The sequence below is a fragment of the Grus americana genome, chromosome 11 (genome assembly GCF_028858705.1).
Source record: "Grus americana isolate bGruAme1 chromosome 11, bGruAme1.mat, whole genome shotgun sequence".
NCBI lineage: Eukaryota > Metazoa > Chordata > Aves > Gruiformes > Gruidae > Grus > Grus americana.
Window position 1 is genome coordinate 17,652,232 of NC_072862.1, and position 236,232 is coordinate 17,888,463.

The 236,232-nt window shown below is 42.2% G+C and overlaps 9 protein-coding genes, 1 long non-coding RNA gene and 4 other non-coding genes across 38 annotated transcripts; 9 read left to right on the top strand and 5 right to left on the bottom strand.

Annotated features, from left to right (window-relative positions):
• The first annotated feature begins 7,896 nt into the window (after positions 1–7,896).
• STAB1 (stabilin 1) lies at positions 7,897–65,983 on the top strand. 3 transcript variants are annotated; one of them, XM_054838368.1, is made up of 70 exons: positions 7,897–8,034; positions 9,124–9,259; positions 14,966–15,102; positions 16,578–16,693; positions 17,888–17,973; positions 19,078–19,147; positions 20,045–20,140; positions 20,594–20,710; positions 21,316–21,512; positions 21,725–21,858; positions 23,991–24,118; positions 25,494–25,585; positions 27,177–27,299; positions 28,603–28,749; positions 29,436–29,498; positions 30,450–30,563; positions 30,956–31,009; positions 32,421–32,501; positions 32,802–32,960; positions 33,859–33,921; positions 35,286–35,387; positions 36,267–36,353; positions 36,714–36,825; positions 37,349–37,532; positions 37,794–37,887; positions 38,793–38,951; positions 39,850–39,945; positions 40,334–40,429; positions 41,034–41,081; positions 41,927–42,057; positions 42,453–42,564; positions 42,788–42,865; positions 43,248–43,349; positions 43,848–43,955; positions 44,468–44,599; positions 44,795–44,923; positions 45,820–45,876; positions 46,695–46,790; positions 47,893–48,088; positions 48,561–48,656; positions 49,715–49,760; positions 50,465–50,544; positions 51,488–51,613; positions 52,393–52,466; positions 52,815–52,889; positions 53,488–53,607; positions 54,635–54,682; positions 54,809–54,892; positions 55,191–55,337; positions 55,503–55,640; positions 56,328–56,387; positions 56,493–56,669; positions 57,182–57,268; positions 57,729–57,875; positions 58,046–58,111; positions 58,683–58,908; positions 59,559–59,708; positions 60,577–60,681; positions 61,131–61,238; positions 61,439–61,632; positions 62,328–62,472; positions 62,931–63,064; positions 63,398–63,563; positions 63,795–63,901; positions 64,120–64,239; positions 64,509–64,658; positions 64,757–64,876; positions 65,120–65,266; positions 65,637–65,792; positions 65,866–65,983. In XM_054838368.1, exons 2-70 carry the CDS (start codon positions 9,179–9,181, stop codon positions 65,917–65,919), a joined length of 7,830 nt encoding a protein of 2,609 aa, XP_054694343.1. In that variant the 5' UTR covers positions 7,897–8,034; positions 9,124–9,178; the 3' UTR covers positions 65,920–65,983. The 3 variants fall into 3 exon arrangements, with proteins under 3 accessions (XP_054694343.1, XP_054694341.1, XP_054694344.1); XM_054838366.1 differs by having other exon boundaries at positions 7,940–8,034; positions 9,104–9,259; XM_054838369.1 differs by lacking the exons at positions 7,897–8,034; positions 9,124–9,259; positions 14,966–15,102; ... (4 more) ...; positions 20,594–20,710; positions 21,725–21,858 and having other exon boundaries at positions 21,322–21,512.
• A 2,523-nt stretch (positions 65,984–68,506) lies between these two features.
• On the bottom strand, positions 68,507–97,446 carry NT5DC2 (5'-nucleotidase domain containing 2). 3 transcript variants are annotated; one of them, XM_054838371.1, is made up of 15 exons: positions 96,397–96,442; positions 96,202–96,280; positions 89,636–89,820; positions 88,762–88,836; positions 86,777–86,832; positions 84,921–85,014; positions 81,036–81,164; positions 77,730–77,790; positions 76,977–77,079; positions 76,382–76,483; positions 74,672–74,753; positions 70,238–70,324; positions 69,674–69,814; positions 69,384–69,448; positions 68,507–68,872 (listed from the first exon to the last, which is right to left on the bottom strand). In XM_054838371.1, the coding sequence occupies exons 1-15, from the start codon at positions 96,409–96,411 to the stop codon at positions 68,611–68,613; spliced, it is 1,536 nt and encodes a 511-aa protein (XP_054694346.1). In that variant the 5' UTR covers positions 96,412–96,442; the 3' UTR covers positions 68,507–68,610. The 3 variants fall into 3 exon arrangements, with proteins under 3 accessions (XP_054694346.1, XP_054694347.1, XP_054694345.1); XM_054838372.1 differs by lacking the exons at positions 96,202–96,280; positions 96,397–96,442 and adding an exon at positions 96,881–97,446 and having other exon boundaries at positions 68,507–68,841; XM_054838370.1 differs by lacking the exons at positions 96,202–96,280; positions 96,397–96,442 and adding an exon at positions 96,881–97,414.
• A 43-nt stretch (positions 97,447–97,489) lies between these two features.
• Positions 97,490–99,999, top strand: LOC129211369 (ubiquinol-cytochrome-c reductase complex assembly factor 5). The gene is made up of 3 exons (XM_054838373.1): positions 97,490–97,620; positions 97,963–98,133; positions 99,638–99,999. Exons 2-3 carry the CDS (start codon positions 97,983–97,985, stop codon positions 99,697–99,699), a joined length of 213 nt encoding a protein of 70 aa, XP_054694348.1. The 5' UTR covers positions 97,490–97,620; positions 97,963–97,982; the 3' UTR covers positions 99,700–99,999.
• Positions 100,000–104,118: 4,119 nt separating this feature from the next.
• On the bottom strand, positions 104,119–170,948 carry PBRM1 (polybromo 1). 12 transcript variants are annotated; one of them, XM_054838381.1, is made up of 31 exons: positions 170,808–170,948; positions 168,073–168,195; positions 166,863–167,018; positions 166,029–166,126; positions 165,303–165,450; positions 162,867–163,010; positions 162,043–162,159; positions 161,401–161,469; positions 159,673–159,771; positions 158,406–158,491; positions 155,732–155,830; positions 154,092–154,183; positions 148,923–149,139; positions 139,781–139,922; positions 139,098–139,195; positions 135,985–136,261; positions 134,784–134,889; positions 132,898–133,540; positions 132,038–132,249; positions 130,707–130,892; positions 129,083–129,240; positions 128,061–128,327; positions 126,520–126,665; positions 126,043–126,200; positions 125,185–125,368; positions 123,766–123,976; positions 119,522–119,723; positions 111,600–111,755; positions 109,085–109,155; positions 107,587–107,803; positions 104,119–107,250 (listed from the first exon to the last, which is right to left on the bottom strand). In XM_054838381.1, the coding sequence occupies exons 2-31, from the start codon at positions 168,109–168,111 to the stop codon at positions 107,078–107,080; spliced, it is 4,971 nt and encodes a 1,656-aa protein (XP_054694356.1). In that variant the 5' UTR covers positions 168,112–168,195; positions 170,808–170,948; the 3' UTR covers positions 104,119–107,077. The 12 variants fall into 12 exon arrangements, with proteins under 12 accessions (XP_054694356.1, XP_054694352.1, XP_054694351.1 ...); XM_054838377.1 differs by having other exon boundaries at positions 166,863–167,015; positions 168,064–168,195; positions 170,808–170,943; XM_054838376.1 differs by lacking the exon at positions 168,073–168,195 and adding an exon at positions 115,535–115,693 and having other exon boundaries at positions 166,863–167,015; positions 170,808–170,940.
• Positions 170,949–171,003: 55 nt separating this feature from the next.
• On the top strand, positions 171,004–179,767 carry GNL3 (G protein nucleolar 3). Its single transcript, XM_054838397.1, has 15 exons — positions 171,004–171,107; positions 171,452–171,510; positions 171,878–172,015; positions 172,482–172,595; positions 172,758–172,841; positions 173,329–173,464; positions 174,283–174,386; positions 175,362–175,497; positions 175,955–176,042; positions 176,453–176,636; positions 177,298–177,440; positions 178,175–178,311; positions 178,646–178,860; positions 179,186–179,267; positions 179,359–179,767. Exons 1-15 carry the CDS (start codon positions 171,095–171,097, stop codon positions 179,445–179,447), a joined length of 1,722 nt encoding a protein of 573 aa, XP_054694372.1. The 5' UTR covers positions 171,004–171,094; the 3' UTR covers positions 179,448–179,767.
• On the top strand, positions 173,524–173,596 carry LOC129211586 (small nucleolar RNA SNORD19). Its single transcript, XR_008578882.1, has one exon. It is a non-coding gene; the product is annotated as a small nucleolar RNA SNORD19 (small nucleolar RNA).
• On the top strand, positions 175,780–175,853 carry LOC129211587 (small nucleolar RNA SNORD19). The gene has a single exon (XR_008578883.1). It is a non-coding gene; the product is annotated as a small nucleolar RNA SNORD19 (small nucleolar RNA).
• On the top strand, positions 176,297–176,375 carry LOC129211590 (small nucleolar RNA SNORD69). Its single transcript, XR_008578885.1, has one exon. It is a non-coding gene; the product is annotated as a small nucleolar RNA SNORD69 (small nucleolar RNA).
• On the top strand, positions 176,934–177,009 carry LOC129211588 (small nucleolar RNA SNORD19). Its single transcript, XR_008578884.1, has one exon. It is a non-coding gene; the product is annotated as a small nucleolar RNA SNORD19 (small nucleolar RNA).
• Positions 179,768–181,220: 1,453 nt separating the features above from the next.
• GLT8D1 (glycosyltransferase 8 domain containing 1) lies at positions 181,221–189,397 on the bottom strand. Of its 5 annotated transcripts, none has more exons than XM_054838401.1 (10): positions 189,164–189,397; positions 187,412–187,467; positions 187,209–187,307; positions 185,598–185,814; positions 184,813–184,930; positions 184,198–184,282; positions 183,855–183,967; positions 183,124–183,290; positions 182,832–182,944; positions 181,221–182,177 (listed from the first exon to the last, which is right to left on the bottom strand). In XM_054838401.1, the coding sequence occupies exons 2-10, from the start codon at positions 187,425–187,427 to the stop codon at positions 181,987–181,989; spliced, it is 1,119 nt and encodes a 372-aa protein (XP_054694376.1). In that variant the 5' UTR covers positions 187,428–187,467; positions 189,164–189,397; the 3' UTR covers positions 181,221–181,986. The 5 variants fall into 5 exon arrangements, with proteins under 5 accessions (XP_054694376.1, XP_054694375.1, XP_054694373.1 ...); XM_054838400.1 differs by having other exon boundaries at positions 188,954–189,381; XM_054838398.1 differs by having other exon boundaries at positions 188,887–189,381.
• Positions 189,271–191,693, top strand: SPCS1 (signal peptidase complex subunit 1). Its single transcript, XM_054838404.1, has 4 exons — positions 189,271–189,704; positions 190,098–190,157; positions 190,472–190,558; positions 191,507–191,693. The coding sequence occupies exons 1-4, from the start codon at positions 189,669–189,671 to the stop codon at positions 191,627–191,629; spliced, it is 306 nt and encodes a 101-aa protein (XP_054694379.1). The 5' UTR covers positions 189,271–189,668; the 3' UTR covers positions 191,630–191,693.
• NEK4 (NIMA related kinase 4) lies at positions 191,012–209,700 on the bottom strand. 5 transcript variants are annotated; one of them, XM_054838393.1, is made up of 16 exons: positions 209,429–209,700; positions 205,750–206,016; positions 204,565–204,762; positions 203,604–203,711; positions 202,797–202,951; positions 201,979–202,120; positions 200,708–201,133; positions 200,212–200,265; positions 199,843–199,986; positions 198,816–198,956; positions 198,364–198,430; positions 197,870–197,976; positions 196,441–196,529; positions 195,577–195,782; positions 193,902–194,035; positions 191,012–191,337 (listed from the first exon to the last, which is right to left on the bottom strand). In XM_054838393.1, the coding sequence occupies exons 1-16, from the start codon at positions 209,519–209,521 to the stop codon at positions 191,251–191,253; spliced, it is 2,418 nt and encodes an 805-aa protein (XP_054694368.1). In that variant the 5' UTR covers positions 209,522–209,700; the 3' UTR covers positions 191,012–191,250. The 5 variants fall into 5 exon arrangements, with proteins under 5 accessions (XP_054694368.1, XP_054694369.1, XP_054694367.1 ...); XM_054838394.1 differs by having other exon boundaries at positions 191,012–191,342; XM_054838392.1 differs by lacking the exon at positions 191,012–191,337 and adding an exon at positions 191,838–193,194.
• A 1,207-nt stretch (positions 209,701–210,907) lies between these two features.
• Positions 210,908–234,411, top strand: LOC129211372 (inter-alpha-trypsin inhibitor heavy chain H3-like). 2 transcript variants are annotated; one of them, XM_054838388.1, is made up of 21 exons: positions 210,908–211,036; positions 215,244–215,267; positions 216,369–216,535; positions 217,557–217,661; positions 218,083–218,245; positions 219,187–219,297; positions 219,758–219,883; positions 220,424–220,540; positions 221,317–221,485; positions 221,802–221,927; positions 222,174–222,355; positions 223,316–223,501; positions 224,508–224,647; positions 225,028–225,182; positions 227,757–227,783; positions 229,224–229,274; positions 229,908–230,021; positions 230,590–230,794; positions 231,935–232,107; positions 233,741–233,852; positions 233,953–234,411. In XM_054838388.1, exons 1-21 carry the CDS (start codon positions 210,947–210,949, stop codon positions 234,080–234,082), a joined length of 2,673 nt encoding a protein of 890 aa, XP_054694363.1. In that variant the 5' UTR covers positions 210,908–210,946; the 3' UTR covers positions 234,083–234,411. The 2 variants fall into 2 exon arrangements, with proteins under 2 accessions (XP_054694363.1, XP_054694364.1); XM_054838389.1 differs by lacking the exon at positions 223,316–223,501.
• Positions 231,269–234,093, bottom strand: LOC129211379 (uncharacterized). The gene is made up of 3 exons (XR_008578825.1): positions 233,897–234,093; positions 232,896–232,966; positions 231,269–231,371 (listed from the first exon to the last, which is right to left on the bottom strand). It is a non-coding gene; the product is annotated as an uncharacterized LOC129211379 (long non-coding RNA).
• Positions 234,412–236,232: the final 1,821 nt, after the last annotated feature.

A 236,232-nucleotide genomic window follows, 5' to 3' on the forward strand; every position in this document is an offset into this window, starting at 1 on the left:
ATTATGCTCCTTAAACACATAGAAAAAATTTAGATTGGAAGAAACTTCTGGAGGTCCAACAGTCAAGCTCAAAACAGGGCAAACTTCAAACAGTGCCACAGGGAATTTGGTGGTTCTGTGAAGTATTTTTCCATGTTGATGGCTGTGCTCTTTGGGCTCCAGAGTGCAGGAATATTGCAGTCAGAGCAAGGATGACAAGGACGCAGGCAGCCAAAGTCAAATTGTATTGCAGGATGCAGTGGAGTTCCCTAAGCAACCAAAGAGGTGAGGAGCATTACTTGAGTGCTGCATTGTTTACAGGTTAGCAGAGGAAACCTAGCCCCTCTCAAGCTTAGACTGAACTGAACAATTCAGCTAAGTACTGTAGACTCTAAAATTAAAACCTAAACTTTCCTGTATTTTAGAAGTCTGTTACCTGAAATCTCAAGGATACTTATGTTCATTTAAGCTTAACTGGCATTAGGTAGAAAAAACTAACTTCTAAAATAAAAATCCTAGGGATAAAATAATTAAAAGCTTAAGTTTTCATTGATTCTTTCTGAAGTAGTCTGTTAATCACCTGTAATTCTCCTAGGTAACACTTAAGAGGAGTGTGTGGCAAGTTGAATAGTCTGATCAGCAAGCATTTGAGAACTTACCAGATGAACAGATCGTTTGTAATATGGTTTAAGTGAATGCAGAGGGAATCTGTAATAAGTCCTTTGGAACTGCCTGGAATTTGAGCCAACATAAATAGGTACCTTTGCATCTTGTACTAGGGGTTATACTTGTCATTGTTTCTGGATAAGTCAACCCTGCTTTCATCTGTTGTGAAATGAGATTGTTACAAGGCTTTGGTTTAGCAGCAATTTAGGATTTATTAATATTTGAGACAGATAACAAATATTAACAGCACTTAATCATCAGCCAATATAACAGAATGATTCAATGGAATTTGTTACAGTCAAAATAGTGACTTAGTTCAAGATTTGAAAATGGCAAGGGTCACCTGAAACTTACAGCTGGGTTACACACACAGATGGGGGGTTAAATCAAATCATAGGTACAGATGTTGATCTTAGAATCCTGGTGAAATCTACCTTGAGAGGTGTCCTGCTCAGGGGAGATCCTGGGTCACACAGCCTGCTGTGATCCCAGAGAGCTCAGAGTCTCACTTTTGGGATTGCTGTTTATAGGATCTTGAAATGATTGGCTTTAGTCAGGATTCTCCATTCTGGTCACAGTTTGTGCTGAGCCATTCTGGTAGACAATTCAGACAGCCGATGGCCCAGGTGTGGGCAGGAAGTGCAGCAAGGCTCCTGCACTTGTGATCAAGATAATAGGACAATGGGGCTCATCCTGAGATGTCAGAGTGGCCCAGAGCAGGGGCTGCACCACTGCATCTTATTTGTAAGGCCTGTCCTGGGGGATACTTTGTGCTTGAGATAAACCTGTGTTCTGTTTCTAAGCATCCTTCATAAAGCCCAACTGTTCAAATGTATTTTGATAGACTAGTGCATGTCATACAATCATGTATTAGAATAAGCAAGGACAATCCCCTGCTTGTTATATAGTTTGAGCAGTCAAGGTCTTGTTTCAGATTTTATTGCAGCAAGAACATAGCTGTGATTAAACTTAAAATTATTTTAAGTCCATGGCTGTTTAAAACACAAAATATGTCCCTTTGGATCAGATTATTAATTCAGGAAACAGGTACAATTCCCCCCTTGAGATCTTGGTAAACATTTTAAGATGAACAAAATGTTCAATAATTCATTGGATGTATACTGCATTATTCCTTGATTCTTCCATTAAGTATTTCATCTATGGTGCTATCAGAATTGTTTATTTTCAGGACATTTTTAAAATAAATAATCTTTTATACTCTGCCAAGTAAAGCATAGGCTGTGCAAAGTAAAGTGTCTTCCCTGACACTTTAGCTCTTGTTCATTTTTACCTGGGAAAAACCCCCAAAAATAACCCAACCAAACTCAAAACAGGGAATTTCCCTGTTCTCCCACCAGATATTTGATCCCCTGCTCTTTTTCCCATGTTAAAACCTGCTGTAGCTATGGTGCTTTGTGGGTACAAATTTCTGTTTAAGTGAAATGCTAAGCTGATAAATTTTATTCACTGTCATTCCTCAGCAACCAGCCTGTTGTCTTTATTGCCCAACTCTAATGTAATCTTTTGTTTCTAAATATGGGGATTTATTTAAATAGGTTTTCCTTGAAAAAGCACAACCCTTCATCTTGAACTTTATGTATTGGCTGATTGTTTCATTTCATAAAGACTTTTCGGATTTCCGCAATTAGCTTCTACACAAAGTTCTGCAGAATTAAGTAGATTTGTAAGCAGTTGTAGTCACATAAACCAGTCTTGATTTCTTCCTCTCGTTTTGCAAGAGTGCTACGAAGCCCTGCATGTGTATTTCTCTTTAGTAATCCTTTATAGTCAAATTTTTAACAGCTTCCAGCCCTCGTTCACCTTTAAGACGATATCTGAGTTGCTAAAGTTATGACCAGATGCATGCATAGGAAAGTGGGGAGACCTTTTTCAGGAAAGTATCTCCTAAACCATCTTAGACTTCCACAGTCTGGCTTTGTGGCTGTTGTAGATGTGTGCCACCCTAGGAAGACCCATTTAATTATGTTCAGTGTCATCTGCTGAGGATCTGGCCAAAGGTTTTAAAACTTTTCTTGTATTACAGTTGAAAAACTGTAAATGAATCTTATTAGGAAGGAAAATGAATGAGGTGCTGACCTGAGCTAAACTGTGTTTTCTTTGCAAGAAGAAATGACAACGTGACCTGCATCCTGTCTGTCCTGCGTCCATTCCCATGCTGCTTTTACGGCACTCTGATCTGCCTGGCTCTAGATGTACTGAGCAGTGATGTATTTACATCAGCCCCTGTGACATGTCTTCCTGTTCTTGTCAGCTTAGATAAGGAGGGTTTTTTTTAAAAAAAGAAAAAATTTGAAGTAACACAAAATGCTGCTGCTTCTTGCTTGAATGTGTCTGATCAAAAAGTTTACTTTTGCAGTATTAATCTTCAAACGTACCAAATTAGGTGGAGAAGCAGCAACATGAGGAAAAGCATGAAGTTGTGGTTCAGAGTAGACAGACTACAACCTTCTGTTTCCTGCTGTGTACCTGATAACTAAGGGCAGTTAGTAACTCTGAAAGCTAAAAATTGATGTGGAAAAAGGGAGGATATGAAACTTATTAGACCAAGGAGATGCTAAAGAAAGACTGTGGCCAACACTGGAAAAAACCCAACTGAATAGATCCGTGAAGAGTAATAGCCAGAGTTGGTAAGCTGGGCACTAAGCCCTCATGCTTCAGACCTTAAGGTCTCTGAGATGGGATGATGAGAAGTCCCAGCACCTCTAAAGCTGTTGAAAATGCTGAGATAGTGGGATCCCAACTCCCATCTCTGTCATGGTGTTCTCAGGTGCTTCAGTGCAATCCTTGGCAAACTGTTTGCTATAGCTTTAGTCAAGCATGTTATAGGCCCTTTCTGTCCCTTATAGATGAAGGATACATGAAGGATACGCAGCACCACTATGGGAAAACACACTGCCTCTCTGGTCATGCTTATATGAGCAGGTGCTGAATTTCAGTAGGTCAGCCTGTTTGTTTGTTCAAACAGTTTTACTCAAACATCTAATTAATATTGAATATCTGTGGAGAATTTAGTGCCTGACTCTCCCAGTACAATCCCAGGGCAATTAGTAGATGGGAAAGGTATGAAAGTAAAACTAAGCGATGGGAATACGTAGCTGGCTTTCACTGCAGGAGTGTGTGTAAAGGAACTGGGAGTCAATAGCAATGAATAGGCCATGACTTACAGCATTTATGTACTGACATTTGTACTGCTGCCCTTCGAGGTTTTGAACTAACAGGATGTGAGCAGCCATGATAATTTCTTCCTGAATCGCACAACAACATTGTGCTCGGGCAGCTCTACCTGTCAGCTTGGAATTAGACTATTGCATATGTGAGAGAGAGATAAATGGTGTCCTACTTGCTGTGTGACCTTTCAATTTTTTGGCTTTTATCAGCAAACTTTAAAATTCCTGTTCCTTCCAACTTGCCAAGAGAACAAAACCAAAAAAGTAGGATTGTGTCCTAGCCTCTGCACCAACAGCCTCAGGGGCGTGTTCAGTAAGTATGGTACAGCTGGCGCTCTTCCTACACACCAACACCTCTGGCTTGGTCTGTTTAATCCTTTGCTAGTACCTCTTTAGACTAACAGCCTTCTAACATGCTTATGATTCAGAGCAAAGAGACTTTATGTTCTTGCCCAGAAGAGTGGAATAAGAGTCTGTTTCTCACAGTGGATGTAATCGAATGGTCAGCTCGCACAGAAGCTGTGTGGCATGGTGGACTGGATGGTAAATCTTTTGTCTTGGCTCTGTAATTTCTGTAGAGATTGCTTAAACAAAAGATTTCAGTCACAGGAAATTGCCCAAGCTAGCCAGGGCTGCATGCACTTCACAGAGGAGGGATGGTGACCCAGCGTTTTAAAATGCAGCGTGTGACACAGGCAGGGAGGCTGGAAGGGTTTGTAGCTGTATCCTTTGCCTTTACCCAGGTGAATTTTTTTTCCCTATGGAACAGGTTGAATAGTTTTCACCACGTGGTGGGTTGACCCTGGCTGGAGGCCAGGTGCCCCCAAAGCTGCTCTGTCACTCCCCCTCCTCAACTGAACAGGGGAGAGAAAACATAATGAAAGGCTTGTGGGCTGAGATAAGGGCAGGGAGAGATCATTCACCAATTACCGTAACAGGCAAAACAGACCCAACTTAGAAAAATTAATCTAATTTATTACCAATCAAAACAGAGTAATAAGAAATAAAATCAAATCTTACAAACACCTTCCCCCACCCCTCCCTTCTTCCCACGCTTAACTTTACTCTGAATTTTCTCCCTCTTCCCCACAGTGGCACAGGGGGACGGGGAATGGGGTTGTGGTCAGTTCGTCACACGTTGTCTCTGCTGCTCCTTCCTCCTCAGGGGGAGGACTCCTTACACTCTGCCCCTGCTCCAGTATGGGGTCCCTCTCACGGGAGACAGTCCTCCGTGAACTTTTCCAACGTGAGTCTTTCCCACAGGCTACAGTTCTTCACAAACTGCTCCAGTGTGGGTCGCCCATGGGGTCACAAGCCCTGCCAGAAAACCTGCTCTGGCATGGGCTCCTCTCTCCATGGGTCCTGCCAGGAGCCTGCTCCAGAGTGAGCTTCCCACAGGGTCACAGCCTCCTTCGGGTGCATCCACCTGCTCTGCTGTGGGGTCCTCCATGGGCTGCAAGTGGATATCTGCACCCCCCTCATCCTTCCTCCATGGGCTGCAGGGGGACAGCCTGCTTCACCATGGTCTTTTCCACGGGCTGCAGGGGAATCTCTGCTGTGGCATCTGGAGCACCTCCTCCCCCTCCTTCTTCACTGACCTTTGTGTCTGCAGAGTTTTCTCACATCTTATCCTCTCTCTGGCTGCGAAAACTGCTCCTAGGTTGTTTTTTTCTCCCTTCTTAAATATGTTGTCCTAGAGGCGCTACCACTGTCACTGATTGGCTCAGCCTTGTCCAGCGGTGGGTCTGTCTTAGAGCTGTCTGGCTCTATTGGGCATGGGGGAAACTTCTAGCAGCTTCTCACAGAAGTCACCTCTGTAGCCCCTGCACTACCAAAACCTTGCCACGCAAACCCAGTCCACACCAGCAGTTTCTCAACTCCGAACATTGTGTTCACAGAAGAAATGCTAGGTCTTGGATAAGTTAGAGGACCCAAACTTTCATCAATGTATAAAGCAAAAAGACTGATTGAGGAAAAAATCCTGAGTATCGATGCTTGCCAACAATCTGCTGATGATTTGGGTGACTCAGGCCACAAGATAAATTATTAGTGTTTTGTAGAAGTTGCCTGTATCAGGGCCAGAATTTGAAGATGATGCTTTTGAGACCCACATCTGTGACTTCAACTGTGAAAGCAGTCGTCTTCTGCTGTGCGCAGGAGATACTTGCCTGATAAGTCAACCTCCATGCTTTCCAAAACAAACAAAAGCCCGCATGCTGAACCTCACAGATAAACACATTGGCAGTTGACAACTCCTACTGTATGTTTTAAAATTGGATTTGCGCAATCCTGTTTCAATCAAACACTGACTAGGACGTGAATGAAACCCTTCTACCCTGCCTGCACAGGGCCATTTCCATGATCTGTCATCAGATCCTTAGAAGTCTTACCTATAAATTTTCCCTTTGATGAAGGTGGGGTTTTTTTTCCAGTTTTCCTGTCTCACATACTCCTTTGATTGCTAGGGACATAGAAATTCCTGTGGCTTCATTCTTAATACACTACTGGGTATTTCCTCTGTAAATCTGGGACAGTTTAGAAGCAATCAGATGTTGAGCGCTCTGACAGGTCTCAGGATCTTGCTTTGGGGGATTGAAATGCTTTGTGCAGATGCCTATCTATATGAGCTGGTCTCATATAGAAATTAGTGAGGGAACTGGGTTTTTTTTATGTATTGACACTTGTGAAGGGTGTTGGATAAAACACTGGAATAAAAAAATTGATCTAATATATTTTGCCTCTAAACCATAAGATTTTTATTGATGTCATCCATGAGAAAATCTGTCCATCTGCCTAGGAGGAATCTATCAGAAGAGAAGAGGAGCAGTGTAAGTGGAGCAGTAATTTGTGTATATTTTGCCCAGTTTTGCTCCCTGTCCTGTTTCCATGCCAGTGTTGCCATCTTTGATGATACTGCCAACTGGACTGCCACTGTGAGCACACTGAGCATCTTTTCACTGTGCACTGAGCATTATTAATGGCTCTTGGCTGTTAATTTGGAGGTGATTGTTGCTTCACCTTCTTATTCATTCCCAGAATCACATAGATCCAAAGTTGATGCAGGTTTTAGTGTTCCAGATCCAGCAGCAACGATTAGCAAAGTAAGTTTCCGTTATCTCAGAGCAGTTTGTACACAGTGGCTGAAACACTTGATCAGGAGAGCAGCATTTAATGACAGATGACCTTTAGATTTTTCAATTTATGCTCTCATGCTGTACAATGGCACTACTCAGCATTTGCATTTTTAGCCCGTATATCGCTGTTGTATTGCTTGCCTTTAAATGAGGTATGGTCAGATAAGGAAGCTGGCTGTGAACCTTTTGATGTTGCTGTGAATCTGATTTATTTAATTCAGATAGGAATTTAACCAAGCCTTTCTCTCCCTTCCCTTCCTAGTTTCCTTGCAGTAGGTCAGATACAGTGATGATAAGCAGTGGTGGAAAGCCTTGGAATCAGTCTTGGTGTGTCCTTTTTCCTCTGTACCATTTTCAATGTTAAGCCATTTAGGAAATGGTCTGAAGATTCATTAAAAGATGCCTATGCCTCTTCAAGTGTCTGAGGGTAAGACATTTTCACCTTAAAAACTTATCAGCTATCTGTGGATGCCCAGTACTGGCAACTTAATTCCTATATCATGTAGCCAGCTCTTGAGAAAAAATCAACAAGCGGTCAACATCCTTCTAGGCTACCTGTTTTAGCTGTGTATGCCTAACAGGGAGCATGGAACAGAGCAGCAGTCTCATTCTTCTGTTTACATGGCCAGTCTAGTACCATCACTGTAGGTAAAGAAAGCATTGTACAGCTTCCATACTAACGTCCGCCTCTACAAGAATGTCCCCACTGTCCAATTGCGACTTTGCCATCCCACCAGAACTGGTCTGAGCTATGTTGTCTCTTCCTCATTTCATAGATCTGCAGGGCACCAACTGGTTTCCAGAGCTGTGCAAACCCTCTGACCTTGACAAAGTGGCCATCTGTTGGGCAGCGATGGTCCCAGGGCTGCAGATGTCCTGTAACAGGACAAGCAGGCTGAGTCGTCAGATTGAGTTGTGGGCTGGTACTTCTCACATGGGTTGCAGTGGATGGGTCGTGTGCCTTATCTGCTTCCTGTTAGTGCAGGATATATAACAGTGCTGGCTGCTCATCATACTGGCTGTCTCTGTAGGATGGAGGAAGAGGTAAAGCACAATTCACGGCACTAGTAAGTACAGCAGTTCTAATGTACTTTATATTTTAGCATTTGTATCTTTGTATGCAGGGGACAAAAAAAAATTAATGCTCTCAATTATTTATGTAAACACAAGAGTAGCTTCCTATCCTGCTTTCATTTAGGCATCTCCATGTACTATTAATGGCTCAAAAATGAAAAGATACCTCATTGCTTAGTAGGACTGGTTACTAACAGAAGCAGTCTTTAGACTGCTCAGTACAGTGGGCTCTCTTGGCAGCGCAGGGAGACAAAGTCCATGTAAAATCTATCGATAATCAATTCTTGTTTTTTTCTAATGTTCAAAAGGAGGAATGAATTTGCAGACCATACCTCAGGCTAGTACATATTTTTTTAATTCCATTTTGGGACTTTCCTATTCTGAGTGCTATGGAAGTGCTCCTTGGATTCATCAAGCTGTCAGCAGAGTGTTTGGAAAATGATGTATTTTGCCACTGCTGCCATAGCACCTGAAAAATGTGATGCTTTTCTTGCTGGGAAACTCAAATATTTTAAATAAATATCAAAGCCCACCCAAAGTGCTTGCTTGATTGATAGGATATGCTTACATTATTGCTCTGAAGTGCAACACGTCACTCATATTGCTTTGTTCATGCATACTTTGGGATAGGCAATGGTTGGGTCTACCTTCTGTTTGAGGTGTTGCGAACATATTAACGTCAGTGGTAAAAGGAAATTAACTTAACCTTCATGAATTCATGGTATTTAAGTTTGCCCATTGGATTTGCCTTCAGTTAAGCATACAGTTAACCTCTTTTCATTCCAATTAGTTGAAAACTAAGGATTTCCTTCCTTCTGTTTTGAACTGATATGTAAGAGGAAATCCGTAGATGTTCCTGTTTTGAGTAAACCTTTTACTAAGGAGTTCTGCCTGTGCATTTAAAAAAGGAATAGAAAGAAAGAAAAAGGTAGTATTGATTCAGACGTGATGCTAGAAGTAGCAGATCCACTTCTGAAGGCTTTGCAGCTAAAGAGGACAGTGCAAAAATGCTCTCTCCCTGTTTACTTTTAACCTCTGGTTTGTCTTGGATCTGATTCGTAGGAGGCGGTCTTATCTTACAGAAATAGCAGCCTCTATCGCCACCCCTTTTGTGGAAAGGGTCCTGCCTGTAAAAGCATGAAAATGCATCCTCCTGGGTTGCTGGTTTTCTTCTTAGCGGCATGCTTCACTCCCACAGCTGACTGCCAGAGTCTGAAGGTAAGTCTTTGTTTAAATGTTCATTGAACGGTTCTTCATATTTGGATGGTTGTGTGTTATGAAATAGTCCTCCCCAAAACTCCTTTTTTCATTGACGTTTAGTTAGGTGCAGAATAACATCCGTAAATAAACTTTAGGACTGTAAGGTATCTTCTCTGCTTATGTGTGGGTATGTGTGTAGTCTAAACTGAGGAACTAAAACTAAGATGAAGGGAGCTGCCTGAGTTTTAGATCAGATTAAATTTGGATTTATGTTCAGCACTGAACGTGAAAGTAGCTATACGAAAGGAATATACTCAACATCTTTGTCTTCAGCTATTTTCAGTACATGTGATGGGAGCTTAATGTCTGGCAGGACAGGTTAATTCCCAGGAGAATTTTGTAAAAAAAAAATTTAAATCTCATCAAGTTGTTGCTTTGCAACAGGGTAAATACTTTTGTTTCAGGTACATTTCCCAGCAGCTCCCCAGTGAGGAGCGTGGAATACTTTCCATTTTGTTTCAATTTTTTAAAATTTTCTTTTCATTCCTTTATCTCTGTTCTTGTGTTTAGCAGCAGCATCTAGAAGAATGTATGATGCCTTTTTAGATCTATTCTCTAGGCTCCATGGTGAGACATCCCATTTTTTGTAGGCTAGAATTCACACTAATTTGTACTATTTTATATACCTTCTTGTGTCCTGCTGTTGGAGGAATGAACTGGCCTACAGCGTCAGAAGCTGTGTGGGGCATTTGGAAATCTTATTCCCTGGCGATCCGAGCTATGGAAGGGTTGTCTTGTCTTGAATGACAAAGAGGGGCCTTGCGGGGAGTGGACAGACCTGTGCTAAGGAAGGTGCGTGTGAGTCTGAAAGACTTAATTGAGAAAAAGCCAGAGCACTGAAAAGATGCTTCAATGTCAGAACTTTGGGCGGAAGCTTTTATATAGACCCTTGCATAAAAGGGCCATCAATGACTAATAAACCTACCAATAGGGTAAGAACAGCATGAACCTTTGAACTTGTAGGTTAATTAAGGTGATTTGTGCACAAACTGGTTTGAAAAAGTGTCTCTACTGGTGTTTGTTTGTTTGTCTGGAGGCATGGGTTCCCAGGCATATGGGTTCCTCTGTAGTGTAAGTGGAAATTTTGGTCTCTTGACTTTGAGACACTGTGTTGATTTCTATAATCACTGAGAGTCTGGCTTGGTGTGAAACAGTTAAAATATCAGGTAATGAGTACGCACTCACAGAGAAGTGAAATGTTTTACATCACCTCTGGAGCAGTTTATTTAATCCAGGTAAAATAACTCCCTTTTAGAGTTCTTTTTCCCCAAAAGGTTCCCTCTTTTTGGCAAAAGAGAAGAAACATTTGAAAGGATATAATGGGAGGTAAGGAAAAACAAGAGTCTAAGGAAGTCTTCTCCAATAGTTTGGGATGCCAATTGGATTTGATTGCAATAGAAGTGCTGTGATTCCACAAGAGGCCTCCATTGGCTGGCAGGAGCCTGACAGGAGCCATCAAGAGAGAGAAGAGAGATTTTGTGCTAGCTTTTTTCAGTGTTGTTACCTCAGGGCTCTGATTTGATGGCTCAAACATGACAGCAAATCTGTTAGCCTGATTTGGTTTTTGTATACCTCTTGGTATGGGTTGGGGAAGATGCAGCAGATGTGAGAGCCAGGCAAGTTTTTCTGCTGGGAGGAGGCCAGTCCCAGGCTGTGCTGAAGGAGGAATGGAGGCAAGTGGGAGATGAAGGGAGTGCTCTCTGCATCCCTGTGCCTCCGGTGCTCTGCAGCTGAGATGGTGAGAAGCACCCAAGGCAACAGTAGATCTTGTGTTATGTGATCTCGGAGCTTGGTTGTTCATTCTTATGCTGAAAACTCTTCCTTGGACAAATGTGAAGGGTTTGTGTGTCCAGGAGCTGCTGGTCTGTTCAGCTAAAGTGTTATTGAGAACATGACTATAATGACTCAAGCATGTGTCTACAGCTCTGTTTTGTAAAGGGCAAATGCACTGGAAACTTGGTGATTCATTAGATAATGACTGTTTCCAGAACTGGCTCCCAGGATTGTTGGAGCCGAACACTGACGTCCAAATGTGTTTTTCTTTCTTCCTTGAGGTTTTGCCGTGCAGAAGGATTTGTGTTACGGTTTGGGAGGAAAAGATAAAGGGCGAAAATGAGGGGAATGAAACTAGCCCTTAAAAAACCTCCTCATCTTATTCTCTTGAGGTGGAATAAGAGAAACATGAGCACTTGAGAAGGAAGGGACATCTGTGTCAGAGTGAGAGGAGGGAAGGAAACACTGCAGCATCCAAAAGCTCAGATATGTATCAGCTAAGCACAGAGGGCAGTGGCTGTTCATGCACATGCACGCATTGGAGTGCCGGGAGAGAGCACAGTCCAGCCCTGGCAAGACAGAGCTCAGTGTGGACAGAGACGCCCTGGCTCTTAACTTCTTCCAGCTACAGCTAGATGTCTTCTGCTTTAAAAGCCTCCTTTAATTTTGGAGCTGTTTGAGAGCACCAGTCTTTCATTTCTGTCGCTTTGTACTCAAAGTGTGATGCAGTCCAGGCTCACAACATCATCTGATCAGAATGGTGACTGTTTTCACCCCCTTTCCCTGGCACAGCCACAGTGCACCTCACTGACTCTTGGCCCACCAGGCAGCATTGCTGCATCACAGAGGCAGACATTCCCTCTCACTGCTTCCTCTCCAGTGTCTTCAGACTTAGAAACAGCGGTCACAGAAACAGCGGTCACAGATGAGCCCAAGGGAGCAGTGCATCATTGTTTGCCATGAGGCTGTGCCCCAGGAGCCACCTCTTAGTCAAACTGCTGTCTATCTTTCATCCTCTCCAAAATTTGGGTATTCAAACTGTTGCATTTATGTCCCTTGATTCCCTCTTCTGCTTTCCTAAGAAGCAAAACACTCCAGAAAATGACTGCTTCATCAGTTCTGTCACTCAAATAAGAAGGGAAATATTTTTTTTAATTATTTTCCACACAGCTGTTTTCTTCCTCTTTCCTCCTGCCTGTTGCTGCTGACATAAGCGTATTTCCTTATAAAAAGGGGAAGATCTTACTGGAAAGCTGCCTAAAGCTCATGAAGTGTCCTAGGAAGGTAGGGTAGAGGGGATTCCACAATAACTGTCTTATCTTATGTTAATTATCTGCAAGTAATTAAAGATGCCAACAGGGAGGAGTGACAGCCCTTCTCCTCTCCCAGTGTCCATCTCTATTTAGAAATGGAGTCACGCTGATGAAGGAAAGAGAAGGAAAATGGAATAATGTGTAAATAATGGTGTCTTCCACCACCACCATGACAGGGGACACATTTAATCACCCAAATATGTCTGACAGCTAACTCCTGATGCCTGAAAACAAGGATGAAATTGAAGATTGGGGAGTTTTAATTTAGTGTTTCGTGCTTTGCTGTTTGCGCGGTCTTTTTCATACAGATAGGGTGGCTCAGACACCTGATAAAGGTTTGCAGGGTAATTCTGACAATGTTAACATCATAACTCATGGAAAGGCATCCACCTCTATGTTTCTTCCTTGGATGTCTTCCCATTCCTCTTTCTGAGTCATTGTCTGAATGAAGGTTAAAGCTGGGATTTGATGGGACTGGAAAGGCAGGAGATGTACCGTTCTGTCAGAACCGAGTGCCTGGCTTCAACTGGCTTCTTTCAAAAGCCCAGCTTTAAGCTGGAGTCCTAATTTGTACTTGAATCAGCTGGTTGGATGGGCTTCTTCCCTACCCCATCGATGGCACTGCTGATCTTTTGAGACAGAGTACTCCAGAGGTAGCACCTTATCCATCCATATTGGCTCTCTTCTCTGTTTTGCTTCATGGAAGAGGGGAGATCTCCTCTGACTGCAGTGTACAGGTGGGGTGGAAATGTAAGGAACAGCAAAGCTGATCTCTGTCCTGCTGGATAAAATTAGCAAAGCTGCTGCTCACAGGACATGGGTAGGTGGATTTGGTTTTGAGTTTTGAGCTGTTTATAATGCAAGGAAGGGTGTTCTTGGCGTAACAGGTTCCTTGGGGATTCTGTCACCAGAGGAACTGGAGGTTACTGTAAAGTAAGGAAAGCCTCAGATGCACAACTAGAAATTAATATCTATGTGAGGAGCCACCACACACAGAGGAATCACTTTCTTCATTGGGCAGCATTCTTGTATGGATGGCTGCAGAAGGTGGATCCATGAAGATGAGAAAAAGCTCAACAGCTCCAGGCAGAGGGGACGTGGGTGTGAGTCAGGAAGCCATTCCAGGGAGATGTCCCCGCGGACCTGGGACTTGAGGGTTATCTCTCAGGAGGTTTTCCTGACAGGGTCTGCTGGCTATCATCTGGGCGGGCCTTCCTGAGCTGTTGATAACTGATGGGAAGCCATGGGCTTCCTCCCTTGCCTTGAGGCAAGTGTGTGAATTAGGGCTTAAGTTCAGAGGAAGCAAAGCTGAGACTGCTGATGGGAATCCAAAACAGTTCTGGGCACAGGCGGGTTGCTGCATTAACAGCATTGTTCAGGATTGGCTTAAAAAGTCCCAGATCAAGGCCTCCTCCCAAAATTTAATCTAATGTTTTTATTTTTAGAAAACACAGTACCTGTAGAGGCACAGTTGAGGTGAGCTGTGGGGTTTTTTTTCCAGTTGGTGACCTCCTGGGGCAAATACAGCTCACACCTCCCAGCTTTTCTCCGCCATCATCAGTGGCAAACCTTGTCTCTCTTTAAAAATGAGCAATGAGGTTTCTGTGCAGTGGCTTGACTCCAGGAGTTTAGGAATACAAGAAACTCTTCCGGGATAAAACCATGAGCTTTAATGATAAGCTGGCATATGATGATGATGATTTGCTCTGAGGCTGTACGTTTTTCATCTGCTCTGGCTGTGTTTCATTTGGAGAAGCAGCGTTGGTGGGTACAGGAGTACAGAAAAGCCCTGTCAGGAAGCCTGACCCCCTAAAATTGTTCTGGTTGGGTGCAAAGACTCATGCTGAATTTATCACCAGCTATGTGAATTATCCAAGTCTCCTACCTGATCTTCTTGCCAGTGTTTATGGGGTCCTTCTCAGCTAGGGTCAAAGCATCAGGGGCCATCCAGGTGGTCAGAGAGGTGCAGAGCACCTGTCGTTTTAATCCACCCTCCTGTCCCCTGCACCTTCTTGAAGACAATTGCTGTGAGAAATATTTGTGTGAGCAGCTCCTGCACTCTGGGAAACAGACTGAACTAACGCATTCAGTTCTTCAGACCCATGAAATAGCAATGAACAGTGAACTGGATCGTATCAATGGCATGGAAAACAGAAACACTGTGGTGCATTTTAATTCAGCGTCTTCTGGCAAGGGTTATTAATTTAGGGCTTGTCCTCACATACCGCTACCACATGTTTGCAAAAGATCAGCTTAAATTAACAGTGCACGGTTATGATTATTTTAGAAATGGTTAGAATTTTTGCTGTGAGGTGTGGGGGAAAGATAAGATAGCTGTGATCTGCCCTATTGCCGTCTAGCTGAGATCCAAGCAGAGTAGCATGCAGCAGCAAGATGTGATGGTTTAGCCCATATGAGTGTGTGGTGTACCTCCCAGCAGCCGCACTGGTCACTGCCCTCCCCAGGGGTATCTAAAGAATGGTGCAGTGTTGATAAAGATATTAAAGGTTGGCAAGATGAGTGGCTAGGGTAACAATTTAATTTTGGGCTTATTTCCCTTCTGTTTTTTCTTTTTAAGTTAAAATCCATGCGATGCAATGTCAAGACGATGTTTACCTTGAATACAGCGTGTACTGCTTGTGCTGCAGCGCCTAAAATATTGTGTCCAAGAGGCTGGTTAAAGACCACCCAAGGATTAGGAGTGAGGGACTGCAGGTAAGGCCTATTTCCTAACGGTGTTAAGGTTTTGGTGAAGCCCTGCTATGCAAGGAGCAGTGTCTGTGCCTTCGGGAGAGCACACGTGTGTTTTCTGAGCAATAAAAATCCAAGGAGTTTTGTTTTCAGATGCATAAAAATGGATTTATGGCCTCTGTTATTGTTGCTTTTGTCTCCTTGCAAATCCCATGGACTTTTGGCTGAGCATAAGGTTCTGTATACACAGAAGAAATTACATGATAATTACCTCTAACTTGCCCTAAACAGCCTGAGTTTGCTAATACTGCTGTAGCAACTTAACAGAGGTCTGTCTAGCGTAGAAACCTGTTTCAGACACAGAATCCCACAGTGGATTATTAAAAAAATAATATAATGATAGTTCCCCTTGTATATCCTCCCAGCTTCCAGCAATAATCCTCTGAACTTTTTACCTTCCTACTTTGCTTTATGACAATTGCTTGTTCATGTGTTCCTTGCTCTTATTCTGTTGAGCTTGGCTCTAATAGGAAAAGGGTGAAGGAAATCTGAATTTACCAGGAAGTTTTTAAAAAATGAAACACTATAGATTATTGTTGTGTATCTATTCAGTAGTGAATGTTAACAGTTAATATATAGCTCCATTGTCTACTGTTTTCTGTGATTCACTATTCTGTGGAAATACTTTAAAAATAGCTGTAGCAGTTTTGCAGTTTATAGCAGTTTTTGCACAGACACAGATAGGAGTCAGATTGAAGCCAAAGCGGCAGTGCTATTGAGACAATTTCCAAGTTCCTTTTGGGAAGGATGTTGTGCCAAAAATAAAATGAAGTGTAAGAATAATGTGAGTGTACGCAGCTTTTCTGAGTGTTATCTGCTTTTGTGGTGGTTGTTGGACAGACGTGTACGTGCAGAACAAGAGACACTGCCATCAAGGGCTTACCCTGTGTGTAGAGATGATGGATGAAGGGATGAAAAGAAGATGCTGCTTTTGGGGATTTAAGGGGTTTGTCCAAGATTGCACAGAGAATTGTGAATAACACGGCTATTAAATCCAAATTTCCAGCACTCCAATCTGGAATCTTTAGTGCAAGACAGAAAGGGACAAGTCCTGCAAGGACACTTTGTTCTTTCAATGTTATTTTAGGTGTGAAGTTGAATGTCGAGTCACCCTGGAGATCCTAACTTTGTTTCTATGCTGTCTAACCCTCCAGCATCCCAGGTTTCTGTCCTGATGCCCTCAGACTGCCCAAGGTCCCATCTCATATCCAGTCCATGGCAGATTTCTTATAACCAATCTTTGAGGCTGAAATCAATGGGCATCCTTAGAGAAGACATAACCCAAGTGCAAACTCTTGTGTGCGAGTACGGCGAAGGAAATGAGTGTCCTTCCTTCCATTCAGAGTTCAGTGCACTGCAGTGTGATTGCTTAGAAACCCTCCGACAGGAGTGTGGTATATTTGTGTTGAAATCATGAATCTTGGTTTATTCTGTTTAAGATACACTGTCAAATTAGGAGAAAACACCCTTTCCCAGCCAGGATGCCATCACATATGTAAGAAGGAAATTGAGGAGAAAAAGTGCTGTCCAGGATTCTGGGGCACAGAGTGCTATGGTAAGTTTTTCATCTTTTTACGACACACTCTAGCTGTTGAATAAGTCAAACCAGTTTTAATAGGAGGCATTAAATATGCATTGAGGTGATTAATTTTCATTATTCCTTGAACACTCCCAAGGTCTCCATTATTTGTCTGGGAGGTTTAGAATATAATGGGGAAGGAATCTCTGCTTCAGATAATTGAATCCTCTTACATTTAACACATAACCTCCTTTGGTAGAACTTCCTTTTGTCTCTTCTTTAAAAATAAGCTTTTGGAAAGGGATGTTTTTGTTCCTCTTTAAGCAAGTTTCCAAAGGAAGAGGAAGATATTTCTTTCTGATGTCCCTCTAGTCTGCAGTGCGTGTGCCACGTGTGCTCCTGTATAGTCTGGAGTTAGTCAGCCATTCAGCCACACAAAATACTTAGCAATTCCAAGGTGAAAATAACCATCCCAAAGCTCCCACTCAGGTTTATGCCATGTAATGAGAATTTGCTTGTCTTGTCTCAAAAATGCAAAAGCAAGATCTACTAAGCTAAACACTTCTCATAGGATTGACTGATTGCTGGAATATAGAAAGACACGATCCAGTCCTGCAGAAAATAGGAGGTCATTTGAGAGCTTGAGCCTGTTCTCACACAGAAGTGGTTTGAATAAGCAATTGGCTTTGTCAGAGGAATCACACATCTAAAACTTTCAGAAATAGTCCCCAGAATTTGGAGGTACCCCACTCCAAAGATGTGTGGACCATGTTTGTCTGAGCACATTCCCAGCTCTTTGTGAAGTCAGGGAAAGCTGAAAATTCTCAGTATCTTTGCAAAGCAGACTCCCACCTGTCCTGAGTTTCAGAACTGCCCTCAGATGTTTGATACTGCCTCTCACTGATGCTAGCAGCAGTGGCTCAACCTCAAAACATGTTTCAGTGCCTTTGCTGAAATTTAGTTAGTTATGGCCCATTGGGACTTTTCCTTAGACTTTTATTAAAAGGCTTGTCTTAGCTAGCAACCAAATTGCTCCTTGGTGCCACTTCTGGCCATATTCACCAGCCCTGGGCCAGTGTTAGGTGTATTGGATAAGCAGGCAGGGACTTTGCTGGTGAAGAGGCCATTGCTTTTGCACAACTGGAATGCCTGAGGGAAGAGAAGATGGAAAGAGGGATACAGTGCTGGTTGTTCAGTCTAATCTCGTCTGGCCTGTCTCTTGCCTGCTAGAGTGTCCGGGTGGCTCTCAAAATCCCTGCAGTGGCCATGGGACGTGCTTGGATGGTATGCAGCAAAATGGGACCTGCATCTGCAAGGTCAGTGCATGATTTATTCTCACGGTGATGTTCTTTTGTCACAGGGAGTTGTGTAGTGTCTGCGCAGATGTCTTGGATGAAGGTTGACCTTCTGCCTGGAAGGTCATTAGCAGCTTCTTTCATTCCAACATCAGTGTCTGCAGTTTTCCTGGAGGATTAGTATGGGTGGCAATAGCACTAAAACAGTGTTAGTGATGGCATGGAGTTGTGAAGGATGTCTAGGGAGAAATGAAGAAAGAATTGCATGGATTTCACCCTCTGATCAGTTGAAATAACCACTGCCTGTCTGTGGCTGCAAGAAGCCCTGAGATAGTTGGCTCTTAGTGAGCTGCACCTTTTCCAGACTCGCACGATATAATTCCCAAATGAAATGGTTCTCCACCGTGGCAGGCAGATCCTCTCTCTCTCAGGAAAAGCAAGAAAGACGAAAAAGAGAATTTAGGGCAGATATTTATTTTTTTTCTTTACCACTCCAGACTTAGTACAACAAAAGCATAAACAATTCCTGTGCATTTGAATTGTATAGAGCAGTGTTTCTAAAATTTTTAGCTTAATGGATCAGTGTGAGACTTGAAACTTTCTCTTGTGAACTGTATGCTTTTACAGCATCCTTAATTAATAGCATTGCGAAGGGATAAGCTAAAATTCTAGCTCTTGGGGCCTTCTTTGAGAAAGTTACTTTGGGACTTAACTCAAAGACATCTTATATCAATTAAAATATATGCTAAAGTTCCCCAAGCCCTGTAAAATCAATGTCAAAAGTCCCATTGGCATTAGTGAATTCCGGATTCCTTTTCCAGAGAGATATCAGAAGCCAGCTGGTACATTCCTGTCTGTTTGTGATCAAGACATTGTTTCCTCAATGCCCACCAGAGTTTTGCAGGCATTTGGCATGCCTTCTGTGTGTCGGCTTACTCTGTGAGCTTCCCTGCCACGAGGGCTGGTTGATACTACTTGAGCAGTGAACAGATCAGTTTTCTTCAATGTATTGCTTCAGCTGTTGCTGAAAATCAAAAATGAGGAGAGACCTTTAACTGTAACGATGTGTGGAACAATGCAATAATACATAAAAATAACATCTGGGACATTTTGGGGCTCTTCTAGGAGCAATACAGTGGTTTTGTCTGCCAGGATTGTCGAGATGAAAATCGTTTTGGCCCAGGCTGTCAGTCAGGTAAGAATGAGTAATTCAGGTGAAACCTTCACAAAAATACCTGAGAGCAAGCAAAGAGGAGGGGGAGGTTGAGTGAAGAAGGGTGCTGAAGAGGAAGAAGGGTTGTCAGCTGGCAGTGTTTAATAGCAGGTGTCTTGACATTTTGTCTTTGTGCCCTTCTCCACTGTCCCGTTAGACAAATGAATCTCAGTTTTTCACTCAAATCAGCCCATTTTTCCTATTGTAAATCTCTCTCTCCCTTTACCAGGGCTCCCCAGGTTCCCCTCTTTTTTCAGCCAGGCTGTTACCTACATCCCCAAAGTGACCCTCGCTCACTTCCCAACTCTTTTCCAGACTCCTGTAACTGCCCCACTTGTTTCCCGGCTTCTTCCTTGCTGCCGTCCCTACAAAATTAATACACGCAGTGCTGCTTCTCATGTATGGCATTTTTGGAAGCACTTTATGACCAATGCAGCCTGGCTGTTAAAGGAGCCCTTTTCATCCAGCTCCTGGTTCCCCACACAGGTGAGATAGGTGTGATCTTGGTGGTTGTGCTCACACAACACCACCAATGCTGGGATCACAGATGTGGTAGACTCTCATAACACTGCCTCCTTCCACATTGGCTGCAGGAGACTTAGAGGAGTGGGAAGTTAAAGCACGTGCCTGAAAATCTGGCCTAGATCTTGCATTCAAGGCTGCTCTTGCAGGGCAGTACTTTGTCTTCCTGAGGACATGCAGTTTGCCCTCTGTAAGCTCTGACTGGCATGGCCTTATTTGTAAAAGGAGCTACATTTGCTGTGGATTATTGGTGGGAAGTCAGGGTGCCAAGGCCTAGGGCACTTGGCCAATGTATGCCTGGAGCCCTGCGCACTGCCTTGTAGCTGAAGGTCAGGTTTGTCTGGACTTTCCTTGCAGTGTGTGACTGTGTGCACGGGGAATGCAACAGTGGCGTCACTGGGAATGGAAGCTGCACATGCTATGGAGGCTACACTGGCCCCAGGTGTGACCAAGGTAAGTACATTGGTAGCTGCAGAGGGGTTTTTAGAGCTAAACTATGATACGAGCTTGGATGCATGTGTCCTAAAGGCAGCTGGGGAGCAGAGAATAGCTTGGGAGTATAGAGGGAAGATGATCTGAACACTGGAGATTTAGACAGAGGGAAAAGCTGGGGTCTGCTCCCCTCTCCATGACAGTGGCCGAGATGTACCATCTCTTTGTGCCTCTGTTCTTTCTCTGGAAACCAGATAGATGCTTTCTTCTCTCTAAGCCTTGCGGGACCTGACTACCTAGGCTGCCAGTGATTTAGAGCTGTCTGCACTGCTTATGTCCCCTGGCTTTTGTGACAGCTTGTGGCCTCTGGAAACCACATTTGCCTTCATTTCCAGATAGTTTGTAAGGTAAGGTGTATCTTCCAGCAGTGCCCTGCATGCTCAAAGGGAAACTCTCTCTGCTGTGTGATTCCAGAGCTTCCCCTTTGCAAAGGTGTGACATGTGGGGCCAACAGCGAATGTGTGGTAAGGGATGGGACAGCGATGTGTGACTGCAAGCTGGGCTACAGAAAAATTGGGACCACTTGCCAAGGTGAGAAACTTCTCTGTGACTCTATATGGTCCCCTGTTTAGAGAAATCTTATTGCACTGGTATCTCTGGATGAATTTGATCACTGTGAATACAATGCCTACTTCACTGCAGAGGCTTAAGAACCTGGTTTTTAGGAGTCCCTTTAAGATTAAGGGCTAAGTTTTTGGCTCTCCTCTCACTTGCCCTGAAAGCAAGAAATGAATTAGAGTTGCAGGTTCCATCCAGCACTCGCTTATAAGTACGTATTGAATAACCGTCACAGTGGGATATTGGTGAGTCTGTACCAGTTTAAATAATAAGGCGTGTAATCGGAGGGTTTCTTCACTGATCTCAAATAGAAGTTTGTGAACTGGTTTTGTTCAAAGTAAGTCGATATGATGCCTGTGATTAGCTAGCTATGGAGAGCTCTATTTTCATTGGCTTTTTGCAGTTTTTGCTGACCAAACTGCAGTTTCATATATTCTCAGGTATGATGGAAATTCAACAGTAAATCCAAGCGTCCTCTGTCACTCACACACTTCTGTTACTTGAAATAACATGAAGAATGTGTCATCCAAATTCCTCATTAAAAAACATTTAAAAACTTCTCATCTCTTTAATTGCAGCTCAGGATCCTTGTGCTGCTTCTCCATGCTCCCCCTTTGCTGTATGTAATGTTCTTGGAACACGAAAGTATCAATGTACCTGCACAGAAGGATTTCAAGGAGATGGGAAGATTTGCCAGCCCATAAACCCTTGTGTTGACAACAATGGAGGCTGCCCAGAAAACTCTACGATTTGTGTTTACAGACGTCCAGGAGAGGTAAGGGCAGTAACAGCACATCAGCAACCTGTAAGGGTCTGAAAAATGGTCAGGTGAGAAGTTCTTCAAATGAGCTCACCATTGTGTTGGTCAGATCTGCTCTCCTCACCTTAGATTTTGCAAAGGGAAACCAGACAGCTCTTTTGTAGGGTAACTTAGTGGCTCAAAGATGATGAATGCAGCTCTGTAATCACTGTGTTGCCTCCCCTTAGGCAACTTGTTTTTGCAAGCCTGGGATGAGTAGGAGAACTCCTTCGTCTGAGTGTTCTGTATTTCCCAACGATTGCCGGCAGTATTTTTGCGATGTGACTTCCACATGTGAAATTAATTCCCAGGGGAATCCTAGGTAAGCCAGTTTAAAGATTGCTATTAAGGAAGCTTATTCTGCAGCTAGAATGGAAACTGAGTTTGGATGAGTTGAATCTTGAAGAAACTGAGCGCTGAGAAGAATGGTCCAGAGTCACCTTTTGAGAAGAGCCTGTTTGTAACAAGCCAATTGAAAGTAAAGAGTTTTACATCAGTCGTAAATTTTGGCATGTTAGTCACAGATGCTTTAAATCTGGGGCAGCAGAGTCTTCTGTGATGTGAAATGGAGATGTAGCTCCCCAAGTTGATGGTAGTAGTGGGGTATTATCAGTTAATAATCAATCATTAAAAGGGAGATGCATGACTCTTGTTTGCTCACATTTGCCCACATTTGATTCTGAAGGTGGTTTAACCCCAGCCAGCAACTAAGCATCATGCAGCTGCTTGCTCACACCTTGCCCCCCAAGGGGATGGGGAGGAGAATGGAAAAAAAACCTCATGGATTGAGATAAAGACAGTTTAATAGGATAACAAAGGAAGAGAATAATAATAATAATAATAACAATAAAAATAACAGCAACTAATATGATATGATATAATATAAAGTGATGTACAAATGCAATTGCTCGCCACATGCAGAAGGAAGAAAAAACCAACCCTGATGCCCAGTCTGTTTCTGAGCAGCCATCTCACCTCCCGGCTAGCTTCTCCAGTTCTATCCGGAGCATGACATTATATGTTATGGCAGGGAATATCCCTTTGGCCAGGCTGGGTCAGCTGTCCTGGCTGTGCTCTCCCAGCTTCTTGTGCACCTGCGGGGTGTGAGAAGCTGAAAAGTCCTTGACTTGGTGTAGACACTACAACTACCTAGCAACAACTAAAAACATCAGTGTGATATCAATGTTGTTCTCATCCTAAATACGAAACACAGCACTATAGCAGCTACTAGAAAGAGAATTAACTCTAAGCTGAAACCAAGACAGAGGGCTAAGTCTTTGGCTCTCCTCCCGCTCAGGCCTGTAAGCAAGAAATGAGTTAGAGTTGCAGATGACAGGGAAGGAGGAAGTTGATGGAAGAAATGCCAGCCCTCATTTAGTCCTCTGGAGCAAAACATCTAGAAGTTAATACTACTTAGATGGGAAATATTGCCAGATCTAGCACCATTTTTGTGTAATGGCCTCCCAAACACTGGAGAAAGCTTCACTGAGGATTTTGTGTGTTACCAAGCAAAGGTGGAGCTTCTCTGAAAGACTGAAGAGGGAAAGGGAAGTCTCCTTGACCCTTCCTTCTCCAGAGCTGCTAAAACTGTTAGCATCCACCTGCTCATTGTGTGCTCCAGGCCAGAACTGAAACACAGTGGCTTCCCTTTCTGAAGATGTGCTAGAAAAGTGTAGGACACGGTGTTCAGCACAGGCCCTGCCTTAGTATATCTGTTCCCCAGCAGCTGGCACTCAGCCCTCTGAGGCTGGAGTAATGTCAAATTCCTCCCGTGTCGCATGTCTTTGCAACCCTGAAACAGAAAGAGCAGAGCCGATACTTGGACAAAACCCAAACGGGAAAAAACATGGTTATCAGCCAATGATCTTAAGTAGTCTCTGAGTAATGACTATAAATCCGTGTGAATCAGGACAGAGATTTTCACATGTAGATAAGCTTTTCTGGAAAAGTCATCAGCCTGTCTGGGGCCCTCATTAAGTCTAAATGAACCGTAGCTAACAGATGTGCTCGAGCTGGCACTTCTCACTGAAGCTGAGGCATCACATAGGAGCTGTTTGCTAGATTTTTCACTTAACCTGTGTTTTTTGCGGATTGCCTCAAATTTTCAGATGCTATAATGACCGATACTGACTGAATATCTAGTTAGACAGGTGCTGATAAATATATTGTGGCTATCTGTACCCTGAATGTTAGAGCAGACCATCCTTACGTTGATTGTATCTGAGAAAGCATCTTCATTCTCTTTGGGTAGGTCCAAATTTTCTTGTGCTCCAGAAATGTGCATCTTTTTTCCTGTCACTTAGTTTAGGCAGAAGTTACTAAGCTCTTACCTACACCTGAAAGCTGGGATTTGTCTTTCAAGCGTAGATAGTGACATGCTATTCTACTCACATTTGTTGAATGCATTGTGAACTGTTTTATAATGGTTTGTTATGTTTCATTCTTGTCTCTTAGCTGTGTGTGTAAAGAAGGGGAGATTGGAGATGGGAGAAGTTGCTATAAAGATCTCTTGAGTGAAATAAATCAGCATAATTCACGAGGAAGGTTTGCTAGGAAATTAAACGTCGCCAGGAAAATGTTTGGTAAATGTCTTTCGAGTTTTTTTGGGGAATGGAGCAAACATGGGGACAAGAGTGTGTCAGAAAAGGCTGAAAGCCTTTCAGCATAATAAATGTGTTTCACAGTGTATGACCATGGGCTGCAAAATTAAACACATCACATCTTTGAACTCCTCTTACCAGTTCTGGATTGTGAATTGAGGAGACTGTTGCAGAGAGCACTATGGATGAGTATTAGGTATTTTACAGTCCTGGTAAAGGACGTACCATATCTGCAGAAGAAGGAAAACGTGCCTTGGGGGGTGTGATTCAAATCCGTTTGTATCAAACCACTGGTGTGCCTCCACCTGCAGTATCTATGTTGAAGGCTCAGAAATCTTTCAGCTGTCGCTGAGTTTTCTAACGGTGATGCTTGAGGCTGGTGTGCCATGGGTCCTTTACTTAGTAGAACATCTACTAATCCCTTAAACAGCCTCCTTGCCAGTGCACACGTGTGAGTGGCTATTATAGAGATGAAAAGGCTTTGTTCTATGCCCCATGGTACTTTCTGAGTGAGGAATTGCTTTGCAAAGTGTAGAAGACTGTTTTAGAACCCGTGTACTGCAAGTGTGGGAAGTGATATCCACAAAGGTTAATTTTTGCCTCACTAATCCAAGAAAGAATGAGAACCCTTTAGCTCATGTCAAAGCATACTTATGTTAGATACCTTCTCCAACTCATCCTCTGCACAGTCTTCTCTATCTCCACTAACTTGACAGGAGCATAGGGGTAGGGATCAAAATTCAGATTAGCTTTTATGAATACCCCTCCCTGCTACACATCAGTGTTGCCAAAACTGTTTTTTTGCATGTGTTTTCCATAATGATTTGTGCTATGGGCAACTCTGTGTTCCTCACTCCTGTGCAGTTGGACTTAATACCTAATGACCTTAGTTGATGTGGACTTTGTTGATGGGCCATTGATGATTGAGTGAAGACTGACAACTGTGGGTTCATAGCAGCTTCTCAGGAAGTATTTAGTCTCGATAAATCCTGATGACACCCAAAAATTAGTTGTTTTGAGGGGAAGACAGAGGACATTTGGTGCAAGAATAAGGTAGTAAGCATGTGGGAATGGAATTATGATGAATATTCTGCAAATTTCAGCAGGGATGCAAAGTGGGCCAAAGTCACCAGCAATCCTTCAGAAATCTTGTCGGCAAGTGCTTAAAACTAATAGCAACCAAGCTGGGCTGTGATAGCAATACCAAACTCCTTCTGGTTCCTTGTAAACAAGCACTAGTTATTTACATCAGGCCAAAAATGTGTAGATTGAATTGTGCTGTTAACAAGAGGAATAATTATTGCTGGAGTTAAACCATATGTCAAGTAACTACTTCATGTTGCCACTCTTTTTACAGCTTCTGGTTGCTCAGTGTTGCTGTCTAAATACGGGCCTTTCACAGTCTTTGTACCATCCCTTCTTCCGATTCATGATAGAATGGAATTTAACGTAAGTTTTCTTGGTTTTAGCAAATTTTTCCTGTCTTAGGATTCTTTCCTGCCTGAGTTCTGCAGCCTGTAAAAACTGATTGACACATGAGAAAGGAACTTTGGAAGGCAGTATTTATAGAAACAATCTCTTGGGAAGACTGTTCATTGTCTGGTTATATTGCAGTCTCATAGAGGATGTTACATCCCTCGCATTATTTTTAAAGCCTCTATCTCTCTCTTCAATATTGACAGAGTTTGTTTTTAATGTCAGGAAGTGTTAAGTTTTTCTGGCCATTCTTCATTTAAAGCTCAAACCTCCTGTGTGTCACTATTCTCAAATCTGTAGGTGGCTTTTCAGTACCTGAGGGTCAGGTTTTCAAAAGAGACTGAGATTTGCATGAAAATATTGGATTTTGGGCCTATGGCCCTAGGTGTGGGTATAATGTCAACTTCTTGAGAAGAGTTCATTTTATTAATGGGGACAGCAAGGATGACAGGGCTGGAGAAAATGACTATGGGAGCCAGGAGAAGAGTTTAAGAATTCTAGGCTTCAGCAAGTAGGTCCTGCAGGTCATATGATTATTTTATTTATTTTTTAATTAAATTGTATTCATTTGCAGTAGTTTTTGCACAATTAAGCCCACAACCAAGCTATCCATCATTAGGATGAGAAGGTATATAAACCATTCCCCCAGGACAGAGCTAAAAATCAGTACATGAGCTACAAATGCAGCTCATGCAGTAGGGATTTTAATTGCATGCTGGGCAAGGTGCCTGTTGTGTTTCAGGTGGCAGCTAGCTTACAGCTAGCGCTCAGATATGAGAAGGTAAATGTCTTAAAAATAACTCAGACCAACCCCATTTGAACATTACATTTCCCTCTGGTTTAGAAATATGATTCCTTTGCTTGATAGCAAAGCTACCTATGCAGCAGCAGTAACTCCCATAGAGTCTGGGAGCAACTCCTAACCTACAAATGCCAGGGACATTAGCTGGCTCCTACTACCTTGTTGGGCAGCGGTTTCCACTAACATGTCAGGCCCTGTGCCTAGGTCATCATGGTAACCTCTGGATTCATAGAAGATACATCAGGAAAGACCCCTGAGTTACCTAGTCTACCTGTTCCCACAAGGGTCAGTTCCACCTAAATCAGTATTGACAGAGGGTTGTCCAAAAAAACACCAGTGATGGAAAGCCCAGAAAAGAAAGGAATGTAAAATGTAAATTCAGCAGCTTAGACCACCTACATGGTCCAACATAAACAAAGATTGTATATGGGGAGCTTCAGAAAGTTTTATAATATGGAGCATGCAAGGATAGTTTTTAAATTGTCCCAGTCCAATAGGTTCTATTTAGGGGATTCCTCTAAAGTCACTTGCAGGTTAATCAGTCTCCCTGTGTTTGAAAGTGTACACAAACAGAAGCAAAAGATTTGTCACAGTGCTACTCCAGTGAACCAAAACGAAGAAGGGAAGATCAATCTTGTATGCTAAGAATTTCTGTGTGTGTGTGTTCGCTAGGAGAAAGGTAATGTTATGGCTCTTTCAGTAAATGAGGTTTTTGAAAGAACATGTCATTTATCTTCTTTACGCGGTCTTTATTCCCCAAAGGATACCACTGCTGAGCATTTGTGCCGAATGCACATTGTTCCTGGTCTGCATTTGGGAGAAGACATGGTAAAAGCCAAGACTCTGTGGACTTTGTCAGGACATCAACTAACATTCAGTACCCAGGTAAAGGATCTCCTGAACTGAAGTCCTGGACTCCTGCTTTCATGTAGGACAGACTGAAGCTTGACCGTAGTTTCCTTGGTGCACTTTCTTAACCAGAAAACCTTCTTCTCTAATTAGCCTGCCTGCGATCAGAACAACAAACTCCTTTGCGGAGTCCAAAGCAAGGTGATTTAAGACCAGACACCCTAAGCAACCACTTCTCCTGTCTTGTAGACAACCAATTAGCCAGAATCTGACTCCTAAGCTTGTGAATGATCTTTCCTTGGTCTGTATATGTATTCTGGAGAAGAGACCTTTCCCTACACCATTAGCAGCTACAATATGCATGTGGCTGACTTGGAAGGAGTAGCAAAGTCTCTCTTCAGACAGAATGCTTCTCCTTGGAGACTGTGTGCTTGGACACAGCCACATGCTGAATATTTTCTCTTCCAATTTCCCTTTTCCTCTTTATTTTATTTTTCTTAGTCATCCTAGCAAAGAGTTTTTCATCATTATGTTCTGATACTGAAGGCTTTTTTTCTCTTTTCCCTTTTTCAGTTGACTCATATTTTCCAGCATTCACTGTTCTCTCTCCATCCTGCACTTTTCCTGCATGCATGCTCACAGCTGGCCAAGGGAGAGCCGTATGTTTCCTCTCTGAGGATCCAGCCTTGGCCTTTAGGTCTAGGTCGTAATACATGCACCCTGCATGAATCAAAAGGACAAAGCCATATTTGGAGCCAGGGAATCTGAACTGAGCTTGTCAATGCTACTTTTAAATTTCTTTCCTGTTTCTTTACTCATGAGTCTTTTGATCAGGGAAGTCTGCCCTCCCCTTCCTTTGTTTCAGCCAGAATCCTCAGTGATGTGAACCGAAGTTCAGGGCAGGGAGGAGCAGTTCAAGAAATGCACGTGGCGAAATGAAAAGCACAGGGAAGTTGTGCTTGCCTGAACTTGGATTATGGCTGCAGCACCAATACCTTGATGCTTAGTTTGTAGGTCACCCTTAGAAGACCTCCATATGCCCAGCTTCTGTGTATGGTTGTATACAATAGGGAAAGACCATGTATGTGCCTGATAATTCAGTGAGCCTGATTGGTTTGACTTCGTTATGAAAACTCCTTATTGGCATTACGAGCCAATAAAAATTGCAGTCAAAGCTGCTGCTTTAACACCCCTTAAATTTACTTTTTCCAGCATAACTCTGGTTGTGCCTTCACCTTGCTGACCCATAGGCGGAGAGCACTGAAGGGAGCAATGATTTATAGATCTATCATGATACCACAGATATATCACAAGTAAATAACTTTCTATTATTATCCAGGCATACATGAAATCGTTTCGATATCAAGACCTGCCAGGGGAACTGTACAACGTTTTGCAGTCGAACCTACCAGCAGCCAATGGCGTCATGCATATCGTTAGTGCCCTAAGGAAAAAAACCAGCCCTGACAACCTCAGAAACCCACAGGTACACAGACATTCGTATTTCTTCTGTTTATGGGACAGCAGAATAAACACTTAAAAAAAATATCTATTTTCATCATTAAACTTCCAAATCAGTGAGGCTTTTTTAATGGGAAAAGGCTACTTACTTATTTTGGTTTTGGTTCCTGATAAGGTCTGTTAGGCACTATTATGTCAGCATGCCATTAAAAGTAGCTAATAGCACTGCATAAGCCAGATAGAGACCTTGCAATGATGCTTTTACAGTGCTTTGATGAGTAGAATGTTCTGCTTTCATGAGTAAATCATACCCTTCATAGGAAATGGGCTCTTTTTCAGTTGTATCTTACATATCTTAGAGGATAAATACTGAAATATTTTATTCATGTAAAAATCAAATGAAGATTTTCTTTAATAGGTCTGTACTGCATTTTGAAATTATAATCAAAAAGTTGTTTTTGCGTTAACAATATGCAAAATGAGGACAAGTAATCATAGGACTTTAGCTTTTTGAAGTCATGTCCTGAATTTAAGACACTGGTCAGGGGTTTCAGGTTCAATTTCTGCTAAGCACTTTTCATTTGAGGATAATGGACTCCTGTAGATCTTTACATGCAAACCACAAACATAAACTGGCCAAGGGCATTCCAGTATGTGCTCGGACCTCGCTTCAGCCCCAGCCAGTTTTTGCCTTTTTGTATCTTCTTGCAGAAAACCATTGGTGAGATCCTTGCTTCAATGGAGATCTTCAGTAGATTTGAAACTATACTGGAGGTAAGCATGTTTGTGTCTGCCCCAGGAAAGTGTGGCACTGCTGCTGTTGCCAAGCCTGCTGCTATTTTTGTGGGATTTTTGAATAACATTTAAATACAACTCAGTGGTTTGGATTTCTTTCTGGATACTTTTTTCTTTGTAATTTGTGTATTTTACGTAGGCAAATGTAATGGAAAAGATCAGAGTTGTCACATCTATAGGGGATCTGGCACAAGCAGCAAGCATACATGCCTCTCTCCCATCTGCTTCCCCACCTCCCCTTCCCCTCTCCCCTGGAGAGTATGTTCTCCAAAGCATGTTTGGTTCTTAACCACTGGCAGGACAAAGAGTGAAAGTTTCATGACTGCCCATGCCAAGCTAGATTGTAGCTACCTGGTTTTGGGGTGTAAATCTCTAAATAAAAGCAGTCCTCAGGTTATAAACCCTTGAGGCTGCTGCCCGGGATTCATTTAGTTAGTATTTTCACTAGGGGCAGACTGATTTTCCTTTTACCTCCATCAGAGTCATCTGGATCTGCCCTAGCATTGCTCACAACAGTCTTGGCCTGCCTTTTTTCCGCTCTGTGGTTGTTAGTTGCTTACAAAATTCATTAACTGCAATTGTGATTATAGACTTGATTCTCTTTTTCTTCTCTTCAGGCAAAAAGATACCATTTTAGTCTCTGTATATGTACTTGTGTGTTTAAAGCACGCAGGGAGTATTAGCCCAGTACTCCCTTGTTCTCATCAGCTGCATTCACGTCAGTGGCTTCATTGTGCAAGCTATGTTTTTGTGGCATTTGTGCCTCTGCTATTTTACATACCTATTCTTGGTGTCCACTTGCTTCTTGTATACGTTTGCTTTTCAATAGCTCTGCCTCTATTGGATTGCTCAGTTTCCTCTCCTTTCCTGATAGACCCCCCTCACTAACTCATGTTAGATCTACGATGAAATCTTTTATTGTTTTTGCAGAACTGTGGCCTGCCTGCAATACTGGATGGACCAGGCCCCTTTACTGTATTTGTACCCAGCAATGATGGTGTGGATAAGTTGAGAGATGGAAGGCTCATTTATCTTTTCACAGAGGTTAGAGCTCGCAGTACTTTAAGACATCCTGAGCTAACTGTGTTGCAGTAGGGTGGGCTGGAAAGGCTTGTGCAATGTATCTGATCATTGCTGAAAGTTGTTCTTCCTGGAGAAGGCAGTGTCTCTGTTTCTGTAATGCTTTGGGAGAGAAGTGAATGCTGGTGGAACCTGCAATGAGAAATATGGTTAGCCAGATTGTTTAAATCTGATATTTGCCTTTCTTTCCTCACCCCAGCTTTGGGTAGGGGAAAATGAAGGAACTTATTCACCAAGTGAATTCACTGCTATAGTACATTGGCATTGTCAGTCATTGGTTAAAAAAATGTAGTTGCCTCCTCTTACTTCTGAGCATTGAAGGGGTATCTAATTTTTATGTTCTCTTCTTTCCTTAGGGCAAAAATAAGCTTCAGGAACTTGTGAAACATCATATCTATGCTTCAGCAGCGGTAAGGCAGCTCTAATTCCAGATAATTGGGGTCCTTCGCCCAGCATGTTATCAACAGTGGTGTTTGGCATTGAGGTTGAAGTGTCGATGACTTCAACTGCTACCTCTTGGACTTCCCTAGTTGGAGCAGAGATGTGATTCAGGATCTGAGGAGGCAAAATGTTTACCATTAAAGTGGTTGCCAAAAGGGACAGCTTGTACTCTTCCGTCACGAAACTCTGAGTTTCCTGGGAGGTGCTCCTTAAGTGGATGGCCTTTACACTGAAAATATTGTCCAGCAGAGTTTGCTGCAGGAAAATGCTCTCTTGTTGTTACTTTAATTTGTTAAACTATTAATTAGGAGTGTACCTTAATTATGAACTCTCCAGCCTACAGTTTCCCTGAAACACTAATAGCAGCAACACAAAAGTTATAGCCAAGCGAAGAATTGGTCCAAACTCCCTGCTCCTTTTCCTCTCTCCCTGGGCTCCACTCGTGGCTAAAGTTAGAGATGGAGAAGTGGTGCGAGTGAGCCTGGGATCCGACCTGGTGTACTGCCAATTCTTGCACCAACATTGCTGTGTACTATAATGGCAGGGTGCATAAAGTCAATACAGTGCATCAACAAGACATTTTCCCTTCTACAATAAACCAGAAAAATGTTTAAAGTTAGACACAAAACCTGTGGGGGAAGTGAATACTCAAGCATTGTGGTACAATGTCATGTCCTTCATTAAGAAATATCAATATTATTCCCATTCTTTACTGAGAAGCAAATGTCAGTCCTTGTCATTTTCCTAATTCCAATAGAGAAAATGAGCAGCACTTTGACAAAACAGCAAAGCATATTTTTGCTTGCAATTGAAGAATAATAACATGGTAATAAGCTGAGCTACTTTTTAATAACATATTGGACACAAAAGTAACAATTGTGTTGGTTCTCAGAACTTCTCACTTCTCAGATCATTAACTTTCTCAATACCGTAGCTGCAGTTCACATTTTTTCTGCCTTTAGAAATAAGCTTATTTATTAAGTCAAAATATATTCTCTATTATGCTTCTGGCTGAGCTTTCATTGTTTATTGAATATGTTCTGGAAAATCCCCTTATTAGTCTGACCCTATTTGCAGCTGTATTAGTAAGAGAGACTATTAGTGAGACTTATTTCAGCTGTGCTGGACTCTTACACAAGGAATGAAACCCAAGGCTGCCGCCGCTGGCACCACTGTGTTTGTGCTATTGCAAACAATTCACACAAAGTCCTGGATTTCCCTCTGACCCATTGTTTGTGTTTAAGGTATTTCATGAAATGTAAATGTTAGTCCAGTCTCCTTTAGAAAGTTTTTTAAGTGGCTAGAATCATGGAAGGATTCTGTAAGCTGTACTGAAATGATGCTGCTTTTTCATGGTACTGTCCCCTTGTGTTATTTCAGGTGACTGTAGAGAAACTGATGATCATGCCACACATTGTTACTATGGCTAATCAGATACTTACCATCAACATCAGTGAAGATGTAAGTATGAATCAAAACCCTTTTGGTCAAACCCTCCTGCGCTAGGAGAAAGTCTGGATGTGGTTCTGAACAATGTGGTTTCAGCCCATCTCTGCTTCCTCCTCTGCTTAAAAAACTAGACTTAAATGAGGTCATTGAATTAGTTTGCTTCTTATCGAACCTGTGACTCCACTACAAGGCTTGACAATTTGTGCAGTTGCACTTGATGTTGTGTACCATCTGTTTCCTGCATTTGCTTTATGTAGTTGATAGAGTTTAATGGGCTAAAACGCAGATAAATTATTTGTGTTTCTGCATCAGGGAAGAATTCTGATGGATGAATCAGGGATCCCCTTAAACATGCGAGACATTGTGGCATCAAATGGTATTATTCATACCTTGGATGGCATCTTCATCCCTCCCTCAATAATTCCCATTTTGCCTCACAGATGCAATGAAGAGCAACATAAAATTGTGGTGGTAAGTCAGCTTCTCCCGTTCTCACACTAGTGGTTGCTGTAGACCCCACACTCGCCTGGAGGGACAAAAGCAGGCTGTGTAAATTGCATTTGGGAAATGTATTCTCTCTGAGAGGTCCTCTGATGTGAACTTAGGCAGTATCAGCACTGTCAGTATTTCTTCTGCTAGCACTTGGCACTGCTTTGCTGGCAATCAGCAAATGTTCCTTGCAGGTGGTTGTTCTTGCCTTGCACCCATCCTACCTTTGATTCAGAAGTACATTTGCCTTTTCATAAGGCCTTATACAATCTTCTTCACATAATAATTGCTAACTCAGCTGACAATGCTTTGTTCTCATCGCTGTCAGCATTGGTGTCCTGTAGTCTGGACGGGAAGCAGTCATTCAGTAGCAGGAGTTACAAATGCTGTGTGATATTCTCACCTGAATAGTTTTGTATACCTTATTTTAGGTGCTTGCTCTCCAGTTTGATCATTGGTAGGTTACTGAAGGAAGAAGATGAGGCTCTGAGTAGGCAAGAAGTACCTGATTTGGAGAGACACAGTTAATCCCAAGTGGCCAGAGGGTCCACATAACTTGCTGATTTAGTGAGGCCTGCTGCATGGATGCCCAAAGTGTTTTCCAGCAGACCTGCATGTCTGGTGGCTGATAGACTCACAGGGTGGAGACAGACCCCATCTTGCAGTCAGGTGCAAGCATCTCCTCGGGACAAAGGAGTCATTTTATTTAAGTAGTAAACTTACCCCATTTTGGAGTATAGAAACTCTCTCTTAGGAATGTTTCTGATACATGTCATGATGTTTTGGATATATACTGGGAGCAGTAGCTCTGTAGCATTCTTGGCATGGGAAATGGGTTCCTTTGAGAAGATTAAGTTTTCCCCTCTTGTTTTCTTAACAGGGCTCTTGTGTGGATTGTGAGGCCCTCAACAACAGCATTTGCCCACCCGGCAGCAGAGAAATGGTAAATATTTGTGGTTGGTTTGGTAGTTTGTTCTTTGCATGATGACATATAGACACACTGATAGTTTCTAACCCAAGCCACTTTCAAATAAGTAGAGAGCAGGAAAGGCAACCAGTAGAGAGGCTTGTTAGAGGATACGTACTCCCAACATATCCGTGCTCCGTAATCCCAGACTGTCACCCACTAACTGTTCTGTGCTATTTCTTATTCTGAAGTCTGTTTGCTGAACCAACGGAGAGAGCTGTGAGACAGTCTGGGCTAAATGCAATTGTCAACTTGCAGATTTAGCGCTTCTGCTGTGCCTCAGGCAGAGCTTTCCTGCTCACATGCTGAGTCTGCCAGCTCCTCCAGACTGATAGAACCAAGCCTGATCCCACTAGTACCATCCAGTACTACCATTGCCTGTATCATGGCCAGAGAATCACAACAAGCTTTCTGCACTGTGGAGGACGAGAAACAATTTGTTCTTGGCCTGTGCTCCCTGTTGATTCAGAGATGAGCAGAGCTAGCTGATGGCGGAGTAAGGAGGAGACTGTGTGCTGGTGTTTGAGTTATCCCACACTGAGTTTAGCAGAACAGCAAGTTCCAGGAAATCCCCATGTGAAGGCCAGGCCCAAGATGTTGTTTGTGAAAGCCAGAAAGGTGTTCACCACTGTTAACTGTTGGGTTTCTTCTGAAGAGATCTCATTTTCAGGAGAACTTGCTGATGCAGTCTCAGCATGAATGTCTGAAGTAGAACTATGCAAAATCGCTAGTCACTCATTTTCCTCTCTGATTGAGGCAGGTGAAGCCAGAATCATCTGGGGCCCAATTCTGCCTGTGTCTAACTCCATGGCAGGTCACTGAGTATTGTTCCAAAATTATTTGCAGTCCTTTCCCCTCTCTCTCACTCTGTCTGTCTCAACTCCCTCCCTCTTTTTCCTTTCCTCCCTCCGTCCCTCCCTCCCTCTCTCGTTCTCTCTCTTACCTTCTGCCCCACTCTCTTTCCCTCCTGCCTTCCCCCCCCTTCTCTCTCCTCCCCTCTTTCTTATCGTCTATTTCTACCCCCCCCGCCCTTTTCTCCCCCCTGTCTCCTCTCCCTCCCTTTCTTCCCCTCTCTCCCTACCTGTTCCCCTACTCTCTCCCTTATCATAGACACTATTATTAGAACAAAAGGGCAGCACCTTGGCTCAGACTTGGGGACTGCTGGGAGCAAGAGGAAGCCACCATGTGCCTTCTTTCATGATCGGCATGCCATAGCGGTATCTTGTTCACCTTGGCTCCTCTATGAACTTCCTCAGCTCAGAGACAGGCATAGTTGCTCTCTGCAGCAAAAAGAGCAGAGGGGAAGGTAACAGTGCTGATGACTTGTTTTATTTGTGCAGGAACCAACGCTCTTACCAAAAGAATGTGTCTACATCCATGATCCACAAGGCCTGAATGTCCTGAAGAAGGGGTGCGCCAGGTACTGCAATCAAACTGTCACGGTGAGTGTGATGGAAGACCACATTCCCTTTGAAAGGAGCTCAGCTTTGCTCTTCCTCATTCATCAGGAAGAGCTCTGACTCCTTGAGCTGAGAGAGGGCTGGATGAGAGCAAAAGGAAAGCTGTCCCGTGCAAAGGGCTGTCCCCAGAACCATCACATGAACTGGCTACCTGCTTTTTCTTTGGCAAACAGAGAGAACACAGGGTCCCAGCCTGCTGCAAATGTTAGAAAGCAGCTCAGTTAAACCTGAGGACAATAAATAAACAAAATAAAGCATGCCAGTTGCAACCAGCCAAGCTGGAGGAAGCCATGAAACAAGTGGTGTGGTGTTAGCTGTGGCACGTTTTCCCTGAGAGTGCCCTGGTTTCAGCATTTCTCCCAAAGGAAGCTGAGCACAGGGAAAGCACTGTAAGCTGTGAAGTGATTGCATCCTGTTTATGAAACATTGTCAGATGGTTCGGGAAAGTCGCTCTTAGCGAGTTTATGGACCTCACATTTGTCTGCAGCTCCTGAGCTGTCACAGTGCCAACTAGATGGAATGATTTCTGAGTGTCTCATATAGGATATAGTAGGAGTGAGTGGGCCAGCACTATTAAAGAAATAGAAGCTCATAGAAAACATGGACCCTATTCACTGAAATCAGAGAGAGAGCAAAAAATAGTGATTTATTCTGAGAAGAATAGGTTGGGAGCAGAAAGAGGGGTACTGTTGAAAAATTATTTAAGTGCAGGAGCTCTTAGAAACAGAGATGCCAAATGAGACAGTCCGTTTCAGTCCATGACAGGGAGAAGGAGCAGAATTTCAGAATTGTGAGGGCAAGAGGACTCCAGGCAATTCGTATTTATCACATCATACTTTACTGATTTTGCTTTTGTTTCAGAAACCTGGATGCTGTAAAGGATTCTTTGGTCCAGACTGCATGCCGTGCCCAGGGGGATTTTCCAGTCCATGTTATGGCCGGGGAAATGTAAGTATTGAATATCCTGCTGTGTTGCAATGAGCAGTTGAGACAGGGTGGTTAGAGAGTGTAGTTGTACAACTCAGAGTTTGTGCTCCAGGGCTAAGCCTTCAGTGGTGGCAGCAGAAGGTCCAGGGAGAAGGGCATGTATTCATCAGAGGGCTTTCTGTCTTGAGCTCTAATGTGAATCATGTCATGGCTGTTGGGGACAGGTCTGGCTGTGTGGAATTTTGTATTACTACCACCATTCTTCAAAGTCCTGGGTTTTACTGCAAGTGTCAAAGTGCCTTTGATAGATATTAACACCTTAGCTTTGCCTAGGTTCCTTGAGTTTCAGTCACTTTGGTTTTCTTTTTCTTTTCCTTCCAGTGCAGCGATGGCATAGAAGGGAATGGCAACTGTCACTGCTTTGAAGGTTTCAAAGGAATAGCCTGCCACATCTGTTCAAACCCAAACAAGCATGGCGAGAACTGTGACCAAGGTTGGTAATTCTGATGGAGAGACTAGAGGAAAACGTGGGGCAAAGGTATAGTGCAGGTTCATGTATCCTGGATTCCCTTCTGGCAAGACCAGCGTCACAAGGAAGTGACGGACATGTCATCATGGGTATCCCTTCAAACAACAGTGGAGAAAACATGGCTGGTATGACATTGGTGATGGGGGTCTTGGAAGCATCAGCCAAATGTAGGTGTGGGACTTTGATTTAGATCTCTCCTGCTAGGAAGGAAAGGACAGTTGACAAGAACCTTGAGCTTGATAGCCTAAATTTGAGCCTGTCCTTAGAGCCCATAAAAAACACAGACCCAGGCAGTCACAGGATCTGTTCCCTGGCCAGGTTTTGAGTTCTGATGCATGTGTCTCAGCAGATGTCCCTCTGTCAAGAACAAACGGGATGATCATTTGGTGTCACAAGAGGTTGTGAAGGACAGTTGGGAATCTACAAATCCACTGTGGTGAATTCTGCACTTTTGGTAGTTACTGATCTTACTCCATGTACTTGACAGATTGTGGCTGCATCCATGGTGTCTGTGACAACAGGCCTGGCAGTGGCGGTGTGTGTCAGTCCTGGTCCTGTAAGGAAGGCTATACTGGGAAATTCTGTGACAAGACATCCAAGAACTGTGGCCCAAGTGGGCTGTCCCAGTACTGCCACCAGAACGCTGTCTGCAGCCTCAATGACACAGCAAGGTCAGTCTTTCTGGCATGGACATTCAGGTGGGCACATTGTCATTGTACAGGCACACAGCAGCTGTGAGGCTGCCAGCCCCCTAATTATGTATATACGTCTATGTACTTGTTGCACAGGATTGTTTGAGCAATGCAGCCAACCTGCTAGAAATCAAAGTCAGGTTCTTGCTTGCTTGAGAGGCTCAAACTGCCTTCTTGCTCTCTGCTGGCTTTCAGAAGGGGCTGCTCTATCTGTGTCCCTTTTATGCTTATACGTTTAAGGTGCATCTGCTTGGATGGATACGAAGGGGATGGGTTTTCCTGCCAGCCCATCGACCTGTGCAGTCAGCCAGAACGAGGAGGCTGTTCGCAGAATGTAAGTGGGGTCAGACTGTCGAAGTGTGGAGAAGCAGCTCCTGTCAATACAGCAGGGATCCAGGGCTCTTGGGACTGTTACAGATTTTTGCGTGCTAACTTTCCCTGGCTGTAAGATGGGATGGAGTAACAGATACCTTGACACAGTTGTCATAAGGGTGTCAATCATTTGGTGCCAAACTATGACACCCCAGAGAGAGTTTGATTGGTCTGCACAGATATTTTGGCAGCCACAGAGATTAGCTGCACAGATAAGTTTTGTTTTGTACTGATTTTCCCCTCAAGCTCTTCTAATGTGTGTTAGTTTCTCTGTTGCTGTGTTCAAGCTGTAGCTTAGCTGTAAGCTCCAGCTCATATTTCTTGTAACCGTCAACACTACACAGTGATCCCTAGTAAAGAACTGTGGTACTTTACGACGGAAATGACTGCCAAATGGTCTGACCTCATCATAATTTAGACCCCTCAGTGAGAGGAACACATTATGCCATGTAGAAGGAAATAGGATGGCACTGGGTACAAAGTTGGTCGTTCCTGAGAGGGATCTGTCCTCCATCATTGATTCCATCCCACATGTCCAGGCAGGAGATTGTGCTCCTCCTCTTCAGGGAGTATTTCTTCTGTAATGGAAGAGCTTTTCAGGATGGTAAGGAATGCCCTGGGAGTTCTGAGCCACCCTAGACACAAGTGGCTGCCTCTCTGAAAATGCAAAATGTTTCCAGAATTACTTTATTGTAAAGCTGTCTAGGACTTTTCTGGAGAAGATTCTTCCACCCCCAGTGCTGGCATCAGAGTTGATCATTCAGCAACTTTCCTCAGTGTGTTGAGGGAGATCTGTTGCTGTATTTGCACCACACTCCCTCCCTTCTTCTGCTGACTGTAATTCTTTTTCTCCCCCTTCTTCTGGAGGCCCTGTGCACCAGTACAGGCCCCGGCACCGCCACCTGCCAGTGCAACACAGGCTGGACCGGGGACGGAAAGGCCTGCGTGGCTATAGACAACTGCATGCTGGAGAGCAGAGGGAACTGTCACATCAATGCCGACTGCGTTTATATTGGCCCTGGCCAGGTATGATCAATGCTATTCAGTCTGATGGTGGACTTAACATTTCCTAAGCTGCTCTGAGATTGTCAGAAGTAGAAATTGGGCTGGTCAGCAGCAAAGCCTGCTTGTCTGCTGACAGAAACAGTGGCTGCAGCTAAAACCACACAATGTGCTTGCGTGACGTGAGATGCACTGATGTGTTTGAGGCTGCTGCTCTACTCTGAAACTTTTATGCAGCAAAGGAAAGAGACTATACTCCATAATATGGATCGGCATAAGGCATCAGTTGCTGTGACTCCCTTGTTGCCAGATCACAGCATTGTCTCTGGGCAACGCTAAAATACACAGAAGAGAATGTGCAGCTGTTCAGATAGTCCGTGAAGGGAGCTGGGCTGGCAGTTGGGCATCTTTAGATAGGAGGAAGGCACGCAGGAGAGGTGGCTTCTCAGGGTGCTGCTTCTCAAAGTGCTTCTCCCCACTGAGCCAGGGGAGCATTGGACAATGTGCTGAGAAAAGGTGCCAAATCTTTAGCAGATTTTAGTCAGGTGAGATGTGCAAGTGCTGTCCTAACTATCTTAAAAGCAGGAAGCTTTGAAATTAACCCCTCTTCTGCCATTCACTAAGTCTGTGTCATTCCCTGAAAAGCTGGAAATAAAGATGGAAACCATCCTCTTAAAGTGACCCTCCCACAGCCAAGCAGTGCAAGGGATCAGTGCTCTTGAGTAATCGGGCAGCATGTGTGCTGTGATAGAGGATGATGCCTTGCTGAGGAAATAGCTCCACATTTCTAGGTCTTGAGGGACTGGGAAGAAAACTGGGGAAAAATTAATTAAGAGTAGGTTTTGCTGCCTTAGGCCTTTTTTGGGTAGCAAATGAGGATGCTCTGATAGGTCTATAAAATTGAAACGTCTCTTTCTTGCAGAGCAAGTGTGTCTGCAAGAGGGGTTATGCTGGTGATGGTCACAACTGTGATGCAATCAACCCATGCCTTATGGACAACGGTGGCTGCCATGACTTGGTGAGTAGCTGAAGTGCTGTCCCAAGGCTGGCGTGGCAGTGGAGGTTCCTCTGCTCCTTGACAGAGGTTTTTCAGCCACGGCATAGGGAGAATTGCAAGCATTTACGTTACGTCATCTTATTGGCATGCCACTGAGGTGTGATAAAGATTTAATCTGTGATTTACCCAGGCAGATCCTCTGATTTTTGAGTTCACACAACCAAAACCATCACCTAGGCTTTGCTGCATGAGGTATAAATTCAGTGCCACCATAAAGGCAACAGGAGGAAGGTGCTTCTGTGTGCTCCTCTAGCCCAGGCCATGGGAGGCCAGAATTCAGTTCATAGATAGGTGTAACACTGCATAACCCGTGTTTGCTCTCTAATTTCTTCTTTCCTTGTATTTTCAGGCTACGTGTGTACCTCTTGGAGGAGGAGAGAGATCCTGCGCTTGCCCTCAAGGCTATATGGGGGATGGCATAACATGCTACGGGGACATTCTAAAAGTGAGTAAAAAGCAAATGTCTGAGGTTTTCTTGACAGTGAAGTGAAATGGCTCTGCTCTTACTTTCCTTTTCTGTTACCTTAGTTGACTCCTTCTCCCAGCACCAGCCTGACAGCACAGCACATGTGTCTGCCCACACAGAGATACAACTGATGCCAAGGCCAGTGTGTTTGTGAAACCATTGGCAATAATTTCTAAGCTGCTTCACCCCTGTCTGTCCTGTGCAATGAGTCATCTTTTTTTTTGTTGTTTGAAAAGTTTTTCAGGTCAGAGCTGATAGGCCCATTTTCTGTCGTTAGAAATATCAAAGGCCATTGTGGATTCAATCCCTGTCCCTAGTAAACATGAGCAATTGCAGATGAATTAAAAAGAGTTTGTTTATTTTGGAATATATTTTTCTGAATGGCTGGAGTGTGGGTTTAGGAGTGCCCATCCCTCCCCATGATACACAGTGCCTGTAATGGTTGTAAGGCGAGAGAGGAATGTCTAAGGCATTATTGCCAGATTTGATATTGCAAAGGGCTCCTTTCCCTAGCCCTGGGTCTCCCAGCTCTGCAACCCCAGTGCTCAGCAGGGGTAACCCTTCTCTTGTTTCTATTTGGAAGGAGCTGGCCAGGAATTCCCACTTTGCAGGTTTCTACGACTGGCTTAAGGTAAGAACAACCATGGGATGCCTGCATGGTTAAGTTGGGTAGAAGTAAAGTCTCTGTGAATACTGCTGCTAGAGAAAGAGCAACTCCATTTATCTTTTTCGTTAGAGAAAAACAAAACAACAGCAAAGGAGAAATCATTACAAAGCAGACATGTATAAAAGCCTGGAGTTTGTGATAGAATGAGGGTTGTGAGTGTGTTTTGGGGGCCTTGTTTCTAGCACTGGAGGAAGCTGGGGCTGTGTTACACTTAATTTTCATGGTTGTATCGTGTGTAACTCCTGTCCATCATAAAATAGCACAGAAGGGAAAGAAAAAGGGGCAGCATTATAATAGCTATTTTTCAGAAAAGCATGCTTTGAGAAGTTAGACTGTATGTTCGTTCTTTTTCTTTACTGCTTCCCTGTCTATGGTGTGGCAATAACAGAGACACTCTGCAGACTGCAGCAAGTCTGTGGAAGCATGCTATGATGTACGGCATGTAATTGAACTTTAGCTTACCTGCCCTGCTGCGTACATTGCTTTTGCCAGGGGTAATCATGGTCCCTCCCCCAAAACCGATGTTGAGCGTTCAGAAAGAACTTATGGATATGATTGAATGGGTTTGAAGAGTAATTGAAGTACAAAAGTAGGGCTTAAAGCATCAGGTTTTTCCTTGGCAAACAGGTGTCAACTGTTTTGGCTAAACCATCTGTGGCATTCATTGATTGCCAACAGCATTTACCTGCCACACGCAGGAGACTGTTGTGCTGCTGGAGCGTATAGGCAGGATGACTGTTGATTATGTTTGCAGTATAGATGTGGCATTGGCATGTCTTATTTGTTCTTTTTTGTGCTTTGGACAACAGAAATCTCTCTTCAGCATCCCAGCAGGAACCAATGTCACTCTCCTGGTGCCATCGGAGGCAGCTATCAAAAACTTGAGCAAGACAGAGAAAGATTTCTGGTTGACCCCCTACATGCTGCCATTTTTAGTTAGGTATGAGGAGACTCCTGCCTTTGCTTTTTATTGCCAAACAACAGTAACAAAGCCATGAGCTGGATTTCTGCTTGTACAAGACCAATAAAAAGTTATCTTGAGATAAATATAGAAGTGAGATTAAATATCTAGCAGGCAAAGAATTTAGTAGGCATTTAAAACATAACAGGCCACAGGCTATGGGAAGTGGCTTTATTTTTCATGTGTTTGCTGAGGGACATTTTCCCTGCCATGTAGATGCAGATGGCATCAGCATAAGTAATTCCCTCCATGATTCTCTCCACATGCTTAACTACTTCGTCTGAGAGACGTAAATGTTGGGTGGTATGGTGTTTTCTCCCTGTTATTACAAACAGTGCCCTAATATTTTCTTTACCTGCCTTTATTCCCTTCAGGGCCCACTTTCTTGAAGGCGTCTTCACTGGTGAAAAGCTCAAAAAGTATGACAGGCCAGAATTACCCACCCTCAACCCACAGACCAGATGGCAGATAAACACCAACAGCAGCGTAAGGGTTTCTTACAGAACGCACATATACCAGGATCAAATTAACCTGCTTAAGAGCTGCTCTATCCAGTGGGGAGCCTGGACGGGACTCTCATAACCTTTGACTCAGACATCTTTTAAAAATTGTACCCAGATCAATCATGTGCAACTTTGAACAAACAATATATTTGTTTTCAACTTGCTTGGCAATTTCTAATCCTTTTGCTTCTCCGATACTTTTGCAGATATTAACCATCCAGAACGCGAGCATAGTTGTCAGTGACATCCCTGCCAGCAATGGCATTATTCATGTCCTCAGTAAGGTACGTCGGTACATGTGATACTGGGAAATGCTGCAGTTGTAGCAGCACGTTTGTGTTGCAGCATCTGTGATGGGGCCAAGGAGAATTACACGTCTGGACAGTTAGGAAGGAATATAATGGCAAAAATATATTTGGTTATCACAAGGTCCTGACAGATGTTTCCTGTGCCAGCAGTGTTTAATGTTTAAAATATTTGTCTCTGGGATCAGCGGGAGGGGAGTTCCTCTTCTCTTGGCTGACGGAAGAAGAGTTAAGACTATTACAGAACTGTGTAAAATAAGGCCATTTCTAATTGCCTTTCTTGCAAACAGGGCAGGAGTGTAGTGTCACTTCCCCCAGAGCCCCTCACCCAACCTTACTTATGAACTCGCTTTTTCTGCAGGTTTTGTTGCCGCCTGTAGGAGATATCCCACCAAGTCCTCCAGGTCTGCAGAAACAGCTTGAGACTGTTGCCTCATTCAGCACATTCAAAGACTTGCTACAGGTAAGCAGTTGACGTGAGCATTGTTGTGGTTGTCAGAACTGTCTTTTGAGCAAGCATATAACTTACCCTCTACTGGCGGGCCAAAATTTGCACTGCCTGGTGAGAAAAGAGAGACCACTTGTTTCCTATCATTCCAGAGTGTTCTTCTAGGAAAGCTCTTCTGAGCAGCCAAAGGGTTATATACCTGCAGTTAGATCTCTGTATCATTGGTACGTTACTACAGTGGAAGATGACCTGTCTACTGCAGGTGCTCTCATGCTTGTACAGGACAGAGGAACCTAGAGGAAAAGGAAGGCTTGTTCATAATCGAAAAGCTGCACTTATGTCAGCCCAGGAGGAGGAGCAAGGAATTAGACGTGTGTGACTGAGTAGAAGTTGTATATCCCATTTCCAAGTATTTCCTCTAGCGCTCTTGCCTTTGTAATTGATTTCATGTGTGGTTTTGTTTTTACTGAGTACAAGTATAATTGCTAATGGTACTGTTTCGACATTTTTTAGCAATATCAGCTCATTGGAAAAATCGAGTCCTCTGAAAAATATACAGTTTTTGTTCCTGGAAATAATTCCATCGAGGAGTACTGCCATGCTGCCAATGTGACACAGTTGGTAAGCTCACTGCTTGCTTACAATTTGAATATATATGGCGGTAAGTGCAGGGACATGTACACTGTCAGATCATAAACTTGAGTTCAGTGGATTTGAGCATGGAGAGGAGAAGCATATCTGATGCTAAAATCTAGGAGAAATGTGGCAGAGAGAAATGAGAGGGTTTCCTGGGGGGTTGCAGTGGGATCTGAAAAGAATATTTGGACTCCAAATGCAAATTTCTGAGTAGATTTGAATCCAGATAGTTGCCACAAAATGTTCCCCTTTCTGGTTAGCTGTGGCATATCTGTGGCAATTTTGAACCCTTTGAAAGGTTCCAAAAAACATTTATGACTTCATCCAGTTACAGAGTCATCAGGTGTGATCAGTCATCTGTGATAGGGCATTACTAAGCATTGTGGACTTAATTAGCTGCTACAGATTGCTCAGGAACTCTTCTCATGCCATATCTATGACTGAATTGTAGTCTAGGAAGTCAAGAGTCCTAACGTTTGGGTTTTTTGCTGATTTAGGATAATGAGACAGTGCAGTACCACATTGTACTGGGAGAGAAGCTCTTGCCTGCGGACTTGAGAAGTGGAATCCATAAGAACAGCATGTTAGGGCTCTCCTACTGGCTAATGTTTTATCAAAACAGCACCCAGGTAAGGAGGGAAGACTGTTCTGCCACTTGAGGATCTGGCTAGACCTATCACTGTCTAAGGCTGGTGGCTGGATACACCCATGTCTGTTTTGGACACCCTTACAGTTTGCGTGCTGTGGCTGTCTGACAGCTGTCAAGCAATCCATGCAAAAGGAGTTGAAGGTTGTCGTCTCAGCCATTTCCTTCTCCTTTGCAGAAGTTTGTCAATAATATTCCTTTGGATGGAAAATTTCTTGAGACGAAGAATGGCATGTTGATCGGGGTTTCACAGGTCCTCCAGATACAGAAGAATCGTTGCACTGCCAATACCACCACCATACAAAAGGTAATGACGATTGCCAAGGAGCCGACCACCGTTTCACAGGGTTTCTCCACCTGCTGAACCAAACTGATGAATAGCAGAAGACGTACCTTGTCTCTTCCATATGGATGTGACAGTAGCTTGTGATCTGACCCCAGAGGAGCCTCATGTGAAATGGGACATCATGGAGATGATGTCTTGGCACTTCCTAGCCTCCGACTCTGTACTTCTAATGCAGCAGATCTGCAGCTCTTGTGCTGTATGTAGCTCCCGTGCCAATCACGTTCAGTTCACTTGCTGGGACTCTCTCACAGTGCCAACCATGGGGCAGGCTGGTGCAGGGTCTGCCAGATACTCAGCTGTGCAAGGAGAATCCAGCCCGATCCTTGCACGGCATGACCACAAGCTCCCCTAGGAAATGCTGTGGTCCGTCTAGGAGTCATGGCCCAAGTCCAGCCTGCATGTATCTTGTGGCTCTTGGCCATCTGAAGATTGCAGGGGCAGAGTGAGGCAGGCCTGCCCTCTTACAGATCAGAAAAAAAGTATTTGCAGCCTCGCATGAAGGAACTCCAGGCCTGCAGGAAGCCCTATCCCAGCTCAGAGACTCAGAAGAGGTGTAACATGGGATCTCTTCTGGTTTGTTTTGTGGTACAGTCTCTGGAGTGCAGAAATAAGACCTTGTGTACACCACTGGAGTGCAGAAATAAGACCTTGTGTGAAGCCTTTGATAGCAGCCAGGACCTCACGGTCATGCATCATGATTTTTCTTCTTTCGGTGTTTTGAGCCACGGAGATAAATACATCTTTGTCTTTGTCCCAGCCAGCAGCCTGTACAGCACCATTTGTAATTCAAGATTAGTGTCTTGGTGTCACGTGGGTAGAGGGCACACATGTGACTTGTCCTGTTCTCTGTGCCCTAGTCAAGATGCGGCAAGTGTGAGAAGGGGATCAAGTGTCCTCCTGGATCAGTTCTTGTGGTGAGTCTCTGATTCATGTGACATCTCACGGACTGTTTGCAGATAATGCTTTGATGTCCTTTTCTTGCTCTATAGATGTCATCTCAATACCTGAAAAAATTGTGCCCTTGAATCTTCTGTGGCTCATTCATTAGCAGGGTTTATAAGAGAAAGCAGCCACCAAGGGAGGTTTACGCAGAAAAAGCAGAAACGCGAACCACGAAGCTCCTTACAGAGCTGGAATCAGGCTATGCCTGAATTTCAGGAGCTCTTTAGAGCGTGCAGTGTGGGGAGTTTCCCCCCTTAGGGAGGAAAAAGAGATGTCTTTTTTGATCTATTCTCTTTTGACATTATCTTTAAGGAAAGCCAGTTTAGGGGTGCCAATAGCAATTTCCCAGCCTGAACTGTTGATTTATTCACAGAGATGGGCTGGTTGTGCCTGCAGCTTGTTTGTGAGTGAGTGACAAATGTTTCCAGAGAGGAAAACAACTAAACATTTCATCTCCATGCTGGCTATGAATTGCCTACCAGCCACATCTGGCTTCTTAGGCTTCGTTACTTTATGCCAAAAATTTTCCAATTACATTTTCTCAGTATTCATACTGACACGCATACCGTGAATTTGGTAGGTAACAAAATAGACAATGTGTAGTGACCTCACATCTAGAGATGCCTCATTGGTTTCAGCTCTGGGAAGTCCGAATTTTTAGGGCTGTTCCTGTAGCATAAAAACCATTATTCTTCTGTTAGGCAAGAACACCGCCATATGCACCAAAATGTGCAATCTGTCTAAATATTGTAGTATCTTCTGTCTGTATCTATGTTAATTATATCTGCAGGAATTGCCAGGCAGCAAGAATCTTGCTCGCTGTGAATTACGCTCTGGGGATACAGGAATACTTGGCTGCCATTTCACCTGTGCAAAAGTTTCTCTGGTAAGAAAAACATTTGCCTAAGATTTGTTTTGACAAAAGCAAGATGGGTATTAGAAATACAGCCATGAAAATCCAGCCTGTGCTGAAGTCGTGGCTGCATTTGTGCCATTGTGTAGCTGAGACTGGTCTGGTCTGGGAGTCGCTCTCCATCCTGGAGATAGAGGGCACTGGAGAAAAAAAAGCAAACCTGCGGAAATGTCTGCACAGTGATGGATTGTGGTCTGCTGCTTTGGTATTGTTGCTTTGGGTTTTGTCCTGCAGAGGAAGAGAAGGAGTTGAATGTTTGTAGTCTGGTTTCCTAAGGAAATGAGGCATGAATGATGGTATTTTGCTTGTGCATGTGCCTTCCCGAATAACTGATGACTAATTGGAGCCGCACTAAAGGGAGGAGCAGATGGTCTCACAACTATTATGGCCCCCACCAGCTTTATGAAAATGTGTAGCTGGGAGAAAACACTTGAAAAGGAAATGGTAAAAGAAAGACTTGTGTGAATTTGACCCCTTATAGTTATTGAAGCATCTCCCTGGAAAGTTTAGTGGGAATGGGAGTTTGAGGAGAAGGGAGAGAGGGAGTTGGACATGCAGTACTCACATGCAGAGCTTCAGTCAGCACTTGTACCTCACTGGGCACTCCTGTTTGCCTTTGCTGGATGATGTTTCTCTTCATCTGTACTGCCTGACTTGGTCCCATCATGGTTGCCTCCCTCCATGTGTAGATGCAGAAAGAAATGAGAGCAGTTAAATCAGGCTTATGAACCGAATCACTGTCTGGCAGTCTCCTGCCCAACAGTCTCTCACTAGTGGGACATGGGCAGGAGATAGGCTGGATGAGCACAGCACTGACCATTTGCTGTGTTACTCACCAAATAGCCATTGTTGTTCAAGTGGCAGTGCAGAGCTTTACGTGAGGCTCTGGGCAACAGAGCACCCCATTTTGGGGGGCTCACTCGGTCCTACCTGTGCACATCTGGTCCTTTCACGCATTGTCAGAAGTGATGGCTATTGCATCATTAAAGGAATAGAGTAGCTTCCACAATAAAGCTGTACCTTGTCTATGCTGCACAAGACAGCTCATCCCAACCTGTTCTTGTTGGTTCCCCAGAGGTCTGTCTGCTGCCCTGGCTACTACGGACACATGTGTGAGATGTGCCCAGGGAAGCCAGGCCAGTGGTGCTCCGGGAACGGGGAATGCCAGGATGGCATCGAGGGCAGTGGAGAGTGCCGATGCCTGGAGGGTTTCCACGGCACTGCCTGTGAAATGTGTGAAGTGGGCCGATACGGAGCTGACTGCAAATCAGGTGACACCAATGGCTACTGCAGTTTGGGTCTGGATCTGCTGTCCTGCTTGCAAGGGGAGAAAAATGGCCATGTGTTAGCTCTCAGGAGGGGTGGTGGGAGGGAAGAAATGTCCCGAGACCTCTGAGACAGGCGAACGACTGCCAGGCCACTGAGAGAGGAACGGTGGGAGTGAGTGTTTGTGGTCAGCCAGAGGAGTGGCCCCATTTTTCATCTTCAAACCAAGGCATGACCAACTGTGCTATGCTGCTCATCCTGCTGCCTCTCAAACTATGGACAGTAGAGGTGGGTGGTCCGTTTCTAGGCTTTTTGGCCTAGTAGTGAGGGAACAAGAGCCAATACTCCTGTGACATTTTCTTTATGGCAGTTTGATGCTTTGGATTAGGAACAGAGCAGCCAGTGAAATGGCAGTGAGACTCTGCTTGTGAGACCTGGTTGGTCTGACAGTGATGAGTGTTTATATTTCCCCTGCAGAATGTGCCTGCGACAACGGCATATGTAACGATGGACTGCAAGGGGATGGGAGCTGCGACTGTTTCCCAGGATGGAAGGGCCCTACCTGCCAAGAAAGTATGTGAGCGTGAAGGAGCCCATGGTGTAATAGTGCCTTTTTGGCAGAGAAGTGTTAGCTGAGCAAGGTGACCACAATTGGATGTGCTTTGCATCCCCTCAAAAGCTTATCAGACTGTGCTAGCTCATTCCTGCACGCAAGCTGAATTTGTGGTGTGACTTCCCCAACAGCACATGAGCCCTGGAGTTACTTGGGTGAAATTCACATAGGGAAAAGCATATCACCTCTTTCTGTCCCCACTGAGATTTGAGGCACCTCAAGAAGAGCCCCTCGCCCTGGGAGAGAGATAGAAGCTCCCAGCCACATTAGGTTGACCAGGACTCCTGTTAGTTGCCTAAGAAGGTGGCAGGGCTTGATCTGAAGCCTCCAAAGGGCCCCAGTGTGTCTGCTGAGTTGCTTTTTCTGCTCACAGATTGATTTAGGTGAGCTCAGGCCATGGTCTGCAATTCTCAATGAATCTGTCTTTGTGTGTCAAAGTAATACGTTGAAGATGGTTGTTCCTGGGATTTGGGATTATGATTACCATTGGGGTGGGGGAGAACCTGAGCTCCTAAATACTTTGAGATTTTAAAGGCTTGCACACAAAGATTGAGTTGTGAAGTAGCGAAATCAAATGTTTTGGGGCATTTAGAAATGGAAATTGAGTGGAGCTGTCCTATCTAGTGTAAACGTAAAGCATGAAACAAGTTCATCTTTTTGCTTCAATGGGACAAAGCCAAATGATCCTGTATGTCTGGATTAATGAGGTTTCCGTCCTTGTTTCATTCCTAGCAATGTGGAGATCATGCAGGTAGAATCAAATTGAACCATTAGTTCAGACAGAGAACATCGAATTCACTCCATTGCAAAGTGCCAAAACATAAATTCCATGAGGTTTTCCTGCTGCCACGTAGGACATGAGAGCTAGCATAACTGCTGGTGTGTCCCATCACCAGTCCGGGCACCACAAGCATGGCAGCGAGGCTGTTTGCAGCGTCCTTTACTCTAGATGGCAGAAACGCCTCCAGCAAGTGCTAAATTGAAAAATGCCAAGTCATGTTTGTGGTTTCTTTTGCAGGAATTGAGATTGACTTATGCAATAACACCTGTCATCAAATGGCCAAGTAAGTACAGACAAGGGGCTGGGTCATTCTGAGAAAGCCATGGGTGTTTGTGTGTGTTTTACATAGAGCTGATTCTGTGTTTAGGGCTTCACAGAGGGCTGGGAGGAGTTGCTTGCTCATTAAAGGTGCATAAATGTCACTTCCATCCTGGGAACTCTCTTTGGTGCTAAGCCGCATCCACTTTCCCCAAGGATTTTGTCTGTCTGAGCATAAATTATTTTCAAGTTCCGTCTGCATGTGTGGATGGGAGAAAGCAGAGACTCCAAGGTACTTCAGGTCTGGCCTTATATGTGGAGAAAATCAAACAGCCATTTACAAGCCCTTTCTGCCTTGCCAGCCTCCACCAAGGAGTTAAATAGGCTGATGGGCCGTGATGACTCCCTCTTGCTGCCTTCTCCATCCATTATTTGATCTCGTATTTTGTGGTACCGGGACGCAGTCATCTCCATTGCACTACGCAGAAGCACATGGGCACGGTGAAGGTGCACAGTGCGAGGTGTGAAGCCTGTGCCTGGATGCCAGCTACCTGGCCAGCATGACTGACGTATTTGGTGCTATAAAGAAATACACAGCAACTTCAGGCATGTTCTGCCTGTGGTCATCGTGGTCTCTAACTTGCACATGCCAGACTTGTATAGTGGTTTCCACTGGCCGAACAAATCAGGAGGTGTCATCACTGATTATTTATCCCTTTCTTGTTTCAGCTGCCTCAATAGTTCTGCAGATTCCCCACCTACATGCTCCTGCTCTGCTGGATACACAGGGAATGGGACCCATTGCACAGGTATGTCCAGCAAGTGTGGGCAAGATTCAAGGCTTGCAAACATCTGTTGAGGCTACACAAAGACAAGGGTCTTGTTTGTGATATAAATTGTATGATGTTGCCAGAGAATAGATCATTCAAATCCTTTTCCTCTCAGCCATCCACCATGAAGTCTGCCATCCTTTGGAAGAGAGGTTTTCCAGTTTGGAACTTTACATTGGATGCTCTTGATGTTGCTAGAACCTGTGAGTGAGGGATAAAAAGTCAGGCAAGTGTAGCAGAGCAGTTCTTACTGCTTGTGGAGAGAGATGCACATGAATGGGTTGCTTTAGTTCTGGTATCACAGCAACAGCAGCAAAGATAAAAATTTTGGCCATGAGTCCCTGGAATATGGATGCTTCAATTCCCTCGAATTTTGTGTTCCTCCTATTTGTTGGCCATGCCAATATCAGGTAGAAGCAGTGCAGCAGTTGTGCCAAAATGAGGCAGGATTTCAGCATACTGCTCTAGAGCTACAGACAAATCTGGTCTATGTTAAAACCAGACAGACAAGAGAAAAACCACTCAAAGTGATAAAATTGTAACAGTCAAATCAAAACACTGTTAGACATCACAGTTTCTTTTCAGTATAACTCTTGTTTGAAAATGAGGGGAAAAAAGAAAAAAAAATTACGTTGTGCAGGAAAATATTTTTTTTCTGATCTAACCATTAGTCCTCAGTGAGCAAATGCTGTGACAGAAACGTCTTAGTCCAGTTTGGGGGTTACTTAAGCTCAGCATGACTTTTGGACTGGCCTCTCTCAGATCCAAATGAGGCCCCATACCTTTAAAGGACATAGTTTCATCAAGAAATGAAGGGATTTTAATAAGATGTTGTGATTTTTGTTAAGATAGATGACCATTTTGGCACAGTTCATCTTTCCTAGCTCTGAGCTGATTCTGCTACTCTTGTATGTGGTTACAGAAATAGACCCGTGCACTGTCGATCATGGTGGCTGCTCTGTGCACGCTGTGTGTACCAAAGTGTCCCCAGGAGAGAGAACCTGTGTTTGCAAGGAAGGCTACGCTGGAGACGGGACGCTTTGCATGGGTGAGTGCTCATTGCATGTTTTGGTGGTGGTGGTGAGGCACATCATCTTTGCAAAGGGGAATTTCAGGCTAAAAGCATTAAAATTTCAGGTTAAAGTGTTGAATAACTCAATTCTTCTTCCACTCTGTCCATGTAGTGATTATTTCAAAACCAGTAATTGCTGGCTGATCTTGATTCAATTGTGGTTTAGCTTTTTGTCAGGGTGTATGCACATATATGTGTACGTGTGTACATAGATACCTGTAGGTATGTGCTCAGCATTCTCTCAAGTCATGATTAGCAAGGTGGTCATCGCTGTCCCAGCACAGTGCCACCGAAAACTGGGCAGAGAACCCACACTGCCCTTGGCACCTGTCTCACTGGATGGCCTCAGACCAGTGTTTTGGTCTCAAACCAAAAGAGCCCTGAGAGGTTTCTTGCCCTGATGCATGTCATGGGGAGGTGCAGAGACAGAGGGTGAGGGCAGTCTCCCACAGTGCTGCTCTGAGGCGAAGGTGGAGCTGTGGGAGTCCTGTCCTCTTGTATCCTTTAAAGCACACCCAGGCAGGACTGGAATTTTCTGTGGGCAGATTTATCACAACCCAGAGACCCACGTGTGCCAGGAATAGAACTTGCAGTTGTACCCTATTCCTTTGCTATCACAAGTCACTTTTCCACCAGAATGTTTCCCAAGCTGGAAAGATCCTCCCTGTTGCTTTCCCAAGACCTCTTTGGGTCACCAATTCCCAGCTGCCTTGAGCAGCTCTCGGCAATAATGTGGCCTTATTGTTTTGCTGCAGAAATTGATCTCTGTCTTGAAAGCAACGGGGGCTGCCACACCAACGCAGAGTGCATTAAAACAGGCCCGAGGAAGGTGAGTGTGTAAGATGGATGCTAGGGCAACATTACTATGGAGGTTGTCACAGCTGTGTAATTCTCTTAGAGACGATCCTTTCCACGGCAGTGCCTTGTGCTTATTACGTTCCACATAGAAAAGTTGCCTGGGAAGGGCATGAAAAGATTGCTGTTTCCTTGAAAGCAGATGCCTTCTGTTGGCCAGAGGCTGGAGGCAGTCTCAGGTTATATTTGTTGTTGACACAAGCGTGGTTATTCATGAATGTAGCGATGGGTGATGTACTACATGCTTTCCATCCAGCTCAGCCATCGCGTGTTTTCCTTTGTTCAGTTCAAGTTTCAGACCGAGCCTCTGTTCTCCCTCCAGGTTGCCTGCAACTGTCTTCCTGGTTACAGTGGGGATGGAGTGAGCCAGTGCAACCCCATCAACTTGTGTGAACAGGTATGTCTGCATTTTGCTATTACCAGGGGTGAAGGCCACAACCTTGAAGCATCCCTTTCTCCCAACAGTTAACAGCAAGAACAGGGTTAGCCTGCTTGTTTAGAGCTGGCTATCTTGCCTTTTCAGATACCTAAGGGATTTCCTAGTGTGTTCCGTTTCCCTTGCCTATCGCGATGACCCGCAAGAGGCCATCTGGCACTCCCTCTTGTGAGAGCAGCGGTGTGGAAACAGTGACATAGGGTTGGAGGCACGTGGGCTTGTTTCTCTGCATCTATTTTGTGTGGAACATGCTCAAAAAAGCTTAAAAGTAATCTGTGCTCACAGCATCACTGCCATGTCAAAATCTCTCCCTGAATCATGGCATGATTTTGTCATCACTGGGAGTTCCAAAGTGAGGTGTGAAAGGCTTGTTTCATGGGAGGACTGGGTGCTCAAAAGCCCTTGAGGATTTGGGTGAAGTTTATCTAAGGCACTAGACAGATGGGAGGAATAGTTTCCTTTCCACTGGGCTGGATGTAGTCAGCAGCTCCCTCAGGCAGGCGGCCGTTCAAATTGTTGGTGATGGCCCTCCATGCAAGCCTTTCTCTTTTCTTGCTAGAACAATGGAGGCTGTAGTCCCTTTGGGCTCTGCAAGTACACGGGCCCTGGCACTCGAAACTGCTCCTGCTCTTGGCACAGTGTTGGAGATGGCTTCACCTGCCATGGCAAAGTGTATCAGGTGAGAAGCATGCCCAACATCTTTCATGTTCAGGGCCCCTGCTCTGCAGCAAACCGCTCCCTCCCCTCCAAGTGTAAGCTGCCGGTGAGCAGACCTGTAGTGTCATATTGACATGTGTGTGGTGTAGGACCGGAGACGGGTGCTTTGAGGCAAACTGTCCGTAAATCATAGGTGTATTTGGGGTGCCAGCTGGGGGAGACAATCACAGTAAAGTGACCTTGCTCCAAAGGGAGCTGCGATGCAAACACTCTGCTGCTCTGTCACAGCATTGGCCGTACCTCCAGGGTGCTGTTTTCTTAATATGACAAGCAAAGGGGAGTAAATTTTTTTTTTTTTTCCAAGGGAACCCATTTCACCCAGTCTGCGGGAAAAGGGCAGGTGTTCCCTGTGGCCATGCCAGGACTTGGGATGCAGTCTGGAGGGCAGCAATCTGGCTCTGGCTCTGTTGCCAATTCAACAGCTGTCCTTGGGCAAACTGATGACCTTTTCTGATAGTGGCAAATAAAAGCTGTCATGGCCATGGCAGAGCCAGGAGAAAAGAGATGGATTCAGTTCTGTGCTTCTGCTCTTACTGAAAATTAGTGTGGTAAGGAGAGGGAGTTTGCTCTGCCAAGCCTGTGGCTGCCACTCTGGTCAGCATCCCAGAACTGGTAGTGGCAGTACAGCGAGGTTAAAGCAGATATTTTGTGAAGTGCTTGAGGTGTCCCATAAGCACAGGGGCAGTTAAACCTATGAGACAGCTGCTGCAGAAGTAGACAGCTTTCATCTCTCTGCCCTCTCCATCTTGCAGCATCTGTGATGTGAGTGGTCCAGGCAGAGGTCACTGCCTGCTTTGTAACCTCCACATCATCTGTGCCTGCAGTGCTGGCAAGAGAGGGAGGGAAAGATCGCTGTGATGTGTCAGGAGAACCGATGTCTCATCGGGGTGGGAGAGTGACCTGGAGTGGAAGGAGCAGGTCACTGTGCTGGCTGGTGAGGAGCAAGTGGAAGCGACTCTGCTAACACCAGCTGTTTCTCTTTTTTGAAGGAGCTTGGAAGGACTGAAGACGCATCCGTGTTCTTTAAGATGATACTGGTTGGTGACGAACAGCTCTGTCCTTGTCTCTGTGTAGAAAATCCCACTTAGGATTTTCTGCAAAGGGTCTTTCTAACTGGAAGCATGTTTTCTGTTTCCCTTCCCACAAATGGTCTTCTGCCTCAGGCGGAAAACATCAAGGAACTCAGTGGGGCAGGGCCTTTCACTGTCTTCGTCCCACGGACAGATTTCATCGGAAACACCACAACAGTAAGTGTCCTTCCACCCCAAGCACTGTCAGGTGTTTGGCAAGCTCCAGTTGTGCTAATTTTCCGTCTGGGGCTGTTCTGCCCAGTTGGTCCTCCACCAAGGGACCTGAATGCTGGTTTTGTCAAGCTGGTTGAAATTTCCCAAAGCTCTCAAATGGTTTTGTGCGTTCACCACATTTTGGGGGGGACTGGCTTTTCTGCAGGGATGGGTCAGAGGGGGCTTGGGCAATCCAGGTCTGCCCACCCCCCACAAGGCAAAGTTCCTCCAGTGTGATCTGATTCTTGTTTTCTCTCTGTAGTTTGAGGAGTGGAGGAGCAGAGGTCTCCTCCGGGACCTGCTTCGGTACCACATGGTGGGTTGCAAAAAACTGCTGTCCAGTGACCTGGAAGCCCAGGAGTCCCTGACATCTTTATCTGGCCACAAAATAAAAATCACAGTGAAAGAGGTAGTTCTCTGCCACAGTTTCCTTCCCTGTCCCCCTTGGCAGGATGTCACTTTTGCTGTCATTTGAAGGCCACTTAGTTGTGGCAAGTGACTTGCCTAGGGCTCACACGTGGCTATAGGGCAGTGCTGTGGGTGGGAATACCTCATCGCATCACTTCTCTCTCAGAATAGCATCTATCTCAATGAGGAAGCCAAAGTGGTTGTGAGTGACATCATTGGCGTGAACGGAGTCATTCATTTCATCAACAAGATCCTCATTCCAAGTGACCTGGTGGACCGTAACATTTCCTCAAAGATCTCACAGGTAAGTCTGAAGCGGTGAGTGTGCCCCGATAACTGCCATGACAAGGACAGGGCTCGGATCTTTCTCCCAGCAGCTCTGATAGTGCTGTCCCTGATAAGCCCTTCCACCCACACCCTCAGCCCAAGGCCACGTGGGGTCCTTTTCCTCCCAGTTCCTAGCTGTGTGGGGGGTGTCTGAGGGCATGGATTTGGCCTGTGAAGGTGTCAGCATTTGTGGCATAGCAATATTTGGGACAGGAGCTGTGATTCATCGCTAGGGAACAACAGTACTGGAGGTAGGTGGGGGATCATGTCCCATGCCAACCATCGCACTCCTTTTCCAGTGCAGAGCAGATTGCCGTGTGAGATTGCCAATGTCTCTCTGGTACTCCTCAAACAAGTGCTAGGAGCTTATAGATCCTACATTTTACAGTAAATAACACATCTTCTGTACAGCACAACAGAGTGCTGAAATTCATCCCAGCTCTTGCCGTAGCAGCATCTACCCACTACCCAGAATGAATCAGAAAAGTGGTGGCTGCTGAATGCCAGCGCTCGCCAGGCCAAATCCATTGGCCTGATGATGACAGAGATAAACTTGTGTTTTGCTACCATAGCTGTTAACCGTCTGGTTTCTCCCTCACATTACTGCTCTAGGTCCTGGACGGGGACCTCTTAGTGACAATTGTTTGCTTTCTTCCCTCTGCAGCAGAGTATCACGGAGGTGGCAGAGGCCTTTGGGTACACCATTTATAGCAAGCTGCTGCAGGTGAGCGACCTGACTCCTGCTGCTCTGTGGGGAGGTGTTGTGTACATGTGCATGTTCAGTTTTGGCTTGTGGCTTTTTCTTTGTATCCCCTTTTATCTTGGACAGGACGCGGAGCTGCTTCCACTGATTAGTGATCCCCTGCATAGACCGTTCACCATGCTGTGGCCCACAGATGCTGCATTTAATGCCCTCTTGGAGAAAAGGCAGAAGTGGCTGTACCGCAGAGAGCACCGGGACGTGCTGGCCTCCTACCTCAAAGCGCACATGATCAGGGACACAAGGGTAAATGTGACAACAAACAGGCTTGTACCTCCTGAGGCCACCTGTCATGCCACCACCTGCCTATGGTTACGCCAGAGCGACCTTGCCAAATATTTTGCTGCTGTAGAATATGCAGCATATTAGTTGTCTTGAGAAGACCCAAAGCTGTTTGAGCATTTGAGGCAGCTACCGCTTCACCATGAACCTCTGGTGCAGTGTGGCTGAGCTGAAACCTTCTGTCATCAGATTCTTGGGGAGGCCACAAACAGGGTCTTGTCTATAGGGGTGATGAATGAGGGAAGTCCAGCTGAGCAAAACCGGGGTCTGCTTACACACACTGATCTCTCACAGTTCAGGAATCTGGGACTAACCCAGTGTAGTTATTCCACCCACACCAGCTTCACATGCTGCCACGTCACACCCCCTCTTGGTGTGGCTGCTGACCCCTGTCCTCAGCAGGCAGCATCCCGTTAGAGGTATGAACTGCCAGTTTTGCCTGTCTCTCCCTTCACATTCTTCTTTTTCCCTCTTAGATTGTTGCTGGTAATGTGCCCCAAGTCAAATCCATACGGACCATGCACGGCTTCACCATCTCATTCAGCTGCAGCAAAACCCAGGTGGTGAGTGATGGCAGTGTTGGGCTCCACAAGTGTCCTTGGGCCTAGCCATGGGGCAACTGGTGCTCCATGTCGCTCACCAGCAGGACGTGAACACAGAGTTGGGGTGCTTGCGGGCTGAGACACCCCATTCCCCTGGCTACCACTGAGCCTGTAGAGAGGCTTGAGAATTTGTGGCCAGCTGACAGGAAAGTGCGGAGGCATGTTGTACCTGCACATGCACTTCACAATGACCAAGTTGCGAAGCCAACTGCATGGTGCCATGAGCTTTACAGAGCACATGTTGCATGGACAAGAGGCCATTTCTTATGAGAGGTGGCCATGAAAAGTGGCAATCGGGAAGGGTAGTCAAGGACAGGAGGGGTGATTGAGAAGTCATGACAGCCAAAAAGGACAACTGTTGGGTGGTGCAGCCAGGATGTAGGATGTGCCAGGATCACAAGTTGCTTTCTTCCTCTCATAGGGGGAGCTTCTGGTGGGGGACGGTGATGCCACCATTATCGAGAGGCACATGGAATTCAATGGGGGCATTGCTTATGGCATCGATAGGCTGTTGGAGCCACCAGATCTGGGATCTCGGTGTGATGAGTTCATCCTTGTTGAGCTGCAGGTGAGCACTTGCGATGAGGCCAGTGAGGATCTGCGCCATCTGTTGAGCCCCATGCTTGGGAAGAGAGATATTGGGAGGGCTTGCTGCTCATCCTCGGCAAAGCTCTGAGCAGCCGAAAGAGGCAGAAGCACATACTGAGTTGTTGTGGGGTTTCTTTCTCCCCTCCACAGCGATCTGCGGAGAGCTGCGGACTCTGTGGCTTCGAGCCACCCTGCCCTGCTGGCTCCGTTCAACAGGTAAAGCTCACAGCTTTGTCATTGAGGAGGCCTGTTACAGGGCTGATGACAATACCTGCACACCCCTCATGTTTTAGCAGCAAAATGAAGGCACACCTGCATGTGGGGAGTCCCTCAGCTTGGTCGCATTGTCTGTGCCTTGCCCCCAAGTCCCATCGTCTCCTAGGGCAGGAGCTGGGCTGAGCAACTTGGGGTCAGGGGCTCCAATGGTCTTCGCTTGGTCAATCCCGATATGGGTGACAGCGGCTGCAGGAGTCCCTGCAGCAGCACTGGGGGCTTCGCTGGGGGCTTTATAGCAAAAGAGCTTGGCCTGGCCACTGGAGATAGGATAGTGAGCAGCCTTGGGGGGCAGTGGTTGTACCCCACTCTCACTGCATTGCCTGTTGTCTCTCTCTGCCAGGCTAGTGGCATGTCCCTGAGGTACATCTGTGGCTCCTCTGTCACCAGCCCCATTGCATGTTAGGAAGCCTCTGTTACTTGTTGTAAAACTGAGTGAATGGCACAAGAAAAGTCAAGGTGAGACGTCAGTGACCGATGTGGCAAACTCTGTGTTTTGCCTGTTTCCTCACAGGGGGAAACCAGGCGCTGCTACTATTACGGAAACCAGCTGTTGAGAAACACTTTTCTGTTTCACCACAACTCCCTGTTGCGGCCGTCCTGGCCGCCCTCCCCGTGGGACTCCTTCAGAAGACGCTTCTCTTCCAGGGGGCCTCTGAAACGAGGCTGCAAGAGGAGCTGCATGTCCACGCAGTGGGTCCCTCAGTGCTGTGCGAACCACTATGGCCGAGACTGTCAGGGTAAGGAGCCACGTGACCCTTTCCCCTCCCGGCCCTTTGTCTCGTGGAAAGGTGGCGTTTCTGATTCAGCACAGATGTCTGGTGCCCATGAAGGGTGAGAAAAAAACCCCAGTCCGGGACCTGCAGTCCATAGAGGGTGCAGGGAACAATCCCCTGGGAGTGTGTGTGGATGGTAAACAGGGAATTCCCTTTCCTTGGAGAAACCTGTGTCCCCATGGAGAGCGCTGGGCACAGGGCTGCAGGGGGTGGCTGTCAGACATGTCACTCACCCGTAGATGTTGACAATGCTCAACCATTCCCCAGCATCTGCCCTCTGTGCTTTGTGCATTGGCAGCTTTCACATCCTTGGATGAGTCTGCTGCCAGGTTAGCATGGGGTGGGCCAGCACACTCAGCACGTTGCAGCAGAGGGTCTTCCCACGCTGGGAAGGGACATTTGTCCCTCCTGCAACTGTTCCTAAGGTTTATTGTTATGGCGTGTCCCCAGCACCCACTCCTCAGACCGCCAAGCAGGCTCTGTCATCCAAACACCCCGTAAGCAGCAGCTGATGTGGCACCTGGTGCACAGGCTCTGCACAGGGCAGTGGGTGGCTTCCCTCCAGCACAGGGTCACTTTGTCACCGCAGCCTCACTAAGGTACCCCATTTGCAGCGTGCCCGGGAGGGCTGGAGGCGCCGTGCAGTAACCGTGGTACCTGCGATGACAAAATTGGTGGCTCAGGGAGATGCAACTGCAGCCAGGCTTTCATTGGGAGCAGCTGTGAGCTGTGTGCGCCGGGCAGATACGGGCCAGACTGCCGAGGTAAGACCCTTCCGCCTGTGGGGCGGCAGCGGCATGGAAGGTTTGTGCAGCAGTGGCTGCGGCACATGGTGCTACTTGGAGAGGGGGTGGGTGCTGGGCTGACCTCTTTGCAGTGTACAGCACGGGAATCGGTGCTGCCAAGGATGCATCAGTCCCAGGAATGCTCAGGTCAGACCTCTGGGGCCGGGACATTCCTCCATGGGCTCTTGGCAGGACAGCTGTTCGAGCAAACATAGTTTGCCACCTCAAACTACTCCAGCTGTAGTCTGAGAAGGCTGGGTGGCACGTGCCAGTGGCCTCACTTCTGTGCCGAGGCCCTGGGGTCAAAAACTCCTTGTTTGTCACACACGCACAGCTGAGAGCTCCAGTCTGGAAGAAAGTGTTATGATGTATTTTGGGCTGGGGGACAAATCCGTAAGTCGTGATGAACCCTGGACAGAAAGAGCATTTCCTGGGACATGCTCAGCAGAGACCTGTACCCTGTGAGGCAAAGGGAAGGGAAAGGGAGTTCCCCGTCCCCCCCGTCCCAAGTCGGGCTTTATGGGGTCTCCAGGAATGTTTTTTGATGGCTGTATGGTTGCAGGGACTCGGAGTGAAAAACACATCTCAAGAAATGCCCAGGGGAAGGGAATGATGGGGGTTTGTGGGTGCAGAGAGACTTTCCCTCTTCTGTGAAGGGTGCATGTTGCAGAGCGGGTGGCCAGGGCTGGCAGCAACCGGACAGAATGCGTGCGTACTGCCATGGCTGCCTTCCTGCACTGCCCACACAAGCCAGGTTTCTGTCACGTGGCTGTCCCATGGCCTGAGCGTGGCCTTTCCCCGCCACCAAGGCAGATGCCATGACAGTGTTTTTACCCGTTCCTGACAGAGTGTAACTGTACTGAGAATGGCGTGTGCAACGGAGGACTGCATGGCGATGGCTTCTGCTTCTGTGCCGAGGGCTGGACCGGAGAACACTGCGAAATCAGACTAGGTGAGGGATGCCAAGCCCCACCACCTGCTGTGCAACTTGGTGCCATGCGGCTGCTTTCCCAGCAGCTGGATTGTTCAAGAAGCTGCTCAGAGATATCTCCAAAAAAAGAGCTCTCAGTTGGGGGGGAACTCATCCTGAGATCTGGCCCATGCTATTGAATTTTACAAGGGTTGGGGTGGTGAGGAGGAGGAGGAGGAAAGCTGTACTTGATCATGAACAAGTCCTTGAACTCAGAGGTGCTCCAGGAAGAGCCTGAGGGTGAGCTGAAGGCCTGAAGCATATCTGAAGGAGTAATGGTCTTCTGGGTTTGGGTGAGGCATCTGCAGAAAAGCACAGAGGGAAAGTGGGGGGAGCATGGGGCAGGTGGCCTGGGGCAGAGGCTGGCGATGGCAGCCGTGCCCGTGTTGCAGCCCTTAGATCATTCTGACCCGCGCGTGTTCTGGTTTCAGATATGACGCCCACCTGCTCTCCACCGTGCCACCCCCAGGCCATGTGCCGCTCCGGCAACCTCTGCGAATGCAACCTACACTACGAAGGAGATGGGAGAATGTGCTCAGGTAGGGGGGAGCCACAAGGGGCTGGGGTGGAGGGGTGGTGAGCGAAGGGGAAAGCGGACAACGCTGCAAGACAACAGGTGACCATCTCCTGAGCAGCTCCGTGGAGGATGGCCATATCCGTGGGATGTCTGGCAGGACAGACAGACCACCAGGACACGTAGCAAGGTGTTTTAGTTAACCTAACACTTTTATCCCTGCAGTGATCGACATGTGTAGCCAGGACAACGGGGGCTGTGCCAGCCACGCACACTGCACGCAGGTTGGCGTGAACGTCTCTTGTGCCTGTGCTCCTGGGTACAGAGGTGACGGCTACGTCTGCGACCCCATAGACAGGTGTGCGGATGGTAGGAACGGGGACTGCAGCCAGCACGCTAACTGCATCAGCACCGGGCCGGTGAGTACATCCCCTGTGTCCAGGGAGTTCCGCATGCCCGGGAGAACAGCGCAGGTGGCTGCTGTGGGATCCTTCTGGCTGCTGGAGGACAGCAATGTGACAGTGTCCCCTGTTACTGCAGTCCCCAGGCCCACCCCTCCTCTCTGGTCCCCTCAGCTATTGCGCTCATCCTGCAGGTCCTTACTGCTGGGCAGGGGCCATGCCCTCAGTCTGCTGCCAGGTTGTGGTGATGGTCCTGCTGATGTAATGCTGAGGCCACTTTTCCCCATGCCTCTGTCCAAGGGGCATAAGCTGTGTCAGTTGTGGCATTTCTGGACTGTTCTGGGGGCTCTGGGATGGTACTTTGAGGATGGTGCTGGCTATTTTTGTGGAGGAACCAGAGCTGCTCACTGCAGACCAGAAGATGGGACTGGGAACATGATGCAGTGCAAGAATCATGAGCTTACATACCTCAAAGCTCAGCTTTCCTTAAAACAGCATGTGACAAGGAGTCAATGTGACTTTTTTTGCTTCATGTGCAGTTGGATATGGGGGCAAGACAGAGGCCATGTGGCCTTTCGTAGCTCTGTCATAGTCCCAGTGGGCTGTGGAGGCATTCTGAAGGCTCATCCCCATCTACACATGGATACAAGGATCCCCAGCGGGCATCTGCGTGCTTGTGCTCACACAAATGCCATCCTTCCTCTGTGCTGCAGAACGAGCGGCACTGCGAGTGCAAGCGGGGATACGTTGGTGACGGGATCCAGTGCCTGGAAGAGGCCGTGCCCCCCACGGACCGCTGCCTGGAAGACAACGGGCAGTGCCATCGGGAGGCCATTTGCACTGACCTGCACTTTCATGGTGAGTGTGCTCAACCCCGCAGTGCCAGGGATGATGTTCCATGGAGAGGTCACACTCCCTCATCCTTCACCTTCTGGCTGGGGCACGCCTTGGGACAGCTGGAGGGTGGGGTGGCCCAGGGGATTTGTCTCAGTGGCTTGGTCTGGTTTTCACATTCCCATTTTCCCATACATGTATGGGGGAGGACGAGCCATCCTTGTCTGCTCCTGTGTGACGTGTGAGATGGCCTCTGGTGGGATTGCACTGCCAGTAAGCACCAACTCCCTCGTGGAAGGCGAGAAGCTCAGAAAGCCATGCTGCTTCCCACATTGCCCTCACTTGAGCATTGCCCACGTCCCACCCCTCTTGTGCAGCACAGTGGTGCTGTCTGTGCTCACACAGGGACCCATGCGACTGCCCCAGGGACTCTGCTCGCTCTCCATGCTGTACTGATGCTCCCTGGCCTTGGTATTTTGCAGATAAGACTATGGGCGTATTTCATCTGCAGTCACCCCGAAAAAAATACGACTTCACTTACGAGCAGGCTCAGGCAGCCTGTGCTGCAGAAGGCGCTTCCCTGGCCACTTTCCGGCAACTCTCGGCAGCACAACAGGTCGGGGCAGGGATGCAGGAGTCGGGCAGGGGCTGGCTCCATCGCCTCGTGGGGGGACACACGCAGTGCTTCTCCCCAAGCCCGGTCCAGCGGTAGCGTGGGTGGGTGACCCTCTCATCCCCGCGGCTGGGCCCTGTTTGCTCCATCTACAGTCATGGACCCAGGAGGGCTGGTGGGGCTGGCCAGTCACACTGGGACAAGACCTCTGGCAGTGCCCAGCCCTTTGGGTGTTGGGGATGTCGGATAAGGCTGCATGATGGGAGTGTGCATCAGGACAGAAAACTTGGGCCAGAGGTATTATTTTTAATTTAATCATTCATTTTCCTCTGCTAGATGGGATTCCATCTGTGCTTGGTGGGTTGGCTGGACAACGGCACAGCCGGATACCCCACGGCCTACCCCAACCCCAGCTGCGGGGCTAATCGAGTGGGCATCGTGGACTACGGCTCCCGAAGCAACCTGAGCGAAACCTGGGATGCATTCTGCTACCGGGAGAAGGGTGAGTGGCATGAGCACATTTCCTGGGAACAGTCCTGTCAGGCACAAGAGGCGTGTCAGGGAAGGCAGAGAACTGCCCTCAGAGCATGAGGCATGGCCAGGCGGGCACATCCCCCTCTCCCCTTGCCCGTGTTGGGAGGGAACATGCTAAGGGGCATCCAGAAGTCAAGGGAGGGCTGGTCAGCGTAGCCACCATTGGTGAGTCTTGTCATATCTTGGCATTCCTTTGCAGACTTGACTTGCACCTGCCGGGACGGGTTTGTGGGAGATGGGTATTGGTGCAGTGGCAAACTCCCCGATGTGCTCGCGGATGACGCTCGCTTCTCCACCTTCTATTCCGTAAGCGATGCTCTCCTGGTTCTTCAGTACGCCAGCAGCCGGCAACAAGGCAGAGAGAGGGATCGGCTGTAATGGAGAAGTGGTTTGGTCTGCATGCCGGGTGGAGTCTGCAAATACAGAGGCATTTTCTTTCCAGGGCTGGGGGAGGTTCCTGGGCTGGGTAACAACATCGAGCTGCGGGCGGGGTGCTGACGGGGAACATCTCCCATCTTTTCCAGATGTTGCTTGATTTTGCTAATGACACAGAAGAAGGGCTGGATTTTTTCATCTCCTTATCTGATGACTCCGCTCCCAAAACTCTCTTTGCCCCTCTGAATTCTGGCTTCGCAGACAATGAAGTAAGCAAGCAGGGATGAGTGGCCACTCAAGGGTGTGTGAAAAGAGCTATCGGAGCCCCAGAGGAGAGCAGGATTCCGCCAAAACTGGCGTGATGGTGATGTGAAATAGAGTCTGGGGAAGGAGGGGGAAGTCAGGTCAGAGGGGACTGCTGGAGGTCCCTAGTCCAACCCCGCAGGGGAAGAAGAGCCATTTAGATCAGGTTGCTCAGAGGGAAGGGGTGAGAGCCAGCCCAGCCCTTTCTCATCCCTACGCCCTATTGCTTTTTCAGACACTGACGGGAGAAGAACTGAAGCTCCACGTGTCATCCAGCAATGTCGTACTGTTCAGCTTCAACCTCACAACAGGCACCATCATCCCCTCCCAGTCAGGATATGACCTCCATGTGTCAGACCTCCCAGTGGGCAACAGCACGGAGCAGGTCAAAGCCCCACCAGTTTTTCACTACATCTCTTTTGAGATCGGGAACAACGGGGAGGTGTTGTGATTGGGTGGCATCATCTCTGTCCTGTGCTGTAGGATGCCAAGGGGATCAATGACACGATGATTGTGGAGTGGGACATCATAGCTTTCAACGGCATCATTCACGTGATCGCAGAGCCCCTGAGGATCCCACCGCCCGTTGTGCATCTTGGTCAGGTGAGTGTCTGAGGGCACCAGTGGGGAAGGAAGGTGCTGAAACGGCCGGCGGCAGGCCAGGGAACGGGGATGAGGCGACCGAGTCCTCCCAAGCACTGGCCTCGTCCCCTCTGCTCTACTGGCACGGCTCGTTTAGGCCGGGCTGCCCACAGTCACGCTGGGGAGCCGCATCGGGCGGCTGTGCGGGAGATCCCGCCGCTCTGCCGGGGAGTGCCGTAACCAGGACGTTGGGTTTCGACACAGGTGAACGGCGTGGCACAGGCGCCGGGCTCCGTGGCCACAGGGACGTTGTCAGCGCTGTGCTTTGCGCTGGCGCTGGCTGCCGGTGCCGGTGTCGCCTATTACTGCGTGAAGAGGCGGCGGCGGGAGCAGCAGTTCGGGTATTTTCAGGTACGGGCAGCCGCCGGGCTGGGGAGCAGGTCGGGGGGGCGGGCAGCGGCCTCTCTGGGGCGAGGGCAAGAGGGAGGGCCGGTGGCTGGGGTCCGGGGAGCGCGGGTGAGCCGTGGTGTGCCCTGGGGGGGGGGGGGGCACTGGGGGCCGTGGCGGGGGCACCCACGCGTGGCGGCGGCACTCGCGGGGGCGTCGGGGAGGGGCAGTGGTGGGGCGGGAGGGGCGAGCTCGGGGGAAGGGGTGGGAGGGACGCGCCGCAGCCAAAGGCCCCGCCCCACGAGGCCACACCCTCGAGGCCCCGCCCCCACGAGGCCACACCCTCGAGGCCCCGCCCCCGGCCGTCCCGCCAATCCCGCGCCTCCCCTTGCAGGCGGACCTCCGCGCGGACGAGGAGGAGGAGGAGGAGGCCGTGCCGCAGCAGGAGCGCGCGGGGCCGCGCGCCGCCAGGCCCCGCCCCCAGCGGCCGCTCGTCGCCATCCCCAACCCGCTCTACGGCGGCCACGCCCCCGACTACGAGCCGCTGCACGTGAGCACCGCCCCCCGCCCCCCGACCCGCCCCGCCGCCTCGCGCCCCGATCTCACCCCCGCTGTCTCCACAGGACTCGCTCCTGGCGGACGCCGGCACCGACACCCGCGGCGGGTCCCTGCAGTGAGGCGCCGCTCCTTCGGCCCCCGCCGCGCCCCGCAGGGCGCAGACAAATAAAGAGCTCAGCGACACCGGCTCTGCCCGCGCCTGCCCTCCGCTCAGCCCCGCTCCTCGCCGCCCTCGCCACGGCCTCCCACCGGCCACTCCGCCGGTGTCTGCCGACTGTCGGCCCCCAGCCCCTGTTCTGGCTGGTCCCTCGCCACCAGGGGCTCAGTTAAACCAACCACCGGCCACCGGTGTTAGTGTGTGACAGCCCCCGGGGCCGCCAGCTCTCCCTCGGTACCCTCGCACTCCGCCGGGGCCAGGCACCAGTCACATCAGCCAGTCACCGCCCCAAGCCCCTGCTGCTCCATCCAGGTGCCCCCCAGCCTGCACCGTGGCTGTAAGGGGCACAAACGGCCCCATGCTGCACCCCCAGGGCCCGGCCCCTCAGACCCTGCCCCAGCTGCGCCCCGGGCTCTTGGTCTTGCACCCCCGCTGCACCCCAGGGCAGCAAACGGGAACAGAGGTGAGTTGGTTAGTCAGTTAGTTACTGCATGCCGCAGACTTTTATTGAGCCTTCACACTACATACAGCACAAAGACGCGAAATGCCACATGCACATACTACAACCATTGGATTAGAGCAGCTACGTTAACAGCAATTATTCAGGCCACTGAGTCGAGAGCAAGGCAGTGTGAAAAATCCGCGACAGGCTGGCGTGTAGCACAAGGACAAGGCAGGGAGCTGCAAGCGACAGCCTGACGGGCCAGCCTGGCACACCGCTGGGGAGGAACGTGCGGGAGAAGAGACGTGTGTGTCACTGAGGGGTGCTGCCACTTGGACCTTGTACTTCACTGCCTTTCTCTGAGGAGTTTCCTGGCAGAGGGGCCTCCACACAGACCTGGTTCCTGTCTGTTGGCTCCCCCCACACTGACAACACTCAGCCCATACAGCACTTGCCGCAGCCCAGCGCTCACAAACACCCTGTGCCTGCCCCCATGCTCACACCCAGCCTCCCCATCAGCCAACAGCCCTTACCCGTCCCACAGACACACTGCACCCTGAAGCCCCATCAAGCAGGCTCTGCAGTCCCTCACCCATTTCCTTGCCCGCTCGCTGCCAGACCCAGCACCAGAAATGCATCCATCCTCTGTTCCCGCTCATTCCTGTCACCTCCAACTGCCTCTGCAAGCAAGGTGGCACTGTTGCCCTTGTTGCCATCTGCAGATGGTGCAGCAGCGAGGTGAGGAGGAGGCAGACCAAGGCAACCAACATCTCCAGAGCCTGCACCAAGAGCTCTGCCTTCAAAGGTGCCCTGGCTGCCCTTGCACATCTGTCTCCAGTGAGAGAAGCCCCATTACTTATCCCTTGCATGCTTTGGGGCGCTCACAGACCACACCCTCTTGTCCGTTCCCCCCCCCCATCGTCCCCCCCGCCTTGCTAGGGACACCTCTTACCCCTTCATCCCATAGCCATCAGCTTCCCACACACCCACGTTGCTGATGGCGTGACGTTCTGTTTCCCAGGGTGGTACAAACTCTCACCCACCCCTACTCACCTACTCCCCAGTGCCCTGCCTGTTCTGCAGGGCAATCTGAAGCCTGGCCAAAACCAGCATGGCCCCTCACATCCCAAAGTCGCTCTGACTTGCCTGGGCCTCCAGACCATCACTCTTGTCCCATCCTCTATGCTCCAGCATCACTACTGTCACCTCTTTCTTCTTCCTCCTCAGGAGGCACTACACTGCTTTGCACAGCCATGGTCCCCTTTCCAACTCACTAGATTCAGCAGCACTTCATGCTTGCACCTCCCCTCCCCCACGACAGCCCAGTGACGATAGGCGGAAGGCCACCACTGCTGCTGACAGCCCTGCACCTTCCCTGAGGGCTGAACACATTTCCCCCCCCCCCCGCAAGTCACCACAGACCATACCACATCAATGGCCAAAATAGTGATGTCACTCGGCCCCAAACCCCAAAAATACTGACAATGCACTAAGCTCACTCAAAGAACAGGCATGCCACCAACCACTTGGGTTTAGTCCTGACCTACTCCCACCCAGCTCTCACAGAGGACTTGCACATCCTGCACCAGGCACCAGCTGGAGGCACCAGCTGGACAGACCAGTCTAGTGGGGAGCAGGATGGGACTGAGGGCTGCTGGTACCAGTTCTGGCTAGGTGACACTCCTGATGCATTTCTTGCTGCACTTCACCGGTTGCCCAGTCAGCAACCCTGTCCCTTCACTGCCCTCCTGCAGAATCACTCACACCATAGTACTCGAGGCTACAGGGGGCAGCTACAGACCTTGTCACACCTCACGTGGGAGTCTGTGTTGCACTCACCAAGCACTGGAGGCACAGGTCATTTCTGAGCCACTTCTCTGGGCACAGAGCAGGGAGCAGCAGTTTCCCACCCCAGCACTGGCTCTCCATCTATCTCACCTACTCCTGCAGAGGACTCCCTGTGGCTCACTTACGGTCCAGAACAAGCACTCATCCTCTGTCCAGCCTGCAAAGCACCTCAGGGAAAGGGATGGAGCCAGTGAAGGGCGGGGCGGGGAGGGGAACAAACAAACCCAACCAAAACACACCATCTACACACATACGTAAGTAAGTGTCAAACGCCCTTTAGTGGTAGACAGAGGTGCTGCTGGCCGAGCAGCCCGGCCCCACGTACAGACTCGCACTGTGCCGTTGCCCAGAGTACCTGGCCCTTCACCGGATATGCACCATCTCCTCCAGGAAGGGGGTTTTCATGCAGCCTGTGCAGAGCTGATCCATCCAGAGCGGAGCCTCATGCTGCAGAGGGGTACGCCGGGGGTAGAAGGTGAAATTCACATCATAGTTCAGCAGGCAGCTGATAGATGCCATGTAGATATCAGAGAACCGCACTAGGCGTCGAGAAAAGTACGTGGGGTTGTGGAAGGTGCGGAAGATGCTTCCAAACTGGGGATTGAACAGGTTCTTCGTCAGCGACCTGAGAGGACAGAGATGGTGCTCTAGATAAGAGGCCAGGGTCCCATGGTCCTTCTCCAATCCCTTAGCCCTGGGCTATCCCACTCCCAAAAGACATTCTGCAATCACCTCAAGTACCTTCCCGCTCAGGCTGCGATACAGACCAGCCCCTGTGCAGTGAAAGTGTGATGAATATTCACCACACTCTTACTTTTCCTTGTCACCATACCTGTAATGGGCAGGGACTCATCCCCAGTGCCAGGAGCTGCAGTAGCCCCCCAGCACAGGGTGACATCCCCCACCCCCCTACCCCCCCCCACCCCCCCCCCACCCCTTCCCTTCCACCTTCAAACCCCTCCAACCTCCCAAGCCACAGGGCTGCACTGCTGCATCTCCTCCCAGATGTGGGACACCAGGGACGACCACAAGCCAACAACTGCAGCACCACTGTCCCCAAACCAGGTTACAAAACAGGCCCAGTGTAGGCCTGGAAGCCCCTGAGAGACTTCACAGGTGAGGAGGCCAATGCTCACCTGATCTCCTGCCGTTCCTTCATCCACTCCAGCAATACTTGCTTCGATTCTGCATCCTGATACATCTGCAAAGCCAACAGCAAAAAGCACCACGTTGCGTCAGTCCTGTAGGCCACACCTCAGCTCCCCCCCCAGTTTCCACTGTAACTCACAAATCCACCACACCAGGAGGACGAGATACTTTTGAGAACATAGGCAAAATGGTATGTCCCCCAATTCCCACACTAAGCCCAAAACACAGATGCAGAAGGCAGCGTATTACCCTTCCTGCTCAGACAGGAGCTGTTTACCTGCATTCTCTCTAGCAGCCCCGTCAGAGCCTGCTGCCAGGTCAGGGAGTGCATGTACTGCTCTGTGTTTATGATCCGAATCTCCGTCTCCAGTTCAGGAACAATGGCTCCAGTCCTCCAGCCGTGACGCAACATGAGGTCCTAGAGGTCGGGGTGAAAAAACAACCAAGAATTCAACATAAAGACTGAAAGCCAAACACAACCCTGTTTCCTAGAAGAGTGGTCTGTTCCCATTACAGGTTCTCAAGGGACAGGCATCCAAGGCCCAGGCTGGTAACACCCATCTCCCGGCCACCAGCTGTGTGAAGCACCTGGAAACATTGAATTCACACAAACTGCGCTCAGGTTCACAGACCAGCAGAGGAGCCCTTTCTCCACTGGGGGAGACGCTTATGTGTCCTATGTATGCCCTGAAAGCTGCAGCCTGCAGAGCACCCAGCGCAGCATACCGGAAACCTGAGCTCCCCAAGCAGGGCCCTGCCTTATGCTCCAACACAGCTGCAACCACAACAGTCACACAGGCTTGCTCCCACCTCACTGGAGAGCAAACACCTTTTCACTCACCGCAAGATCGCTGTACAGATGGTCGCCAAAGTAGAGCACTTTGGACCCACGCCAGCCTGTCAGCCTCAGAAAATCAAAGAGATTACCCTGCAGAGCAGAGAGAGAAACATGGTTACAGGCCAAACGCCTCCATCCTCACCCCATGCAGATGTGAGCACTCTCACGAGATGTCGACCTGCTCGCTCCCTCACCATCCAAACCCAGAGGTTTTTGTCCTTCCACATCTTATTTCACTTTCTTCCCAGATGATAACCCCCCCCGTACACCCTTCAGCTTTTCTTAGGCTACCAAAAGAGGCAGAAACTCTTCCAAACCCAATAGGCAATTCAGGGGAAGTTCTGTGCTCTAGGGCATAGCAAGTCAAGAGGACTACACAGACTAAAACGGCAACAAAAAGAGGCAGTTTAGAGGCCAAAAGTGAAAGACACCTAAATTAGAAAAGCCTGAGTGACGGACAGAAAGAACCCCAGGTGTTCTTGGTTTAGAAGATGTTGGGCTCGGGTGATAATGATTTTGCCTCACAGAGTGCATCAGAGGTGAGGAGCCCCATCATGCAAGGCTTTTGGAGTCAGGAGCACTTGAGGCTGTTCTCACATCACTGACCACCATCCCAACCCAAAAAAAAAAAAATTAACACCACCCACGCATTCACAGAAATTGCTTAACCAAGCCAAAAAGCCAGGCAGCTTGGGCAGATTCACAGCTAAGTAAAACAAACCAAACCCCAAAGCACCAGCTAAAGTACAGCACAGAGCAGCTTTCAAGTCTTTCCAAACATCTGTCTGCACACAGAGGAGACTTCAGGGACCTCCCTGCCATCTCCATGCAAGTTTTCCACATGAGTCACAATGGAAACAAAACCCACTTGGAAAGGAAAAGGCCCCATCAACACCAGCAGACCAGACCGTGCCAGCACAAGCCATCAATGCAAACCTGCGAGCCACTCGGCAGCAATCTCTCCAGCCAGTCTCCAGCGCCAGGAAAGAGCTAGCATGCCTACCCAACAGCACCGGCCCGGGCAGAAAACCCCCAAACACAAGTCAGCTCCCACAAAAGCCTGCAGCCTGCGTGTGGCCACTGGCAGCATGCTGTATGCACTGAAAAGGATGCCCAGAACCAGGGTGCCAGCCCTCCCATTGCTACGGTATCACCGGAGCTGTGCAGACGTCCCTCAACTGCGTGGAAACACCGCCAGAAGGCCTCTGCGCATTCCTTGGACATGACATTGCTGCTGCTTGCTTGAGGGTTGCTCAGGAAGCCACTGGCAGAACAGGAAAATGGAACACAGCCTTGGGAAGAGGATGATCCTTTTGCTGTGCTCCAGTCACCTCAGAAAGCAGTGGACCTGACAACCAGGAAACTTGTGCTTGGACCTCCACTGAGCCACAGACCTGTTATGTGGCCTCCAGGAGCCAGGTGCCCCCCTCCTTGCCTCCTGAGATCACAGACTAGGGGAGGAATGGGAGTACATACATGACACAAACAGAAAACACCACATCTATCAGAAAGGAGGGACTAGAGAGCCATCACTTGAACTTCCCAGTCCTCAGTGCAATACACGGACCCCTGAGGTCCCATTTGTAGGAGATACCCACCGCACAACCGCCATACCGCTGTGCTTCAGGAGACAGCAACAAGTCAGCTCGGAGGCCTCTAGCAATGTCACCAGCACAGCAAGGTCCATGGCCACTACCACTTGCCAGAAAAAAGCATATTGTGGCACCCCAGGAAACCAAAAATGATGGGGACAAGGTGGACTACAACCAGGATACACACTCCGTCACATCCCAAGAACCACAGTTAGGCAACAACCTTGATGCAGTTGGATGAACATCCTGGTGGGGGAGGACTGGAAAGGACCCCAAAATCCCACCCATCCCTCCTTCATCCCTCAGCTTTTCCATTCCCCAGTGCACTATTCGTTTGGGTGAGCAACCTGTGGCCACAGGAGGTGGATGGTCAAGAGCAGGGTTTAATTCAGCAATAAACCCCGTGCCTGAGGTGCATCTTTTCTTCTGAGGGAGCTGCTAACCCACAGGGAGAGAAACTCTGCATGAGCTCTACTTGCGTGTTCCCAACCCCTAGCTCTTGGCAGAGGATGGGATACTTTGACAGACCCACCGGCCAGGCCAGAGGCTTCCCAACAGCAAATACTCAAGGACATGACCTACTTTTCTATTACAGGTCAGGTCCCAGCTACTTGACTGCAATCTCACTAACAGCTTCTTCCCGTGGGATTGGACAGCTCACATAACCAAGAACAAACTGTCCTAAAGCCAGAGGCAACTTGTTCTCAGGGGACAGACCAGCTGCAAGGAGAACACCCCAAGGCAGCAAGTTCACCAGAGTAACAGCCTGGTCAGATATGCTTCTCCTTCAGGAAGGGGAGAGACGGAAGCCAAGCTTTGTACCCTATCTGATCACCCTTGTTTCTCTATTCCCTCCTCCACAAGTCCACCTTTTCCAACCTTATGGATGGATGATTTGGAGTGAGGTGTGGAAGATCTCTGCATACACATCAGCTTGCAGAGAGCTCTGCCTTCTTACCCTGAATGACCACGCTCTTGGGACCCCATCCAGGACAAGATTTTCAGGACCAGGACATCAGAAGACGTATAAATTGTATGAGGTTCAACAAGGCTCAGTGCTGGGTCCTGCACTTGGGTCACAACAACAACCCCAGGCAACACTACGGGCTTGGGGAAGAGTGGCTGGAAAGCTGCCCAGTGGAAAAGGACCTGGGGGGCGTTGTCGATAGCTGGCTGAACATGAGCCAACAGTGTGCCCAGGTGGGCAAGGTGGCCAACAGCATCATGGCTTGTATCAGAAATAGTGTGGCCAGCAGGACTAGGGCAGCGATCATCCCCCTGTACTCGGCACTGGTGAGGCTGCACCTTGAGTACTGTGTTCAGTTTTGGGCCCCTCACTACAAGAAAGGCATTGAGGTGCTGTAGCGTGTCCAAAGAAGAGCAACGAAGCTGGTGAAGGGTCTAGAGCACAAGTCTGATGATGAGCAGCTGAGAGAACTGAGGTTGTTTAGCCTGGAGAAAAGGAGGCTGAAGGGAGACCTTACCATTCTCTACAGCTACCTGAAAGGAGGTTGTAGCCAGTGAGTGTGGGTCTCTTCTCCCAAGTAACAAGCGGTAGGACAAGAAGAAATGGCCTCAAGTTGCACCAGGGGAGGTTTAGATTGGATATCAGGAAAAAATTCTTCACCAAAAGGGTTGCCAAGCACTGGAACGGGCTCCCCAGGGAAGTGGTTGACTCCCCCTCCCTGGAGGTATTTACAACATGCATAGATGTAGTGCTTAAGGACATGGTTTAGTGGTGGATTTGGCAGTGCTAGGTTAACAGTTGGACTCAATGACCTTAAAGGTCTCTTCCAACCAAAACGATTCTATGATTCTAAGAGCCAGGGAAAAACTGCACTATCGGCCACACTGGACAATGTCAGAACAGAGCTCCTAGGGTGAAGGTTTCATTGTACACTGGGGCAGGGGGCATTCACTGACCCCTGCTACACATGAAGAAGATGTTTCCCTACTACCCCTCCTCACACAAACAGGGCAGCAGCAGGGAAAAACAGCCTGGCAGAGATAACCCAGCACAGGTCCTCCTGGGCAGAAAGGCAAGCACGCAAAACGTTAACTTAACTGACCCTACTCTGCCTTTTCCCCCCTTGTCCCTGTCCCTCCATCTCTAATGCCAAGCCCCGTTGAGCTGGGTGGCATACATCACTCCTGTCACACACCTTTCTGCAGCATGACCTACACGAAGCTGGGTAGGAAACTGTTTCAGAGCTGCAGACAAAAAGTTTTCCTACCAGGCAGCTCTGTTATACCTTATTTCAGCTCTGCCTCCTGCAACTGCAAAAAGCTGTGATTGCCAGGAGAGCAGTCTTTTCTACACCTGGCTCGAAGTGTCTCTCACCATTGTCAGAGGTCAGTTTATTGCATGCTGACAGGCAACCCAAGCCTTGGCAGGGCTTTCTGACAGAGGAAAAAACCCTTTATTCAAATGCTTACATCCCAGCAGAAGCTGAAAGACTTTTCAGAGGCATGCAAATCACAAGGCTACTGCTCCACAACGTGCTGAAAGCATTCGGAGAGGGGGCCTGTGTCCTACTGGGCTAGCAAGAGCTGTCTGCATGTGGGCAGAGGGCATCTCTTGCTGCCACCAGCCAGCGCAGCCACAGAGCCTAGAGCGTGTCTTCTTACAACTGCCTTCTATCTATCACAGGTGCTTTTTTTCAAGGACTTCCATTTTTCACTTTCCAAACATCCACAAGTGACCTATAGAAGAACCCATCACTTTCCCTGACCCTGACTAAGCAGATTTTCCTGTTTTCCAGTGACTTCCAGAACTGCAGGTGTCTTACAAGCCCCACCGTTTCAGACTCTGGCTTCATGCCCCTTATGCACCCGTTCACTTTACCTCTTTGTAGATCTTTCCTTTCTCCAGCTGGTTTATTTTGTCCCACTGCAGTGAGCCTTTATCATCCAGTTTTCGAAAAGGTCTGGAAAAAAAGGGGGGAAACGTCAACTTCTTTTGATTTTTGGCGATTGTTACCCAGCAACCACAACATTTGAATCAGAAAAACTGTTTACCTATGTAACAACTAATAAAAGCTCTATGTGAGAAGTGACCTTCTGGGCCTTCTGCTTTATTTTCTCAGGGGAAGAGAAAGTGCAAGAGGGATATACCTTTTCAAAACGCTTCCATTGACTGTAACCATTTCATGCCAATACCCCTAACAACTCTTCTTGCTTTTCAGATACGGAGAAGAGGGAAAAAAAAAATAATAATAAAGACTCCCTCTGGAATGCTAAGGCCAAGAATGCTTTGCCATGAAACACTTTGTGTCCTGTTCCAGTCTGGCTATGCCCCAGCCCAACAGAGACCATGGAATGTCTTAATAGGATAAAACAGTCTGCAGAGTGGATGGAAAGCAGTCTCCGTGCTGATCTCGGCAGCTGACCCGAGCTGGCTCCTGTTCCTGAGGGTTTGCCTGGTTACCTTCCACTTGGACAGAAGCAGCAAAACAAGGCTTAAATTACTTGACCCCCATGAACATTCATGCTCGATGGGAACATTGCTCCCTCTTGGGACAGGAGCTGCAAACTGTGAAATCTGGGATCAAAAGCCCTGGTGCAAACAGAGCACAATCTCATCCAGAAGTACTGTCTGATCCTGAGCTGCCACAGGGCAGAAGGAATCCAGCCTCCTACCATGAACTCTACAGCCTACCTGGGCAAGGGGCTCCTCAACCATGAGTGGTCTCCAGCGCACACCTGCATTTTCCCTCAGAGAAAACACTCCACAGTTCTCTACAGCTCACTATCAGGAGGTTCCCCTTATAAAGCCATTTTGTAGGCTTACTCCTGTTTATGCTAGTGGCCTGGGAAATGGGGGAAGAAAATACTTAAAGAGGAAAGAATAGACCTCTCCCTCAAGGGCAGTCATTCCTGGTCAGTCGTAAGTTGAGGCAACAAAGCAGACACAAGTTCCCAAAGCAAATAATCCAAAGAGAAAAGCGAGGACAGCAGCTTGCCTATCAACTAGTCCCTTGGCAGGTCCTAAACAACCGCAAAACCCAGCTGCCACGTACAAAGGCTTCCAGAGCTGCCAATTACCAAACAGCATGTATCCAGTAACTAAAGGGGGGAAAAAAACCCAAAAACAAAAACAAACAAAAAAACCCCCAAACCACAGATATTTGCTGTGGGGAACAGGAAAAGGAAAGATTTTTGGCGCACACTCAAGACCTGGAGCCAAGAAATGGCCAGTTCTCATACACACCATTCTCCTCTCTTCTTTCTAAATATTTAAGTACATTATTACCACTAAAAATCTAAGTTAAGCCCAGACCATGACAAAACTAACGTGGCTTAAGACAGCCAATTTTAGAAAAACGCCTTCTGCTTGGCACTACCCATTCCATCCACTAATTCCCAGCCAGGTCAGTTTTCATCTCCTCAGAGAATATGTGAGAGGGCAGCAGCAGGCTGGATGCCTACTGGACCTAGATTATGCTTAGAAAACCACTATTCTTTTGGCAGGTAAAAGGAGCCATTTACACCAGGGAAGGGGGCCCAAAACCTGAGGCCCACAGGCAGCAGTGCGGTATTACTCCGGGACACATACTTCCGCCGATCAGTGAAGAAATTGGGCTTGCCGGCTTGCACAATGACCAAGTCGAATAAGTCCCGCCAGTTCTTGCCAACCATGTGTTTCATTCCTTTGTCCCTAAGGGCAAAGGAACAGAAAAGTTAACAGAGCCAGTACTCTTTTTCACCCAACACTGCATTTTTACAACAGTCTGTCCTAAATTTACTCTCATTTCAGTAACAGAGAAGAAAGCCCCCAAGGCTGTCTCATTGCATGAAGTATTGATGTAGCACTTTGACTGTTTCGAGCTGTCTCAACCTTTCTCCTGTACCGTGGGAAGTCCAGAGAAGTCTGCGATGCTGCAAAACCTGCTAGAGGTAATCTGAAGTGGCCACTCTGTAACGGTGTGGCCAGCCACACCATTGTATCTATCTTCTTCAGAAAGTGAGAGTCAATGACGTAGAGAGCTGTGGGGTGCAACATTCACCACAACCGGTTCCCAGAGAGCACTCTCATGACTATTGCCACAAAAGCCTCTAGCATACAACTTTCAGATGCTCACAGGAGAGACCACGCTGCACAGCTTTTGCTGTGCCGTGGTGACCCATCGATGTGCAATAACGGTACTCACACAAAGCTAAAGGGACTGTTTGTAATGAGGAAGAGTTTCTTCTTGTGGTTCACCAGTCGGTTTAGCACAGCATAGATTTCATCCCCGTGCAGAATATACTGTTCTATATCGGAATAAAACAGACATCATCAATCAAAAAATTTTGGCATAAGTCACGACCACATTTCTTTATAAACAAAACCAAACCTAGCCCCTAGAGCATGGGGTTGCAAAAGGCCAGAATTAGATCCACCTCAGGCAGGCAGGCAGTGAACCACCATGGCGACAAAACGGCCTTCCTCATCCTCATCCATCTCATCGAAAGGGAAGAGAAAGACTGAGGAACTGAAAAGGCTGGTGAAAAAGAGGGTTGATACCAAACTGTCACAAAGGACAGGCACAGCCACTCCAGGCCATGTTGCTACCAGGAGCTTTCTTTCCCCAGAATGACCGGAAAGCCCTTCCAGGTGGTGCCTTTGCATGTTCACATCATGCCAAGGCCCATCAGCTCTCGCTTACAAGCTGAAGGAAAACAGAAACACAAACAATGAGGTAGCTGTTTCCTCCATTAAAACAGATCCTCCACCTGACCCTAAATACCACTTGATTTTTAATGCTACTCTACCCCTCAGCTGCCTTTAGGCATGCCACAATCAAGTATTTCATTAAGTTCTTTGTCCTCCTCACTCCTGTGACAGCATGTAGGGCCTACACAGTCATCACAGAACGTGACACATCAAAATGGATTTGGCGCCAGAGCTCTATTTAACTCACCCAGATCTTTTTCAATCCATTTGTACATCACTCCTTTCACATGTACATCTCTAATAGCATCCTAAAGAAAAGGGCAGGGAAAAAAGGTTCAGTTTTACATATGGCATTCCCATTTCCCAGCGTGCAAACCTATTGCCACCACTGAGGACCAATACAGTAATGACACATCCTCTCTTCTTGCTGAATGAACAAAAGCTACATTAATGCTAAGCAGATGACCTTGTACAGCCAGGCTCACCAACATACCAAGAACACCATGGTGGCTAGGTCAGCTGATGCACTATAAGGTGAAGAACCTCAAAAACTCTCCATGAAAGCACAACTTCCTTCCTGCTCCTGGAAGCCAGCACATGTTAACACACTTTTACCCAAGGCAATCAAAACCATTTACTGCCCCAAAACTGCCACTAGCTGGCTTTTCTTCCTCCCTGTGTCTGTAGAAGCTCTGCCAAATGTGACTCAAAGGATGGGAGCGTGGCTGAGGCGAACAGCAGCAGAGGTGAGCATCTGTGATTCCAAAATGCTCCTCACAAGCCAAGGAGGGCTACAGCTCCCAGCCCTGGATGGCCAGTGGGTACAGGCAGAGCAGAAGCTTCCACTGGGAGGGTGAGGGATTTTTGCCAAAACAGAGCTGCCCACTTTTCAGGAGGGACGCAAGTTAAAAGAGTTACTGTCAAGGGCATCCAAATATCCTCTATTTTCCAGGCCAGAGGCCAAGATGCAACACATTTTTGGACACACCCAACTGAGATTCTTCCCAAGTCTCCATCCAGTGAGATATGCCAGATACACAAAACCATTTCCAGAGGAGCAACACATTTTGCAGTGTATGCACATGCAAATGCTGGTTTTAATGGTACCGTTTTCATCCCTGACAATTTAGAGAGGTAAACAAATGCTGCCTTTCCCCAGGACCCTCAAATCCCTGTGACACTTCGTGTGCTCCTTCGGGAGTTGCCCTTTCACACTGGATTCCCACTCTTGCCACTGACATTGCTCCAGTGACACTTGCACACAACACCACACAGTCACCTGGTCTCATGCCAGTGCTGGTGAAACCAGCTCATCACCCCAAAAATTGTTTCCTTCAAAGTGGAGAGAGAACCAGAATTTACAACTTAGGTGGGAGACAATGAAGGAGGCGGCGTTACCTCTTCAAAACAGAGTTTCAGGGGTCTCTTTCTACCGTGTGGGTTTGAATGGTAAAAAGGCAGAGGTCACATCTCATTCACCAAGAGACTGCCTTATTGGAAAGAAACTGATCAAAAAGCAAGAGGACTAACAAGAAAACAACTTTCTCTTACCAGCACTGGCACTAAAAGCAGGCAACACTTTGGATTTGTGTCAAAATTACCTTTGCAGAGCAGAAAGAGAGTCCAGTGTGCTCCTTCCTTAAAACCCTGCCCCCAAAAAAGAAAAAAAAAAAAAAGAAGAAAAAAAAAGGAAGAACTATAAGGTTCCTGCAGGTAAAATCTTGGTAGCCTGGGGAGGTGTCAAACAGGGCTCAGAAACTCCTCCAAAGGAAAGCAGGGTAAACTGCAGTTCTTACTCTCTAATACAAAGCCACCAAACTGGTGTGATGGGACTACTTGATTTACATGTCAGCTTCAACCTTTATCATTGCCTCAGGGTCTGCCCTTTTGACTCAGTGCAGTGTCTCTAGCACTCAACCTGCTTCCAAACAGACAGATTACAGCTAAGAATTACAGAAGAGTGTCAGGTTTAGACATGTCTTAACTCACTGTGAGCCTGCACTGTAATAACAGTTGGGGCTATGCAAGTCCTCTCAGACACCTGTCTGTGTAGGCACAGAAAGATCTCTGGGCTCATGTCCACAAATCATTGCTTTACACTTGCACTCCGATACTGCAAAGCAATAAGTTTTGCTAAAATGTTCGTTTATCCTCATTGTACAGCAAAAAGCAAGAATTCTTCTGGTGACAGCACAGGACAGTCCCCAACTTTTCAGTATAGATTTCAGGCATTGGCACAGATTTTCTGTTGGAGGTCTCTTCTCTGCCTACCTCTGTCACTCCTCAGGAATGACCACATCCCTCAGCAAAGGATGCAAAGACAAATGCCAGGATGAGCACTCAAGAGTTTTGGGCCTTGAACACACCATTTGCCCTGTATTGAGCAGGTATTAGGCTATGGCAACCACCCACCTGCTCTCAAGATTTCAATTAGGAACGCATCCATTTTGACCTCAAAAGAAGGTTCAGAAGACACTCTTGACAAAAGGCCTTGGGAGTCAGCTGTATCCCCTTTTTCCCACCCCAAGAGCAAAAACAACCACAACAACTAACACCCTAGAAATATGTTAAGGTTTGTGGGAAACTGGCTGGTAAGCTCTTATCAAGCACTAACAGAAGGTCAGAACATAAGCTGTAATCCTTGGCTGCAGCAAAGCTGGCAGCGTGGATCCTTATCACAAAAGCAGCAGCACAGATGCAGAGCTCCATTTCACTGACAAGAAGACTGAGCAGCGTATGTGTGGGCTGCTAGCAGTGGATGAGCATAAGATTCCCACAAGGTACAAATCAAAAACCCCTCTCCATGGAAAAAGGCATGTGATAAGGCTTGGCTATCAAGGAAGACGGATCATCTATCAACAGAAGTCACCAAGAGCAGCAATCTCAAGCACTTACATCTTGCCTACAACATTAACTAAGAAGTCAAACAGTACCCCCTAACAACGCTGATGATCCAATGCAGCCCTTTCAAATGTCAGGAGTGAAGCTGGAGGGCACAGTTAGCACCTTGGAGTAACTGGCTCTTGAAAGTTAGTCACCCACTGGAAAACACCCCGAAAGGATCAGACTGCTCTGTAGCTGCAAAGGGAAGGGGTAGACTCTCAGAGCAGGCAAGGGCAGGTGTTTCACAACAGTCGTTGTATAAGGCAAACCGTTTGGTACACCACCAGACCGAGCCTCTTTGAAAAATAAAATATTAACAAGAAAACATAGAGCTTAAAAGTCTGCAGAACCAGAAAACATTTACACAAGCTTTGTGACATATTTCCTATGGAAGGGCCTTCAACCTAACCAGCCTGGGCACTTCTGCGAGAGGTAACATACAACACCACCAACTCTGTAGTACAGACAGAAACCTAATATGTGCTGAAAACACAGCTTTGAATATTCCCTAGTAATGCTCTAATCTAAAGGGGTGACAACACTGTCATATTAGGCTACTCACTGACAGCCCCTTAGGTTTGGGTACTGCAGAGCTCACTGGTGCTAACAAGCCTAAGAGCTCACAATTCTGATGTGGTGTGAGCTACCGGGCAGTTGACATTTTACTTACGGATATATCCTTGTAAAGATGCACCTGGTCAAACTCAATGCCATGACTTATGAAGTAGTCAATGACTGAAGAGAGCAGCGTCATTTCAGGAAGAGAAAAAATGTCCATAAACTGCTTAAGTGATGGACCCTGGAAAGCAAATAATGAAAGAGACACATTAAACAAAAAATACTTGGCGGGGGGAGGGAAGTAAAGCCAAGAAACAAACTCATATCACCCAGTACTATCTGGAATACATTCCAGGATAACAAAAAGAAAGGCTAATGTGGAAAGTCCCAGCCACTCAGCAAGTAGCCCTCTCTTTTCAATCAAAGCACTAACCTAATGCATCAACACTTGACAAGAGAGAGGTTTCTCCTTCACAGAAATCATTAAACAAAGCCAGCATCATTAACACCATGGGGTGAAGGTGGAGGAAGTGGGGAGTCATTCCTAGACGCTAACTTTTATTTCAACCCCATGCCCTCTGCTTCCCACCTGGCCTCTTGGCATTACCACGGGTGCCAAGAGACAACAGTGGCCCTTGCTGGAGGTGCCCCATTGCTCATCTAAACCAGGCTGTGACATTGGACACATGGGTACTGCAGCAGCTCTAACCACATTGCAGAGAGGTTTCACACAGCAATGCAAGAATCACTCCAACAAGCAGTTTGTCAATGCCTGCCTGTCCTTGAGTTGCTACAGAAAACCCAGAGTGGGCACAAAGAAGAAGAAAAATACCTTCGGCCCACCCAGCAGTCAAGTGGAAAGGGACAATTAAATTCTGCCCAAGGAATAACTCAGCTTGCATTAGGCAAGGTTGCAATTCTTCCTTACATTTGCTATTTTTGTTGCCGATCAATCACAAACCTATCAGCAGGTCGACAGCCAACTTTGGCTCCAGAGAGGCCTTCCAATAAAATAAAGCTTGTTTATTCAGTATGTACCACCTGTGCAGAGGACTGTGGTGAGTCTCACTAGCAAGCTGAAGCTGAAATCAGTTTTTCCATCTTTTATCGCTGAAGTGTCAGATCAGCCAAGGGAACCATTACTAAGGTCTTGTACATGAAAAGCAATTTGGGACGTACACAGACCTCTCAATGAACCCAGTCACCAGAGATGTCCTGGCAATCCAGTCGCATCATGCCTGTGCATGTGAGCTTTGAGCAATCCATGACTGACCGCTGCAAAGTTGCAACTCCCTAGGATAATACTGGTCCACATCAGAAGGCATTTATTATAGCTATGCGACAGACATGAAAACAGCATCTTAAAGATCACAGAAGTTCCACATGGTGGAAGCTGACAGAGGGCACGTGCGGGCTAATGGCAAACATGTCCCACTGTCACGTCAAGATGTAACAACAGTAATATCTCCAATACCTCCCATTTAGTCTGGTCTTATAAGGCTAGAACAAGAGACTAGCACTGTGTTTGCAGCACTACCTAAAGGCAATATTGGGACAACACAAATTGGGGTCAAGAAAGGAGATCCAAAAGGGCAAAGGAATATCAAACAGCATTTTGCCTGAGGTCTGTTACCAAAAAATGCTGTGATCAAAAGCTGTGCTGGTATGCTGAGGGTTATACAATTTCTATCCATCCAGCACAGGACAATTTGACCTACAGCAGAAGAGAACACAAATAACACCCCCTGGTTTGGGCCATATAACGTATGTGGTGGTGCTGCTTAGCAATACTTGCTGAATCCTTTCAATAGACTTTTGTCCATTTTGATGTGTGGTTGCTAAGGGAACTTTTCTCCCACTAGCAAACCCAAAATTTCCTGAAAATATCTCCCACCTTTTTTTCCTGTCCAGGGATTCTGGGAAAGAAGCAAGAGGGACACAGACAGGCAGTTCCCACTGAAATCACTAGCTATGGGATTTAGCAGAGGGCAGCAGAACAATGACCTGTCCCATCAAGACCTTAAGCATAGAGGAGACAGTTAAATGTTCAATGTTAAGAGCAAAGACTTACCTTGTAGGTAGTCAACCTGATTTTATTTTTGTGCCTTATGCCATCATCCTACAAGACAAGTCCAGCCTCCCCTCCTCCCTTTAGTAGCCTCAACCTCCTTATAGCAGACATATTCACAAAAGTCAGGATGAACACTGGAGCAGTTTTACAAAGAATGCTACATATGCTTTTTCTACAACACCCGTAAGTTCCCCGCCTTCAGTACAGGCCAGCACTAGTCCTGCCAGCAAAAGCCACACTAGTTGCATTGTCTAACCTTGGGCAACATCTGTGCCTACCTACTGCAGGTGTTGGGATGCCAGTAGCTGTCCACACGCTCTTGCCAACAGAGGATCAAGAAAACCCTTAAGAGACAATATTTACACACTTCACCTACATCAGTCCCATTGGTCTTATGCCTTGTTGCCTGGAATCACTGACCTGGCAGACTTTCCTGTTACCCATACAGGTAGCGACATCAGCATGGCAGACTAAGGAATACAAGATCAAAGATCCCTGCTAAAGCCACACTCCACACCAATTGCACTGCACCTCCTCACACCAGCAGTCATCTTAACCCAGCTGCCTTCCCACTAATGCGTTAGTGGCACAGGTTGAGCAGACATTGCTGGATGCAAATGTAATTTGTATATACTTTTGTTCTCTTTGGGATCCATCTATTAGTTTATGGATTTCATTACATTATCAGGAGAAGAGATTCACCTCTTCAGAAAGAATAAGCTGCTATCCCTGCCTCTGTGGCCAATGTTACACCAAATGTTTCAACACTAACTACAGGAAAGAAGAAAACCCCTGGTACGTACAAAGCAGCACAAAAAGGCACCTTGGCATGAGCACCTGGTCCTACAGAAAGCCACAACTCGAAACAGATTTCATATTTACATTTCATATTTATTTAAAAAGAAAGGTGAAATCATCTCAAGTTTGCCTGGAGTGAGGAGAGTTGCACAGCGAGAGGTTAATCGAGTGCAGTTTATAGACAGATATCAAATTCTAAACAGAAACATCCTATTTGAAAGCTGGAAACAAGACGGAGCTATAAACAGAGCAATATTTATCCAGAAAGCAACCACTCAGATTAATTGTTCCCAAGAGAGAGAGAGAGAAATTAAAAAACGACCATGCTGGAGACTTCACACAGCAGACTCAGAGAGGTATTACCAGAGGAAGCCTGCCCTTCTCCTTCCAGCGTCCCCTAAGGCAAGTGAACTAACAAAGGGCAAGAAACAAAGTAGTTCTGGGGGAAAGGGATGTGAACTGCCCCGCTTGCCCACTGCACCACACTAGACACTGGAGGAATAAAAAATCTCTCCTTTCTCTAGTTCAGGCAACCAAAGGATTTCTACAGCTCCTATGGATGGAATTTCAGTACTTTACTGTAACAGTAAGCTTTTCTGCCTAAGAAATGCCCCCAACACTCATGGATGTCAGCCCTATGAATAATATCCACTGAGTAGGTCTGAAGAGATGTGGAGGGGGGATCCCTTTCATGAAGAAAAAAACTCCTACCCAAAACCAAAGAGAGAAAGGCATTGCAAGCACCCTGCTGCTGCTACACACGCATACCCCCTCCCACACAACTCACTGCAAACACCGTCACTGCAGGCTACCCTGGTAGCTTGGGAGCTAGATTTGGCCAAGGAACAAGCAGGACACATCTCCCTATCAGTCTCCAGAGCCATTCAGCTCTAGGCCAATAGCCCTGGTGTTTAGGAATGCTTTGCAAATGGCTTTCACATGCTAAACTGCTAAATAACCTCTGGGGCAAATTCCCACTAGAACAAAAACACACACTGCAGCTCACTAGGGATTGAGCCTTTCGGAGTCCAAGGGAGGCTGGAGTCATTTACGTGCTCATACAATTCACTCTGTTTTCCTAGCTGTTAAAAGAGCTGCTGCATCATAGCAGTAAAGGGCTTACAATACCTTGCCATAGAAGTCACTCATCTGGTACAGGGGGATGTGCTGCGTACCACCGTAGAGTTCGATTACCTCTTCGTCAGGCACTGGTTTGAGCCCTCTAGACACAAAATAACAGAAATAGTTTGTCAATAATCACTAGTCTGCACACAGCTGCAAACTGCAGAGAAAGAGTAGGTGGGACAAACAGGCTCCTTTCGAAAACTCACAAATTTCTCTTGCACAAAAGAGCTAGCCAGAGAGCCTGACAGCTCCATGGTTTCTTAAGATTCACATAAAATCTTTCAGGACACATTCTTCAGATACCTTGTTTGCTCCTTCAAGTTAATTGAGGGGCTTTATCCACATTCCAGCAGAGAGTTCAGACAGAGGCTTCTCTCTGTATGCTGTCAATCTGCTGATGGGACTGCTGGACTAAACCGGCCCCACGACCTGACTTTGGCAGCACTGGGTAACTGTAGGTTTGGAGAGGTTGCTTCCACGACGTGTATCGCCATTAAATGCAAAGGTGTAAGAAAAGAGCTTTCTGAATATGGGATTTCCTTCCTATTCAGTTTTCCTAAGCAAAACAAGTTCTTCACTAAGACCATTCAACAGAGATCGCTGTTTGTCCCCAAAACACCATAATCACAGGTGAGCTGTAACTTTAGTGAACATCAGGTTATCTGACTGCTGCAGGTTTTGCCTCTTGCACAATTTTGATGGCTGTTAACTCAAGCAGTCAGCAACTTTCCCTTTCTCCTTTCCTATTCAGTCATGGAACAGCCTCTGAGAAGTTAAAAGTTGTCGCAGTTGTGCTCAAAAGCAAAGGACAGTTTAGGAAAAGGACACTTCAAGAAGGATAGTTACAAATGGATAATAGGGAAAAAAGTTTAAATGTGTTTTAGCTAAAAATCTCTTGATGAAGCTAAAGTGAAATACAGGGTAGTACCAACCCTTCCTTCCCAATCCCCCAAAAGCTAGCACTCAAAGAAGCCAATTCTCTCCGATTATGAAACTCCCTTCTTAATATTCTTAGAGTGTTTACTGTAACTGAAGCTTAACAGCAAAAGGGCAGAGTTCAAGAAAAGAAAACATTGGTTTCCATGCTCAGGAAATACAACACAGATTTACAGGAGTTTTGCTACCAATATCTATGAATTACTACTTCTTACACACCAAGCCCACTCCACTTTGGGGCAAGTCTCCAGTCTCACAACTTTTTGGAGAAAAGTTTGCTCTGCACTGTTTCAGCCACTTATTCCAAAGCACACCCAGCTCTCCTTGGAAAACAAGAGAAGAGAAGGAAAAATAGAACAACCTTGGCCTTAAGGCCCTGATTCTGATGCATCATTTCTTTATTGACATGTGTGTACTGCTTTCAGATTTTATTTGCACATCCAAACCACTCTCCTCTTAGCTTTGTGACAAGGCACAGCAGACCATTGCTGGGATATACAGGCCTGTCTTCTCCAGGCAAGAGTGTATGTGGACCACACACAGAGGAGTCCTTTCCTAGTTGCACTGTTTGCTCACTGACATTAGCCCAGATATGCTGTAGCTGCAACTCAGACATCGTGCAGGGTACGTGACCAGATGCATCATTAACCATTACACAAAGCTCCAGGTCTTTCCACCCACACTTGGCTTGAAATGCTTGAGAAAAATAACTCCCTGCAATTATATGCCAGGTAAGCCCTTGAAGCAAGTGCAAACAGGATAAGCCAGATGCGACTGTGCTCTGCTCAAAAAAAAAAAAAACCAAAACCAAAAAACCAAAACAAACCAAAAACCACCCCATATGCCATGAACATATACTCAGGTTTCGTAATCCACCTTTGCATATATGGACATTTAGAAAATAATTTTCAGAACTGACAGACCTATATGCCGTCCCCAGCTGGACATAATGGAAAGCATCGATCTTCATCAGAAGACTCTGTGATAAGGGATAAATATTTACTGTTAGAATTGGGTAGGTTTGCACTGAAACCTTATTTAAGTTTCAAGTTCCACATAAATGATATTTAGAAAATAAAATTCAATATAAACATCCCACATCTGCATATTTTAAGCTGCACTTATTCCCCAGCCACTTTTAAACACACATTCATACAGTGACTTTTTATTGGCCTCTATGGCAAAAAGATCATCTTTCTATGAGCTGAAACACCACTGTCTGTTACGCTCCAGAGTTTGTGGACAGGGATGCAGTTGAAAAACAAAGAGAACAATGTTTCTGTGCCTCAGACAGTCTCTTCTTATCTCCCTTCCAAAAGCACACACATTCCAAAGGAGCTTTGTGTGCACAAGAGATCTCTTTCTCCTCACATTTATCTTAAGCAGAACTAAGTGGGCAAGTTTTGGTTTAGAGCGCAGCTTTGCCCAGTTGTTTTCTCTACACAAGAGCTCTCCCCTCCACCACTTCTCCCTCTCCCCAACAGACATACAAGCAAAGATGTTCACAAGCACACCAGGCTGGTAACATCAGAGCTTTCTTTGCATTTTTTTGTACCAGACTCCTCTATTCATGCGTCATCCCTTCTCCTCCATCCATCATTCTGAAGCCATAACACAAGTTCTCAGGGCATGGAAAGCAGCCTCACACTAAACTTGCATTGCTTTGCAACTTGAGTGAGGACACAGCATCAAATTATTTGTGCTGTTTCTACCACAGTGCAAGGTAATTGATTCCTTGAGCATTCACAACCTTCAGGTACCTTCTTTTATCAGGATACCATATCAGTGCAGCTTGTTACACCGTGGGCAGACCTCCCACTAATTTGTGAGGAGTATAGACAAATATGCTGAAAGATTTAGACAGGCACTACCCAGTTTTTTATGTGTTTTGCAAACTCTGATCCTGAGAAAAGAGAGTTCTCACCTTCTACTCACTCAAAGGGCGCTTTGCTTGGCTAGGCTAGTCACTTCTGTGTTGCTCTGATGTATCAGCCAGAGATTTAAACAGAGAAAGAAACTTCAGTTTCTCACAGATCTACTTCCTACTTTGTAAAGTCAGAGGCATGAGTGGTCTGCTGCCATGCTGTCACGGCAGCTAGGACAAAAGACACAGGAAAACTCTATATAGTTTTTTCCTCATTCTCTTTTGTTGATGCTGCTGGAGAACAGCACGCACACTCCAGCCTGTACTGCCCGCTTCCCTGAATTTGCTCAAAGCTCAACATAAGAACAGCTACTACAGTGAAGCTACTTTCTCTGCTGTGCTTCCACCTGACTGCCTGGCTGCATCACAGCAGCATTACATCACTGGGCATCAGGCTTTCAGGGAATCCATCCAAAATACTGAAAAGGGTTAAAGCTAATGCTTGCACTTTGCTTGCTTGTGCTTCTAAGAAGCATGCATCTCAAGTAGCTTGGATCTTTTTCCAAGCAGTCCTATTATTCGGGGTGGGGGGTGGGGAAGGCTTCCTAAAGCATTCTCTGACAAGTCATTTCTATTATTAGAGTAAGACATAATGCCTCTGCTCCTGGCAAGTACTTGTAGATGCAAGATTGAGGTTTGTTGCTTAAATTTCCTGAAAGACAGAAACGATCACGCAAACAAGACGAGTTTTCTACTAATTAGCTTGTCGAATTAATTGACTTTTAAATTGACAAGGCTGTTTACCAGAGGTCTTTGCTAGAATGTCCCATTCTGCTAGAGGTTATGCGAACACAAAAGACATCTTTCCCTTGGAAAGTTTATAAGCAGGAAGAACCCAGGCAGTGAAAAGCACAGCCACCCGGACTATGTATTTCACTGTTCGTTTGGTGATCGATGTTATTGTAAGCAATGACAAAGTATTTCCACTAAAAACAGAATGGAATAGAAGACAGAGCCCAGGAGACTGAACTTTGTACAGCTTACCTTTTGTACATCATAGTGAAGTCCACGTATGGCAAACCCTGGAATGTAGTCATACTTCGCAAGCCCTTCTGGATACTGGGAAGACAAACAGTGACATGGGTAGAGGCATAAGCACTGGGTTATCAACAAAATTATTTCACCTGTTGAGCCGGCTTAGCCCTGCCTGTGTCTCACCCCAGGCATAAACTGACCAAGGAACAGGTGCACTTAATTTTGCCCCTTCAACAAAGAAAGCGGATGAATGGAGAAAGACATAAAGGATCAAGATCCCCAAAACTAGTTTCTCTCATGTAAAGGACATTAGTGAAAACATAAGAGATTCACTCAGGCAGTGAGGACACTTCTAGTAAGCTCCATTCAATCCATATATTTGGCAAAGCAATGGCACTGCAGAGCCCCTCTAAAAAGAAAGACAAGACAAGAAGAAAATGCACAGGTCACCTATTGCAAACAGGGTGTCCATTACTGGACACGCTATACAGCCTCATCCACACTGACTTGCACGTGTCAAGTCCTGTACAGCTTCAGTGGTGGCTCACGGTTCGTTGTTCATCCACCACGTGTACCTCGAACCAGCAATTCTGTAGGCATTATTTCCATGGTTAGGTAAAACAGACCAGACCCTTCTAGATTAAGGTTCCTGTTCCATATTTATAAAACTTCAGGAATGTAGAGCATGGTAAATTGTCTCAAAGGCAATTAATTCCACACAGATACAAAACTTTCTGCAATCAATGATTGTGAAACATGAAATTTATCTCAATAAAACAAGTAATTGACACATGCACACAATGAGGCATTTTGCAAGCACGTCTGGGGCGTTGCAAAGACAGCAGTAAGCTTAATTGAGTGGAAATTCTTAGCACATCATTACCTTGAATTGTTCTATTAGGATGTCTCTGGCAGTGTTGAAAATCATAGAATGTAGTAAATTAGAATACTGTGCTAATGTGTAATCATAGTCAAAGCCATATATCTCAACATCTCCCAGGCTGATCTCGTTGTTAGCGTAGATAGCGGCCGGGTTGAGGAGATTGCAGACTCCTGGTGGGAGGAGATCTAAGAGAAGGGAAAGGGGAGAGGTTAGAGAAACTGAGAGGATCACTGAAATTTCAACTTTTCATTGTGGACCTGACAGCAGCTGGAAGTACCACACAGCAGCAGCAAAGGAGCGCAGTGCTGCTGTCAAAAGCTGCTGCTGTTAACCCACTCAAATAATCCTCCCCGTGAAAAAACACACTGCGAAACCTCTGGCTGCGTTTGGTGATGGTGCTAACCACTTTCACAGTAAGACTGACCTTTTGTGTCAGTACGCAGGTCTCTGGCCTACATAAAGCAAAGCAGACTGGAGATTTTGAAGTGTCAAATTTCTAGCTCACAGAAGCTGCATTTTCAGTAGGCTCACCAATGTGAAAGGTAGCTGTAATGTATCATCAGAAAAACATGCACCCCTCACTTAAAACTTGAGCAAGACAAACAGGCTAACTCTCCTCTTTGAGAAACCTCAAAGAATACCTCAAATTAGGAATTCTGAGGTTTGCCTTTTGGCATTTTTTGTTTCTCACAGAAGCAGCCAGACTTCACAGAACAATCCTGCAGGTACCAATAGGGCTTATTATTATTATTACTAATCAGCAGGATAAAACAAGGTTTTGTACAAACACCAACAAAATGTAAAAAAAAAAAACCAACACTTTAAGCTCTGCTCTTGGTGCAAGTAATGCAGATAGCAACAAGTTATCTGCTTTCCTCTGATAAACAGCTGTGGAAACAGCTCAGTCCTTGAGTGTGGGTTGTCACTTCAAAACAGGGTCACTGTTCAAGATTCTTGTGAATAACACTTGGCTCCCCAGACCACTGGGAAAATGGGGGTTAAGTGACCTAGCAGCTGAACTACCTGTATATCCTTTTTCAGAGCTGTCTAGAGAGCCTTAGCTGCACTACAATGGGAGAGACAGGAACAGACCCTCCCCAGGCTTCCCGCTCCAGAGAGCTGTCCATTGCAAGATGAGAAAGAGCAATAAAAATAGTTCCCCGTAGTAGGTTGCCTAGTCACATCCACACTGGGGGACAGAGAGGGGAAGGAGACATTTCCTCCCCCCTCAAAGACGGGTAATTTTCTCTTTGAATGATAGGAAAAGTGCAGACATTTTCCAGATCCTACACAGCATCAGTGGGTAGGATTTTTTTTTCCCTTCCTACCTTTACTTTTGGCTTTTAGCAAGAACCCCTGTGCCAGTTCTTTAGTGCTTCCTTGCTATAAAACCAAGTTTCATTTGAATCTAGAATAAAAAAAATATTATTAGAAAGAGATACCAGCCAATAAAGACTTTATTTGGAATGATTACACAATTTAGGTAAAAGTCCGAAGCACATTTGCGAGCACTAATCCAAAGAGGTGACCAAAGAAATAGAGGAGTCAGATATATCATAACACTTATATTTCAGGGGACAGAAGCATTGCAAAACATACCAACCCCCTCTCCGAGCTCACTTTCCTTTGGCCTTCAAATGCAATTCACCAGATCAACTAGAAAAGAAAGCAGTATTTTAAGGCAGGAGGGCTGACTTACTGGCTACACAGCAAGAACAAGAGCCTTCTTTCAGTGACTGCTGGTGGCAAAGTTCCTGGAAGAGGCTGATGAGAGTGGACACAATCAGAGTACTTGCCACTGGGATTTTAAGAGATGGGAAATGTAAATAGGATTCAGATTATCATAACTTTCATCCTCTCGTCATAAATGCTCTCTGCACCATAAACAAACAGAGCTCCACTTCCTGTCCTCACCTCCAGATAACTTGTGGGAAGATCTTCTTCTAAGTATACCCTGGGATTTGCAGGGTGTTATGTTTCTTCCTCACAAGGAAAATGACACAACTCTAATCACATCACAGTGTAAATATGCAGTGCTTTCCTCTCCTAATGAAAGCACTTTTTTTAGGGCAAATGCACCCCACTTGTTGCTACCATATCCCTACGGAGAGGTCACTCTTCCAACATTCACCATTTGCTAACAGATTTATCACAACACATTTTGATAGTCTGAGAGCAGCACAAAATACCATTGCCCAAACTCCATCTCTCCTTTCACAGAAGACACGAGACCCATCTAGATTCAATGACATACTGCAAAATACAATAGGAAAAGCTAAGGGAGCGGTATGATTCTGTAAAAGGGTAGTCTGAGATTCGCCAAGCACATGAAGCAAGTCTTATCTGTGATCAGAAGCAAGAGGAGTAACTGTGCCACAGTATGATTTATGAAGTATATTTAGACACACTGCATGAAGTCATACTCCTCTGTGCCAGCCTCAAATGTACAGAGCCTCTCTGCTCTTCTCTGACAGCCTCCTGCCCAGCTCATTTTACCCCACTCAGACATTTTGTCACTAACACAGCATGTTCTCTCTTACCTCATAAAGGCTGAAGAAATATGCATATGCTAGCCAAAATGCTTTGTCACCATTGCCTTACACATCACGTGTTCCCTGTGCACACTTTTTGGAGCACCACAAATCTCCTTGCTGTCTTTCCTATCACACGTCATCATCACCAAACCAAACTTGCAGCAGCTTGTTGACAGCTTGCTTTTTCCACACTGTCATCCTCGATCTTAAATTTACAGTGGTTTTAAAGTCACTGATCTTCTAGAGAGAAGGAAAAAGCTCTGGGTTTCAGTCCAGAGACTCATGCTGCATGTTTGGGTCAGTGTAAATGTCCATTTGCAGCATCCTCCTCAACAGAGCGGCCGGTGTCAGCCTCCTCTTTAAGCTCACAGCCTCTCCACAGGTTCAAACTGCATCAGGAAAGACAAGTTGGGAACACACGCAAGATCGGTTTCAATACAAGAGCCCAAACATGCCTGGCTTACTGAGCCAGCTTTCAAGAAGTTTGGGGTTTGGGTTGGTTGGTTTGCTTTGCTTTTTTGTGGGTTTTTTTGTTTTGTTTTCAGTGTGGTGTTTTTTTTAAGATAATCACCTGGGTGGTTACAAATTGTGAGTGCTTAATTAAATCCTGAGCTGCGGACTTGGGCACTGCTGCTCTGCTGACATTCAGCACGTAATCTGCCAGGGATCTTTCCCTCAGTTTGCATGGCAATCATGGAGTCAAAACAGACAACACCCTCCAGAAGCCCATAAAGATGCCATTTTTCAAGAATGATAGCTTTTGCTTGTCCTCTGTCAAGACACCAAAACAGATTGCTAGACAGATATGATAAATTACAGCAAGAAAAAAAAACCACCAAAAACCACAAAACCCCACCCAAACCAAAATGAAAACCAGATTTGGTTATTTTAAAAGAATGATAGTCCCAACTACTCTTTCCACCTGGGTCCTAACTGGAAAGGGAGACAATATCACAGTTAGTCACTGTCTACTCAGCACTTCACCCAGGAAGTATGATCTAAGGGAGATCCGGTGTGCGTACATCTGAGGACAGTGAGGGAAAAACAGCTCTTGCAATAGATACAAACCCCTGGAATCTGCACACTTGCACAATTTGCTCCGGTTTGCAACTCTGACAGTTTTAAGGGAAGTGTCTGCATATCCACGGTACATGATGAAACTCAGACAAAGACAGACCACAAGAAAGCATGTTTGATTTTATGCATTTTTTACACTTGGGTGTAAATGCAAGGTAAACACACAACATCTTAATTTTACTACTATGAGGCCCTGAGCAGCTGCTTAAATCGGAATGTCTTCATGACAGCACAAGTGCCTCTTCCCAGGCAATAGCCCACATTGTTAGAAAGCAATAACACTCAATCCCCAACACGACAGCAGAGATGGAAACAAAAGCAGGTAATTAACTGTGAGCAATGGTTAGAGATGCCAAGACACCATATGGCCCCTTCTGATGTGAAAAACGCTCTGGTCAGGAGGTGCCAAGTACATCCCGTGCTGCTCTGAGCTCCCGGGGGTACCAACAGCATCATGCAGGAAACGCTCCTTTTCTCTCAGCCTCAGATCCAGCATGTTAGTGAAAAATAACACATAAAAAGGCAACTCAGACCCCTCTCTCACACGCTTTGTACTCCCAGAGGTCCAACACAGCAGACATCTGCGCTAATTTCTTTGTAATATTAGCGAGAAGAACGATATCGATGTGCCAATGCAATCATGACACAGGGGTGTCGTCTTCTCTCCCATTTCCAAATACAATGGGCACGTGTTGCTGACTGCAGCTTGCATTATTTAGATGCAAAGGTATCTCCTGATCCACACAAACTAAAAAGAGCAAGGACTACCTCTGAGCTACACCCTCGGTGTTATCAATGCCTAACCAAGTTCTTGCTATCTGCAAACTTGTCCCTACTCTCGGTAGTTCTCACATTTAACCACACTCAAGCTTGTCAAGCAGAGGCAAGAAGTTAACAGTTATTCTAAAGCTTCCTTAGGAAAGCTGAGTTACTGTAGCCACGATTACAAGTTTGAAAGATCTAGGAAAAAACACGCTTGCTTACAGCCAAATCCTCACTCACTTGGCCAGTTCCATTGAGTTTCAGGATTGGATGTTTCCTAGAGTGCAAGACTTCAGACATTCCTTACTGAGAGACCGTATCAGCCTTCCTTGACACTTCAGATGCCAGCAAACCAGAATACAGCATGTCTTGCTCAACACCACCCCTCTGACAAATGCAATTATATTTTTCCTTTTGGCAGAGAAAAAACCAACACAGAAAATGGAAGCAGTGTTCTCAAATTCTTACAGGTAATGAAATTCGGTCCCAAGAGTCAAAAGTTCCAAAAGGTAGGAGGGAATAATGAAGAGAATGGCTTCTCTTGAGCCAACTCTAAGGGGAGATTTTACCTCAGAAGCACCTTTTGTGTAGCTATGTTGTGCTTTCATTTGTATCACCACACTCAAGCCTGGCAGAACACAGATGTGTGTTGTTTCTACAAAGTTGAGAACCTCCAATGCCTGGGTTCTGGCCACCAAGCCCGTACCACGCCTGATCTTTACTGCATAGAAGCTCTCGTCCTGCACATCCTGCCCTGTCCAACTCAGTCAGCATGTATCACTGGAATCCCCTCTGTGCAAAACCATGACATCGCTCTATAAATCAGGTCCTAAGCAAGAGCTGGTTTGAAAACACATAATTCTCCTGGCAAAACAAAAACCTGTTTTCAAAACCAATAGCAACAACTGACAATATAGAACAAAGGACTTCACAAAGGTGGAGTTTCAGAGAAGGAAGGAGAAGGTGGCACAACAGGAGTCTTCTCAAACTCAATGCCAATGAGTATTGAGACATGACAATGTTTTCAAATCCATAACCCAACCAGAGCCATTCACTTTTACATTAGAGTTAGAAATCAAGAACAAAGGAACAGACTGATGCCACATTTTGCACGACTCAGTTTAGTCGTCAAAGCAACAATTAAAACCAATTGGAATCATCTCTGTTTATGTCTCTTCTTGACAAGACTTGAGTAACAGCACAGTCTTGAAATTTTGGTCTGGGGAGCTATTCTTTAAACAAATGGGGGCCTTCTTATTTAACATGTCTAATAGCTTTGTAAAGAGTCTGCTCTGTAACACACGGGCTACTTCACCCAACTTCGTTTTGCATTTAGTCCTGCTGATTAGTTCTCCACCTCAAGTGATAACTGTACCTCTTGCATCCCAACAAAGTGTAACTACATGAATACAAACTTCACAATCTATCACATAGTAAAGTGTGCATTTTCCCAAGGGACCACGACATAGCCATTAACATATCTGCATTTATGGTTTCAATACCACTATGGAAAAGAAAAAAAAAGTCTTTGAGGATATTAAGGTCCAAACACCATTACAAGTCTTGCGAGTTGGAATTTCTTTCAAGCAGTGGGGCTAAAACCACAAGTCACTCCTAGAGCAGAAACTTAACATGAAGCTACCATCCTCTCTCAGCACCTTGTACTACCTTCAGCAGCTCAGACAAAGGACCTCACATCCTGCAAAAGCTGGGATGCAGCAGTCTGAGCACCCAACAGACCAGCGTCCAACTCCTTTACAGTTGTGCATCACAAAGGACATTAGATTTTATGTCAAATCTCATATACTAGAAGGTGGGCGAGGAAGGAATGACAGAACTTGCCAATCTCAGAACAGTGAGACGGTTCTTCCAGATGCCTGTGGCTGGCTGCCTTCCTTCTCCGAGCCCTTAGTTAAACGAAAGCAAACGGAGAGCTATTTAACAGCAGATACAAAGTCACACTTCCTAGTGCAAGCACTCTACAGTGCCTACCTTCAGCATTCCAAGAATCAAGAAACCAGCAAGAAAAACCTCCCTGGCCTTATGCCACAAAAGGTATTCTTTCACACTTTTAGGAAAGTTTAATACAGTGGAGATCTGCTGCTGCCAAAAAGACCACAATCCTGTTTTACGCATGGACAGATTTGGTGAGCGGCGTGAGTTTTCTCCTCCCTTAGCAAGATGTCAATGTACCTGATGGAGCCAGGTAACTTCTTGGCCAGAGGAGCAAAACCATGCACGCACACACCCGCGAGTAAAAGGTGTTTTGCATCTGTAACACAAACTAAGCTCAAGATCAGGAGACATCCTAGTAGCTTTAACATCAGTCTTCTCCATGCTCACCCTTGTGCCAACAATGAGTTACAAGTTGGACCCCGGACTGCTCACCACTTCAGTCAACATCGCTGTCTATTTGTCCTAGTTTAACCACACTTCCATATGCCAACCAATGGCAAGTTAGAGAAAAGTGCAACAAGCCCGTCATTTAGACCATTCGCCACGACGATATCCATGTTAGGAAGGCCAGTTGAGAAGAACCTGACACGTTCTCTGTGTCCTGAAACGCTGAGACCAGCCGAGGGATGTTCACAGAAGGAAGCCCACGATGAGGAGAGGAAGATCAAGGACAGATTTCAATAGAAATAAAACCGTCCCAGAGAGCCCCAGGGCGATGGAGACGTGCAGATGGCATCGTCGGGGAGAAGGCTTCTAACCCCGGCAGCTGCAGAGCAATGGGCACATCCCCAGTTCTGCAGCACCGGGAAAGGCACCAAGATGCAAAGAGAGGAAAAAAAGGAGAAAAAAAAATAAAAAAGAAAAAGCCCAATCCCAGCAGGACGTGGCAGTCCCAGCGCCCGGAGGCGGCCCTTACCGTAGACCAGCTTTTTCATCTCGTGGTACCTGGCCCACAAATAGGTCTTGGTGTCGGCTCCCTCGGCCGGGAGCGGCTGGCTGCTCGCGGCGGGGCCGGGATCGACGCCGCGCCGGGCTCTGCCGGGGGCCGCCGGGTGGTGGTCCCTGGGCTGCCCGTGGCCGCCGTCCCCGGGGCACTGGCTGGCTTTGGGGCGGCAGCTCTGGCAGGAGACGGCCACGGCGAGGAGCCGGGGGGCCGCGCCGCTGCCCCTCCTCAGCACCGACATGCCCAGCGCCGCCATCGTCCGGCCGGACGCTGCAGCCTCGGGACAGCCCGCACACGGCCGGGACTGGCTCCGCTCCGCTCCCGGTCGCCCCGGCCCGCGGCGGCACCCGCCGGGCGACCAATCCCCGCCGCGCGGTGCGAGGGGGCCGGGCCGCGCTGAGCCGCCGCCACGCCTCGCCTCGCCCCGAGGGGGCCGGCGCTCAGCGCCCGCCGCAGAGAAGCGCTGAGGGCGGCGGGGGCCCGGGCGGGCTCTGCTTGCCGCGCTCCGGCCCCTCAGGCGGGGACCGCGGCGGGGGGGACGACAGTGGGGGGAGGGGGGGTGGCCGTCCCTCACCGCAGCCCCGCCTTCGCTCCCGCCTTCCGCCCCGCCCCGCCCAATCAGGCGAGGCGAACCGCCCCGGGCCGGGGTCACGTGGGTGCGGACCACGTCCTTCCGTTCGGCCGCTTCCAGGGCCCGGGAGCCTACGCTGGAGGTGAGGGGCGCGCGGCACGGGGTCGTGCGCTAGGCGCCGAGCTGATTGGCTGCGCCCGCCCGCCGGGCTGGGGAGGGGGCGGAGGAGGGGGCCGAGGGGCCGCCATGGCCGCTGAGGCGAGGCTGGGCCCGGGCCCGGGCCGCTCGCTGCTCGCCCCTCCGCCAGCCAAACCGGGGAGGTGGGGGACTGCGGCCCCGCGCCTGGGTCTCTCCCACGGCGGGCGTGGAGGGCTTAGCCTCCCGGCGGCGGGCCCGCGTAGGCGGTGTGGGCCGTTGTACGCCTCGTTCCGCCTCTCACACGCCTTCCCCCCCCGTTTTCTTCTTTATACGTGAACTGCTGCAGGCGCCCATCCCGCCCCGGCCATGCTGGTGAGCAAGAGGATGAAGCGCCTCTTGCAGCTGGTGCCTGGGAAGCAACGCTTCGGCGTTTACAGGTTCCTGCCCTTCTTCTTCCTCCTCGGGGGAGCGATGGAGTGGTTCATGATTAACGTCCGCATTGGCAAGGAGACCTTTTGTAAGTGGGGGCCGCGCCGCAGCGGCTGATCCCCGGCGGGGGGGAGGCAGGAGGAGGCCGGGTCCCCGCTGAGTCACCGCTGCCCCCCAGCACCCCGGCGGCCCCGGAGCAGCCCCCGCTCTGGCCCGGTACCGTGTGCCACGGCACCTGCTAGTGGTGAACACAACGGAGGCGGTTCCCCCTAACGAGAAGTTGGCAGGGTCCGATGGTGCGGTCCGCACCCGGCGAGCGTTAAAGATCATCAGCAAGGCAAGCGCTGCTCTCCGTAGTGCAGGATGCGGCGCTCCAGATTCTGCCTCCCTAGCAGAAGACACTGGGCAAAACAGCCCTCCCATGCCCCCCCCCCCCCCCAACAAAAAGGCTTTACAATATTAATTAGATTTTTTTTTTACATTGAAAAAGATCACTGGGGTTGTCAGAATTTAAGTGTGGGTTCATCTGAAATGTGACTTTTTTAATTGAAAAAGAATATGAAAATGAGTCATGAGAACTTAACTAATGGCACTTAATTTCTAGAAGTTAAAGCATTTAGTTTTAATGTGGCATTCTTCCCTTTAAGAAACCTTGCTAGAAAATTTTGTGCACTTCAGAAAAAGGATCAGCTCTAATAGATATGAAAATTTCATATTTCATTTTCATGGGAAATCGAGTCTCCCGCAGAATAAAACAGCTTGATACAATTTCCATAGTTGACAAAACTCACTGCAAACAAAATTGCTTCTTTGCTCACTTCTGAAGGATTGGGTTTGTTGTGATTTTTCAGTTTAATATTTCCGAGGCATACCTATATAGTAATAGTCAGGTTAGAAACTAAAGTACAACATCTGTATAGCAGCTGTTATTTCAGCTTGAGCCTTGTTTTCCTGAAACAAAAAAGCTACACCTAAATAATACTATACTACAGTAATAATAATTGTGCGGTTTAGTCTTATTACTGCTCCATAATCCATGCAAAGTGACAATATACAAGACAGATAACCTCTTTTTTTTTGTCAGTGAGAGATTTTATTTGGTGATGGATATTTAGGGGTGATCAGGGTGAGGGGAGGCAGGAAGAATGACTAGGAAGACTATGAAGGTGGGTATATTCCTGTGGCTTTTTTTATTTTAGAAAAAAACAACCGACCCTAAAAATACTGAAGCCATGCTGGCAGTTCTCAGGCATTGACTTTGTGCCCATAATTTAATTTCCCTTTGGCTTCAGCTAGTTTGGGCATTTGTATTTTTAATTACCCTCATGGGAAAGTAGATGAGAAATGACTGTATCACACTGGAAATTTAGTTTTCCTATAAAAACACATCAGGACTGATGGGAAGAACTTTAGCTTGGATGGGAGGGAGAACATGAGCTATTTTTAAGTGGTAATAACAATTTGTGTTGGCTTGAATTTTCAGTTGCCTGTCAGTCAGTGTCTGCAAGAAAAAATTGAGATGACAGGCTTCATACATTTAATACTATCTTGCACTTGGAAGGCGCTAATATAAAAAAATCTTTTTCTGGCAGATGACGTTTACCGTAGGAAACGATCTGAAAGACAGTACGAGGCAAGGATGGAAAAAAATTAATTTTAGCTGAAACGTTTCAAGGGGAAGGTCCTGAATGCTTCGACTGTATTAATACCAAAGAAGCATTACTGCCACGTTGATGGTAGGGGAAGATTTTGTCTCTGTAAGATGAACTGTAATCCACAAGTTTGTGTAATACACTCTCAGATGGTTTTGGCAGTTTTATTTTTCTTCCATTTACTTCATATCTTTAATATTTTGTATTTAAGCCAAATACAATAGTGAAAAGTTCATTGTGTTTAGGCCTCTGCCACTTATTTAATGTTTTAGTACTTTTAAATAAACTAAACTGAGTAAACAGATTCTGGCTGCAGCTTTTCTTTGCTTGATGAGACCTGTTCTTGTGACAAGACCAACAAAAGTGATACATATTGTATACATAATATCTCAGCACAATGGAGATAGTAATTTTTAGTTAGTTTCCTTTGCACTGATAGAAACTGCTCTGGCATCCGATTTGTTTTCTTTCCAATGTGGCATAACTTTTAACTAGATAAAAAGAGGACAGACTTACTGCTCAGTGTTTACTCAGCTTACAGTGTTTGGAAAGTCATCTGTGCATTCAGGCTCCACTGCCTACTTGTGCTGTAATACCCGTTGCTGCTACTTTACAATGAATTGAGCTGAGGGATTTGTGGGAAAAAAGTCTGATGCATTTACCTGGTAACAGGCACAAGTTGAGAGGAATGTGCAATGGCAGACCCTATGCAGTAGGGTAACTGGTGTGGTATTATCAGCGAGGACTGGATATTAATGTAATTGTTTTATTTCTGATGGTATGTGTATATGCTGAGGGTTCCACAAAGGAGCCAATTCTTAAGATCAGCCTAAAAAACCCAAAGGAATTGCTAGCACAGGAGTGCATTCCTGTGCTAACTCCTAACTGCCTTTTTCCGCAGAAGTAACTTTTCACCAACTAAAAAGAGACACTGGCTGTTTTGAAGGTGTTGCAGTGTGGGTACTCAACTTGCAAGCAGAGGGCAACAGCTGTACTTTGTGTTGTGTCTTCCAAGAACCTGATCTGGAGGATGAGTTGTGTTTTCAGGAATAAAAAAATCAACAGAGAATTAAAGATGTGACCATGCCGTTGCCTATTTTGACTGGACAGCAAATTAATTATGTGGGGAAAACCTTTATACCAGAAGTAATAGAACCAAAGTCAAAATCTAGGTTCTTAAGGCAGAGCCCAAGTTCCAAAACTCATGCAGAAGCTTCTTTTTGCAGTCATAGATCATTGCGTTGAAGTACATCCTGACTGTAGCAATACATTAAAAAATAAAGCATTAATAAAAAGTCAGATTTTGAAAACTGCCAAGCTTTAGCTCCATCTGCCTTTACTTGTTGAGCCTTTTGGAACTCTCTCCTGCCAGTGCTTGGTTTCTGTAGAAAAAAATAAGTTTTTCAATATTTTTGTTTTTTTAAGAAGGAGCCCTGTGCCCTAGTTATTTCTTAGTACTTGGGAGCCTGATGTGAAGACTTCCTGTGGCTTCCCTTAGCGCTCCTAGAATAGTAGCAGAGTGTTTCACAGACATCAGTGAGTCAAGGTCTGATTTTTCACTTCAGATCTCTTACTTTGCAGCACTGTTGCCCATTTGCAGCTGAGAGAGCCAGGCAAGTCTGGAAGGTAACGTAGGTGTCTCCAGCTAGGTCAACAGAAAGTGAGACAGGCTGCAGTCACTCACAAGAAGCTTGGTGTCAGGGAGTTCTGCATCTCCAGTCTTTGTGACCAGTGCAGGAATTAAATCCTTCTCTGAGTTGGCATCGTACTATTTCAGGCAACACAAATCTGTTACAACAGAAGATGAAGCTTGGCATTTAGAAATCTGAACTGAATTCTTGATTCCACAACATGTTTGCTAGTGCTGATCCTTCTGCATTCTTTGACTGTGCCAGTCTCTCGCTAACACTGGAAGTAAGAGTTGCTGGAAGGCCCCAGTGCCCAGCCCCTTCCAGCACCACGCACACTTGGAGATTTAGCATCAATTTTACTCTACACCCAATCTTCAACAGCCAAGGTCTTCATTTGGTTTCTCGGCTTTATCCCTGCTGACTCCCAATTCTATGATCTCTGCCTTCCCCAGCAATCTCCCATCTTCCTTCTGGCTCGCATCTCCCCATTTCCTTCCCATCCTCCAGCTTCCCTCCCACCCATCTGCTGTGGCAGTGGGCAACAGGGAGGAATCAAGAACTCTCCTTTGGCTTGGAGCTCATGCCAGCACTGGGAACGCACCACTGCTTCTGTTACGCACTGCGGGAACAAGCCAGGAACACAGCTTTCAGTTTAAGTGCTGCTGAGCCCCTGCCAGTTCTGGAGTTGAGTGCGTCCATTCCTTCTTCAGGGAGTTCAGCTGGTGTCAGCCCAGAACGCAGTTCAGCATCTAAGAACAGCGGTCTCGTGTGTTCACTCTGCAGCAGCCACAGCAGGAGAATTAGCAACGCATTTCTGCTGAAAGCGTTCCAAATTATAGAAGTCAGGTCAATATAGATATCAAGCATGGACAATGTCAACTCAGTAAAGCTGCAGCACTAAATAGTCACCTGCAAACAAATGGTGATACTTAGGTATGAGCAATGCTGCTCACCACCCCACTATTAGAGAGGGGACAATTTCACCACTGATTCAGAATGATTTTGTAGAAAGAATGGGATCATTTCCCTGCTCTTGTGCACCCAAGGGTGCTGCCTGCTGCAAGACCTGTGGCGAGCCAGGGAAGTACTGAAGAGACATTCTGGTGAAGGAAGCGTGTGTATGCCCAGCCTGTACTCCTCCCTTGCACAGGGGTGCAGCAGAGTTTTGTCCCAGCTTTTCAAGGGCAGGAAAAGGAAAAAATAGTCATCTGTTACATACTGGTGAATTCTTCCCTCAAGCAAACCTTCTACTATCTTCAGTGGAGGCAAGCTTTCACTTTGGACTTCATACACAGATACCAAACTGTACCTGCGCTCTGGTTACAGCCAGCCTCAGATACTTCCAAGAAAGGTGCTAAAACTTACAACAGGCACCAGTGGGATGATTGGTCCTGAGGAATTTCCTTAAGTTGTCACTGGATGTTGGTGCTTGGCACAAAGCGTGAAGATTAATTACAGTCCTCCCCAAAATCATCCAATGGAAACTGAATTTGGACACTCCTCACAGAGCACAGCTACACAGACTTCATGAAGGACTGACCATCCTTCACCATTCTTGTCTGAGGCTAAGCCACACCGGTTACTGGTGCTGCCATGTAATTCAGTGTGTTCTCTGCTGCTTTTCCCGTCTCTCCTGCTGCCTCCTTTAACAGATGACGATCTGCACGGCCAGACTTCTGCACTGGATTTCTGATCCCTCTTGGCACAGGAAGGACCAACCGTAGGAGACCACCATGTCTCCGAGGCCTGACCGAGACTGGGAATCTCTTTATCCAGGATCACCAGATCCTACTGCACTGCAGCAGCTGTTGTGTCGTTTCTTTGTACGACGGACGAATTAGACTTGCTAGAAAATGCAGTCAGCAAAAGGAATATGAGGTTTATTTTATTAATCAGAAAATTTCACATATATCAACGAATCAGATCCCATTTCTTGATGTTCAGAGTACCCAGCCATTTTGAAGCACCACTCCAAATTGGCTCTCATTTGCAGCCAAGAGGTGGCTACGTACATCTATGGATGATCTTCAGTATCTCCAACTGAGCAAACACGATGTGGAGGATGATTAGAATTAGTCTCCTCTGCGCAACTGCATCGTCAGATTTTAGAAAGGTGGAAGTTCTGTAAAGCTGGCTGCCTGTGTGAGAGGCAGCATTTATCTCCTGGATCGGAGACACGAATGCATGTTAATTAAATATAACGCTATCTGTTCTGGTGGTTTAAATAGCTTTTTGTAAATTTTACATCAGAGGCACCTTGAGACTTGGGAGGTTGCCATCACTTAATTTTACTTGCAGTTTGTGGTATTAAAGAAAATTTCTGTTCTGGTTTCTAACTTTATTGTTTAAAAGATGCTTTTTCCATATTACTGTTCTAATTTCCTTTATTACACAGCTACATAGAAGAGTCCTGAACCAGGTTAGCTTCCAGTAGGAAATTAAGGCTTGCTGTTTATTTTCAAGGCAATTAATGTGGGGGCATCTGGGACTGACTGAATCTTATCATCCCCACTCAGCTTGCTCCGAATGGGTCGCGTTTCTCAAGGTTTACTGTTCATGCTCCTTTTCAAGCTCAATTTTCAACCACATTTTTCAGCATCACTGTTCTTATCACCTACAAGGCATGTCTTGCAATACACAGGACAATATAAAAAGGATTCTTTACCCACACACAAGCGCGCACGTACCAAGGACCTGATAAAATCCAGATCAGCAACAGCCAAAATTACTTGAAATAAAATCCTATCAAAATTCTTGATGGGACACTCAAACCTGGTTAATCCAAAACACTTTGCAAACTATTTTTATTCAAATTAAAAAGACTCAGGTAAACAAAGTGATGGTACATACATGTTATACACCTGGTTAGCAGCTTAACCTTCAGGAGTACAAGATCTAATGAAAAGCCAAGCATGGATTAACCAGGTCCGAAAACATTACGCTGAAGAAAAGTCACCAACATCAACGTTTTGAATTTTTACACAAACAGTAAATTTTCTCATGGAAGGGAAAGACTGAGGAAGAGAACAAATAATTATTAGTCATCTCCAACTGGTTTATGAAAATACCGGTCCTAGATTAATCTATTTTCCACTCTCACAGAAGCCAACCATTTCCCATACATACTTTTAATATGAAAGTTTTGTTTATGCCAGTACAATGAATGGCAGTGGAAAACAAATGAGGGGTTCAAACACCCACAAAGAGAGAGAAAGAGACAGACAGACAGACATGTCTTTTTTTTTTTTTTTTTAAACCAGAATCAGAAAACAGTTTCTTTTGCTGGTTTTGAATTCTAGACCGTAGCCATTATATCCTAAATTTTACTGCGATTGACTGAAATGCCTCCAATATACAGAGACATGATTTTGAAATAAATAAACAAAGCTTAAAATAATTGATTAGGGCCAGCCCAGTGGCTTAGCGGTAGTGCTCTGCACTGCCTTGCGGGAGGACCCAGGTTACATTTGCACTTCCAATCTCTTGCTCCTGGGCCAGAAAGAGCAGTGAAAGTAGGGCTTCAGCTGCTCGGGCAGGAGAGAGCCAGTGCTGCAAGTCTGCTCATCTCTGACCTTCAGATAAATTAAACATCTGAGTTATACAGGCTCCAAAGGGAGTCCCATCCAGTCCTCAAAAGAAAATAAATAAAACAATAACTTAACTAAAATCCATCCCAGGTTCTTTGGTGTAATTTTTGTTAATGCTGAGAAGTAGGAGAATCTGGTGGTGTATTAGTACAATCCATGATAGTTCCAAATACTCAAAAATGAGGATTTGCTGCCTGATTTGCTTCAACGTCCCATCTTTGTGGCTAAAAATTGCAAAGCCTATGGCAATTTAAACACATTTCAAGATGATACTGTATATATGGGGGGTGGTACAAGACTATTCAGTTTCTACTTTGTTAAATAAACTTGGTCATTTCCAAAGGCCAGTAGAGAATTTCTGTACCACAGGTGTGCTACTTGTAGAGTTCAAAATTGTAATTTCCTTATATGTTGCTTAGCTCCATTTTCTTCACGCTCATTGCACATCTGACCTAAACTGTCCTTAAGTGCCTATTTGTAAGTACATGGTTTTCTGTGCAATGACTGGAGGATTGCAGTAGGAGAGGGAGAGTAATTAGCCAGTAAAATTAAGTAACAGTTTATACTTGCACATGTCGCTTTCCCTCATCAGTATTAATTACATCAGTGAAACAGAACCCAACATATCCAGTACTTGAAGAAAAGTATTTAACCTTCTGCCACATGTACTCAAATAAAAAGTGTTCTGTACTATTAGACTTTAAAAAACATTTCCACATGATGAACATCTCTACTAGTAAGATGAAAGCGTATCAGTAAATCAGTTCTTTTGGACTGAGCTGCAGTGACCATGTTCCTGCCAACATTTTTTTCAAATTAATATTGTTTTCCCAGTTACTTAATGCAATCCAGAAGTATTAATTCTTTTTCTAAAATTAAGTACATGGAAGGATTTACCTTTAAACAATAGTTTTGCAGTCCAAAAGGTTGGTTAGTTACAAAGACAGGTAAATCTTTAGCAGAAGGAAGTCACAACCTTGAAATTTGGCAAGAGTCTATACCTACCTTAGCTAACAAAAAAAACAAAACAAAAAACCCCAAACCCTCTGAAGACTGCAATGCAAGTACTCTATCTCTCCAACGTACTAGGTATGCTGAACTTAGACACATCATACAGTAGTATTTTACTTTAAAGTGTCAAATTTCTCAAATTTTGCACTGCAAAACTTTCTTTAAGGTGAATCAATACACTTAAAGAAAGCATACAAAAATGCCTTACAATGCCCAATCATTAACAGAATATGTGTGAATTTGAAAACGTCATGGTACTTCACTACCGAAACAACTCAACTTTCCTTCTCCTCTAACTTACCTTCCAAGACCTGAACTGGTTCCAAGTTCTGCACGCCTTTCCCACATGCAGATGGAATCGCTTAGGGAGGAAGCTTCCCCTTCCCACTCCTCGGTGTTAGGGACATCACAGAACCCCCAAAGCAGGTCATGGTAGATGAAACATTTCACCTTCTAAGGGCACGCGTATTCTGTTACTGATTTAGGATCACAATGGCCTTGGCTACACAGTTAAGTAACTGGACAGGACTGGACAACATTAGTGGTCAAGACACCCTTGTCCTGTCCACACTAGCGCTTCCATGATTGCTGTGGCCCACTCAGCTGCCTTGGTAATGACTTGAAATGTCATTTTTCCCTAGCGTCAATGCACATCTTACCTTCAGCTTCTGTTAAGAGATCCTCCCTGTTCACATCCAAGCGAGATTTCTGCTGGAAGTGGCTAGCACACACAAGCACATGTACACACATTCTTCTAAGATGTAAACTATGACTAATTTCACATTCCATTGTACCAATCTGTAAATACTTTGTTTTCTTTTTTCTTCTTTTATATAAAAACAATGGCATCAGATTCTCAGCAATAAAGTATAAGAAAGATGAATCCTTGACTACACTTAACCAATTATGAAATCGCCTTTCAAACAAAGGAAACATATGCAAAAATCCGTGTATTTGATAAAGTCAACTTAATATAACAAAAAGTGAAATATGCTTATTAAAAGTGTCCTTATATAAAAATGGTCTTGCAATGTACAGTAAAATGCAATACAAATTATTGTTGGTTATCTCTCCCCACCCAGTAACTAAAACAGCTATTGTTCCACAAAACTCCTTATATGCCAGTATCAAAGAAAGAAGCAATTATGCGACTAAACATTTTCTATGTTGTATGCCTGACGGATATTAAGGGTGTCTCGTAGCATCAAGTCTCGCAGACGCCATAATGCATCAGCCATTGTGGTATGAGCCCCTTTACTTTTCAACCAGTGTGAAGGGAGTCGGCTCTCTTGTTCTTTTGATAGATGGACATCTCGTCTTCGTGCTGGAAGGTCAAGAAATGGTCCAATTACCTACTGGCTTTGATATTCACAATTTTTCTAGAAAAAGGCGAATATAATTCTACAGTATAACTTTTACCCCTAATATGTGAGCCCATGCAATTGATTCTTAGATTTATACATCAATGGAATTAGCCTGCTGATAACACATATATTCCCAGTCTGTTGATTTGTTTTTAACAATTACTTGTGTGCGTGCATACATTTTATTAACTAAGCAGCAGATTTATTTAGCATTATCCCTAAAAGCAAAAAATATTAATGGTTACAAAGAAGTGCGTTCTGTCTGGAAACACCCCACTCTGTATCAAAAGCCTTACCTGCAAGAGTCTGGTCCCACTTGCTGATACTATTTGATTCAGCACTAAGCCCCTCAATATATTTCAGATAGGCTTCAGAATGAAGAAGCCTCTGTGTCTTTGGTGGAGGGGAGACGAACATGGGAGTTGTGGGCTGCTGCATAACTGGCTGACTTGCTGGGCTCTGGCCGGGATACGGAGGGGGTGCCTGCTGTCCTGGCGGGCCAAGGATTCCTATCTGCAATGACAAAGCAATGGAGAGATCACATCTGGGGGAACTGCAGGGAAGCCGCTTCATATCTGTGCATCAGGTCATCCTCATACAATGGAGCTTCCAAACAGGTTATCAGCAAACACATAAGGAAATTTCACGGTAAGACACCCACTTCAGTCAGGGCTATCTGTTGGGGTCACCAAGATGTGAGGAAGTGCAAACAAATGATATTCATGTTTAACAGACAACACTGCTCATATTTCTCATCTATGTAAACATATTCTGATTACTATCACCATTTCTCCTCTCTCCTATTAGCCTTAATTACTCCTTTTGTCTCCTTTTTATTTCATGTTTTCTCTTATTTGATCATAAACCGTGTGGTCTGTGAAGTGCAGGGTTTATCTCTATAACATCTAATCTAAACTGACCCTGATCCTTGGGTGACTGGGATACTTCCACAGAATAAATGCTAATTGCTGTCAGGCAAAAATTGCAGGCACACAAAGCAAAAAAATAATAATAAAAAATAAAAAAAATCACAGTCACACAGAGGAATTCCTACCATCGTGATCAAGTAGCAGTACTGAGAACTCCTAGCACAGATATCCTGTGGTCTGGCATAACTCAGTGTCATGACATATACACTTCACTATTTTCTCATTCAATTTCTGTTTTTCTTTACACCCTCTAGCCAAAAATCACATTTCTCTTTATGATGCAAAAAAAAATTTAGACAATAAAACTGGAAATATGCTGAACACTTCATCTGAGTGTTGGAACTCAGTCTCATCACTGAGAAGGAATATCTGATCATCATTGTTACCCAGACTCACAAATTCTGAACTGCCAGTGAACATCTGCTTCATCTGTTTGTGAAATATGGGAGCAAACAAAAGAGTTTTTGTCCACTCATCAACGGCTGAGAAAGTGGACAGCATCCTCTCTGCATCGTCAAAGCATGCAAAACCTAAATTATCAGCAGTTTAACACTTTGTTGAAATGACTTGTCTTAGTTTAGTAGCAGAAAAACAAAACAAAACACTGTCTTGCTTACACTGCAGAAGTTCTCCCACTGGGCAGAACCTAATTAATCTAATAACAATTCAACCATGAAATACAGACATACACTCTGAGCATAAGATACTAACTGGTTCTAAATACACCAGTGTACATTTGGTTTATGTTCTCCCTGGGAAAGGTGAAGTGCATCCCTACCTGTCTTAACTGAGATGTTCTTTAAATGCTAACTTAAATGCTAATTCAGAACCTTAGAGCCTCATAAATAATGCAAAAATGACTCACCTGCTGTCCAAAAGGACTTGCTCCGGGTGCTGGAGTGCCTACCATGGGGGTCACATTTTGGCCTATAACACCTATATTCCAAAATATAAAATAATTAGTCTTATTTCAGAGCAGTGACAAATACCTTTTTGGTCTTCTATAGTAAAAATTTATACTTTGATATCATTGCTTGCAGTTATTTTAAGCAGATGTATGACAATCAAATATCCCCCTCTCCCCCAATAAAAAAATCCACTTTAGAAGTTTCTGAATGAAAAAAAAAAAAGCGCCAACATGACAACTACCAAACATTGATATGTGGCCTGTTAAATTAATTTAATTAAAGAAATGCAAAGTGAGTAATTTTTGGTTTCCAGGTTTTTTTCATGTTGCATAGTGACTGCCTGACTAAATCTTCCCATTTATAATATACACCTTTGGCTTGACAGGATCTTCCTGGAATCATTTAAAAAAGGAAATGCTGATTTGCTTTAGCAACATTGAACATTTCCTTGTGTTCAGTTTTATAAAATACACTCACAGCAGGAGGAAATCCAAGCCATTGCACAAATTATGTTAGATCTCACTAATATAAAACCGAACTTGCAGGTTAAGCTTAAATAGTTTTATGAGATCCGTGAACATTTGAAATAAATTTAAAAAAAAAAAAAAAAAAGACTGCTAGTTTTTCTCAAACATATTAAGAGGCTTTTCCCTATTGCACAGAGTGCAGTACGTAACACCCGTGTCAGTCTTACATACAAAAATTTACAAATCTAAATGAGAGTCATGCAGTTCCTGATATTTTACATACAGATGCTTCAGTCTGAAAAAAATGAGTTACACATGCTGCTGCTTTTCTTTCTGTTTACGCCACTTCTTGTATTCATTTATTGGAAAAGCTGCAAACTAACTACACTACTCCTGAGGGTTTAATTTGCATGCAGATTTCTGTATCAGTGATCAAAAGATGTGTCTCTGCATTTTGCACACTAAAGCATATTTCAAAGGCACTTTCCATTTGATGACAGCCCCCATTATAAATGCATCTGTACTAACAGCAAGTCAGGAGTTGGGAAAACATTGATAATCCAAGTTGTGGAATATGGCATGGATTTTTTTTTTTTTTTTTTTTTTTTGTGCAAAGCAAAGAGGTCTGGAGGAGGGCACCCTCACCTTTCCAGCACTAGAGCATGGCTTCACCCTCAGCCCACCCAGCTCAATTTAGCACCGCTTCACCTGTAGTCCTCCATTCCCAGGTGTTATTTTTTCCCCTAATCCATATCCTCTCAGTTTTAAACACCATACACGCAGCCCACTTCTCCAGTGGGAAAAACTCTTCAAATAAATGCATTGTCCTGGATTCACCTCCAAAACATTTGTACATTGCTGATGTGTGCTAAATGTCACTGCCTTGGTGAGTCGGGGACAGGCTCACACACACACAGCTGTTTTCCTACTCCCTCTACGTGACATTATGGTGAATCTTACACACCTAATACTGATGGATTTTTAAAAAACCCAAGCAAACACCACCAAAAAACCCCAAAACCCAACCCAAAACAATTTAGATACAGATAAAAGTCTTAACAGAGCTTCTGATAAACACAGTTGCAAGTGGGGTAGGGGGAGGCAAACGAGACCACTGTTGTCCACAGCTTGTTTAACTGCTGAACATACGGGATGCACATCTTTTAAATAGGCACATGAGTTATCCGAGGTAAAAATTGAAAGAATCAGCAGAAAACAGGATGAGACGGCAGATAAACATTCTTCCCCGTAACGGGGACATGGTGATGGCATTAACACTGGAAAAACGTTTATGATTCATTCAGCCTCACTTTTCATCAAAAGTGTGGCAAAATTAGCAAACATGTAGTAGATATGCTCTCAAAAGTCAATTCAAAATTTGGCCACAATAGTATACCGAGTTCACCTTATCCCCAAACGTTTCCAGTTACTGTTCTATCAACAAAGTTTAATTTGAACACTGTTTTACAATAACACATGTCAGTGCCCCAGTGGCCAAGGGGTCTTCCGTGACCAGATTAATTTCAGTGCAGTCTATTTATAAACATTAACATAGCAAAAAAAAGTTTGGTAAAGAATGAGAGCAATAAATTTCATTTATATGCCCACTTTACATAAGAAAAGGAGGAGTGGAAGGATGCTGTTGAAATGCCGTAAGGATATAATAGGCTGATTTCAGCTTTCCAGACCTCTGATAAAGTCAAGCACATTTGTCAGGTCTTTTGGCTGGAGCAAAGCTACTGCTAGAGCAAAGCTACTGCTGGAGCAGCGTCACGTTTCTCCAGGAACCCTTCCCTGATGGTTTACTGAACGTGCTGTTCTGCCAACATTTCGCATCTACCTGGTATATTCAGCAGTGCATCGTGTGCGCTGCAGCTAAACAAACCTGCAATGTTCAGAAACAAAAGCTATGACCAAAACAAGCTGCAGATAATTCCTGTAACAACTGGTTAAACGGCAAGTACATGAAAATGAAATAAGGAGCGAATGAGGATGACATTCTTACCGGGTGGTGGGATGCCTGGGATGCCTGGCATACCTGGCGGAAGTTGGTGGGGTGGGGGCACCCCTGGGTGAAGTGGCTGCATGCTGCCCATGCTAACAATGCCATCAACTGGGCCCTGCAAAGGTGGCAGCACCGCTGGATAGCCACTTATCATGCCTTGAAGGACACAACAAATTTCAAACATGCATCAATAACATGCAATATGATCTACACAGTAAGACATGCACTATCCACAGACAAATAAAAAAAGAAAAAAGCACCTTTAGTACAGCAAGACGATACTACAATTAGTATCTTGCAAAAATGAACAAAACTTAAAAATAAAAAAAGTTATAAATATGAATCACTATACTTTTGATGAATTAGTATTTAGTGTATTCGTATGTTTCTCATGGGGCAATAAATGCTGAATATTCAGGTATGTTAACACAAGGAATAAATTCAGCCACAATTAAATGTTACTAACACAAGCAATTTTAACACAGCTTAAAGCTCTGCCATCTGCATACAGATTACGAACACAACACTAACTACACAAGCTCCACGTACAGCCCTGCTATAGGGGCTAGCTTGGACGTCGAACCCAATAGACATTTTTCTGCAGTTCATACGCAAAATTAACACACAAAAGCTCTAGAACATTTGCATACTTTAATGGCAGTGACAGGGGTGACTTTATTAAACCATCTCCAGTATAAACTAAGGAAGTAATTCAAATTTTAAACTTGACAGCACTGGATGTGCTGAGCTGCAGTGACTTACACTTACGGCACTAGACTGAAGTAAAAGGACGTACAAGGAGCACTTGCAGTCCCTCACAGAATTTCACTATCAATGTTTTTAAGGTGTCTTTGTAGGAAAATCAATGATACCATGAAGATGGTATTGAGCTGCTGCTCATAACTTTCATTTTCTGCATGTGAGGGAAGATAATTTAGAGTTTTTTCTGGTTTTAGCTCAGCTTTGTTGCTATCCATGAGGTGAACCTACACAATATAACTGCACTGTGTTTATTAGGTCCTGGAACATAACTTGCTTGTCCCTCACCCGCTTTCTAGGTTTTTTTAATTTAAATGGATGCGTTGTCAGGTAACCAAGGAAAGGCGTTGGAAAGACAATGAAAAGATGACAGAGGACAGAAGCAGGTCTGGAGAGATGAGGTAAATTAGAAACCCCAGCAATTTTGCATTTCTAATAGTCTGCTCCAAGAAACCACCAACTGAGTCTTTGCCACCCTCCCAGTAACTCATAGAAGAAATTTTCAGAACAGTTATTTCTGGACTAAGACTGGCCAAAACCTCACAGCAGCTCTGGCTGAGAACAAAGCTGTCATGAGCTCAGGATTGAAAGACTGAGTAGCTCCAAAATACAAGCTAAATTTGTTGCTTCCTTGGGAAGAGTTACGAAGGTGAGAAACCTGTAATTCCAAAAGCTTTCCATGGAGCAAACAATGACAAAATAAAGAACTCCTCTCCCTCAAACCTTCACTGTCCACAGGACACCTAGATTGGCAGTTATTAAATAGGTTTTAGGTACCTATTTCAAATATCTGGAAGCTCATCTGTACCTCTTTATTAACATAGTGAAATCCATATTTCTAATGGTAAAAGAAGAAAACCAACAAAAACATCCCTAGAATAAAAGGTTTTCACTGTAGCAACTGACTGGTACTTCCAGTGCACCCTGAGCTGGAATCACATCTTCAATGCATTTACATACATTTCTGAAGCTTTAAAACAAACAAAACAAAATAAAACAAAACAAAAAAAACCCCTCCAATGAAACAAACCCACATTTATCAATCATGAAAGCTCATTTCTACATTTCCATCACTGAACAACTGGCTGGATTAATAAAGTTGTTGTCAAATCTCCATGAGAAGTCAGTTCTTGTAGCTCATCATAAGCATCTAAGTGCAGCCACTTTCATACCCTATGTATGAGTTAGCACTTTGATTTTAAAACAGTAAACATGGGCAAACTATTTCCAGCTCCCACAGCTGTAATTTATGAGGTCTTTCAAATTACTTGTTCTCTCATTTTTTACTGTAACAATGTAAGATTAAACAAACTTTCATAATGCCTAAATTTACAAGAAACTAGAGCACTACCCACTAAGAGAAATGCATCTCAGAAGGTATCCAGATTTCTTGGACCCGTGGGCCATAAAGAAGTTCTCTGAACTTCTGCAATGGAGAAGTCCTCTGAACTAGAGAAAAGCAATCAAATGATGGAGGAGGATGTGAAAGAGGTCTTAACAGAATAAGATACTTCTAAGCAAGACTTGTGGAAACAAAAAGATGAAAGACTGTGTTTTTCAAATGGGCCACAAAAATAGAAAGATTTTAAAAAGATCCACTTGATCATTCACTCTAAGGAAGTATTTCACAATACCAAAGTGAAGAGACTTGAATGTCTAACTGCTTGAATAAGATGATGGTCTTAAATACAGCTTTGCTTTTGAGGAGGCTGCCGCAGGAAGTTAGCATGTGTAGTCTGCAGAATGCACATTTTTGGAAGTCTTAAGAAAGTGTTAGTAATAAGTATTACTGCCCATCAACACCTACCTCCAAAAATTGGAAAGGTGACTCAATGCCAAAAAACCAAGAACCAAACCAAGAAAACACAACCACAAGAGGATGACATTTCTACATATACTAGATTGAAGTAGGTTACTCACAAAAAAGATCAGCACTGGAGAACTTGGGGTTTGCTTTTTCTTACTATATGCACAGATATGTGTACACACAAACAGGCACTAACTGCAAATAGTTCAGAGGAAAATTATCAAGAACAAAGTGGGGAAAAAACAAAAGAAAAATGCAACTCAGCGTAAACAAATGCTTTGTATCTGGAGATCACGAACCAAATAAGGAATGTGCCTTCAGTTTAAACATCCATGCAACCTATTTACTGAAAAGGGATTTCAAGACCATGATGAAAAATGCTTCAGGCTGTCAGCTGTAAATATTGCCACAGCCTGAGACGGGAAAGAAAAAGAAAAATGGCAAAAGAATAAATGGAATAATTGGAATGCCTTAAGGGAAAGTTAAGAAAAACCCCACCAAACAACCCCAGAACAAAAAACCTCCAAATACTCATTTTTACCTACTTGACACTATTTTGACCTTGACTGAAGTAATCTAATTATTTTAATTAGAAATGGGGGAAGGAAAACAACCTATCGGGTCATACCTAATTAATTTTCTCACTGATGTATGGCTGATTCCCGTACAAGAATCTCCAGCAGACTACATTGTCTTCAGATCTGATCCTGAAAATACTTACTCCAAGCATACTCCCTATGAACTCAAGTCAGATTACAACTGGTAACGAGCAACACCCAGCAACAGAGACCTTGTGGAAGAGTTCTCCAAGCTCAGTTCTATTCTGAAAATCACCTGATAAAACCAGCAATGTTGGCATTTTGTATTTGTTTCTGCAATGGCTCTAGATCCTAGTCTGCTCTGCTTACTAGCATCTAATCAGCAATTCTGTAACACTTTAGCATGGATTTAAAATCTGGATTCTGTTCACCTCTCACTTTCCTGACAGTAATTAGCCTCCTACTTTACCACTTCCACTGATGCTGCAGCACTAGGAGAGTATTTAGCTCACTCTCCTCCTGCCATAGCAGGGCTAAACACGAACTCTGCAAAGTAGAGTGAATAAACACGACTGCACACAAACAGAACAGGACTACTGCACAAGGAGAACCCTTCTTCCCTGCATTTTCAACAGGCTACTCACTACTGGAGCAAGTAATGTGGGACTATCAGGCTACCGCTGCACTTACGTATACTCATTATGAAGAAAGACTGAAGAGGTTGAGCTTTTTCTTCCGTAAGAACAAAGTGACCCAAGAGAGTGTTCAGAGTTATGAAGGGGGTTGATATAGTGGATGAGGAAAAAATGGTCATAGCTCCTACGTTTTACCTGCAACGGGTGTCAACTGCTGATTGAGCATTCCCATTGGTGTTGGTGGCGGCACCACCCCCATAAGAGCCCCGACAGGAGTGCCTGCCCGGGGGGAGGAATTCTGCTGCTGTGCTGCTCGCTCTCTCTCCTGCTGCTCAGCAACTTTAGCTGCCCGCTCTGTAAAAGTATTTTAGATTTTCAGTTCTGTTTTGTAACCCAGAATTTCAAAATATTATCTGTTCATTAAAAAGGACTAGTCAAACACTGGCATAGTTTAGTCAAATATAAAGTAGAACAGATGAATCTTTTTATACAGCATATGATTTGATTTCATGTGGCTGCAGCTAAGACTTTTAGAGAACCTTTCATGAAAAATATTCCACAAAGTTTTATCTTTTTCTAAAAAAAAATAAATTAAAATAAATAATAAAATAAAAATTTAAAAAGAGAACAAATTTGATAATAACACCAGTGTTACCAACATGAAGCAGCAGTCCAGCACTAGGCTCGGTCCGCACTAGGAAAACATGGCAAAACGTTCCCTCTTTTGACACCACTGGCTCAGCTAAACCAGTTATAGCCAAGGCCAGCAGCTCTCACACAGACCCGCTACCAGCTGCTGCGGGGATTTTTAAGCACCGTGTCTATCAGATGTGCCCTGAAGTAAGATGCAAACAGCACACAGCAGTGCCAGCCGGTGGCCCGGTTATTCTTGGGCTCCCCATAAGTTTTACTACTGATGCAGCTGAAAAGTGGTGGCAAAGTTGGGAGCATTTGCAAAGTTTCCCTAGTGTAGATAGGTCCTTAGTGTTTGGAACATAACAAGCAGCAGTTTGATGAACCAAAAATATTTTTCTGCCTCCTTCTGCTGTTTTCCCCATTTTAGTCCCCTTTGAGCTTTTTTCTTTTTTTTTTTTTTTTTTTTTTTTTGCTGAAGATGTCTAACTCACATTGTGCTGCTCACTGGAGGTCATGTGTGTCCTTTGTACGATGAATCTGGTCATTATCTCAATCAAGTGTCTCACTGTGACTGCAAGAACAAAAGATCTACTGCAGGGGAATCTGACCAGAGGACAATTTTATATTAAGGGCAAAGGGTCATGGGAAGAAGAAAGAAAGAAAAAAAAAAACCAAAACAAAACAAAAAAAAACCAAACAAAAAACCAAAATCCAAGCAAACAAAAAGAGGAGATATACCGAATGCCCACTCAAGGTGCTTTGGGGGCATGCAAGTTGCTCATTTGTTTACTCTGAACGTTGTATCTGACTGACGCAATGAGGAACAACAAAGAATAAATGAATGCAGCGTACATCTCCAGCAAATTTTAATAACTGAATGCAGAGCTAGAAGTTCTCTTGCAGTGGTGAAAGATGAAAACTGCCGCTAAAACAGCAATCAAGGTCCTCTGCCAAACAAAGGCTAAGAAGTTGTTCATCAAGTTAGGCATCCTGCCAACGTTACTCGTTTTCTCTAGTATATGACTTCAAGTGTCTATCATTCATCTCGTAGGACCTGTTTGTTGAGCTTCTAGCACTACTTCCATACACTGAAAGACCAGTTTCATTTCCAGAGGCATTTCCTTGCTTCTTTTCACTTCTGTCATTTCAGGAAGCGATGACGACACACAGAAACACCTAAATTTACTACAGGCAACTCATATGTGATTGAGCACAAAATACACAAGACATTTAAAGGTAGATCTTGCAGCAGAAAAATGAGAGAATCCTCTTCAGAGGAGAGCAAGCATTTGGGGAAAAGATGAAGCAGCTGTTCTGACTCTCACCTACTTTGGGTCAGCTAAAAAAACCAAAAGGTCAGACAAAAACAAAGTTCTGGAGACACTCTGATGAATGAGGAATTACTGTTAAGTGTTCAGTTTTACCAGACTTCGGAGTGCTGAGCTTTGAAAAAGGACCTGATGTAGGACAGTACTGGAATTTTACCTAGTCTCTATCCATGTCGTGACTGCCACGGAACAGATGAAACAACACTGCCAAAAGGGAACCGCAGTGGGTGTCTAAGGTGAATGCTCAAGGCTGAACTTTTAATACTCAATACTAAACCCAAACTGGTTAGGCCAGGACTTGAGATCATTCTAACAACATTTCCAACACATCTCAAGAGACAGGAAAGAGACCTTCTGCTTTGAACAGAGCTTTTCCTTACGACAGGCCTTTGCCTCAATCCCGTGCACTATTTTATTTTATTTTGAGGAGTTTTCACAGTGCAGTTAGCCATGCAGGCACTTCCCATGCAGCCTGTTCTTGTGCTCAACTATTGCTAAAAAACCAACTATTACCCTGCACATATACCAAATTACATTTTCGGTGGGTCAAAATGGATCTAAAATGCAAACTACATTTCACCAGAACACGGAAAGGCACTTTTTCACTGACCTGTCAAACCATGCCTGTTCCCTGGTGCATGTCCACACTAGACAGCATGTGAATGTCACAGTGGAAGGTGAGGAGTTTCTCTCCTTTCACACATGGTAAGTAACCACAGTTTGAACGCTTTGTAACCCCATCCCAAGCCCTCAAAACCCAACAAATTTAAGTCTAGTTCTGGGCAGCCACCAAGCCCAAGTCACAAAAGCTTTGGAAAATTTTAAGTGAGAAAGAGGATTAAAATGGAAGCACTTAGGCAATCATTAACACAGTGGACAGACACTGTTGCTACTGTTATGTTACTGCTACACCTTCCTGCAGAAGTGCAAGACGTCAAACTACTCTAAGACAGGAAGCAATGACATGCTAGCCATCCTGCTGCTTAAGAATTAGGCTGTAAGGAGGGACCTGTCAATAAAAAGATACCATGTGCACTTAGAAGGGTGTAAAAAGAAACTACAACAGGAAAAAAGTAAGGCCATAGTACTTTCACAAAGAGCAAGCATTACCATTTCCCCTCACAGCATTTGCAAAGAAAACTTGCACATAGGCGAGTGGTGCTATATTACTCTCCAGAAGAGGTAGTACTGCAAATTTGGAGAAGACTGAGACAGCTGAGGGTAGAAAGTGATAGCATGCAAACTTCTAGTTTGAAGATCAAAGCTGCCTCTAAGTTATGAGTATGCAGAAAACCTGTCAAATCTCATTTTTAAAAAGGCAAAGTTAAAACTTAATTGGACAGTAACTGTCTAGGGTGTTGAAACTTTCCTATTCAAAGTAGCATGTTCTTCCAATAAAATTGCAACAGTTGCTTAAAAAGAATGGGTTTTAAATTGGAAGTGTTGACACATTATTAACTAGAGTAGTAACTATGGCTGTTAAGCCAATGTATTTGGCTTGGGTAAGGGCCTGCTATTAAGGATCAATTGTATTTTATTTCAATCAAATAAAGTTGAAACACGATGACCAATATCAGTAGCAAAGAAAGAAAGAAAGAAAAAGAGAAAGGTCTAAAGTATCTCATGCCTATGAAATATTCCTAGGCTTACTTCAGGACATGAAATTTCTCAACAAAATCAGTTACAACAGTTAATACAGAGACTGAACAATAGGTCATATTTACAGTATCATAACAGATTCTGTATCCTTGATTTTATTCTACCAAAGCTTTTTAGGACTCCAAGTATTGTTGATCAAAGAACTTTTTCCCGCTCCACTGTAAGCCTTCTTACCTGCCGCTACAGCTCTGAAGAGCTTCTTGTCCAAAATTCCCCCCAGTCCTCCTTTATGGAAACTTTCACAAACCATTTTTCCAACTGACTTCCAGCCCAGGGACTTCATGCCCCTTTACTTCTAATTTGTCCCCATTTTCTTGGTCTTTGTTCATTTGGTTATTTGTGGCAAAGACATTTAAATTATCAGTTGTGCACTACATAACTTAAACATGCTCTTTGCTCCTCTTCAGTCATCTCTCAATATGAACTTCTCTTTAAGGTACGTCCAGAACACAAACATAAATATCTTCTTTTATTAAACCTGTCATCTGAATAACAGTAATGAACGTGTTGAGAAAGAAAAAAAAGCAGAAAAGAGTTTAGCATCTTAGTTTTTATTTACCTTCATACTCTGCTTTCTTTGTTGCTTCCAAGTTCCTCCATTCAGTTCCTACAAGCCTGCTGAGCTCTCCAAAGGAGTAGTCTGGGTGCTGAGCTTTAATCACAGCTCTCATCTCGCTGCTAAATAAGATGTACCCACTCATGTTGATCTTCCTTTTTGATCCCTCCTTCTTGGTGCTGCCCTTAACAGACTTGGGAGTGGACTGTGAGAAAAAGCAGTTATGACCACAAGTGTACAAAAGAGAAGCTTCTTGACATACAAAATTCAAAGCTGTAAGAAATAGTATTTTAAAAATATTCCCGCATTTCTCTTGAATATATCTGCACAAGGACCATCCAACCTTACAGCCCCTAAAGAGAGACCGCATCTACTGATGCATGACAAGAGCATACACACGTACTTATGAAAAGTACACAGGAAAAAAAAATTAAAAAATTACAATGTTCTGATGCCTTTCAACCCTTCCACACCTTTATAACTGAGGCTTCAAAAAATTCTCAGTAAGACAACACAGAATGCTTACTATTAGTTAAAATCATTCCAAACTGAATGAGAGGACTAAGAAAGGCTGAGTAGCAAATAAGTGACTATTTGGAAGGTCAGAAGAGGATTAAAGTAATTGTCTTATGTCACAGATTTCATCCATTATGCTGTTCAGAAATATTGCCAAGACAAGTTGAGTAAAGCATTTTATTTGCCATTGTGCATTTTAGGGAAATGCTTCCCCATTTCTTCCTGGGCCTTTGCAACCCCTACCTTCCCTGGCTCCATCTTCCACTCTTCTCATCCCTAAGTGCTTTCTATTTTGCCTGCCAGACTTCCCTTTCTCTGTAGTGTTCACCTCTCATTGCATAAAGTAGCCATTTCTCCCTGAAAAACCCAAAACCCAGTTTCGCTGATCACTGTTTACCTGCACAACAGGTTCACATCTCATTCTCTATGTTGATGGGTAACAAAAATTCTGCTCCTTTGCTTTTCCCACCATGGATGCTCCTGTTGAGAGCTCCTTGATGTTTCCAGTCATCAAAAAGTTTGACCTAGTCTGACAACCACTGAGATACCACAGCTGGAACCCCCTTTTTGAAGGCTCCTTCCACCTATATTTGTCACAGGAGACCATAATTCACCCATACTCTGATCAGTAAGGCCCACAAATGTATCATCATACCAAAATCCTCAGAAGGCCCTTCTCATATCCCAAACATTATAAAGTTCTCACATCTTGAAAAGTGTAATTGTTTCCAAATTCCTGACAGGGGAAAAGAGGAAAGAAAAACATATGCAACTGTTGTCTTCCTGTCCTGAAATTCTGGCCACGTTACTAACTCCTTCTACTTGCCACTTTGACCCCACGGTTCAACACTCTTCTCTCAGCTAAAAACAAAGTTTCAGCGATACCAAGATGCTTAAAAAGTCTTGCTCATCAATTTAAGGCAGGCACTGGGTAAACTGAGTCATACTGTGTGCTATTCCAAACTTCACTGTATTAATTTTCAAATGGCAATCCACCCTTAGTGTTTTCATTATGAAGCTAAAGACATCGCTTGTCTTTTTCGGAGGAAGTCTTCCAGATTTGTCTCTAAGATGGAAGAATTGAAGAAAACTCTGTGCAGGTTCTGGGATGACACACAGGGCACGTACAGCTCATCCTGACTTCTCAAGCAAGCCCACACTGGCAGATGGAGAGCTCTTAACTCAGAAACAGGAAAATCTAATCATATATTTGGTGTCTCGTACATCTGCACTTAGAGAGCTACAAGTTTATCAGGTGGTTTTACCTTTATAGTGCTTGCAACAGTTTCGGTAACAGCGATCTACTGTAAAAGCCTACCCATCAGTTTGGAAGGGCAAACAGGACTTTGAGAAACTGTAAAAATTCTGAATTCAGTTCTTTTACATGCCAATACAACCATTTCTAAATAAGCGGATTCTTTTCCATTTGAGTCAGTAACTGTATATTCAGTTCTATGTATGTTAAGAGAAGAAATAAACCAGAACCCCCTTTTATGCCTTTTCTCAGCCATATTGCTCAAGCAAAAAATGAAGTTGCACATCTTTTTCTTTTTTAGGTTTGACTTGATTCACAGCAAACTGCAGCAAGAGAGCATCATCCACCTATCTGTCAAGCCCCACAATACCACATATTCATTTGTCTTGACTCCTTTTATCCTAAGGTGTAGTAAGAGCTTCTTTTGTTATCAGGAGAAAAAAAAAAGTTTAAAAGTTCTGGGGTTTAATAGCTGTTAAATAAAATTCCATACATTTAAGAGAACATGAAGCAAACACATGCCTATTACCTGGGAACTCCGTTTAAAAAGACACTTTTCACCAGGGACATAAATAGAACAGATTATTTGAAGAAGGTGGTTTATTTCTGTGCTGTATGTTAGTTATCTCTCCATCAGTTACATTGTGTTCTGAATGCCAGCTCAGGTACAACATGCTTTTTCTTTCCAAATCAGCAGTGTGAGGAATCTGCCAGGGCACTTGTGTATCACCATTCACTTCTTAGCATGCACTGCTATTGATCCTTTTCAGTTTTCTTTATTTGGTTGGGGGTTTGGGGGAGGTTGGTGGGGGTTTTTTGTCTGTGTTACTTCAATTTCTAGACTTCAGAGTTCCCATCTGTCTAAAGGTATATACACGTGTTGGATACATCCACATGTGTTGGATACATCCACTGAGCCTGACTTCCCACCAGTTATCCTGAAAGCTCTGCAAGACTGTCCCATTAAAAACAATTAAAAAAATAATACAACCTGGCTTTTTAAAGAGATATTATATATTAGTATTTAAATAAAACTTCTCAAGGGAATCTGAGCATAACACAGCTACATAGAAAGACAGAAAGCAAGAGAGATCAAAAGACAGTGAATGCTGCAGAGGGCAGTTTGAGGACATCTCTAACGACCAATGATCCCTATCTAAACTGCTTTCGGCAGCTGCCATGCTTAACAATGGTAATATTTTTGTCTATAAAAAGTTACTTTCCCCTTCCTAAAGTGTTACATTAGATGGTTAATGCTGGTAATAAGCTTTCTATTTGTAATACTCTGCAAGAGTTGTCATGCTACTCATGAAATTCAGCATGTTAAAACAAGAGCAGCAAGTCAACTTTGCGCAGGAAAATGCATGTGGTGGTCTGCCCACATGGCAGGAATCACAATCAAACCAAGCTAAAGCTTTCAATTTCATCAACTCTTTTTCATGACATCAAAAGACAGTTATTTCTATCCAGAGGTCACATCCATTCTTCAACTACCAACAAGGTTAGTCACTTCACCGTCAATGTAGTGCAGCAGAAATCCCTATTGCTGGTTACAAAAGTGTCTGAAACTCCCTCCTGTTCCCAGCAGGTCATTCCCATTGCCTCTTTAATGCCGGCATTAGCTTGGATGAGGCAACGTGATGAGACAGATACAGGGTTTAAACCAGTTACAAACTTTTTTGGTTAGGTTCATTTCCAGTGAAAGTAGTTCCTCACCCTGCTTCAATACTGAATTACATAAATACCAGGGCTTGAATAAGAAGCACAGCAAGAGGGGGAAGGGGATGAGAAGTGCCCCATTTCAGCAGCAGCAATGACTCATGCCGCATTGAAGCGGTGTATAACCACACACAATTCTTCATTTACTTCCCATCCATTTATCGGCAAATTAATACTAAAGCTTCCAGGACATCCAGGTCTTCTAACTCTTTTTAACAAGTTCTTATTTCCAAGTAAGAATGGTAAGTCAATATTAAAAAAGTCATTATTTTCTTCCTTTGAGGATGATACACAGTATTTTCTAAAAATGTAGCAAAACTGTAACATCCAAAATGCTAGATTTTTTTTCAAAATCTAAGGAAAATCTTAAAAATGGACATTAGGTAAATTGAGAATTACAATTAAACCTTTACACCCCAACTTTGTATTTAATATAAGGACCTGATATTTCTGAACAAGTATCATAGAAAACCTACTAATTAGAAATAACATTAACATATCATACAAAAATGTACCCCGGATTTTCCTCAACTGAAGTATTTCCTTTAAAAATATTTTCATGGATTTAAATATTATTGCCTGGATATCACACTGGATATGCCAAAACTGTTCCATGTAATTTATTATATAGACTTGTAAACTGAAGTATAAATTTCTTCTGTGTGTACAATAAAATGTTACTGTTTCTTTTTTTATTTGGGTTGTGGAAAGAATGTGGAATATAAAGGTTTAAAAGTTTCTCAAGGAGGATCCTTACCTGTGGTGGAGTATAAGGCATTATATCCAATTCACTAGCTAACGGGGTCTGAAGCTGAGGCATAGAAGGTGTTTCAGTCATATCACCTTCCTCTTCTCCCATCTCTTCCATGTCCTCGTCGCCTCCTTCCAACTCAGCAAATTTTGCTTCTAGCTGCTGAATCTTCTTTTCCAGTAGTGGAGATGGCTCCTTCTGAGGAACTATGGGTTTTCTGAAAGGTGGAGGAGGAAGACAAAAAGCAGATGAGAATACACTCGTACTTTACACGAGATAGCATGTATTTTTGAAGAGAAACCCAACTTCCTTTATCATTGAACAACATGGAAACAACGGTGACTCAGGATGTGCCGGTGCTTCCTTTCAGAACACTGAGCAGAAATCATTCAGTGTCTATGGCCAGTGTTTCATTTCAGTCACTTGAAGGATTTTTTGGTTCTTAGTTTTTTATTTTTATGAGTTAAAGGGGATTTCAATGCAGCAAATACTTCATTTCTGCAACAGAAGCAGCTAACAACACATTTTCCTTAGATTTTACATTTTACTTAAGTGAGAACTTAATATTTTTATTAATATCCATGTTCACCAACTGGAAAGCTATTTGTCACCCATAATGAGGACTTACATATTTTAATGACATCCAAGAGAATTTACTAATCTGATAATGTGATGACTTTTACTGAAGTCAGGAGAAGAAAAAGAAAACATCCACTGGTATTAAGATCATGAAAAGACTATGTTATCTGGACTTCTTTTCAAAAGCATGATTAGTCAAAATTCATCTTCTACAACTATGACTTTTACATTTGTACTGGGTCTGGCTGGGATGGAGTTAGCTTTCTGCATAGTAGCCTATATGGTGCTGTGATTTGGATTTGTGACCACAATAGTGTTAATAACACACCAATGTTGTAGTTAGTGCTGAACAGTGTTGGCGCATTGTCAAGGCCTTTTCTTTTTCCCCACTCTGTCCCCCCAGCAAGGAGGCCGGGGTGGGCAAGAAGCTGACCCAAAATGACCAAAGGGATATTCCGTACCATATGACATTGTGCTCAGCAACAAAAGCTGGGGGAAAGGAGGAGGAAGTGGGGACGTTCAGGGTTATGGTGTTTGTCTTTCCAAGTAACCATTATGCATGCTGAGGCCCTGCTTTCCAGGAAATGGCTGAACATCTGCCTGCCGATGGAAAGTAGTGATTTAATGCCTTCTTTTGCTTTGTTTGCATGTGCAGCTTTGCTTCACTTATTAAACTGTCTTTATCTTGACTCAGGAGTTTTTCTTCCTTTTGCCCTTTCAATTCTCTCCCCCATCCCACTGCAGGGAATGAGTGGCTGAGGGGGGCACTTAGCTGCCAAGCTGGCTCAGTCCACCACAACACAGAAGAGTGCTCATGTGACCCCCACATTCCCATCACATTTTTACCTAAAATAATATATTTCGTCATCTACAACTTTTGCAGAGAGTGAAAACCTCTTCAGCCCTTTAAATTTCTTCATTTGTTTGTCACTTTCATTGTAGCGGCTCTCACAAAGAAAAACATCGTTTTCAGATATTTCTGTTGGTCTGCAGGAGAGGAAGTCTTTGAAGGACAGAACTGCACACTTTCCTGTGGAAATGAAAGAGCTGGGTAAGAAGGCAGCCACACTTGCAGACACTTTACAAAAAGTGTGGAAACTCAAGTTTTTGCCATTCTCATAAGTCTGTAAGATTCCTGGTATTTGGCGCAACTATGGAAAATACACCATTTGATATCCCTATTAAATAATGCCACTCACGAGAAACCTACACGAACTAAAAAAAAAAATCCAAAAGCTGCATTAAAAGAACAAGAAAACCTGCAAAATAACAAAACCCCAAGATCACTAGTCAGTTAACTATATTTAGAACAGCATCATAACTACAAAACAAAGCACATAGTCATCATCTTATGCAACAAACCAAATTTCAATCTCCTTCTGGACCGACTTTCCAGGTAACACATACTGGAATAATTACATTAATAAGCAAGAATAAAGGAGTTTTCTGTTCTCTGGCTGCAGACAATGTTCACTTTGATATCAAACATGTAATCCTCTTACTGTAAGAAAGCTTCCTTGTAGTGAAAATTCTCACTACAGGTCCCAAAGACAGGAACGCATATTAGAAACAGGCTGAATAATCTCTCCTCCCCCACTGAATACAAAAAAAAAATTTGGAATCAAGCCTACACACAGCTATAAATCACTGTAGATTGTATAGGAAAAGAGAGTATCTATTGGATTTCAAGTTGTTAATAATTACCCAAAATGCAAGTCATTGGACAGGTCTCCTCCAAGTTACTCAAAAACACTTCCTTCTTGTAGAACATTTTAGTTGGTTCATGTTCAGTTTCTTCAGGATGTATAAAGATTGGACCAAAGAAATACGCAGCTCCATCTCGCACCCACATCTTTTCAATTCTGGAAAGAAAACCAAAGCACCGACGTAAATGAAAGGCCATCCCTCTTAAATGAGACAGCTGGATGCACTAGGCTGTTCAGGAAGACTGTCAGTAAAAAATGAGTACAGAAGAACAGACTGTTTCAACTGTACAACTGTATCACCTTTTTATTAGGTGGCTAAACTTCTACCTCAATCTATTAAGAGCTTGTAACATTTAGCTTAATTCAGAAGATTTTTTTTCTTCCCCCATCCTCTTCTATACTTTTTGCAACAAGCCTATCTTTTATCCAAGTTATTTTTATAGATGCAAACTGCAAATAAAGAAGTTGCACCTACCTTCCAACCCGAGGTCGCACCAGCCCATGGGATTTTATGAAGACACAGTCCCCAACCTTAAGCCACATATCATTGTAGCAGAGCTGTTCAAAGTAATGGCAACCAGGTTCTCCATTAGACATTTCTACTGGAACATCTTCTTTGTCCTGCAGAAGAATATGCATTTAGAAACTTGTGGAAGAAGGAAAACCAAACACATAAATAAAAAGATGTCATGTGCAAGTAAAAGACTTTGCTCTATCCTTACATTACCAATAGTAGGTAAACACTAAACAGACCTGTACATGGGAAAGTGAAAGGTCTTGAAATTTAAAAATGAAATAGCAAAGCCAAAGATACCCTCCATCTAGGTTCCAAGCCTTCCTCTTTCACAAAGCTGTAATTTTGCCAGAGCAGTAATTTATAGGTGCTTTTTTATTCTACTGCTTCAAAGTTAACTGGCCAAGCCAAGCCTTGTCAGCTTATTTTGATGGTTTGTTTTAAAGCACAGTAACATGCTGAAGAGGCAAGAATTGTGTCTATGGCCAAGTTAACATACATAGAAATGTAATGATTCAACTCTCATACACAATAATATGAACACTCCACATATTACTTTCAAAGTCATAATCATTTGCCCTATTTAATTTCTTACTGTTTAGTCAAAACTCACATTGTGCCTCATTTGACCTTGGATTTCAGAAAGCCAGTGAAAACATAGGCTATCTGCCCAAGGTGTGGGCAAAAGACTGTACAAGTTTTCATTCTCTTGGTAGAAATAATTCCTTCTTTTGTCACGATGTGAATAAATACAATACACACTAAGTGCCTAATTAAAGCTGACAATAAGCATGCTGGGTATTCTGTTCTGAGGTTCTGTTAGAGAACTCACAGTAAAGTGGATTTATTTTATGACTCTAAGTTTATTTTTTTATGTCTCTAAGTTTATTTTAGATAAATTTAATTCAATTTATTTGAATTTAATACATTCATTTAAATTTATTTCTTTTACGACCCTGAATACAAATAAGCCATTTTACCCAGTATGTTGGACAGAAATATTCTTAAGCATTTCAACAATAAACCACTCAGTTATCCACCATAAACGGGTCAGAAACAATATTATGTATTGCTTACTGCTGCCTAGCTACTGACTATTACACTGAAATACTACACAATAAAGCATTTCAGCATTGCCAGGAACTAAAATTAGACTTTTAGTTCTACTGATTCTTTAGGCTTAATGCAAGCTTTACAGTAAAAGTGTAATTTTCTTTTCTGAAGTGGTACAAAAAAACCCAACAAAACACCCAACCTTCACATGATCGCAAGAAAGCATTTGTAGAATAATCTAGCAAATATGTACGCGGTTTATTTTCTGTTTAGTCTATTTCTATTATTTTTGTATTTATTTACAAATGTGTATAACATAATTTAAACCAAAGACTATATTTATTTATATTTTATTGTGTCTGGATGTTGTGAGACCAAATTCACGAGGCTCACATTTTCATTCTTTATCTGTCAAACATAATTGATGTTCCACTTGTTATCTTACATACCTTTTCAAGATGAAGGATGCTTTCTCCCGCCTTACTGTCCTCCAATGTTTCTGTGTGTTTCTCCTCATCTACTTTGTCTGTATTAGCAAATACAGAAGCAACACGGACCACAGGCAGGGGTACATCTCGTGGGACAAATCTTACAGAGCTTACAGGCATAGTCCACAGTTTAATCTTTTTAAAAGATTTTGTCTTTGCTGAATAACGTGACTCACAGACATAGACATCCTCATCTCTGAAGTTTTCAGGACACAATTTAAAATATTCCTGCAGATTGAAGAAAAAAAAGGATGAAATATTTCAGCAACACACAAACATGCCTCACAAACACACAATGAGCTCCCTCTCATGCTTCCTAGTTTTTTTCTATGTTTCTATCAGAAACACTTTTAGACCAATAAAGTCTTTCCGCTGAGTTCTTTTATTCCAGTTTGGCATCCAAGTTATATTAAAAATCAAAAGCAAACAAGTGGGGGGGCAGGAAATGTAAGCTCCATGCTCATTGCTATGTGACTGTGACACCCATTCATGTAGTCAGTAGCTGTAGCACTTTGTTCCTTACAAACACACTACCTTCAAAAAACTGGCTTAGATACGTTGCAAACAAGACAAAAATCCTCAGCATGAGGATGATGTGGAATCAAACTTGAGACAGAGATGAAAGGCTTCATCCTCTTACCAAGCCATTAAAGTCTCCCTTTCTACCAAACCTAAATCAACATACTTTGATAACTCCTTGAAGGAGTTATCTGCAATTTCTCTATTCCATGGTCTGAAAAATCAGTTAGCTAATCATCTAATAAGCATATGATTCTACAAACCAACCAGCACTGGGAAACACACCGCTTGGATGAACTATGTATCTCTTGAAGCACGTGAAGAATACAAACAGTACACAGGAGCAAGTCCTATTTTATTTAAGTATTAGTAGAATGTCTCTACATTAGAATGCCTACAGCTCTTCAAGAAAATAGCAGAGAACATATTATTTGCTTAACAAATTAGTCCAAATAGTCCCTCACCTTGACAAACATGACCACACATTTGCCTAAAATTTTGCTAACAGGAACTTTATTGTAATAGTCACTTTTAAAAACTTCTTTCTCCAAGAATTTTCGTGTTGCAAGATGAAATGTTTCATTTGGGCGATAAAACCAACAGCCGTAGAGCCATTTCTCTCCTTTAAGGGAAAAAAAAAAAAAAAGGAGAAAGAGAAAAAGATGTAAAATGGCATATTCTCTAGTAAGCAAGAAAAAACAACTTGACTGATTAATCAAGCAGCCATGTAGTCATTTATACTGAGAGTAAACTGTTTTAAAACAGGACAAGATTCCTGAACTGTTTCAGGTAAGGAAAACTATGTTGCTTTAAAAGCCTGCCAATTGTTTTTTCCCCAGTAAAACCTGGACTCAAAGTAAAGAAAGAATCTGTTCTTATTTATAAATCTTGACTTTCAGGCTTTGAAATGGCTTCAAAGTCTACACAACTATCACCTGACTATTTGAAGAACCTTGGATAATTGGTTTCAAGTTTTTTAAGAACTATTTCTTCCATGTTACACTGTGGCAAATTCAAATGGTTAACAATGATTTATAAAGAAGTTACAAATATGTACTATCTTTCTAAATCAAACAAAATCTGTAATCTGCAGACTGAACCAGAATAAAAAGTGTTATTCACTTTCTTCATCACAGACAAATGAACATAAGAAAGGTACAACTGGCCAATGGTCCATCTACCCAGATACAATGCAAAGCTCACTACCTGCTGTATTAAAAAGACAAACATTGTCACATGCTTTAATTTATTAGTGTCAATAAGTGCCCTCTAACTGTAGTACTGCTGGATTTGTTGAATAGTATTTCTGCATTCACCTTATCTACCCACTTCATGATTATGCAAACCTTGATTATATCCTGCCTTACATTTCTCCACTCCAAATTCAAGAGTCGCAGTCTTTTTAATCTTTGTAACACATCCATTCCATCCCTTTAAAAAAAGTGCAACCAAAATGGTTAATTCCACTATACCCCACTGTAGTTCTCAGCAACTGTAGTTTGCAGGATTGCTGAGAGTGCACCATGCATGTCTGATACTCTTGTCATATCTCTAGCCTTCCTTACACTTAAGAGAAGTACCTGCTGCAAACAGAGGGCATCACTGATGATAAAACACAAAATAGTACTTGTTATGGCTTGATTTGGCCTAGGAAATGCAAGATTCAGCTCAATTCTGAAATTTAACAAATGCAAGTTTTGAAACTGCGTTGTGAGTAACATTTGCAGTTAAACGTGTCTGACTTCGGTTCAGATTTCCCAGCGCAGAAAAACCCCATGTGTTCTCCTGCATCTAAATTACAAGGAGCCCATCCCATTTAGGGGAGCCTATTCTCTGGGATGCTTACAGTTTGAAGGTACACAGGTAGAAATGAAGAACAAAAAAGTGTGTGCTGATCCAAAAACTTTATATTTGTAATATTCTTTGGAACAAAGCAACTCAGAAACAAGAAAAATATTCAGCAGTCCACACATACTTCTGGAAATAAAATAAATAACATATACACAGAAAAAGCTCAAATTTGAAGTTTTAAATAGTAGTAAGAAGAAGTTTCACCATATTGTTTTCCTATAGCAAATACATTCTTACCAGCTGAATCTTCCCACAGCCTCTCAATGCAGACTATGTGAGGTTGCAAGTTGGCTTCAGCAGGCTCCACATACACATAATCTCCTACGTGGTACATGCTGTTCTTGAAGCTGCAATCCTGGCTGTAGGTCCGATGCAAGCTTGACAGCCCAGCTGATCCAGAAGAATCTTCACTCTTTTCAGCTTCTTATTTCAAGAAGGGAAAACCAGATGTTAGTAATGCCACATTTCTACGTTAGCAAAGATTGCTGATATGAATGCCCTCACCCTTCGCTGAGTGCAGAAGTGCCACGTGATACCTGATGCATCCCTCTGTCACTGGCTTCCAGCGTGAAGGAAGGGTTTAAGCGTGTTTTGTGCCACTAGCCTTTCTGCTACTGGTGCTGCTGAAGGTTGGGTTTCCCTTCTTCAGCTGAATTTTACCAAGTACTCCCAGTGAGTGAAAAGGAACTCAGTGACAGCACTGAGGTCAGAAGCCTTCAGAAAGGCATGTTTTGCTTTCTTTGGGGTTTTTTGGCTCTCAAAGGGAGACAGAAAAAGGGCATTACAGCTGTTGTCCCCTTATAATACTGAGCCTGGATGGAGCAACCAGGCTTTACTCTGCCGACATTAGTGCTATGTCGGAAGATGAACCATGTTAGAAAGACAATTCGAGGACAAAGAGCTAACAGCTCTGCTCCCATCTGTGGACAGGAGCAGTTAGAAAGCTTTACTCATTCATTCCTCTAGACACGCTCCACAACAATTATATGGACAGTAACAGCCAGGAACTGTGAAACACAAAGCACCTTCACAGTAGGTTTCTTGCCCTACAAAACAGTGCATTCTTCTTTACACTCACAGTAGCCAAGTAAGAAATGCAAAAGGCCTACTTAAATACCATCTCTTTAGCAATGTTAAAAGCATGATCATAGACAACACCATCAGCACATCAAGAAACCATTATTTGTCAAAAAGGAAATGACTAAAAAGCAATGACTGTTCCAATTGACCAAGTTTATTATCGGCAGAAAGCTATAGTAAAAAACTATTGTTTTCTTTTCTAATATCCTTGAAATAAGACTACTGGTACCCCAATGTGTTCCAACTAAAAAGAGTTTACATAAGGTTAGTATCTACCTACATCTCTTTCTTACAGCCGTCTGGCATGGCTGATAAGCATCAAAATAAAATAAGTCTCTCATAACTTTAAAATACAAGACTCTTGGTGGACAACCAGACTATTAAGGTGCCTTCCGTAGGCGAAGCTGCAGCAACAGCAGAGCATACATCATATGCATAGGTATGTTTTTCAATTAATACATTTAAAATTAATGAAAAAAAGTAGCTACCTCTCTTCTCCTCCTCTCTTTTGAGCTTATCCTCCTCTATTTCTTTGGGCAGCTTTTCCTTCTTTTCCTTTTCTACATCGTTGTGAAGATGCTTGGTGGTATAGCTGAGAGCAGGTGACAAAAGAATCTCTCCATTCTTACAAAGTTCATCTCGAATTTTAATAAAGAACTGCTGAAGTTCAACCGCATCCTCGTAAATCTCTGAATCAGTCCTGTACAAAAATACGTACAACAGGGCAGAAACATAGTTTGTGCAGAGTCAAATAGGGTCCTCAATACATACTCATCAATCAACACACTTAACGATAAAACCAAAGCTTCACTCTACCAACAGATTTCTGTGCTTACTCACAACAAGCAGCAGCAGACACTGGCAAGTCATGCTCCACCTGCTACTCTGCTGTCAGTTTGTATTACAGTTTACCTAAAACAGTATTTTTGCATACACCAGTCCTGATAAATCAAAGTCCAGAAAAATCAAAGGTAACTGGTTGCGACCAAAACTACTTGCCACTGGACCTCTACAATCTATTAACTTCTGAAAACTTAAGTAATAATGCTATTATTAACAAAACTGACTTATTTTAATTACCCATACTGCTGTTAGTAGATGTTTTAATATCATTTTTATGTCCTCTCCTTCACAGTCAAGATCTCACTTGTACATCCCAAGTACTCTACCTAATTCAAGTAAAACTCGGCAAAAAGTTGCAAGTGTTCATAGTTTTTGCACAATATTACCATAACTCATACAACTGTGATTGCTCCAAAAAAGTAATCCACTTGTCAAGCAGTTAGTGAACAGCTCCTCCACTTCATTTTTTCAATTTGAAAATTAGCACAAACTTGGCTTCGCTTACCTGTTCATTCTCCTTGCCCTCTCCAGTACCTCAAACATATTCTCCTGAAACAAGTCTAATCTTCTATAGCGATTATTTTCAACGTTTTTTCGGATAATATCAAAAGTCAGAGGAGGTTTATTTGGGAAATTGGGATCAACAGCAGGAATCTCGGCTAAGGAGTCGCTGTAGCATCTGCCCTCATCATCCTGGTGGCTCATAACAGATACAAAAAGGTTATGGATAAGTTCCTGAATTAGCAAAGTGACATTGGGCACATGAGAATCCTCATCTCCTTCTATTTCTCTCCGAGTTTCAAGCAAAACTTTATGCAGGACCAGGGCATCTTTATAAATCAAAGATTCTGGCTCGTTATATGTGCAAGCATTATTGAACATCATGACAAAGTCCTCTACCATGGAATCAATATCCTGGTATTTATTTGCCATCATATGACTTCTGATCTTTTCCATGTCAACGGGCTTTTTAATGGTAACATAATAGTCAGGAAGTTCAGACCGAGATGGCAGCCTCAAGAAGATGGCGCTCAGTCGCCTGCCTCGTTTATCCGTGTAATTCTTAACTGCTTCATACACCTCATTCAATTTCTGTTGCATTGGAGTCATGTATTTCGATTTTTTAGGAGAAATGCCACTTTTTCTACCTAAGCAGACAGAAAAAAAAAGTCATTACAAAAACAGAGCTTGCACACTTCTTTGTCCATCTGCTTTCTGTTAGAGAATTGCTTACTGAAGAACCACCTTATGGTATGAACAGAAGACTCACAACAAGGAGCCCATTCCAAGTTGCAGCTTCTTTTATTTTTCATAATTGTATGAATTTATTTATTTTTTATGTTATTTTTGGCAAACGCAGAATCATATGTTTCTGTGTGGTTGAGCTGGTTAAGGTCTCTTCAGACTTAGGTATGGAAAACATCTTTCCTACCTAATGTTATTATAACTCTTCTAAATTCAGTTTGGTCTTACTGGCTCCACATGAATTTCTCTCTACAGCTGTTAAAAATCCAGTCATCACAGGGTTTTTGCTATCACTAAAATTAAGCTTACTAAATATTATTAGATTCCTTTGTGACAGGTTTATGCCAAATTAGAGAGGATTATTACACATAAAATGTAAAATAAGGCCTCCCATGGGATGATCAATCAGATCAGCTTTTTAATTCAGGATCTCTGTTACTGTACTGCAGTCTCTGCTTGTGAATTCTCTACTACCTGTACCATACCTAACAGCTGCATGTTTTTATTTTCAAGAGGGTTGTGTGCAGCTATTTTCTTTAAGCCTTTTCTGTGCAATTTTATCCTTCTCAGTTTGCTAAGTTCTGAACACATATTCAGGGGACTTAAGATTTGAGTAGTAGCAAATCTAGTTTGTACGGGCAACAGCTCTAGGAACAGACATTGTTGGAAATTTCACTTCTGTGGTTTTCATGGCTTTCACAAATTTTCCAAGTAAAGCTCACATTTATCATTCTGTGGAAATCCCACACATTTGACCAGGGAAATTAAGAGCTTTACTCAGTTTGAGAAGCACCTTACTTGTAAGCAATCCCAGTAGCACACATTAAGTGTGTTAATGAAGCGTTACTGAGCACAGAATGCAGCATCTAACATTTGGATAACACCCCATGACTTAACACCAGTCATTCCAACCATTCCCAAGTTTTCTTTCTTCATTCTAAGTTACTTTTCTTAGAAAATGCTATATGCAATAACTGAATTTTATTATATGCACATATCACCACATCATTGCTTCGTGAATTATATTTTCAAAATCTACTTTGCATGTCAGTGTAAACTTGCAGATCATGTCTCTATTCTAAAAGAAAGACCTGTTAATTTGTATTGTGTCGAAACCAGGCATAGCAATGTACAAGGTTGCCTTACTTAGCTTTAGTTTAGGGGATGCAACATCATCATCTTCAGCTAGAGGTCCCAGTTCTTTCCTTTTTTCTTTAAGGATCTTTTCCAGCATATGGGCATCATTGTATACCTATTAATCAGTAAAGTAATTTAAAAAAACCAACCAAAACCGCACAAGGTTTACTGTGTTTAGACTAGTTTAGAACTAGCCCCCAAGAAACATTTAAATGTTAGTTTGAAAAAGCTGAATGCAAACCCAAGTACTTGATTAAAAAAAAGGGCTTATTTCTCAAATCTACACCTTCAATAGACATACAGGTAAGCAGAACTGATGAACACCATCTCAATCAGAGAGAAATAAATCTTGAATAAATCATCCAATTAAGCTGCATTTCTATTCCGAAGACTGCAAAACAGCAAAGTGTAGTTTCATCAACTTCCTCATCAAACCTCATCCGCTAAGCAATGAAACATCTCTTGAACTATTATGATTCCATCAAGGCACACAGGACTGGAACAGTCTTCCTGAGTCTTTAAATCCAACACCAGTGAACGCAACTTCATCATAAAGTCCTGTACAGTAGCTGATCAAGTTCCTCATTAGAAATAGCTGTAGGTTTCTTACCACCACTCTGTTCCACAACATCACGCTTGCACAATATAGCAACACCCTACAATATATTTGTAAGGGAAAAGCATAATCCTTTCAGACTCCTTTTGTTAGATTACACAAGTCAGGTCTTCTAGTCTGATCTCCCACACTCTCCACTTCCATGAAAACGAAGCTGGTTTCCCTCCAACTAAGACATCCCTTCTCAGAGGTTCAGAGCTCCAAATCACGTGCTGATGATCATTCACTGTGCAAATACCTTTATGTGATTAACTGAGGATGAATAATGAGAATTTAGTAACCAGCTGATTTTTTTTTTTTAAACATACTAGGAAATATTCCACTGACATTCTTTGTAGTGGAGTAACAAGTTTAGCTAACAAGAAATAAGTCTAGCCTTTGCAAAGGAGTGTGTTGCACTTCATGTTTATACAACTATAGATGAAGACAGAATTTAAAACATCAGCAGATAGAAAAAGTCATATTTCCATTTTAGTTCAATAAACAATTATCATAAACGATGTGGGTAATAGTCAAAGCTAAACCATCCTAACATAACTTATAAGTCTGCAAAGAAGCAGAGACGCAAGCGTGACTGCATAATCAAAACAGTACCTGGGAGCCTTCCTCATTATAATGCCTTGCATTTCGGAACATGAGCTTCATGTCTTCAATCATAGCTTCTTCCCCTGCGTACTTATCATTGCGGATGTTGTGTTCTATCATTTTCAAGTCCATTGGCTCCAAGATAATTTTATAATAGTCTGGATAGTCCTTTTTGGATGGCTTAACCATAAACAGATCACAGAGCCGTCTGCCTGTGCCCGGTTCTCGAGCTTCCAGAACTGCATTGTATAAGATCTTCATTCGTTGCTTTCGTATATTCTTTTTACTGTTAAGTTTAAGCAGAAGAACAAAAGAATAAATGTTAGGGGCTCTTTTCCTCACTTCCAACACTAATATTAAAATTACATTATCTTCTACCACAAGAAAACAACCACAACCACCTAAGCACACACACAAGTTCAACATTAAGGCACTAGAAACATAGGTCCATTTGCAAACAGTGACATCACATAACCAGCAGTCTGCTAAATAAACAAGAAACCAACTTTAAGATACGATTTTTCTCTCATTCACCTTGAGTTTAAGTGTTCTACAGAATAAAACAAAAAACTACTTTTCAAAAGTACAAAGGTCAAAAGGACCCCTAAGCACTTTCCAGCTGCAGAGAAAACAGATCAGTCAGGACTAAGCATCTGAATCCAAGATCTCCACATCTAGTGCAAACGGGGAAATACCCCTCAGCCAGTATCTTCACAACTACCTCTGCCAAATACAGAATATCAAAGACTTGAGTTGTTTATCTCAGAGTAATTCTCTATCTTCTTCAGTACCAGATACAAGAAAAATAAGGACATCAAGAATGTAGTAGAAAGAAGGGTCTGAATTGCTTAAATATCTGTCAACCACAGTCAAATGAAGTTACAAGTCAATAAAGCTCACCAAACCTGCCAACCCACGCACATGCTATCACCACATCCTACACGTAGCTACTATGGTTGTCTCAAGAAATCTGACAGCACAACCAAGACACAGCTTATTAGGAAAACAGTTATGCGTGGCTCCCTGTAAGATACATGATCTGAAGCAAATCAAATACGGGAGAGGAAAGCTTATGTTAATAACGTACAATCTCAGTTCAGATACTGTGGCACTCTTAGAAATGCGCTCAAAGTGCTTTTAAACCAGCTTCCAAATTGCAACCTCTGTCAGACTTATTCAGGTAGCTATAACTTTGACTGTATTATCTGTAAAGACAACAGCAACGAAAACTATCTTCATTTGCAGAATGTGCAAAACATCACCGTACAACTTGCTAGAAACCAAACAGATTTCCCATCAACCAGATCTTTTCCTCCTACATTTAAAATATACCTAATTCAGCATAGCCTCATGCCTCAGATACCTTTTGCTCCTTGGTGAGATCAGCAAAATAATTAATTGAAATTGATGTCACAACAATATGTGAGAAAATTCAAAATGTATGTTCTATAGGTTAAAAACTTTTTTCTGCATTATCTTCACTGCTGAAAACTGTTGGTCAGTGATTCACATCAGCAGATAAGCAATGCCAGAGCAGAGAAACGCTTCCAAATTCCACATTTTAACATGTTTCCAAGTTTTAACATTTGGTTCAATGGAAGCAGGTAAAGCAAAACCAAAGCTAAAATAGTAAAAGGCTGGCCAACACTCAAGATTCAGGTCATGCATCTGATACATAAAAGGGGACATTCAAACAACTGTCTTCTGTGTCACTATTATTTTCCCAATGGGATGAATTTTGCCTGAGTTTTTAGTTTCCTTTTTCAGCACCATTTTGGAATTCCTCTCAGTGCTTCACTTCTGTCAGCAGCATTTACAATCTTCTTTTACTTCCTATCATTCAGCAAATGAAACTGATAACAAGTATTGAACTGACAACATCAAAAGCCTTTTCAGATTATCTTCAGGCATGAAGAAAATAAAATCATTTTGATTTCCCTTACCTAAGAACACAACATTTTCTATTTTACTGTTCTTAGGCAACAAGGCCTGGCAGATTTTTTCTTTTAAGCATTTCAGGTGATCAAAAGCAACATAAGGTTAAAAGGACACTGATGACAGTTTGACTTGCTTGATTAGGTTAGTAGTTCTCTCTAAATCTGAAGATCAAAAAACCAGCAATTTGCTCCTTCCTGATCATCATTTGGTACTGTGGTCTGTCTTACCATTGCGCTACTTTTCTTCTTCTTAGCATCCCTGCACTGTACCACCTCCTAAATCCATGTTAACGTTTTCTCTCTGCAGATTTTTTTACGAGTGTACATTGTTGTGCTTAATTCATTGCTCTTAAGTGACTCTTTGCTGATGCTCTATTTCATTCCCTTCCTCCCCCCACAACTGCTGTCACTTTGACAAAACAAAGAACTAAAAGTACAGGAAGCTGAAGGTCATAAGCGACACTAAAGAAAGATGCTGAATTACAGTTTTACACTGGCAGTTACTACTATTGCAGGAATGTTATCAGAAGTTGGAACTTATTTCAAGTGATACCATGAGGCAGACTAGAGAAACTTGGAGTGAAATACTTCACTAATATTAATTACACAACAGCTATCGCTGAAGACTGCAAATTCAGAAGGGAAAGAGAAGTAGTCCTCTAATATTAATGATGAAGACTCCTCAAGCAGAGTGCAGGTCATGGAAAATGAAAATATTTATGCCAGGGGACTTCACCAAATAAAAATATTTGTAGAGTAATACTATAAACTTTCAAATAAAATATAATTCAACTACTGTGTTAGCTTCAATTATATTCTGAAATTGCTACCCAAACTACATAAATAGTCATATATTGGAGAAGTAGTAGAAAAGAAGCAATAATTGCTAACAACCTGTGAAGGTAGGCAACACACCAGGCTAAAAAAACAAATAAAAATCCAGAAATGAAAAAATTACCCAATTCAGTGCAACTACAGTTTCCATGCCACTTACTGAAGTTGACAACTGCCAACTAATAGTCCAAAAAAGGAAAATTAAATCAGCAAATAGTTTTGAATTAATTAAAGCCAACTTAATGAAGTTTCAGAACTACAAATCCTTACACAAATGCTAAAAAACATGGCTTAATTTTCTCATTAACAAATAAAGATGTCATGATGTGCAGGAACTACAAAAGTGCATACCTTTTCCTTTTTGAGCTTCCAGTATCAGATGTAGCAGAAGAAATCATACTGTCCCCATCCTCAATGTCGTCTCTCCTAGCAAGCTCCTTCTTCTTTGCCTGAAAAAAGAGTAAATCCCTGAAGCCAAACTCACTGCTGGACATTTCCAGAGCAATATTAAACATCAGAACAGATCAGATGCATGAAGAAAGATGCAACTACAGGTTTTGAGACTAAACCGCCATTAAAATATTTCCTGTGATTTATTTAATACAAGTTGGCCGACATAAAGTAGTAGTATAATTCTTTTTAACTGTCAGGAAAATTTTTGAGGAATGTATTTGGAAACAATGTCATTTCAGCCTGCAGCAATTAGCTGGAACACTTCATGAAATTTGAAGTGTTTTAGCATCCTCCAATTACCTGCAAACCCTAAAAAAACACCACAGCATCTATTTTCTCACAACTTAATTGGGTTAAGAGTCATAGTAAGGAACAAAACTGACCAAAAGAAATCACAGAAGGCAGTAGGTGTGCTGAAGAAAAATCACCCTATGGTGCTCTTCATTCCCGTACTTCCCCATAAGCAAGAAAATACTACTGCCAACACAGGTCCAGTTAAAAATTATTTTGGAAAAAATATTCATTAGGGAAATAAATTAACATGTGAAGTTATAGCCTTTTGATTGTTCTACTCCACATACCTGCATGACCTGCTGCATTTTCAGTACTCTCTTATAGATGGCAGAATTGGGAACGTTATAGCGCTTGGCATTTTCAAACATCAAGTTCAGATCAGCCTCCAACTGATCCAAAGTTTCATACTCATGGTTCTTCAGTTTGGTTCTGCAAAAGAGTGGGGTATCTGATTGGTATTTCTCAAGTTACATGTTGCAAAACAGTTAACATCGTAATTCCCACGATAAATCAATATCCAAAGAGCTTTAATTACAGGAACATGTTTTCTTTTTCTAACACCTACGTAGCAACTTCCAATTGTAATTATATTATGCAAACCTATCTCCTCTTAAAGAATGATTTTAATAATTCTGAAAGCTACCCTCTTGAAAAGTTGTGCAGACTGAAGTCCTGTTTTCATACTCAGGTGAGATGTGGCACAAATGAGGCACAACCTGCTGAGACTACTCCAGGACGTCGCAGCTGTGACCTGTAGGGCCTGGGTATGATGTCAATGCAACAGGTTAGCTCTGCGCAGCCCTGAACACTGCCTTCCCTATACAACATCAATTCCACTCATCTTCATTGAGAACTTAAAGTGCCCAACACCCCTCATACTAACCCCCTCCATTTTTTACCTTCTCTTAAGACCACCTGGTATTTGATTGGTGCTACCCACAGTAGTGCACTTCACATGAAAAGTTAGAAAAGGACTAAAAAAAAAAAAAGTCATTCTTCATATGCTAAACAGATGAACCAGTGCACTAAGTTTGCCAATAACTTAATGTGTTTTCTCATATTTCCTCATACAAGTGGTGAAAGTTCTAGCCAACTTTTTTAAACCTTCCAACACCTCATTAAACACAACAGAAAATAGTAATTTGCAGCAAAAACCAAACACAAACCCCATCACAATTTCAAAATGCAGTCATCCTCCTTCACACCTCCTTCCTGACCTGCTTGCCTGTCACATCCACCAGTAACACACCACCTTTTAACCTGCTCACCACCTTTAAGCCTAATCTGGTTTCCAGCACCTAGCTGAACGTGAACTTGCCTAACGGAGCGTAAGCACTACCAGAATACACCACAAAATAAATATAACATACCATGATATACTAACATCCTTTAGTCTCAAACCTTACCTGCCGATGTGACTTTACAGCTGAACCAGCAAACAAAGAGAAACAACGTTCAACTTGCATTAAGTAGGACTCTTCACTGGTCAGGCAAGGATGAGGAAGCCATGGTTGGATTAAACCTGGCACAGAGCTGCAACTGCTATAAAAACTACTCAGAGGTGCACGTGTCTATAAAGCTGTCATGATGGAAACATATTTTGCAGGAAACGTCCAACTAACTGCATGTTGCCAGGATGGCAGCTGCATGCGCCTTACTGAAATGTAGCGTATTTCTTTTTCATTTCTTTCAGATCTGAAGAACTAGTATGTCCTCAATGACTATGAGAAAAGCAAGATGTTTCAGACAAAAATCCTAAATGTAAGATGGGGAGAAAATTGCTTGTTGCCGTTCTCATTTCAAACGAACCATTTTAGGTTCATGTGTCTTTTTAAAGATATCAGTATCTTACAAACTTTTATGTGTTATTTTTTAGATTATTTTTAATGTTTCCAACTGAAACAACAGATAATAAAAAGTTTTCCTGTCAGCTTCACTCACTCTGCCATTCAAAAAAAAAAAAAAAAAAAAAGCCAAGTTACCAATATAATTTTCATTAGATAGCAAAAACTACAAATAATAACAAGAAAAAACCCAAACATACACTCCAAAAGCAAAAGAGTTTGGGCACCAATTAAATTGCCATGAAGAAAAGGCAAAGTCGGCCTCCATTTCTACCTTGTAAAACTCCAGTAACTATTATTTGTAAATATGTTAAAGAATACGTGACTGGTATTAAAAAAGTCAAAACCAAAATAAAAAGCCCACTAAATTCAGGATTATTTTGCCCTAAACCACTAGCATATGATGCATAGGCTCATAAATACTGAGGATGTAAAACACTGAGTCTATTTGATGCTCTTGGTAACAAACACCACAGGCCACCTTACATCTTCACCAGCTAATCCACACACTCTGGTACAGAAAGCAAAATCCATGAAGTAAAATGCATGTAATTAATTCTCGTAGTTCAACAAAAACATTGCCAAGCCATTACAGGACTTCAGCACACAAACACTTGTTGGTGTTAGAAAAGCTAATAAGTCATTAGGACAATAGTGAAGAAAACATAGAACAGAAAGGCTTAAAAAACTTGCATCAAACAAAAACTAATAAGCCCATATTTATCAAAAACATCAAAAGTGAGTTTTAATTTTTTCAAAACAGAATTACTTAAGAACATTCTAATTTGTCAAGGCACATAGGGCAATTAAGTACGTAAGCAAGCAGTAATTTCCTTGTTTACTGATACTATTGTAGATGTTTATAAAATAGATTCAAACTTTCAAAGGATTAATAGAAAACAAAAATGATGTCTAAAGGCAATTTTGCATCTTAGAAAAAAATACCCAAGTCAGCTAAACTACTTTAGAGATTAAGAACATAAAGAAATTTTAAAAGCAAGTCCTGTGTAGAAATCAATTAAGGAGCAGTACTGGAGAGAAATGCTGACCAACAGACTTTTTTCCCCCCTTGGATGTAGATGGCAACAGCATAATTTGTTTCCAAGTGACAACTCATATCAACAAATTTGCAGAATTAGGCTCCAACTAAGGATCTAATAAAGTGAAGACTACCACAGCTGCCTTAGATTGGAATATTAAATACTTAAGACAAATGTCTAAAATGTCTCAATGCTTTTTACTGATACATACAACTGCTAGAGGACAAGGAATCATGCTTCAGAAATTATAACCACCAAACTGGGATAAACTCCTCTCAAGATCTACTCTGCAGTTCATCCTCTTGCAAGTAAGCAAGTCTGCATGCAACATTCCTGCTTTTCAACTCTTGGCTCAAATTTTGCTGAATATTAGTAGCATGTAGTTTATAAACATTTCTGTGCAACTCTGGCATGTTTGCTTTCTTCCAGAGAACTAACACAAGCTTTGAGAGACTGGGCAACAGGAAGAATAAAAACTGTAAAAGTTTCTAGTCTTCCAATTAATTTAATAAATTAGAATTACAGAATTGCAAGATCGTAATTTGATCACTGCTGCATTAGGTCTGGGTTCAGCTTTCTGAAAGAGTAACCCAAAGGACGACATCTAAACTGAAGTACTACTACTTCAATTCAAATTTCTTCTCCTTACTATCACTTTGTACTACTCCTCTTTACTTGGAGATAGTCTGTACCCAACTTAAAACCACATTAATGTCAGTGTACATGGAGACAAAAAAAAAAATATGCCCTGAAAGAATCACTGAAGGTCTAGGATTACACTGACTAAAAAAACCTCAACATCAACGACCACCCTCCCAAGATATTAAAGCCATTAGACAACTCTACATCCTTATCCCATGTAAGTTCAGAATCTATGAAATAACACTGTCAGCATGATAGTATAAATCAAATTTACTTAGTAGTAACATATCTTGATCCTGCTCAATCAAATTCTGTATGTTTAGGTGCCAGTTTTATCAAAGGGAAAAAGGGGGCATATGTCATATCCTCTGAAGCAGAACAACTTCAAAATAAGCTGCAGGCAGAACAAGCAAGGCAATAGTATTTCCTAGGGAATAGATCCTGCCTGTAACAATTTTCTTTTTACAAAAAGAGAATTCTGAATTGGTCCTGTATGATTTCATGACATGGTAAAAGAAACTCACAACCCTTCATATCAGCAGATCCCAAGACACTTGACACTAACAAATCCGAGATTTGCTTTACCCCTCCTCCCAGAGACAAAGAGGTAGCTCACGCAGACCCCAGAACACCACTATCACAGGCTTCATCTAAAAATATACCACCTATTCTGCATAGCCTTGGTATCCCACACTAGCTTCATCTGTGTGTACTTAGGCAGTGACCTACACACATTACAATGCAGCGGTCTAACCCTGAAGCACCAAAAAGCAGAAAGAACACATGAAGTTGCCAGTAGTCTTAAATACACCATTCTATATGCGCTGATTCTCTGCTCTCTCGTGACCCTGTAGAAACAAAATCTTTAAGCTGATGGAGAAGGTGAGGACCCCAGTAGCTCACAAATGAAGAAAAGCAGCTTAATTATATCTTATTCCTTTAAATCTTAACCTAGAGCCAGAAGACAAAAGGAACCACTGTTCCTTTGTCTGGATCCATTGTTTGGATGAGCTATCATCCAAATTATCTTAACAGAAAATAAAATCTTGCTTCTATCAGCATTTGTTTATCCAAAACCAAATAAGCAAGGTGCAGTCCATCTGATTTTAAGAAAACAACCTACATTCACAGTTGAATTCATGAAAGGCCTGACAACAAAAGTAAAAATCAAGACTTAGTCCATATGGTTTGGAAAGATAGACAACTTCCAACCACACATACGAAGCATGAAAAATGCACAGGCATAAAAGTGATCCTGGTCTAGTCTGCAAATAACCTCCTACCTCTACAAGGCACTTGTCAGCAAACAATAGGATAATTAAGTAAGAAGGTTATTCACAGAAGTACTTTGAACAGATTTAATTATACTCAAACTCAGCAGAACTCAAGTATTGTGCCTTTTCTGGATTAATAGTATGAAATGCAGTTTCACAATGAATTTTTAAAAAAACTCTCACCAATCTTGGAAGGAAAGAAATTTATAAACATCAATTTATTTTGTAAAGCGAGGCTAAAACTAATGAAATCCATGGCTCTATTCAACAGCAAGTCACTGCCAACGTACTACCAACTAAACCAAAAACCAAGAGAAATTTCTATGAAGTGATTGGTGGTGATACAGTTGTACCCAAAAGCATAAGTAAAACTTAGAAGAATATCCTTTTAAACATGATGACCTTTGCAAAATGAGGAAAAATAGTTTAAAAGATAGGTTACAGTTTCATAAGGCCACTAAGCCCAAAACAACACTGGCAAGACATTTAATTTGGTCAAAATCAGAATAGCAATTAAAAAACCATACAGTAAGCTGGCACTCAACTCCCTAAAAGGTCTTCTGGAAACTAATCGGCCCTTCTGAAAGAAATGAAGAACAGCAAGATACTCTCTCCATATAATTAAAAGATCCATCTTATCACTCGCACACTATGCCTAAAAAATTCCAAGGAAAAAAAATAAAAATATTTAAACACATAGCTAGAACAGTTATCATTTAACTTCTTTTCTCTGGTTCTGAGATTGTGAAGTCCAGATGCTAATTCGGCCTCTTTGGGGAAAAAAAAACACTGAAAGCGTGCAATAATGGCATTTGACAAATGCCCTATTGAGGAATGAAATAATCTTTTTATAAAGTACATTCAGAACCTTTTTTACTTGAACCTGTGATTTTATAAAGGGCATACACACAATACGCACCGAAAGTACTTGCTAAGGTAGGAAAATTGGTTCTACCTACAGAACATTTTAAAACTGTACAACATTCAACAAATATTAAATTATATTAAGTGAAAAAAGGAATGAAAGAACTGCTAAATCTCAGATAAAGTGAAAATTTACAAGGTATTCTAGATATTACAGAGACATTCATTTTCTCTGCAGAGAATATTTTCCCAATTGGCTTATTCATAAATGAAGCAAACTGTAATAGTGACATATTATCTTCCCAAAGTCAATGTAATAATAAAATATTAATGTAAATTTTATTAATTTTTTAATGAAGAACTTAAATTTGTATTGGGCTTAAGCTGTTATTAAAAAAAAAAAAAAACCTCTATAAACTATTCAGGCTTTAACCCGGACAGCAGTCTCCATTATTTCAAGATGAGGTCCACTCCTTTATTTGCCATGTTACTACAAGTAGTTAAATTATAAGGCAAAATATGCTTGACCAGATCATATTTACTGTAAGTGCAACTCAAATAATAATTAATTCAAGGGCAACAAGAGCCACTACAAATTTCATGGTTTCAGGAGAACCTCGACATATCCCAGCGCGGTGAAATTTAACATTTAGACTCCTGTGTTGCAGACAACAGTTCATAAGAAAAATGCATTTCAAATCCTCAAATAGTAGACATCCATCACACAAAGCCAACTGTGTTTTACACTAGATCCACGTACTTTTTTGAACGTCAACTACAACCCCAGCTTCCTGGGGCAGAAGACACTGGGACATGCCAATGAAAATACCTATTTCATTGCCTGTGCACCCACACCGCTCTCACCTGTGTATTAGGAGAGAACTGCTGCCAAGGAACTCCCTGAAGCGCTTTGCAGAAAAGCTTGACCCACTTAACTTAGGGATCATACTTAGTAATGCTGTAAAATTTAATAAGGAACACTTATAAGCATGCCAGGATCTAGCACTTACATCCTGGGTAACTGAACACATTCTCCTGCATTATTTCCCAACTATTCCTCTGGTCAATTTTAATTACAGAATGACTTTTCACCGGCAATGTTAAATTTGCAAAATAACCTCCACAGCACGCACTTTTACCACACCTGAAAGTCACAGCCTTCAGAGTGTCATGCCTTTCTTTTTAAATAGGGTATTCTTGTTATACAGCTCTGAGTTTTGTCCTGCTTGAGGTCCTGTCTCAATGTATGAATGCGTGGTGGGAGGGAATGAGGAGGGAGCCAGACTCATCTCAGCTGTGCCTACTGACTGGGCAAGAGGCAACGGGAACAAATTGAAACACATGAAATTTCATCTGAACACAAGAAAAAGAAAAGAAAAAAAAAATTATTTTTTTTTTTAAACTATGAGAGTGGTCAAACACCAGCACTGGTTACCCAGGGAGGTTGTGGAGTCTATTCAAAATGCGACTGGATATAGTCCTGGGCAACTGGCTCCGGGTGACCCTGCTATAGTCAGGCGTTGGACTGGTCTCCCTTCTGACCTCAGATATTCTGTGATTCTGTAAAGACCAAGTCAGAAGGAAACTAGCAGAAAACTAAAGCCATCAGAAGGATTACTTCTCACATCCAGGAACAGCTCGGGATCAGCACTCAGCTCAAATGACTGAGGTTCATAATGCTCATAAAGTGACTGAGATGCTGGAATAAGTATAACGTACATCTCATTAAGACAAAACATACCCATACTCTCCCTCTAGAAATCATACATTATTTTGTAAAGGATTTTCCTGCATTTAACACACGCAAAGTCTTGAAACATATGACTAGCTGTAAAATCTGCAACGGCCGCACATTTCACAGCTCACTCTGGCAGGATAGCCTAGGTACCCAGACACTGAAGCAAAACAGAGGAGATTGGAATGCCAGGCTTTACTCCAACACCTTCAACTTTTCACTAGGACAATTAACTTTTCTGTCCCTGTCTGTGAAAAGAAGATATGATCTTCATAGGTACATCTCAAAAAATACAAAACAAAAATCAAAAAAATACAAAAAACCTCAACAACTTAAAAAAAAACCCCAAACAACCAAGAACAACCACAAAACCCCCTCCACTCTTAATAAGCAGCAGTTTGGAATACCTAAAGACATATTTGCAGTATCAGTAAAACCATGCCAGCTTCATTTTTCTCTAAAGCACATATGCATGACTTCAAGGCTTTTTTAGGTATAGTAAGAAGTGAAGATTATGTGGTAAGAACATTTGAATTTCAGAATTTGCTAAAAGAAGTTGGACTATTATAAATACTGTTCTTTAACTTGTGAGCTACAAACACTATTTCTAAAAAAGACTGTCTGTCCCTTTTTATTCTCTAAGCTCTCAGGCAATAAGTAATTGCTCATCATACATTTGCACATGATTTCTGTACTGCTCACATAGCCAGATGCAACCTGCCTACACTGTAAGGAAAGCAAAAACGCAGCTGCCTCCCTATCGCAAATTATTTGTCCTATAACTAATATCACGTATATTTTCATTGGAAGGTGTCTCCCAATTAAATCTGTATATACGTAATTTGAGCCGATACTCTTTGGTACATTCAGACAAAAAGCTCCCTGACAACTGTCAATGATTTTTCTAAATTTCACTTTTTTTTTCTCCACATCAAGTACATTTTGTGCTTTATTCAACACAAGACGGTTCCTTTGCCAAGCCAACAGCTGTACTAAGACATAAGAAAAAATGTTTTAAAGCCACTGATGGATAGATAACCAGGGTGGTAGCTCTGTACTTGTTCCCCAGCACATCAAAACAGCCAAAAAAAAAAAAAAAGGTAAAAAAAAAAAAAAGCAGCAGCTTTGTTACTTTCTGATTTAACAAAGACACTGCTTATTCAATGATTATACCAAGTGTAGCAGATCATATTATGGTATAATGAAAATTTACAGAGCTATGTCTTAGAGCAGATGACAAAGACATGAACAGTGTTCAGGTCCAGTCCTCACTCACTCAAGCTGGAGGACCAGCACTCCTGCAGCGTAGCTCAGGCAGGGACTGGAGCCCCAAGGGCCACTGGGCAGGTGGCAAGGGCCACCTAAGGCTCGTCAGTGCCATTTAGGTCTATCAATGCACTCAGGACTCTGACACATATCCATCGTATTAGCTTATCTCGGACCGCTAAAGAAACCTATTGCTCACTTCTTTTTACTCGGGTTTTTAATCCAACAACTGCACTCTGCCAGCTGATACACCTTTCATGGCTCACAGATTTCTAAATGCCGTACTGCTTTGGTACTTCAGTCCAGACTAGCTACATCACGAATGAAAATAATTATTCTCCACAGTTATACTGTGATCTAGACAAAAGGAATGTAATTGCAATTATCTTTCTACAATTCACATTACTGAAGATTATGAATTTAAAAAACATGGCAGTAAGAGATAACCAAGTCATCAGGGTCAAAGAAAGAGAATAATGGGGGGTTCTGAAAAAGCTTTCATCTCTGCTGCCCACTTGGCCTTCAGAATTATTGATATGGTAACCTTTCAGGCACGTTACAAATGAAACTCCATGGAAAATAAACCCAATGGCAGTCATCTATAAAAGTCAATCAAAAGACTGATGCAGACTGACTCGAAACAAGAAGCAACCAAATATAGAGGTAAGATGTATCAACAACTTGACCACAAGATAGGAGTCCAGAAATAAAAGAAACCCTTGAATAGTTTCCCGCCAGATATAGTTTGCATTTTGTTTTCTTACCTGATCTGCTGCAATGAAATAGGTGCTTTAATTTGCTGATAATAATCAGGATACTTTTTCTTGGATGGCAAGTGGAAGAAGGGTTCAGATATGAGCTGGCCCTGATTATTTCGGCAACTTCTAACTGTGTCATAAAGCTGATAAAAAGGATTAGAAGTGTCCATGAAAGAAGTAATGCTCTCAGCTTCAGATTCTCCTTCTTCATAACGAGCAGCAGCTGCACAGAGAGAAAGGAAAAATGGGAAACTCAGCAGGACAACTCAGAGTGGGGTTTTTTTGTTGGCTTTTCAAATGGATAAAGATCTAAATCAGAAGAAAAGGCATTCCCTCAATTGAGGGTGTTCAGCCCCGGCTGGCAGTCAGATTCATACCTCAGAAAAGGACATCACAAATATATCTCATGAGCCTCAAGCTGACCAAAAAAGCATGTTATCTACGGTATCGCAATCTCTTATCAGATGAGACTTAAGTTCTGTCATAGGTAATACGCCCTTGCCACCTACAAGGGCCAAGAAGTGTCCATATATGAGACTACATAACAGGACTATTCAACCACGCACTACCTATAAAACAGCTACATCCTTATTTACCCATCAAACTATTAATACTAGTACTTGTGATCAAAAAGGTGACTTCAAAACTTCTATAATCCTTTAGCTCATATTACTCACAGCTCAATTAAAAAACTGTGATGTTTAGCAGAAGAAACTCTGACACTACAGCCTGAAGGTGCACCTCTAATATATGCCGCAAAATGAAGGAGAAATAAGTATTTTAGAATTATTACATAATTAGCAAAAACATTTCATAAAAAGTATTCACAAGTTTTATGGCAAACTTTTCTAGTTATATGAAGCATGTATTGTGCCTCGGGATTAGGATGAATGAAAGAAATGCTATGAAGAACTAACATTTACTGCAGATAAAATTAGGGGAAACATTACATGAGCAACAGAAACACAAAAGGAATGGAAAAACTCTGGCAGTGGAAATATGGGATGGGAAGCAATAAATGGCCAACCTTTCCACATTTCTCAGTAACACAAACAGTATAATTTGTACCTTGCAGACAGGCATAACATAAAATCTACATGGTTTTGCACATATCAGAGTTAAATTATTCACCCATTTCCCCCCCTCTTATGAGTTACAGTTTGAAGGAAAGTTTGGCAGATGACACACTGGGTAATTCAGTTACACAAAAGACAGCTCTCTAACACTCATGCCAAGTTTCCAGCTGGCATTTTCATTATTGCTCAGTGGAGGCTGGCAATGTTTCAAGCTTTTTATCCAAGTTCAGTAAAGACATATTGAAATGATGACAAAGTCAGGGGACACTCTGACTGCATAACACCACAGTACTATCATTTTACCTCTGCAGTGTGACATTGCGGATCTATATGAGCATATGACGTATGAGATCTACCAGACAGGTTAGATGCAAGCTAAACCAAAAGCAGACCTCAGTACATGTGCAAACACATTATGAAGACGTTCATTACTGACTCAGGGAAGTTACTCAAAATTATCCTAATTATGTATCTCTATGCCAATCAGCATCGCTTAATGGCCTAGCATCTACTACATAGTAGCCTTCAAAGCAGGAGCTGGACAGAATAACTCAGGTCAAAACAAAAACAGGAGGTAGCACACCTAACATATCAACCTGAACATGGAGATAAATACTAACAGCTAAGAGAATGTTATCAGGTAAAGTGAGTTTCCAAAACAGATTACGCAGCAAAATACTGTCTTTGGTTTTGTTTACTGAACCAGTTCAGTTCTGAGTGCTCCATCAAAAAGTAAGAAACAGAATAGAAAAAACAGAAGAATGTGTTTTTATAAAAGAGAAAAAATAAGAAACTATTCAGGCATATTGCTGTTCTCTGACATGTGGCAGCCAGCAACAAGCAGTTCAATACCCTAAATAAGAAATGTATTTTCTTTGTATTAAAAGTAGAACACAAGGCATTCCGTAAAATAAAAATCTAAGTAAATTAAACAGGCACTAAAAGGAAAGTGTTTACATAATATTGTAATACAGCTATAAACATTTTCATTGTGATGTGTACGTTCCTGAAAAGCGATGTGTCAAACATTATATATTCTTACGTATTCAGAAAATGATAGTGTTCTCCTAATACAAAACCCAATATCTTAAGAACTGAAGAAGAATGTATTATTCAGATCAGAAGACAGAAAAATCCCTATTTTGCTATACAACAAACAATCTAATGCAGCACCGTAGATTCTTTAATATGCAGTAGCACCAGGTCCCCTATCACCACCAAGCACACACTGGCAGTGGAAGGTAACAGGCAGTTATTCCTCTTTCATGCAGCTGTTAGCACAACTACAGTTAGCAGATACGGGGGCGGGGGGGTAACCACAAACTATATGCCATTCAACAGTCCCAAACAAAATGTATTTCCTGCTCTTTATTCCATACCACAGTGACTGTTTTCTAATGAAGGGACAGCTTCATAATGGAGTGATGTTAAATTGACTTCACTGCAAAAGGAGGAAGCCATCTAAGTTACAACGGGAACTGAGCTTTATTCTCAGATATAAATGCATGTATCAATACATGTACTCTTACTCAATGATGAGGCAGAAAAAGAACAGGGAGAGGAGAGTATTTGAATGTATATGAAAAAAAAATTAGTCTTTACTCAGTAAGTGATTTGCTTTAAACAAGTGTGGTCCCAAAGCACCTAGACAAGAATGAATGCTCAAGGTCTAAATGAAGACAGATGCTAGTAAAACCAAAAGGAACATCCACTCTTAAAACATTTAAAAATGTAATAATAATAAATAAAATAGCTTTGTTTACAAATTGAAATACTTATAAGTAATACATAATGACCATCTATGCCTGCCTTTACAGATATAGAGTGAGGAGCAAGGGAACCACAGAAGCTGCTCATGTCCTAGTACATCTGAGCTGGAAATCTTCTACAAGTTCCATCACACCATGACACCCTCTGAAACTGTGAGGATAAATTCCAAGTTGGAAACAGTTATTGTTCATTGCTTAGTCAACTGCTACAGTCAAAGAAACACACAAAGATTTTGTTCTCTTTATCGAGAAGGAGAAAGTTCTCTTCATGTTCAGTCATGCAGTCTAGTTCTCATTTATTTTAATGAGGGTTAGAGGAAGGAAAAAAGATGAGATACCAGAGCAACTAATAAAAACACCATTTGGTTTAAATGAAAATCCTTTTCATCCAGAGACAGAAAACATAGGGATGTCCAAGTAGTATGCTGGAGAGACAGAAAATCTTAAGGGTGACAGAGGTCTGCCAAAAAAGTGACATTGCCTCTTAGGTGAATGCAGTAAAGATAGAAGAGCTTCAACAGCAGCAAGGCGAAAATCTCAGATGTATATGAAAGGTGCCATGAAGGTAACAATAATACCCATAGTAAAGGTGGCATCTGAAAGTTGTTAAATCACTTCAAGAATTTAAATCATATAAAGACGTAAAAAGCTATGCATTTTTACAGAATTACAATTTGCAAAAACAGCAGCTAACAATCACACTGAACCGAGCTAATAAATACTCCTCACACCTCCCAGAAAACAGCTGCTCTGAAGCAATAACTGAACTCCAGGCTAACCAGGAATAAAAATGGTTTTGCCTGCAACAAGATCTAAAATGATCCAAAAATTCTACAGCACAGCCATCCACTGGAAAACAGAGGTGAGTGTAATTCAGTTACCAGGTGTGAAATGAATGCCTGAAAAAATATATATCAAAGAGATGCATCATTTCACATCAACACAGAAATAGTGTAAACAAGAAATAAAACAATGGTTTATGTGCAAAAACATTTTGGAAGCCTGCTCCAAGATGAATGTAAGGAAGTTACTGAGAATGTAACTATCAAGACAGACTTACTTAAAAGACAATCTATAACAACACTGAAATATCTGATATAATCCATGTATTACAGCATATATGCTTATAGTATAATGCTAAAGCATGCTTATTATGAAACTAAGGATGTTGTATGAAGGCATGCCTTTTTATGTGTTTTTGTTTTAACATAAGCCTTCATGGAAAATTTCATGACTGCTAGGCTAGACTCCATGTTCCTAAATCAAATTCTAACATTTATCTATCCTTATACCTCATATAGATTATCTTTACCTTATAAAATAAAACCTGACAGGTACTTAGAAGACCCAATGGCACAAAAGAGCAAGAGAGAACAAGCGAGTGTGAGACTTCTCTGAATTGCAGCACTGTAAATCTCATATTCTCCAGTGTCTCCTCTTCTGCTTCATATTAGAAGGAAGGAAAACAAGCAACAGTTTCCTAAAGCTTGGATAAGTACAGTTGTGTTGTGGTTTAACCCGGCAGGCAGCTAAGACAGCCACACAGCCGTCCACTCACTATTCTCCCCTCCATTGGGATGAGGGAGAGAATCAAAAAGAAAGAGGGTTGAGATAAAGACAGTTTAATAGGGTTGAGATAAGGACAGTTTAATAGGACAGAAAAGGAAGATAATAATAATAATAATAATAATAACAATGATAAAAGAATATACAAAACAAGTGATGTACAGCACAATTGCTCACTACCCGGAACCAATGCTCAGCTAGTTCCTGAGCCACGCTGCCTCCTGGTCAACTGCCCTGGTTATTTATATACTGAGTATGACGCGATATGGTATGGAATATCCCTTTGGCCAGTTTGGGTCAGCTGTCCTGGCCGTGTCCCCTCCCAGCTTCTTGGATGCCCCCCATCTTCTTGCTGGTAGGTCGCTATGAGAAGCTGAAAAGTCCTTGACTGCTTGGCAACAATTAAAATATCAGTGTGTTATCAACATTATTCTGGTCCTAAATCCAAAACACACACTATATCAGCTGCTAGGAAGAAAATTAACTCTATCTCAGCCAAAACCAGGATAACTAGGAAATACACACACTAAATTCAAAATGTGCAAGCAAGTTTGGCCTACCCTATCTTACCAGCTGTACTTTTATAAATTTGTACTTAGAGGAAACAGCGATTGGATTTAACAGAATTCCACGCTGAGTTTGGAAACACTGCAGAATATTTTTGAAACAAACATATTTGAATGCATCAGGAGCTCTATGATTTTGCTTATTCCAAACATTTTAATTAAAGAAAATAAATAGAGAAAATGCATTTCAGTTCCTACCAGCCAAAGCTGCATCCTCATCACTTTCTGAACCATACTGTAATGCCATGGTTATTGCTGATAAACGATCCCCTTGGGCTGATCTTTTGTTGCTGTAAAAAAGAAAAAAAAATGTGCAAAATTTAAAAAAAAAAAAAAAAGGGTTATCGTGTTAACCATTAACAGTCACCCATAGCGTGTATGTAAACAAGTGAAGCTCATGACAGTTGCCAACATTATCAGGAATACGGACATGACTAGGCAAGGAAAGACCGGAGCCCTTAACAAGAGAAACTATTAACGATCCGTGAGTCTGCCTCTATTTTAAGAGGTGGTCCCTCAAACTGAAAAACTGGACATACAATCAGAAATCTAGAGCTCAAGCTATCTATCTTCTGTCCTATTTTAAATACTTGAGTATTTGAATTAGTGGGGGGAAAAGGAGATTATAACAAGTCCCTCTCAATTAATAACTGTTATTTGATGTTTTTTATAGGGATTTGTCTACATGCAGGAATTCAGCACGCTGTAAGCTGTATATACTATCTTCTCTCATTCCCCCATCCCCACCTTCAGCATTTTCAGCACAGAGTGCCTGTATTTGAAGCAGCTTCCTCTGCTTTCCAGGTGGAATAAATCAGTGTCCACACTGGCTATGGTCTTACAAAGACTTCTTCAGCATCCCTCTCTTCCTCCGTATTGTCCCAAACCTGGCGCACAACATTCCATACCTACACTGTTGGCTACACCTGACAATCTCCGCTTTTCTACTGCATCAGCTCTTTAAGCACCTCCAGCAATGGGCTCAGCCTTGCCCTGTGGGAGCAAAGTGAAGACTGGGAAAAAGCAGATGGGGTTGCTTGAAATGACGCCAACTCTGTACAAATGCTCAATCCCTCAAAGACCCTTGCAGCTGGGTGTTAAACCAGGGTTTCAGAGTACACATACAGGGAGTTAGCCAGGAGTAGTACTGTTTCAAGACAGTAAGCCACAGAGTGTAGACACGAGACCTGTGCTAGGTACCAAAATTGTCAACTGATGACTGAAAGAACAAACCAGAAAGCCTCCAGTAATCCAGTCTACTCTGCAAGTTTGCCGTACATGCATCCCAGATGCGATACTTTCTGTTTACAGGCTTCATTGGTTTCCACCATCCACCTCTTAATTATTTAGTCCTACTTATTATTTCTTTTCAGTCTCCAAGTATAATTTTTCTAGGTTTACAACACATTTCTGTGTTATTTTTCACCCGTTTTATCTTGTAATGAAGCTTAACATATTGTTCTTCAGAACATTTCTAAGGAAATAATTGCATACAGAGTATTTCACAACAGGTGTTTTGAAGTGTTAAATATAAAATCAAACATGAAAGAGTGATTATGGCAAAGTAACTTATTAAATCAGACTTAATAGACATTTGATTGAAATATATTTGAATCTCAAAAGTATTTGCTAATGGTTTGGGTGGGTTTTGTTTGGTGTTTTATTTATTTATTTATTAGTTGAGAATACTCTTCAACATTGAATCACAGAATGGTTCTATGATTCAATATTGAAGAGTAATTTCAACTAAAAAAAACCCCACCCCACCAAAATTTTAAATTTTAGTATTTCCGTATGATGAGGACCCAGCTTTTCCTCCAAGTCTACAATTTACTTACCGATAATATTTGTTAGAAGAATTTCTCTCATCACCAACACTGCCTTTACCCTGTGAGGAAGGACCTGTCAGCTTGGAAGCAGTCAAATTTGATGGAGTCCTTAAGGCAGAAGAGACAAGCCAAGAAAAGGGGAAAAAAAGAGGCCCACCTTAGACCCAAGAGAAGATGCAGCAAGGATAAAGCTTTTTACAGAATTACTTTGACAGATCAGCCAAAAAGTTCAGAGACAGGTATAAAATGTTTTAAAGCTATAAGTAATATTAAGATTAATTTAGTGGCCCAGCATTAATATAATTTTTTTTATAAATTCAGAGGAAGGTAACATTTAGATTGAGGATTAATAGCTATACACGCAGCTCAGCCTACAATAGCAGTAAAAGCAGCCAACAAAATGTTCCTTAGCATCCAGATAAAGCTAATCATACAGATCCAATTGTGTTTTATCAGTACTTCACAAAATCACTGTCAAGTTGCTTAACAGTGCACATAGTCAAGCAACTTTATTTTGTCACTTTATTTGAGGGAGGACAGTTAAATGCACCAACAAAGAGCAATTTAATACAACAAAGGATACAATGAACTCTGCGATAGAAAAGCATGATTTTTGACACAGAGGCAACATGTCTGTAGAGCTTAGGTTAGTAGTGTTATGATGTATTTGAGCCTGATCCATCAATGACAAAGAAAACCACATGTAAATTCAGAAGAAAAATATAGTAAATTAAGTGAACTTATAGGGGGTATTTTACCAAAATTAGCAACAGGTACAGGAGACCCCCCCTTTGAGACAAATAAGCAGTTAGGAATTTAAATTAAAAAAATATGATTCTGTGATGCAGATTCAGTAAAAAGAAACAAAAAAAGAATAATGGTTTGATAAAAAAAGCAACCAGTGAAATGCAGAACAGCAGGTGTAAGGTTTGGTTTTCATGATACTTCTCTCTGATTTTTTTTTTTTGCATTAGGCAAATTCATTATTGTAGCCTGCTTCAGGCATTATAATTTTTTTTTTGGCAAGTTAGAGAAACAAAGAAGGGAGCTGACATTCTGATATTCAGCTTGCTTCAGAATTTGCAGGTCTATTGAGAACACAGTAAATAAGACAACATCTAGAATAAGGTGGTTGAGAAGTGGAAATGGGTTGGCAGTGCAAGAGAGGAATTCAACTAACAAATATCAGTGTGATTTATCTGTCATCCCTTTTTATGCAAACATCTTTATTTTGAAGAAAAACAGTTAAGCCTCAAAATTAAACGTGACACACACTTGTGATATCCCAAGCTTCATCAATGGCCAAGACAGTGAGAAAAAGAAAATAAAAATCACAATTTAAATAGAAAACCTCTATGCCTATATGTAATTCTGGTTACTGCAAAGCAAACACGTGTACATTCATTGCCTGTAGAATCAAGGTCTCCTTGCACTACACATACTTTCAAGAAGGAAAATTATTAAAATATGTGTCAGGAATTACTCCCTAACAGTATTTCTGCTTTTATATTTTTATATGCTCCAACAATGATTCATCCAAACATGGGAAGTATGCTAATGCTGAACAAATGAACCAGAAAAAAACTCTACATAGGCTGAACGTCTCAAAGCCCCAAATAGTAAAAATCAATCCTGTAACTTCAATTTCTTTCCCATACAATAATCCTAGGCAATTCTTTTAATACTGACACTATCTACACATTTTTCAGACAACAAGAAAATTTAAACTGCCTTTCAGTAAAGTAAGGGAGTGCTAGTGTTCTCAGCTGTACCATACAAACCTTTGCAGGGAAGGACAGCAGTTATTTTCCAGTATCAAATACCAGTAAACAGCTCAAATACATAAGAGAGTCCACCTTGTAAGGAGTTTGCTAACTCCCTGGATGACTTGCAAGTTACTGGTTTTTTAGATAAATGACATGGCTCATACTGGCAAATAATATCTAAACCTACTTTTGAGTGTTACTTGTAACTAGTTTATACAAGAATAAATCTAATTGCATTTCAGATAAGAAAATCTAAAATGACTGCATCACTTGTCTGTACACCATGGATTTTCAGAGGAAGAAAATGCTGTTTCCTAAATAAAATCACTCCATGAAACAGAGCTATCAACAATGTTTTATATCTTCCTATTCGAGACCAAATCTATGCTTTGCTAATTAGTAAGTCCAGATCTTCAGCTTCCTGTACCTCTTTTCATAGCTAGAAATTGGTTTTCAAACAAGAGTTTATATAATGTGGACTTCCCTCTAAATATCTGTTGCCTGATGCCTCGTTCCTGTGTTTCTGCTGCTACCTAATTAATGTGAGCTCTTATGTGTCAACTCCTAACAAGGTTCAAGAATATTCAGCATTTTCATAAAGCAAAGCACAACACAGCACCTTGTTCCTCACTATTCCTTTTGTTATTAACTTATAAATACATATGGTGGAAGTTGGCCATAGCTTAAGTTATAAAAGATCCACTGACGCTGTTTTTCGTAATCAAGTACATCACAGAAATATTTCACCACAGAAGTATTTCAATAAACAGTTTCCTTCCAAAAACTATTTTATGATTCCTAACTTTTAAAACAACAAGAAAGTAAGTTTTCAACCACTATATTTGCCACAGCAAAATTAAGGGAATGTCTATAGAGATTTGTATATAAGATTATAAAGAGAACTCTATTTGCAGTACCTGATTCGGAGACTTGACTTGGCCAACTCACTGTGTTCAATTTCAGCTTTTTTCATATTAAATATTTTTTTAATCGCATTTGCATCCTGTCAATTAAAAGAATTTTTTTGTTTAATGTTGAAAGTGAAGAATGTTATATTCAGGTATATCCATCTATCTAAAAATCTAAAACAAAAATGAAGGGGTATTTACATTTAGATAGAAAACAATTTTGCATCAGAAATTAAGCATAGAACAAAAGTTTGCCTGAAATACATCCACAGTGTCCTGCAAAAACTGAATAGAATAGCTGAGTAGCTTCAAGCTCATTTTCTGTCATATCCTTTTAAAAAAAAAAAAATTAAGAAATCTACAATTTGCAAATATACATGAATACCACTTTGAACTAAACAGGCAAATGAGTTTCTGTGACTTTGCAATCAAAAAGCTGCTACCATTACCGAGCTTTACAATGCTTGCTCTCTCTCTCATCCTACACCCGTGGACTCAATGCTCAGAGTAACAGTTCACAAAATAGAGATTACAAGTTTTGAGTAAGGGTACAAGTGTGAGTAATGTCAGTAGGAACTGAAACTACAATCCAAATAGAACTGCAATTGGCAAAGTCCATGAACCACGTACGTAATACCACTATACGTATACAAGTTGTCTCACTACAAAGCCCTTAAAAACCGAGCACGCGGAAGAATAATTTACCACTGAAATTCTCTTAGTTCCAGAATACATAGAAACAGCAATGTGATAATTTATACACAAAATGCTGGTCAACTAAGTATGAAAAAAATAGCAGGTGCAATTTGGTCAGAAAAAAATATGGCTAAATGGAAGAGGATCTTCAAAAACTATACAAAGGAGGCACGACTCCAGTTTTCAAGCTTCTGATGAAAACCATAAACAGTTCTGCAGTCTGGAAAGAGATAACAGCTGAGTACTACCACTATAACTTTAACCTGTAGTTTCAGCCATTTCAACTTCAATTACAACTACAGGGATCCTCCATTCCCCCAAACAAGTTGTGTAACTCAAATCCTGAGATAAAATTTAATTGGAAAAAATCATATACCTCAAGAAAAAACCCAACACATTATGTACACTCCAATTATACTAAAAGCAATATAAAAAAGGAAAAGCCACTAATAGCTATTTTTTAAAAACAAACAAACAATCTTTAGAGTCTTATGGAAAAAATGCATTTAAGGATCAATCAACACAGAAAGTAGTAAAGAGAATCTGAACTGAAATCAAACTATGAACAACTGCAACTAACCTTGAATACTTGTGATCCAGGCTCATTGTAGGTTTTGGCATTCTTTGCCAGAAGATCTATATCCTTGGCCATTGCATGAATGCTTTTATAGGTTCCATTCTATACAACAAAAACCAGAACTGGTTAAAGTGGCAATCTTCAGACAGCATGAGAGCTAAGTCAATAGTGAAAAGCAAAGGGAATTCATATAGAATAAATGGAACACTTATAGAAAAACAAGCACATAGTTATAAAGAGAACAGATAAGTATCTGAACAAAAGTCATCAAAACAGAAAGTAATAAACATAAGCACTACGTCATAGAATCATAGAATGGTTTGGGTTGGAAGGGACCTTAAAGCCCATCTAGTTCCAACCCCCCTGCTGCAGGCAGGAACACCCTCCACTAGACCACGTTCCCCAAAGCCTCATCCAACCTGGTCTTAAACACTTCCAGGGATGGGGCATCCACAACCTCTCTGGGCAACCTCTGCCAGTACCTCACCACTCTTAACAGTAAAGAATTTCTAACATCTAATCTAAATCAACCCTCCTTCAGCTTAAACCCATTACCCCTCGTCCTGTCACTACACTCCCTCATAACCAGTCCCTGACCATCTTTCCTGTAGGCCCGTTTCAGGTACTGGTAAGCCGCAATTAGATCTCCCCGGAGCCGCCTTTTCTCCAGGCTGAAGAATCCCAACTCTCTCAGCCTGTCCTCATAGGAGAGGTGCTCCAGCCCTCTGATCAGCTTACATGGCCCTCCTCTGGTCTCGCTCCAACACCTCCATGTCTCTCCTGTACTGGGGCCCCCAGAGCTGGATGCAGTACTCCAGGTGGGGTCTCACCAGAGCAGAGCAGAGGGGCAGGATCCCCTCCCTCGACCTGCTGGTCACGCTGCCTGTGATGCAGCCCAGGACACGGTTGGCCTTCTGGGCTGCAAGTGCACATTGCCGGCTCATGTTGAGCTTCTCATCAATCAACACCCCCAAGTCCTTCTCCTCGGGGCTGCTTTCAATCCATTCCTCGCCCAGCCTATAGTCGTGCTTGGGATTGCACCAACCCATGTGCAGGACCTTGCACTTGGCCTTGTTGAACTTCATGTGGTTCACATGGGCCCACCTCTCCAGCCTGTCAAGGTCCCTCCGGATGGCAATGTCCTTATATCCTTATAGTGCTTATGAATGCTAACTAATGATGATACAAATGCTAATAATCATTATCTAGATTATCTTAATGTTGAAGGGTTCTGACAAAATGTTATTTTACCTTTATCCTCTACTTCAATTAGTCCTCGTACTATCCCTCACTATTACACAAAATGCTAAAAGAACACTATTTCAAATTACTGGAGAAGTAAGATGAAAAATGCATCAGTACAAAACATGTATTTATAGCACTAGAACAGAAGTAGGTGATGATAATGCACGACCAAGCTGCAATACCTCAATGTTTTACATTAGCAGTACTTGCCAAGGAACTACTTTAAACCATTAAACATCAAGGAACCCAAGATATTCAGGCTCCATGCCAACACACTACAGTTTACAATGCTTGATCTTCAACACAGCTACTTCTGCAACATTAACCCAGGACAGAACATTAAATCAGTACAGCGTTCAGATTTTTAAGTAGCAAGGGGAAAACACATTGCCTTTCCTACCCCCATAAACTTTGGCTTCTAACAATTCTAGAATGCTTAGTGTTAAACAAGTCTATATATGACACATTAATATGCTCGTACTGTACCTGTATCCTTTGGGCAATAGTTTTAAGATCTATGGGCTCCTTTATTATTGCATAATAATCTGGATATTGCTGGGAAACAAAAATAATTTACATATTACTAAAACAGTCACAAAGCTATTGTTCTAGTGGCTCATAAAATGAGCTATTAGATGAATTGCAGATAAGAACAGTGTAAGCTTCATAAACATAGCACTACACTTCAATTTGGGCAAGCCAGATCATAAGGCAGATACAAGGAATTATAATTCATCAATAAACTGACATAAAGGAATGGCTCTGTCTGAAAGCAAAATACATGGTGATGGTCTTCAGAGTATTTATTTTGCTGGTTAAACTTTTTACACCACACCCTTAAACAGAACAGTGAAATCAGACATATTTAAAAAGATTAAAAACTCTGCACCAAAAAACCTCAAATAACAGAACTGGCAGAACAGGGCAAGCCCCAATCTGAAATGAAGGGCTAGGAATGAGTGGGTAGGAGCAAAGAAGGGAGAGAAGCTCTAAAAGTAGCTGGAGTTTACCACTGATGAGACAGTAACAAAGAACTGCATCCTGAGTGTGCCCATCATAGTGTGTATCACCAGTTATATAAACATCCAGGTTTCCTTAGAACACAACCAATATTATTAAAATACCCACCACTTTAGAAGGAAGCTTCTGAAACAGTTCACTTATGAGGTGTCCTGACGGGTTTGTGGCAACAACTACAGCTTCAAGAAGCTGTTCAAGAATTTCCTTCAGGTAACCTGGAGATGACTAATATAAGAAATGAAATCACAAGAAGTTTTAATAGCTGCCATAGTGGAGTGCTTCAAGTTGCATGGAAATATATGAATTTACTTTTCAAAGAAAAAAAAAACCAGCTATAAAACAGGGATGCAACTTTTGAAAACAACATTGTTTATGCATTTAGGTAAAGCACATGCGAAAACTTTAATTTCACATTTACACTGTAGACAGTCAGACATACATTGCATATTGTTAGAATAGACTTGGTTGTCAATGTTAATGAAAACATGCATCTCAACACCACGAAAACCAGACAAGCTCAAACTTCCTATCATCATATCTGGCTTATAAAACACTCCAGGAACGGCTGCACTAACTGAATGGGACACACGCTGGAAAATGATGTCATTAGACACGAAGCCTGCTTGCATCAAACCTCAATGTTGGCATGATATCAAGCACACATCATATTAGTTTCAACTAAACCAGAACCACATTTTACCTGTATCAGAAAACCTCGTAACTTTTTTTTTTTTGCTAGGCAAAAGTGAAATGTACATACAATGCTCTGAAATTACTAACTAATAAATTTGTATAAGAAATATCTTTTGGGGCATAATTTAACTATGAAAAGACTTAATGCTTTTTCACATATGGAGGCCAATCTCCCTCTCAGTCAGCTGACATATACAGCCATGGCCTCATCCAGCTGCAGCTGTCATGCCCACACTTACTAATTCAGAATTTGCGCCTTGATTGTCATGTCCTTCCTCATCTTCATCTTCCTCCTCAGCATCACCTTTTTGAACAAATTCATTTTTTGTGCGCAAATACAACTCCCATAATTTGCAGGCAGCTTTATATTCAGGAGAATCGGGCTGCAAAAACAAATCCAACATTTTACTCAAAATTCAGATCCTTCTTATCTGTAAGAAATTTATAAATTATTAGTTGAAAGGTATTTAATGCATTAAATAAGTAATAGAAAACCTGGGAAATTCCTGATTCAGTCTTTTTTCAACAGAAATGTTAAGAATCACAATATGCACTAGAAAAATATAACCTCTATCACTCCAAAGCATCTAAGTCTTTCGGAAAACTTAGCAATAAAATTACTTGGGTTGAGGCTTGGACAAGCCTATTAGATGAATCTGGAGAAATCATTAAGTTTTGTTGCAGCATAACACTACTGACATTTAAAATAGACTAAATATCAGTATGCCAGAAATGTGATTTAAGCCAATACTGCTGCCACTGTGTGGCACTTGAAAATTAATTTCTACACAAGAAGAATGCCAATAAATGTGCCAGTATCTTTGAAAGCACTGCAATGATTTACACTCTTCCATAACTCAGCATTAACTGTGAAATTCCAAAGAACTTGACAACATGCTACCACCTGAGTACATATCTAGGTATATTTTCTGGAAGAGACAGAAGCATTAGTCGGCAAATTAGGTTTTGTAAATACAGAGTTGGCAGACAAGCATGTGCCTATTAACATTACTACTTAAGAGCATTACCCAGAAAAAAGACTGCTTTTCCACTCTTACATGTTTTTCTTTCCCTTTCCTCTGTCACTTAACCTCTATTTCAGGTATTCCTGCAGATGTCACCTTATTACTGCTGATTATACTCTTCTTACTTCACTCTCTCAACCTCTGACAGCTTGTAATTCAAATGAGAAACCCAAGAACTATTCTTAACTTATTAGGCTTAAATATTCTTAAGATGTGATACCAGGTGTTCATTATGAGGAACAGATTGAAAGGGTATTCTGCTCCACTAGTCTGCTTCCTTCTATATTATTGCAAGATGCTCAAAAATCTAAGACTTGAACAGAAATATTAAAAACCCAAAGGTTTCCATTCTAATCTAGCATTACCAATAAAACACCTGCTGCAATAAAGACCTTGACAATGAATCAGCCATCCCTGTTTTATATGCGTCACTGGAACTGCGTGGGTAAGGTAAAAGATGAAAAAAGAAGAGGTTATGCTTGCATGCCATACCTCCAGCTCGCAACTCCATATTTCTCTGGAATTGTCAACATTCTTTCATCCTAGAATGATGGCTACCTATTTCTATTCTACATGCAAGGTTTTTACAATATAGCCATAATTTTGGTCCACTGTTCTGTAGGCAAAGGCAGCACACGTTTCACAAAACTCCAATCATTCTTTCCTGCTACCAAGTCCTTCTCCCTCATGTAGAAACCATGAAAAAGCCAACATAAATGGGCGAGTGCCTTGCAAAGCTTCAGGAGTACACAATGAATGTGGAAATCTTTGTACTTCTTCTACTGTAACCAGAATGTGCAAATGCAATAACCCATAAATCTGATTGTTTTTCAAAAAGCTACACACACTCACAAATGTAAACAAAATAAACATTGCTTTTCTGAATGTCATCTGGTTACATTGGTTGGGTTATTCAGAAAGCAGCCATTTGGATCATCAAAGATATACGAAAGGTAATATTAGCAGGGTTAGAATTGCTGTATCATCTCAGCCGCTTCATACAATTTCACTGTTTTATATATTTAACATAGCCTTCCATTAAACAAAATTAAACCAGGTTTTTTCCCCCTTCCTTAGGGCAACTGCAATAAAAACCATTAACATCTAAAATAAAACACATACCCAGTTTGGGGGAATGGACATGGGGCTACATCATTGCATACACTCACAATCTATCATCACTGACCATGATAATCCACGTGCCTTCTTTTCATATTATTAAGTGGCCAACGGAAGAGAAAGAGTCAACAATCCTGTTATTTATAAACCCTTCCTTTTGGGAAAAAAAAAATAACCTTTTTCTGTTTAAAAATGTCACACAGAATGTGTTATAAAATGGGAAGGCTTTGATAGAAGAATAATTTTCTCAGTTTACATTTCTATTTTCGCTTTCTATCTCTTTTGGAAAACTACATGAAGACCCTTCTAATATTATTTTATAGTTTTCCACAGGAAAAATCACTATAGTAGGACATCTTACAAAGATACGGTCAGCCTTACAGAAATATATGCAAATAACTGAAATGTGTGCTGTTCCCTTACCAATAATAAAGGCTGAATTGAAAAGATTTTTGGCCAAACCAAGGAGAATTTGAACATATCTCTACCACTTTTACAATGAATTTGAGTCTTTATACGCATTTTCCCCACCTTATAGTAAGCCTTCGCGTTGTTGAAGAGAAGCTGAAAATCAGCAGTCAGCACATTCACATCATCATATTCCTCCATCTTTAGCTTTTGTTGGATTTTCATTAAATCGATTGGCTGAGAAACCACTTCATAATAATCTGGCTGATTTCTGTTGCAATGACAAAAACAGGTATTATATTCCAAGCAGTAAAACCAAAACCACAGCACTAAAAAGTTTGTACACGTCTATGACTAAATAAAACAAAGAAACTTACAATGCATTTTTGTTACAGCTAAAAGATCTGGACAGTGGTCTATTAGTAGGCTTACTTTATTGCATGTTCTGTTATCCTCAATTTTCTGAGTTTAAGATAAAATTCAGTCTCTTACTTTATCTACTGCATTTTCAAGGGTCACTTCTATTAATCTTCCCAAGATATGCCCTTAATATTATGTTCCACCACTTATGTGGTACATTTTATAGTCAAAGACATAGATGTTTTACGCAGGTGTCACAAGAAACATTTTAACTTAATTCAGCATATCCTTTTTTGACTGAAAAAGGGCATCAATGTTAGCATGTCCCATTGAATAATTACATCAAATACTCAGATCAAACACTGGTGTGAAACTATGACAAATTTAGCTTAAATTTTTCACAGCTATTAATGCTGAAGTACTCCTCAATGTCCACTTACTCCCTGATTAAATCTCAGGTTCAAGGCTTAACAAGAACCATGGTCTTACCTTCGCTTCGGTGCCCTAATGAAAAGCTCACAAAGGAGCCTGCCCTGTTCATCTTTGTAATCTCTGATGGTGTTGTAAAGTTCATGGCATACAGCAATCTAAAACGCAAGAACAATAAAGTAATGAAAAAGGAGACAAATTTAAGAAGGTAACAAATCAAAGCCTGCTTACAATGGAAAAGACAAGCTGCCAATCCACAGCGTGGTCTAAAGCAGAAGTGTGAAGAAATTGGTGCATCTCATACGTTAGTATGATACCTGACAAGTATGCCAGGTACTGCAGAATTTTTTATTTTTTTTTAATTTAGATTAGCACTGAAAGAAAGCTCCCTAAGTAAAACACCCAAAATGTAAATTAATTCAGTACAATCCACTCCGAGCTATAGACCTCTAAAACAACGACAGGGGTTCTTCTGGCCTGTAATTAATTAAAATTAGACTGCTAACTCAAAGGCATAACAGAGACATTATACACTTCAGCAATCACTGCCTGTGTTGTTCCCCACTTATCTCTCTCTGCATTTGATATTCAGACACAGGTCTCAACTTCTTCACGTTATGATTTCAGCTCCTTCTCCAACATCCTCCCATCTGCTAAAATCATCAGCAAAAGAAGAAAAGCAGCAAAAGGAAAATGGGAAAGAAAAAGATGAAACTGGGAGACAAGAACAAGCCAAAGCTGAATGAGATCCTAAACAAAGCTTAGCCAAGGCAGCAACAGATTCAGGGCCAGCATATATGTGCTATGTATGATCATCCATTTTACAATCCAGCATTTCCCAGAGAGGGATACAGTACTGCCAAGAAAATAAGTTCTGCATAAGAAGGTACTAACAGGATCAACAGTTGGGAGATTGGAAAGTCTCCTCCTCTTTCTGCTTGGGCCTGGTATATTCGTGGAGTGGTGGCCGTCATCAAAGTCTCCTCCACTGACGCTGCTGGATGGAGAGGTAGCTCTTCGCCTCTTGGAACCCATGGAATCCAACTTCTTCTATAATGAAGAGACATGTTCTTAAACTCATGGCATAGCATCCAAACTCTCTGGTGAGAGCTAACTATGAAGCTAGCAATGCTTTAGGATGAGTCACATGGGTTTGTTATATAGTACAGTTCAGTTAAGCCATATATCTCATCAGCTTTGTGATAATTGGCAGGAATAAAGGAAAATCAAAATGGTCGCACAGTTTCATAGTCACTGATGACAGCAATGTCAGAGAGCCTAGGGCTCACAGGGATAAAGATGAATTTAGCAGCTCTTACTAGGATACATTCTTCAACTATCTACATTTTGATACCTCATCCCATTCATGATAACAAAGCCAGAACTGCCGTTTTAAAGAAAAGAGCTGTACAGAGACAAGCGCTCAATTCTGGTATAAAAGTACATCATTCCATGTCAAATTAAAAAAACCCAAACCACACAACAAACAAAACAAAAACCCAAACAAACAAACAAACTCCACAAAGAAAACAAATTACAAACTAAAATTCAAATGGCTACTAAATACCTTGTCTTAGATTCAAGCCAAAAAAGGTCTGGACCATCGTGCAACCTACCACTCCCACTTTATGTGGACGATGAATGCCTCAATCATCAAGAGGTAGAAAAAGCTACCTCCTTTTTTGGCCATATTTTTCCATTTATCAACAGGAGCAATGAGAAATGAATAACCACCATCCAACAGCTATGGTGATTTATGGAACAAGTTGTTGGCTCTTTCCCAACCTCCAGTGACAGCATCATAAAAATATCTTTATTTGTAGTTGTCTCAAAGGCTGAAGACAGAATAGATCCATCTATCCCAGCCTATACCCATTTTCCAAGCCAATCAAGGAATTTCTTCTAGGAAGTACTCAGTTGATTTACAAGGTATGGCAGCACAACGTAACCGCATTAGAGCATTTATGTTAGAGACAGAATGAATTTCAAGCACACAAATGAGATGAATAAGGCAGGAATAATTAACAGGATAAAAAAAGCAAAAGCCTAAGGCAGAGGAATGGAGAGAATGTTGCACATACAATCAATAATTTACCAGATTTACCAGAGTACAACCAGCACCTCGAAAAGCCAGTCTCCTCATAGTGTCTGATGGCCAAGTACAGATACTGGGAGAAGGTAACACTCTAAGAGTAGCAAATCAGCAATGGTGTTAGTACAGTCAAAACTGGAAGACAAGAAAAAGGAAAGAGAGAGAGGAGAAAATTGAGGATAGATAATTAAAGAATAAAATCAAAGAATAAATTGAATAATTACAGTGACAGAGAAAAAAGCAAGAAACAGAAGGTAACTTTTTTTAGCCTAGAAGAAACTCTGCAAAGTAATTTTGTACACAGAATGCTAGACATTTCTGTCATTTTTACAGTAAAAACACATTTCCCTATGTTCCTGAATACATATTACAGATTTCACAGCCACTTGCAAGAGAATGATTCATCAAGCAGAGCAGGGAGTAAACATAAGCGATATCTGACCTGAGAGTGAAAACCGGAAAACAGTAAAACTTACAAATGTGAAGTAATACAGTGCTTATAACAATAAGAAAATAATTTTTCAGGTCAAGAAACATTCTATTAATAGACTCTCTAGAGATGATGCACCTCCATCAGTCTTCAGATTGAATTTTTATCCTTGTAAGTAAGCAGCATTAAGTATCCACCCATACAGGTTCACCAAAGATATACCTGTTTCAATTTCTAAGCAGTCCCCAAGTCTGAGTTTTTTCAGAAATTCCATGTGAAATGTACAGAATAATTTTATGGTAAAATGATTGCTTCTATTTAATTCATACAAGTACTGTCTTCAATCAAACCCCAGAGAAACCGTTTGCCTGTTCAATATTCTGGACATTTTCATAACAAGCACATACAAAGAAACTCTGTGCGTTATTAGCAGGTAATTCATCTCAGGAATGGACAACCAGCCTGTCACTTTTGGCACTGCCTCCAACTTTTATTTGAGAGCTACAGTATTGAACGGCTAACACCAGCCACGTGCTGATGTGGAGACTGCTAGAAAACACAAGTTCTTGGTTGTGAAAGAAAGGCAGGAGGGACTACTGCAATCAATAATTCTGGTTCATCCAGGAACCCAAAAGTAGACTCAGTTCAATCCTATCCTGAAATAAAGATTTGGGGACCCTCAACCAGCACCTGCCTGCAAACTGCATATAGGCTTCTCCATGTCTGTTATCTGAGGCGTGTACGCTGCAGCTCTCTGCCATACACAGATGTTGGTGTACGCTTGTACGATCAAGACACCTGGCCATTCTGTATGCAGCCTCCAAAAACATTTTTCTCCTCTAATAACCGAGAAAGGTGCAAAACACGTATCAGTCTGAATAACATCATGAATACTCAGTGAGAAAATTGCTTATGTAAAACTCCTACCAAATGTCAGGCTCCAAAATGCAAACTTCTCTCTAGATCCCCATGCTCATAAACACAGATAATCCTACCACGCGCAGAAATGTATTCTGTTTTACTTAAGAACACATCTCCTAGACTTTCTTCTGCAACGTAACTGCTAGCTCACAAGTCTCTCAACACCGCTACAAGCAAGCCACCTCCTGTGCAACAGGAGCTTGGGCATCATCTTAATAATTGCTCACACCACCCATAAAAACGTCACATAACCATAGGAATCTCTATAAGAAACGCTTTGGCCATTACTAATACACATGTATACTAATATATATACAACGGGTGGAAGGCTGCCTCTCCTGAAAGCTGTGCTAGACCAATGACCACAAGTATTGCTCAGTCTAACCTCATTAAATGAACAGGTTTTGGGTGCATTTGAGATAACACGCTTAAAACAAGTCAATGAGGTTCTAGCACACATTTCATTTTCTGCATCCAAGTAGAAAAAAGCTGAAAGCCGATAGATACCACTGAAAGTACTTTATCGTTATCAGGATCTCCCACGTTTCAACAGAAATACTCACTAAATCATGGTAAATTTAGCAAACGGAACAAGGACGGAAACACAGCCAGAATTTCCCCCGATTACCGATCACATTGAAACCAGCTACAACATAGGAAAAGGGGGACGGCAGCAACCAGACACAATAAAAGGACGAAGTTAGTGAAGAAGGGAGAAGCGCAGCACATCGATTGCTTTATCGACACTGGGACAAGAAACAAAGGGGCAAAACACCTAATTTCCCCAAACGGTCCCGCAGGCGGGCCCCTGCCCGCACCCTGCCCGGTTTCGGAGCTGTTATTGTGGGCAGGAGAAGAAGGAGACAAAGAAAAACACCTTTTCGGGCAACGGGTCAGGCCTGACAGGACGATGTCCCCTCCCCGACTCGCGCTGCCACCCACACCGGCCAGGACACGCTCCCGTCCCCCGGGCCTCGCTTCAGAGGCCCCGGGAGCGGCCACCCGCCCGCCGCTGTCACCGCTGTGAGCTCGGCCCGGTGACGGGACGGGGAGCCGGGGGCGGCGGGTGGGGACGGCACAGCGGGGAGGACACCGCGGAGAGGGCTGAGGGAATCGGGACGCCGGTGAGGGACAGCGACACCGGGGGGGGGGCGCGGTAGGGCGGCCCGCGCCCAGGGCCTGGGCCGCCGCGGGAGGCGGGGACGGGGGAGGTGACAGGAGGAGGCGGAGGGGTTCGGCGTCCCCCGGGCCCGGCGCGGGGCCCGTCGTGGCGGAGCTGCTGCGCGGCCGGGCGGCGCTGCCTCCCCGCGGCGGCCACACAAAGGGAGACAGCGGCCTCCTGGCTTCGGCCCGCCGCCCCGCCTGCGCGACCCCGGCGCCGCGCCGCTCCGCTCACCCAGCCAGCTCCGCTCCGCCTCCGACAGCCGCGACCGAACTCGTCCTCCGCCGCCCGCCCCGCCACCGCTGCTGCTGCCGCCGCCGTCGGTGCCGCCGCCGCTCCGTACCGCCGAGCCCGCCGCTGCCGCAAAGCCCGCCCGGCCGCCAAACGCGCCGAGCCCGCGCGACACCTCCGGCAAGGAAGGGCCGCTTCGCTTTACGGCAGCGCCCGCCGGCGGGAGGAGGAAGGAGCGCGGCCATCCGCCATCCACGTGGGGCCGCGGCCGAGCGCGGCCCGGCGGCGCCATGAAGCGGCCCAGTGAGCGGCGGGAGCGGGGGCACCGGTGGCCGCGGGTGGGGGCGGGCCTCGGGCAATATCGCCGTCGAGCGCTTTGAGGCGAGGGAATGGCGGGGGCGGGCGGCGGCCTGGGACCGGGGGAATGGCGGCAGGCTGGGGCGGGGGGGAAGGGTAGCGGCCGCCCGTGGCCGAGCGAACGGCGGCGGCCCGGGGCGGGGGAAGCGGATACCCAGGCTCGAGGGAACGGCGGCGGCGGGCGGCGATGGGAGCTCGGCCGCTTCCCCGGGCGCCCGTGGTCGGCGGGGCTGTCCCCGGGAGGCGGGTGGGCCGCGAGCAGCCGGCGCTGACGGCGCGGTGCCTTGCAGAGCTGAGGAAAGCCAGCAAGAGGCTGACCTGCCACAAGCGCTACAAGATCCAGAAGAAGGTGAGTGCCGGCCCCCGGCTGCCACGCTTCTAATTAAAGTTCCGTGCTAACTAGTTTAACACTAAAGGCATTTTCGCTGTGTTATTACTGAAACACGTTGTACGTGTGAATATGCGCAATAAGGACGTGATACGGGACGTTAAAGGAGTCTGGACCGTAGTGCGGAACTTGCTTTCCAGTTACCATTGGCCAAAGGATGATGTAGGTTTTTTAGTGTACCTTTATCATGAGACATTATGCAATCGAAACACTTCAATCTGAAGTCAGAAACGTACCATTTTTTACTCTGTGTCTGCAAATAGGAGGGATGCATCCTTTTTTTTTTTTTTGCCTTAGACTGAGAACACATTCTTGTTCCTGTCTTCAGATCAGGGAACACCACCGAAAAGTCAGGAAGGAGGCCAAAAAACGTGGACGCAGAAAGCCCAAGAAAGATCCCGGTGTTCCCAGTGCTGCCCCATTTAAGGAAGAGCTTCTACGGGAAGCAGAGCAAAGAAAGCAGAGGGTAAATACAGTTTGTGGTAAAGAGGACAAGAACTGAGACCATTCCTATCTTCAAGGAAGCTGTGTGTGCACATGTGCGTGTCCAGAGGGGCAATCATGGTAGAATGCTGAAAGTTAAATCTGAGCATTATGTGATTATACAGAAAATAAGGATCCACTGTCTACAGTGTGGCGTAATGGGACGTGAGAGCAGCACCCTTATCAGCTGTAATGTGGACACTGGACGGCTGTTATTTTGGGGTCTAGCTAATGGATGTATTGCCTCTGGTTTTGAGGCAATTGAAGGCAACAGTTTTCTTTTCAGGGTAGGATGCAAAAAAAGTTCCCAATGGCAATTGGACAGCCATGACTTCTAACTAAGGTGTTTCAGGAACTTTGGTCAGAAATAAGTAAATGGGGTGAAAGAGTAGTCTTCCTTACCACCTTTAAATGTGTTTTATCTGGATTGGGTTTTTGTTTGCCATCAGCTTGAAGAACTAAAACAAAAGCAGAAGCTCAACAGACAGAAAGAACATGAAAAGAAGAGGAAGCTTGAAGCTAAAAAGAATGCAGCCAAAATCAAGGAAAAAGCAGAGGGACAGGTAGGTGTCTGGTATGATTAGGATTCTTTTAGCCTATAGAAGCAATAAAAGTCATCAGGAAACTACATCTTAAGCCATATGTTTTTTACATTTTCATGCTGTATATGCACATAAGTATAATTCTCAGTTAAATCATTCCTTTTCATTTTTATTTGCATTCAGGAGTCTGCTGGCAAATCTAAAGCAAAGACTAACAAATTGCTGCATAAAAATTCAAAGAAATCATTCTGCAGGGAGCTCAAGAAGGTGAGATGCCTTTGCTATTTTTATATAATTTGATGAGAGTCAGCAATGAGACCACTTGTTATTTTCCTTTTTTTTGCATTACTGTGCAGCTGCTAGAGAGTATAAAGGTTGTTCGTGATAAACTTCAACACTGAAGTAAGGGATTTTATGACAGAAACTGAGGGTTTCAGTCTTGTGTGGTGTGAGCTACCAGCACTTTTGAGGCATTAGACTTCTCGGGCCAATGTCAGTACGTACCAAGTGATCAAAGAGCTCTTGTAGTAATGAGGTACTAGAGTCTAAGGATTTCTTACCTTTGGAGGAAAAAAGATGAAAATTGCTTCAGCTTTCTGGTTTGCAGTTCAGAAGAAAGGGGCTTAGACAAGAACAGTTGTATGAAACCTCACCAATCATTCTGTGAAATAGCCACAGCTATTCCAGAGTTGTCATCTGTCAAATGATCTGTCATGTCTTATTTGAGAGTCTTCTCTCTTTTTTTCTAATCTAGGTGATAGAGGCCTCAGATGTGGTTCTAGAGGTTTTAGATGCAAGAGATCCAATGGGCTGCCGGTGTCCTCAACTGGAGCAAGCTGTAACTTGCTCTGGAGGAGACAAAAAGCTACTGTTGGTTCTGAACAAAATTGGTAAGAAGCACAGGTTTTCTTGAAGCGTTACTTGGCCACCGTGTGGTTCTGTGGTAGGTGAGCTATGAAGAAAATTTTAAAGGAATCTGAGATTCCATTGAAGACATAAGATCCAACTCTGAGCTCGCTGCCCTACTGAAGGGATCACATTTCCTCCGCCTTTTAGTCTAGTTTGCTAACACCACAGACAGGTAAATGCACATTAGCCTCCTTTTCAGTAGCTTCTGAAGGCATTGGCCAGTCTCAGCCAAATTTAACGGAAGTTAAAGATCTTACAATTTTTAACATTTTTGTGAACGTAGGTGAGTAGGCAGAGGTCACGATGCTGGTCCCCACTGAGGCAATGGTGAGTTAAGGATCAGCAAATCAATGCAATAGTTGGATTTGAAATTTGGCTTTGGGAAGTTATTTTCTCCCTTCTGTTGCTGCATGAAAGAATCCACACAAAAGCAAATGAAACCAGCTAAAAAGGCTGGAAATTAGAGTAGCCTTTGCAGGGATGATGGGATAATCCTTCACAGAACATCACTCTAACCATACAGTCTCCTAGCAAGACCCCAGCATTAAAAACCTGATTCAGGGACCAAAAATGTAATTATGGTATGCTCTGCTTGAGGCAGAAAATAAAGACTAAAACTTGCAACACTGGGTGCCTTTGGGGAACATACCCGGTACTTTACTATTCAGCCAAACATCGTTTGTCATAAACATACTAAATGGACAAAATACAGCCTGGTTCCTGATTCCATGTTAGATTTCCTCCACACAGTGACATTTAACATTCACAGGAGTGAAAGGACTGTGCTCTTTTTTTCCAGATTTAGTGCCAAAGGATAACTTAGAGAAATGGTTGAATTATTTGAAGAAGGAGTTTCCAACAGTTGCTTTTAAATCAGCAACACTGATGAAGGACAGGACTATGGTAAGAGTACTGAAGGCTGTCTCACGACTAGGTCTTACGTGTTTGCAATCCTAGATGTTGAAACGTTGAGAAACAGGAACTGTTGTTCTTTAAAAATTTCTTTTCCCCTTGTTTGATGATACTGCTGTGACTGATGGATATGCCTTTGCACTTTGACTAAGCTTTGTATTACAGTGGGGAAATTCTTGCTGTTGAAATATGTGTTGTTACTTGTGGCCAGGATGCTGGACTAGAGTAAAAGCAGGTCTTCACTCTAAGGACAGTGAGGGGAGGAAGATGAGGAGTTGTTCCTCTTCTACACAGGATGGTTGCACCAGTTATATACCTCAAGTGTTTTGTAGGTAAAGTGGTGCAGGCTGTACTACAGCATTCCTCCCGTGGCCATCAGTAAAGGTAGCACCTGACATGATTTCATGAAGCGTGTAAGGGGGTTAGCTCCCTGTGCCCTAGTCTCGACTCTTTGAAGATGCTCATTTGAGTTGTACATGTATTAATACATAATTAATACATAATGCTTTGCATGTCTTAACCCTGATAACAGCATAGTGAAAAGGACCCTCCTGCGAAATGGTGCAGAAACTGCAATGCAGAGAGTAGGTTTTGAAATCCTTCAAAAAAAATTGAAGTCTCTTGAGTGAATTTGTGCATTTAAGGATTCTACCATCTGAACATACGTGGTTATTTTATGGTCACACAACAAACCTGCAATACAGTCTGAACTGAAATCACAAGCACTATAAGTCAGTTCACATTCCTTTTTCTCTTAGTAGTTGATGGCCACCTTTTTTACTGTCACTTAACTGATTAGCCAATTTCTTATTAAACTAATTCCTTCTGTTTAGAAGAACACAGTAACATCATCTAATAGAGGATAGGGGTTGGCAACATTACAGTAGATAAATAAATCTAAGCATACATATTTATCTTCCTAAATAGCTCCTGACCATGGGATTTTTTTACCTTTGAATCCTGTAGCAGGAACAGTTCACCAAAAGACGTGCACGTGTTGATTTATCAAGAACCACTGAATGTTTTGGAAGCAAATGCCTTTTGAAACTTCTTCAAGAGCACGGCAAGACTCAAAACAAAGCCATTCAGGTTGGGGTAGTAGGTAAGTGTCAACTAACATGTGACTTGCTAAGGGGCTTTCTAGTCCTTGTTCTTACTTTCATCTAAGATTCGCTATTGTAGTACTTCAGTTGACAGCGATCTATGTTGCACTGACACGCACGTAGTGTACGTGATCTGTGGAAGGCACATTGTGTGACACCTTAGCTGATTTCACCAGCTTAGGAAAACGAGAGAAGCAGGTTACATACCATGTAGCTTGCACTGCCTTCCTCCTACCTGGTAAGATTTGTGGTGTTACATTCACCGTTTTTATTATCAGCGTGAGAAATGAGGATACAAACTTTGTCTTACTTCTGTAGTGAAGACTTCAGATCCAACTCTGATCTCACGCTGAAGATGTACTTTACCAAAGGCACCTGGAAGAAGCAGTTTTGATCAGTGTTACATAGGCTGAGTTTTATTAGTTAACTTACAAGGATTTATGTGGCTTTCTTCAGGTTTCCCTAATGTGGGAAAGAGCAGCATAATCAACAGTCTTAAAGGAGTTCGTGCTTGCAATGTGGGCCTAGCAAGAGGCATTACCAAGTAAGCTGAGTCTGATAAAAGCTGTTCATTTCCCTATTTGTTGTTGTGTTCTGATTACCTTGTGTTTGTTGTTTGTGTACAGTTTCCATCCATTAGGGGCAAAGTATGCCCCTGTGTGCAGTTTTAAATGTGCATTTCAGTTTGCCAGGATGAAAGATATTGATCTGTGTGATACAAGCTGTCATGAGGGAATACAGCGTCTAAGCATTCTCTTTGTACTTTTAGATTTCTGTCCTATGCAAAGCATATGATGAGACAGCAAAGCATATGATGAGAAAGCACTGAAACTGACTCTGTATGAAGCGTGTTCAGTCCAACGCTGAGCTTTGTGTCTTGCATCCCTCCCCATCTCCAGTCCTTTGCTAGTTGATTTACCTTTACCTACTTACAGTGCATTTCTCTCTGAATAGGTCCATGCAAATTGTGCACATTGATAAACAGACAAAGATGTTAGACAGTCCAAGTATAATTGCAGATCCTTCTAACAATGTCCTGGCTCTGGCCTTGAGAAGTATCATAGACACTGAAGAATCAGGTTCAGCAGATGTGCTTGAAGGAGTAGATGCCATTCTAAATCACTGCAGTAAACAGCAGGTGAGGTCCATCTTTTTCCACATCTCTCACTGCATTTGACTTCTCTGTAGGTTTCTTAGGCCAATAACCAAAGTTCATCTCACTTCAACTAGTTCTGGTAGCTTTTGCACTGCTTTCCCCATATGGAGTGGCAGACTTTGGCTGGTGTATCCAATGCTAAGTGTGATCTTTCATCCTGATAAATGGAAGGCAGAAAGAGCGTGCCAGGATCCTGTCAGCAAGAGTCTGTTTTCCAAATAACTAACTTGATTTTTAAAAAACCCCTCCTTTTAAGATCTTATCACAGTATCACAGAGTGAAAAATGAAGATATTCTGACTGCTTCCTATTATTACTGTGAAGACCTCAGATCCAACTCTGATTTCACTCTAGTTTCACATAGATTAACCTAAGCCTAATTCCCCATTCAGTTCTGCAATAACTGTTTTTTCACAAATGGGCGTGCTGTCTCTACACACCCACTAGTATGGGTGAATGGCAGATGAATTTGTTGATGAAGTAGGCATTTTGCTTTGTAATGTTTACTCCCACGTGCAAGAGAAAAAATGGCTCTTTGCATACTTGTTCGTCCTCATTGTAACTCAATTTGATTTGCTTTTTTATTCCTAAAACTAAGAGAAAAGGGTATCTCTTTCTGAAAGCACCATTTTCTTTTGCACTAGGTAATGATGCACTACAGCATCCCAGATTTCAGGAACACTGAAGAGTTTTTGAGTTTACTTGCTCAGAAAAGGGGTATGCTGAAAAAGGGAGGTGTTCCTGACATAGAGAATATAGCTAAATTACTACTTTGTGACTGGACAGGGTATGTATGCTATAAATTTTGCTTTAAGTTGCTCACCTTTTTCACATTGTTAATCCAGCGCAGCAGAAGCTCTGAGTCCTGAGAAGTACTTAGAGAAGAGAGGCTGCTTTTCCCCACCCCCTCACATTTTACATGGATAGAGAGAGCTGGATTGGCTAACAAATTTAGAGAATGCCATCTATGGATAATTTTCTGAATTAGTGAAGGATACATGGAAGGAGTCAAAGCATGTTGCACTTTACTCCATAGCTAGTTTTCTGACTTCTGCTCTAAGTCTGGTAGGGGAATTTGTCTTCCTCTCAAATACTGAGTGCATGTAGTCCTCTTCCACAGACAGGAAAGGATACGGCATATTTTCTGTGGGAATTTATAATGGTTCCTATATTCTGAGAGTGGGAATAAATATAACTTAGAATCAGTAATTGAGTGACTATTTCCCTTGCTCAAGCGGTTCAGCTGCTTTTACAGCTCATGATTTTATAGGCAGATGATTTGTGGTGACAAAGTATGCCATTTCTTTTTCCTCTCAGGAGTGGGCTATCCACTTAATACTGTTACAGACAACTTGAGTCAAATTTAAGTAGCTATTTAACTGTTACTAAACAGATTATAATAAATGAGTAGCTAGGTTGAGGAGTTTGAAGTGTTTGTGCTCTGGATTTTATTTTTAAATACAGTGATTTAACTGTGTTATCTTTGGTTGTTTTTTTAATACTGATATTTTATTTTCCCAGAGCTAAAATAAGCTACCACTCACAACCTCCAGGATCTCAGAGACCGCCACCATATCTCACAGAAGACAAAATAGCTGAAATGCAGCAGTGCTTTAATTTAAAGAACCTAGAAGAAGAAAACAACAACACTCTTCAAGGTAGGACTGTTACTGTAAAGCACTGCTACCATTAAGAGTGGTAGTAGTAAGTTTAATGGGAGATTTTGAACAGCAGTCCTCTTGGGGTTTATATAATAGCTTTGCCTATATGCTGGGAATATGAACCTTTTAAGAAAGAAATGGATTCTGATGCAACAGAACAGTGCCTCTGTGTGCTGTCTTAACACAAATTACCCCTGCTAGTCTTGTGGAAGGGAGGGGGCAGGACTGTCTTTTTCTAGCCCTGACCTAAAATGGCTGTCCTCTCAGGGAGTAGGCATTACATCTGGTACTGTCTAATAGTGCCTTAACAGACTTCTTATGTTTTTCCCAGCTTTAAAATACCCCAGTCCAGCAAGCAGCATCATTTTCCAGTCAGCTGGTATGGCAAATGGGACAATAGAGGAAAATAAAGTGATAGAGGAAGCATCAGAGTGGGAAAACTTGGAAGCAAGCAAGGAGGAGGAGGAGGAAGAGGAGGAGGATGATTTCACAGAAAGTGACGATGATGATGAAGACGATGTAGAAGAAGAAATGGATGTCAAAGAGGTAAATCAGGGTTTCATTAGGTTTCTTCTACGTGTTTAGATCCTGGCACCAAGTACCCAGTCAGTATCTTGCTGTAAACTGAGACTGGCACTGTGGAGCCACCAGGAATAATCAAAAAGTGTTTCTCCTGGAGCTAAGGGTTGGGCTTTTTTGCTTAATTAAGGAAACAAAATTGTTCAAAGTCAGTTTTAAGGCAGTGTGTTCCTGACCAACTATACAAGGGGACATTCACACTATCATCAGTCTCTGTTAGGTTTCATTTGCATGGGAGATTTCATTAGCGATGTCTGAATAAACACGTATGTCTGACCTCTCTCACTTGTAGGAAAGCAAAGTTCAGGTCACCAGGAAAGCAAAGCTTGGAAAACAACAAACAAGTGCTACAAATTCAGAAAAGCAGGTACCAGGTCTGTATTAAAACCCCTGGCTTGAGAGATAGTCTCTAGTACTCTAACACTTGCATTGGTTTCACTAACACATGATTTTTTTTTTTCTCAGAAAATGAACATTCCAATGCACTATCATTCAGCTTGGATAAGACAGCAGATGAAGATGATGCCTATGATTTTAATACAGACTATGTGTAATGAATATGTCTGAAGACATGGTTTGGAGACTCATTACTGGCTTTCAGGACAGTCAGGAAGACTTGTGTTGCGGCAGAAGTTGGAGGAATGCTGCATAGCAGAGCTGCTGTAAAGATTCACAATTATCGCTGTGTCAAATAATTTATATAATAAGTGTATCTCCCTTGATCGTTACAGACTTTATACAAATCTAGGAAACCAACTGTATTCAACTTTAAGTCTTCAACTTTATTTCCTGTATTAAAAGAAGTCCATTTTTAAAATTTCTTAATAGACTGAGTTAGACTGTTGACTTTGCCTTATAAAAAGATGTTTCAAAAGGAAACCCTTTGTCTTTTTCTTTGAAAAACAATGGTAGATGTTTAATTCTAGTGATGTTTAAGCAATTAAATTCCAAGGTAAGTTTTCATCCTCCCTTCATAAAATTTAATATAATCCTAGAGGATTACAGAGATACCTCCACAGCGTGTCAGTAAGTTTTCAGTATTACTTTTGCAAAACTTGTAGTACTTTGATATATAAAGGTTGGCTAGAAAATGCTACTTATTTCAGCTAGACATAAGGTATTTTATCTAAGCACTACTTCAGAAGCTTCACTGGGAAAGGTAACAGATTATGATTACTAGTAATGTCTCTTCACTGGGGAACAAGCTTCTTGTTCTTACAGTGCTCTTGAACAAAAGACCTATTTCCTGATGACACCTATTATACATGGCAACAACTGGTAACTGTAAAGCAAAACATTGCCCTGTGCAGTAAGAACCTGTTACTGCGCTCAACCTATAGCAGAACTGGGGTGGCAAAAGAATTACCAAAAGGCCCTGCAGCTGCTCAATGAATTAAGCATTTAGAATAAACAGCTGACACTTCATCCCTATGCACTTGTTTTAACATTAACTTAAAGGTCTGGTTTCTGTGTTCCTTAATAGCTAGTTTTATTTTCCCTAGATGTATGTTGAGCCATAGTCCTCCTACACAGCTTAAAAAAGTACTAAGTGCAGACACAGATGCATGCAGTTTATTTAAGCCTGCTAAAACACAGCCTGGTCATCAGAATTAAGTTGGTGTCAGCTGATCTAGTACAATCTGAACTTATTTCATTACTCCAAACCACTTCAAGGACAAGAAAAGAAAGGATAGATAACAAACTACAGATCAGCATCCATGACAAACAACTACAGACAGTGACTGCAATGAGTCAAGTAATTGGAAATCCCTTTTAAATTACAAAGCAGTACTAAAACAATACTCACACACACATGAACAAGTCCTTTAGCTCTCTGCTGCCCTGTATCTCAGACCACACAATACTGAGCCCATCACTGCATTAATGCAAAGCCTTTTAGCTAAACATCTTTCTTACACTGAGGACTGTTCACCAACAGTATTACTGAATAAAAAAAAGACAACTTGAGTTCAAACCTATATTAAATGGAATAACTGGCACAATAGCTGCTGGGATATATCAGCTAATAGTAATCACTACTCAAAACTACAACTAAAAAAAAAAAAACCAACAACTTACCTATAGAAAAAAGGCGATGGGCAGCCGGCTGCAAAAGGACACAGGAATCTCGCTGAGTTTAAAGGGCCAGACTGGGAAAGGCACAGCAGGAAAATCTTCTACAGCAGAGCCGTGCTCACTTGAGAGAACTATGAGGAACTTAACTTAGTAACAAAATTAATCTGTAATTCATACAGCTTGATCCCCAAAATAAACAGCTTGCACAATTTTAGAATGAGATTGTTTTCACAAAGATGAGATCAATTGACTTCAGTTTCAATTACTTGCTACTGTATTTAAGTATAAAGGAAACACACTTCGTACATCAGATCAAGACTCGAATCATACTGTCATTTACCCAAGGCTTAAATCAACGTGTTAAAATTAGTTTTTATTTTTGAACGGTTTTCTCACTTTACAAAAAAATGTTTTAGTGTTCACTGGCAGTTAAAACCTTTTTGCATAGTGAAATAATACTTGAATCATCTTTCAAAAAACAAGATTCAATTTTGCAGAATTCTGCAAGAAAGACTTACACAGAAATGGTTGGGAGAGTTCATGCAAGAAAGGGTTGTTGATGAAACTATGTCACAGGATAAGAAAACAAAACAAACAAAACCCAAGCAGCTCTTCATTACAGTACATTGCTGTGCAAGATTTGCATGGTGCAAGCACCAGCCAAAGTTGTATCTTGTTCTTAGAAACTTTCTTTCTGTAACTGACAAAACGATCCTCCTCTAGAAGATTTGTAGTAAAGAGCAGAAGACAACACAACAGACAGAAATGAACTAAAGAAAGTGCTACTAGTTTGTGGAGATCCTCCCTTGCTTTCTGTAGTGCTGCTGGAGTAGCATCTTCCATCACACAAGTGAAGTGTCTCTGTTGCACCTGTGCCTTTCAGAACTGCACCTGAATAAGTGCATCGCCTTGTGCTCCAGAAGGCAAGGACTGCTCTCTAATACAAGTTGGCTAAAAATAATTCTGTTTGGCTCCGGAAGTTTCCTGAGAAAATGCCATCAGTTGTTAAGATTGACTCTACTTTGCTTCATAGGCTTCTGAATGTCTGCGGATCAGGCTGAACTTGCCTGTAGGGTCAGGGACATACCACTTCTCCCAGACCTCAGCATATGAAGCTGTTCTTCCCCATGGTTTGAAATGTCCATTCCAATGGAGCAGCTTGGCAGCTTTCACAAACTGAGGAGAGTACCTTTTTCCAGCACTGGACCCTGTTACCGAAAAAGAAGCATTAGTGCCTGAAATAAGGGCAGCAGAAACACCAACATGCAGTATTTTAACTTCAAAACAAAGGATTTTAACAAAAAGGAAATCTTATCATTTAGGGAGAAAGGATATGGGAGACAGAAAATCAGGGCAAAGGGAGAAACGCAATGCCACTTTGATCTGTCTCAGAATCTGTTTTAATGTACTGCCTTAACTTCCAAGTTCTTTAAAAGCCCCTTAATACCCAGATCTATTCAGTAGCCTATGTATTGTTCATTGGAAACAAAACTTAAGAAAGCTCTCCCGCTATTGGCATTTCATCAGTAGCAGAACAGATAGAAATGTCTGTTCCTCTCAACAATCTTGGAGGAAACGCCTAGGATCACTTCAGATACAATATATATGTGGAAAAAGAAAAGGAAAATGATAAGTAATTTGAGAGTAAGTCAGTTCAAGAACTATCCCCCTAGCAGTTCAAAAAAGAACATGAAGGATCAGGCCCACAAGCCCCAAGATGGTATTGCAAGGCAGTGTTTCTTAAAGAACAAGGTATAAAATAGGGGAGGAAAAGATCCATTTGCTGCATCACCAACTATGCGTCCAGCTACAGATCTGGAAAACACACTGAAGGAGCAGTGTCACAAATGTTTCATACATACCAAGATGCCGGACATTCCACATGGGATCAATACTGGAATGTTGCTTGTAAAATACAATTAGCAGTGGAGGTGTCGTAATGCTGCCAGCCAAAGTCCTACTGTAAAGTTCTTCTCTGGAAGATGAAAAGAAGTTGGGAAAGGATGCTTGTGTGGCCCTAAATCAATTTATTTTCACTTGCAGCTGCATGACAGGAATCCACAGATACATACACAGCCCTTCATTTAACAGCTAAATGCCATCACCATTACCCAATCCCTGACTCGCTGACCCCCCCAGCTTGGGGGTACTTACGCTACATTAAGTGCCATCCACTTCTCCAATTGCTTTGTGATGTTCTGTAATTTCCATTCTGTCAAATTGGCAACAAAAACGCCTGGATTGAAAGAGCAGGTGCTGGCTTTCATGGCAAGCTTTCGGATGGTTTCTTTTTTGTAATCTAGAAACCCAATGTAATTATACTGGAAAAAAAGGAGAGTAGAAATTAGCTTAAAATATGGTCAAATTAGTATTTAAAGAAAAATTTTGCACAACTCCCAACAGACAAGCATAACTTGAAGTTGTTAAAGCAAATACCCCTTCCTTTAAAATGAGAGAAAGCAAGCGTAAGGGGTCTACCATTTTTAAAAATATGATTATATAAACTACATATTTTAAGGAATGCTGCATGGTCTTAATAATATCATATTATTAATATGGTACCACTCCCAGAAAAAGTACTTTTTATACACTCACAAATGAAAAATTCTCCCTCTGATGTTTAAGACTTCCTGCTGGTCCACACTGGGAATTGCTCTCATTGTAAAGCACAGCAAAAATTCAAACTGCTTTTACTGTGCCTAAACAGAAACTGCAGGCGTCGTTTGTAACACAAACATCAGAGTAAATTGATTTGGGTAGGGACAGTCACACCTTTAGGTTCGCTGTATTTGGAAGTCAACCTGCAAGAACATTAAAACCAAGTGCCTGTTTCCAAAGGCTGGGATTTACAGTTATTGTTACAACTGAAACAGAATAAAACTAACCTGATTGCCTGCTCCACGGACAGCAACTTTATTAGTGGTCGAGTCACAATCATCTGAAAATGCAGCTGCATGTCCAGGTTTCAATGGAGTGTTGTAAAGTTCAAGAATATCATCTGGAAAATGGAAGTAAGCACAGAAAAATTAAAAGCAATCCTGATTAAGTGCTGAGTGACTTTTTGTTCAGTCCATTGTTCCAGCAGATAAAACCACTCAGTTTAATCCAACTCATCCATAATTACAAAGTTTTTACATCTTTCCTTGAAGAAGAGTTTGGTTACTGTGAGAGTGGCATGCTGACCTCAGCATAACACCAGTGGCAAAAGGCTAAGAAAAGGTCCCATACCTTGCACTATTATGTCATCATCCACATAGATGGCCTTCTCTGCATGAGGTACCAAATTGGGCAAGTAGAATCTTGCAAAGGTTAACTGTGAAAACAAGAAAATAAGTGAAAAATTAAATGAAAAATTGTCCAAATAAATGTGAAACTGACTGATACTCCTGGCACTTACTTGTGGCACTAATGTCCAAGACAACTTCTATCAAGGAAGTAAAATAGGCAGCAATATCCTAGAAGTTATTTAAAATAAACAGGTTCCATCAATTCCTCATTTCCCATGAATTTGTGCATTGATTTAAAACTAGTCTATATTAGAATTTCTTGTTTCTCCACATATATCTGTAGTATCTCTGAGGTGTTGGCGTGCTTGACATGCAAGCTGCTGTGTTTCACTGTAGCTAGCAGCAAAAAAATGATAGTAGGCATGCATATATAGATATTCAAATCCATCTCTCACTATCCAGAAATTTATTCTTACTGAAATTTAGGTATTTGATTATGAAAGATTGCTTCTAGGCTAACAGATTTGGTTTTGATCTTCAGTAGTGTTCAAAAGCCAGCATCAAAATATATTGTTACTAACTAATAATTGCAAAAAGTAATCAACATCATCCTCACTGGTTTTAAGGTGTCTGCCTTTTGAGGATCCACTTGTACTTTCCCTTCTAAGACACGAGGGTCAAAATCCAAAATTCGGTATCTCAAATTTTTCAGAGCAGTGTTACTTAGCCACAGCCTGCAAACAGGAGAAAGGCACAGATCTTGGTAAATGACACAAAAAAATCAAATGACAAGCAAGAGATCCGATTGACAGTGACACAGATCTTGATCTGGCCACTCGCTTCCCTATCCAACAAACATACATATAGAATGTAATCTATGGCTGATGCCAGTGGTGTCCTGTATGATTGCAGAGGCATGCCCACTATCAGCATACTGCACAGCTGTGACATAGGACAGGTATGAGGTTGCTTCTTATTTTATTAGAAATATATGGTCTTGTTATCACAGGTCCTTCACAAAAAATATTGGTGTGAACAGATGTGGGTAAAAATGAAAGGATTAAAGACTCATCTAGAAAAATGGAGAAACTTCATTTCCAGCATTTGAATTGCTTGGATGAAATGTAGGAAGTAACTTCTAAATCCCTCCACCAACAAACTCCAACCCCACTGGCTGGATACAATCCCACTGGAAAAGACGGCTCTTTTCCATCACTGAAACATTACCAGAAGGAATGACCGTAGGACTCCCCACTGCAGCCTTGTCAAAAAGCTGCAATAAGCAGCAGCAGATAGGACTGCGATTGAGAGGAGTGCAGTTGCAGAGAAAGTCAGCTCTGCCTCTTCTCAGAGTTACTTAAGTTTTATAGTATTGTAGGAATCTAATGAAAAGATCATTACCTCAAGTGATCCACAGTATCATTCAAAGTAACAATATGGAAAACCACGTTGGATCTGGTGTGACGGTAAATACTGTTCATGGCTGCAATTGCACCCCCAAGCCTCTCATCTGATGCTGCAATGACCACAGAAATCTCCTTATCATTCCTTTCATCTGCCAGCCTCTGGGGAACCGCAGGTATGAAATCTATAGGCTGAAGTCCTAATGGATTTGAATCTGTGGAGTACAAATGGCATCACATACTTGTTTTATGCACATGAAACACAGACATTATTACCACACTAAATTGCTTTTGTTTCTAAAATTGTTGCTAAATTCCAATTGTTTCTACTATGCAAGCACTTGGATGCCTCAGCTGAGGTGTGGATTACAGTGTGCCAGTATCAAACACTTTAAATATAGCACCTGCTCTTGAGAATCCGAGATGTTTGAATAGAAAAACATCACACTTACAAAGAAACTACATACATTTAACCGTACATATTCACACAAAGCACACACAGCACAAGGTACTAAAACAAGGCTTAAACTACAGCAGGCTGCACTTACCTTTGGTCCCCTCTGCCACGTCTATAATCTCACTGACTTCCCCCTCCCATTTGCCCTAACCACCTTCTAGTCTTCTCCACATCACCCTTCCCTCTTTTTCTTCTACTTTATTTTCCTCTTAGGCAGGAGGCAATAAGGAAAACAGAAATTCTAAACTAAAGTCACTGTTGCAAATTTTTTCCCACTGAAGATCAAGGCATTAAGTACAGTCCATGTTTATTCCAGGGATCACAGATCACTCTACATTATCTAAGCTGAAACCACAAGAATTTATACTCAGTGTGCAGATAGGAAAATGGGAGATCAGTGTTGAAATTTATTACCGGACCACATCACCTGTAAAAGCTGGCAAATTGCCCACTACCCACACTTGTTATAACCACATTGGTACCTTTCAGATGATCTAGACTATTACATATTGGGTAATTTTTGGCAATTTGAGGCACATAGCAAACAGGGACTTGGCAGCTTGTGGGCAGTAGTCTGCTGTTCACAAAGCTGAGCTTCTGCTTGCCATTTCCTGATGACAGAGCTCAACAGCTTTGACTTCACCTAATTCCTGGTTAAGGCCTCTCAGGCTCCTATTGAACTGCTGTTGGGAAGCACCTGTACAACCGCTACCCAGAAGCAACAGCTCCCAGGAGTGGCAAAGTGGGACTTGGCAGTTAATGGAGACATGGAGAAGCTCTGTAGGACCACATGCAGTTCTTAAAAGTGGACTCCTGGAAATGAAAAGGCTTTGCTAAGCAAACTGAATCGTATCTTCATGATTTTTAAAGCCAGAAGGAACCCTTACTGCTATCTCGCCTGGCTTCCTGACCAAGAAAAGTCACAGGACAGCAAGGAAAGCAAGAACAGACAAGCCCATGAAGCTGAAGTTTCTTGGGCATGAGAACAGGAAAAGATCTACTCATAAGACAGTGCAAAAATTATACCTTGTTATACAAATGATGGATCATTATTGTACACGTTATTTCAGCAACCTGGTGGTTTCTGTCTGGCCAGAGCATGTGCTTTCCTACCAATCTTAAAAAAAATAAAAAAATTAAAACTCAACATACCTGACAATTCCCGTTTCAAGAAGTCACTGAGGCCTAGGAAGTTATGATGAAGAACTAGCAAAAATATGACAACAGCCACTATAAGGATGGAGATGTTCACTGAAAATTTAGAAGAAAAAAGTTTATCAATATAATCACAGAAAAACTGGGAAACTCAGACCAATACAAAAGAGATTTTAAGAGAGACACACATATACACATACCTTTCCTTAGTGTCATTTTTCTCTTGTTATTTTATTAGTATAAGGTTCCTGCAAACCTGAAAGAGAAAAAATACAGCAGTCACTTCCTACTTCCAGTGCATGCCTAGACAGGGCATAGCGCACTATCACTAGAGTGTCAAAATAGTTTCCGAATGCAGTGAATGTTTCCTTAGAAGGTAAAACTGTATGTCACATTTTAATAACTGAGTGTGGCATCTCAGTAAGTATGTAGCTACAATGATGTATCTACAGAAGAACTCAGAGATAAAGAGAAAGACAGATCTTTCTTACTCCACTGACAGAAAGAAAAAAAAGAAAAAAACCCTCCTGCTAGTCAGAAGTGATCTGAGAAGAATCGGGAAAATTACTTATGGATTCTTTACTGTTGAACCAATTTATTTAACTATCTGAACTGGAAGCATCCCAGCAATAAGGCAAATTATTACACATTTCTTTCCATACTTAACTAACTGCAAGATTTTGGCAGGACATGGTGCATATACACTTATTATATACTTATTATACACTTTCAAAACCATGAAATTCTTCACATAAAATAGAATATCAGCTGAAGTGTCATCACACAAAAAAGACCACAAAAGTGTGAAAGAAGGTATTACCATCAAGTTATAGAAGGGGATAAAACCACAATGCAATGATGCACTTTTGGTATGCAGTTCAAACATACTTACTCATTATTTAACGGTAAATCTGGTTGTGAAATCAGAACAAGAACTACACATCCTGGAGTGTGAAGTAGCTCTCAGGTAACACACAGAAAGCACTCACCGCTTAACAACATGCAGAATTCAAGAAACAGTGACAGTTCTGCATTGCAAGTTCACTTGCAAAACTCCAAATACCACAAACTGTGCTGTGACTATTACGAGTGTCAGCCATAACCATCTTCTTTCCGCTGCTGCATTTCTCCCATGGGGAAGATACATTTATCGAGCACAAATAAATGCCATAAGCCATGTCTACAGCACTACTGAAATGGGTCAGGACACGTAGCCTTAGTTTAGGGTACGACGCAACGCCTGTGTTTAAAATGACGTTGCCACGCTCCTCAGTCCCTGCGGCAGCGACGCTGAGGGCGCGCGCAGGTATGTACAACTTCTGCCCTTCAGTGACAGGGCAGCTGCCCGTGCTGAAAGCATTGACAGATTGACTTTTCCAGAAGTTATTGTCACTGCAAACACAACCCCACGCTAAAACACTCAAACACCTGCTCGTCGCTACGCTGCCGCAATCGCGGCTCCTGCTGCGGCGGTCTGCACACACTAAGCTGGGCACGCGACTGATCCCCCCCCCCGTGTCACCGCGTCGCCCCAGCAGCACAAACCGCGCTCCCTCGGGCCGCCGCCTCGGCGGGGCTCCCGCGCGGCTCCTCCTCCACAGCCCAGGAGCCCCGCTCCGAGACCGGCAGAGCCGGGCCCCGCTCTCCGCCACCGAGACCGCCCCATTCCCCTCACCGTCCGCCCGCGCCGCCGCCAACTGCCACCTCGACAGCGCGCCGCCCCCGCGGCCGCCAACACCCACCAGCAGCCCAACGGGCCGCAGGTGTCCGCCGCGATGCCTGATGGCCGCGAAGCGCGAAGGCCGCGCCGCGCCCGTCCTGCTGAACTAGCGGGGCTGCGGCAGCCGGAGACGACTTCGGGAGAAGAGATCAAGCCTTGGGCGGGAAGGGCCGCCCGCACGCTGCCAAATCAGCGGCGATTCCGGACAGGCGACCCCGCAGGCGCCTCGCACCTGTCGGCTGAAGGCCCCTCAGTCAGGGGTCCTGAGGCTCGAAGCCGCCGTTGCCGGGGAGACAGCGTCCCGCGCCGCGTCGCGCCGGCCGTTGCCGATGGAGGCGCAGGGCGACGACGGCGCAGGAGAGGCTGAGACCCAGGCCGAGGCCCGGGGCAGCGGCGGCGGCGATGGCGGCGCGGAGCCGACGGCTGAGGCAGCAGCCTGCCACCTCGGGCTGACGGAGGACGGGGCGGAGCGAAAGGGGCGTGTTTCCGGCCAGCTCAGCAGTCGCTTTCCGGTCCTGCTACACCGAGGGGGGCGTCGCGCTGAGCAACGGTACCCGCCGAGCCGGCCCGCTGCCCCCGCCTCACAGGGCGACGCGGACAGCCGGGAGCCGCCGCAGGGTCGTGACGAGGACGAAGAAGACAGAGACGACTACGACGAGGAGCAAGACGAGGAGCAAGACGAGGAGCAGGACGAGGAGCAGGACGAGGACTGTGAGGCGCCGCTCTCCGCCGCCGCCATGCTGAACATCTTCCGCTCCATCCCCACGCAGATGGTAGGGCAGCCGCCCCAGGATCCCAAAATCACAGGGACACACATATCGTATCCTCTCAAGCATATGCTCTCTTTTGTGGTGTTACGGCTTTTACATAGTGATATTAAGCTAACTACAACGATATTTCGAACTTGCATTACTTACCCTGAACAGACACGGCTTGCTTTTATTTTTAGATGATGTGGTCAAGACTGTAGGGGAGGTGTTAAGTGAATGAAAAGCTGAATTCTTTTACACTTGAAATCCAGACACTGTAAGAAAAATAATCCCTGTTTAGTTTGAAAGTTGAACAAAACAGCTGAGAAGCTGTGGGCTGGCTGACTCTAGGCTCTAACCTGAAAGAGTTTAACTGGTACCCAGTAATTGACCAAAAAAAAAAATCTCTTTCCACAGGACTACAAGGGCCAAAAATTAGCAGAACAGATTTTTCAAGGAATCATTCTTGTCTCTGCAGTAAGTATACTAGAACTATGGGTGATAATTAAAGGACTTTATTTTGTTTTCTGATCTTACAAATAAGGGTTTTTTCCTGACGTTTTGGCTTAACTGGGTCACTAAAAGCTATAGACAAATTCAGAGGGGCTGTCATGGATTAAGACTTCTCTTCTTTCACTCTTTTACTTTCATTATTGGCCTACAATTTTGAAGACAAGGTGCTCGTGAAAACCCTGTATTTTTGTACTTAACTTCTCCCCTCACCCCCCAACTTAATCATGGCATGGGAAATGGGTTTTTTTGTTTGTTTAAAGTTTATTTTTTTCCTCCAGATAATTGGTTTCATCTACGGCTACATCACTGAACAGTTTGGATGGACTGTTTACATAGTTATGGCTGGATTTGCTTTATCATGTTTGGTAAGATTATTTTTTTCCCCACACCAGAAAATACATTATTTAACCTGAAATAATCATTAAAAAATTAAGGGGCTGTCTGCACAGACAAACTATGTAGCTATGTAATTCAGATTGTTCATACATATCTGTACTTTCTTTGATGTGCAGAAAGTGCTGTACAAGCCAGTAAGCACCTTCTTTCAAATGCTAGTAAGATTTGAGAGAATGCTGCAATTTAATACTGCTTTTGAATTAGTTTTTCATTTCAATTAAATGTTACCTTTAAGTCAAGCTGATCGCCTTGATAACAGAAAGGACAGCAAGGCTTTCTGTGGCATAGTAGCTTGTCACAAAAGTATTACAGCTGGCCCTCGCTAGGATGCAAAGTATAGAGTTACAAGAATAATTCCTTATTCACACACACGAGGTGTCCCGTTCCAATCGGGGCACACCAAATGCAGTTTTACACATGGTTCTTATACCTTTCAAGCATTCAGCTACAACATGATTTGACCAATCACTACTTAACGCACACATACTACTGTTTTGAAAAGCCGCTATAATTCTATGGCATCATCATCCATCTGCTTCTTTCTTGAGCTAAACGTCCCTGGAGTCGGTCTTGCTACAGTTACTTGTCTAGGATGCCAGATAGCGGGAGGGTTTCACAGAGGTGTCAGATGGGCTGGGGTGCTGGCGCTAGTAGTCCAGGGCTATCCATTTTTCTTCAGGGTGGGTGCTGTCGTCGTCCTCCTTGCAATGAGCTGGGGTCCTTTAGTCATGACTATGCAGTATACAATCTGGACTACAAATATATATATATATATATCTTTACAGTATGCAATTGTATGAACTTTCTTAAGACTAACTGGTACAATAGTTAGGGAATGAGATTTTCCTAACAAGCTGTACAAAACACTTATCTCAAATCTTGATTTATATGTTCTGACTTCATCCCTTTTCTCTAAGCTAACGCTCCCTCCGTGGCCTATGTACCGCCGCAATCCTCTGAGGTGGTTGCCTGTCCAAGAGTTGGGAACAGAAGAAAAGAAGCCAGCAGACAGAAAGCCAAAGAGACATGCTAAAAGCTAAAAAATGCGGTTCTTCATGCTGTTACTCTGTTAAAGTTTGTTAAATGCATTTCCACTGGGAGATATTTCTTGGCTTAGTGGCTGTTTTTTTTCTTACTACTTTGTATACTACCATGAGTACACCAAGGAACACAGCAAATCAAATCAAGTCTAGTTAGGCTGTTGCTGTAGCCTAAAAGATAATACACAGCTGGACTTCTACTAAAATATTTCTAACAGTGTGTAAAACAAGCTATCAGTAATGTCAGGTTGTAACAAATACTGTAAAACAGTACATACCCCACAGTTCTGAAAAATGCTAAAACTTGGAAAGTGTTCTAGGATAGAAGATTGCAGAGTGGCATTTTTTGTTTAAAAAATTTCCTTGGGTAGAGAAAGTAACATCTTGACTCTGCATAATACAGTAGCTCTTGAAACCTTGTAACTTGAGCATCCAGTATGTGAGAGGCAGCAGGATCCAGAGATACTACACTTTTTTTTACTACTGACTGTCATGTTAGTCTCCCTCATAGGTGCTGGAGGTTACAATATTTAAGCTACAGGCAGGGAAAGAGACAGGTTATGCATTTAAAATTTTATTTTACAAATTCAATTCCCTTTTGATGACTTTATCCTTTGGAAAAAAAAAAAACCCACATGCTTTTTCTGTAGTGATGGTACATGACAATGCCTGGACATGTGTAACACCACAATCTAGATGCAAAGAAAGGGAAAAGCTGAGACACCTATTTCTCTAAGTTACCCTGGTCTTGGGCACTTTCATTTCTAACAGGAATTAGTATTTATAAGGCAAAGGGATTTCTCCACCTGGGACCATGGTAACCATGGCTGTGTTGCTTTCAGACATTTTCAGACTTACTTTATCCAGTTACCAAATACTTTCTACCACCTTGGTGAGTGCCTTAGCAATAAGACACAAAGGCAAAGGTTCTGCTTAAAAGCAGTACAGCCACCCCCCTTAGCACTTCAACTTGGCAATTTACAGAACCTGGAGGGCCTCTGGTGCTACAAAAATCAGTAATTGTTTCTGCCTGCTAAATTTTTTACAACTATTTGATGTAATAGCTTATAACCTATCACAGCATAGCCTTGGCATAGATTTTGTTACTGTATTTAGTATATGACCATACAAAAAAACATTTTGCTATGACAAATCCAAAATCAACACTTTTTTTTTTTTTACATTCCTTTGTATACAAAACTTGGTACCCATCCCTCTTTGCATCTATAAAAGGCAACTTTAAAAAGTATCATTAAGAGAACAAAAACTAAACTAAACAGTTTCTCTTCTGAGAAAGTGATAGCCTGGTTCACATTTTAACATGAAAAATATTACTACGAACGATAACGTTTTTTGCAAGTTCACTTCCTTACTCCAGCAACAGAGGTCAATGGATAAATGTGCTTTGGAAGCTGGTCCAATCTATCAAATGAGCTATAAAACAGTCCTTTTCTCTAAGGAAAAAGTTCTGGTCAGAACTTCACATTTTCTTCAAGAAATTTCAGATGGCGTGCCTTCGCACTGTAACTTGCATACTTGTCTCCCATATGGTCCCGCAACTGCAGCTATTTAGAACACACAAGAAAACCCCACAAAGTTTATTAACATTGAAAAAAGCAGGAACTAACAAAATGTTAGCAAAAAAAAAAAATACCAAAGCACTCAACTGAAAGCAGCATATGAAGTTAGATGGGAGGGAATAATAATGGAAGAGTCTGAGGGCAAGAGAGTTCCAAATCCCACCCAACATTTTAAAATATAAATCAGATCTTCACAGGTTATACTTACCTACGCAGCATTTTATTTGTAACCAAGTTTTGAATCAAATGAGCTGGAGGTATTGCTCGCTTACCTCTATTAGGAACAGACATTAAATTGTTTCTCACATTGGACATAAGGGGCATTGGACAAAGTAATGTGAAGGCAAAAAATTATGTTTCAGAAGAAATTATTACTGGAGAAATACTGCAGAGTAAAATTATTCTCATCCATGGCACCTTCCACTAACTCAGGGACCATGGTACAATTCTAGAGCTCCTATGCTTTCTGAGGAATTTGTGGTTGAACACCGTACACATTCAGAATCAAACTTTTTAAGACTGAAAATGACAATACACTCGGCCCTCGCCTGCCAATGACTACAGAAACACTTCTTGAAATTAAGGTTTGCACTACTCTTATCAATATCTAAAAAGGGTGGGGAAGTAAAGACCTTGCTCATTTATCTAGGTTTATAAAGAAATTAAACAATTCTATTATGAAAGACATTCACCTCTCTTTTCACTTCATCATCTTCTTCCATGATGCTGTACACCTTCTCAAGAAGTTTCACTCCCAATCCTTGTACCACATCAGCTCTCAGGATTTCAACCATTCTCCTAATCTTGTCAGGAACTGATAACATATCTATAAAAAAATAATAAAATATGTATCAATGCAGTAATAATTACTTTCAGTATAGTGAATTTTCATACTCTATGCAGAAGAACAACAGGGGACGACATTGTAAGTGTTGCCAAAGAACTGCAGCTGACCATTTGCATGAAGTAACTGTTTATCTGAACTGGCTAGCTAGAATGATCAACAAGCATGGTGAATTAAAAGCCCTCGGACGCTAACTCTAATGACACTGCACAGTACAAAGTCAATGCAGACACAGTTTGCTCAATTAGGTCCCTGTAACTTCGTTTCAGGTGGTTCCTGTATACTATGTTACAAATACTATTTGAACAAAAAGTACTACTCTCTAATACTACATACCACTCACGTATTGTAATAATTCAATCACTTGTGCTTACAGCAAATGTAAAAAAAGTTTAATCACTGTAAAACACTAATGGAATAATTTCTGCCATCTGCCTGTTTGTCTCAACACCCTTTCAATTTTTTGCTCCTTGGCTGAAGCTGCCAACAAGAAATAGTCATTTTCTAAGGGGAGGCCTCCATTAGGAACTGAACTGAGAGCACTAGTTCGCTCTTTTCATCACTGAAATCACCAACACTCCTTTCATAGGATGGATCACCTTCTGAAAATAAAACATCTGATCTAATTGAAATAAGTTTCAGCTTAGAAATACAGTAGCCCTGTCATCCCAAATGGTAGTAAGTAAACATTCTTAAGAGTGAGAAAAATGGACAGGAAAAAAAAGCACTGAAATTTGTACCTTCGACATTCTGTTTCATACCTGTTTAGAGACAAACTCTTTCAGTGTATTTTATTTTAGCTATGTAGAATCAACTTACCAGAGTAAAATCCAGTGTTGTCCCATTGCTTTGCCTGTCACCAGACTAGTTACAATCCTTACCATTTAAAACCACAAGCACAAGAAGGTCTGAGACTTCAAAATCCTGCCCTCAGCTTTTTCACTTGTTCTTGCTGCACAGTAAGTGCAGTCATAGCAAATATAATTTATTCTTACTTTTTGGAATAAATATACATACTTAAGGTCTAAACCATACCTTAAATATGAAAAGAGATTTGATTCTTGCACCTGTATCTGTAGGAAAAATAAGCTTGCCCAAATTCTGCAATGAGGATGATCTTCTATACTTGTACAACCGTCCACGGCATTTAATGCTTTGTGTACAATTTAAGCTTTATCCGTAATTCACAAAGCTTTACAGCTATAAAAATCTTATTTCAAAATACTCAACTCCAACTATTCATTTTGGAAGCTTCCAAGTCACATGGGGAAAAAAAATCATATTGCAGACCAGCTTTCTCCATTAATAATTACACAGATTGATCACACATTCCTTTCCTTGCCAAGTAAACCACAACTAGAGCAGTTTTACTCTAAAATTATTTAAAGATGTTTATTTCTATAAGTATTGTTGGAACTTGAGAGGAAGTAAGAGTGGATTGTCTTCTCTTGCCCACTAGCAGGTTTTCTTTTGTTATTAGCCGTTGACAACCATTCATTTAAAGCAATAACAGAGTGACAGACCTGAAGGAATCTCTCCAAATTTTAATTCCTCCGATTCATCAGGTGATTTTCCATGCAAAATCAAAGTGTCTCGATATTTTCTATGAAGTTTAAATTCTGGGGCTGGAGTCGAGGTTACACAGTATTCAGAGTTCTCCTTAGAGTCCATTTTCAGTGTCTGTGTCATTAGCTGCACCAAGTCATTCATTTCATTCATATTGCTTTTTCTAGTAGAGGAGAAATAAGATGTAATTCAGTCACCATTCACAATGCAACTTCCACCTTGCAGTCAGAGGACTTTCAGTAAGTTAATGAGGTCCTGCTAAGTATTCCATGTCAAATTACTTCTTGTGGTGCAGTTTTATCAATAGCAACATTAGCAGAATTTCATCTAAAAAAGGCTCAGAGCCTGTTCACAGAGCAACAATTCACAATACTATTGGCTACTGCTACCTGTGTAGCTGTACCTGTGGTAACGCAACAAAGAATATTTTTTGAAAAGCTGCTTACATTGACAAAATCAGAAATAAATACAGCCTCATTCACAGCAGAAAGGAAGCACATAGGCACCTTTGAACTCATGCTTTTAATGCATCCTGACAGTATATGTCCTTTCATGCTGGAACACTGGTTTTCTGGGAAGCTACAGTCGACAAAAAACAGTCCACAATCACACGTCCCAGAAAGTTCAGCACGGAAAGTTTATAGTCGCAGAGAGACAACGATTAAATGGAGTTTGTTTTCTTTATGCATCACATACTTCAATCACTCACTATGTAGAGATAAAGTGTGAAAGCAATTCCTGCCATTTTTTTTTTCCCCACTCCAACTCCAGGTCCAATACAGCAGTGAAAACTCTTGCACAGTATTAATCAAAATACTTACTTCTCCCTGGAATCTCCATCAGACTTATCTGTAGAGCTTGTGGAAGAGCTTAACTCATCATCAGACAGGCAATGGGTTTCTCTCTTTCTCTAAGTGAAGAGGAAATAAACAACAAAAGTTCTAATAGCCAAAAGTAATTTATAACATGGCATGAATTATTTTTCTTACATGAAAAACACCCTTTCAACAAGCATATTTTTACAGACTCAGCTTGATAATATTCAAAAGGTGTAACCTTCGGTTTTAGAAACAAGCTAATACATAGAATATCGTCAACATACTTTATGAAATGCATATTTGACTAGCATTACATCTCAGTCATGCAGTTTCAACCACTACAAATGCTTCACCAAGTGCCTTTTAAAACAATTAAATCATGTACATCCATCAGTTCTCAGCCAACTATATTATAAAGTGATTACCCTTAGCCTGTCTATTGGTCTTTAAATACATATTTAAAAATAGTATTTAAATAAATTTTTATCAGTTCAGTAAGTTCCCAGCATTCACTAAAATATAGAGGGATTTTAACCACTTGTCTCTCTACAGTCTTGTGCTCGGTGCATAGCCTAATATGCAAAAATATCACTAGCATATGCACATACAGCTAGTGTGTACTAACCTTATGTAATCTCAGTTCGTGAATGCAGATGAAGTTTTTGCATTTAGATACCAGTTATAAGCATGCACACATAGGTAAAACATGCGAAATACCTTCCATGCAAGTGCTGGGCTGAGGAAAATAGAGCCTACACTTTGAAATTTCAGACTAAAATTTCTTCACTGTTACTCTTCTGCATTTATTGGTATTAATAATGTTCCTGACATTGCAGAAGATTGTCAAATGTACATTTAAGACCTTAAAAAGGACTTTCTAATTAGACAAAGAAGAGAACATTAACTGAAACGATTCACTTTTCACCTAGCAACTATTCCTTTTTGCCAGCAGATGTATGCACCTAACATGACTACAGATTAAAAAAATAAGAAAAAAAAATACATTCAAACACCTCTATCAAAGCAAAATTAGATGTACCAGGCTAAAGGTAGGGTGTTCTTAATGGAAATTTAAAGCAGACTATAGATCTGTAACTATAGTTCAGGATAAACTTTTTCCCTTCCAAAATAAAATAAACACTGCAATTTAGGGATCCCACAACAATCAGTAAGAGATCCCTAGTTTTCATCTCTGACAAGTGGAGAGAAAAAGGACAGTGAGCCTGGAATTTTAAACTGATCTAGCCAAACAAAAAGGTGGATTAGAAATAAGTACTGTACTCTATCCCATGACTTATAAAGCAGTATTTACAGAGAACTGTGCACTCTTATTGACTGAGTTTCTTCCACACACAGAATTTTTTAAAATATCACTTTCTTCCCAAATTTTGCCTGCATTTAAATATTTCAAAAGCAGATGACCCCAGTTTACCTGAGAAATACTGGGATCTGATGAGGACTGAGCACCTTTAACATGATTTTCCGTATGTGATTTTGCTTCAACTACTGCACTATTTGATGTTCGTCTTGCTGGAATCACTGGAAGGATAACATTTTTACAATATTTATAATTTAGCTGCATGTGTTTTGAACTAGTTTCATGCTCATGCAAGAAAAAGTCTATCACCTGGCAGAAGACAGGCAGGTAGGTATTCTGCTAAGAGAAAACACTGAAGCTTCTATCTGAAAGGTGTATATTCTGTGCTTCATGTACATTTCAAAGACAAGTTGTCACCACTAAACACAACTGAACTGAATAAGAAGCAGAAAAATAAAAATTTCTGTTAACATGTGTGTATTTAACTAGACCCTTAGTGCATCTTTCTAAAGGTGTTAGTGAAGAACAGACAGCAAGTTAGAATTTCTTCACGAAGAATTATCAGCCTACTTACACATAGAATGTTAACATGCAAACATAAAAATTACCAGAGGGAAACATCTCCTCCTGAGACTGTTTTAGCCTCCTTCGTTCTCTTGCTGACAAGGGCCGCTCCTTCAAAAGAAGTTAATTTGATATTAGTTAGCAATCATCACAATGGCTTTTGTTATCTACTCACCTATAAAGCAAAAAATCCTTTTCAACTGACATGGAAGAGAGCGCTATTAGAGTAGACCGTTTGATCATCTAACGAGTGCTTATTATTTATTACAAAATAATGAAGTCTTGGTCAATGAGACTAACATGCACTCTGGAAAAGGAGATTCTGACCTCCCTGGTTCAGCAAGGCAGCTTCTCATCCTGACTGACCAGGTGCTTGACAGGACTTCCATTAGGTAGGACGCTACTATGCATTTCTTTACTGCGCATAACATTCAGAGAACAAAGTGCCAGAAGGAACAAGAGACAAAAATAAGGTGACGTAGTATTCAGCACTAACCTTTGAAACGGCAACTTGACTTGTTTTGGTACTATTTACTGATTCAGAGGCTTCGGCACCATGCTGCTCTGCACACCTCTGTGCTGTCTTTGTGTTCACATCAGAAAGAAAAGGTAAAGGCCGAGGAGCAACTGCTCTGGACTTGAAAGAGAAGTGAGCAAGAATTTACACCTTTTTTATCAAAGGTTAAAAGTACTTTGCAATCTAGAAGACATTCTTGCATAGTAAGGCTGGATGCCAGAGGTTTTGGATCCTACTGTAACCTCTTCGCACCTCCCAACTTCATCCCTCTCTGTCTACACCTCTGCTTGCATCCACTTCCCTTCTCTCCATCCCTACATCTTGTCCCCCTCCTCCTAGACTGTTTTTCAGCCAATGCCTTTGCAACAACTGCCCCCACCCTCAAAAAGGAAAACCCATGAGTGAAACAGGATATCATACTGAAAATCAATCACCCTCTTCTCATCCTAGTATGGCTGGTGCCTTTCCCTAAAGGAATCTCTGCTTGGTGTGGAAGCATTGACAGGAGCCCTATCTTATGTGCACGTGTAAGGGCCAAGATTTTCTTCCTAGAGTTTGTACTCATCAGAACAGAGACACATGTAATGGCTGCCCTGAGCTTAAGTACTAGTAATCTACTACCCATTACAAACGGCGCTATCCACAACAGTCAGGAAAAGTACTGCTGTATAGTTTGTAGTCACAGTGAGAAGTCCTGATGGAAATTTCTAGGAAAGACTGTAGCACAGCAAAGGCAAAGCCCACAGTTCCCTCTGTTTCCTTGCACCCATCTGGCACACCCACCTCACACTTGTGAGGGTTATTGAGATTTTCAAAGATTACACAGACTGCTTCTGAAGGCTATCTTGAGTGTTCTGCATTTTGTTACCAATGAAGTTATAAAGATACACATGAAACAAGAACAGTATAAAAAACCCCTACCCTTTTTTAAAAAATAGGTCCCATTTTTTAAGAGTAAAAAATGCGGGAGTCAAAGGAAAGAGAATTATTTTACAAGTATCTGCACCTTCTCTGAAGAGACTTCAGTCAGTTCTCTTTTCTTCTGCCGTCGCTGCCGTGAAAGAGAGGGTTCATTGACAGAACTATGAGGCTGCAAGTGGGAGGTAATTTTTTCCTGAGCATCTCCTGAAGCTCCATGACAGACATCATCCTAATAAGTAAAAGTATTTTTTAAAAGTGTAGACTGCAGATTTACACACATACCCACTTTAAAAAAAAAAAAAAAAAATCAAACACAGGCCACTTCACTATTTGGACTACGTCCACCTTAACATATCACAGTTACAAACACAATAAACTCTTACTTGATAGACAGAAAAAATACCTGCTGTACCAGTGTTTTTAAGCTACTAAACCTTCAAAGAAGGATACTTACTTGAATTACAACAGGAACAAATGGAGCTAGCAGCTTTTCAGTAGAATCCAAGCTCTACAATAGATAATGATTTCTCATCAGAAAAGCATGTATGAAAATCTCATAGAGGACCAAAATGCAATGAAAAGACAATCATCACCTATTAGCCCCTCACCTAAATCAGGACCAACTCGAGATTAGCCAGGCCTATTTAGAACATAGAACAAAAGTTCCAAAACTATTCTTACCATCGCTCTTATCAGCTGGAAAAGAAAATTGTTGTTCCCAGTAAAAACAGAATTTCCATCATCTAGATGCAAACCTAAAACTACTTTACGCCATTGCCTTTGCAAATCTGAAGCCAAGGCTCCTAACCACTTAAACATCTCAGTAAGTGCATTAGCAGCATCCTACTACTTTGACAGAAAAACACGTGCAGCAGCTCTCTAAATGTTAAGAGCTGGCCATTAGTAAAATCTATTTCAAAGTCTGTTTCAAGTAAGCATAAACGCATTACCAGGTCAGTTTGCTTTTGGTCTTTTGATACAGGCTGCAGGAGTTTCAAAGTGTCACCATCTTGTTCTATAGCATCAAGAGAAGACTGCTTAGACTCAACATTTTCAGCTTTAAAAGCTTGCTTTGCTCTTTGCTGTAGTCCATCTTCCTTAACTGGTGGGCTACTGGATGTTACTTTAGAATTCCCTGGAACATTTAAACACTTTGCTTTATTATTCTCTGGAATATGCTCACTGCCACACTTCTCACTTCCATACTTCATCCTTTCAGATGGTAAGATATCAATATTCACTGCACTAACTGTAGCTAAGGAGTCTCCCAGGTTGTTCAAATCATTATTGCTTGGTTTTCTTTCCAACTCAACAGATGGTTTCTCTGAGGGACAAAATTTGGTGGCTTTGTATTTGATGACACAACTTTCTTCAGTCTAGAATTAAAAGGAACATGAAAAAATTAATTACCTTTTGGGTATTATGCACATATGAAAGAATACTCTAAGCACCTAAGGAAAATCATTAACATACCAGACTACATAAATTGCAATGAAATTATGATCAATTACAGATTAAGAGCCTCAAAAAAGCCACAACCCACATTTGTAAAGAGATTCAGACTATATTTGCAAATGACATATTTCAGGCATTGCTTTATACACATGCAGTACACCTACTTTTCACCAGGACCATGAAAGAAAAGTTGCACTCCCTTGGCTCTTCCTTTCAGGAGGAGCCAACAAGCACCAACAGTTTTTAAGATGTACTACACCATATACACACAGTATTTCAGCACTGAAAGCTTAAACCCACAATAGCAGATTCATTCCAGAATATAAAAAACATGCACAAGATTAACCATTACAAAAGATTTTTCTAAACACTAGAAAGAATTCCAACAATGAACAATTTTTTTTTAACTATAATTAGTTTTTCCAGTCAAAAATATGTATTTCAAAATGATTACCACTTGTCATCAAATATTTGACCTCAAATACTCCATAAGTAATTGACCTAGTGACCCACAAATTAAAAGCTGGATGTTGTTTAGTTAACATCTTATAGTTTAGACATTGCAGTTAGTTTTACTGATCCACAGCTATTTAGTTCCACTCTTGCCTAAACACAATTCCTTCCTTAATATGAATTTTACACATTGCTAGGAGTCAGATCTATGTTGTCATGAATGCTTAAGGCATTTCTTATAAAATGCTGTTTCTTCCTCTAGAAAAAGTGCATTATTTAAAAATAAATAAATAAATATATATATATCTCTCACAACTTTATATTTCCTGGCTTGATCAAAGGAGTGGTTTTGGTGCATAACATTCCTGCTATGAGATTCATTCTTCACTGGGACCACAGAACAAGGCTCTTTAGGTTTAGAATTCACTGTTTTCTTATGACTTCTGGCTGCTTTCCTGTAAAGAAAATAGAAGTTGCTCATTCAGTCACCATCAAGAAGACCTTAAGATATTTCTTCATATTATACTAATTAAAAAAATCCACTCCACTAAACAGCTTACATACAGAGAATATAAGATACTGGGCTTTTTCAACAGACTGTGCACAACATACTCATTTTCATCTCTACACAAGGAGCTTAAACACACCCTTCAGACTCTGTCGGCAATGTACACTTGTTCAGCATAGTACCAAGGATCAGCCCTACATGGAAGCAGTAAAATAACTAAGTTTGACAAAGAAAAATAGTTATATGAGTGAATATCAAAAGGAATTTGGTTTTATAACTCTTAGCTGATAAATGGCCTCAAAGAACCATATGGAAAGATGTATATTTCCTATCACTTCCTTGAAAATAGTGGTGGTACTTTTTTTTTAAACTCTCTGAATAAGCTGTGCAATTCTAACCATTGCACAGTTTTAGTCTGCATTTGCCCAAAAAACTAGTTTCCATTCTAATTCCCTCCTACTATATTTCTCAAAGAATCTAAAGCAACTCATATGTTCATATGCTTTGGAACTGCACACAACAGAACTAATTTTATCCTGCTATAAAAAAACAGAAAAAGCTGTAAAACAGACCACAGTAACGTGAATATTTTGCATAGAATCACTCAAACGAAAGTATCTTACGCCTTCGTGGCTTCCAAAAACAACGAAATTTGGTGCTTGATATATGGCTGCCGTAGTATGCTCTTCACACTAGGTCTTTCCTCAGGTTTTTTGCTGAGCATAGTTCGTATTATTTCTACCAACTGTGGGCTGTAATCCTTTGGCATGGGTGGCAGCTGTAAAACAAAAGGGAAGTCTGATATTATTCAACATATTTGTCAATATGGGCTACTGCCAGATTATTTATGCATGACAGTTATATTCAGCCAGGTACTTTGCATAAAAAATAGCCCCATCGTTCATATCCTGAAAGTTACCCAAGTGCTTAACAACCCATGAAACAGAAATACAAAAATTCTAAGTGTTTTGTCTAAGAATTTCTCATATTTTTTATTAATATCAGCAGTTAAAGTTCAATGAATAGGCATAAATACGTACATAAAATAAATCCATGTTAACTTCATTATATGCCAAAACAAATAAGACACTTAAATAAGCTAGTCTTACCTAACAGGAAAGTGGCATCACATTAATAGTGATTTATTTCTTTGCACAATTTTTAAAGCAGAAGCAAAGTAAGAAAGCCATCTCAGAACTTTGAAAATTAATCATTATACTAGTTACACAAAAAAAGTAACAAGAAGCTCTAGCAAGATCTACAAATTAGTAACTTCCTGGGTCTGATATTACATCATATACTGCCATGAAATACCAGTCATAACCTGCAAAATATTTTTAAGTCCATGCAATATTTCTGTTTGGAAAAGGTTATCTCAAGTTCTAGACAGAAAATCCAAGCACAGATAAAATAAATCTTAGAAGTTTTACCTTTCCTTCTATAATTCGGTAAACCAATGAGTTCATGTCTTTAGCATTAAAGGCATGTTTCAGTGTAGCCATTTCATAAACACAACAGCCTAATGCCCAAATATCAGACTGAAAAAAGGAAAAAAAAGAAAAAAGTTTTGGGACCTTCATATTAATTGTAGAAGTTTTATCTCCAGGCTTAGTTACCTGTTTTCAGAGGCCTTCAATGACAATAAACTAATTAATTAGATCAAACTCCATTGCAAACTTTTAGCTTCAGTCTCACTATTTTGTTTTTAATTTTGATCAACTAAATTATTTTTTCCAAATACCACCAGGTTTTTAAGAAAAGTGTAAAAAATTGCCATTTGTAGGGGGTTTTATTTGTTTTCTTTTCAAGTACAACATTGGATCTAACTGGCAAATGAAAATCTTTTCATTTTGCATTGGAAGAACAGTTTCCTCTCAGCTCTTGCTCATTGCAGACATTCATATTTATGGTGTGTGTGGCTTGCAGCAAGAGTATGTTTGCTTTATTTTATTATATTTTAAATTCACAGCAATACTGCTTATTTCTCTACTTAAAATTTCTTTTTTTAATGCTGCTCTTATGTCTAATACAGACTCCTGAGTATAAAGTTTCCTACCTGTTACATAATAATTTTAGAAAATGCAGCTAACATAGACTGATATTTTTGTTTACATTGACATGCTGCAATAGGTACAGGCAGCCAGCTGAACACCTCAGCTGTGATAACTCATCACACACTGTGAATTCCCACCTACTGCAGCACATACAGTTCCAGAAACAAAGGTCCCTGCAAATCTCTCTCCCTTTTTTTTTTGTTTGGTCTTTGGGGACATTAAAAAGAGTTGGAAGCGATAAGAAATTAAAAACAATAGATAAGACTGTAAAGTTCTCAGACAAACAAAATAAGTTGCCTAACGAAGTAGAAACAACATTTGCATTAACATACTCTACCTTGTAGTTATAGGGTTTGTTAGAAAAGAGTTCAGGGCTCATGTAGTACGGTGTGCCTATGAGAGTGCTGGCCATGTCGTATTGGTTTTCCAACACTCTGGCTATTCCCAGGTCACCCACTTTGATTATATTTGTTCGTGTCAGAAAAACATTTTGAGTTTTAAGATCTCTGTGCAGAATGTGCTTTTCATGTAAATACTGGGGGAAAAGAACATATAAATAGAGTTAAGTAACTTCCTCATTGGTTCTTCTACTCTGAAAAATAAAATCATATTACACAAGTCAAAGAGGGAAAATACAAACACAGAAAAGACACATACATCACTTTGAAAATCAGGAGTGCCCCTGCTAAAGACAGTATTAGTGAATTAAGAATGACTGATACAGGCACAGACCCAAAACTTGGCTCTGCTTTACTGAAATCTCCCTGTGTGGCTCTAACAAGCCAGCAGAAAAAAGGAAATAAAAATCTAAAGTTAAGACTCAGACTTTAACTCGCCTTCTGCTGCTTCCGTTTCTTGACAATCATTTCTTAGTCTTAAGTATAAAATTTCAGTGGAAAATACAGTGTGGCTTTGTGTGAACAGGAAAGAAAATTAGTCTTATAATAAACAAGACCAAGCGGTACTGTAGACTGGCAACTTTAAAATAGAATTTTCTGTCCAATTTCTTCTTTCTTAGTCTTAACATTTATATCTGGTCTTTATTACTGTAACAATTGTCTTTAAAGTTCGATAACCTCCCATTACTAAATTTCAACAGAGATAAGATTTAATAGAAATTATGAATTAGTAGTCTAAATGTACCATTAAAAACACCAGCAGAACCATAGAACACAAAATGCTTCTAAAATAATCTGCTTTTTTTCTAAACTACATTTTGTAAATTTAATCTAAACTTTCAAACCAGAGAAGCATTTCAGACTAGAATTGCAAACACCCTGGAGGTTACCACTGTCTACTGTGATACAGAGGCGTAGACATAAAATAGCAATTCCTTACCTAAAATAGTTAATTTGACTGCAATGACCTGTGAACATTTTTAATATAGTAATAACCACTGTATTTAGATGCTAATTCAGCCAAACTGGAATTCAGACTGCAGCCTAACTGTGGAAATTTTGAATGCAGAAAGAGCCAAAATTCAATCTATATCTGAAGGTGACAAAGTTATACTTTATTTTACCTGCAGTGCCATGGCAATCTGGACAAACCACTCCACCACCTGATGCTCAGGCAAAAGTTTGCCCTTCTGCTCTTTAAGTTTGTGATACAGATCTCCTCCCTCGCAGAAGCCCATAACAATATATAATAAGCCATCTTCCCCCTGCCAGGATTCTCTGTAGGTGACTATGTTCGGGTGTTTCAATTGGGATAACAACTGTGCCTCTTGTTCTGCTGCTTTCCTCTCTCGGTTGGAAGCATTTTTAAGATTTAACTTTTTGATGACATACTGTAAAAGAAATTGCAAGGTGTATCATGAGAGATGAAAGTAACTATGCAGAAGCCCTAGGGAATTCCCCAAACCTAAAGGAAATACAGTATTTGAAATCTCCACACGTTATTCTATATGGAAACTTCAATTTCTCTAGCAGTTACACATAATTTCTACCATTACACCATAAAAATGGAACAGGTGTGCTTATTTATTCATCTACCTGAATAAAACTCTGCACAGGAATTTTGTAGCCTTTTGCTTTCTCTTGACTAATGTTCAGATTTATCTTCCCCCCCCCACTCTCATTTTAAACATGTGTCTATCATTCATCTCTTAAGCCTGAAATAACAGTTTGTGCATCACAGTTACTCTCAAAACAGGCCATTTCAATAGTAACTTTAAAAATATAACAACATTAAGGAGAGTATGCAGTCATATGCAAAAAATGACAATGGATGTCTAGGATAAAAGTCATCTAGCTAGAATTATTTTGCGCTCTCTGCTAGAAAACCAAATCCAACTCCTTTCATTTTATATCAAGGAAAAGTAGACTTTTCCTTTCACTTCTTCAGAAATGAAACTTTTTTTTTTTAACAGAGAGAAACTCAAGAAATAACAGCACAACTTTGGTGAACATGGATCCTAGATTTGAAGACCAAAAATGTTGTTAAAATCTCAGTTTCAAGACTTAGATTACAAAATCCCCACTGTTATATTCACAAAAAATACCTAACAGAGCTGAATTTCTGAACGCACAAAGTAATGATGCTGAGCTTTTCAGGCCTGCTCACTGTTTTCTTAAAAAACTTGTAACTGGCAGAAGACCCCCAAGGCAGAACTGACTTCGGATTGTTTTGTACAAAAAGTCTACAAAACAGTGAAGCATGAGAGAATAAGAAAAAAGCTTCTATCAGAAAAAGAAATATAGTAGTTTTTCCAATGTGCATCTCTACTTGCTTTCTCAAAAACCTGAAAACAGACATAATTCACTTTTCTTAAAACTATCTGTTGCATTTATGAGCTTCTGCATATGCAGGCTTAAACTTATTCAAGAAGAAATGAACACAGGGAAGTAGAGAATCTTGGTCATACTGAAAGAACCAAAAGGTCTTACGCTGATTGCTAAATTTCTTTTATTCTGTATTAAGATGGGCCTAGAATTTTTTAAAACTACACATGAAAGCTGTTATTTACTTCCCTAATATGTACTTCTAAGGAATTTCAGGTTTTAGCAAAAATACAATTGAAGCTGAAGATGAGACAATAAAATCCATAGCACACATTCATCATACACAGCACCAATATTTAGTTCTGACCTGGCCCCCTTCCTGGTGTAAATTCTGTGCTAATCACTTTTAGGGCATCAGCTTTCCTTGGAACAATCATGCCACAGTATACACCTGACCCACACTTACCTGAGAGCTTTTAAACCTAAACATCTAAAAAAAATTTTACTTACTCATATTTCAGTGTCCTTGGCAATTGCTTAGGGTGTCCCAGGCTGGCCCTATTAATTTAGTCCAGCACATTTAATTAGTGTTGAGGAAGACTGCCCGCTGTATATCAAGGGAGCCAATTATGCAGAAATCAACAGTACCTCGTGATTTTGTGTTTCAGAAGTCTGCTGGATATTACACAAGTGCCTCAATTCTTATAACCTGTGACGATGCTCCCAAGAAGAATATAAAAAAACCTAATTCTGTACATCATCATCTAAGTGTGAAATAAAATAGAAATGCTGTAAGTACTGTGTTCTATTTGACAAGTCAACTACAACTGTATCTTTGGGTGTAGAAACCAAAAGCTTTTAGCTTTATATTAGCATCTGTCTTTAGATGATATACTACCAAAGTACAAAAAGCATGCATATAGCCTAACTTTAAACCTCGCATTGGTTATATTTGGTTTAATGAGCATGTTATCCTGGCAAGATTCCCATGAAGTCTATTGCAATGCTCTTCTGCCTTATTTGATACCAAGTTGTGTACAAATTGGATTTTTTTTTTTTTAAACATTTGAAGCCACTTGACCTTCTCCACAAAAAAACCAGCATACAGTTAACAGCAAATACACTTAAAATATAATTTCTTTTACAGGACATGTAGCACTACGCCAAAGCCACAACAAAAAATCCCAATCATCCTGCTACAGAAGAAAGTTTATAAAAGTTGGCAAAAGATAAGAGACAGTAAAATGCATTAAATATTTAAGATAAAATAACAACGATAAGGAAGCAAGGCTCTTGCCAATGTTAATGATCAGCAGCACGACAAAGAGCTGAAATCCAAGGACCCACATACAGTTGAAAGTCACCTCAATGCACTGTTTACTTTTAGGACCACGAGGTTAGCAACTCTTTGCGGACATTGGACTATGCACCAGAGCGGCCTGGAAGGAACAAGTGCTGCCATTGCTGCTACCGAACCCAGGGATTCACCTTTGGATTACAGCCTCTTCCAGGCCTTCATCCAGAAAGGATGCACCCTCTGATCACCACTGGGCACAAACGCTTCTCCCATCATCTCTAGTCAAATCCTGGGCATAAGGCTCACCCCCAAGGTTTCTGCAGTACTGCTCTGTGGATGTTCTCCATCCCCATTTCTTTATCCTCTTGCATTTCCTATCAAACACATCTGCTTTGGCCAGGCAAGACAGATTATTTCAATTTTCCAACAAAAAGGTAAAGAAAAAACTGCTTGCACTTCAACTCTGACAATACCAAAACTTTGCCAGGCTCTGCCGCAGTCGATACAGCAAACACAAAGCCCATCTTCCTCCAGCACAGCTGATGCCAGCAAAAGCCAACGCCAAAGGCCCTTTTTTTCCATCCTTGCTATCGCTATCTCCACTGCTCGTGCATGTATCTTAGAGAGACTACACAAGCAGTAACGAGCCAAAAGCAGCCTTTTCTGCTTCACGCTAAAAAGAGCGGGCTGTATTTTCCTGTCACCCAAAGGACTACCAAAACTAGGTTTTCCTCCCCAAAACAAGGCAGTATACATTTTTAAAAAACAATAAGCATTTTTATTTAAATGGAGGAAAAAGAAAAAGAAAAAAAAAGTGATGATTTGGGAAGGGGGGGCTAGTGGGGGGTTTTTGAGATTAAAAAGGAGGGGGGGGGAGCAGAGTCTTCTCCACATCTTTAATAAAACTCTTCATACACAAAGGAGAAAAACAGGAATACCTCGACAGGCAAGCCCAGCTCATGTGGTGGCAGTCACACCTCAACACCAGGTCATGGCCACAGCTGCACTCCGACACCAGGCCAGAGCCCTGGTCGTGCCCACGGCTGTCAGGGCCACAGGCCAAGGGGTGGCCACAGGCAGCAGGCCACGGCCCCAGCGGCACACCCACACCAGGCCCCGGCCATTCCCCTCACGCCAGCCCCGGCTGCAGCCGTACCCCGCTGCGACCAGCCCATCGCTACCTGCTTGCTGTCCTCCTGGTGCCGCACCAGGCTCACCTCCCCGTAGCTGCCCTTCCCCACAGCTCGGAGGAAGCAGTAGGCAGCCAGGGGCATCCTCCCGCCGCCAGGGCCCGGTCAGTGCCTGGCGGCCGGCGCCCCCGGGACTCGCCTGCCCGGCAGCGCGGCCGCCGCTGCCATAGAGATCCCCACGGCTCCCCGCTGCCATAGAGTACGCCGTAGCGGCGTGCAGAGCGGACCGCCGTACGTCTCTATGGTGCGAGCGCTTCGCGGCGCTGCGGCGGCCATTTTGGAAGCGGGTGACGCGGCCATGTTAAGAGTGGGCAGGGAGCCTCAGGGAGGTGTGAAGCGGCGACAACCAGTCTGGCGAGGCGGGCTTTCCCTCTTGTTACGGCCCGAGAAACAAAGCCGTCCCCTCAAAAACAGCGTGTGGCGAGGGTCCTTGGCGTGTTGCTCTATGAGACCCGTGTGCTGAGACCCAGGGAAGGGAAAGGGGAGGGATGTGGTGCAGCCAAGCGGGCAGATGTGCCGCAGTACCCCAGAGCACCCCCACAAGGCCCACCACCCTGCCTGCGCCCTGGGGCATGAGGTGGCTGGGGAGGCCTGGCAGAGCACAGCTGCTCTACGGAGCCATCCTGTCACCTTTGGATGGGGCAGAGAATTAGTTTAAAAGCTCCAGACTGGTTGAAAAGGAGCTCCTGGACTTACCCTGTGTCCCTCTCATGGCTGCACGCCTCAGAGAGCTGACTGCAGGAAAAACAGAAAATACCCTAAGTTTTGTAAACTTGAATATTTTATTACCACTGAGCATTTAACTCCCAGTCCTCAAAATTTGTGTTTCATGCGATGGAGGAGATGAAACCAGTTAAAAAGATAGAGAATTAATGCTGTCAAGATAACAAATAAAGAAAATGGGCCTTGCAGCAGCAGGCTGAATGGGTATTGATTGTGCAACATGCAAGACCCTGGGAGCTTGGGCCTGGGTTTCAGCTATGAAGATGGACAGGAAAGCATGTAATAGGAAGTTTCTGTACCAGTCAGGACATGTGTCAGATAATGATACCTAAATTGGGTATCTGAGTGATATGCAGGATTACAGGAGGTCGTTTTTGAAGAGGAGCATAAATGGGTTTAAGAGACTAAAAGCTCTGTTACGGCTGCAATAAATTTGAGCTGGGGACAGCCTTAGGAAGGTATCAGAAAGGTGACGGGTTTTGTTTGGAAAAGAGGTGAGTCTGGAGCAGAGATCAATCTCAGTTGCCTGTACAGAAATGGCTGTTGAGTTTCTGTTTGGAGATATTACATAGAAGAGACATTGCTGAAATATTCTGTACATTCTGTAACAGTATTTTGTAACAATATTCTGCAGATTATGCAAATTCAAAATTCAGTATTTGATTTTTCGCGAATGCCTAATGTTTAATCCCACTTTTCACACTGGGTTATTTATTAACATTCAGTAAACAAAGCATTATATATTTATGCATATCGTTCAGGTTGGAACCTTACTTTTTTTCCAAAATGGAAAACCATCTATTGCTTTGTATTTTATTGTTGATTCCTGCCTTTGCATCATCAGACTTTTTGGTAACACATAACAGAAACGTCAAGGTAAGTAATCAACCATGTGTGGTCCTCCCATTCTTTATAGATGAACCTCCTGCCATTTATCAACATTTATCAGAGAGTTCATACAGCGTTGACACCAGGAGCTTTGTGTTCTCTAATACCAGTGAACACAAGATCAGACTTGGGACTCAGACTAGTTTACCTCTAATCAGCCTCATTTTTATATCGGGTCTGAAGAAGCTCCCCTCTCTCTCTTTTTAAAAGCATCACTTTATTTTTCCTGTCATCACCACATAATGCTAAAATGTTTTAGTGGTCTTATATTTAAATGTGTAAAACAATCAGTGCTGACAGGGAACTGACTTTAGCATCTGTAAAGCAATGCGAAATATTAATGAAAAGATGCCTTCAGGAAGCAGAAAAAAAGAGATGTAACATGGCATCCAGATAAATATGTCCACTATCAAAGTGGCATGGTAGGATTTTTCCTCAAAAGATTTGCATGTTAGCATAGCATGAAATATATCTCTGTCCCTCAAAGGGGGCATTCTGTTTTAGACTAGATCTCTGAGTAAGACAGTGCTTCCTGATGTTCTGCCTAATTTTCTTGAGTTAAGTTGCCGGCCACTACTCCTCACTTGAATACATTATTTTCCTCTCTCTCAGTGGTTACATACTATGAAAAGTTACAGAGGACAAATCTCTTTAGGGAGCATTGGAGGTTAGTGGGTAGAACAGGACAAAGCAATTTACAGTCAATTTCTGTTGATTACATTCTAGCCTTTGCCAAGACTTTTTCTTTGAAAATCAGGATAATAACAGATCTAACTTTTACAAATCAGCTTGAGATTTATTGCTGCAAATTGGAGATGCCATGGTTCTTATTATTTAACCATTATGTAGCCCAGATATAATGTAGCTTTTTCCTCCTGATTCCCATACTGCCTGTTGTTCTCTGTATGTCTTGCAATGCTAAAGCCTTTCTAAATGGAAAAAAGCCAAAGCTCTTTGCAGTGCTCCATCCGAACGTGCAGAACACTAAAGAAAAGTCAGTTGATTCTCCCAGTTTTGTTATATACTTTATGCAAATGTAATTTTATTGAAATGGAGGAGATTGCTATGCAGTGTGAAGGTCTCAGTCCCCATCCCTGTCTTAGCTCCTTTGAGCAAGAAGTATGCCAGTGAGGAGTGATGAAGCATGGCTGGAAGTCTGTGTGGCTGATGACCTTGAAGCTATCAAAGCTGCTTTTAAAGCCATAGTCAGATAAACACAATTGGCAGACCCAGTTCTGCTGAAAATTGAACAAAAATCCGCATCAGAGATCCCTACGTGCACTTGTACACTTTGTTCCTATGCATGCAGCTACTAATGGTGGGAAAGTTTTTCTAGATTAAAAATTACCCATAGAACTACATATTGAAAGCATTCAAAGCACAAGTAGCAATGATACAGCCTTCCTTTTATGGCCCTCTCATTTTGGCAGCAGCAAGACTCCTACATAGCTCATAAGGAAGTTTAGTTTTCATAGTTTAGCTGCATTATGGTCTCTTCTCTGTGATATTGAATTAGCATCACTTGGGATGATGAAATCGTTAATGTTTCTGTAAATTTGGAAATAATTTTCATGCCTTATTTTTGCTATGTAATACTTAGGGATGTATGCAAATATCTCATTCAGTAGTATGGGCTCCCAGAGGTCACTTCAAGTTAACTGTACAGTCTTTGCTGAATCTTTTAGTCATGCTGTGTTTTAGTTTCCCAAGCTGTAAAATCAGGGCTTCTCTGAGGAAGTACTGTAATGGGAGCCGCCTTTTCCCTCCCTGTTTTTTTGGGGAGTTCAAATTTCTTTTTCCCTGCTCTTCCTCTCCAATTTCTATAGATTTTTTGCCCCTGTATTCTTTGCTGTTGCCACAGCAAAACAGCATTAAACAAAGCAGAATTTGTTACTGTTACACAACTGAAAAAAAAGTCTAATAATTGGTGCAACTGGTAAATATGTGGAAATACTATAGAAACATTTGATCAAGTAACTGTAATTACACAAGTTAGAGGATATTAAAATCTCAGCTTGGTCTAGAATTGCATAACAGATTTTTTAATGGGACACTATCACTTTCTGCCCACTAGCTTAAAGTGACCTTGGATGTTAGTGAGGTCTCCAGCTACATCCAAGTGAATCATTAAGAATGAAAAACAAAAAATCACAAAATCACAGAGTTGCCTAATCCACTTCCGTGTGCAAATCGGGGTCAGCTGGACCGGGTAGCCCAGGACAATGTCCAACTGGGTTTGAATATCTCCATTGAAGATCAGCTGAAGTACAAAGTGACTAATACCTTTCACTGAGAAATTTTACTGTATTTTCTTTTTCAATGACATTAGCAGAGTACACCCCAAAATACTTACAGAATCAGAAGTCTTTCAAAACTACTGTAGAACCCATAATTCCGATAAAGAATGTGCACAACAGCAATTCTGTAAAAATTAAATGCAGGTAAAGTATCTTTAAATTTAGGAGGCAGTAGTCAGAATTGCAGAATTTGTAACTAAAGAACACATTTTTTGTAGTTTTTTTTGTATTCTTAAACTGTTAGGTAATTCCACTGCAAGGAAAAGTTTGTACCAAACAAAATGACATTTCAGTGATTTCCAGCTTTTCATTTCCCAGGGTCCGTACCTCAGTTCATGTTTTGTAAAGGGAAATGATTAGCCATAATAACAGTATAGAAATAAAAAAGACAATTTCAGTTTTGGAAAGGACAGATTTGAATTGGTGCATACTCTACACAGGCATTAAAAAAGTCCACATAGGTTTATGAAACAGGAGAGGCATACGCACAGAAATCACCTGTATGGCAATAACAGTTTGAGAGATGAACCTTGAGAAACGTACACAGACTTTTTGGCCAGAGTCTTACAGAAGTTGAGAAACCTCCCCACCAAAAACCTTGCATTACCATAGATTTAATATAGTGTCTTGAAAAATACTCCAAAATAAACAAAAAGTAACCCTCTGTGACTCAGTTTCTAATCTGTGAAAATTCTAACTGTGAAAGGTAACAAAAGCCTTAAATGTACCTGTATCTGATTTGTATCTGACTTGATACTTTATTGTGTCTTTACTCCTCTATTTGGAGGAGCAGGTGAACATGCTTGCACAAAATGTGACCCATGAGGCTCTTGGAGCCAAAAGAGATAAGGTAGTTGCAGCTGAGCTTACGGGAATTGAGTTACACAAGCTGTTATTTTAACGTGATTCAGTAAGCATGTTTGAAGCCTGTTCTCTCTCTTTCAGAAGACAGTACATGGTATTTTTGTAGAGCTTGTAATATTTGCACCTACTGTGGGAGCAAATATGGCAAAAAAAGTGTTCTAACAGCTTTTTTTTATTTCCATGCAGCCTTTCATAGTGACTGCCTCTCCTCTTTGTAAGCCTGCTGAATTACCATCTTACCTATTCATGTTAGAATGAGAGACTATTGGGGTGAAACAGGAAAAATTTAGGAGTAAGTCTGAAAGAGCGTAAAGATGGGTCTGTCTGATAGTTTGGATGTGTATGTGATTGGAAAAAATGTGCAAACTGTTTTTTTATGCTCTCATAGAAACCCTTTTTTTTCTTCCAAAGGAAAATTAGTTTGAAAAGTCAAAATATATACCATAGGACCCAGAACCAGGAATTCCCAAGAAAAAGATGTCACTCTCAGGACAAGATACTCTGTTTTTACTTTGATGTCACCACACAGCCAACCTATACTCAAGGAAGCCACATTAGGCAGATTTTAATGTATTCTTTAGTCTCAATGACATTTAAATATAAATGGCACTAAGCATTCAAGCCTCTTTTCCTCTCACTCTCCCCTCATCTCTCAGGTGATCCATTATTGTTTTTCAGCTAAAAGACACAACTTCCTGTGTCACTTGAGCAAAATACAAAGTCAGCAACATTCAAAGTCTATCTATCAAACCCACGGTATCTAAGGTGTACTAACATCAAATGAAAACCAAAAGATTCACCAGAACTGGGAATGCTATAAACAAATTAATTATACCTGCCTCAGATGCCTTAATTGCTCTTCCCTCAAATTTACTTCAGTTTACTAAGGAGGACCTTTCTCAAACCTTCCTTCTCCTGGACAACTTATTTTGACTTGGAAGCAGAAGAGAACTACATAGGTGCTAAGTGATTTATTTCTAAATGCAGCTTTCCTACCTTAGTAATGTTTTTTTCCCCTGTTTTTCTCTTTACAGAAGCGAAATGCTGACAATGACTTGGTGAGTAAGGCTTGGTTTTGTCCAGGCTACTGAGAAAGATTTATAGTGACAAGAATATTCTTACTGTGTTCACAACATGTTTCTGTGAGTTGACACAGAGCAAATGATATTTTTAAGTGTGTTTGACGAGGGGAGTAGCCCAGAGTTGCTTGTTTTAGGCAGTTCCTTTCCAAGGTCTGATGGAAACTCCTGGAGAAGGAAAGAGAATGAACAAATTATTTTTAACCTTGTTGTATTTGAATAAATAGCAAAGTTGTTTGAAGTCACCTCTGTATCTCTAACAGACATCCATTCTATGTTGGTTTTATTTTATGTTGTAGTTACTTTTAAGGAAGGTAAGAGACCTCATCTCTGGGGCTGATTCCACTTGGCACCTGGACTCAACTTCAGCAATGCTTAAATGCTTTGACTGGGGACCTTCTTAATCAACCAGCCAGAGATCAGACCTGCCATAAAAACTCCAAAGTTCTTTCCCGTGCTGGTTTTGCTGCAAGAAGCAGACCTTGTCACAGAGTTGCCTAAGGCATCACATCTGTCCTTACCTATGCTTTCATATAGTCTCCAGCAACCTTATACCTGAGCACTCAAAGAAAATAAGTATTGCCGAGTTGTGAGGAAATGGAGAATAACATAAAATGGAATATGGAGCCATCTGGAATTGTCTAGGTCTATTTTTAAACAAGATGACTATTTATATGCCTGCTGTAGGAGTCATCCACTCAGCTGATAATTACAGTCACTAATAGAGAGAGGCAGCAGTAAGTTGTGCTCTTTGACCAACCAGAAACAAAAGTCACAGTCTCAGTAGTGAAAAAAACCCCAGTTCTTATAATGGCAATGTCTTTGCTGTGGTGGTAGTATGTTGTTAAAGAGGCTATAGTTGTAACGCATGGAATAGCATGATGATGGCAGTGTGATAGCTATCCAAGGAAACGCAGCTGTGCTCCAGTTCTTATAATAAGGTCATTCCTGGTTTGCTTTGGAGTGATAGAATGTCCTGCCATGATTTCTTTTTAAAAATACGATTATGGCTGATTAACACAGACATCAATGTAACAGCTACCTCTTTTTTTAAATTTTGTTTTATTTTTCAATCTACAGGTTGTCAATGGGATAGAAATCTCCAACATGAAAATTGATAGTAAAATAACTTCCCGATTTGCCCACAATGTCATCACCAGTCAAGCTGTCAATCGTGGAAATGTGCACAAAGAAGTCGTCTTTGATGTTGAACTCCCTAAGACAGCCTTCATTACCAACTTCAGCATGTGTGTAATCTTTACAATATTGTTAGAGAAGACTGAAAACCTGTGCAAATGCAACTGGGAGAAATGGAACACAAATGTTCATTTTTACTTTGCCATTTGATAGATTTCTAAATGCCTCCTGGGTAATTTTCTGGTACTGTTAACTTAACATGCAAGATACTTGGAGAAAGGCAAACATTGGTACATCTATAGAAACGATGACTAATTTTCAATTATTTCTATTTATCACCATGGACCTTAGGGAACAGGGAGTCTTCTCTGGAGATCCATTCACCTTTTCAGAAATACTACTTACTCTGGTGTTATCAAACCAGAAAAGTTCCATTATTTAATTTCCCTGATGGCATTATAGCTTAATTTGTGTCTTCTTTTTAAAATCATATTTGAATGAAAGGCAGGAAATAGAATTTTTCCTTTACATTTGTACCTTTTGTTGCAATAATATGCAATTCTCACACCTTTATGAGGTTTGATTCAGTTTAAGCACATCTGTCTGTGCTAATCACACTATGCCTGTTTTATTGTCAGTTAAAAGAAACAGTAGCTTTTAGGGCAAAACTACTCTTAATGCATGCTAGACCTTTTATTATAGGATGAGATGAATCTCGTATGAGAAATATCTGTTTAATGGTGTAAGGAGTCTAAGGATGAAATGTTCAGCTGTAGACTGCTACATTTGGACAGAGAGTTGGCTTACCATTAGATGAGATGAGATGGTCAAGCTGCTGAAGTGTAGGAATATGGCAGACGTAAGTAGTGTTGCTATCAGCCCAGTTTTGATCTAATTCATTTTCAGAGCAAAAATTGGTTTAGAGTCTCTTAAGATATGAAGCACAGAGCTCTTCATTCCAGCTAAATTCACTGAGAAGACTAACTTCAGTGAAAGTGCTCAAATTTTGGCAATATCAGATTCCTGAAAATACTTTTTAGCAAACCAATCAATAAACATAGAATTGCCTATAGTAACTTTTCATGTATCGGTGCAAACCATTCAGCTAAACTAAGACTTTTTCATCTGCAGGACAATTGATGGTGTCACTTATCCTGGAATTATAAAGGAAAAAGAAGTTGCAAAAAAGCAATATGAGAAGGCTGTTTCAAAGGGACAGACTGCTGGTCTTGTCAAGTAAGAATGATGTCTTGTGTGGCTTCCACACCATCATCCTGTAGCAAATTGTGAGATTGGAAATATCTTGGTCTGGCATATTTCTGAAGTTTGTTTTTTACAGGACCAAAGAACAATCATTAAGTTAGAATTCTTGTAGTGTAAATTATAAAAAGGAAATACAACTTCTGACTGCACAGGCAATATCTGCAATTATGGAAAGACTGTTTCTGCAACTTTTCCTGCCTTTGTATGACCTGTTCCTGGGATTAAGCTCACTGGGAAACTTGAATAAATTCTACAGTTTGAGTATAATTTTAGCAATAGATCAAAATTCCCATCTTTGTTTTACTCCTTTTTGAAAGTCATACTCCACCAACCCAAACAATAAATATTGTGAAAGAGGATAAAGATATTATTTTTCTTACCCACTTAAATACAGAGCTTCAGGAAGAAAAACAGAAAAATTCACTGTCTCAGTGAACATTGAAGCAGCCAGTAAAGTCACTTTTGAACTCACATATGAGGAACTGCTGAAGCGACAGTTTGGAAAATATGAGATGTTCATCAAAGTAAAACCAAAGCAGCTTGTCAAAGATTTTGAGGTAAATGGCAAACTGTATCAAATTGGATACTGTAACTTAAGAGATGATGAAATTCTGTACATCTGTTGAAAGTGGAGTACCATGGTTATTCCCATTGGTTCACTGGTGAGCTAAAGGCCCGTGATAACATTTCTAATGAATCACGTGGGTAATCCAGTGTGCTTTAGTGCAGATTTTTATTTGTAAGCCTGACAAATTGGCTCAGCTACTAACCCTCCAGAAGAAATTATATATGGAAACCTTGAAAAGCCATTATGATGCCTTGGGGTAAAATAGAAGACTAATAGCTTTTATGAATGCCTTTATAGCATAAACTACACCTTTCTCACACCACCATGAAACTATATCATCTTAAATTACAGTGATATATATATCACATTCTAGAATACTGCTGCTTTTGTCTGCCAAAACTTGTCTTTGATCACTCCTAACTGCCTTGCTAATACCCAGCTCTAAGGCAAAATGTTTCTCCTTTGTGTGCCCAGAAAATGCTGTGTAAAAGGCATTACAAAACTTGGCATGTATAAGAGTTTATGCAGCATTATTTTAAATACACTACAATAGAAGGCATACTGAAATATAGGTTGAAGTTGGGCACAACTCACAGGTATGGCTGGGTTATATTTTTGAAGGACTTGACTATTCATTAACATTTTACAAAGTTTCACTATCTAGTTTTCAAACAAGTTATATTTCTATTAAGGTTTATTTGTTTCTAGCTTTATTTTTAAATTCTATGTACAAAAAGGCCTGCTTCATTGATGGTGTGTTCACAGAAGTGTGAATTTGGACTGCTACTATGAATTACAAAAGTAAATTTCTTTTGCTTTTACAAAAATCCCTCTTTTACATCTGTAGTTGCCTGCTGATCCTCTTGTAAATGGCTGAGTCGATGTGTTGTGGGTTAATCAATGACAATGAATTTTCAATTAATATTTCAGATTGAAGTAAATATCTTTGAGCCCCAGGGTATCACTGAGTTGGAAGCAGAAGGAACATTCATCACCAATGATCTACAAAATATCATTAAAAAAACTTTCACAGGGAAAAAGGTACAATGACTACTGCATTCCGTAATTTATTTATTATGGTTATAATTCTGAAATAATAACATCAGTGCTAGCAATGGAGGTGAGAGGGGGAAAAAGATAGAGAAAAATGCCATAAAGGCTTGTCTGTGTCTGTGTAGTTTTCTCATGTATGGAGGTGGTAGAATTCCTAAGACGTAGACTGCCCAACAGCCTTATCAAAGGTTCTATTCAGAGCAGAGGGCTGAACCAAGGAAGGTGGGGAAGTAAACATATGAAGCAAGTTCTAGATAGCAGCCTTCACATATCAGTTATCCATCAATAAATATATACATATGGATACAAACTAATACCTAACATGATAAAACAGGTTATTCTCATGTCTGTGTATATAAATATACTAGTTTTACAAAAATGCAAACTTCTTTGTGTTCTGTAGAAAATCTTCAGCTATTAAGGCTCTAATGAGGGCTTTTCTTTTCAGGGACTTATCTCTTTCAAGCCCACTCTTGATCAGCAGCGAACCTGTGCAACTTGCTCACAGTCTGTCTTGGATGGGGATTTTACTGTAAGGTATGATGTGAAGAGAACAACTCCAGATAATTTGCAGGTAAATCTGACAGCTGGAAATTTTGAACTGTTGAACAGCTTAGCTTGCATGGTAAAGGTGCAGCGAGGGCCAGCTGTTCCCTAAAGGACAGGGAGCTGAGTGTGATGGCACAGGGGCTTCCCCAGCCACGAGCCCACTCCCCACAGTACCTGAGCATGGCAGACCCCGAGATTGTAGTCAGAGTCAGCTGAGAGTCCAGGTCATCAGGCAAGTTTGTGGTGATGAGGCAGCCCAAGGTCAAGGTGGGAAATCAGTCTGCAGGGTGGGATCCAGATCAGTGGAATCTGTGGACAGGAGCAGGTACGGCTGTGACACAGCTGGAGGCAGGTATTCTTACAGTGTAGCTCGAGCAGGGACTAAAGGCTGAGGCTTGTGCTTAAATGAAGCTCCTGGGCTCATGAACAGAGCTGAGACTGGTTCGGGCCATTAAAGTCTATTAGTTCACTCAGAGGCTAGAGACTAAACAAAAGCAATTTTTTTTTAATCCATTTTATCTTTATAATATACAAAAGCTTTTTTTTTTTCTCTTTTATTTTTCAGATTGTCAATGGCTACTTTGTACACTTCTTTGCACCAACAAATCTTCCAAAGTTGCCCAAGAATGTTATTTTTGTAATAGATATTAGTGGCTCAATGTCTGGAAGAGAAATAGAACAGGTAACTTATTACATTTACTATAAAGTCCCAATGGAAAAGCCTCTTATGATGGAAGGGACATGCTGGCTTATAGTGCATATGTGCTGCTTAAGCTATACCAAGTGGTTTTATGCTGTGACCTCTCTAATGCTCAGTACTATAAGTATTAATTTTAAGCAATACTGTAGAATAAAATTCTATACATTCAGGCTATATTTACTACTTATAAATGTTATCATTTCAAAACTCTCAATATCAACATTTCCGGAGAGTTCTGTCACATATACTGGACAGTTTCAAAATTAAAATGCACATACAGTATTATGTGCATTATCTATGTTGTTCATTCTGTCTCCTCGGGGAAGGGGCGGGTCTTTATTAGTTGGGACTGCTCATTCTAAGATAATGCTCAGAATTTTAAGGTTTTGGTGCTGCATCAAAATATCCATGCTTGCTTGCGTATGAGCTTCTCCACCAACCTGTAGTTACCCATTTCCCATCACTTTCAATTTGCCATGCCAGCTTACCTCAGTGTAAGCTACGATGCATGACGTGAGACCTGATTTTCCTCTCAGTTACAAAGATTTACTAGATGTAATTGCAACTGGCTGACTTCACTAGAGTTACTCTGAAATAGACACAGGGACTGGCAGCGGCAGAACGAGCTCAGAATTTTTGCGTGACATACTGTGTAAAAGGTAAAAATACCCAAATGCTGAGAGATTAATCCTGTAAAAACTGTAAGTACCTGTTTTGTTAAATGTTGAACCATACATTTAAATTTCTTTGTCTTATAGACGAGACAAGCACTTCTAAAAATCTTAGATGACATTAAAGATGATGACTTCTTCAATTTCATCCTGTTTGGTAGTGAAGTACACACCTGGAAAGAAGCATTAATCAAGGCCACTCCTGAGAATTTGGATGAAGCAAGGAAGTTTGTTCGGAGCATTGACACTGCAGGCAGTTAAGTACTTTACTGGACTTACCAATAGGTCGTTGTGTAAGTTAATTTATCAGTTGAGTCTGTGAACACAATGCTACAGCTGTTTTTTTTTTAATTACTGCTGAGAGACTCCCAAAGTTGAAATTTATTCAGCATGACATCTATTTTTCCTTATGTTTCCAAAGTCCAGATACTCTTCTGTCTAAACATCCCCCTGCTTGCAAACCCAAATATTTCATTTTCATATTGTAATGAGCTCTTGACAGATTCCAGTGAAAAACGGGCCTTTATTTTGACTGTCTGTGCTGAAACCAAACTTCTGTCTCTACCTTGCAGTGACAAATTTACATGGTGGTATAATGAGGGGAATTGATATGCTGAATGCTGCTCATGAAGGAAACCTTGTGCTCAAGAGAAGCGCTTCTATAATTATCATGTTAACGGATGGCCAACCAAACGTAGGTAAGTTTGTGTTGGATGGAATAATAGAGTGAATTAACTAACAAAAAAATGCTCAGTTAAAATTGGCCTCCATCTTTGACTTCTGGATGTTTTCATGATTTAAATGCTACTATACCAGCATCATACTAGTAAAGCAAGTTTTTGATAATGCCTCCTAAGAAATCCAACCATAACTAGGCACATTTCATTTTGTGATAATTTTACTGATTTATGAAGAAAACTGAACCTTTTTCTGGTTTGATGCAGGCATATCAAATACTCAGGACATTCAGGAGCATGTAAAAAAAGCCATTGAAGGAAAATATCCCTTATACAATCTTGGTTTTGGCTATGGTGTTGACTACAGCTTCTTGGAGAAGATGGCGCTGGAGAATAAAGGATTGGCACGTCGGATTTATCCTGACTCTGATGCAGCTTTACAGCTTCAGGTACAGTAATCACCACTTAAATGATACATAAATTCAGATAACTATACAGACGTTCTTATTCTGAAGTAATCAAAATCCCAAAGTGTAATGTTGTACTGAGATACTAAAGAGTCTGCTGTAATCAGAATATTAGTTGCATTTAATTTTCCCCTTCCCTTACATAAGCAGGAAGTGGAAGGACAGTAAAAGGGAGATACTGCGGGCTACAGAAGAGGGTTCAAAACTTGGCATAGGGTGACACAAGTCATGGTTCTGAAGGACACTTCGGTGTGCAACAAAATTGCTGCAGTCGTCATATCTCCCACACCTCACAGATCATGTAGTTAATGTCATGTCAAGGAAAGAGAAGGATGACAGAGCATAAAGGCTCTAGATATTCTGTCTTTAGGAACTTACTGCAAGCAGGTGTACCGTACCATACTTCTGAAGCGTTTTGTAGTCATATAAGGCATGAGAACAGGTATAGGCAGTACAGAGCTGCTCTTTTTTACTTCTTGCATTCCAATAGCAGCCATTTGAAAAATTCACCAGAGAATTTAAATACTAGATTTCATTGCAAGCTCTGCCAAAATCAAATTCCTAGTCTCCTTTGGCTTATGTTGTCATTTCAGTCTCTGCAGGGAATAGATCTAGAAACTAATTTCTGTCAAATGGGGGGAAGCTTGGGATCCCTCTTGATGAACATTGATGGAACTCATCATCCACAGCATGTTGTTCTCAGATATTTTTCTACTCTCTTAGTGAGACTGAAGAGTGTATGTCCTTTCTCATTTCCAATATTTGTAGATTTTTAGGCCTTGTACTTTGAGATTATACTGAATATTTAAATATTTCTGCTAAAATACACTTTTAGTTTTCATTGCTGAAATAGCAGGATGTTTCTGGGTACAGGTCTTCCTATGAATTAAACAAACAATGATAGTTAAATGTTTAACTTTTTTTTTTTTTTAAATCCTGTAGGGGTTTTATGATGAGGTGTCAAATCCCATGCTCACAGATGTGGAGTTAAACTACCCAGAAAATGAAATATCAGACCTAACTAAAAACAGTTTTAAACATTTCTATGATGGGTCAGAGATTGTGGTGGCTGGGCGCTTTATAGACAACAACCAGAACAGTTTGACTGTAGATGTGAGAGGTGAAGGCGTAAGTATGGATTTCTTTGACTGAAGTAAGGCATGCAAAATGTCTGAATGTTCAAAGCTGGCAATACTTAAAATATTTACTGGTATTTCTTTACCTCAGCAACAGGATGTGTTACTGCATATGTAAGAAACTAAATGCGCCAAAGTCATTGCTTTTAAAACTGAAAGTTACTTGTGTAACTCAGTCAGGTATACTGGGGTCAACAGCTTTGTGCAGTGTGACTGGATTAGCTTTACTAACAGACAGATTTATTTTATTTTATTTTATTTTATTTTATTTTATTTTATTTTATTTTATTTTATTTTATTTTATTTTATTTTTTAGTTTAGTCTCTAAATACCCTACCTGGTTCTTTCAGGAGCCAAATGTTCGGTGTTCAAAGACACTATAGTCTTCACTGGGTGAAGAAAACTGATAGATAAGCCAGCTGAATATTTGAAACATCTTCCTCTTAAAATAGAAGTCTAATATGAACCAAGTGATCTAGATACCTCTCCAGATCTGGATTCTGTAAAATTATTTGCCCCTAATATTGAATAAACACCACACAAACATATTATAGGTCATGTTACCATAAATACTGTGAACTGCATATATGCCACATGCACTGTGGTGTATTAAATATGTTATATGCAATTAGGTATATTTCAAATACAAGTAATGTATTATTAGCAAGTTATCCAGCAGATCTGCTTCAACATGTTCCTATATGAAACTGGTGTCATAATCAAAGTTCTTTAAATCCTGAGTAGCCAAATCCTAATGAGCAAAAATGCCATGTGCATTTGGAAACTGTGTTATGTCCTATAGCGTACACTACTGACCTTCAGAGAAGCAATGGAACAAAGATCCTCATACAACACTGACAATTTCCTGGACAAGTGCTCTGTAGGACCAGACTGTTTTTCAGTTTAATAAGATTTTCAGATGTGAAGGTCTTGATTCTGGGAGGTTCTGGAAGTTCCTGGCTGCTTATGATACAGAGAATTTTTCTTATTCCTAACAGGCTAAGGATGCTTTGTCATATACTACACAACAAGATGCTGAGCAAACAGCTGAAGCTTTGAAAGAACAAGAATACATATTTGGAGATTACATTGAAAGGCTCTGGGCTTACCTCACTATTGAACAACTTCTGGAAAAACGGTAATTATATCTAGAATAACATCTTCCATGAACCTGTTAAGCCATCTGACTGGTGCTGAAATTCACATCACACTGAGGTGGCAATGGGAAAGCATTAAAAACAGTAAGGAAAATACCCCAACCTATTCTCCTCCTCAACCTCAGTATTCCTGTTTCAGGTTACAAATTAAACAATTTTAAATTATTGCAAATATAAAGCACAGTTTTGCCTTTTTCTTGGATATCCAGTGGAATCAGAAGTGCTCTTAGACTGTAACAAATATTCCTTATTCATAAATTAGCTGCAGAGAAATGACTTCATTTTAAAGAAAAATATTTAATCCTGAGTTCGGTGAGTAATTTAGCAATCATCGATGCTAGGAGTTTCTACCTGTATTCAGCATTGCAGCTACAGGAGAAGAAAAGGAGAATCTTACAGCCGAAGCTCTGGATCTCTCACTAAAATACAAGTTTGTAACACCGCTGACATCCATGGTGGTAACAAAGCCAGAAAGCTATGACAATCAAGATGGGATTGCTGATAAACCCATTGAAGGTATAAACATTTTCACAATTTTACTTTATTTGAGAAGCCAAGTGTTACTTTGATGTTCCCCTAGAGAAAGGCTTTTGTGTGGGCACAGTTTTAATCATGTATCTGAAAAATCTACTTTCCAAGCCTTGCACGTGTATGGTTTATGCAAAATTACTTTTCATTGTAAAGCTCATTTCCATCAAACCATCCTTCATTATTAAATCATACAAGCAAAATACTATAAATTCAAAATGAGTGTATTTTAAGCTAAATATATTAAATATTACATTGAAAAAAAACCCAAACCAAGAAGCATTTCTAATCTAATAATCCACCTATATTCAGTTTCGTTCACATTGCTTTCTCCTTTATTTTTCTATGTACTTCAGCTTAGGGATAGATGTAGTAACATCTTTCTACGTAGAAAGGGAAAATTTGCATGAGATCTTTCTCATGCAGGATACACCAGGTTGTTAAAAGATGGAGATTATGTCTGTAAAACACAGTATTCATATATGTTGCAGAAAGAGAAGCGATTATATTGAAAGTGCACAATTTGTTCTCAACTCCTCTGATACTTGGGCTAATCATTAACTCAGTGCTCAATAACACGCTGTACTTTCCTAGATTTCAGCCTCTTTGTTTAACCTGTGTGAAACAAACTGACTCTATTCCTCTTTAGCAAAGGAAGACAAATGTTATCCGCTCAGTGCACCCCAAAGCCACTCTGCCCTCATCTCTCTGCTGTTCGGGCCATCCTCATCTCTGCCACATTCAATAGATCTGACAAATCTCTTGTGAGGCTTTTCAATCTCTTCAATTTGCATCCATTATTTTTTCCCAAAACTTTTGCTTAGTGCCCCAAAAAGTTCCTCCCAGGCTCTGTGTGGGCTCTCTGCTGGCTTCCAGATGAAAAACTCTCAGCTCCTGAATTTGGCATGGTAACTTAAGGCAATTTAGCATAACAGAGACACTTACTGGAGGTTAGCGGGCTTTCCTTTCAACTGGAGTAAGTCCTGAAAACAATGAATTGCTAAGTGCCCTTCAATTCTAAATAATTCTTCAGGCATTCTGCTGATAAAGTTTTTGCATTATTTTTCTTACCTATCATAATGGGATACCGACATAAGATCACTTCATGGTTAATTTAACATTCAAGTCATTATACAGCTGTAAACTTTAAAGTCGCTATGCTGGACTCCGTAAGATGGAAAAACTTACCCAAACTTCTGATGGAAGTGGCATCCACTCAGAGTGATCTTCAGCTCTTTGCTTTGCTTTTCCAGGTACTTGTAGTACAAAGGCCCTTTTCTGAACCTCTTCCCAAGTAAATCTGCTTTGCATATAGAAAGTATAGAGCAGTAACAGGAGGAAAATACTCAAAACACTGCTGCTGTATAAGAAAAGAAAATAATTTGCACACACCCTAGAATCTAGATTCACAAATAGGATTACTGAATCATTCAGTCAGTATTAACAGAATCATGCAAACACCTTGAAAACCACAAAAGAGTAAAACCAATAAGGAACGTTTTGCATTGTGGAAGTTGCATAACAATAAAACAATTACTAATAGTGCTTTTGTCATATACATAATTAATTGCAGTTTTGCTGCCCCATATAACAGCTTTTTACTTTCAGTGTATTTCTGTTTGATCTACAGATACTGAGTTGTATCATTGGGAAGAAATGGAATTGTAAAATATTGAAGATACCTGGTTCAATTGTCAAAGAGTTTTAAATTTTTTTTCTTAGAATATGTTTTAACAGGGTCAGAGTCCTTCCTGTTTAGTCATGCAACTGAAACTGTAAATTTCTCTTTTTCTTCCTTTTACTTCTTACCTGCCTGTGGTAACAGCTGAAGGTATGTACATTTCTTATTATATTTACTTAATATTTTTGTTACAGATGGATTTCCTGCATCACTCACTTGATCTAGGATGCAATATTTTCATAAAATTCTTGGTGAATAAATCAAAACTGTGTTATAAATAGATTAAAAACTTTTCAGCTGGAAAAGTTTGTAAATACCGTTTTCAGTGTGGTTCCTCCTATCTTTGATAATTGCAGCATCCCACCGTCACAAAATTCAGGCCCAGTACAACTAAGTTGCTTTCCACCGTTGACTCCCAGATACCTGTGCGTAGCAGTCTCTCATACAGAGATGTCTTTGCTGATTCTGTGACTGCTGCTTCTGCAGCACAAAGCCCTGTCTTCAGCCACCCCTCCATAGCTTCAGATGTAAAAAGAGTAAAGCCTAGAAAAATGTGGAGGCAGGTGGGTAAATCTTACTGACCTCCCAGCAGTACAGTTTAGAACAAGATGGCACAGAGGAACCTGATATGGACAGGTTGTCCCGGCCCCTTACAGAGCAAACCTCACGCCTTTGGCGAAGTAACATTTTTGCTGAAAAGGCTGCCTGTTCGTGACATTTGTTTTGTTGTAATACTGAATAATCTGTTTTGACTCAGTTTTTTAAATATTTAGAAATGTATACATAATTACAAGATTTTGGAGTTGGTTTTGGTGGAAGTGGGAGAGATTTTTTTTTTTATTCTTTCTAGCCTCTGAAATAACATTTTGTTTCATTCACAGCACAAGCTGTCACAGCTGCTAGGCTGGGTAAGTCATGAGTTTAAGTTTCTGAATGAAACAGCATCTATCAAAGGAAATTGACTCAGACAACTGAAATTACCAGAGAGATAAAAACTGCCTTTTCTGGGTTTACAACTGTATTTTAACAATACTGCCAAATTCTGCTTACTGCCAAAATGCTGCTCACTGCTAAAAACACACTTAAAGATCGAACAATACGAGATAAAAAAGTTTCAGCTAAATAGCTTTTAAGGAGTAAATGCCACTTCATTAAACCACCATTTTTTCCTGAAAACTGTTTTCCAAATACAGAGGATGGACCTGAATTTGCATCTCTTTTGGAATTATATAAAGCAAGGGACTATGATGTCAGCATCTCTGGCTAAATTAATATGTTCAGTTACTTATACAAAAAAGAAACTGTTTTATTCAAGAGAGAGCCAGACAGCAACTGACCCTTCAGCTTGCTGGTTGGGCAGTCTTGGAAATGGGAGAGTTAAATTTAAGTTTTTGCTCTGGAGATTAGTCTCAGTCTCTCTTGTTACCGGAAAGCAGCAAAATAATTCACTCTCCAAGACTTATTTTGAAGTTTTAGAAAGCAGGCATTCTTTATTGCAGCACTGGGTGCACGGGGGATAACTCCACCTAACATGCACACCCAAAAGACAAAACTAGCAAGTATTTATACTATGTTAATATACATATTCATTATATTTCTGAGTAATGCTTATCACATTCATGGATTTTCCAGGAACTCGTTAGCATGTTGGTTGGCACCTCCGGGTGGCCGTCCTCAGTCTCCAGATTCAATCCTGGTATCACGTATACCCTATCCCTCAAGGCTGGTTTTGTGATCATCTTGTAACTTTCTTACCTTTGCGCATCTGTTCTTCCAGGGCCGAGCTGTTTAGAATGAGATTGTCCCAGGGCTTCTTGTTTTACAACTAATTATTTTCTAAGTTACAATGGCTTCCCTTTTGCTTGGTCATATCTATTGAACAATGGCTCTAGTTGCCTGAATTGATCTTACAGGTATCACTCTCAATCTCTGTCTCTATAGTTTTCTCACATCTTCATTGAAAAGAGTTAAATTCATTCTGGAAAAAAAAAAAACGTCAAAATCTCAAAAGTTTTCAATGGATGATGTTGCATTTACTTGCTGATAGACAGCTTAATCCTTAAGTCTGAGACATTTGTGTCCTATAGATAAATTGCTTGGGCCTTGTGGAAACCCTCAAAGCAATTTAGGCTACAAGAGAAAGCTGTCTTTATCCTGAAGCTTTCCTTGATTCAAAAGGGGCACAAACTGTCATTCTGTGGACTATATGCTTTAAAAACTAGGACGGAATTAGCAGTTTACCTAGCATATTAATTTCCTGACATCTCACATCTACAGTGCAGATAGTGTGTAAATATTCCATTTTAATGTGAATTTTTCTCATTTTTTTTTCTGTTTACTCTCTGCAGCTCCGCAACTACATTACTTACTTACAGCACACCCCACATGGCATACTCTTGGTGAGTAATTTGAATAGGGTCTGCTTAGAAGTAGAACAGAAGAGGGTATTTAAGACCAAATTGCACAATTCTTATGAGTCTTTTAGATAATTCCCTTCCACAAAAGCAGTGATTTTTTTATTTCCAAGGGACTAGCATTTTAATTGACTTCAAAAATCTCTAAATGTTTTTTTTAAAGATCAAGTCACTGAGATTATATATGGTCATTTTCTTAGTCCTCCTTCCCATTGTCAGGCTTTGTGCTGGTAACTGCCTGTTCTCTATTCAAGCGAGCTTCCTGCCCTCACTAGTATGTTCATGGCCCTCAGAGATAAGCACTTAGAGGTGGCCATCCTGAACCTACAATCGATGTGCCAAATTTTGCAGTGCTCAAAAGAGACACAGGATATATGCCACATGCCTGGGAAATAGGGGGAAAGCAACTTAGTTCACTTTGGGGAGATGGTAGCAGCTTCCTTGGGACTTCACCACTCCTTTGGAGGATGGGTGGGACTAAGCTGGCCATACAGCTGGGATGGGACCAGTTCCTGCTGGTCCCCAGCATCAGCAGTTCCGCTGCCATAGCATTAAACATTCATGCAGCACTTTGAAACTGTGTATCACTGTACAAATACCAGTGATTTGCCTTTGCAGTTGATGGAGATCCACACTTCATTATATCGGTGCCACAAAAAGATGATGCCATTTGTTTCAATATCAATGAAAACCCAGGTGCTGTGTTAAATTTAGTAAATGACCCAGTTACAGGTGAGCTTTTAATTTTTTTAAATACAGTAAATCAGGATACTTAAAATGCCTTATGTTTAAAGACTATTTCTCGCTTTAATACTGTGTAAGCTTTTTTCCCAGCAGAGTTAGTAGGATTTACTGTTGCTGTGATAGGGTACCATTACTGCGACTGTGTTTTCACTTCTTGGAGCAAAATGAACTTTTCAACTTTATTTGAAAACCACTGTGAGAGTTGAGAGACATAATTTGTCTCAGTGAGTAGCAGTACAGCAATAAAAGAAGCCTTAGGTTGCTATTTCATGGAAAAACCTGGTAAAGAGAGTCAGATGTCATGCAGGCTATGTGTGCCCATCACAGACTCTTTGTGCTCTAGGAAATATTAAACTTTTCTCCAGAAAGTGATTGTTGTCTCTGTGGAAATCCACAGAACAACCCCTACTTTGGCAGAAATGTGCACGAGTAATTCTGATCTATTTTTCAACTCATATTTGTTTCCTTGAGTTGTTAAATTTCTGTGACACTCCTTGACATCAGTTGATCAGGTCCTATCTATAAAACAATACTTGATGTTTCCTTTTTATGTTAGGTATCACAGTCAATGGAGAACTCATTGGTGATAAGAGAGCAAATAGTGATGCAAAGATCCAAAACACATATTTTGGAAAACTTGGCATTGCAAATAAGCATCTGGATTTAAAACTGACAGTAACTCCTGAGAGGATCACACTTCAGAATGGCAATGAAAAAACAGGTTTGACCTGGCTTGACACAGTCACCTTGCAACAAGAAGGGTAAGGCTCACAGAAATAATATCAGGCTCCTGTATTACTTTCTACATTTTTTTAGTGCTGATCAATAATATACTTTTAAGATTTGTTGTCTGAATATACAAAAGAAACTGATTCAAGTCCTGCTGGATTCTGCTCTCTACTTTGTTGTGTAGCTGCTGAATGATTATTCATAAATACCTCTGCTTGGAATAAGTAAGTGAAGAATTTCCTATTCTGTGAAGGATTTTCTATTACTGTGACTAAGGTAGAACTAGATTTAGTATTGTGCTTAATGCAACAGTGTCTTGCAAATACTTAAAGAGTAACTTTAGACATAGTGTGTAATCCTTCAAACAAAGACATAATAATGTGCTGTAAACAATCTCCATTTAAAAAAAAATGGAAATTGGGATACTTATAGAATAGGTACATTTTGCCCTGTCAGCAGGTATCTTTTTTGTGAGATTTATCTATTACAGAATCATTTGTACCTGTGCAAAGGGAAGTTTAAGAAAAAGAATGGGCAGCAGCTCCTCCTCCTCATTTACATTTTCATTGTGTGCCTGGAACAAAATGACTACCTTCTCAAAGCATGGCACTGCAACAGAAAGAGCACCGGAGCAAAACCGTTATTCATACAACATACTTTTTTTTTTTTAATTATGACAACCACATTGATGATATCACTAACACAATCAGAAGCAAATCTTCTTTATCCTAGCCCTGACCTAGACAGTGCAGGAGTTGTCTTTTCTAAAAAACAAAAGGGAAAGGTGCCAGGTAGCATCCAGGCAAGGAAGCAATGGTTTTATCAATAACATTTTTATTACTAAGCATGAGGTGCTCTATCTACATATCTACTAACCCATCTGTGATTAATTGCACTGTTAGAGGACAAGGTTTGGTAGAAACGTCTTGCTGAAAAGTTTAAAGGCTAGGTAGCCTTTTACTGTGTGATTTAGTGAGTCTTGGACTGTCAGTGAACACACAGTGATTCTCACAGACCAAACTAGGCAGGAAAACTTCTATTTTAAAAAACACTGAGCAATTTATAAAGCCATGTTTGTGTGTTGAACATATTTCTTCTTCTCAAGTTTCTTCTCATTGCTATTAAGTCTGGGAAGCACAATGTCCTAAGTCAAGTTTCTCTTTCTTCCTCAGTTTAACTTTGATAATTAACAGGAAGAAAAATCTAGTGCTCAAAATGGGCAGTGGTACCTCATTTGTTATTGTTTTGCACCAAGTATGGAAGAAACATCCTCTCCACCAAGATTTCCTAGGACTGTATACATTGGAAAGTGATAAACTGTCTGAACAGACCCACGGATTATTAGGTATGACTTCATTTAGTGTTTTCATGCTTGTCTTTCCTTGAGGCTACATAATTTGTAGACCCAATCTTGTACTCGGCCTTTCTGAACTGAGATAGTGGAAGAAACTGAGGTGACATTGATTTGCCATAATAAGATTTCTGAGAAAATATTCTGGGCTCAGACTTTATGCGTTATCTTTTCTTAAATTCCTCTGCTGCTGCTGAAATCACTACCATCCATTGTGCTCACTGGCACCTTTAAACCTCTTTATCTTCCTAAATCCCACTACAGATTTTTTGTTTTTCTTGCTCCACTTTTCCTCCATCCTCTTGGATAGTTTGATCTCTCTTTTCATCTTCATCACCTTTCTCCTAATTACAAGCACTCTGGGAAAATACATGTGTTTGCTCAGTCAAAATTTACCAAACCTCAGTTAGGGCATCCTTGTAAGAAAAGATGTTTTTAAGGTATATAAAGTATAGATTTTTCTAGCATATATTAAAATCACAGAATGCCTTGTATCGTCTAAGATTTTCCTCATGTTACCTAACATTCTTTATTCTAATAAAAAGCGAAGTTGGTAATTCAGGGATCAAAATTCTGACCCCATTGAATCCTGTTTTCTGCCAGTGTAGTGGGTTTGGTGGTGTGCATTCTCTGTTGGAAAATACAGAGATTGCAGCTGTTTTCCCTTGCCTTCCAGTTTTCATTTACAAAATCAGATAAGGGCAGTAAACATTCATTTTGGGTCAGTAAGTTTACTCATTGTGGAAAATAATGAACTTAGTCTTCTCAGTCTTGGTACACACTTTGAGGCCTGAGGAGAGTGAGCCAAGGTATCAGTGGTAGCACACATTGGGTCCATACATCATGGGAAATGCTGTAATAAAACAGAAAAAGAGCAGAATAAGGATGGAATGTTATTTATGCTTTCCTGCTCCAGTCTCCTCAGGCTAAAGGACTTCTCTACACAGAAGTTATTCTGCTGTGGTAAGAATTGTAAGCAGGAAGAAAATTGCAAAAGCCCAGGTGACATGTGGGCACGCCATGTTACAGTTCACTGACTTACACATAGCTATTTTCATCATCTTTGACTTTGCATCTGCACTTCATTAAATAGTCTAAAATCTGTGCTCATCAGAGCACTCAAAGCACCAGCAGCATCCTGCACCAGCCCAGACAGGGCAAAAGTGTGTGAAAGCTAATCCTGGAAGAAGTGTGAAAATTCCTTAGATGTCAGCCTTGTTCTGAGCATAGTCACATCCAAAAATTTCAGAGCGCAACACATGCATTATTTGATTAAAAAAAAAAAAGCTAAAGACTTGGAGACGATGTAATAAATACAACTGAATAGACAAGACACAAAGCGAGGATAACTTGAAGATATCTAGAAAAGACTAATTTTACTGTGCACTCAGAAGTTGGAACTTACGTGCAGATGATATGCATAGAATTCTGGTTTATAAAAAGTAAATAATACCATAGACGTATGTTCAGCCTTGCGCGAAACTTGGTGTTTGCTTATCCACTGAAAGCCCTGAGAGGACGTGGAAAACAGCATGGGAACGTAGAAGTTCTGGGGTTTCTGTTTGGTTTGTTTCTGGTTTAATACGTGCAACTTGCCTGAAATGGTTATTTTTGCTTCAATTTTTAGGACAGTTTTTCCACACCATTGACTTCACCATACTGGAAATTCATCCTGGGTCTGATCCCAAGAAACCGGATGCCACGATGATTGTTAAAAACAATGAGCTTAGAGTAACAAGGTACAAAATAATTAAGTCCTTAGCAAAGACTTAGGAAAGATTACCTCGTCAAAGTGCAGTTTCTGCTTTGATACTTCCATGCCTGTATTTTCCCTTTCAGGGGCTGGCAGAAGGATTACAGAAGGGATCCTAAGCACGGCATTGACATTCCTTGCTGGTTTGTTCATAACAATGGAGCTGGGCTGATAGATGGTGTTCATACGGACTATATCGTTTCCAGTCTGTTTTAAACAACTTCCTCCAAATTCATGGGTATACAGAGTATTTGTCTGAAAGAATAGTATTTTTCAGTGTTTAAGTGATAAAAATACATAAGCTTACAGTGTTTGGCAATGCCAAGATATGATGGATTCTCGGAGTTTTACTACATATTTGATCAAATCTTAAGTGCTAAACAGCTGTTCTGCTTGTGTGCACAGATTACCGCTCATCCCCCAAAATATCCTCATTTTACTGAGTTAATTTACTAGTTTTAAAATTCTGACTTAAAATGTTACTTTGTAAAACATAACAGAAACTTTCTATCCAATTTTAAATCAATAAAAGCATCAATACTTAATATCTTGTTCTGTTATTCCAACAGCTAGCAATGTTTTCATTCCAGTTTCCCAAACCCAGGATGCCAGATGCATTTTGAAATTCAACGTGAGAGGCCAGCTGACGGAGCAGCACGTAGTTCAGGATAATTCAGTAGCACTTCCAACCGTCCGACCTCTTGTCTGTAGAGTGCCAAGGGCTGGTGCAGTGCCATTGCTCAAGGTGACTGTTAACATCCAGGACTTCTTCATTTTCATATTTTAATTTGAACTTAACTTTTGCCTCTCCATATCTTTATAAACTAATGAAATACCACAGTTCCAAACAGCACTCAGATTTAAGTAACAGTAGCAATCTTTTGGACAGTATCTTTTTTTGTGTAAGAGCCTTACCATCTTCCAGTAAAATTCCTTCCTCTGATCCCGTAACAGAATTTATGTACGTACTTCAGGGAAAGAAGCGTCCCATTTATTTATATATTCATTTTGTACTGGAAGAAATTGTAAGCTATTAGTTCTAAAGCAAAAAATAAGTAGATTTCTTATTTACTTTGAGTTTTCTTTTAATCAGATCAGCCATAGCAAAGCACTTGTGGTCTCACATGGCAAAGTAGAAAATGTCCCTACTGTTATACGACAAGGAGAGAAAGTCAGCGTGTGGGGAACTAGAACACACACACAGCTGAGGGAAGAGGAGTGTCATGGAAAAAACAGAGATGACTTAAGATGCGATGGATTAAATTGAAAGAACAAAGGTAGAGGTGGACAAAAATGCACCAGAAAAAACAAAATTAAAAGAGGAAAAAAAATAGAGGAAAAATACATTTACTGTTATATTTATGGGAGAGACAGGCCTTCTCCAGGAATGAAATCCTTTACTAAAAGAAGTTTTGTAGAAGAAAAAAAACCCCAATTCTTGGTGTGTCACAGTCACTAGTTATCTCTGCCTGCTTAATTCAGACAAAAACAATGAAAGAAAACAGTAGTTTCTACAAAAGGTAGTAAGTTAGTGAAAAACAAGGAAGGCAGGGAGGGAAACAGGAGGGAGTGAGAGAAGACCAGAAAATTGAAACTAGTAAGGTTAATTTACATAGTTCTGAATTTTTATTGTAAGATAGTTAATGAAATGGAATGAAATAAAGGAAAGCAATGATCCATTTTGGATCCTGAAACAGGAGCTGTGGGAGTGTCCATCAGGGCCAGTGCCGTACTCACCTGCTCCATTCAAACGAAAACCCGCAGCAGTGGACGGCAGATCTTGACCTACCTGGCTGGCAAAGTTTAGGCAGCAGGCAATGCTGGGCAGAGCCTCAGCCAGAGCGTCCCCATTTGATTTGTAGGATGAGGCAAATCTCCAGAGGTGGCAGGAGTCTCATCAGAAGTTGACCTCAGGGGTTCTAGTCTGCTTTGGTGTGGCTTCTGTGGCAGCCTGAGAAACTCCCTCTTACGCTGGTGGAGACAGAAAAAAAAAATCCCCTTTTTAATATGCAGTTCGTCCAAGATTCCTGCAGCAGAGGAAAAAACTGCAAATGTAGCTAAAGGTGACAATAGGGGGAGAGAGAAGCGGCAGACAGATGCTTACCGTTAGATAAAAATTTTACTCCTACCACCAATTGGTACAATGCTGGTTAAAAGAGAAGCGCGTGAGATACACAGTGTATTGTGCATCGGAATTAGAAATTACAGAATTCATTCCTGCGTCTGCCTTCACCTTCTTGAGCAATGGAAGGGAGCGCAGGAAATCAGAAGCCCATCAGAACTCGGGGGCTTGGAAAGGCCGGGAAGGAGAAGAGTGGCTCAACAACAAATAAAGACACAATTCAAATGAGAAAGAGTGAAATGGA

Excerpts from the sequence above, each read along its gene's own strand:
- STAB1 (XM_054838368.1), top strand. The coding sequence starts at position 9,179 with ATGAAAATGCATCCTCCTGGGTTGCTGGTTTTCTTCTTAGCGGCATGC. Across the intron at positions 29,499-30,449 it reads GATTTGAAACTATACTGGAG|AACTGTGGCCTGCCTGCAAT; the intron begins GTAAGCATGTTT and ends TTGTTTTTGCAG. Across the intron at positions 36,826-37,348 it reads TGGCGAGAACTGTGACCAAG|ATTGTGGCTGCATCCATGGT; the intron begins GTTGGTAATTCT and ends TGTACTTGACAG.
- GNL3 (XM_054838397.1), top strand. Across the intron at positions 176,637-177,297 it reads ATCACTGCAGTAAACAGCAG|GTAATGATGCACTACAGCAT; the intron begins GTGAGGTCCATC and ends CTTTTGCACTAG. Across the intron at positions 178,861-179,185 it reads AAGAAATGGATGTCAAAGAG|GAAAGCAAAGTTCAGGTCAC; the intron begins GTAAATCAGGGT and ends TCTCACTTGTAG.
- LOC129211369 (XM_054838373.1), top strand. The coding sequence starts at position 97,983 with ATGCTGGTGAGCAAGAGGATGAAGCGCCTCTTGCAGCTGGTGCCTGGG. Across the intron at positions 98,134-99,637 it reads CATTGGCAAGGAGACCTTTT|ATGACGTTTACCGTAGGAAA; the intron begins GTAAGTGGGGGC and ends TTTTTCTGGCAG.
- SPCS1 (XM_054838404.1), top strand. The coding sequence starts at position 189,669 with ATGCTGAACATCTTCCGCTCCATCCCCACGCAGATG. Across the intron at positions 189,705-190,097 it reads GCTCCATCCCCACGCAGATG|GACTACAAGGGCCAAAAATT; the intron begins GTAGGGCAGCCG and ends CTCTTTCCACAG. Across the intron at positions 190,158-190,471 it reads GAATCATTCTTGTCTCTGCA|ATAATTGGTTTCATCTACGG; the intron begins GTAAGTATACTA and ends TTTTTCCTCCAG.
- NEK4 (XM_054838392.1), bottom strand. The coding sequence starts at position 209,521 with ATGCCCCTGGCTGCCTACTGCTTCCTCCGAGCTGTGGGGAAGGGCAGC. Across the intron at positions 206,017-209,428 it reads ACCAGGAGGACAGCAAGCAG|TATGTCATCAAAAAGTTAAA; the intron begins GTAGCGATGGGC and ends TTTCTTTTACAG. Across the intron at positions 201,134-201,978 it reads AAGCCAGGAAATATAAAGTT|ACTGAAGAAAGTTGTGTCAT; the intron begins GTGAGAGATATA and ends TTTTAATTCTAG.
- GLT8D1 (XM_054838401.1), bottom strand. Across the intron at positions 184,283-184,812 it reads AGGCAGACACCTTAAAACCA|TTAACCTTTGCAAGATTCTA; the intron begins GTGAGGATGATG and ends TTGTTTTCACAG. Across the intron at positions 182,178-182,831 it reads GTGGAATGTCCGGCATCTTG|GGTCCAGTGCTGGAAAAAGG; the intron begins GTATGTATGAAA and ends TTTCGGTAACAG.
- LOC129211372 (XM_054838388.1), top strand. The coding sequence starts at position 210,947 with ATGGAAAACCATCTATTGCTTTGTATTTTATTGTTGATTCCTGCCTTT. Across the intron at positions 219,884-220,423 it reads CAACTCCAGATAATTTGCAG|ATTGTCAATGGCTACTTTGT; the intron begins GTAAATCTGACA and ends TTTATTTTTCAG. Across the intron at positions 227,784-229,223 it reads TGTCACAGCTGCTAGGCTGG|CTCCGCAACTACATTACTTA; the intron begins GTAAGTCATGAG and ends TACTCTCTGCAG.
- PBRM1 (XM_054838376.1), bottom strand. The coding sequence starts at position 167,003 with ATGGGTTCCAAGAGGCGAAGAGCTACCTCTCCATCCAGCAGCGTCAGT. Across the intron at positions 155,831-158,405 it reads AAGTCAAGTCTCCGAATCAG|GACTCCATCAAATTTGACTG; the intron begins GTACTGCAAATA and ends TTCTGCCTTAAG. Across the intron at positions 154,184-155,731 it reads TCTTCTAACAAATATTATCG|CAACAAAAGATCAGCCCAAG; the intron begins GTAAGTAAATTG and ends TCTTTTTTACAG.
- NT5DC2 (XM_054838370.1), bottom strand. The coding sequence starts at position 97,163 with ATGGCGGCGCTGGGCATGTCGGTGCTGAGGAGGGGCAGCGGCGCGGCC. Across the intron at positions 88,837-89,635 it reads TCCTAATAGAACAATTCAAG|TATCCAGAAGGGCTTGCGAA; the intron begins GTAATGATGTGC and ends TTGTCTTCCCAG. Across the intron at positions 74,754-76,381 it reads TTCTTCACTGATCGGCGGAA|ACCTTTTCGAAAACTGGATG; the intron begins GTATGTGTCCCG and ends CTTTTTTTCCAG.